This window comes from Pleurodeles waltl, chromosome 6 (genome assembly GCF_031143425.1).
Source record: "Pleurodeles waltl isolate 20211129_DDA chromosome 6, aPleWal1.hap1.20221129, whole genome shotgun sequence".
NCBI lineage: Eukaryota > Metazoa > Chordata > Amphibia > Caudata > Salamandridae > Pleurodeles > Pleurodeles waltl.
The window spans coordinates 328106829-328395186 of record NC_090445.1 but is presented as its reverse complement, the minus strand read 5'-3'; the positions used below and the strand labels follow the sequence as shown (position 1 = coordinate 328395186).

The 288358-nt window shown below is 45.0% G+C and overlaps 1 protein-coding gene across 1 annotated transcript; it reads left to right on the top strand.

Moving 5' to 3' along the window:
* Positions 1 to 65444: 65444 nt before the first annotated feature.
* Positions 65445 to 260129, top strand: ZFHX2 (zinc finger homeobox 2). Its single transcript, XM_069242071.1, has 11 exons — positions 65445 to 68094; positions 68360 to 68889; positions 73439 to 73679; positions 104775 to 104846; positions 107515 to 107573; positions 119184 to 119247; positions 121895 to 122403; positions 132237 to 132437; positions 132847 to 132970; positions 209646 to 214499; positions 253755 to 260129. Exons 1-11 carry the CDS (start codon positions 65487 to 65489, stop codon positions 254660 to 254662), a joined length of 10170 nt encoding a protein of 3389 aa, XP_069098172.1. The 5' UTR covers positions 65445 to 65486; the 3' UTR covers positions 254663 to 260129.
* Positions 260130 to 288358: the final 28229 nt, after the last annotated feature.

The following is a 288358-nucleotide window of genomic DNA, read 5'->3' as shown; positions in this document are numbered from 1 at the left end:
ACATTGACTAAGTTGTCAGTGTACTGGGATATGTTAGCGGTTAAATAAACATTATTTTTACTCCTCTTCCAAAAGAAATGCATGACCGGGCAGTGCTCGGCTCTGTAGGGATGTTATTCCTGATTCTGAGAGCTGCCCTCCAAGAAGCATGAACAGTTTTCAGCTTCTTGAATTTCAGGACTGTTCGCGATCCTCCACAATTCCAGTCCTGTACCTGGGCATCACAGTGGATTACTCTGGCCAAGGGCTCAAAGGCAAGAGCGAAGAGGAGATGGGATCTTCGTCATCCCTGTCTGGTTCCTCTCCTGTTCAGAATGGTGTGCAAAAACACCTGGTTTATGAGAACGTGCACTGAGGTCTCCAGATATAGGAGTTTAAGATATCTGCAATATTTAAGCCAAATCCCATGCGTTGGATCCAAGTGGAACCACTTGACTGTGTCGAAGACCCTTTCAAAGTCTACAAATGAGTGCCAAGGTGCCATGTAGGTCCTGAGCCTGGGCAAGGGCAGTGTTAACACGTCTGATGCATGCCAGGGCCTCAATTTAGGCATAAAGCCACATTGGCCAGGGTGTATGAGAGTAACCAGGACTCTTTGTAGTCTGTTTGCCAGTGCTTTTTGCTTTAGCAAATATCTTTGTCAGTATTGATCAGGGAAATAGGAGGTAGTCGGCACCCTCATCTACTGGTTGTCCTGTTTTAGGAAGTATACTATAGTATACTCTAGTAGGAAAGTCTAATTCAGGCTGGAAGAAACCCCTTTCAGCTGCTTCCAAGTGTAGCTTAAGTAGATGCAGGGTAAAAATGTCCCGAAATTTACAGTAATATTCAAGGGGAAAGTCATCTGAGCCAGAGGTCTTCTGTTTTCATGTCTTGTATTGTAATTATATTTATGTAGCCCTTACTACCCTTGACGAGGCGTTGAAGCGCTTTTCGGCGTGTAGCACACTACTCTGGAACCCAAGAGGAATTAGTGGTGGATTAGTTTAGGGAAATATTAGTACAGTATTAGTATTATTATGAGTTAATTTGAGCTGAGGATATGTGTGTTTGATTGTTGGATTGACTAGAGTAATGGAGGGATATAGGAGGGAAGAATCCAGAAGTGTTAATTGGGAGTTTATAGTAATCGGGTGAGGCTTGGGATGAGTAAAGAAGAGAGGGAAGAGTCTGTGGATATCACATCCCTATTTCATCTAGCGTAAGAGGGGTGTGTAACACCAATCCTTTGCTAATATAGTTTGACTGGAGGATGTGTAGTTTCTGCTGTAGGTAGGTTGGGGAGTTATTCTTCGTTATAAATTACATGCAGAGAAGTTTTCTTGATAGAGTGAGAGAGTAGACCAAGCACCTTGCCACAGGGCGAACACATGCACAGAAGGGTGATTACTTTGTTCTTGGATGGAAGATGCCTTTGAAACAAAGCTCTAGTGAATAGAAGTCAAAAGGCCTTATTCATCTAGACACCCAGGATACAGTGCAAAATCCCCCAATTCACCAGGACTGCTGCCACTCTGCGCAAATTTAGGAAAGAGTTGAAGGCACAACTCTTTAAAGAATGTTACAGCATGGTGCAGTAATAGTCAGATTGCACTCTCAGAGCACAGCTACCCCTCCAATTACCTGCTGACAGTATCATTGCGTTTGACCCTGTTTAGTACTCCGCTGCCTTTGCACTAGGATTTCTGCTGTACAAATTCAGTGGACTGAAAAATAGTCCTGGCATATGGTACTGTTGTTGAAATGTACAAAGAGGGAATCCTTCTCAACACTGAGAGGGCAGTAATGTAGAAGCTCAATGAAACATGCCCACAAGCCAACAAATGATGCTGAACTGCCAGTAGTGGGCATGTGGGAGTATCAGGTGAGTCCGTAGAGCCCATTCTATGCCGCTGGCACCGAGGAATGCACAGGATGCATGTGAGGACACTGTCCAGTGCCTGTTTCCTGCAGACTAGAGGCCACATAATAGCCATGAAGTGACTCCTAGGCACTTGATAGTGGGAAAGTGTTAGGATTAAGATATTTGAATTGGAATGTGTTGAGATTAATTTTACAAGGAACTCGTTGACTGGAGTGATAAACTTTATATATCTTCGATTGTTTATTAATCAATTAAAATTGAACTCCACGCTTTGATTTTTAGCCAAAAACGTTGGTTAAGCCATTATCTGGCACTTAGGCTATTCTTTTTTTATTGGGTGGCGCAAAACACATGCTGGCTCACTATACCAAAGTTATGACACTAGGCGCAGGCAGTTTGGTTACCTGATCAACCTGTATATAGATAAACAATAGACCTCCCCCAGGCACAGGCTGAAAAAACCTACTATGGGTGTAGACTGTACAAAAACTTCCTACATTAAAAACAAATATGCAAACATATATGTATTTATTAAGTGTAAGCACATCAAAGATACCAACACAAAAAAGAACATATATCACAAATCAACGACAACCTGTTGGTTTTAAAATACTTAACATGTAATATAAAAGGACCCTCTATTGCCCATCATTATGTATTGGGTCCATATATATTTGTAAAACGTTCTTGATGCCAGAGTGACGCCTCTCGTGGTCTTCGATATGTTTTAGTGGCCAAAATTATGCAAAAAAACTCCTTCGGGACAATTAAACAGATTGCATATGGGTAAGGGATCTTCCAGTTCAGAACCCGTATGGAGCTCATTGAGCCCACTTCGTGGAATGTTCTCTCTGTCCTGAGGTCTCTCACCCACCAGCGTTCTGCCAGGGGGCTCCACTCTTAGCCCAGGCAGCGCAGTACACCTGCAGAGCCCACCCGGTCACTTTAGACGGCGAACGTGTCCTAAACCAAGATGGCAAAGGAAGAAAAGAGGTGAGGAAAGGGGGGTGGAGCGGGCACGGCGGGAAAACGGCGTTTTAAGAAAAAAAATGGAGGTGAAGGAGGAGTGGGAAGACGGGAAGAGGAAGGGAATGTGTAGAAAGGAGAAAAGGGGTTGGAATATAAGTAATGTTGGGGAAAAAAGGAGGGCGGAGGCGAGTGAGGAGGGAATGGGCTGGGAAAGCATAGTATTGAAACCACAGCCCGCAGCGCCTGGAGTACGTGCAGGTAAATGTCTCCAAGCCCAACCACCAAAGCCCCACACCCCCCACCCCCCAAACCCCCGCCACCCTGCAAACAAAAAAGGAAAAGCCCGGGCCTCAGCGTTTCTGCGTTGGAATAATAAGGTTTGGTTTGGGTAGGCACGGAGGGGGGTGGCGGATGATATTGGTTCGTAATTAGATAAACGCGGCAAAGATAATTAAGAAAAGCGGCGAGATCAGATTATGACAATAAATCTCGTGTTATTAGTGTACAAACTGGAGGTCGGCACTGGGGGAAGGGACTAGGTTTTGGGGGAGGGGTAGAGGGGGGCTCTTTTGTGAGAGCTTATCAAAAAGTATATGGTGTTTATAGTGATATCGGCGATGATGATTGTAAAGAGAAGTCATCCTCAATGGAGAAGACACCACACATCGAATTCTGTATTAAAGATCTAGATATTGGACATCGCTAAATAGCTCATTGACCTGGTACTCATTTTTCGACAGTGAAAGGACGACTCTATATCCGAATTCACATTTTTGCTCGGTATGTATCTGAATACCTTTTGCATCCAGAGACCCACTTCTGGCTGTTGCAGTTTTGGGGTGAATCCTTTCTTTGTTGTTTCAGTCTACTAGTATGAAAAGTGGAGGTACTTGTAGTTTTAGTGTGCAGCCACTCAGGCTCCCAGGAGTGTGTGTTTCTTTTCAGAGGCCGTGGCGGAGGTTAGTGTGCCTGCCGGGGTCGATCCACTCGTGAGGCATCCCACCTCCCTGCTGGGCTCGGCCTCGGTTAGATCTACGGGAGTGCTGTACAGCCTGCCACTGACTGACTCTCGTCTCGCAGACCTTACTAGCCGCTCAGAGAGCGCACCCCGAGTCACAGGCCCTTCACAGAGAGTACCCCACACTCCGGTTTTGTACTTCATGTTAACGCTTTATTAAACGTCGTGTAATGTAGTTTGTTTCTCTGCTCTTGCTTGTTACCATTGCCAATTTCAATGAAAAAAGACACCACTAGGTAATTTAGTCACACTTCCTGACCACTCACCTAGAGACTCGAGCCTTCACCGTTGGATTATAGTGGTTTAGAAATGTACCGCGCCCGCACGATGACTGCCACCCCAGGGAAGACATGCCAGCAGTAGTCACTGTGCCTGCATGCCTACATTCAGCGTAGTGCTGACTGTACCACCATGCCTGATTCTGTCCCTCCTTCCTTTCTGTCTTGCATTCCCCACAACCTCAGGCTTATAGGCCAACCCAAATAACCCCTGGTACACACCATCACACTACCACACCTGAATCCGAACCAACTGCACTTATCCCGACAGCGGCGTCCTCTCAAAGTAAACAAAAATCACCTTGTTAACCACGCTCTCCGGATCAAACGCTAGAAAAGCCTCTGACGTCTTGCAGCTGATCCAAGAAATTGTCAGTCGCACACTGTATAATTATCAACCTGGAGGATGGGTACCACCGGCTGAAGCTCAGCCCCACCTGAGCAGATTTCTTTATATTCTCCAAGAGCAACAAATAGTCCAATTGTATCAGAGACTTTGAGTCTGGGCGTAGTTTCCCCCCCCCCCCAATTGTCATCAAATGACAAGTCACACATTCATCTGGGGCACAAACGTTACCCTTAAAGAACAAAATATAAAGTAAAGATACACTAGGGTAGTAGGGGTGATTGCAGCCGCACTTCTAGGCAGTACAACAATGATTAGAGACAGGTATATGCGATGAAGCAAAGTCTGGTGCAGCTTGGCCCAGTGCCCTACTACCCAGGAGGCACAATCACGGGTATCCAAGTACCCAAGAACAAAATTGAAACAAATTGGCCACAGCACACAGAATATATTGTCCAATCATGTAGTGAGGATAAGGGATCCCCGGTGGTACGTTGAAGGTTTTGAAGAAGTATAGGTAAAGAGACAATCTTGAGTCTTGTTGCTAGATGGTGTCTTTAATTGTGGAAATTAGAAATCATGATGTCATCAGAGAAATACAGCCAACACGTGTTTCGTCACACAAGTGACTTCATCAAGGCTTATTGTAATAAAACTAAGAATAGTCACGCTGCTCGAGCAGCGGCAGGAAAGTTGGATGTTGAGCGCGTGGGTTGAAGTGTATGAAGCCCTGATAAGCCTCAAAGTTAAACCTGAGCTGCGTTGTTTGTAGAAATGAGGTGAGTTGTCTGAGAGCGTCTAGTGGTCTACCACTAGACGCTCGAGCAGCGTGACTATTCTTAGTTTTATTATTACAATAAGCCTTGATGAAGTCACTTGTGTGACGAAACACGTGTTGGCTGTATTTCTCTGAGCTGGCCCTCAGATGTCAAAGGGCTTATAGGTGCAGGCATCCAAATCAGTTATCCACTGGTCCACAAAGAACCGACAAGCTGTGGACTCAACAAGCAGTTGTGTCTCTAAGGTAAAAAGGAACATAGATGCCCAGGTCTCACACGGCAGAGCTATCCCTCAAGCCACACAGAAGGAACACCCTCTAGAGAGGAACTTCAAGGTTTCATATATCGGCCAGATGTTTTCGATAGACAGCAGAGCTGTCCCTCAGGTTGCACAAAGTTCAGGTCCAGGGCTCAGTCATACGAGGTATCTCTCAGTCGCCACTAACCGTTGTGATTCAGGCCTCAGCTGCTAGATCTTCAACTTGTGTGATTCAGGAGTTACAAACGCGGCCACACACAGCAAGGATATGTCTCGTTGCACAAATGTGACAGCCTGATGTTTGACTTATACTCCAGGCAACACTGCTTCTATTACATGACTGACTAAGCATTGCCATATATCAGCGGGTGAGTTGTTCAGGATCAATTAAATTGTCAGTAGGCAGCTAATAGCTGAGACTGTGTAACAATCCTCCAAAACTCCGCTGGAGCCTTGTGGGCTCCACATTGATATGTGGCAGAATTTATGGGTCATTCAAGAGAACACAAGCTTTTCACAAGCTTCTGCGCTGGACAAAGTTGAACTTTCCTGCGTGGGTGCTTTACTAGCACTTTTTAGCTAGGTGCACTACTTCAAAAGTAGTTCTCAGCAGGGTTGCTGTAATTTGTTAGCTACTAAACTTTAGCAGCTTTGCTGGAATAGTTGTGGAACTTTACAGTCACTTTGCTGCAGAGCCACAGCGCTTTAACAACAGTCTCACGTGGGCACTTCTTAGCAGTGCTGCAGAACCTGGTCAGCATTTCTTATCAGTGCTGCAGTACTTCATATTCACTTTACTGCAAGCCTCAGCATTCAATCAGTACTAAACATGTTTTCGTGCTCTCCCAGTACTTCTCAGCATGGCTGCCCCTCACTGTTTGCAGGGGAGTTATACTATTTCACCAGTACTTCTCAGCGGGGCTGCCCCGCACTGTTTGCGAAGGGGTTACACTATTCCTCCAGGGCTTGTACTTCTCAGTGGGCCTTCCCTGCACTGTCTGCAAGAGGTTATTCTATTTCACCAGTACTTCTCAGTGGGGCTCCCCACACTGTTTGCAAGAGAGTCACACTATACCACCAGTACTTCTCTGCCGGGCTTCCCACACTGCTTGCAATGGGATTACACTATTCCATCAGTACTTCTCAGCGTGGGTGCCCTGCTCTGTTTGCAATGGGGTTACACTATTTCACCAGTACTTCTCAACTGGCCTGCCACGCATTGTTTGCAAGGGGGTTACACTATTCCATCAGTACTTCTCAGAGGGGCTGCCCATCACTCTTTGCAATGGGGTTACACTATTCCATCAGTACTTCTCAGTGGGGCTGCCCGCACTGTTTGCAATGGAGTTACACTGTTCCATCAGTACTTCTCAACTGGCCTGTCCCGCACTGTTTGCAAGGGGGTTACACTACTCCATCAGTACTTCTCAGTGGGGCTTACCCGCACTGTTTGCAATGGGGTTACGCTATTTCACCAGTACTTCTCAACTGGCCTGCGCCGCATTGTTAGCAATGGGATTACACTATTCCAATAGTACTTCCTAGCGGGTCTTCCCTACACTGTTTGCAAGGGGGTTACACTATTCTACCAGTACTTCTCAGCGTGGCTGCCCTGCACTGTTTGCAATGAGGTTACACTGTCCCATCAGTACTTCTCAGTGGGGCTGCAGTGGGTTTACACTATTCCACCAGTACTCCTCAGCGGGGTTGCAGTACCCTGCAACACTTCCCAGAAAAGCTTCGGCACTTTGGAAGCTTGCTCTCCAGTAGTACTCCAGGAGTAGGTCTCAGTAGGGTTACAGTACGGTACATGGCTGCAGTGCCCGGCCATCATTTCACAACAGGGTTTCATTATTGTATACATTCTCCACAGCAGACTGCGCTGCTTGATGCTGCACAGCGCCTCTCAGATGGACTGAAGTACTTTCAGGCACTTCACTGTGCTGAAGTAGACTTTTCACCAGGGATCCAGCAGCACTTTTTCAGTACGTGTGAGCGGGGTCTGGTACTATGCAAGCACCCTCGGCCAGGCAGCAGTGTATATCCAGCACCGATCGCAAGGGAAGTGCGCGAAATACTGACAGAACAGTTGAGGGCAGGAGGGCTGAAAAACAAGTGATATTAATTCTTCAGCCCCCCACCCCTTCTAAGCAGCCCAGCGGCTGCCATACTCAAAAACTGACAGTGAATCTGCTGTTAGGAGGCAGGCGACTCCAAGAAAGCTCTGAGCCACAATCTGTCCCTGGCAGGAGGAAGAACACAACAGAATGCGACGCTCAGCAGGGTAGAGTCTGGAACAAAGTGAGTTTCGACCCCCAGATCTGTTCAGATGTCCTGCACCAGGCGCAGTCGCAGCATCTCACACTTTTCATTAGCGCGGCGAAGCCTGGATCTCGTCAGCCTTGCAGCTGGGAGCACTGCATCCTGGCCAGGCCCCTGGGGCTGCTCGTTCCTGGAGGCATCTTCTACGGGGTCCAGGGGCGTCCTTGGTCTCCCCCTCCATGGTGCTTAAGTCCCGCCCACTAAGTCCTGGCTTTCATTTTCTTTTGAATCTTAAACCCCTCACGTTCCCCCATCTCGCTCGTCTTCCTTTCTCTGTTTTCTACCTCGTTCTGCTTTCGAACGCTTCCCTTGGTTCTCCCGCCTCTTCCTCTCATTCTCGTCCGTCAGTTCCGTCATCATGTCTTCTGCTCTTATTTGTCCTTATCTTGTTTTCCTTTTTCTTCCTCTTTCCTCTCGTTCATTACCTTTAAACCACTTGCACTTCACCTTATACCCTACCTTTTCTCTTGTGCACCCCTCTCCTTTCCTCTCCTGCCCTCTATGCATCCCCTGTCCTGACCCTCTTCTTTTTCCACCTTATTTACTAGTTCTGTCCCTAATTTCACCTAGACTTTTTTGCCCTTCCTCCCTCATGTTTCCCTCCTGTCCCAGTCTTTGGGCATTGGCGCTTATCCTCGTGTGCATGGTATCTTCCGTTCCTCCTTCTTCAGGATTCCTTTCTCTCTCCTCCCATTTCCACCTCTTCCTTCATTTATTTGATCCACTTTTCCTGGATCCTTTCCTTTCCACTACCTCATATCAAAACATTTCAGAAAGTGTTCTCTTCGGTCTTCACCGCTATAGTTTGTAGTTTGCTTGGCAGGGAATTCCATAGTTTTCCCGCTACTCTCTACTACATTACAACCTCAATCAACTGTACTCTCACTTTCAGCACATCCCCCTCTGAAGGATTCAGATAATCATGGCCACCAACCCATCATGCGTAACAATCGACCCATTCACACCACATTCCATCAAACCTCTTGCCTTCACCTTAGAAGTCCTTCTCTGCTTGCAAATACCCACATATCCAAATGTGCTGTGATCCTACCTCTTAAAAAAACTACTACAAATTATTTTCTGCTCAACTATCCCCCAATGTCACAGCCACTCTTTTTCTCCAAGATACATACGTAAACTAGTGTTCGGTTGTCTAACACTATGGGACCTATTCACAAACTGCATTTTGTAATACATTTAGTAGCACCACACTAGTACTACACAATGCTACTCACAAACTTGCAAGTGAAAATCGTCACCTCCACCTCTCCTATCTTTTCTATGGGAAAATATATTCACATATGTTTACTACTTAGTAGTATATGTGGGAGGAACCAGGGAAAATTGTCGGAAAAATAGGGCTTACTTACTACAGAATAGATGTGGTTTAGGCCGGAATATGGAGGGGGTGTAAGAAGTGTTAGGGAGGAACAAGGACTCAACCACAAAAAGCATTAGCCCATTTGTATTCCAAAATCACTTCTAAAGTTAATACGGCAAAAAAAGACCCAAAACAGAAGTAAATGTCCTCCAGCTCAGCTGGATTACACCCAGCACCTCTTATGGCCAACAAGTGATATAGCAACACCTGCAATAGAAAATAATGTAGGCAGGGGCTCAAAATAAAACCCCCTATTAAATATTGTTAAATTAAAATATTTAGAATAGTTAAAATATGAGTACATTTAATGTAAACAAATATCTAAAAAAATAACTTGTTTTTGCCTGATTTTAAATTGTTTTTGAATTTAAAAATCAATGTTATATTTATATTACAATATAATTACATTGTTTTTAATTTGCATAACCTAATAATTCACAATTTCTTTAATTTAGAAGGGAATTTGCTTTTAACTTAAACCTAAAAAAAGTAATATATTTAAAATACATTTTAATGTAACGTATTGTTGTAGCATTTATTTTATTTTGTTCTACATTTAAAATATTTAAAAAAATCTGTAATATTTAATATAAAATATTTTTAGTCATTTGTTTTTTTACATTTAACAAACTTTTTTACTTTCACCTATACTTTAGCACAGAGACATCTCTGCCACTAAACTGAGATCTCCATATGGTAGAGAGAAAATTTAAAATGTTTCTTAAACTTTAAAAAATGAACAATGTTTTTATGTTAAATATTATTGAAAATTATTTTTGTTTATTTTGAAAGGAAAACAAAATCAAGTGCTGCAACACTATTTTCTTAGTTTTGAATCAAATAAGTTAAATATATTAAATTTAACAAATCAAATCATTGCCAAACGTTGCACAAAAAAAAAGAATCCACCCCAGCTTCTTTTATGAAAGTTTCAAGGTGATCCATCCAGCGAGTGCCAAGAAAAAAGAGGTGTCCCAAAACACATTTTCACCTTGCAATTTCCCATGAAAATGTTGGAATTACACAAACTTTGGCTGAAAGCTAAATATTTACCGGCAAAGCATGCTTTTTGTACTTGAGTATAAATCCACTCAGCTCTTGCAGAATAATTAAGCTTCAAAATTTGTTGATATTTAGTGATGTGGTATTGCAGAGGGAGTACCAAGGTACCAAAAGGCAAATGAAGCATAATGATTGGCTGGATCCGCTGGACTGAGACCGGTCCCAAGGGACTTAAGGCTTTTATTGGCCTTCTACAACATGAAGAGAAATGTGGGAGCTGGCATTTTAGGTATTGTGGGCTTGGTCCACATATTCTGAAAATAAAAACAAATCGGCATATAAGTTGGCAAAGTAAGCGTGCCCTTGCCTTCTGACCCTTGTGGAGGCGTACCTGTGGGCCATCGCTCACTGCTCCTGGCTGAAGCCTGTGCAGAGCAGGGTAGGCTTACTTGAGTATGCTAATAAAATATGACTTTACGTTAACAAAACATAGAAATTCACTGAAACAAACAACTTTTAAAGTCATATTGTAGTTAGGTGAAAAATTCAGTTAAAAGTTGCATTTTAAATGCTAAAAACCTCTGAAATTCAGCAATTTTACATTATTTCATATGGGGCTCTATTTTAAATCCATGTCTCCATTATTTTCTATGGGAGGGTGTTACAATATCAGTGGTTGGTCATGTGTGGTGCTTGACTTTCTAGTGCTCCTTTTTTGCAGTAGTAACTTTACACTTGTAAATTTGTCTTGACCGCGTTTTGGGGTGAAGACATTTAAGTCTGCACTTTTGAGGCATTTTCCATTCAGAATTTGTGAGTAGGCCAAAGCAGTAAAGTTACTCGAAGAGTACAGGTAAAATTACTAGTAGTAAATCTAAAAGTATTGATTTGCCTTTCATGAATAGGTCCCTATATTTATATTCTAGCAACTGACTAAACCCTCTGCAGTCTGTCTTCTGTGCCATTCATTCGATGAAAACTGGACTTTCATGCATCTGCAACTTAATCACCAGTGGACGTCACGGTGACCTTTACCTCATTCTTCTGGACCTGTCTGATGTCTTTGTCTCAGTAGTTCATCCTGCTCTGCTGTCCTCGCTGGAAACACTAGACATCACTTTATACCCCACAAATGTCTCCACTCTTATCTCCCGAAATGTTCATTCTCTGCTGCTTGGGACGCCAAACTGCTTATGCCTGTTTCACTTTGTCTGTGTCCTTCGGGGTTCTGTGCTTGGCTCCCCCTTTGCCTACTCAACTCCTTGGTGATATCCTATTTTTGGGGGGGGAATTAAGTGTAATTGACAATGACAATACCCTTTTCTCATTTCCTACTTCGGAGATTGATAACAAATTGCCTGCCATCCAACGATGGATGGCCTTGTGTTTCATCATGTTAAATTTCTCTATAACCCAGGTCCTGTACTTTCCCTCCTCTGTTTCTAAATGGCTTAATTTATCCCCCTCCCTCGCTGAACCCAGAGTTACGAGGGCGGCGGAGAGCTGTGACAGATGCACATCTGGAAACCGTAGCAAGCTGTGGTTTGGAAAAGTGGGAATGGGGGTGTGATGGAGTGCAGAGATGAGCGGTGGGACCGAGACCCGTGAACGCAGCAGGGAGCTGTGACAGATACACATCTGGAAAGCGTAGAGAGCTGTGCAGTGTAAAGTGGGAGTGGAGGTGTGGCGCAGTGCAGAGCTGTGTGGGGGACAGCGTTATCTATGGCGGGGTTTGGGGGTGCAGATGGCTGTGAAGGGGGGCTCAGCTGTGACAGCAGTGTAGGGCCGCCGCTGAGGGCGATCATTCCCTCGGATTAATGTTGCTCGGCTGGAGACAATTAACAATGTGCTGCTGTTGGAGGGGGCGGTGCCCCTTGCCCTTGACCCCGTGTGTATCACACACTCGCCTGAGCCGGGGAGAGGCAGGGCGTCGCAGAAGAGCTGCGGCAGGGGGCGGAGCGTCCCTGTCTCTGATCTCCTGCTCTTTGGTTTCTTGAGGGTTTGTCTGAAGTGATTTCATGTCAGCCCCGGGAGAGGGGAGATCATACGGAAGGACATAGATACTGACATCTGATCCTGCTGCTCAGACATCCACGTTCTGCAGCTCGCAGCATCCGCCTGCTCGGAGCACTCTACGGCGTCGGCGCACACAGCTCCCGGATTCCCACAGCGGACAGAACATGCAGTCCACAGCACGCTACAGCTCGCAGAATTCAGATCCCCACAGCGCCTCGCACGTCACAGCAGTCCATGTCCTGTAGTGCGCAGCTCCGAGCATTAGATACCGACACCCTGTAGCTGGAGTGTAAACACCATTGCAGTCTGCGCCCACCGGTTGCAAGTATAGGGACGTCCTATATGTCACACAGCATCCAGTTCCTAGCAACCCACAGCGCTCGCATCCTGCAGCTCACAAAAAAAAACATGGCTCACTCAACCTGCATCCCACGGGATCCTACAGACGAGACCATCCACAGCTCCAAGCACAGGCTTCTAGCAGCTCACTGCGTCCCAAAGCTCCTCACACCGCTGTCTGCACTAATTATCTTCATGCTACAGCTCACCGCATTGTACAACGTAATCCACATCATACAACTCGCAGAATCCCACGGCTCACAGCACCATTTAATTCACGGCACAAGGCAAACAGCACCCCAGCGCTTTCTATAGCGTGCTTGGCGAACAGGAATCCTACAGCTCGTGGAACCATCCAGCCTTAACTCATAGCATCGTCAGCACAGCTCAAGCAGTAGCTCGCAGCATCCTAAAGCTCCGAGCACCAGATCACAGCATCCTACATCTCTGGGCATCGGCGTCCCGTACAGTGGCGTAACGAAACTTGAAAGGGGGGTGGGGGGGCTTCCGAACTCCCCCAGGAGCTCTCGGGTCAGGGTACTATGCTGAGGGCCCACTGGAGCTCGGGGCCCTTTGTTACGCCACTGATCCCGTAGCTCACACAATCCTCGATCATCGGTATGTTATAGATTACAGCATTCCGAAAATGATATTATCATCCAGCCCCTGCAATCTCAGCATCCTACATCTCTTGGAATCCCACTGTTTAGAGCCCAATACAGCTTCAGCATCCCGCAGATGGCCACAACCTGCAATTCTGAACACCGCACCATCTCCCCACAGATCCTAGTATTCACCAGCACTGAGAGCCTAGAGGAGCTCAGTCTCCTGTGGTTCCATGCAGCCTATAGCTTGTAGTAGTAGCATCCTCCAGCACAAGCGTCCCAAACCTCGGGGCACCTTAGAGCGCGCGCATACTGCAACGTACAATAGCGGCGGCGCTGCCATTGGCGCAACAGGTGCAACGGCACCGGGGCCCAGCGAACCCCGATACGTGCGGTCTTTTACTACCCCGACAGCAGTAAAGGGCACAGTTTCCTTTCTTGCACCAAGGCCCATGGCATCCTTGGTACGCCGCTGACATCACTTTACAGCTCAAGTCACCTGCATCGTACAAGTGCGCGTATCCTCCAGCTCACGGCAGCCAATAGCTAGAAGTGCCTGCAGGATCACCCCGATCTCACCAAGACCCCACCCCACCAACACTCTTCTCCTTTCCCTCCCGCGCCCTCTTCTCGCCCCCCCCCCCCCGTCGCGCACCTTCATTCTCTCACCCTTCCTCCCCACTTTCTGTTTATTCTCCCCCTCTCGGTGCACCACTTCCTCTCCCCTCGACCTTCTCTTCGCCCCCTCCTCCTTCGTACCCATACCATGTCTCTTCCTCTCTCCCCGTCTCCCCCTCCTTGCCCCGCTCCCCCTTCTCCTTCCCCAACCCCCTCTCCTGCCTGCTCGCGCTTGGCAATGCGCAGGGTAATTTAAAGCTCTTTGTGGCCTGTAATGCGCTCCTTTTTTTTATTGACTGCTTTTGCCTCCGTGTCACCGTTTAACATTAATCTCTGCACTAATCTCCCTTCTCCCTTCATCTCGCCGCCCTGCTCTCTCTCCGCTCTCCCCTTCTAGAAATACCTGCACCCTGTCTCTGCTTCTCCACCTATCCCTCACCCACCTCCACTTCTTCTTGTCCCTCCGCGTTTCTCACTCCCCATCCTTCTACTTCTCGCTAGCGCCCCGCTTCCAGTTGTCTCCGTCTGCCCCTCCTTCCCCAGTACACCTGTCTGTACCGTTTCCCCTACTATTTTTCAGCTTATTTTCTCTTCCCCTGTATCCGTTCGTCCACTTTGTCACTACACCTCGCTCCCTGTTAATATCCCTCCTCCCCCTCCGTGTGTCCGCCCAGTTGCACCCTCCCTTCCTCAGCCTTCTGATTTCCGCCACACTCCATCCCTTAAATCTGTTGCCCCTTTCTTTGCTTAGCCGCCTCCCAGCCCCCCCCCTCCTTTCCCCACCGCCCCCTGTGGGGGAAATATACATATTTGATCTAATTACTTTGCCTCTTCAGCACTAATGAGTTATGCTCCATCCAATCAACCTCTAGTGGAAGGGGGAGGGGAGAGATAGAAGATGATTGAAACGACCCCTAGTAAACGAGTGCTCTGCTATTGTAAACACACACAAAGGCACGTACACATCAGGCAAACACGACCTCACACACAGCACGCACTAAGACTAAGTCATATACAAGTAACCTCAAAAACAGACACTTATGGGCAAAACCACCCCACCTGACACACAAACGAGCAAAATAACACAATCTTTGCGGATGGAATGACCTTTGCATGGCTGTCCTTAACCTGTGTTATTTTGCTGTACTGCTTTGTAGACGGAGCCCTACCAGACAGCACCGCTTTCTGGCTACGAAGGACATTTTGAGGGCTTACCAAGAAAATACAGGAGCTTGGAGCTCACGCGATGCTTGCCATTGTTGGCTTTCCTGTCACTCATTTGCACGGTTGTTATTCATACCCCAGCTTTTCAGTCTTGTTTGTCCCTTCCATGGAGCATAACCTATTTACCATCTCTGTTGAATGACTGACTTCTATGTTTCTTCTGCTTGTTTGCTTTTCAAACACTACTTTTCTCTTTCTGATTAAGGACTCTGGGAGAGTGTGTTTTCCAGCTGTCCCCTTTGTGTACTTCTCTTACCGCTACACTACGTTTTGCTCATTGTCGCCTGTGTGCTTCTCCACCTCCACGTTACTCTCTTGCCCATTGCATCCTATGGGGACTTGTAGCCGCAGATTCTTTACCTTAGAATTATCCCCAGGCGTCTGACTGGATCCGGAAAATCTTGAGCAATAATACCCTTTCACCATGGTAGGTGGCATCAAACAGCTCAGTGTCTTTAACACAGGCGTCCTCTGAGCCAGAAGTGATGCGCATGGTGCCTATGTAGGTGCCACCCCAGGGCGCTGACTTCTATTCCTTTCTTTAAGCATGGATCTGGGCGACCTACCCCAGCCAATTTTTGACCAACTTTTTAACATTTTGACACCAGCTCTTCTCCCAGTGTGCTAGGGATGTCCCCTTAAAAGATAGTGGGTTTTAAAGCCTAAGGAGCATATAACAGGCAGATATCTGTGATGGGCCCTCACCTGGTAGGTCTGTAATACCTGGAGTGGGATCACAACTCCAGGAGCTGTCGCAGCCTCTGCCTCATGAATCCAAAAATGATTGAGGAGCTGGGCATGAAGTTCCTGGCGACACAACATCGGAAGCCTTTGCGTGGAAGGTCCCGGGCCTGCTATCTGAGTTATTCCTGTTGATTGTTGTCGCGTTCAAAATCATCAATTGGTAAGTCCCACAAGCATACGAAGTCCAAGAAGTCAAAGTGCTCTTTGACTTCAACGTGCCGTCAAATTCATTGGATGAGGTGTGGGGATATCACCACAAGTCTAGACCCTGCTCCCGCATTTCACCTGTGGAATCTGTGCCTTGGTCCGCTCCACACCTCTGTGAGTTTCCTCAAGCCAGAGTGACCCCTGCCAAACTGAAAGAGTTTTAAGAGGCCATGTATCTAATTTTTTAGGCATATGGAAACCTCTGGAGCGCCTTTGGACTGAATCTCCACCAACTGGTTCGCCCCTTCCGGTGCCATTCAGGTCCTCCGGATCCTGTTGTAAATCAGGACTGACCCCAGTCTTGAATCTACAGCGTTTGCCGTGGTTTGGTCCTGTGGTGCTGTTTCCAGCTCCATTAGCGCCAAGCCCATAGTTATTCCAGACTCTGACACCGGGCTGGACCAGCATTGTGCGATGCTTGGACAATCAGGTCTGTCCTGACAGGCATTTTTTCTGTTCAGTTCTGCGGGACATAGTGGTCTGAGCCAGTTCGCAGACCCACATCTGAGAAGGTATTGCTTTGGTATTTATTCTAAGCTAAGATATCTACAGCTAGAAGTCTCTATCACATTAACAAGTTACTAGCCCTCCCATCTTCCCCACTCAGAAAACCAAACTTATTTTTACCCAAAAAGGTCTTTATAGTTCCCTAGAATCTGCACACTGGTCATCAAACCTCTCAGAGGCTGCTCCTCCAAAATGACTGAGGAGCTTCGCCCCACTGGGTAACAGCTACCAGCAGAAAAATAAAATATTTAATTATCATTTTACTTTTTTTGCTGTTGGCTCAGCCAGCATGTGAAGGGAGGAGCGGGCTGGGCCATGGGTGGGGGGAGGTGGAGTGGAGTGCACTACGTGCACATGTGTGTTTGGCTAGCCATCTTAGGTTGGCCAAACACACATGCTCACTTAGGTTTCTCCCACCGGATTTTATGTTGGACAGCTGCGCTGGAGACACTGCACAGACCCCAGTGCACTGTTTGAATGACAGACTAAGTTGCTCAAACCAATCTTGATGCTGCGTTCATGCCAGGTGTAGCATGAGAGCAGCGTCAGGATTGCTGGGGAGCCTGTGCTGGTGTCCCAGTGAATACTGGGACACCAGAAGAGCAGAGGAGCGAGGCAGCAGTGGGAACGGTATTTTTTTTTTTTTTTTTTTTTTTTTTATTATTTGTTTTCCACGTTCCCGTTTCCCCCTCTTCGCCCCCCTTTCATTTTAGCGGTGGCCAGCACTGAAACTTCTGCCGTGTTTCCATGCTTCTCCCACAGAAAAAGTCACAAATTGAAGGTCATGCACTGGGGTGGCACCCGTGTGGGCACTACGCAAGTCACATCCAGCTCGATGACTCCGACGGGGAGACGTTACACCACCTAGCGGTGCGTAGTACTGCTCAAAATTTCCAGATCCAATCTGATGCCTGATGAATATTCTAAAGTAAAGAAATCTGTTGGTAGATAAATTGCCTACCAGATAAGGCGTTAACCTCTGCAATCCTCCAAGAGGCTTCCACTCTCCCACCATCCACGTTGCTTACCTCAGCCTGCGCTCTCGTTCCTTATTGCCCACTGCTTCTCCTCCCTACCCCTCTGTGTTGCTTAGTTCCCTCTCCACCCCCCACCCATGCCCTCTATTGCTCCCCCCACCCTCTGTGTTACTCCCCCACCTGTGTTTCAAAAAACACATTCAGACATTTGTTTTTTTATTTATTTGCCATTCCACTCCAGTCAACAAATAACACGAAAAAAAGACTCATTTTCTGGGCGCGCACATTCTTGGTGCACAGGCCTCACAAAGCAAGTGACCACTTTTCTCTCCTCGAGGTTTGTGGTGATGGCAGCATAGTTTTAAAGTGGAATGGACAAGACTTTTCACCTCTCTCTGTCATGACACACACACTTCTTTGTCATATCTCTCTCTTTCTCTCCATCCTTCCCTCCCTCGTACACACGCTTGTATAAAGGCACATAACCCTGCCAGAACCAGAAACAGACCAAAGAAACTAGGATATGTACCCCCAGGTGCACAACACACTCAAACACGGTTTACAAGCGCGCGCGTACACACACGGTACGGTGATGGAGAACTGAGGGGTTAATTGCTATAACCCTGCGGAATGAGTGCTCTGATGATGTAAACAAACACATCACAGAGTCATTAAAACGCGCGCATGTACCAGACAGAGCAAATCTACAAATGCAGATACAGAGGGCAGGCCAGTTAGGGGTAGAGAGAAGTCCCCGGTGCCCCCGACGGAGCAGGTGAAGATGCTGTAGCAATTCTCGGTTAGCAGGTGTGAAGAGGTTTGTCCCCCATCCAATATATTGTCGTTCCGTGGCCTGTCCCAGGGCCTGCGGCCCTCCCCGTCATTGTGTCTCGGTCCATGAAGAGTAACGCGAGCCTGGCACGGTGGCGGGCGCTGGCCATCGCAGCCGCCATTGATTGCACTTGGCCTTGCCCCAGCGCTGGCCATCTTGCTCATGTGAAGCCGAGGACGTGGCAGCTGAGCTGTGGCTTGTCGAGCCCGGGTTAAGTGTTTGCGGAAGTTATTGATTTCAACTTAACCAGCATTAGACAGGAGGGAGGCCGAGGAGGGACTTCATGAGGTGGAAGGAGGCTGGCGGGAGGAGGAGGCAAACGTCCACGACTTTCATGGGTTTGAAGCCCACCTGCTGTCCAAGTCACCCCGCTCTCGCCGGACTCTTCGACATGCAGAGGTCGTCACTCTCTATACAGCAACCCAGGGAGCCTGTAGCACATGATGGATTTCATTTATTTAAAATTCACTCAGGTAAATCAGATCTTCCTTCAAATTTCCTTCTATTCTCTGGGCCCGATTCACAAAGCCATTGGCACACCTACATTGTTCATACTTGCTTAAATGGACGGATTTACGAGTGTAAGTTCACATTTGCAGTTCTCAGTTCCACCATTAACTGGAGTAAATCTTTCAAGATTGATTTCGATATGGTTGGTTTCTGTTTTTAGATGAGCAAAAAATGGATGGAACTGCGGTCCAGAGAGATTTCCAGTGACTGGGGTAAATTCAAGCATTTCAACTACCAATTTTTTTACTGACTATTGGAAATATTTTGACATTCTCGTCAAAGAAAGCCTACCAGGGAATGGTGCCTAAGGAGCATATAACAGGCAGATATCTGTCTGTCTACCAGGGAATGGTAGGCTTTCTTTGACGGGAATGTCAAAATATTTCCAATAGACAGTAAAAAAATTGGTAGTTGAAATGCAATAGACAGTACAAAAATTGGTAGTTGAAATGCTTGAATTTACCCCAGTCACTGGAAATCTCTCTGGGCCGCAGTTCCATCCATTTTTTGCTCATCTAAAAACAGAAACCAACCATATCGAAATCAATCTTGAAAGATTTACTCCAGTTAGTGGTGGAACTGAATTCTTATGTATGATAAGGGGCGGAAAGCCCTCTAAAACTGGTAAGTGCTTAGTGAAAGGCATTTTTACAAATTGCAGAATTTCTTAAATCTACACTTACATTTAGGAATAAGTGTACGGTTGTAGATTACTAAAGGGTTGTTTGTCTATCCGTCCCTCAGTTCATAGGGGAGAGGCCCTCCTCCAGTCTTCAAGACCTGCATGACATGCAGCATCACGCTGTCCGTGAATTCACGTCTGTGCCTTTTCACTGACTGTAAAACGTCCTTCGTCTTTTGTATCCCTTCCTGAGAAAATGCATTTAAATCTTGCCATCATCGTCACTGCATGCAATGGGAGAGTACTCTTCTTTCTCCGTCATCCCTTCTTCCCTTTCCAGTGTTTATGGAAACCTGTTAAGAAGGGACGGGAAGAAGAAATGTGACAAAGGCAAAGAGAGGCTACGTATATGGCGATATCTTGTCTCCCTTGGTTATGTTGGATTCTTACAGGTTGGTTTTGTGTTTCCTTGTGCTTGGTGATGGCTTCTTCGGTGGTTGATTTTGTGGTATCCTTGGATTGGTGTTAGATTTTGTGTTACGAAAGGAAGCTTACACTTTGTGCATAGAAGGTATGAGAGTTGACAGGCGCACAATAGATGATCTTGAAGAGATATCAGTTATCAAAAACGTGTTTTATATAGTTTGGTCATGGGGTGATGGAAGTGTTTAGTTTCATTAAAGCGAGTCTGTGGGTCCATATATCTGCCATTTGCAAACCTGTTGTGCCACTGTTGACTAGCACCTCGTTCTGTCAAATGTCACGAGAGACTGGAATTCAAGGCACATCCATGATGCAAAGGACTAGATGGACAAACAGTGAAACCCTCCATCAGTGGGATGAACCTAGATTCAGATTGATGCTTATCTTAGAACCAATGTTAAGGGCTGTGGACCCCAAGACACGTGATACACCACTATAGATAACATGCTACATAGATGTTCACAATTGCAGACAACAACCTTGGACAATGTGGCAAACGTTAAAGTGTCTTATAGAAGATTGAATGAGGCTTCGAGTGCAAAAGAAATAACGTGCGCCAAAAATCATAATATTATTTTGCACCAAATGGGCATGGGGGCACCGGTGGGTAGTAGTTTCTAGTTGATTATTGTTTTCAGCATAGCAAGGAAGGCTTTTTTGAAATTTCAAACGGCTACTTATATTTCCGTTTTCTCTGTTTGACAGCTTTGAGAGTTTGTTTTAGGAAAAATTACAAGCTTGACAGGTGTCCTTCATGTTTGCTGGAGACGTCCATCAAATATTAATAACATCGACAGGAATTGCCATGATGGCAGGTCCTGCCAATGTTGTTTGCAGGGCAGGTGGGCAGCTCTAAATTTGGCAGGTGGAGTATCCTCTGCATAGCTAGAATAAAGCACTCTACCATACCAGCGGACCTGGCTCTGCCTGTCACAGTCCAAATCAGCCCCTTAGTGTTCCCTTGTACAGAAACGAAATGTTTGTTATCGGATGATTTGCAGTCCTTTATGTTCTTGTTGAGCTCTTATGATATACCAGTGGTCATGGCTAATAGTACTATAGACAACCCAAACTAAATCCTCTTAGATGTATGTCGATTTTTTTCACGATTGTGATATGCTTGTCAGATGTTTGACTTGAAATTCGTTCAAGGCTCTCGGGATTGCTTGTGGTCAAGTTGGCTTTGGGTAATAACAATAGCCTTCCTTGATTAGGTTTCTTTTGTTGATGAATGTAGCTACTAATATAATTTCACTGTGAGTTTTGCTAGTGCTGTGTTGGAATCTTCTGTTTGCAGCTTTGGAGTTCTGTAAGGAATTGTTATCTTTTCTATGCCTGTAGGTTGTAGTCTCTTATTTACATGTGTATGCCTTTGAGTTTTAAAGGTCCTTCATTGATAATCTTGATTGTTATCTTGCTTCTTTTGTTCATTTGTATAGACATTTTAAAAGTTATGCCATAGTGCCACCAGCTTTGTAAGTGGCATTGCTTGTTGCAGTTGTTGAATTATCTCTAATGGATCCAGAGCCCTGTTATTTGTGTTTGGTGTTTTATTGGTAGGTGATGACTGCTGTTCTGATCTAGGTATGATGCCTTGCTTTGTTATATCTTGTTTATGTGTTGGTGGTTGTACATTTTTCCAATTTATGTCAGAATAGTGTGTGCCTCTTCCTTGTGAGTTTGAAAAATGTAGGATAGTTCTGAAATACGTTGTCCTAATTGTTTGTTTCCTTAGTAATGTTTGCTATATTGTTGTGTTTCAGCTCTATGGAATTGTGTTTTAGTCTCTCCTTATACTTGGCTTCTTTTGGTTGATATGCTTAGAGTTGAATTAATTGAGATTGGTTATTTCTCTATATGTGTAAACTGCTGAACTGCTGTGTTGTTTGTCACACTTTTTGTAAAAGTGTGTGGCTTGTTGTGACTGTGGCTTTGTCCTGTCAGGATTCTGTTCGGAGCCTCTGGATATTTTCTAGTACCTTACAAATGGCTTAGATTTAATGCCAGGACCCACTAAATATCATTGCACAGTAATTGATTAATAGCACCCCTGTAGCAGCACACATTAAATTATAACCTTTATTAAATGAACACATTCTGAATAAGTCTTTCTGTCCATAACAATCATGACAACAACTGTCCACATAGCATCACACAACACATTTGCAAAAAATACATTAAAGGATTATCTTGCAGATAGTAATACTTAAAAATACTGAAACTAAAAGAAAGTAAAACTCAAACCAGCAGTTAAATATCAACCAGCAGTTCATTGTCAGGCACAGTCGGAAATGTCTCATTTGGTAGCCATTGTTCAGCAGTCCTTTTGATTGCAATAGCCACAAATTTAACCAAGCTGCCTAACAGCCGCAAGTTCTCACCGCTTAAAGTAAAGGCTGAACCTGAATGCAAAGATTTTAACTTGAATACTAAGTCCAATGGTTTTAATAATTTCTTAATTTTGACCAGCAAATAAGGGACAGATACAAATTAATTATTAGCCTTTTCTACGCCTTTTATAGATGATATCAAATGGCAGTGCTGTGGTGACCTGCCCAAGATATTCCATTTCAACTATTTTGGCAAAGGTGATGAAATGTAATTTGCAGGTGATAGCTGATAAACCAGATATGCTCAGGGCTGTCTTAAAGTGTAAATTTCTGATGCATACTTGGCCCTTTTCTTCTTTTTAATTCACTCTTGAGTTTTTTTTTCTGTACAAAAACTCTGACATCTTGCACTTCAATATGATTTTAAAGGTTGATAACAAGTTTGTGAAGGAGCACACAAGTTAGACGTATATTTCTAAAAATGTCTTAAGAAAACGTACCTAAGGATTACATGTTACTAATTTTCCAAAAAACTTCAACAAGATAACACCCTTAAAGGTTTCTTGTTTGGCTGATTAAAGTCTAAAACAAACAAAAATAACCGAAGCGTTGGTTTGATAAACTCTAACCTAATCTGTGCTTATATACCGGACTGTGAAATCTGCCAAACAGTCTGAGCCATGTCGAGTGTCCTTTGTGAGGGTAGTCTATTTGACTAAAGAGCAAGCCCTGGCATCAGCTTGGCTGAATTTACGAAATTGGCTTGACTTTAGGTGCGGTTAAGGAATTATGGAGTTGGCCCAAGTTGTCAAATGACAGTTCAGGATTGTTTTCAATTCAAAGTTGAGTAATGCAGTTTAAGCTTAACATGTTGATAAACCCATATACCGAGGTATGGGTATGCTGCTTCTGTTTTGCTGACTAATTCTCCAATTTACCAGTTCATACGGCTCCAAGTTTAGGAACCCAAAATCCAAACTGGCATTTACCATTAGTGGACTCTTTAAGTTGTTCTGCAAAGCATTCAAAGTATGCTGTAAACTAGATATCATATGTTCAGACTTGATAGTATCATCAGCTTTATTAATAATAAGAGCTACCTGGATTTGACAGAAAGACACAACGCTTAGAGATGGCTAAACCATGGCTGCTGTATAGAGGCTTATTAAAAGGGGTGCGAGAACGCACCCTTCCCTCAAACCCTTAGTTCAGTTAATTTATTGGACAGACACATGAATTAACCCCAGTTTGAATTAATCCCGTACTACCCTAAATGATTGGATTGCTCTCAATAATTTAGTTGGAGGTTGTAAATAAAGACGCAGCCCAAGCATACTTTGACTTATTTAATCCATAACAAAGACATCCCACGCAATCATGCTAATGCACATACCATAAGTTACTTCTCCAGGCAAGTGATCTAGATTCTAGTACACCTTTAAAACATTACAGGTTCTGGAACTTAGAACAGCAGTCTCATGTTGGCATGTTTAAAGGTACACAACTTAACAAGAACATTACACATCTTTTCAGGTTAACAAAACGAAAACAATGACAACTAAATTTCAAACTCAAATAAAAATAAAACACATCCAATAGTTATTATAATCTTATACAACATTGAGGGGATATTAACAGTTATGAGAGCATAGGTGTATACATGTTTATAACAATAATAACTGATATTCACCCACCAATTAAAATAACGAACTCTTTCATACAGGGAGTGCAGAATTATTAGGCAAATGAGTATTTTGACCACATCATCCTCTTTATGCATGTTGTCTTACTCCAAGCTGTATAGGCTCGAAAGCCTACTACCAATTAAGCATATTAGGTGATGTGCATCTCTGTAATGAGAAGGGGTGTGGTCTAATGACATCAACACCCTATATCAGGTGTGCATAATTATTAGGCAACTTCCTTTCCTTTGGCAAAATGGGTCAAAAGAAGGACTTGACAGGCTCAGAAAAGTCAAAAATAGTGAGATATCTTGCAGAGGGATGCAGCACTCTTAAAATTGCAAAGCTTCTGAAGCGTGATCATCGAACAATCAAGCGTTTCATTCAAAATAGTCAACAGGGTCGCAAGAAGCGTGTGGAAAAACCAAGGCGCAAAATAACTGCCCATGAACTGAGAAAAGTCAAGCGTGCAGCTGCCACAATGCCACTTGCCACCAGTTTGGCCATATTTCAGAGCTGCAACATCACTGGAGTGCCCAAAAGCACAAGGTGTGCAATACTCAGAGACATGGCCAAGGTAAGAAAGGCTGAAAGACGACCACCACTGAACAAGACACACAAGCTGAAACGTCAAGACTGGGCCAAGAAATATCTCAAGACTGATTTTTCTAAGGTTTTATGGACTGATGAAATGAGAGTGAGTCTTGATGGGCCAGATGGATGGGCCCGTGGCTGGATTGGTAAAGGGCAGAGAGCTCCAGTCCGACTCAGACGCCAGCAAGGTGGAGGTGGAGTACTGGTTTGGGCTGGTATCATCAAAGATGAGCTTGTGGGGCCTTTTCGGGTTGAGGATGGAGTCAAGCTCAACTCCCAGTCCTACTGCCAGTTCCTGGAAGACACCTTCTTCAAGCAGTGGTACAGGAAGAAGTCTGCATCCTTCAAGAAAAACATGATTTTCATGCAGGACAATGCTCCATCACACGCGTCCAAGTACTCCACAGCGTGGCTGGCAAAAAAGGGTATAAAAGAAGGAAATCTAATGACATGGCCTCCTTGTTCACCTGATCTGAACCCCATTGAGAACCTGTGGTCCATCATCAAATGTGAGATTTACAAGGAGGGAAAACAGTACACCTCTCTGAACAGTGTCTGGGAGGCTGTGGTTGCTGCTGCACGCAATGTTGATGGTGAACAGATCAAAACACTGACAGAATCCATGGATGGCAGGCTTTTGAGTGTCCTTGCAAAGAAAGGTGGCTATATTGGTCACTGATTTGTTTTTGTTTTGTTTTTGAATGTCAGAAATGTATAATTGTGAATGTTGAGATGTTATATTGGTTTCACTGTTAATAATAAATAATTGAAATGGGTATATATATTTTTTTGTTAAGTTGTCTAATAATTATGCACAGTAATAGTCACCTGCACACACAGATATCCCCCTAACATAGCTAAAACTAAAAACAAACTAAAAACTACTTCCAAAAATATTCAGCTTTGATATTAATGAGTTTTTTGGGTTCATTGAGAACATGGTTGTTGTTCAATAATAAAATTAATCCTCAAAAATACAACTTGCCTAATAATTCTGCACTCCCTGTATGTCATCAGCCATTTCCCATTTCCTCTCACTCACAATGTGACAACCACCACGTAGATGCTACATTTCTAGATAAACCTTCATCCGGTTGAGCATTATCCATTAATCCACCAAAAAAGATGGTACATTTGCAGGGATACTCACTTTGTTGAACATCACCCATCAGTTTCCAATGAGAATACTCACTACTCTCCACACCGCCTTCCTGTGCACACCCCTTTAAATATCTCACAGATTGTTCATCAATAATTTCATCCCTAGCTTTAGATTATATTACCTAATAGACTCCTTATGACACTGTATGCCCTTCCTTAGCTTCAACTTGTGAGTCTAAGTCTACATTTCAGTTATCCTTACTGCAGTCAGTCACATGGACTCCTATCATGCTAAGCATCAATTCCTTTCAAGATTTCAACCCCTTTTCACTCAGTTGTACCGCATTCCTAAAAACTTAAACAATCTTCAGTGGTTCAGAGAACTGACTCACCTCTACACACCATCCAAGGTTTTTTATTTTTTATTTTAACCCGCTGTTCATCTTCAACAGTCACACTTTTCCAACCTCTCTTGTTCTCATTGTATTTCATATGGGTGTCCAAAATTTTCTTCCTTACCTCCTTGACAAGAATGGTCCTAACAAATGATTACAACATGCACTCTGGATTGCTGTTTTTCTAAGATATACTTCTCATAATTTCAAAAGGGGATACTCCTGTGGCAACATTAACTGTACTTTTATAAATCCAAATCGTACATTTTCTTTAATCTTCAAGGCTTGCTGGATGGTACCTTTGATTACTGTACAGGGAGTGCAGAATTATTAGGCAAGTTGTATTTTTGAAGATTAATTATATTATTGAACAACAACCATGTTCTCAATGAACCCAAAAAACTCATAAATATCAAAGCTGAATATTTTTGGAAGTAGTTTTTAGTTTGTTTTTAATTTTAGCTATGTTAGGGGGATATCTGTGTGTGCAGGTGACTATTACTGTGCATAATTATTAGGCAACTTAACAAAAAACAAATATATACCCATTTCAATTATTTATTATTACCAGTGAAACCAATATAACATCTCAACATTCACAAATATACATTTCTGACATTCAAAAACAAAACAAAAACAAATCAGTGACCAATATAGCCACCTTTCTTTGCAAGGACACTCAAAAGCCTGCCATCCATGGATTCTGTCAGTGTTTTGATCTGTTCACCATCAACATTGCGTGCAGCAGCAACCACAGCCTCCCAGACACTGTTCAGAGAGGTGTACTGTTTTCCCTCCTTGTAAATCTCACATTTGATGATGGACCACAGGTTCTCAATGGGGTTCAGATCAGGTGAACAAGGAGGCCATGTCATTAGATTTCCTTCTTTTATACCCTTTCTTGCCAGCCACGCTGTGGAGTACTTGGACGCGTGTGATGGAGCATTGTCCTGCATGAAAATCATGTTTTTCTTGAAGGATGCAGACTTCTTCCTGTACCACTGCTTGAAGAAGGTGTCTTCCAGGAACTGGCAGTAGGACTGGGAGTTGAGCTTGACTCCATCCTCAACCCGAAAAGGCCCCACAAGCTCATCTTTGATGATACCAGCCCAAACCAGTACTCCACCTCCACCTTGCTGGCGTCTGAGTCGGACTGGAGCTCTCTGCCCTTTACCAATCCAGCCACGGGCCCATCCATCTGGCCCATCAAGACTCACTCTCATTTCAACAGTCCATAAAACCTTAGAAAAATCAGTCTTGAGATATTTCTTGGCCCAGTCTTGACGTTTCAGCTTGTGTGTCTTGTTCAGTGGTGGTCGTCTTTCAGCCTTTCTTACCTTGGCCATGTCTCTGAGTATTGCACACCTTGTGCTTTTGGGCACTCCAGTGATGTTGCATCTCTGAAATATGGCCAAACTGGTGGCAAGTGGCATCGTGGCAGCTGCACGCTTGACTTTTCTCAGTTCATGGGCAGTTATTTTGCGCCTTGGTTTTTCCACACGCTTCTTGCGACCCTGTTGACTATTTTGAATGAAACGCTTGATTGTTCGATGATCACGCTTCAGAAGCTTTGCAATTTTAAGAGTGCTGCATCCCTCTGCAAGATATCTCTCTATTTTTGACTTTTCTGAGCCTGTCAAGTCCTTCTTTTGACCCATTTTGCCAAAGGAAAGGAAGTTGCCTAATAATTATGCACACCTGATATAGGGTGTTGATGCCATTAGACCACATCCCTTCTCATTACAGAGATGCACATCACCTAATATGCTTAATTGGTAGTAGGCTTTCGAGCCTATACAGCTTGGAGTAAGACAACATGCATAAAGAGGATGATGTGGTCAAAATACTCATTTGCCTAATAATTCTGCACTCCCTGTATTAAATTGTTCAGTTATACCATTCCTAATAGGATTCTAAAGGGAGGTGGTACGGCGTGTTATATAAATTCTTCAATATAGATCTTGGGATTAATTTGAGGAAAATTGCACACCATTGTCACTGATCATTTGAACCGTCAACCTTTCATTTACAAAAAATGTATACATACTTTCTAAGACTGACTCGCTATCTACCTTGTCTACAAAAGTCAGAATGAGCGGTAATTCAATTAATTCAATACTTGGCCTGATCTCCAGTTGGGCCCATGATGTCCATTGCTACTATTTCCCAAGGGTTATTGGGGATGATATGGTCACACATTCAAGGTTGCTGCGTTTTCATAGACTTGTCTGCCTTCACACATACTACACAATTTCTCACAGCGTTTCCAAAGCTAACATCAATATCTGGCCAACAAAAAAACATTGTTTACAGCCTGTTTTAGTTTTTACTAAATATCAGATGTTACAATGCAGGCAATTACACGCATGCTTCTACCCGGCGGGCATTACAACTTGTTGACCTTAATAACATGTTGTAATTCCACGCAGGGCTGTACAACAAACAACAAATGTCTCCACCCTGTTGTAAGGTCTGAGGTCTTTTATATATATATATATATATATATATATATATATATAGATTTAGATATAGATTTATATATATATGTATGTGTGTGTATATATATATATATATATGTGTGTGTGTGTGTGTGTGTGTATATATATATATATCCATCTAAGCCAATATCCTGTACCTTCCCCGCAATGGGAAAGATCAGCACCACAATCACACTTGTGTTTAAAAAAATATTCTTTATTTCATTCCGTTGTGCAAATAGTGTCTGTTTTCGGGGTGACCTCTTTTCTTTTGGGGAAAACTCCCCAAAACACCTTTTTTAACCCACTAACTTCCTTTACCTCTACATTCTACTGAACCATAACAACCCCTTACGCCCTTAACCTCTGCCCACCCCTGAACCCTAAAAACGAATTACCTCTATTTAATTATACCTACCCCTGGACCCCCAAAAAACCTTCACTCCACTTTACCTCTTCCCTTTCCTGAACCCCACAAACCCCCACCAGTTTGCCCCAACCTACCTCTAAGTGTTACAAAACCCTTATCCCCCTTTAACTCTAATGGCACCTGAACCTCCAAAATGACTTGCCTCCCTTTATCCCCTAAGCAACCCTTACCTCCCTCTACACCCTAAACCCTAATAACATATCTTATGTTACCTCTGCCCTCCATTACCCTTCCCTTAACCGTTACCCATTTCTTAACCTTTATTTTTTTTACATGACATATTATGTATGTCATTAAAAAAAACCTGAGTGATAAAGTACCACGGGGTAAAGTATCAATAAGGGGCCTGTGTGGTATTTACCAACTTGATAACGTCCTGTGGGGTAAGGAGCATCTTGGTGTTTTGGTTTCATGACATTATTTTACAAGTATGAGTCTCAATTCCTAGGTGGAACAATGTTGTCTCTCCTTGTAAACCCTCCCATTCGTAGTAGATACGTCATTTTAAACTTCCAGAAAGATTTCAAGATTAATCTAAGTACATTCTTGCTTTCCACCATTCTCCACATACTTCTTAAAATCTTGTAATTATCAATCTTTTTTACTATTTAACTCTCCAACCCTGTTGTGCCAGTAGATCACTACCACTGCTCAAAGCAGTTTGACGTTCTCCTTACTGTTCTTCGACACATTCTTTAAAGTCACTAGTCACCCTAGGCAGGAAATCTGCAGTCACATTTTTTTCTTCCAAAAACATACACTACCTTGTATACAAAGTCTTGTAACTTCATTGACAACAGTGCAATATTCGGGGAGGCATTTACCATACCTTTAGTGAAGTAAGTTTACCAGGGCTTGTGATCCCCACATGAAAGACCTAAAATATCATAGCGTCCTTACTCATTCCAGCGTCTCTTTCTCGTTCATTGAATACTTTTCTTCAAGAGGTGATAATTGGTGAGACGTGTATGTAGTTACCACCTTTTTCCCCACTTACATCCCTTTGCGATAAACCTCCCATTCCTTTACAGTTAGCATCTTTAGTCACAATACTTAGTTCATTGAGATCGTCTCCCTTCAATGATGGAGCAATCACATTAGCACTTTTGGTGGCATCAAATTCCTCTCAACAACTACCATACTACACAAAGCTTCTTTTATTTTTCAATAATTGGGAAATACAGAAGGTATTTTGTCCAAAATCCTTCAGATAGTTTTTGTAGTACTGTGCGAGACAAAAAAAGGATGTACCTTCCTCCTTATTTGATGGAGCAGCCACCTTCTGAATGGTTTCTACCCCATCCTCACTCAAAACAAAACGTAAATATGCATCGAACAATTCAGCAAATACACATTTAGAGTATTCTACTGCCAATTACTTTTGTTATAATATAACTAGTACTTTCTTCAGCTTATACTCATTTTTTTAATTCTTACCATACACCATAAGGTAATCTTGTAATTGAGTCACACCACATAACTTATCAAAGAACTGATGCATCAGTCTTTGAAATGCTACAGCTGCTAAGCCAAGACCATAAGGCTTTTGTGTTTGTGCCACCCAGTAGGTGTAATAAAATTTGCATAACTCATGCCTTTCTTTATCTAATGAAATTTGATGATATACCACAGGTAAATCTGTTGTGGAAAATTACTTGGCCCTGTTCAAAAGTGTCAACGCTTCTGCCATTTTTGGAAGGTGAAATAATTTGTTATTATTCAAATGGTGTAAATCTGTGCACTGTCTATTTTACCCATTACTAGGTTGCACCACGACTAAGGTAAAATCCAATCAGAAGACTCAGTAGGCTCAATAATGCCAATATCCACCAACTTGTCAAGTTCCCTTACTACTTCTTCCTTAAGAAGAAGTGGGGATTTCCTAATTTTATTTATTTTTGCACATGCATCCTCCTTTAAGATTATTTTATGTTCTACATCTGATAGATTACCTATTTTCCCCACCAAAACACTAGGAAATGTAACATATGTTTCTCAGTATTTTTAACTTCATCTATTATTAGAATCGGTCCAGAAATATTAGGATCTAAAACCATGTGTGGTTGCTTTGTTCAAACCATACCAAAATGGAGGGTCCTTGTTTTGATTTTATACAATTTTACTAGCATTTTTAGATTTTTGAACCTGAAAGCTAATGATGTAAACCTCCAACATTCTCTCCCCTGTGTTTCCTTCTGGCAATATATACGACTTGTACAATTTGTATCCAGTTTTGCTCATAAACTATTTTCTCCAAAAGTCTTCATTAACTGTGGTATACAAAGACTGAATCAGCATACATCAAGATCCCCTTTACTCCACCTGTACACAACATGCAAGTGGGTTTCCCATTCTTGGTGCCATTTGCGTTAACTTTGAGAACAAATGTGTGCCTTTTATCTTTCATACTAGTCATTTGTGTGATTTTTTTTTTTTTCCTTACTGGAATTCTTATCATCCAAACATTTAACTCCGATTTTTTCCTTCTGTTCACTTTAGAAACCCATATGAAGTAAATTTTTTGTTTCAAAGCTAAACATGCTTTGCTATAAGCAAAAGTATACTGCTTTCACAACAATAGCACGTGAGCCCTTCTCTGTTCATGTCGTTTGACACGGAGTTCTTTTTCTAAGTTAAAATATATAAACCTTTTGACTTCTGTGGATCCCCACTTTATCAGTACTGGAACCCGGGGACCCCCACTGAATCATTACTGGAATCTGGGTACCCCCACTGAGTCATTTCTGAAAGCTGAGCACCTAATCTGTTAATATTGTTTAATTTTCTCAGCAGTCACGGACCCCCCCTAGGAGGCTTTGCGGACCCCCATGGGTCCCAGAACCACAGGTTGGGAACCACTCCTTTAATCCATCAAACATACAATCCAGGGACAGTTTCAGAAACACAGGCACATATTTATCCATAGGTCTGTTGCCCTTCTGTTCCTTTAAAAACAAATTAATATTACTACGCCAATACAAATATTTGGAGACATGTAATTTTGAAAATCAGCAATAGTCCTATCAGATACATTAACGTCACCACCCTACTTTCTTAGTCATTTGGTCATAAACTTTCAATCCTTCACAATCTTCTGGACCCACTGAATGTAGATTTTTTGTTTGTTTGTTATGCAGACATAGTATACACTTCGATGGTTGCTAAATAATTTAAAAAATATGCCTTACATTTCGGCTACTTCACATACCGAGTTTCTCCTGCTGGCCAAAATACTTGTGGAGAGCTAATAGAAAATTTGGTGAACTCATCTTGCAAATACGTGTAATTACACAAGGTGAATGCTTGAGTGTCCGTTCTGTAACATCACAGTTAACTATCCGTGCTTCACCTCTTGTGTTTTGTGTTTTTATTCCAATGCTGCAAGACTATTTTATATCTCAAAATTCCAGTGAATCACCTCACATTATATTCGTAGTCTCATAGATGCACTATATTGTTGTAATCCAGATAAATCACACACTGTAGAAACACCCTTGAAACTTCAGGATCTCTGTCAGCTTTTTATAAGACAAAGAAGTAACACTTTTAGCAGCAGTTGGATAAGGAGAAGACAATATACATCTCCACCAGGAACAGGGAGACGCCCTGCTCATCCCCGATCTTCACCAGCCCTTATAGCTGCCCTAGGCACTCACAAGCATGAATGCAAGAGATTGATCCAAGCATCCACAGTTGGAATAACACAAATACCATACATCTCCCTTTAACTTGGCAATAATACTATATCCATGCATTCTCCTGCTTCTTTCAACACATCTCAACAATCTTCCATTCTCCACCATACCTACTGCCCAGTAAGCCGCCCTTCACCGTCTTCCCACACAAGTCCATAAGGATCCACAACCAGTTGCTTCAGCATTTGTCCTTGGGAATGTCTTCCTGACGCTCACACCACTAATGTGCCTCTGATTTTGCCCAAGGTTGTTGCCTCTGCATGTGCATGCAAACGCGCTAACAATTTGTTTTCTTTTTTATGAGGTTCCCTCCCCAGTATGCACACCCCTATTGTGCCTCTGATTTTTCTTTTTTTTCTTTTTTTAAGAAGTTCGCTTCTTGACACGCACTCCTCTTATGTGCCTCCTATTTTTCACTAGGCCCTTTCCAGACATGCACACCTCTACTATGCATCCTGTGTTTTTTCGTGAGGTTCAATCACCAACTCATAAATGCAATCACAGTTGGAACAGTTTCATCCTGCAGTTGCTTAAACTGCATTACTACGTTACGATGAAGCACTATAGCTCAAAGTGGCAAAACACACAGGAAACATTCCAGAATAACTATATATATATATATATATATATTCAACCTTGTTGAAGCACTATGCACCAATAAGCAGTAGAACAGCTTTTACAACGTATGCATGAAAAGCATTTTTCACCGTATAGCTGTAAAAAGGTCTGTGCAAGGTAACTAAAACTCTGTATGCATATTTGTCACCATATATTGCAACTTTACCTGGCAAATATTAAATGACAAGTGTTAGTTACAAAACTCTAAATGGCATGCAGGATGCTCTATGGGTGACAGTAGTGCTTTAGAAATCTACATGCATTCATTCATTCTTTCATTCAGATACTCTAAATGGAAAATATATATTATTAAGCATGAAGTCTGCACACTTGGAAACACTAAATGGAAGGGATTTATATGAACTGCTAGCCCTGTCTTCTCCAAAACTAGATAAGAGAGCCTAACAGTTTTAATTAAACTCTTCTTGTTGCACCGTGGTGACCGTCTTTTTTATGACAAACTTGCAACACCTAAGCCTTTTTCTAGCTCAAATGAGATAATCTAGTCTCTTCTGTCCAATCTGTGTGGATCAGTTCACTTCTCCTTAGGCACACCAAACCAGCGCCAGCCTGTGAAAAATACCAGCGTTTTCACATTTGAGCTTGTTCCCCTTATTCTCAATATTGCCTCCTACGCCCGAGACTAAGTAATGACACCGCACCAAGAAGAGCGCAGACAGCGCTCTTTTGAACGGGCTTGTAGCGCCTTACTCGGGTACTACACAACTCCTTTTTAGAAAAAACCCATGCTGGCTAGATGTTGGTATGCATTCAAACTTGCTGTAGGGAAACTGCTCAGAAAATATATACCTAAGTAAGAGTATCTTTCAAATGAATACATTTCTCTTAAAAGAATTCACGGTGACACACATAGCATCTTTTGGTACTCTGACTGGTACCCACAATACTAGGAAGCAACACCTTTTTTTCTGCTTTAAAGCCGCATGGAAATTCGTGCTAACCACCACTCCAGCATCCTGCCTGAAAAATGATGAAATGCAGAGCAGTAGCTCCATACTTCTCTCGTCCTTGCTGTGCGGCATGCAATACCAGCTTCTCTTAAGAACAGCGTTATCATTTCTTACTGCCACTGTTACAGTTCTTGAATGCAAACCAGGACAGGCTATCTGGTCTGCCGCCCTTTCTATCTTCACAAAGCGCAGACCCTGGCCTCCTCCTTCGGCTGCCAGATCTTGTGATGGCCCTGGTGATGGTGCCTTTCTCCTCCTTGTCTTTCTGCTTTTTTACTTCAGTTTCACTTATGAGTCAGAGAGGTCCACAGGTCTCCTTCCTTGATTTTCACTCATCGCTAAAGTTGTAATCCAGATTAGAACCTGCTCACTAAAAATGCGCTGGAGACTACAGGTTCTATGTAGGCTCTTTATTAAATAAGGAGGTAACAACTTCAGTAGTGGATGGATACGTATACGGTAATATAAAGCCCCACCAGGGACACACACCCTGCTCAGCCCAGGTCTTCGCCAGCTCTCTTAGCTGTCCTAGACAGTAGTACTATTGCACCGGAACAATCCTGATCACTCCATTCTAAAACAAGCGTGGACACAGAGGTCTGATCTAAGTAACCACAACTACAGTGGTAGTAATACGTGTATACAGAAATAATGGGTTTTTTTTCCACTGCAGCAGCCTTTTCTTTGAACATTTTAGTTGAGATTCAAAATTCAAGCCAGCCCTGTTGGCTTTGTGACTGCTTGTTTAGTACTGGCTTGACAGCACAGCTGTTTGTTTGCCTATCGTTACTGGTTATCAATTCTAAATATACATAGAGTTGCTTTGGCGCCACCCACGGAGTAGTACTTTCCAACCTCATGCTGTTGGCTACAGTCCAGGAAGTGCTACAATTTCAATGCACAAGGCGTAGTTCTAGCCCCAAAAACGTACGCTCAATATTTTCTTACCCGAAATGTCCTGTAAGCTTTAAAATGTTCTAAAAACATAGGCCCTCATTATGAATGTGGCGGTCTCATGACCACTACACTCACGATGTCGGTCGGACCGCTGCAGACAGGGCGGTCTGACTGCCCTATTATGACCGTGGCAGATGGGCCACGGTCCGACCCCTGGCACCACCAGGTTGCCGCCTGTCGGCAATCTCGGCGGTCGCAATCCGCCAGAGCAGTGCTGCCCTGGGCATTAGAGTCCCCTTTCCACTAGCCTCACCGGCATGTAAAGGCCGGCGGAAAGGGGGCATCAGGGGCCTCCATGGACAGCCCCATTGCGCATTTCACTGACCGAATTACAATGCACCACTACATTGTTGCCGGATCGATTACAAGCCGGCATCAGTGTTGTGGTGAGTATTCCGCTGGGCCAGTGGGTGGAAATGCCGTTTTCACCCACTGGCCCAGCGGAAAAGTCCTAATAGGGTGGCCAGCATACCGCCAGCACTAGTGGTATGCTGGCTGCAGTGGCTTTGGTGGTCTTGTAAAAAGACCGTCGAAGCTGTAATGAGGGCCTTAATTTTAAAATCTGTGTGGGATGGCTGCCATATTTCTGCCAGGGTTTATCTGGCACCCCTTCATATGTACAAATCCCAGGCACTTGTGAAAACTAAATGCCTTTAGGTTTACAGATTCGGAGTTAAACCCGTTAATCTGTCCCTCTCAGGCAGGGCGAAAGACCGATGGCCCCTTGGAGTGGGAGGTCGGGCCAGTGGTATGGACTCTAGCACGAACAATATTGATCAAAGTTATACAATTGTCTAATGGTGTTTTCCATCCCTTGGGAGGTTTAGGGGTAATTCCTTCAGTCTACCGCCAGATGGGCAGAATGATTGATGGTTGCAAGGAGGGTGCAGGATGTGGCTCAACAGCAGTAGTGTTTGTACCCTTTGCATTGATCATATTTGTAAAACTCCCTGTTGCCTAGTGGTATTTCTGCCCCATTATGTCTAAACTCCCAACCACATCTATCTTGAGAGTTTTGGAGGTGGTGTAGTGGTCAGAAAGACTGTAAGTGACAGGAGATGGCAGCCTGAGGCCAACAAAGGGACACCCACTATACCTATTTGACCAGATGGTAGGCCTATCCCCATTCCTTTATCACATTTTCAAAATCACCTTGTGTCTAGTGGTGGCAAGGAAGGGCAGATTGGGAGTAAAGTGTGCCACCCCTCATTCTGACCCTCATAGCAGAAAGACTGAAAGTGACATGGGTGTGGGCTGATGCCAAGAGGGCTGGTCCCACATACCATTGAGCAATTGGATATTCTTTCCCTGGTGTGTTGTGCTATTTATCTGACCCCCTTGGGGGAGGAGCAAGGCAGAAAGTCTCAAGGTGCCATTGGTATTGGGGATGAGAGGGAGAAGCAGAATAGCGATGTTATGCACCGGGCATGTTCCAATCCCAAGTAAATTACTCCACTAGGTAGATCCATGCTTAGGGAATGCCCTCTGCAGTATAGCACCACATCCCAAGTATAGCTCCATTAGGGAGAGGCATCATTGGAAAGGAGCAAATCTCCCCTTTCCAGCATTACTCCTCCTTTGTACATTGTTGCTCGGGTGGCTGAGCTATGCCCCTAGCATCAAACCTACTGAAATTAGCTGGAGCTAAATTATCTTAGTCGCTTTCAGATTAACATTGTGCTGACATTCGGTGTGCATGTCACATAAGTGTATGTATGGTGGATTTATGGCACACACAAGGTAGCTGGAATCTGCGTGGTATGTGAGTCAGATTGCTAGGACCAGAAAGATCCATTTTGGATTGCCCCTGGTTTAACATGACGCAAGGTGGTGGGGTGGATACATCTCCACCAGACACTTGAAGTGTATTGTGGTTGGAGAGTGGAGACACAGACACTGAAGTGAGGAGGATAGAGACAGGGCTAGCCTTCGAAATTATGTAAGGACATTTTTGCAAGTAATTGCTGATTTTATTTCCCTGATCGCTGCCTTTGGATGGAGGCTAGAGGAAAGGGGAAGTGTGTCAGCAGATTGTTCGTGGCAAGGACGTTTCCAGACAGGGCTTCCCTTTTGTCTGCACTTGATTGGTACTTTAGGAAGGCCGATGGCAGCCGAGTGCAGAGATTTCACATTTAATTGTGCTTATTATTTTGGATACTTCTGCTTGGAACTAGCTTCACCTTCAGCAGAAAGGCTGTGTCAGCAAAACCGTTGAATGTGACAATAAAAAGGATACCATCCCAAACTAGTTCCAGGACCTTAGACAGCACGCCCACATCCCCTCTCTGGAAAATGAATATAAAAGTTAAAAGTGTGACCTATAGAACCCCACTTTCTTCCAGTTCCCAGTTTGCCTTGTCAAAGGGAGTGCTTCAGAAAGTACTTGAAGAACTGCTGTGGATCTGTATGACAGTCACTTCCCAGAGAAGAGGAATATCACCTGCAGTCTAAACCACTTGCTGCAGAAGCTGTGGGTCTGCCAGCTCCTAAAAGGTGCCTGCCTGCTTGGAGTGGGAAGGAGACTGCAGGAGGAGCGTTCCTCCTCGGAGAGGAAAGAGAGATAACTGCCCTGGAGGCATGTCCTGGAAGAGAGGCCCAGCTGTGTTACTGGCATGTGGAGCACCAGAATACGTGGACTGCCACTGAAAGCAGTGCTGACCAGAGTCATGGTGATTCATCCGGTCTTCCAGAACATAGTTTTGCAACCTTGCAGTGTGCCAGAAGGACTGGCGCTGATGCTGGCTGAAATAGAGTAACCTGCAAAGGGCTGTTGTCACTGCTGCCAAAGTAGAAGAACTTCTATGCGGTCTGTAGACCACAACTGAAGGCAGTCACTCGCTGATCAGGCTTGCCATACTCTTACCTCTGAGCCCCAAGTGAGGAAAGAGCCTACTGACGAAGTCCAAGAGCTGTTGTCACCACAGAAGTGGAAGACCTGCCCAAAGCCTGAAGGCTGCAACTCCTGAAACGAACACTCTCCATCAGGCCTCGTACGCTGCTCGCCTGAGTGGCCCGAGTGAGTCCAATGCCTTTGGTCATGTGATGCCAGAGACGTCCCAGAGAGCACGATCCTGATGAGCACACCATCTAGCACTATGACAGCTGCATCTTCACTGAGCACATGAGGCCTGAGCTCAAAAGACTGACTTAAACGTACAAAGATAATCCTGCCATTAGGAAGTTAACCTTTTGCCAGTTTGAACTTTGGCTATTTTTATTGAACTACGAATTTCCAGTGTGGTTATTGCTTAGTGAACTTGCACGTGTGTCTAATCTTTGCTTATGTCAGTTTCTGCAGTACTTTTCTGTAGACATTGAGGTGGGCATTCTAGAGTAAGAAAGGTCACGGCGAATGTTTTAGTGCTGATTAAAAGCCCATATGGAATATTGCATACCCTGTATCTGTCTCTCTCCCTCCCCCCCCCCTAATAAATTGTGTAGTATTTTGTTCTGTTGTGATTTTTCTTTTACTAAAGACAGGTACTGGACTGGACAACGATTTATCTGTCAGAGTTCTGGTTCTTTACCCTTCAGATAACCTCAGTACACCTTCGCTGATTGCTAAATGTGGATGGGGATACATGAGGATACATGACCAAGTTTATAGGGCCATAGTAAGAGGATAGCAGTGATAAAGTACACCAACCACCTACGTTATGGCCCAATAGCTACAGTCTGCCCTGGGGCACCTGAACAGGGCCTGATAGCGCCTGAAAATGGAAGTCTTCTGGCGTGCATACCAGAGGGCTTCCCATCCCTAGACGTGAGGATGAGCTGAATTTGTCCCTAGCAAAACCTACGCATTGCTAAGAATGAGTCCATCTCAAACCTTGGCATTCTCATTGTTTAGACCTATGCCAAATTCCGGCATCCATCTGTACAGGGAGGTGACATCACTCAATATTAAAACCTCTATCTCAACACAAAGTGACACCGTTAATTTCCCACCAACACGTTCTCTAAAAAGAAGACAGCAAAAAAGCAGATAGTTCACATTTCTCAACATTCATTTCTATAGAAAGTGATATCGCTGAATATTCTGGACGCCCCCAGCTAAGGGCAGATAGTGTCAAGGATGACTCATGCTTTGATCAAGAAGGGCCATAATCCCTGCAAGCACCTAAAGGTGAGACGTTCTCGTGTGCCTAGCTGTGCACGTCTAAACTCAAATCATGAACCACTGCTATTTCCCTTCATTAAAAATTAGCAAGTCAGTGTTTGTTAATACAAGAGGAGTAACAGAATCAACATGAGACATCTTTATTGTGCTGCTGGCTCTCTTGCAACCTGTGGGTAGATTCCACATCAAAAAGACAAGCATTGGCAATGCCAATAGGTCTGGCTTTAAAGTACTGTTGTGTGGAAGCAAAGAACTGCAAATAATATTGGCGTAGGTTAAAAGGTCAAAAGACTGTTGCACTGTCAAACCATTCCAAGAAATCCATGTAGGTTAATGTCTTTCTCTGGCAGCAGCCCAGATTGGAATAGGGCAAACACCATAAATTATCTAGTTGTCCTAAGACACTTTAATAGCATTACAATACCAAGTGTGTGCCCCTGAATACTTAACCTCAAACTGCTGGATAAATAAAATAATCACAGCTCCAAGGAGGGCAAGCACTTTTGTTTTGCTGAAGAACACAGTCTGCCCAACCAAACTATGTACTGTGGCTCCCAACATGTGGACCGACCCAAAGCCCATCTATAGTAAAGCTCAAATAACTGTCTGACAACAGCTGTGCTGTCAAGCCAGACCATAAAAACGACACCACACTAGGCAGCGTATACTTGGATATTTAGATTTGGCAGCCGGTCTGTGACCATATTGCCCATACCTTTGGAATGATGCCCTGCAGAATGTGTGTGGAGTAGTCCAAGCCACACTGCATATTTGTGTGACAAGTGTATGCCTGGAGAAAGCCACTAATGCTGCTTCATCTCTAGGGGAATAACACTGGATGAAGGGTCTGTTGCATACATGGTGCAAAAGTTGTTTTGTGCCGGATTTAGCTGGTCTAGCAAAAGTGGTCAGTTGTATTGTTCCAAAAGTGAATAAGACAGCCTGCAGATTACAGAGACCATGTTATGGAATGGTGAAAAGTGTAGTGTTTCCTCAGCCGAAGAGGCTGGAAGGATAGCACATTCATTTCAGCGGAATTCAGTCATGACTTTTGAAATAAAAATGGGTTGTGTCTTCAGCACCACCTTATCCTGGTAGGGAAACTGTGCATGGTTCAGGTGCACTTAGGGCATGAAGATTACTAAAGTATCTAGCAGAGGTTTCAGTCCATAGAAAGGTCTACCAAAACAGGAGGAGTTTCATGACACAGGAGGCTATAGACCAGACTCAGATTCCAACCTATCAGAGCACACCTGACTGAGAGTGAGGCAGTTGTATTAAGTCCATTTGTTGACACTTGATTGCCTCTTTTTTTTTTTTTACATTGGAATTGGAAATCCCAGGCCTGTTAGTGCAGAGGCCAGTGGTTACTAACTCTGTATTACAGGCGGCCACTTGGATACATGACTCAGCATGCTATCTAGAGACCTACATGAAATTGTCCAAGCAGGTTGATGTTATATTGTAAGGCCCAATAGCATACGCATCACCACTTTCTCCTTTAGTGTTCTGTTGTGGAGATTTTTGTTGCAGCCTTAAGGGCGTCCAACAACTTCGGTACCAGAATCTCCAACCGAGTCACGTTAAAGGTCGCATAATGTTCCCTTTGGAGATGAAGTCTGTCATCTGAGTGAGCCGAATGTGTTCTTTCCAAAGAAGATGCAAGATATCCGAGAAAGAGACCTAGTGGGAGCCACCATATTGACAGAGCATTCTTTTTCTTCCGCAGGACACGCAGCATGAGATGGAGCGGATAAAGGGCACATAGGAACGTCTCTCTCACGAATCAGGCTCTACATTGGGACCTGCCACCCACATCACCTCAAAAACTAATTCAGGCGGTAAATTTCTTAGACCCGAAATTCTGTTTGATTACATAGGTGCCAGTGGCCTGCAGAGGAAGTTAATGAACATGAGAGAGACCTACCAGAATATATTCTGGGTCATGGCTTACACAGTTTTACTGACCGCCAGAGGTGTAGGGAATTACTGCCACCTTGGTTCCCAGTGTAGAAGAAAGCCATGTTATTGTCTCTGTGGCCAGTCACAACCCTGGATATGACCACTGGAAAGAAGGCGTTTAGCAACAAAAAGGCCATCTTGAATTCTAGCCTCATTTATGTGGAGGGTTATTTCTAATTTGTCCCTCAAGGCACAGAGAGATTCGTATTTTGAGCAGCACACCACCTGATCTTGCAAGAGTTTGGTATGGCAGCTATTTATGACAGTGGATGGGGTGCTACATTAAAAGTTTTAGAGCAGGGCTAGGTGGGCTGGGACAGAATTGGACCAGCTATCCTAAAGCTGATATGTCAGACCACCCCAGTGCAAGAAGCATGTAGTCTACACATCCTCTGGAACCACTGTGTCGAGATGATGTCATTCTCTAAAAACAATGGTCTTTCTGAGAACTAGATGGGTTAGCAAGTGGGTATGTTGCCTCTGTTTATTTGGAGCACTTATTTGAGAGCTTTTACCCTTTGTTGGTCCTGGACATAGGGAGCAGTGGGGCCTAACTTCTAACTTCTAACTTCGAACTTGTTGTGTTCCAAGGAGAGGCCGCAGCTTTCCAAGACAGGGTTGGCATTAACATGCATGGGCAAATGAGCTCTGTACCGGTGGAGCTTTTTGCTGTAGGACTCAAGACATTTTGCCTCATTGTCCATATGGGAAGATGAAAACTTTTTCTTTGAAGCCGCATGCTCCACAACAAACTGAGATTGGGGGGGGGTCATGGAGACAAAGATTCTCCTGTGCTTGGATGCTCGATATGTTATCGAGAAATTCTGAGATAGCTGCTTAGAGTGAAACCTCCTAGACATGTTGAGGGTGCAGGGCCTAATAACAGGCAATGTTTGCAGAGGGGGCTCCGTGGCTGCCCCCAGTGCAGAGATGCCCTCATTATTCAGGAAGGGAGCCTGTGTCTCAGCAGAGCCTCAAAAGCCTTCACTAGCACTGAGCACTTCGATTTGAATGCATGTCATTCTCCTTGCTCACTGTTAATGTCACCTAGCTAGATGTCTTATCCAAAGGGGCTAGGAAATGATCTAAACTGAGGATTAACATTAGCAGTTTGCAGGCCTCGAGTTTAGCTCTGCTCAAAGAGGACCAGGCGGATTCATCTGGAGGTTCAGCTGCTCCTGACCCATTGGGCTAGGAGTCTCAGATGGATTCAATGAATCCACCGCCTTAGAGAGGAGGCAGCACAAAGGGAACCCTGAAGCAACAGCGTCATGGGAAGTCTGACAACTTATACAGAGTGAGAGCCAGAGAGGATGAGAGACTGGGAGTACACCAGAATTTGGCGGGGAAGCCCTTAATTCTAGGTCTGGAACTGCTTCAGCTTTGTAGCGACCTCTCAATAAGCATTTCCTGACAGTCAGCCAGCGAGAAGGAATCAGAAGCTGAAAGTGTCTCTGGTGCACATCAGCCTTCCGTACCTCAGAGGGAGCAGATGCTTGACTGAGTACTGGAAGAAGCAGGCCTCTTTCCAAATAAGAGCTAGGCTCCAGTGCTTCATTTGTAAAGTGAAAAGCATTGGTGTAGGGGCCCAGAGTTTTTCCATTTGAGTTAATGGCTGAAATAGCAATACTAATGCTTCTTAGTCTTGATTCCACCTATTGTGTCTTTCATTAACCACCCTATGCTTCCTTTCTCTTTATCTCACTCTTGAAGTTTTCTTTTCTTCCCTACTTTCCCCTTTTATCAATTTTCCTTTCTTTCTTTTCCTCCTTTAGTCCTCTCTGCCTTTCTTTTGTTCTAGCTCAAAATCAGATGATGAAAAATAAGTCCTGGTTCCCAAGAATAAGTGCCAGTGCCCACCAGTTGAAACCAGTGCCACCGAGGAGGAGTTAGGAATTGGACTTGTCTTCTCACGCTAGGGCTGCCTTAGAAAGACCATGCTCCCTGATCAAACCTTCAAGTCTGGTTCTTTGGATCACTTGACTCCCACCCACGGAAGAAAACATACTCAAACTTTCATCAACACTTGTCCAAGCAGGAGACTCTAATCCCGTGGTGCACTAGTTCCTTATTATCTCCATACCTCTGTCTCGAATGGGACTCGACCCTACTGTCAGTGCTTAATTTGTAAATAAAAAGGTGCTGGTGCCCAAAGACCTTCTCTTAAACACGCGGCTGCTGCAATTAAATGTGTGAACACGGAATACTGAGGCGGCGTAATCCTGAAGCCATCTCGGGCCTCTTCAATCTTTATAAAGCCACTCCCTGCCCCTTCAGCTCACTCTTGCAGCTTTCTGCTTTCCCCCTTTGTGACGCTTTTTCGTTTTTCCCTTCATCCGTCTTTCCCATATGTGTCTTTTGCTTGCAGCAAATGCTTGAGGCAGAAGAATAAGCCCCGGCCCTCAAAAATAAGTGCTGGTGCTCAGCACCGGAAACAACAAGCACAAATTAAGCACTGCCTACTGTGCAAATAAGTCTCAATAGCAGTTCACGATTGGTCTCACAAAGTCCCCCTCTCATTAGGATTTGGAATTCCCTCACTGATTTGACTGAAAACGGTTTTCATGTACAGGGTATACTGGTAGTGTCTAGGTATATTTACCATTCCATGGGTTTCTCACGGCACCTGCAAAGCATCAGTGAGGGTGACCACGACACAGAAGGAAGATCAGGAATATTATTGGACAGGTTGGCGTGCAGCCTCATTAACTGGTAAATTGCTCCTTCATGCACCGTTTTTTTTTTTTTTTTAGCATCAGTGGCCTTGTTCCTGATGATGAAGTCAGACACTCGGGACATTTCAGAAGGCACCTCAGACTGATAGTAGGAGATACTACCCATGCTGAAGGGAGAAGAGAATGGAAAGTAGCGATATTCTGGAGAATAACACTGCAGGGCTCTGCATAGGAAGTTGCGGAGCAAAGGAGAGACAGTTCCCATTTCCATTAAAGTGCTTAAAATTTTAGCAGGCCAGCGTGCCTGTGGGAGAAGTGAAGATGCCTGCTTCTGAGATGTATGCATGCAAAGTTGCTGATGTATATAGCCCTTTTAGGCCACTATAAATATAGTTTCTGATCCAACCTCTGGGAACATTATCACCCACATATTAAGAATAGAAGAGCGCATGGAAGTTTGATTACATATTTATATTTACCATCTGATTATCCTGAATCAGAGAATTGAAAAATACAGTCCCCTAAGATTGAATACTGTGGATAGTAACCAGGCAGCATTATTAGATGACTCAGTTATAGATGTGCCAACCAAGATCACATGTCAGTTGCTACTTTAAGGTAAATTCTGAGAACTATAATTTCCCAGAGATTTTCGAAATCTGGGTTCTAAAATATAGCTGCAGCCATCCCTTCAACGAGGCACCGAAAGTCTTTAAAGAAAATACAGATTGTACAAGAGATAAGTGTACGGCCAGTTGCTGTAATGCAACTTTGCAATGTTATTTCCTCATAGGCTCCACTTCTTGAGCATCAAATAGTCACCAGTCACAGATGAAATGTTAATAGATGATACCGTGGCTCTGGGCCATAGATCTGAAAAAGGAAAAGACCATAAGCAGGATGGTTCTTTCAGTGCCCGAAGACAAGAAATGAGTTCAGATGATGTAAAGGTTAGTATAGTGAAAAGTAAAAAGGAACCATAGTAGGGTATGAGAATTCAGTAATGCACAAGAGTCCTTTAGCAAAATGCCAAGCAATTGCAACTGAAGAGATGGATTATAAGAGAAGGATTCTGAAGAAGTTTTGAATATGGAAGATTACAGTCCGAGTATTGTGCAATGAGCAGACCAGCTGAAAGAGTGTGGGTTGGTTTTTCTTTGTCAGCTATAAATTAGTGTTTTATACTCGCTTTACTTTGCCAAAAAAGTTTTTGTGGTCCGACCAAGCAGCCTTGCAATTTATTAATTTTCCTTAGAGTTACTGGATCCACCCTCCTCATGCTAAGCACTAGTGCAGTGAACAAGCAACCAGTCCATCATATTGTGTCAGAGTAATGGACCTCTACCTCATTCTTTCATTTCTAGAGATACTAGGAAACGGTGCAGATGTCCCTCCCTCCCCAATGACCAAACTGGGGAACATTCCCAAAAACCTGCTAATTACTGCATCTATGCCAGCTGGTGCCTGGGAGTACCAACTTCCTGGTGTCTGGAAGTACCAACTTCATGCACTATGGTGTGTGTGTGTCCCAGTAGTAAGACACTACAGGATTGTCTTTGTAGAGCCCAAAGACAATTGTGCATCAAATTAAAGATATAACAAACCTGACTATGGGTCCATCAACGTAGCTGTGCAGAACCCAGAGACAATCTACAGCTGACATGGAACCAGCAGCCTATTTCTAAACCAGAGAAAATAGTTAGAACAGCCCTGACAGAATCAATAGACAACCCTGCATCGATTTACACTGTTCTCAACAAGAAGATATTGCTGGTACCTTTTGATAGCTGTACATTGATGTTCATTTTTTGTTTGCCTGCAAATTGAGTTTCTCATCAAAGGATTTGGCATTACAATGAAACTATAGCTTGATGGATGCCTCTGTTTGAATTATCATTAACTTTTAATTGGTGTGGCTGTAATGTGATGCATGACTGTATGGTTCTAAAAGGGCTGTATTTGAAGTTGCTGTCATTGATATCTTTCAAGTTAAGTTGTTGGGGTCTCTTCGTGGTTGTTGAGTGAGGTGAGGTTTTCTCTAAATTCTTTGGAGTTGTTTTATGTTGATTGTTTTTGTGGTAGGTTGTTGGTGTCCTTTTCTTGGGTACAATTTATGAGTTATCTTGGTGACCTAGCATGGCAGGATGGTGGACATGTCGTGTTACCCATGTGGTGGCCCTTTGGCTTGCTACACCCCTTCTCACTTTCGATTACAACTGGATCCACAAGGGTTAACAAGAACATCAATAGGTTAACATACATAGTCTTTGCGTTTCTGGGTGGGCACAAGTTTGGGCCTCAAGTCATACTTTTGAATCTGGTGAAAAGGCTCTTCCGTAATTCTAGGAGCACTTGAGGCTCAGATTTTTATGGGTGTGATGGCGGACTTGATGAAGGGGTGGAGGTCCTCTCCCATTCTACACCTGTGGTGCTCTGACATTGCGGTGGTGGCCTTGGGCATGGCTCTGCCTCTGTGCTTGTACTCTGTCTCATTCTTTTGAATGAGGTGTTCTTGCTTATTATCTCCGTTTTCTTCTGGGCTGCCACCACTGTTCCTCACACTATGATGACTGTCCATTGTCCTTTCTTGTATCGTGTGAAATGTTCACTCTGGGTGTCAAGCCCTCACTAGGGCTTTGTCCCCTTTGGGAAAATTGCCCGTCTTCACCAGCTCACTTAATTATTGGTGTTTTCTCTTTGCTGCCTGTGTACATTACTGTGTAGGGTGGCTATCTCTCGGGGGTCTCCCAAACATCAAGGTTGCAGGTACATAGCATGGTATAATTGGGTGGGGGGGGGTATTGTGATATAGTTTTAGCAAGTTCTGAAAAGGCCATTCAAAGTCTTCATCTTGCTCTACTAAATTCCGTAGTGCCTTGTTCAGGATGCGCATGAATCATTCCAACTCCCCGCGGGTCTGTGGCCACGATGGTGGGATTTTGCAATGGTGTATTCTGTTAAAGGTCATTTTTAAACTCATTTCCCTGAAATGGCAGCCTCTTGCCTTTTTTCACTTCTTGTAGTATCCTGCTTGTGGCAATGATCTTTTCCAGCTTGGGGCTAACTTTTTGATGCATGATTTCAACTACTATGAGTTTAGTGCAGGAGAAAATGATGACAAGTACTTGCCTCCAGTCTCGGAAGGCACAGAAATCTGTTCTGACCTTTGTCCTTGGTGATATGCACTGATCTGTGATGCTCGGTGGGGCAGAGAGGAGTTGAGTTTGAGGGGGTCACTTAGCTCTTCTGGTGCATGCAGAGCATTCTAGCTCTGCTTCTTCAATTAGATTATCCATCTCCAGCAACCACAGTTTTTCTCACAGCCTTGTCTTAGTTTTAGTTTGCTTAGAGATTCCTTGATGTCTTTGACAGGCTAGTCTGACTAGCCTGCTTGGAGAGGTTTTGTGGTCGTGCTCGGTTCAGACCATGTTCGCCACAGCCTGGAGAGTGTGGTGCAGCTGTGGTCATTGTATGTTTTTATGGTTGGACATAAACGTCTTCCATCTTCCTTGCTGTAATGTTTGTTCTGTTATAGGGAGGCATTTGTCCTTTTGGGTTTCTCAAACAATTTCTTACATTGTCATTGCCCGAGAGCATGCTTCTTGCATGATGTTCTTGAGGTACTATTCTGTCTCATCAGAGGGCTTGATAGCCTTTTTGTCCATGCTCTTCAAGTTCTGCAGGATTGTCTCTGCCCAACCTGTAGGTCACTGAGAAGCAGTATTTTTCCCCATTAATGAGGGCCAGTGTTGGTAGCTGCCTGGAACTATGTTGACCAGGCGTGTATGGTTCGCAATCAGTTACATTCAGTTAAAGTGAGTGCACCCCCATTTGATCACCAACACTTCCTCTATTTTGGCATTTTGAGCTTCTGTGTCCATGAGTTTTCTGGCCCTAAAGGTGATGGGTGTCCACATTCTCCATGCCTGCCCCTGTACCAAGACCCACCTTGAGATCTGTGTTTCTCTGGGGATTAAAGTACTTCATTGTGCCATTGTGAAGCAGAGCATTCTTTGTTCTGGAATTCTTCTTCGTACATTGCCCCCTACTCCGATTTGGCTTGGACATTCGCATGAGCTTGGATTAGCTCTATTAGTATAGCTACATTTAGTATGAAACACCAAAATATTTTGCCATGCCTAAGAATCCCCCTTCCTAAGTTGCAGATATTGGAGCAGGGACAGTTGGTATATATTTGGATTTCTTGATATCAACACTAACTCCTTCCTTTGAAAATACTTATCCAAAGAATTGGTTCTGATTTATGAAGAAATGACATTTATCCTTGTGGAGGTCGATTTGAGAGCATTTTCACTGTAGCTTGAAGTCTGCAGTGGTGTTCTCTCACTGTCTTGGAGAAGACCGGGAAATCATCACTGATATTGATGACACCGTCTAATCCTGACAAGGATTTTCTTATAGCATTTTAGAGTACTTCAGCAGTGAAGGAGATGCTGAACTTTAGTGCTTAAACCTCTGTGCCCTCTTCCTCCTTCCTCATCAAAATCACTGCTAGTGCTTGAGGTTATGATGTTCCATAGTGCTGATTGTGTGAAGTTCAACCTCTTGACCACCTTCCTCTTTCACTACTTTGGCAGACTTGTGCAGATTAATTCATTTTTCCACAATTTGAACAGGTTCCCTTTTGGTGTGTGTCTGGCTTTGGTGAGTCTGGGATAAAGTGGTGCTCTCCTTCATACTGTTTCAGTGGTTTCTTTCTTTATTTGCGGTGTGATTTCTGGGTGTGATTTAATTGAAACATTTGACAGGTTTTTTTCCCCATTTACTCAATTTGGCTGTTTGAGAGCTTGCAGCACATATTAGTATGAGCAAGATGTCTAGTTTCATTGTTGGTTCTCAGTGAATTAACCTTCCTAGTCATTGATGCGCTTCACCCTTCTATTATGTGCTCGGACCTCCTTCTCTGGGTCATCATCACTGGAGATGCTAGCTAACGTGTGCAGCTTCACTTAAAAGCAGTCAATTAATTTACTGTCACATTTTTGTGCTTGCTAGAGCTTGAACCTTTCTTTAGTTTGGGATTAGTTTGGTGTTGAAATGGGTATTGAGGGTGTCTACAGGAGCTTTGTTATCATGCTCACCTTTGGTGTAGGGAGGTTTTACAGCGATGCGGGCAGAGAAACAGAGAAAACTATTGCTTTCCCAGAGATGGAACTGCCTCTCTAGCAGCTACCTGTCTGTGACAGCAATGCCAACTCCCGCGGAAGGTGGGGAGCTGGCTGGGACTGCTGATGCCTTCATGCTCCCCGTGGCCCTGTTACTTTCTGACTCTCTCTCTCTTCCATCCTATAATGAAATAATGGGATGGATGAGAAAGAGAGAGAGATTGTTATTGCAGTGGTTGCTCCATAAAATGATTTGAACGTGGCAGACTAACATGATGCTTAATTAAATTGTAAAGTTGCAGTGTGTCTGTTTATTTTTTTTTATGTTTTGAATGTTAAACATTGCTTGTCTTTGTCCAGTCAACATATTTGGTTTGAATGTCACAGATATGTCTGAAGAATGCAGAGTAAGGAGTCACCTGTGGCCTAGTGGTTAAGATCTCAGACCCTCACACAGAAGGTTGAGGGTTTCAGTCTAGGTGTGTCATTTCTCAGCTTTCATTTCTTTTCAACTTCAAACATTTACCCACTAAAATGAAACAGAAAGGTGATTTCACCCTTTTTACTTGTTAAATACATTTTATTTTCAATTTGTCATTTTAAGTGGCGCGTGGTTGGGTGGTTATAGGGGTTGGCCCGCAGGCCCTGCAGCCTTCGGCCATGCACTGTGGTGGTTGGATTAATGTATAGTAATGAAAATAACTTTGTTTAAAAAAGCATGACAATTCACTCCGAAAACCAAAGACGTACGTTATAGTTACCTTAGGCTGCGAGTTTATAGTTAGTTGAAATAACTTTAAGTGTAACTACTGAATTTGTCTGGTTTTGTGTGAGTAAGTTCAGAATCTAACAATTACGTCCCTTTAACCTGTGGTTTTTTAAAGTAATATATATATATATATATATATATATATATATATATATATATATATATATATATAAACGTTTACCCATAAAAAAACATAGAAATTCAGCAGTTATAGTTATACTTATAGAATACTTATGTTAAGAAACTATAACTCGTGGCCTAAAGGTACTTTCTGGCATGAGTTAATTTCTTCATATAAGTATAAGTATAAACGATAACTGCTGAATTTCTATGGTTTTCAACTTAACTCCATGTGTCCAATGGGGTCAGGATACCTGTATCCTGATCCCTTCCATGTTTTTACACTCACCCCTCCCCCCCAGCAATGTGAGTAACAAAATGGCAGTACCAAATTTTCTGTCGGGTTGCGGCCAGCCTATCCGGGCCTTGCTTTTTCACCGAATCCGCAGAGCATCTGCGCTCCTACATATACAAATGTAGTTTTCATTTAAAACCTAGAAAACTACTGTTCGGATTTACACCAAATAACAAAAAGGCCTCTTTCTGGACCTAGAGGTACCTTTCTGCCAAATTTGGTGTATTTCTGTCCAGTGGATTCGGCACTATCCCTGTTCAAAGTGCCTATGGAAAAACGTGTTTTGGGACCTCCCCCTTTTTCTCGGCCCCGCTTGACGGATCACCCCAAAACTTCCCAAACAGTGGTTGAGTGACCACCATTTGTTTTTTGGAACAGTTCCTGAAGATTCAGCAAACGGCACCAAAGTTATTAGCAAAACAAAAAACAATTTTTCTACCGAAACTAGGTCCTAACTGTACCTACTGGCTCCCACCACTAGGTAATACATTTATTAATGTAAAAGCTTTTTAGCATTTTACTTACCTACAATATACTTACATTTACCATGAGTTACATTATAAAAGGCATCCGTTGTAAAGGCTTGCTCAAAAGAAACAATTTTGTTGTTAAAGCCTTTCGATGTAAAAGCATTTTCGTTCTAAGGCCTTCGTTGTTAAGGCCTCCCGTTGCTCGGCTTTCATTACAAATGCTGTTTCCCACTGCAGGGATCTCTGTTTTACCCTGTGGTCACAGGTTCAAACCCTGGCAGGTCCACCAAGCCTTCCATCCTTCTGAGGTTGATAAAATAAGTACCATTGAGTTGGGTAACAATAAACATCTAGTATTTAGCACCAAGATACTGTTCTAGGTCAAACGCACACTTTCCAAATGCACACTATGTTAAACACCTAAACCGACCTGGTTCTCCTTAAACAAACACAAGTGTAATTTATTGGGCAGATGGTGATGCATACTTTTAGCAAACTCTGGGTTCATAAAAGGTTGGTAAGAGTAGCCATGTTAGATAGAAAGATAACTTTGTTTGCAGTTAGTTGATTGTGGGTTGATTTCAGTGGGTGCTATGCTGAAAATGGTGGGAGGCACTGTAAATGAGACTGCATTAGTTTAGCATGACGTCCCTCTCTCTGGGCTGTGTTGGGGCAGAAAAGCCATCTTCATGGTAATTGAAGTGTACCCCTGCACGGAATGACCAGCTGTATTGATATCTGCATCCCTAATGCAGATGGGCTAACACAGGTCATGTGTGTGTGCTGTTACATAGGCCTGTCACAAGGATTGCAGTCCTGTTAGACAGGAAGGGTTCCCACAGGGCTACCCTCTTTGTGATGAGAGGCTACTCCCTTCTCCAGGAGTTAATCAGCACAACTGCGGTAGTGAGCAGGTCTGTTCTAACCTGTGCAACTGGAGTGAGGCCTACATGTTCACTCATTTTTAAGGTTCCACTGATGTGTGCTTTACTCACCCTCTGCCTACATTGGTTTGTGTGTAGTGTTGCATAGTGCATGAATAGTGTGTCTGCACTAGGTGTATGTGTGCCTGGATATGGTACAGTACAGGGAAAATGCAGTACTAAGCTGTGCATGCATGGTGAATTCATATGCTGAGTGAAAGTGTGCCTAGGAAGGGTGAAGTACATGGAGGATGTAATGCTGTGCAGTGCATGCATGGTAGATGCATATGTGTGTATGAGTGATACAGTATATAAAGGGTTAAGTGCTGTGCAGTGCGCGCATGTTAAATGTATCTGCTGGATGTATGTGTGCCTATGTGTGGTACAGTACATGAAGAATACAGTGCTGTGTAGTGTGAGTAGGTTTTCTACATGCCCTGAATGTATGTGTGCATGTGGATGGTAAATTTATGGAGGGCCCTGTGTTATATTTTGGAAGTCCTTGGCCTCCACACTCAAACATGAAGAGGAGGTAGAAAAATCCCCTCAGACAGATTTGTGTATTGGTGCATTATTGTAAACCTGGTGGGACACAGTGGAGGGGTAGAGACAGGATTCACCTACAGACTTCAGTGGGAGTTCACAAGGAAGGGGCCTGGGCATATCACAGGAGGGAGGTGGGGTTGATGAGAGAATGATATAGTAGGGCTGGGGCCCTAGGCTAACCTCTTGATACTGAAATCACTGTGGCTGACATCCAGGTGCGCACTCCACTCTCATGGCCTGTGTTGTGGAGCTATCTGATTTGGAGCCACTCCTGCTGTTTACAAACTACATTTAAGAGTAGGAAGAGAGCAGAGGAGTGGGGACTTAAAAGTAAGAAGCAGACCCCTAACATAAACTTCAGAAACTCAGATTCTAAATCAGATTAGTAATGGGAAAGGACTACAACAAGGAGATTTTAAGACCCCAAAAAATGTCATGTCCCAGCAGCCAGATGGGTTCTGTGAGGAGGGAAAGCTCTGCAAGACTTGTGCCTGTGACCAGAACTCTGGACAGTGCCTGCTAGTTTCCTAGCTGACATCACCCAAGGAATCCAAGATAACCTGCCTCGGAGTCTGGGGCACCAGCGTGTGTCTGCCAAGACCAGTGTTCCCTGTGAAGAAGAGGAGAGTGTTAGAGGTAGCAAGGTTCAGTGGGGAGCCCTGTCTGGTGGACTCCCTCTACAAGGTGTGAGGAGATGGCTACTGCACCGACCAGGTTGCTGCCTGTTTGCATATCGAAATCGGTGACCCTTTTATGCCAGAGGAAAGCTGCCATGAATTGAGCTGCGTGCATTGCTACACACATCAGGTCAGAGCCTGTGCATAGTAGGAAAACTGCCCCTCCTTGTATCAGGAGGGACTGTTGTGAGATGACTGCCCCGAGGGAAGGGCTGCAACCCCCGTGCAGTAGTGGGCTGTGACCCTGTATGCCATGTGGGGCCACCGCCAAGGATTTCTGAGTGGGATGGAGCCCGTGAGATGTGAAGAGACTGTGATCCCATATGCCAGAGTATGGTGACCCCTTGTGCCAGAGGGTGTCATTGGGGCAGGCAAGCCATGACCTGGTCAGTCGTCATTGAGAGGAGTGAGGCTGCTGTGGACTCTGTGCAGCTGCCCGGGACAAAGAATCTGCATCTGGGACTACGAGCCAACACCACCACCCACACCCACCCCCAAGGTGAGGAGCCAGAGACTAACCCAGTGAAGAGGAGCTGTCAAGAACGTCCGGTTGCTGCAAAGGTGGAACTGCAAGTGGACACTCCCTTACCACTGAGTGCATCCCCTTTGGGGCTGAGTGCAGTTAGCTCCTCTGAAGTGAGTTCTGCTTTTTCAGTGCCTGTGGAAGCGGCACACTCAGGCACTCTGGTCGTTCCAATCCTGTGAAGTGCAAGTAAGACTGATTTCGGGCTTATTGGTCCCCAGGGTTCTGGCGCTGGAACACTATTGACTTCAAAAATAAAGTCATAGTGGACTCCTGAGACCTGGACTACCATTGGGCATACCCTGGATGTTGGCAGTAGTGGATCGGGAGTAACCACTAACACAGGGAGGAGGAGGGGCAGGGAACCGCCAAGGAAACTCTAGACCTCGAGGCGATTGTGTAGTTGTTAATGTCATTTTAGTTGTACCGCTACCCACAAAAAAGGAAAAATAATATGTCTCTTTTTTCATAAAAGTAAGTATTTGGCTGGATAATGATTTATTGCTGCTCCTGCGTGCATTTTGAGTAGTGAGCCAATGTTCCCTTCCCTGTATCTATAGCTCCCTCCCGAAGGGAGCCTTGTGCTGCTCGGACCATGCTTACCCAGAGAGTTAAGTTCAGAAGGGATACTTGGCACAGTTGCTCAGAATCCAGAGTAATTCAGAGACTGAGGCATCAGAGGGAACAGGCCTCAACCCCATGGTTGGGCCCAGTAACCCCTGCTCGTCCCTTGGCCCTCTGAAAGGGGTTCTGTCTGGCTGCACGTTAGCAAACTAGGCCTGATACCGCTGGGGACATTGGCATCAATAAACATAACGGAGTATGACTTTTTAATGCCCAAATGAATAATGAATGTGGATGCTGACACATAATGGACCAGGAGAGGCACCCTTACTTAGCAGACTTCACCAGGGCCTTCAGGCTAATAGATGTATAGTGGACCGAGCATGAGAGTGGGAGGCAAATTTCGTTTTTCTCTAGGTTGCAATAAACTTTCTTGTGGTTGACTATCTTGGATGACTCCCCTCTGATGGTGACTTTTGTGGACAACAAGAGAGGAAATGGGGAAGGTTAAAGGCTGAATGCATGGAATCTTGGGGACCAAACGCAGAGTGGCTTCAACTCTGTACTTCAGCAGAACACTGGTTCAGTCCAGTCATGGGGGTTTCTTGGAGATGGTTATAACAAATTCCTTAGAAGACAAGCTTAAAAGCGTCAACAAGGAAAGCACCTCGTGGGAGTTGGGAATCCCCTGGACCCCGACAAGGTGATACCCCTCTCGTAAATAGGTGCAGTATAGTACTGACATTACCAGTGCAGCTAGAAATCGTAATCTAGCCACCCAGGGGAAATTATATGAGGCTGGAAACAAAGTGAGTGGTTTCTAATCTGGTTGAGAAGGAGTTATAAAAAAGCAGATGAATGCATAGGGAGACTGATCCCATTGTGTCATAGCATACTTTTTTTCAGACTCCTACTGCATGGCAGCAGAAAAACAGAGATAGAAAGAGTTGACAATAGCTACATTATCACAGGAGGTTAATTTCAAATTACATTATGATGCAAAATTGGAGTAAGCACAGGCCATACCGCCAGTATGACAGCAGTGTACCTGGTCCCTAAGACCCCCCGCTGAACTGTTGAAATACCTGGCGTTGGTGTTGGGGGCCCCAAAGTTGAATATCTTTAATGACTTTAGGAGACTTGGCCAGTTAGCTTGACAACCTTAAATGTGCTGGTGTCATAGCTTACAAAATTGGGTAAGCTGACTGAAGAGATCTCTTCTGATGGCGCCACTTCTCACATAATGCAGAAACTAAAGTCCTAGCCAATGTTTTGACCAACACACTTATTCCAGCTGCCTCTGATTTATTTAAACAGATCATTCATAATTTCCGCCACACTGCTGTATTGACAGATCGTTCCTTGGCTTCTCACCTGGATAACCATGGTGAAAACGACGGAAGAGACCCAGGAGATCCTCTCTCAGCAATGGGAAACTATTTGATTTCATTGAGTAGGGCTTGGTATTCCTGATGCTGAAGATGCTCTGTGTGAACAACATCCTCCTGTATGCGGTGCTGCCATTACACTCTCTAAGCACATTGATAGTGAACTTCTGCCGCTTTCGGGAATTTCGGGGCACAGAATTAATGGCAGTTTATCTACTCCCCTGCAGGAACATGAGGCTACCTTGGCCATTCTAGCTTTGAGTGAAAACAAAAGGATTTGTGTATCTTGGGTTTAGTGGTGTCTAAAGATAGGCTTACTTTCGAGTGACCCTTACCAACTTTCAGGAGGAAACAAATTATTGGCGTAAGTTCGCACTGTCTCGGACGGGCATAGCAGCTCTTTTTAAAATGATCGCACTACTAAGTGAATGTCTGCCACTGTTCTCCACATTTAGTCTGTCCCTGCCCCTTTCCTTATTCCTTATATTTCTTTCTGTCTTTTTTCCTTGCATTGGAATTGACTCTGTCCTTGCTCTCTGTCTCTGTCATTATACTCTGCATTTCTGCCTCTAATCTTGCTCCTTGTTTCCAGTCTATCTGTCTCTTTGCTGTGTATCTAGACTGTCCTTACCCTTCCTCCCTATGTCTATACTGTCTCCACTCTCGCTCCTCATATCGGTCTCTACTGTAGATCCCAATATCTACTGTGACTCATGTCTTTCTGTCTCAATTCTTGGTCGCTGCATCGCCATCTCTCTGGTCGCTCTTTGGGCAGTCTGTTGTTGCTGCCAATATCTGGTTTGTCTCTGCCTTTGCATTTTTTCTCTTTCCTTGAACCCTGTATATGGTTTTTCGAGGTCTTTGCTCCCTATATTTGCGTTCTTGTTTCCCTTCTGTCCTTTCTCAGCACCTGGTCCATCACTGCTCTTGCTGCCTGTCTGAAGTCTTTCCCTAGTTTTTCAATCGGTCCTCTTCCTGTAATTTAATTTGTTTATGCTCTTAGTCCTAGTCCTTATTCAAAACATCTGCCTCTGCATTCTCCAGATGGACTGTTTGTCCTTGCTTGCTGTAGCTAGTCTCTCTGCTTTCTGCCTGCATTTCCTTCTCTGTCCTTGATTCCTGTATCCTATTTCGTTTTGCTCCCTGTTTTTCTGCCCCGTTCGTCCTTCCTGCATCTGGTATGTCCTTGTGCCTTGTATACATCACTGTACCATACTCATGTTTCTGTCCATGCCCCCTGCATTTACTGTGTTGCAATTATTTTCCCTTGTCTTTCTACATCCATGTTCCCTTTCTTTATGATTGCTCTTGGTGTTCCTGTCACTGTAAGTACTCATTAATGTGTTCCACTTTTGCTCCCTATCACTCTCTGTCTTTGTCCCTGCTATCGCTGTGTGCATTGTCTCTTCCTTTGGATATTTTACAAGGTTTGTCGCCTGCTTTTTTCACTTTAACTCAGTTGCTGCTGCTATTTCATTCTGTTCTTGCGCCCGCTGTTTCTTCTTCCTCTATCAGGCTTGTCTTTGGTCTGTGATTCCCTCATCTCTCATTTCCCAAAGCACCGCGAGTGTGTCGAAGAGGTAAAAACTGAAGTGAGATAGAAAGCATCATTCTTGTCCACCTGTGACATTGTCTCTCCTGATGTCAGTCTCTACTCATGATTTCAGCGTGCGTGAAATATCATTCCTCTGCCCCGCCACAACTGATCAATAATGCCTGCAGCCTCTTTCACTGATCACTAACCCCCGTGGACTGGCATTGATCAACAACTCCAGCGGTCCTACGTTGATCAATAACCCCTGTGGTTCTGGGAATTGGTGAGGGAATACTTCCAGAAATTGATTTCTTTTTTTGTGTTAATCGGTCCCGCCAGCCGATCGAAGCTTGTTATGGGCTTCACTGTCACCACTGAATGTTTAACTCTTTCTCAGGGACTGGATTTCTAGGTTAGGATGTGTTTTGCACTATTGTATTAATTCCTAATGAGATTATGATTGACGTGGGCCTTGGATTGTTGAAAGGTAAATGGATCTTGCATTGAATTATGGGTAGGCCGTGCCTTCTTCATTGTTAGGGAGAGTCTTTGAGCAAGGTTATGATAGGTTGTGCAACATTTGATCTGCGCTGCGATGGGTTTTCCAGTATTGGGTCAGGTTTACAATAAGGTGTATTTTAATGAGAACAAAGTTGGAATGTTTCCTGCACCTTTGGGTTAGTTATAGGATGGGTCTTGCTCGGAGTGAAAAATTAGAATCCACATTGAACCATTATTTAGTCAAGGTTAAGATGGGTCTTCATTTGCTGGATAAAAAAATAGGTTTGAATTTGCACTTTAGGATCCGCGGTATGCCAGGCTTACGTATTGCTGGCTTAAGGTTGGAATTAATCTTGGTCTGTTGAGTCGAGGTTAGACGAAACTTTGCACAATTAGGTCAAGGTTGGGGAGGGCCTGCAAGTTTGGTCCATAATGGTAAGAAAGATTTTACACTGCTGGTTCAAGGGTAGTGTGAGTTTTGCTCTATCCATGCAGCACTGCGCCAAGCTTAGAAAGGGGCTTTAGCCAGTAAGTTGAAAAACAGTTAACATTCTCAGAGCCAGTGTTCCCGCTGATACCCATGTCATTGCTGTCATTGTGGGAGAATACTTGTAACTCCACCACTTTTGAAAACTGGCTGTTGATCCCAACAGAGCAGGAGTAGGGGATGCCGTTGTGAACTGTAACTTAGATCACTTGTCAAAGGTATATTTGTTGAAACCACAAACTTTACTTTTGCAAAACATGTTTTGAAGGCTAGCTGTGACTGAGGTTGTTTTCCGGTGGAAGCATACATATGTTTTAATAAAAAATGATATATTCACAAGTAACTCTCCATTAAAGTGTCTGACAATTTGTGTCTATGCTTGGATGGGTCTTCTTTCTCAAACCATGGTTTTTAATGGTAGCAGTGTTGTGCTGCATGTTAGGATGGATGGGTCTACCACACTGGGAGAAGGTTTGGATGGTTTGTCTACCATAATAATGAATGCTTGTATAGGAAATGAAGGCTGGTAGTGAAGAAAGGTTTTGATTGTTGTTTAAGCTGTCTTGAGAAAGGTTGGGATAGGTCTTGTACAAGTGGGTCAAGAAAAATGGCTTTTGCTCTTTTTTTCAAGGATTGTTGGCTATTGCGCCATTGGGTTGAGGTTAAGTGGTCCAGGCATTGTAGGGGGAAGGTAACTAAGGGGCTTGCGTTTTATAGTTGAGGTTAGAATGGGTCTTTGGCAGTTGGGTTAAGATTCGTATGGAATTTCTATATTGGATTTGCTCTTCCATCAATTTAAGATTAGGATGGATCCTAAAAAGTTAAATTGTGGTTATAGCGTCTTGGACTAATGTTAGGATGATTCTAAGCCAAATTGGTGTAGCACCTGTTGCTGATGCTGCCATGTATCCTGTGAGCCTGCCTGGCTCTGTGTGTTCAAGGCCCTCTTCCACCCACAGGCACCCGTTCATGCCTCATCCCTGGTATCCAGTTGTGGCCTTATGTCTTTTTCTCCTCTGCCTTACTGCCTTTCTGTACCCTTTTTCTGCCTTTTTGCTTTTTTTCACTTTTCTCCTCTTTTTGGCTCCTTCTCTATCGTTTTCCATCCTCTTGCTGATTCCTGCATCCCCTGCTGCTGCCCCTGTGGCCTGCCCCCATCTTAGCGCCACATTTCCCACCCTCCCTCCTCCCAGCTTACTGTCCCCTCCCCTTCTTAATGGCAGCTGCGCTGCTGATGCGCCAAAGGCACAGCGCACAGACCCTGCTTCCTGCACCATCCATTGATACGACACCAGTACCCTGCAGGCCCTCAATACCGGAGGCTCTACCGCATGCCACCATGGTTCACCAAAGGACACTCAAGGGACCGTTCTCCTGCCTCAACTGCACCTCCATCTGCCTCTGCACACCAAACCACCCAACCTCAAGCCCACCCAGACACCTCAGATACATACTACTCAACACCTGCTCCCTCATCAAACATGCGGTTGAAGTATGGGATCTATTCGACTCCATCGCCTTCGACGTTGCCTTCCTCACGGAGACCTGGATTACCCCCAACTGAGTCCCGGACATCCCCCCGGCATTCCCAACGACTACAAGATTATCCATAAAGACAGCATCAACTGACAAGGAGGCGGCATCGCCATCGTCTACAAGAACACCCTCCACACTGGCAACCAGCGTCTTTGCCCTGGCATCTGCTGCCGAACACCTTCACTTCCAAATCCAGACCGATCAGAACACCACCCGCATCTACAGATCTCCTGGACACCGCCCCTGTTCAGCAAAGCCTTTAGAGACCTGAACTATTACTTCGACAACCGCAATGACTCAAACACCTCATCCCTCTTGGAGACCCTCATCACTCCTGGGCTCAAACAACTGGTTAACCTCCCACACACTCAGAAGGACACACCCTCGACCCTATCTTCTCAGCAGGAAACATTTCCCTCTCACACATCTCTGGACACCACTGACCGACCAACACTGCGTAGACTTCTCATTCACCAAGACCACCGTACGCCACCACGCCCTCTACCCCCGCCCTTCAGGAACTGGAGCAAGGCTACCGAAACCCATCTCACTGACGCACTCAGCCATTCCCCACCTCCAGACAACATGGATGCTAACGACTCTGCCCGCAATCTCCACCACTGGATCGCAAATTGCGCCAACACCCTAGCCCCCCCTAAGGAAACTGGCCAGCAATCAGCACCACAGGAAACCCAGTTGGTTCTCATCCAAACTCCAAGAATCAAAGTGCACCTGCAGATGACTTGAACAAAAGTGGAAAAACAGCAAGAGCATGACAGACCGCAAAGCCTACAAAGACGCAATCACCTCACACCACCAGCGCATTAGATCTTCTAGAAAGTCAGCCATTCAGGAGCGCATCAACAGCATTGCACACAGCAGCAAGGAGCTCTTTAACATAGTTAAGGAATTTGCGAATCCCAGAATGGACACCACAGACATGACCTCCTCTCAGGACCTCTGCGACAACCTCACCACCTTTTTTCACTGAAAAATCCAGAACATCTATGAAGGATTCAAGAGCTAAGCCTACTATCAACCCCATGAACCCCGTCCCCCAACCCCCTCTGAGTCACTGGACCCTTATCACCATGGAAGACACCCGAAAACTCATGAGCTCCATCCACTCAGGGGGATCCTCGGACCCACGCCAACACCACATTTTTATCCGAGCCGGCTCCACCATTGCCCTCGAACTGTGCCGGACAGTCAGCTCAACGTTCCCAGATGACTGGAAACATGCGGAGATCAACCCTCTACTGAAGAAACCCTCAGCTGACCCAAGGGATATGAAAAACAGCAAACCAATCTCATTGCTCCCTTTCCCTGCCAAGGTAATCGAAAAAGCTATCAACATGCAGCTCACACAGTTCCTTGAGACTAACCACATCCTAGACCCCTCCCAGTCCAGATTCAGGAGCACCAAAACTGCTCACCTTGCTGCCACGGATGATATCCACACCCTACTGGACCATGGAGAAACAGCTGCCCTCATTCTCCTCGACCTCTCCGCCACTGTTGACGCCATCTCCCACACCACATTATGCACCAGACTACATGATGCAGGCACCCGTGGCTGGGCCTTGGGGTGGATTTGCTCCTTCCTCATCAGAAGAATCCAGAGAGTCAGACTCCCACCATTCATCTTGGAACAAACAGAAACCAGCTGTGTAGTCTCCCAGGGCTCCTCCCTGAGCACCACCCTCTTTAATATCTACATGGCCCCGCTCGCCAAGATCGTCAGACACCACAGCCTCAGCATCGTCTCTTATGCTGACGACACACAGCTAATTCTATCCCTTACCGACGAACCATCAACAGCCAAGAGCAGCTTCCACAATGGAATGAGAGCAGTCGCTGACTGGATGAAAGACAGCTGCGTCAAGCTCAATTTGGACAAGACAGAGATCCTCATCCTGGGCCCCACTCCCACCATCTGGGAGAACTCTAGGTGGCTAACAGCCCTTGGAACCGTCCTTGGCATCATCCTTGACCCCTCGCTGTCCATGGCCTCCCAAGTCAATGCCATCTCATCGTCGTGCTTCGACACCCTTTGCCTGCTCCAGAAGATTTTAAAGTGGATCCTCATCAAAACAAGAAGGATGGTCACCCGTGAATTCGTTTGCAGCAAACTCGACTACAGCAATGCACTCTAGGCTGGCATCACAAAGAAACTTCAAACGAGACTCCATAGAATACAGAACGCAGTGGCCATACATATCTGGGATATCCACACCCACATCTCCGCCCACCTGAGAAACCTGCATGGGCTCCCCATCAACAAACTTGTCACCTTCAAACTCCTGACACATGCTTACAAGTCCCTGCACAACATCGGCCCAGCCTACCTCAACCACTACCTATCGTTCTATGCCCCCTCCATTCAACTCCTCTGTTCAACTGGCTGTCGCCACTACCCCTAGAATCAGGAAGAACATAGCAGGAGGTAGAGCCTTCTCCCATCCTCACCGCGCAGACCTGGAACATGCTGCCACTCCACCTCAGGCAGTTCCCCTCGCTGAATAAGTTCAAGAAGAACATCAAGACCTGCCTCTTTGACTGATCAGCACCCCCTCACCAGCGCCTTGAGACCCCAAGGGTTAGAAGCTGTGCTATACAAATAACTGATTAATTGATTGATTGACTGCACTCCAAGAATATAAGTAATATGATGGGTGAGGATATTAAAACCATTGCTTTACTAGCTGCTTTGTATAGTGGTTGGAAAGCTCCAGCCCAGTCTGTGAGATTTAGCTGGGTTGTGGGGATGAGGGATGTTGGGGGATTGAGAGACTGAACCAATGCCTTCCTTTAGCTCTGCTTAAGGAGATAGGCAACAATTTGGTTTGGCCCCGTTTTTGTTTACTGTTTACATAAACGAACTAGAAGCGTGTTCATTGCAGGAGAATGCTGATCCACCAAAGGTAGGGCAGAGGCGGTTCCCATAGCTTCTCCATGCGGATGACAGCGTTCTGATGGACCAAACTGTGAGAGGAATGCAAGAGTTGGTCAGTAAATACATGTCCTTTATATGGAATCATTCGGGCTAGGTATTTTCTTTCTCACAGACGCTAAACAAGCTTTGTTCTGCCTTGGGAAACCTGCAGTTGTTGAGGGAGAAAACAAGTAGCTAACCAAAGCAACAATTTAATCTCTTGCTCTATATAAGGCGTGATTGTGGATGGGGGTTTATCTAGTGTGGGTGATACGTTGGCAATATATGGTTTATTCATTCGATTAAGGATAGGATTGGTGGCAAAATGGCTTAGCTTCCCTAGAAACCATGACCCTTTAAATAGCACTACATAATTTTGCAAAGGTTTCGATTTGGGTTTTAAAAACGTGAGATGCTGCCTGGAGGTCTCGCTTGGTGTTTTTAATGCTATGAATTGATTGGGAGTGATTCCGTATTTGATTGTGTTTGGATTTCATTTTATGTCGAACATCACGTTATTTTACATTATGACCTGAACTGCACTTCTGTTGTTTAGGAGTTGTATTGTTTTATTGACCATGGCGTTTATAATATGGGGTCGAAATAAACTATGGTGATGAACAAAGTCTTGCTCAGGTCTGCTCTATACATTTCAGAGTTAGTACTGATTTTTGTTAGGACTTCTGTGCAGGTACAGGGAAGGCCAACGCTAAAGTATAAGCCTGTAGACCACACGTGATACAAAACACACAAGTGTAAATTATGGGGGAAAAGGGTAACATTGAATCATTTTATATGTACAATAATATTTAGCACTAGCATAACTCGTATGTGACAGTTGTGGTTAATGGTGTTGTGGGTGGGAGACAGACAAAATTAAAAGGGGCAAACCTTTTATTAGTTAAGACTTATGTAGGAATGACCAATTCATTGGCAATAAAGGTGAATTTTCCCCAAGAGTGACATCTTACTCTCTCCCCCGTCTAGTGGTATATTGTCTGGGTTTCAGTAGCTGTTGGGCCCAGCAGATCCCAACAGAGGTAGCATATCAGAGTAATATTTAAACGTATTCTTGGTACTAGCACAGCTCTTTCCTTTAATCAAGTAAAGTATGGTACCTAAATACCTGTGGTTATCAGGAATCTGACGATGATGTAATTCAGTGTCAAAATGCAGTGGGCCAAGAAGATGCAGAGTCATTTTGACCACGACGGTCTCCAAGTCACTGGTTGAATCGGGCATAAGATGTCCACACTTCCAATGCCACATTTGTCTCTCAGCACTACAGGGTACAAGGTCGTATGATCCTCAGGGTGGGACTTCTCCCACCCAGTAGTCAACTCTGCAGATAAGTGGCGCGTAGGCTTCAGGTACCACCACAGTGAAGTCAGTATTTTCAATGGTAGTGTATATCACTGGGACTTGGTGTCTCCAAAAAGAGGCTGCTGAGCTACCAGGATAAAGCGCAAAAGGTGTCGAAGACCCTTAGAAGGTGAGAAGTGGGAAAATCTGGTGGAACTTAATTTAGCGACTTGTCACTGGTATTCTTCCCCGAGGAGCAAGTCGCAGCCATAAAGTGGTGATGTCTACTAAACACAATGTCCTTTATATCCGAATCAAGAGAACTTCTTAAGTGAAAAGGACTCGGAAAGAGCCAAAGTAACTCTGATGTACTTTGTTTTCAGCACACACAACATGGCCAGGAAGCAATATAGACTTTTACTACACAGTCATTTTAAAATGTATATTTTTAGACACACTCCATTAGAGAGAATGGTTTATGTGCATGATTTACTAGCACAGGAGTAAGCTGTGTGTGTGTGTGTGTATATATATAGATATATATAGATATAGATATATAGATATCTATAGATAGTCAAATCGAAATCTAGCACTAGGTGGATACATTTCTTTTGATATGTAGAAATCCTCTGAGTGTTGAGTAGGGGTGCTGGCAGAACCTGATATGGTCTTAAGCTTGATTTGACTAAAAATGTTATATATATAAAAATCCAGCACTAGGTGGATACATTTCTGTTGATAAGTAGAAATCCTCTGAGTGTTGAGTACGGGGACTGGCAGAACCCGATATGGTCTTAAGCTACACACCTCGCATTAACACTTTTGGCAGAGAGCTCAGAAAAGATGACCCTTTGTCATCACTTCTGGCTTTCACAAACGTCGGGCAAGCATTACTTTTTCCTATATCCGGGAAGGTGGAACAGATCTTACATAGAAATTATGCAAAGTACAAGAAACGTAACTTGCTGGGATTCAAACTGGTTAACCATAATGACTACAGCAACTTCAGTGCTTGACCAAGTGTTGCTGCCTGGGATCCAGTATTAACAGATAGTTGCTGCTGTCACCAGCCCACTGCTGCTTAGTGGCCAATAAATAAGGAATGCTCTTTGGCCAGAGCAAGCGGAAAGCAACAAAACATTTTTTTTTGGGTGGGTGAAGGGCAACAATGTCACGCTGTTTCAAGGCACATTTCAAATTCACACAACCCTAAAATCAGCACTAACCATAGTGCTGGTCATCAATCCATTTTACAGTAGACACAAAACCAAAAAGTTAGAACAAAAATGACACAGTTAATGGACGAATACACACACTCTTAGTTTACGTTAGGGTCTGTTTTGGAATGTTGGGTTAAAGTGTAGATGGGCCATGAGAGTGATGAAATCAGTAGGGGACTTGCACTGTGCCAGTGAAGGTAGGTTGGGTTGTGCTGCTCATGCAGTGTGAGGAAGAAGATTAGACTAGATTTTGCAGTATTGCGGCCAGAGGTCTTGATACCACCTCCATCACGGAGGGAAGATTTCAGTGATTCATGAGGTGTAGGATTGAGGTCAGGGTGACTCTTGCTCCGTGAAAAGGTTAGGAAACGTGGTAAGGAATGTTGAGAAGGATCTTGTATTTTGAGTTAGCCTTTGGATGTTCATTGCATTGATGGGCGAAAGTTAGCAGGGTTTGTACGCAGTGGATAAATACTGCAGTGTGTAGGTGAAATTTTGGAAGTCTCCACTGCCACAAGGCACTTGCCAGGTGGAGGTTCAGGCTTGTATGGATCTTGCACCATCTTAGAGATTTTCTGACTATTTTTTTCTTGTCTCCTCCTTTTTTCTCCAGTGTCTGGCAATCAAGTTGAAATGAGTTCCCCATGCCGGACTTCCCACCATGAACTCTCTTGAATCCCTGACTGCTGCTGGGCAGGATGAAAGGCTACTTCATTCTTGGTCCAAAGATCCAGCCTCGCACCTCTGTGAAACTGTCACCAAAGATACCCCAGAACAGCTTCTCTCACTCTTTTCTGCCTCCTCCTCCTCCTCCTCCCTGTCTGTTGCTGACTTCTCGGCAGTGGGCAAAAGCGACATTATGAGGCCCTCGATGGAGCTCTGCCCAGCTCACCCAGGCCCAGAGGCCACAAGCTTGCTGGACCGAAAGTGCAACATAGGCTTGGCCCCCAGCCCCAAAGAGGGCCTTGGGGGGGTGCAAAAAGGAGATGAAGAAGGCAACGATGAAGATGAGAATGAAAGAGACCTCGAGGGACAAGTGTTTTTTACCCCTGATGGCTCTGCTTACCTCCTCTGTGGCTCTGACGTCCAAGATGGGCCCCTATCGCTGGGCCTTTCCAGCCAACTGTTTTTACCAAAGGGCAGCCCTTGTGTATCTGCAGCAGGGGACCCGCTTAGTACCTCTGACCTCGCAACTCCCCAGACTCCCTTGACCAGTTTTCACATTACAAGTACCTACCAAGGATTAATCTCGAACCAAATATTCCAGAATACCTCATCTGGGGCGGGGGCCCGACCCCCCTTCCATAGCTACCATGTGATGAATGCCCAGTGCCGCAGTGCAGCAAACTACCTAAGGAAACATACCACAGCCAAAAAACAAGAAAAATCCAAAGAAAACCTAGAAGGATTGGAGGAGGAGGGCAACAGGGACAGAGACATGGTGGGAAGCGGCGAAACTACATCTGCTGGAACAAAGAACAGACAAAAACAGCCACTTTTGTGGATCTGCCTGCTGTGCAAGCATTCATTTCACCATGGTAGCCGACTGGCTGTGCATGCTGCTGCCATACATGGGGCAGACGTGGCCGGGGACGAGTATGAGATCCTGGCAACAGGGGAAACATCTGCTATCCTGCACAGTATCGAACACGGGAAGGGAACTTTCATAAGCTTTCTTGAACCAAAAACGGACTGCGTTAGCGGCAATGGCACTCTGTTCTCTAGCCATGCCCAAAAGATGCCAGACCATACCGAAAACCTCAAAGATGTAGCGACAGGAATGTTCAGCAATCTGGTGAATGTAACTCCAGAGGGAGCCAAAGTGGGTATGACTGAAATTGATAGTAGTGTAGCAAGAGGCCTGGCCCCCAGCTCCATCTCTGACTTGGTGCCAAACATGCAAGCTGATGGGCTTCAGACAAGTCTTCCAACCATGGATGACCTAGACAAGGGAGGGTTAAAGCCCCTAAGGAATGCCAAGACTCCAAGCTGCCACCACCTCAGTCCGGGGGTTTTTGCCAGCCCAGTAATGGAGTCATCTCTTGACCTGACTCCCTGGAGCCCCAAAGTGTTGTGTGACCCAACTCAAGCCAAAGATTTAGCGGTTGGCCCAGAGGGTGGCGATGACGAGGAGCTGGGCTGGTGCCTGGCAGGGGATGCTGGGGGCCAGGAGACAAAGGCAGAACAGGAGACCAAGGAATGTGCCAGCCCGGCCACCTTTGGGCACTCCCATGACATACAGCGTCTACTTCCAAACCAAAGCCTTTGCGGATGTGCAGCTCTACCAGTGCTGACCAACTCTTGTCCAAAGGAAGACTCTCCTATCCACTCAACCTCCCTTGATGCCCACAGTGGCGAAGCAGAGGACCAAAGCAACGAAAACACTTTTGTCGAGGAACATGATGACCATGCCCTGGCCTACAGTCCACCTATGGCCGAAAAAACCTCAGCCCCCCTGTCAAGCTTTAGCATCTTAACCAATGATGACTATGGCCCAAACACAGGGGCCAGTCCTTTCCAAAGTATGTCGCTCTCCAACCACATGTCTTTGTTACACTCCCGCAATTCCTGCAAAACGCTAAAGTGTCCCAAGTGCAACTGGCACTACAAGTACCAACAGACTCTTGACGTTCATATGAAGGAGAAGCATCCAGAGAGCAACAGTCACTGTGTCTACTGCAATCTGGGTCAACAGCATCCACGCCTGGCCCGGGGTGAGAGCTACAATTGTGGCTATAAGCCCTACCGGTGTGAGGCCTGCAACTACTCTACCACCACCAAGGGTAATCTCAGCATCCACATGCAGTCTGACAAGCATTTGGCCAACTTACAGGCTTTTCAGAGCCCTGGTGCTAGTGCTGTTGCCCTGTCCACTACCAGCAGTGGTGGCAGCACTGCTGCAAGTGCCCCTGTTGGTGGGACTTACAGTGGGAGGAGTTCCAGCCCACCTGAGCTCAGCCTACCCTCCCCTCAAGACAAGCAATCTAAGCAGAAGGCATCTTGGCACTGCAAGGTGTGCAATTACGAGACCAACATCTCGCGCAACTTGCGCATCCACATGACCAGCGAGAAGCACATGCAGAACATGCTGCTAGTACACCAAGGCATGCCTATGGGACTTACAGGCATGATGCAGCCCGGAGCAGACCTCTGCCAATTTTACAGCCCACAGCCGCTCCGCCAAGAGCCGCCAGTAGACCACCAGCTCCTGCTCAATGGGTTCCAACTCACTGCTGCCACTGGCCGGAAACTTGCTACTGGATTTCCATGTGAGTCTGCTTATTTTCCCATCCTGCTACGGTGCACAGTTTGTGAGTCACTGCACTTTTTCGTGTTGATATGCATCATTCCAAAGCCATTACTAAGTTCATGTATGTCACTTTATCTGAAACATACCATTGTTCCTGCTGCCTTATGAGTCTCTACATCTTTGTTGTTAATAAGCATCATTCTAACTCCATCGCTGCTGTGTGTGAGACTTTAACTGAAATCTGTCTACATTTGTTTTTATCTTGTCTTCCTCCTCTGTCTCAGCTTCCTGTGGCTTATCCCTGGATAACAGGGTGAACCTTGGCCAGGTGCATGGCAGCTCTGCCATCAACACCCTGTCACAGGAGGCCCCTTCATCCTCTCCAGATGATCCTACCCTTAAAGTCTTCCGCTGCATGGTGTGCTATACCTTCACAACAGACAACCTGGAACTGCTACTGTACCATGCCAGTCTGACCCGCAGCCTGCCAGAGTCTGACTGGAAGGAGGTGGCAGGCGATGTCCACCGCTGCAAGCTCTGCTCGTACGGCACCCAGCTGAAGGCTAACTTCCAGCTGCATCTGAAAACAGACAAGCATTCGCAGAAGTACCAACTGGTGGCTCACTTACGTGAGGGTGGTGTGCCAGCAGCTTCAGCCAGTGCTGCAGCCACTGAGCTGCAGCTTGGCAGCTTCAATCAGGCACCTCCCTTACACCTTCGCTGTAATCTGTGTGACTTTGAGTCCAACGGCAAGGAGAAGATGAGGCTGCATGCACGTGGCGGTGGTCACGGGGAGAACTTCCAGGTCTACAAGGTAAGGGCCGTCAGCTGGGGCCTCACCCTGCTCCCTGCCACCCCATCCATTCCATGCGATCACCACATCTCGGCATCTCGCAGCCTGCTCCCATCGCCAAGGAGGAAGAAAGACGTATAAGAGGACTACTGGGAAAGCCAGTGTTCCAAGGTATGGCTCTTTACCTACAACCTTCTGCACTCCTTCCATTCTGTCCTATAGTGAACAGATGTTCCTTCCATTCCATCCATCCATCCATCCTTCCATTCTAAAATATGTAAAGTGAGCCTGAGGAGAGTCTCTACGTTGTCAAGGTAAGGAGAGCTACCCATGGCAGGGGTCAAAACACTGAAAGCTTTTTGCATGACCTCAATCTTAACACCTTTCCGTTCTTCCTCACCCGTCCAGAAGAAGGCAAAATTACAGATGGGGCACTCCTGTGCTTTCAAGGTAAGAGCAGTCACTCATATCATAACTCAACTTTCCCATATTCTTCATTGTTAGTCTGTTAGAAAAGTAATGGTTCGTCACTTTCTTGAACACACCAAACCAAAGAAGGAATGGAGGAACGTTGGGAAAAATTCCAACCTTATAAGGTAAGGGGGACCATACTTGACATTGTTCTGCTCCTTCACCGTTTTTCGATTCTATTCAAGTTCCATCTTTACACATTCCCGAAAATTGAGAAATGGGAGACGTAGCTATTGAGGCAACACCTAGGTTGTGGACTAAAGGTTGCCAACCATGACCCAGAGTAATTTAGTTTGTGTTCTTCAATTACATTTGGTTGCTATCTTAATGTGTCCTTTTCTATCTAAGGCAATAGAATGCTGTAGTTAATCGTACCAGCACCTACTTTCCGAATACAGTCACAGGTCCGTGGTCATACCCAGTTCTTGCCTTCCATTCATACCTATTCCACAACACCAATATAGGAAGAGGACATAGATGAGCATGCAATGGTTACAAAGGAACCTTCCTGCCTTGCCAGGAAAAATACATTCTTAATGACTTCACTTAACCGTTCCTCTTCCTCCCATTTGGGATCACATCAGCATCTCTTTACTGCTTTACAACAATTTACAAAATAGAGAAGCTTAAGAAATGTTGATCGATCTAGGACTTTTTTCCGAGTTTGTGCCTTTACATTCCTAGCCGCTCTGTACTTTGTCCGACTACAAAAGACATTTTGAAAAGTATCCAGACTCAAAAGGTAAGAGCTTCCATCCATGGTCTCACGCACCTCTTGGTAACCCCCTCCCGATTCACTCGATCTCGCCTTAGCATCTCTTCACCAACTGACCCATACACAAGAGATGACACTGGAGAGAGCTTTGGTGAAACATGCGGTCTTCCGAGGTAAGACAGTTCAGTTGTGCATGTGTCACCATCTTACAGATAATTTCTCCCATGCAGTCCAAACGCTGCCATAGTTCTTGCCTCGCCAGTCATGAAAAGCGAGCAAACAATGAAGCTGAAGGAGAACTTGCAGGTCATCAGAGTAATTGTGATTGTACCTTCATCCAGACAGACAAGTGCTAGCCCCTGTACTTTCTATTCTCGTTGTTTTATACTGATAAGCTATGACATTTTTTAGGAAGAACATCCAGGTTTTCAAAGCAAGAGCTTTACTTCAGAGTCTCTGTGTCTTTCAGCTTTTCCCTACTGCCCGCCACTTATCCCACTAGGGAATATATTGAGGAATAAAAAGTTGTGGTGCACCTTATATTTTGATTGAAGCCCTTTTATTTGAACCAATAATGCACACACAACTGAAGCCTGGAGAAGCAAAACCCAAAGCTCAGGCTTTTATCCATTTGTCTCTCCACGGAGATGCCAATGTATGTTTCATATTGTTTTTCTCTCAGATGAATGGCATTGAGGCTGATCACATTGAGGGTTCCCCAGGTCAATCATCTTTTATTCCCCAGGTGGATCTAATTGAATCCGTTTCACTTGTGGGTACCCATTGTGTTACTCATTAAGGCTCCCTCGATGTATCTTGTTTAAGCTAGATTTCATGTTGTTCCCTAATTGTATATCTTTGATTTTCCAATTCAAAAAAGGTGAGTTAGAGGAATTAGTTGCCTACTCTCTAACATAGTTTAGAAGAATTCACTAAATAATTAAACATTCGCTAAATAAAAAGAAGAACATTCTTATTCTTAGTCTATTATAATGTAAGGTGGGTTTGTAGAGTGCTGCTTTTCACCTGTGAGGGTGTCCAGGCTCTGATATTATTCAGTGCTCAGACAGGTTAATGAAGGGATACCTTTTTTTAAGGACACAAAACCGTCATCCACTTTTGGGGAAAGCTTCATTATTGTGCTTGATCCTCGTTGGGCAGGCTCCTTATCCGCTAATCCAAAAGGGATCACTTGCTGGAGATCTGTTTTCAAAGCAATGTTTGTTTGCAATCTAAATGCAGCTACTGGTGTGGGATCCTAATTTCTGATTAGAATTGCCTACAGGTGAACTGTAACCTTTTATTAGTGTTCCTTAGAGAAAAGAGAGAGAGAATTGACATTTGAGTATTCAAATTACCTTGAAGGTGTAAAGAAATCTGATCACATATCACAGCATTGTCCGTGAAACATAGGGCCTGAATGCATCAGGCTTAATGGGATGGGGATGATCTGACTATGCGGGTAAATCACCCACGTCAAGATTGCAGAGGCAACTGCCCTCCTTATCCTCACACTCCGTTTCTAGATGACTATCCTAAATAAAGTCAATCTTAAACAAACGTGCTTGTGCACATGTCTGTAACAGTGATAAACTGGTACGGACCCTTTGACTCAAATTTTCCCACAATCTGGTCCGTTTGTTTATTGAAGATTGTAGAATTGCTTTATGTAACTCTTCCAATATTTGATCAACACATAGACACCAGTAGACTGACACACCAACCAGCGTCAAATGCATGTATCTGAGGGCAAAGCCTCAATAAACTGTTAGACTTGGGATATACTATTTACAATGGGTTGATTTATTACAGCATAGTTTACCCTAATAGATTCAGCCCCAGTTTCACTTTTTACCCTCACTGACATCCAGGACAAACGAGAATTTTACCATGGAGAAACAAATTAAATTATTTAATCCATTTTAAAATAAATTCATGCTGAAAGGCTGCTTATCTTCAGGACGCTCTACACAGTCTGAGGTTGACATGTACCCCCTCAGCCATCAGATACATTCAGACCAAAAAATATATTCTTCACTGTTTCAAAAGTGCTTCAGTAGTGCTCCTTTCACAGGTGCCAAGCATCCTTGTCAGCGATTTTGAGAGGATCTCTTCGCTGTATTTTCAGCATAGCATTGGTGGTTGTCTCCCATGTGATGGATAAAATCGGACAGTTTCTTTCTGTAAACCTCCCTCGTAACTGTTGATTGATGCAATTTGAGCTGCAGGATGAACACATTCTAAACAATCAAATACAATTAAAAATATTGACTTTATTAGATAAATAAAATCGAAACAAATACTCTTGTTTAGAATAACCTGATTCAGTGGGTAACAGAAAATGCTCTTAAACGGAATGCCAACCCGACCGCTTGACAGAACAGAAAAGTAATTATTTAGAAATTATTCCACAATCGTTATTCTAAAAACGTTGTTTTTCCTCCAAAGATGGATTTTAAATTGAAAAGATAACTTTAAATACCTATCACGTTGTTGAAATTATCACCACATTGTGCAGTGCAGATATTCCTTTGCTTCAGATTGGTCTGCACCATGCAGTTCAACAGAAGAGGTCAAAGAACTCTGGTAAATGTCTTATTTGTGGAACTGAGCAGAGCCAAAAGCTAAACTAACACAACCTTCCCCTCTAGAGTTTCACATGGACCCGGGTGAGTAATGATCCCTGTTCATGAAGCTGGGCACTTCTAAAAATGCGAGGTAAACTGTACCCACCACCCAGGATAGGCTCGAAGGGTCACATTTCACTTGCTTTCAGCACTACAACTTCTACGTTTGGTCCTATGGTCTGATGCTCTGTAAAAGGTGGTGATGTCATCGTCCCAGGTTTTTTTTGGAAAGGTCAGTCCCGGACTGAGAACGTTTAAAGTAGTAAGTTCACTTGACAGCCTGCTTTAATTTGTGCCTTATTTGGCAGTGGCATCATAGAATGTCCTCTAGATGGTTCGAATCACACATACGTTTCTAACTTAATGCACTTTTTAAACGACTAGCACACTTTTCTTAAGTGCCCCGTCTCTCGGTAGGAGAGACCGTTTTGCTGTGCCTAAACCTCCTCTAGTCACTATACAGGCATTTATTTTCTTGAAGAGGGTGACAAGGTGCACCAGGTGGATAAGTGTGAAATCTGTGTATTCTCACCCATTTTATTAGCTTCCAATTTCAACATGTTAGGTACTCCTAACTGTTTCAGGCTCCTGAACTTCAACTGGTACTTTCCACAATTTCTCAACAGTCTCTGGTCTTGTTTTACTCCCTATTAATGCAATTATACAGCACATTACAATGATTTGGGTGGTAATTTTGCAAGGATGGTTGGTCCTAAAGCTCCCTCCTTGTTTTATTTTTTTACTTCTTCTTTGGTAGTTTCTTATGGACTTGGAAGACTCATGTGGAGGTGGCGATGCAAGCGTTTACTCCTGCTGCCTATGTGGCCACGAGAGTGCCTCTAAGGTGGGCCTACTCCAGCACCTTCACAGCACGCCACATCGTGAGAGCCAGGCACAGTGGGAACGGGCCCAGCTACAAGCAGGCAGGATGGCCGAGGAAGGGCTGGCAACCCTGGAGAAGTTCATCCGCGTCAGTGATGCATCCGCCAAAGAAACTGGTAAGAGACCTACCTAAACACTGACCTTTAACTCTGGCCTCGGATGGAGAATAGAAAGTGAGTGTGTGGAGTGGCTTGGGAGAAGTAGGTTAAAGACAGGAGTTTGGAACAGGAAGGGGGATTAGAGGAAAGATGGTGAGCTTCAGTTAATGTAGCCATTGACAGACTATATCAAGCATAAATTGAGGTGGATGATGGCTGATAGAACATCATTGGGTTAACTAATTTAGTTAGAGAAGATAGAGATAAGGCAATTGAGGTGCTTAGCATAGTTGCTGGACCAAGTTATAAACAGTTTGGACATGTTGCGCAGATAAGTCCCTATTGCTGGGTTTGGCCACCGTAAAATATGAGGCCAGACCTCTTCGTCTCCTAAAGCTCACAGATAGGCATTGTGTTGGGCTGAAGGGGGCACACTGAAGGGCCAAAGGGCCCCTGAACGGTTGGGGCCCCTTGTACCGGTGGGGCTGCAGGGGCCTTTGTTATACCCCTAGTTATGGTAGTACAGTACTGGGCCTGCGCTTGGGCCCTGCTGCGTTTGGCTCTCCTCCGTACGGAGATATGGCTGTACAGCACTGATCCTTCTGTGATGGCGGCACCGTGCTTGCGCCTCCATATGGTGGCTAGACTCCCCTCCCCCGTGTGTGTAGAAATCCGACGAGTGGCTCTACAACGCCTCCATTGCCGACAGCAGAGAACTTTGTATTTCAGAAAAGCGCCTCCTTTGTCTATCTTTTTTCAAGAAGGGTTAACTCCTGCTGAACTGGAGGTTATAATTGCTCTGCACATAAGGGGATTCAGATAGATGGAGCTGTCATGGCTCAAGGGTCCTCTATGCATGTTAATGACTGTGACATGTGAGAGGACTAGGTCACATGCAAGCGCGTGGTTGCTTGCATCCGCCTCCCTCTGCCTGCATCTCCGCTAGAGCGCTATATGATATGATATGATATGTGTGTGTGTGTGTGTGTGTGTGTGTGTGTGTGTGTGTGTGTGTGTGTGTGTGTGTGTGTATACACACACACACACACACGCGCGCGTACATGTCAGGAGGAGAAGACTACCGTTTATTTAAGCTTCCTAGAGTAGAAGATTTTGCTCTTGGGCTCTGGAGTGCAGGGATCCCTAGTGGTTGGTCCTATTGCTGCATTATGTGGCCGGAAGTAAGTTAAGATTGTTTTGATCGTTAATGCTTTATCAACAATATTGCTGATGAACATTGGTTATACTTAAATTGTTGCTTTTGAGTATGGTGATGGACCCCATCCCCTTTTTAACGGGGACATAATAATAGCACACTGGTGAACCATAACATGTGATTACTATTATTGACAAAGCCAGTAGGCTAGCCATATATATTAAAGGAGCACCCTGAAAAAGCCACAAGGAGTATATATATAACATTTGTGTCCTTGAGGGTTCTTGTGTACTCCACGCGTGTCACTGTGTGCATCTCAATGAGGGTGTCTGTATGTGAATGTGCCTGTCATTCTGTGTCAGTGATGGCACTTCTGTGCTCCGCGTGTGTCCTTTTCTGTATCTCTAATAGGAAGTTGTGTCTCCGTGAGAGTACTTGTGCACTGCACGTGTCTGTCCTTGTATGTATCTCTACTACGGACAGAGTGTGTCCGTCATGCGCCCCAAATGTGTGTCTTTGAGTGCATCTCTGTGGGGGTTATTTGTTTGTGAGTTTGTGTGTGTCTGTGACGTTACTTGTGCACTTCTGTGTATCCCCGCAACTGTATGTCTGTGTGTGTGTTAGTGGGTACCTGTGAGAGCCCACTGTGTGTCCTTCTGTGTATCTCGAACAGGGAGCTATGTATCTATAGGTGTGTGGTAAGGGTGCCTATGCGCCCCACGTGTGCATCTCTATAAGGGTGCTCGTTGATGGATTTGTGTGTGTCTGAGGGGATAGCTGTGGGCTTCTGCGCGTCCTTGCTGCTCTACGAGGGTGCTTGTGAGCTTCTGTGTCCGGCAGGGTGCTTGTGTCCGCAGCTTTTTGGCTGTTCACGTGTGTGCTTACATGTCCTCTCTACGAGGGTGTTATTCGTACCTTAATTTGTCTGTTTCTGTGCATTTTATCCAGTATTTATGGTGTTAAATGAAATAAGTGCAGGGCACATAGGGTTTTTAGGAGCCGGGCACCCACGGTTGTAGAACATTCAGGCTGACTAGACTTGATTCCACCTCGTGTCTTTCTCCCCCCACTGAACACGACTTGTCTCTGTCACACTCGTGAAGGCGTTGTGCACGGAGCCTTCTCCCTGTATCACCGTTTTCCGTTCTCTTACTCCTTACATCGCCTTTCCTGCTTCTTTCTCTCGCTTGCTCCGGATCAAAGACTGATCATGAAAAAAAGTACCCCGCCCCCTCTCCAGCAACCACCGCCGGCACAAATTAAGCATTATTTTTTCTCTGTATGTAGGTGCTTGCATCTCAACAGAGGGCGCTATGCTTGTGCGCGTGTGTACGAGGGTGTTTGTATCTTCCTGTGGATATCGCTGTCTGCGTATCGTCAGGCCACGTTTGCTAGCTGCCAGGTACCTCATGTGTAAAGGGTACAGGTGTAATGCCTGTCGTCACGGCAGAAACCCCCACCCACCCATGCTCCGCACGCACGCTTGTCTTTATCTTCTCGACTTCCTGGGCTCTGCGCCCCCTAATGCTGTACCCCCTCCCCTGTTTTTAATTTTCGGGCACGAGGGGGGTGAATGGCCGCAGCGGGGACCGTCTAATGCATCAGGACAGACATCCCAGCCAGTATCCTAGCAACGGAAGGAAGGGGGTGGGAGAAGGAGGGAACCAGCCGAGAAGAAGGCGGGGGGGGAGGGGGATGGATATGTGGAAAGGATGAAGGAGAAACGCGGAGAGACAAGAGGGGGTGTAGGAAGGATGGAAAATGCAGAGAGGTGTTGTAGACTTGATCCCTTGATAAGGGAGGGGAAGATGAGACGAGAGAGATGGTGGAAACCAGAGGTTTGGAAACGGACACAGAGCTGGGGTGTGCTTAGGGAGAAAGACACTGCTGGTTAAAGAATGGAATAAGTGAACTGGGGAAGCAAGAAGTAAAGATGGAGGTGGAATGGAACTCGGGAGAGACTGAGTGTGCAGGGAGGCGTGATGTAGAAGGAAGCAGTAGAACTGGAGCTAAATTTGAGAGAGGGCTGAAGAGCTGGGCAGTGAATAGGGAAGCCTTTTGTCTGCGGATCAGAATAGTTCAAACTAAGCAGGCCCGGATCTACGCCCCTTTCTTCCCAGGATGTAAACAGATGGTACTGAGGGGTCCACATAAAAAGGACTTAATGGGCTTGCAATGGTCCATGTTGTCAGCGCTCATTAAAGCATGACCTCGAGCATACAGAGACCACATGCCATGATCACAAGAGTAGAGGTCAGCTACCAGGATCTCGAGCCTACAAAGTCCAGACATTTTCACAAGTGGAAGGAGGCTAAATACCATGATCTTGAGTGTTCAGAAACTAAACACCATGAACTCTAGCATAAAGAGGCCAAATACCATGACATGATCTAAAGTGCTCGGAAATGAAACACCATAATCCCCAGCGTACAGAGGCCAATACCACGATCTCAAGTGCTCGGAGACCAAACACCATGAACTCTAGCGTACACAGGCCAAATACCATGACTTCGACTGTTCAGAGACCAAACACCATGAACTCTAGTTCACAGAAGCCTAAAACCATGATTGCGAGTGTTCAGAGACCAAACACCAGGAACTGTAGGAGACACAGGTCAAAAATCATCTCAAGTGTTCAGAAACCAAACACCATGAACTTCAGCATACAGAAGCCAAATGTTGTGCATTGTCTCGTCCAAACAGAGGCCATATACAAATATGTTGAGCAGGTGAAAGCCAACTGTACTCATCTTGAGCATGTAGAGAACAAAGACAGTAATTTTAAGCAGAAAAAGGCCAACTATCCTGATAGCAACTACTTGGAGGCTGAAAACCATATTCTTAAATAGAGGCCAAATCCTGTGATTTTAAGCATACAGTGGGCCAAATGCAGTGACAACTGTCCATGATTTTGAAGCTACAGGTGCCAATACAGTGGTGTATGGCAAATCATGGACTTGGGTGGACAGAAGACCGTACCTTGACCTTGAGGGAACGGAGGTCCATTTATCATGATTTTGGGTGGATTGAGACCAGATACAATGATTTGGGGCATGAATAGGCCAAATGTCATTTTTCAGTTTGTGTTGGAGAGTATCTAACATTTGTAAGGTCTTTTTGTAGTCTTCAAAGTGGTTCTGTGTTTTTGTTGACCACAGTCCTTGTTGAAAGGCATAAGTGCGGGAACTTTTTTGAGATGATGGATCTGTTCAATGATTCCTTTTGAATTGAATATAGGTTTTATGTGTTCTAATCTGGAGACTTGCTGACTGAGTTCATGTCATGGTTGGTGTGCTGCAGGATTTTTGTCTCATTTGATTAGGGTAAAAAGTTCTCTGTTGGGTGGCTTAGAAAGAACATGCAGTCCCCCCCCAATGGCATAGACTCGGTTATGCTGCAGTATTTGTGTGTCTGTCAGGGTCCAGCAAGGGTGCTGTCTTGGCACTGTGAGGGATGATGGTGTTGGAAGTGGAATGTGATGTTGGGGTGGCATCAATTTGCCGGCTGTGAAAACGGCGTACCTAGACGGTCTGAAATGTTTAATTATTACAGTACTTGTTGGAATTATGATGGTGTTCTTTATTGTCGAGTTTCACTTAGCCAATTACTTTTTTGAGTGTATGGAATGTTCTGTGTCTAATGCCAGGGATGATTTTATGAAGAGTTGGATGGGGTGTTTAGGAGGCATCACGTTGACAAATAGATTTAGTATTGTGTTATGCATGCAAGCGTTTGGAAAGGTTCATCTAAAATGTTTTGTTGGACTAGTGTGTACTATATATTAAGTGGTCACAAGCAGACATTTTAAAATATCTTATGGAGTCAAGGCACCTGCTGCACAGATCCTTATGTATCAAACAAACTACCAGGGTGCAGTAGCGCAAAGCTAACTGTGGTGGTTAATGCACTTGCTGGAGAGCACTGTATGTAGATTAGTTACAGGCTTGATTCCTCATACAACAGTATAAAGGGTTAATTTGCCATTTGCAAACCACTGTGTACAACCCGCCGAGGCATTGGCATCAGGTGCAGGCCTCCATCTCTGATGAGACTCGCGCACCAGGAGTGCTAATGGCCCCGTAAGTGAGGCATTTGTGTTTGGCCTAGCTGAGACTGGAAATAAGCGGCCTCCTCCCCATCCCTGAATGCAAGGGTAAGTGCGGGGGCTGCTGAATGTGTCCCGCCGCTTGGTCAAAGTCAGCACATTTGACTGAAGCAGACATTTATCTTTTATCCAGTTCAGTAATAGTTGCCGTATCCCGCTGGATCACCTCCTCTTTTCCAGCACTATTTACAATACAAACTACCACACCGCAGTCAATTATATTTAGTTGCTGAATTGTATTGTAACAGTAGGTTCTGATATGTTCATATCTTAAGTTAGAAGATACACAAGTGCCACCTCGGGTTGGATTACAGGGCATAGGTGCATTAGCCTTTAAGTTAGTTGGGATAGCACTAGCTAGGCGAGGACAGACAGACAAGGCGTGGAACGCTAGCATCTAACCAAGTTCTACAGTTGTGGTGGAATGAGGTCTTAACCTTTTGTGTGGAATTCATCTTGTGATGGTGCAAGCCATCAGAACACTACCATCGGAAGGTCTGAGACAGGTGGGGGAACCCAGGTTGCTCTCTGACCAGATGTGAGGAAATAAAACTTGGTGAAGTGGAGAGACACCAAATGCCACAATGTCTAGTTGACAGACCCAGTACCATGATTCAGTTCTCTTCTGTTCTAGGTGTATGTAGCACACTGTAAATCTTGACAAGGAGGATCTCTTGGCATTGTCTGTAACAGTCCTAATGCTGAAGACATTAGCTTTTTATCGTCACTCTTAAAGATGTAAAAAAAGCTGCATCCAGACCAAGGACGTTGAGATGTTAGAGACAGTTTTTCGATGCAAGAGAGCTCTGCAACATCATGTGGACCTAGGAGTTGATTAAGACACTGAAGTTTCTGACTACTTCCTGAGCTGCAGAACATGGCATAACAGAGGCAGACCGTGGGCTGAGATCCCACTTTGTGGCAAAAGGTAACATAAAGGCGAGCGTGTAGCTCAATTACTTTAATTTTGGGAGTTGGTGGCCAATACTATGACTTTGTACAAATGGTGTCCAATGGCTCTTAATTGGATCGAGCATTTAGGCAATTTGTCTGCTACACGGGTACCATTTATGTACTTATCATTTGACTGTATAACTCTTGGTTTGCCTGAAAATACCCTAAATATTTACAGGTGAGGAGATGTGGCCTAGTGGGTAGAGGTGTCAGCTTTGGAATTGGGGAACCAGGTACTATTCTATGCAAACCATATAAACTCCCTGTACCTGAAAAAATGTGGAATCGTGTAACATGCGCTTATCTTTCAAAGTGCTTTATTATTTTCGGCTCTGGCCTGTGCTATAATAAAATTGAAATATTTAGGTTTAGCACATTTATTGATCCTCAGACGTCGAACGGTTGAAACAAAACAAATAGTGTATGGAAATGTCATAAAAAAAGAAATAACAGTGAAGGAAATCATTGGCAAGAAATACGAGTCGTGTCATTACTAAAACCCGTTATGTGGGCTTTTAGCCTCTCTATGAACCTAAGATAGCTGAGAATTCCACAATGAGATAGCCTCTGCAGTGCTTGCCTCCTTGAAGCCTCAGAGTGGAAGAGTGTTTGGCCAAGTGATGTTGGGTATTGCCAGTTTGATATGAAAGTTTAGCAGCCAGTTCAAACAAATAGTTTCGGAGATTAAACATGAATAGCAGCCTAACATCCAATTGACTGTTTAAAGAGCAATTTGTACTAAAATATATTGTGATCGATACTTTTAGCTGCAGATTCGACAACTTTGACTATCCACCTCCAGGCGCCAGACTGGATTCAAGGATTTTTTTTTTTTTGTAGGAGTGACGAAGCAGAGCCACATATAAGTGTTAACCTCTGTGCACGGATGTCAGTTCCTTTCTTTTTGTGCTTTCTGACTCAGATCCGTAGCTCCACTCCTGACTTTGTGTTTTCCAACTCCAAACTTTTCCATAGACAGATTTCAAACCTGCCGTGATTGCAAGAATCAGATGCCGTTCACACACCCACACGAGGGGCGCGTTTAGTGCATAGGCTCATGGCAGGACTCAGTGATGTGATAAGTGCAACCTCCTGCCCCTAAAGGTGATTCAGGACCAGGAAGCCAAGTTGTATGTCGCTGAACACAAGACGTTGGGGGCTTTGACTATATTTCGATCCAAGTTGTGGAACCATGATCTGTCCTGGTTAAGGGGATGTCCCTCCGACTGCTCCACTTCCCGCTTTAAGTTCTCTGATAAGTTGAACTGCAAGTTCAAACGCAACAACAAAAAAAGCAGAGCAGGACTTTACTGTATCCCATTGCTCTCATTCCGAAGAGGAGGTGCAAGGACATCAAGAAGTCAGTCATACTCCAATGAGGTCACCGGACAGGGAGCCGATCCCAAAGTTGTTTCAGACGTGCCCTGAGCTTGTTGGTCTGTTGTCGACCCTACAGAGGCCTTCAGAGAGTCCATTCTGCACATTTTTCAGTGAACATCTGGGTCTTTCTGGTGCGCCTTGGGGCTCCACTGAACCACAGGTGCCTCCAGTCGGGTTATTCCAGGCAGGACCCCCATCCCCGTCCACCAGGACCCTTTCTAACTCCGGTACAGACTGAGACCATAGTTCCCAGTACCGCGATGAGGTCTTGCTGGCAGTGCCAGAGGATTTTAGGGTCTCTCTGCCTGAGATGACACATGATGGGAAGGACGTAACCAAGCATGTTGTTCGCTCAAGTCTAGATGGTATGGATTGTATTGGCAGGGCTTTCTGTACCACTGTTGTCCTTCATAAACATGCCTGATTGATGTTCACTGGCTCCTCCAGCAATGTACAGGCTTCACCAATTAGACATGCCCTTTGATGGGTCTCACCTTTTTAGGGAGATGGCGGACTCTGATTTGGAATGCTTTAATGACACGAAAGCTACAGCTCACTCCTTGTGGCTGTTAACCCTTGCTAAACATTTTCTACACAAATTCAGGAAATTTAGGGGTTATTTCAGAGGACTCGTTTATAGACGCACAGAGTTTTCCCAGCTAGCAATACAGCAGACAGCCCAGTCCTTTCATACTGCATCTGTGAAGCCACCAGACAGTGTGCCGAAAAGCAGGGGCATCAGTCCTCCAACTCGTATTTTCCCATTACTACAACCGCAATATGCTGATCCTGCTACAGGAGGTGGGCCTGCTTCTTGCTACGTTAAATATACACAATTTGGACCCTGCATCCCTTAGAGTCTGGGTGTATTACATATAAAATGCCAGAATTATTTTGTCACGAAGACTTAACACCAAAAAGGATTTAGACTTTTTGATAAGGGGTCAAATAAGCCCTCTCAAGCAGGTTACGTAGTGACTTACAACACACACCACTTAGCTGAAAACAAAACCATGTTTAAGAATTTTAGGATGATCATTGTACATAAGGGTGTTCTACAAGGTGAGATCAGAGAAGTGCTTGTGAAAGTGAGGTCACAACAAAAGACAAATATACAACATATATTACATACATAAGTGGCCGTGAACAGTTCTGTACAGAGTTTGCCAAATGGGGCAAGTTGTGAACTCTTTGTTTAGCCTGGTAACAATCAGTCTGTAGAAAGGTCATAACTTAGGGCCAGATGTAGCAAACTTCCAAATTGCGACTTGCAATTTGCGAGTCCCAGCGACTCGCAAATTGCAACTCGCAATTTGGAATGCAGAAAGGTGTCTCAGACACCTTCTGCGAGTCGCTATTGGGTCGCAAAGACCCACCTCATTAATATTAATGAGGTGGGTCGCAATTTGCGACCCCATATCGAGTCAGGGCACTCACGGGGATGGTGGCCTGCTGGGAACAGCAGACCACTATGTCCGTGACTGCTTTTAAATAAAGCATTTTCTTTTTTTTTTTCAAAGTGCAACCCGTTTTCCTTAAAGGAAAACGAGCTGCACTTTGAAAAATAAACCGAAACTTTTTGTTTCGGTATTTTTCAGGGCAGGTAGTGGTCCAATGGATCACTGCCTGCTCTGAAAAATTATTTTTTGTGCCAGACACAAAGGGGAAGGGGTCCCATGGGGACCCCTTCCCGTTTGCGATTGGGTTATCATCCACTTCAAGTGGATGGTAACTGCGCTTTCATTGCGGTCGCAAATGAAAATGCATACCATTGCGACTCGCAAATAGGAAGGGAGCACCCCTTCCTATTTGCGACTCGCAAATGCATTTTGCGAGTCGGTTCCGACTCGCAAAATGCATTTCAACATAGCAAAGTGGCTTTAGCGACTCGCAAATAGGCGTTTTTAGCCGTTTGCGAGTCGCTAAACCTTTGCTACATCTGGCCCTTAATTTGTTTCCGATGTTTTTGTCCTGTGTATGTTTTGGAACTAGGTCTTCCTCAGGAAAACAAGGAAGCAATGCACCCATGTAAGTTTCTACATTAGAGGGATTCTTTGATCTCTTAATAAAAAAGTTGGTTTTTTACATCTTTTTTGGGTGTTGGTGTTTTTCCGACAGAATCATTCTAGATTTTTGTTTTTTTCACTAAGGGCGTCATAACAGAGTTTTGGGCTCTAAAATAGGCTGGGGTTGTTGCTCTTGCTATTTCCTTGTTCCAGTAAAGAACAGTGGGGCCCGAGTCCTGTCTTGGACATCTTATCCCTGAACGCTTTCTTGCCGAAGATCAAATTCAAAATGTTTGCATTGGTTCAGATCCTATTTGATCTGGATCCAGGAGATTGGATGTTGTTCTGGAACATGAAGGATGTATATTTTTTATAAACCCACCCTGAAGTCCCACAGGCATTATCTGTGGTTCAGTGCATGCTAGGGAATTTTCAGTTTGTCATTCTCCCCTTTGGCCTTTGGCCTCAGCTGCATCCCTCATGTGTTCACAAAAGTGAAAGCAGTGGTCACTGCCCATCTTAACAACTGGCTGCTGAAAGCAGAATTGCCACAGTCAATAGTGGACTACCCCTGGAGGACAACTGAACTTTTAACTTAGTTGGACTTCACTATATATGAGTGATGTCCAACCTGATAACTTTACAAAGGCGTCCATTCAGTGGGGCAATTCTTGATACAAAGGAGCTTTGGTCTTTTCCCCGCAGCAACAAGTTCAGGACACTCGGGCTGTCATCTCGATGTTTCATGCTCGATCCTGGATCGAGGTGAGGGTGGCTCTGAGGCTCCTCACCCACTTAGCTTTGTGCATCTTCCTTATCAATAATGCCAGGTGACACATATGAGCCCTGTAGTGGAAACTGAAATTCGAGTGCACCAGCATCAAGGTCATTTTTCTTAGACCTTCCAGGTTTTGAAGTAGACTGCTCAAGATCTGTGGTGGTAGCTGACCGATGGCATTTTGTCCTGCTGCAGGCCACGCTCCCTTCCCCAACCTAAGTTGACAATAGTGACAAACATGTTGCTCCTGGGTTGGGGGAGGGTCATGTTTGGAAGGGGGGGGAGATAAGAGGGCTCTGACCTCCACTGGAGGACCCACTTGACATCAACCTACTAGAGGTACGTACATGCAGCTTGCCCTAAAGGCCTGTTTTGCAACCCCCTGGGGGAGGCTTGTATAGGTTCTCAAGGTCCAACACCACAGCCTTGTGGTACTGCAACAAACAAGAAGTATTGGGGTCTGGGCCACTAGGCCTTGTACCAATGGAGGTGGCTAGAGCACCAGGGCATCTTTGTGGTCGACAGTCACCTGGCAGGGTCCCTGAATGCCAGAGCAAATGTGTAGGAGGCTGGCCTGGCTTGCAGTGGGTACCTTGAGTGCTTACGCATTATACCAGGTCCAGTTATCCCTTATTAGTGAAGTAGTAGTGTTCTAGTAGCTTAGACTGATAGAGGTAGCTATAGCAGAGCAGTTTAGGCTGAACTAGGAGACCTGCAAAGCTCATGCAATACCACTTATAGTTACACAGTACTTATACACAAGTAAAGACAATACTGAATGTTACTAAAAATAAAGGTATTTATTTGGGTGACACAGTACAAAAAATATCTTAGAGACAATACTCCTTCTGGAGGTAAGTATTATACACAATATATACACTAGACACCAAAATTAGACAAGTAAATAGTCATAGAACAATGCAAACAGTAGGAAATCCTATAGGATATAATGGGAGAAAATAGGTCTAGGGGCAACACAAACCATATACTAAAAAAGTGGCATGCGAATCACGAATTCCCCCCTAGACAAGTGTAGTGTGTGCAGAATAGCTGGGAGAGTAAGAATACAGTAAAGGTAAGTAAATTACCCCACCCCAGAGCCCAGAAAAGCAGGAGTAAAGTACTGCAAGTTCCCTTAGGACACAATGCACCTCGTTTTGGGGATTTTGCAGCAGCCAACCAAGTCTGCAAAGAACAACTGCTGGATTATTGGACCTGAAGACCTGCAAAGGAAGGGGACCAAGTCCAGAAGTCGAAAGAAGTTCCAGGAAGGACAGGAGCCTCTGCCAGCCCAGAAGAGGGTGAAAAAGAAGAGTCCCTGGTTAGTCGAAGACTGCAGGAATGCACCCTAGGAAGATGCCAGCGGGTTCCTGCATGATGCAAAGGATGTCCCACGGTGTGAAGATCGTTGCAGATGAGATTTCGTGTTGGAAGGCGCCAACAAGCCTTTGCTACGACAAAAGTGCATTTTGCGTCAAAATGGCACTGGATGGATCCAGGAGGGACCGGGGGTCTCAACTCTGTGTGAGGAGGAAGACGGGGCTCTCAGCACTTTAGAGAGCCTTCAGGATGCAAGCCAGCACCCCCAGAAGCCGCAGGATCCGGGTTCAAAGGAGGTGCAAAATGCAGTCAATGCAGCACAACAAAAGAAGGTCCCACGCCGCCGGGGAACAACTCAGCGAATTGAGCGTCACGGGATGGAGTGCTGGGGACCTGGGCCAGGCTGTGCACAAAGGAATTTTGCAAAGAGTGCACAGAGGCCTCAGGAGGCAAAGAAGACGCAGTACACAGGGGTACTGTCACTCTCGGGGAAGGCAAGGTCTTACCTCCTCCAAATTGCATCAGCAGGACCTCAGGACGGTCTATGTCGATGATGTCCACCTTCTGTGTCCTTAGGAGCACGCTCGTCGCTGTGAGAGGAGTCCCAGGGTACCAGTCGCCGTCTTGGAAGGTGCCTGCTTGGAGCAGGGGAGTGACTCCATTACTCCACAGGAGATTTCTTCGGTCCTCCTGGTGCAGGATGAAGACAGGGAGTCCCCAGAGCATGCACACCATGGAAACTGTTGCAGTTGCTGACTTGGAGCTGAGGTTTCTGAAGAAAAGTGTCTCTTGTAGATACTTTGTTGCAGTTACAGCGTTTCTTGGAGCAGGCTACGGTTGATCCGAGGTCAGAAGAATCTGAAGTTGTTGCAGAGGATTCCTGAAGGAAACTTGCAAACATTATCTGAAGAGAACCCACAGGAGAGACCCTAAATAGCCCTGAAAGGGGGATTGACTACCTTATCAGCTAAGGACCTATCAGGAGGGGTCTCTGACGTCACCTGTTGGCACTGGCCTCTCGGAGCCCTCCAGAGTGCCCCCACACCTTGCAAAGCAAGATGGCTGAAGTCTGGGACACACTGGAGGAGCACTGGGCACCACCCCTGGGGTGGTGATGGACAGGGGAGTGGTCACTCCCCTTTCCTTTGTCCAGTTTCCTGCCAGAGCATGGGGACAAGGGGTCCCTGAACCGGTGTAGACCGGTTTATGCAAGGAGGGCACCATCTGTGTCCTTCAAAGCATTCCCAGAGGCTGGGGGAGGCTACCTCTCCCCAGCCTGTAACACCTATTTCCAAAGGGAGAGGGTGTAACACCCTGCTCTCAGAGGAAATGCTTTGAGAGCTGGTTTGGCAGTACTGGAGGTCCATGGTGGAGCCCCCAGGATGCATGGAATTGGCTCCCCAATACCAGATTTGGAATGGGGGGACAATTCCATGATCTTAGACATGATACATGGCTATATTCGGAGTTACCATTGTGAAGCTACATATAGGTATTGACCTATATGTAGTGCGCACGTGTAATGGTGTCCCCGCACTCACAAAGTCTGAGGAAATTGCCCTGAACTATGTGGGGGCATCTTTGCTAGTGCAAGGGTGCCCCCACACTTACTAACTTTGCACCAGTAAGTGAAGGTTAGACATATAGGTGACTTATAAGTTACTTAAGTGCAGTGGAAATGACTGTGAAATATTGTGTGCACTATTTCACGCATGCTGCAAAGACAGTCCTGTGTAAGGGTTTGTCTGAGCTCCCTATGGGTGACAAAAGAAATGCTGCAGCCCATATGGATCTCCTGGAACCCCATTGCCCTGGGTACCTAGGTCCATATATTAGGGACTTATAAGGAGGGGGTCCAGTATGCCAATATAAATTGGTAAATGAAGTCACTGGCCTACAGTGACAAATTTAAAAGCAGAGAGAGCATACGCACTGAGGTTCTGGTTAGCAGAGCCTCAGTGAGACAGTTAGGCACTACACGGGCACAATATACATTAGGCCATGAACTGTGAGCACTGGGGTCTTGGCTAGAAGGATCCCAGTGACACGGTAAAAACACACTGACACACACTCACAAACAGGCCAAAAGTAGGGGTAACTATGCTAGAAAGAGGCTACTTTCTCACAAAATGAACTGAGCTGACGTCATCTGGGAGAACACAAGTGGCACCTGTCTTACATCTTCCACCAGTGGGGGAACCCTGGCTGGATCTAATCACCACCTTTTGAAAACATGCATTGTCAACTATTTTCTTGCACTGGCGTTTCGGCAAGAACACTCGTTAGAAGACACATTCAAGCTAGTATTGAACAATGGACTTTTGTACGCCTTTCCTCTGCTACCCTGGGTTCTGAAGAAGATAAAAAAACGACATGGCCCAATTCTCTCTGGTTGTTCAGGATTGGGCCTGGAGATTGTGGTATGCAGAGCTCCTGAGCATGAGCATCTGTCATCCATCATGCTACCACTTTGGATGCTCCTTCTGTCCCAGCAGCAGGGCAGAGTCTTCCCGCAGAATTTGTGCAACTTGTATAACATGCCTGGAGATTGAGCAGCAGTAATTAACTTCTTTTGATCTGCCACTAGAGGTGCTAGGAAGAGTTTATATCATATTGTGGAACCTTGAAACACTGACTCATTAGTGGCGAAATTTTTGGACATGCTTTTGTTTTTTTGTCTTTAGGCCAGTAAAGCCTTCCAGTGGGAGTTAAAGATAATTTGTCAGCTATTTCAGCTTTTCTACAGTTGCTGGACCAACTTTCCTTGTTTAAATCACCATTGTAACAAGGTTTATCATAGGTTTGATGTACCTGTTCCCTTCCAAACAGTTGTGATGCCACAGTGGAACTTAATGTGGTCTTAACGTTCCTTGTGAACACCTTTTTATGCATGTGCATAGCTGTTCGATGCGTTTCATGACCTTGAAGATTGTATTCCTCACTGCGGTTATGTCAGCTTATAGTATGAGTGAACTGCAGGTGCTGTCAGTTCAACAGACCTACAACATTTTTGGACTAGCCAGCCTTCTTACCAGAAATTGTGACTCCCTTCCACTTTGGGCAATTCATCGCTCTACCTGTGTTTTTTTCTTCCTTTCACCCCTTGAAAGAAGAGGAGAGGCTCCATTGGTTCGACTCCGAAATTGCTTTAAGCTTTTACATCGATCATACCAAGGACCATGGAGTAGACAATCAACTTTATGTGGGGTTCTCTGGAGCAAAGAAAGGGGAGGATGTGCAAAACAGGAACATATTGAGTTGGATAATCCTCTGCAATAAGACCTGCTACTCACTGGCCAAGAAGCAGCCTCTGGAAGGTCTGAGAGCTCATTCCACCAGGGCCTAGGTCACCTCCACTGTGTTGGCACAATGGGTGCCTGACATGGTCATCTGCCAGGCTGCGACATTGACGCTGGTGCATATGTTCCCCACAGCCTTAACAGCTGTGTCGACTGGGATAGACATTTCACCCACTCAGTTTAGCAAGATTTTTTTGCCTGAGCCCACTCCACAGATCCTCCACCTTACGGAGGTCTTGCTTTGGTATCCCTTCTAAGGTGAGGAATCTGTGCTTATAAGTATTAGAAGGACAAGTGACTTGGTTTTGGTAATGCTGTTTCTGGTGGGTACTGTCATGGCAGATTCCTCAGTGCCCTCCTGCCTCCTCATTTTGTGGAATGGCCTCTTTTTAACACTTAAGAAGGCCCCAAATTAGTATTTAACACACTACAGTTGTCCATATTCTGTATATGAGGGCATGAAAAGGGAAAAGATAAGAAACTGACTTCGGCGTGCTGGGGTGGCGCTCGTATGCGGCTCTGCTCCATCATTTAGAGGGCGGTATGCAGCCAGAGAGGAGAGGCACAGAGACCTGGCGTGACCTATCGGCATGCTGGAGCACTGCTAACAAAAAGATCGAGACTAGAACTTAGGAGGCTATTATAAGGCAACTAACGCGTGCTGAGAGAATCCACAAGAAAGCCCATTAATGAAGGTAAGTAACTTGTTCACCTTAGGTCCATAATACAGTGGCTGCTTTTGGGCAGAAGATGTTTGTTGGGGTGAGAAGGTTTCAGGAAAAATAAAATATGAAGTTTATGGGCTGACTGACTGAATGACTTACAGCACATGTATACACTACCATATGACTAGATCTTTTGTACTTGTCTTACAAGTTCCAGCATTGCCAAATAAGCTACTCTTCAGCATTTTCCTAAAAATAGTGAGTGAGATAGAGCCTGGTCTCCATTTTCCAAACTAAATGGGCCTGTACTGAAAAGGAACATGTAGCATAAAAAGAGTGTCGGTCGGAACTTGTGTATAGAGATATAAATATATATATATATATATATATATATATATATATATATATATATATATATATATATATATATATATATAATAATTATCGCATATTGCAAGTTGTAAGGGAATATCATGCGAATTTAGGTGATTACTGCATCTAAATCCACGTATTCTCGTAAATAATGGGCTTTTTTCCTGTGTCAACTGGATCCCAACGCAAACAGGTGGTTTCACAGGGATACAATTTAATGGGCCAATTGTATTAAACCCTAATCTTGTTTTTCTGAGAACATTAATGGCTCTCACAGCAGCATTCTGTGGTCTTGAGCTGGCAGAAAGTAAACTCTGGCAGACTCGAATATAGGGTGTTCCAGTAGTGCATGCAGGAACTAGTGCTGGCACCCACTGTTTTTAACTATGGAAGGATGGCTTTCAGTTTTCTGAGCTGAAAATGGCAACTGCTTATTACTGAGGCACTATGCAATTCCAGATTAGCATCTAAATAAAAATGACAAGTATTTAATTTCTTCCACAGGCTGCAGATCGGGACTGGAAATTTTGAGTTCAGCAAGTTGCAAATGTAGATCATAAGTTCCATTGAGAAGCGTTGAGCGTAACTGGCTAGCATCCAGGTCTGAATTTTAGTAAGGAGGAGTTCAAAGCCTGGACCTGAATTGGGCTCAGCAGAGAATTTAATATTTACCTGAGATCATCTACGTAAGACATTAGACACCAAACATTCCTTAAACCGGTTCAGGAGAGGTTGCAAGGGTATATTAAATAAAAATTGCTGGCGGACAGGAAAATCCAGTGATACTGCACGATGCAGCTTGATGGAATTTACATTCAGTGCATATAAACAGTGTTTTTTTTTTTTTTTTTTGTACAATAAATTCTAATGGTGATTTTTTTTTCCTTTGTTTTGCCACAAGTAATAAAGGTCTGAAGAACTAAAATTGCGAGTGTGCAAGTGTTCAGTAACGAGTCTGAGGTTAAAGCTATTTAAGTAGGGAGAGTTAGTTAAGGAAAAGGAGAGCAGAAAAAAGAATGAGTAGAATTGTGGAAGGAGTCTGAAGAGTTCAAAGAAGGGGAGGACTATTGAAGGAGTGGCGAGCTCTTTAAAGGAATGGTGAGCTGGGGAATGAATAATCCGAGCCAGTGAATGAATAGCGAGAGCGCATTGATTGGGTGGAAGGTGCGAGTAGGATGAGTAAGGAGAGAGCTGGAGAAAGAATGGGGAAACTGGAGAGCAAGTGGAGAGGGGAAAGCTGGAGACGAAATGGGTATTGATCATGGATGAAGACCAATTCTGTTGAAGGAGTAGAAAAGCAGAAAAAAATTGAGCTTGTGGAAAGAATAGACAGAGTTGGATAAATCATGGGGAGAGCTGGAGGCAAAATCGGTATTGAATATTAATGAAGGCAAGAGCTAGGTGGAATGGTTGAGCTCTTGGGCATGGTGGAATAGTTTATCAAAGTGGGAGAGAACTGAATAAATTATTAGGAGAGCTGGGGAGTGGACAAAGTTGGGTAGAGAAAGGGGAGAGCTGCAAAGAGATGATGATAGCCCGTGAAAGAATGGCAAGAGCTCACTCAGGAGGGAGGAGCGGGGAAGCGCTGTGGGTTGGATTAGGAAGTAGAGAACTGGGGACAAACTAGGTACTGATCACTAATGATGGCCAGAGCTGTTGAAGGAATGGGGGAGCTGTGGGTGATGGGGAATAGTTATTTAAGGTAGGAAAGAACAGAAGAAAGAACTTGGATAGCTGGGATGGAATGGGCGAAATTGGTAAAGGAACGGGAGAGCTGGAGAAGGAAATTGGTATTCTTTATTGGGAACATAAGGAAACATTGAGAAGGAGAAGAAAAGAGGAATTCCGGGGAAGAAAGATTTGAGAGAAATGAGGAAAGAATGTGGATAGTTGCGAAAGAACGTGAGGGGCGATTACAAGATTGTGAAGATAGTTGGTTAACGAATTGAGGGTTGGAGTAGGCATCAGCGGGGAGATCGCAAGTGATTAGGACAGAAGTTTGTTTATATATTGTTGACCTGTGTTGTAGCAAGACATTCTTTGGAGGAGAACGATAATATATTAATAATGAAAATAGGACTTTCCCTTCTAGATGGAGTAGACTGACTTGCACTTGCGAACACTCCTTATAATGGCGTGAATCTTTGAGGTATTTTTTTGTCAAAAATATGTTTTCCTTTTGAAAACGCCTCCTGGCCTAATGCAACCTGCCTTACTCTTAAATCTTCCTCTTAGTTGCTCCCACCGGATGGCACCAGTGGCGTAGCAAGAGGCCTAATGCAATTGTGGAAAACGGCCCGTGCCATTAATTCCCCTAACTGTGGTTTATTGGCCCCCCCACCTGCTGTAGTAGAAATAGCAAGAGTCCTAGCTGAAAGCGCATAAGAAGAAAGGGGAGACCCAGTGAAAGAGGTGGAGAGACGGGTTCCCAGAGAAGGAGGACGGGCGGCTAGTGAAGGAGGTGGCGAGACAGAGTTCTGATGAAAGGAAGGGGAGAGACGGGTTCTCATGGAAAGAAGATAAGGCCTCTGGAAGGAGGTGGAGAGACGGGTTCTCAGGGAAGGAAGGGGAGAAGTAGGGAAGGAGGTGGAGAGACGGGTTCTCAGGGGAGATCTAGGCAAGAAGGTGAAAAGACGGGTTCTCAGGGGAGGAAGTTAAGGCCTAAGAAAGAAGGTGAAGAGACGGGTTCTCAGGGGAGGCAGGGGAGATCTAGGGAAAGAGGTGGAGAGACGGGTTCTCAGGGGAGGCAGGGGAGATCTAGGGAAGGAGGTGGCGAGACGGTTCTCAGGGAAGGAAGGTAAGGCCTAAGAAAGAAGGTGAAGAGACGGGTTCTCAGGGGAGGCAGGGGAGATCTAGGGAAAGAGGTGGAGAGACGGCTTCTCAGAGGAGGAAGGGGAGATCTAGGGAAGGAGGTGGAGAGACGGTTCTCAGGGAAGGAAGGTAAGGCCTAAGAAAGAAGGGGAAGAGACGGGTTCTCAGGGGAGGAAGGAGAGAGACGGGTTCTCAGGGGAGGAAGAGGGCGCGGGGTACCCTGGTAAACAGTGCCAGGTTTGTGTCTCTTCTCCGCGGCTTCTCTTCATATTCAACTTTCCTAAGCCTTGCTCAGCGTCACCCTTCTCTCTCTCCTTCCATTAAGTTCAGTGGCTCCCCTGCCGATCCCCCTCAACTCCTGTTCTCCCCCCTTTCCAGGCCCTGTCCCCCGGCCCGCATTAGGCAGGAAGCTCCGGCATTGACTCACTAATAGGAATGCCGATACCATGAGTGAAGTTAAGTGCCGGAGGGACCTGATCAATAAGTATTGATCCGACGCCGGCTGAACGCTGTTAAAGAACTTTAACACTTTAATTAGGATCATTGTGCAGACCGCTCAATATGAGGGTGAGTTTTGTTCCTCCTCTTAAACCGAGCCCATCGCCTCCTGCAGTAGAGCCCTCCTGCAATCCCTTTCGCGCCTTCCGGATTCCGCCACCCGTGCTCGTTTTTATGGAGCGCCCACACCTAGTACATGGCCCGTAGCGCTTTTAACATCTCTGCTGGCGATTTTAACGATAGTTTTTTGTATATGTATGTATGTATGTGTGTGGGTGTGTATGTGTATGTGTGTATATATATATATATATATATATATATATATATATATATATATATATATATATATAAAATAATATAAATTTTAAGCAGACTGCACTTAAAAATGACCATGGTCTGTGGAAGGGGCAAGGTCTTCGAAGTATCACAATCACCCCTGTTCTCTCCACACCACTCTGTTCTGCAAACTCGTTGCTAGACACATATGCTCTTTTTCCTCCCATCTTTTCGAAGCACTCAATCAGACCTAATATCTTTCATCTTCAGCATCCTCTTTTCATTCTGTCTTGGACGTCCTTGCATCTCATTCGCTCTACCAGATGCCCGCCCTACACACATACTCCGTCAACTGTACACACTGCACTTTCTTTAACCTTGGCCCTGTAAATATTTTGATGGGTTTGTACACTTTGGCATTTAATCACAATTACAGTTGGCACGCCCGATGATTGGTCTGTGTGCTCCACAGAGAGGACAAGGATTGGATGATCATGTATTCCCTTTATGGCCCACTGACGGGCACTGCGGGAAATTCGTACTGTATGTGGCCTGAGCTCCGCAGCTCTCAATCGCTGCCCCTCTACGACCTGAACTTACGCAGCTACAAAGGGTGGCTTTTCCACACCCTGCTCTACACATGAATAATATGTTGTCAAATAAACTACAGAAACACACCATTCTGGTAAAAGCAAATATTTATAGGGAATCTAGAAGTAAGTAAAACGTGAAACCTGAAACAAGAACAACATAGCTGGTCCTAGGCTGAGAATGCAGGTCATTTTTTGATGGCTGCGACTGTTGGTGGTGATGGTGGTGGGTGGCACCAGTGGGTCGGAGCGGGGAAGAGGCTGTTGTATGATGTTAAAATTCATGCCTTTACCACAAATCCTTTACCATGCAATACCCTCACAACCCAAAGCCTTTACCAGGCAGGCATTTACAACCCAAACTAAGTTAACTTAAGGTAATTGAACCCATATGTGTGTGTGTTTGTAATTTTAACTTTTTTTGGGGGGGGAGGGGTCAATCACCCCCATCTTTTAAAAAATAATAATAATTATATTCTTAGATTTTTTCTGAATTTGGGGTCTATCCCCCATTTTTTTAATTACTCTTAGCACCCTTTATTCCTACCCATGCCTAAACCCTAAAAACATCCTTACCACCCTCTACCCTTACCTACGCCTTATCCCTTAACACCCCTTTATACCCTATACCCTTACCCACCCATAAACCCCCAAAACACCCTTACCACTGTATACTTTTACCCATCATTAAACCCTAAAAAAAAACCTTACCACACTATACTTATATCCACTGCTAAATTCTAAAAATACCCTTACTACCCTTGCCTGCCTCTAAACCCTAAATACACCCTTACCACCCTATGCCCTTGCCCGCCCCAAACCCTAAAAACACCCTTACCACTCTATACCCTTAGCTACCCCTAACCGCTAAATCCTAGGAGCACCATTACCACTCTACTTTTATACACCCCTAAACCCTAAAACTCCCTAACCATCTAATACTTTAACCCACCCCTAAACCATAATTATATATGCTAACCTTAAATATACTTAAATTCCTGGTAAAGGCATGTGTGCTAAAGGCTTTGCTTTGTAAAGGCAATGCGTTTTAAAGGTATTGTGTAAATGCATTGAGTGGTAAAGACAGCGTTGTAAAGGCTGTCTTACATGGTGGGGCACGGGGATGACATTTAGAGGTTTGGCACCAGCCCCACCAGTGCCCCTTTAGCACTGCCACCCCTGCCACTGGTATGTTCATCCTGCATCCCTCGTTGCCAACAGTTAATTTGTGCTTGTGCATCCCGCTGGCATTAATATTAGGCTCCTCGGACTCTCTTCGTAACTCTCACGGGTAGGCCTTCTCGGGCTGCCTGTCCTTTCACAAGAAGGGTTACCACCTGGCCATTTTAATCTGTATTTTTCAGCCCAGGCTGGTGACAATGTTAAGAAAAGCAGTGAAATGTAAATTTTATTCTTCTAAAACATAAGCCTAAAACAGCTACATAAATAAATCAATAAAAAAGTATTTGAGAGTAGTCCAAATGGTCCCAGAACGATTATTAGAGCAAGCAGAGGGATAACTGCCATGCTACAAAAATCCTGACAATTTTCCATGAATTCTTCTTCATTTACCAGATCTTGGCTGCTCCAGAATAGCAAATTGTATGTAAAAGCCAGACACCCAAACTCAAGAAGACTAATTTAAAAATAAAGTTAGCGAAGGCGCTGCTGTGTACTGGCATTTACCAGAATTCATACTTACTGTGATTGACAGCTCATGCACGGCTTGCAACACAGGGAAAGTTTTCAGTTTGCTCATGTGATTTATTTTTATTTTTCATTGTGTTGTGTGACATTCCAGTGCCTTGTGTGACACTGAGTGGCACTTTATTGCAAGAACAACCAAGCACTTGTGTTCCTGTAATGAGATAGACTACAGAAATGACCCCCTTCTATGCAATGTAATGGTCTAGAAATTCCCTTAAAACAGATTAACATCCTTCAGTGCTTATTTAAGGGCACTCCCCTACATCCCTTTGTTGGAACTGGGGTCCCTAGTTGGAAGTGGTTTGCACCCTGTCCACGTAGGGTAAGACCGCCACACAGATAAAATAACCTCTGCTCACCTCCCTTGTATGTAGCTTGGCTCAAGCAGCCAAGCTTATGTCAGAGGCAATGCCCCTCACCCCCAATTAGCGTTGTAAATTCCTAACTGGAGTTTTCTTGCCACATAATATTGAAAATGAAAAGTAAAACAGTTGACATAAGCGAGCCAATTCAAAGCCCCACTGCCCCCATGAGCACGAGCGCGAAGAAGAGACATAAAAGGAAAAAAATGTTCACTTGCAGTCAAACCTATCAGCAAAAGTGCAATTATCCATGTAGCAGGGTCGATGGCTAAGACGGTAACAAAACTGCCCCAAGGAGGGACAAAGGTAAAGCATTTACCAATGATAACTAAGGATTTTTGAAAGGCAATCCCATGGACGAGTGATGTTGATGGGCATGCGGTGGGCGTGGTTAAAAGCCCACAGATAGACAACACGTCAGAGCACTTGTGTGCTCGACCTAAAAAGCACAGCACACCACTGAGCTTTAATTTAAGCAAAAAGATCTGGCCCAAAATATAATGATAAATCAAAAGGAAATGCTTTTCATTACTTGAAGGCCCTAAGCAAACTTAGTACTTAAACAATATAAAAGAAACATATTGAATGTATAATTATCTCACAGTATATTCAGCCAACGTTTGGAATGCACAATTACATGACTGCTAACACCCCAGTCAAAACGTGTCTGCATTGGCTATTTTAGACAGGAATATTTTGTTTAAATGTTTTCTTAACTGGTGTCTATAATAATTTCAGCGCCCTGTCCTAACCCCAAAATCGTAATGAATGGTTTGTAATCATTCAACTCCGAACTGTCCGAGCGGGACAGAAACAGCCAGAAAGTAGAGAGCTTTACATTAAGGGTTACAGGCCTCTGAGCCACTGGATGTATGCTGTGAACTCACTCAGATTCTGAAATGTCGCACTGCATAAAGCACATCTTGTCCTCTGTTTCTAGGACACTCTTCAGGCAAAGTAGTCGGAGTAAGGGGGTGCTGCAGACTGTGGGACTCTCTTATGGTGACTCATTGGCTTTGTCATATTGTTGTGTGACAGTTGCTGTGCACAAGATGCAAAGACTAGTAAACACCAGTGAAAGTGAGTATCGCAGTCTGATAACGGCTGTGGTTCAGCTCCCCCTGTGGTGAATGTACACAGCTTTAGCCTTGCTGATCAACACAGCACAAAAGTGCTAACGAGACCACGACCAGCAGGTCAGGAAAACCCTGTGGTGTACCTGTCGCGACCCCACCTGTACTTAACCACTGGCTAAGGCTCTTGACTGTAGGATTACCGTTCTAGCAGGCTCCAATAGTAGCACGCTGAGAGGCGAGGGTAACAAGACACAGACTGAGAAGCTCAAATTGCCTTTCAGTGCGATAATGCGGAATGCTGACACTGAAATGCGTTAGACAAACCCCTAGTCCATGGCACTTAACAGCGTGAGCCACTATCGCCCCACATCATGGGGCCGTGTAATGGAATATCTTGGAAGGCCATGAACAATCTCTGTAGCAGCTACTCTTAGCCCCTCACTCAAGACTGTAGTACCCCTGCCCTGGTTTGAGATAAAGACTCCACAAACCAATTCCAACCAGAACTCCCCTGTTCTTATATTCTTGATGTCAAGGCTGTCTACCTGTTTTGTGGCCAAAATGACTCCTTCCCTGCTGGCAGAACAAATTTCACCCCACCATGCTCCGCTCCCAGATCCTAGGGAAAGGGATGGCTGGTAAAAAGCTGGAGATCCTCGGCCAAGAAAGACCAGTCCTTTGGAGCGTCTGTGGACTTCAGGGGCAGCCAGGTAACCATGTTGAGATAGGTAACTTCACCTTGATTTTTAACCCGTCCTAGCTGCCCCTGTCGGCCACCCCAAAGACCCCATGGACCTCAGGAGCCAATGGCTGCTCTCATGGCGGGAGCCGAGAAATCTCAAATTGGGTTGGGTACAGATGTCTGCCACCCCGAGCCAGTCCGATCCAGCCGGTGCCTGTCTCCTGGGCTCTCTATGTAGTGTCCTTCATCCTTGCTGCAAAGGTCACACCTCTCTCAAATAAACACCAGAATGAGCCACGAGACAGCAATTCCAGGGGCCTGGTATTCAGGTTTAGATGATGAACATGTATTTAAATTCTGCCTGCAGCTCTGTCCCCCACTGAAAGTCTGTAACTCTAAACCAAACTCCGTGGCATCTCCACGGCCTTTGTGTTGCTAATCTGCTTAATTGCAGCCATGGAGGCGATGGGCCTTGGCTAAATTTCTAAGCCAGGGGAAACAAGTTATATTACCATAAACATACAGTGCTGTCACTGGCTGTGCTACCTTCTTTTGCACTTAATTTTAGTTTGCTAGATTGCTTTACTGTTTTCCAAATATTCAATTTTGTTTCTCATGTGGCACTTTCAAATTTTAAAACTTTTTTTTTTTAAATAAATATATTTGCAATAAACTTACAGGGACTATCAGACGACCCTCTACATCTATTAGTCTGTTGTCATTCATGGTTTTCTTCTGACCACTACAGCACACAACATGGGGCAATAGGTCAGCCCACTTTAGCCGTTAACTAACTTCTCTGCGAGTGTCAGCACTCTGCCATTTCAGAAGGAGCATATTTGCATACAAAGTAGTTTCTTCTGTGTTTGGTACTAGTATGGCAGTGTCTGCTCAGCGAAAATATATTTTGTTGTTAGCTGTATTTTAAATATTGGTAACTACCCTGCAGCTCCCCCAACAATAAAGTTTTTATAAAAATAAAATGACAAAACAAAGTTTTGAACAACCCACACATTCTCCTGGAATACATTTATTGGGTTACATATATCAAATTATCCTGCATTGTTAAGGTCCTGCAGGTTAATTTCATCAGACTTATTTATTTTCATTTGGGAATCTTTACTAATAGTGAATCACTTTTTGGGATGGTATTAAGAGGCTGTAAAAGTGCACATGACTTCATTTGGGAGGGTGGCTGACTTTCTGTGTATGCTCCCTTTCTTCCTCCCTCTCTTTATGCATGCTTTGATACTAGGATAGGTTGTATGGGTATAAAATGGAGCTATGCAAATATAACTCCACTTTTCCTTTTGTGGCACCCGTGCTCGAAAGTGCCTAAAAGCACTAAGGGGACCAGTCCTTATAGTCCACTGGTCTTCACAAAGACACTGTTTGTCTGTGTTGGACTTGGCCTTCGCCACAGTATCATCTGTAAATCTTTTGCCTTCACCCCTCCTATTTTCTGAACCCATTTTTGTTGGCTTTAGAACTGTGCGCACTTTACCACCGGTAACCACTGCAAAAGCGCTTGTGCTCTCTCCTTTGAACATGGTCAAATAGTCTTACACCCAATTGCCACATTTAATTTACATTTAAGTCCCTAGTAAAGTGGTACCACTTGAACCCAGGGCCTGTAAACAGAATGCTTCCAATGGGCCTGCAGCACCACCTACTTAAGTAGCCTTTTTAAACATGTCCCAGGCCTTTGCAGCCTGTGTGCAGTTTTTTTTACTTCAATTTTGACCATGTAAAATAGACCTTTTGCCAGTCCTTCAAAAGTGGGGGGGAGGGGTGAAAGCTTGACATTCTCTTGGATGAGCCTAAAGGCCCCACTTCCATTTTCCTACATTGCATCTTAAGAGACCACAATGTTGCAAAATATATAAGTGCATGTAAACATCAGTATAATGTTGGAAAATTTAAATTGGTCTGGTATTGGTATTAACCCCTCTTTAATGCCTAATTCTTTGTTGTATCCTGTAAAGGTATGTGTTTTAGTAAAGCACATTATCACCCGCAAGCATATCCTTGCGCTGAGCAGTGTCTATTCCTAGTCCTGCCTATGGATGATAAGTTAATTGAAAAGCCAGGTGTTAAGCTTCTTACAGAAATCAAAGAGAGGAAGAGGCTCTGATGGAAGTGGGAGGTCATTACATGCTTTAATCCAATCCAGTGCAAGAGAACGCCATCCCCCTAATCTGGTTCTAGGTATGCATGGGATGTATCGAAAAGGAGTCCTGCAGAGGTGTCTGTGTGATTTCCTCTCACCCCTCCCCAAAGTAGCACAGTCAAAGCCTTTTTAGTTTGCCCTCAATTCAGCATGGACACCCATTTGGCAACAGAATCCGGCACTGTCTGCACCAGTGGAGGGACATAACATCAGACAAATCGGTGCTTCACATTCTCCAACATGGTTATATCCTCCCATTCCAACAAACCCCACCGCCACTGCCTCCATCCCCAGATCAGCTGACAAAGGACCACCTTACGTTCTCGTGCAACAAGAAGTACTAGCCCTTCTGACCAAAGGAGCCATTGCGAGGGTGTCAGCATCACAACAAGGACATGGTTGTTTTTCCCACCACAATCGGTGCAAAAAAAGGATGGAGGCCTCTGTTCTATCCTAGATCCGTGCCCCCTCAAATGCTTCTTGAAAAGGGAAAAATCCAAGATGCTCCCCCGGCTCAGGTCTTATCTACCTGAAGACTGGATGGTAGCGTTGGGCTTCCAGGACGCTTATTTTTACATCCCCGTCCTGCCTCATAACAGACGTTACTTGCGATTCACAGTGGGACAGGAACATAATCCGTTCACTGTGCTCCCCTTTGACTTTACCAGTGCCCCTCGGGTGTACACCAAGGTGATGGCAGTGGTTGCAGCACATCTGCGGAGGTTAGGGGTTCCAGTCTTCTCCTACCTTGACGACTAGCTGTTGAAGACAGACTTGCCCTAGACAGTCGCTTCCCACCTCCAGACTAAAGTGAACTTCCTGTATTCCCTCCTCTTTCACACCACCCACTACCTAACGTTCAAACATGCATGCATGCACCAAACATTGATTTAAAGATAAAATCACACTTACCTGCAGCTCTGCCTCGGAGGTTGGGGACTGATGCCTTCCCTCATTGGTTGACCTTAGGCAGCAGTCCCAAGCCTCGGAGGTCCCAGAAGGATTAGGACTGCTGCCTTCCTGGTCAGCCAATGAGGGAAGGCAGCAGTCTCAATCTTGTCACAGAGTGGGATGGAGTCAGTGAGACTTCTGACCCCACCTCACCACACACGATGTGTTACTGATTGACACTTGACGCTGGGTGATTCAGGGCTTAAGTCTGAAGTACCCAGGTCTGAGGCAATGACTGATGCTACCCCTCGTCACCGAGGGGGAGGGCCTTGAGGACCTTTGCTGAGCTGAGGAAGTCAACGCCCACAGGAGCTGTGACATCCTCAGCTCAGCTCAGGCAGCCAGGAGCCTCTGCATTTAGCGTATGTCTAGCTCCTGGCTGCCTGACCTGAAAATGAGGAGTGACCTTTGGTCAGCCTGACAGACACTCTTTTTGAGGAGGCAAAACGTGAGGGGGCGTGGGCCCTCATCCCTATGGACAGGCAGTGGCTGCCAAAGTCACACCTGACTATCTCTCAGATTCTCCCTTGCATTCAAAACAGTACTGTTTTAGGCTTATCCTCCAGAACAGCAAGTCCAAGATATTCGGGCTATGATGCAGTGGTTCAGCCTCTAGCCTGGATTTTGGTAAGACTTACTCTGAGGCTGCTAGGCCTCATCACCACCCGCATCCTGTTGGTGAAACAAGCCTGTTGGCTTATGCGGGCTCTGCAGTGGGACTTAGAGACAGTGGGAACAGCATTGGAGGAATCTCTCCAACCTGGTCGAGATTTCGGAGGGAATTGCAACATCCCTTCTGGGGTGGATCATGCACCGCAGTTGGGTCAATGGTAGACCTTTGTTTCCCCCCTCCTAGAGCTCGAAGTAGTGACAGATGCATCACTTCTAAGTTGGGGCAGGTACCTAAGAGAGGTGGAGATCAGAGGCCTCTGGTCTCCAGCGGAGTCTCAGCTCCACATCGTTCTGTTGAAACTGAGATAGATCGATCTGGCATTTAAAGCCTTTTGTCCTTCCGTCAAGGGAAGGCTAGATCAGGTGTTCAAGGACAACATCACGCCAGTGGTATTGCAACTAACAGACACGGTAAGGTGGGGCCATAGAGCCTACGTCAAGAGGCTGTACATCTCTAGACACGGCTGAAAGGTCAGGACACATTCCTAGTAATTCAACAACTGCCAGGCTCTGAACGCCAGAGCAGACTAACTCAGCCGTCTATGCGTAGCTGATCATGAATGGCATCGTCATCCTGAGGTAGTGCAAGGCTTCTTCCAGGATTGGGGAAAACCTTGATTACAGGTGCCCGCCATTACAGAGAATTTGCAATGTCTGACGCTTGGGAATATTCTAAGGTGAGGAGTCTTTGGCTAGATAGCCTCTCTATCAAATAAAACATTTCAGAAGGTAAATAACTTGTTCTTCCAGGTGCAGAGGAATGTGGCTGAGTCCATGAAGGTATTGAGGGTGGGTTTTGGTGCTACTCTGATGGGTGGAAGCCCTTTAGTGAAGGGGTGGTGGCTGCAATGCTCAAATGGGGCTCCTGAGTGGAAAATCTATATGGTAACTGTGGTTTCGACAGTAGTGACGGCAGGCTGTGAGGTCAGTGTTCGTTTTTGGCTGTAATGGAATGCTGAGTTGAAACAGTGAGAGGGTCCGGTTGAGGGTAGAAGTTGCTATACATGGAGTTTATTTTGTTACAGAAGAATTCTAAGAGCTTGTTACGAAGGTCTTGCGAGTGGGTGATGCTGGAGCTAGCAGCAGGCCAGCATCTTCTGGTGAAGATGTCCTTGCTGCTGTTAATGACGGCATCAATGTGAACTGCAAGAGCTGTGCTCTTGGTGTTCTGTATCTGCTGGTTGTAGCGACTTAGGACGTATTTGAAGATTTATACTTTCCATCTTTACTTGTTTTTTCATTTGCATTGGTGTTTTGGGAGCCTGATTTCCTCTGTGTACCAGCTGGCCTGTGTTCGAGCTGTTGGGTTGCACTTGAGGGGAGCCAGGGTGTCGGTGCATCCGGTGAGCTAACTGTTGGGGTTCTTGATGGCTTTTGGCAAGTTGCTGATGTGCTCAGGCTGGTGCGCAGAGTGGACAGAAGCTGAGTCCTCTTCTGTGATGCTTTTCTAGCTGCAGTGGGTGATAGGTCTGTGGTGGTGCCAGATGTGTATGCTGAAACTGATGAGGGCTTAGTCTGTCCAGGTCATAGTTGCTGGATTGTTGACTGTGATAGTGCTGATTGGGGAGAATATTGTATTCAACAGGTGCCTGGCAGTGTCAGAGGGTTTGGTAACTTGCTGAGGTTTCCAAGGTCTGGAAGGCCGCAAAGTTTTGGTTGGTGCGGTTTTCTAGGTGAATGTTAGTCTCCAAGGAGGAAGAAGGTGCTAGTGATGATGGGTGTGACAAAGACAGTGATGTTGCTGGTGAAAATGGTGTGGGGTCCTGGTGGTCCCCCTGGAGAGGTTGGCTGTAATGTGTATCTTGAACACAAGGTGTTCATTGTAGCTTTTGGAGGTGTCCGTGTAGGTGGTGCAGCTGATGGTATCTTCAAATATGATGGCAACTTCAACTCCAGACTTCTGCCTATGGTCTTGTCTGGTGAACTTGTAGCTGGCACGGATTGCTATCCAGTGGAGAGGCTGAGTTTAGCCACGTTTCTGTGAGGAAGAGCAGGTCCAAAGCCTGGTTGTGCAGTATGTCCCATATTTCTGTGGCATGTTTGGTAAGCTAGTAGGTGTTGAGGAGCATGCATTGCTGTCAAATTATTGATGAGAAACTGTGCATGATTGGGCAACAGTACATACAGCAGTTATTAATATATTGTACTTGCTATTGTGCTACACTGTTGTAAGTGCCAAGCTCTTCACCTGAATAGAACACTATGCACAAGATCTTGGGTTTTGACCTAAACACAAGACTCAGTGCAGTCGCACTTTTACTAATGCTCAGGATAAACACATGGACATCCCTTTGATTTACAGTTGCTTTATCGTCTGTCCCCAATTTCCATCCATAGCAGCATTAACAGCAGCACTACAGACAGACCAGTCTTTTGTGTCTGCCCACCTGCACAGAAAATGTTAGTGTTAGTACATGAAAGCAAACACTGCAACAGCAGTGAGCTCACTAGTACTGTCTTGTACAATGGTAAAACTCTAATCACTTCTGAACTGATACTCTTCTGCAGATTTTGGGCCAGCGAGGTTTTTCATATAGGCATTGACAACTTATGAAATGGAAGTGGCGTTTCATCCCTTTGGGCATTATGATGAATAAAAAGCATTAGTGTGACATGGACCCTGTTGCTTCAAACATTCTTAGAATTTTTGACACTCAAAAGATCTCGAAAGATGTACTCCAATGAAGACCTATTTGTTTGAAACGGTAAAGGTGGTTTACTTACATTTTCTTCATTTAATATGTAGGGAAAGCATTAAAATTATATTGGAATACGCCAGAGCTTGTTGCATCCGTTGCCCCCTCCCCCCCTTAAAAAAAAAAAAAAAAAGCTAGACCATGCAAGCGCTAGAAAGGGGGATGCCGGTAGGGAAGTGGGCGGCAGTCTCCTAAATATTTTTCCAATTTAAGCTCTGCTCCTTGCCTCTCGTCCTTCTGCATCCCACTTCCTTTCACCCCCTCAGCCATCACCTCATGTATATTGATTATCCATCTATTTACCCATGCCTTTTCTGTCACCAAGTTGGCAGACTCCATATTCTTCTGCATTTTATATACATATCAGCCTTTCTGCAACATTTCAAAACATGTAAATTTTGTAAATGTGTTGCCGTAGTCAAAATATGATTGACTTTCTGTTTTCGATATGCATTGTGCAGTGCTCTTAGATGGGTGGCAGTTGTTTTTTATAAGACAATAAATGTATAAAAGAATGAATAAATTATTGAATGACATATAAACTGTTATACTGTGACATACTCACATATCACCCACTTGCATTACAGGGAAAGTGGTGACATCCCCCCCAGAGGCCACCACTGCAGAAAAAGAGGAGCACAGCCAAGGGACCACCCCCAGTGAGTATTCAGTACATGTGCAAGCAACCAGGTCGGTGAAAGTACCCATAACTACTTCAAAATCAAATCATGCAGCATCTCCTTTTGCCCAAAGGATTGAGCTATACATGTTGGAGCTACAAAGCAGGATATGAACCATAATGATCCAGGAGGTCTTGGAACATTGTGGAATGGTAGAACTAGGCCACAGGCACCCTGGCTGGTCCTAAAACGAGAGCCGGAGGTGAGCCACAAGCATTCATCTGGATCCATGTCTCGGAATAGAGAGCGGATCATGAGGGTTCAGATAGATTCAGGTTTTATAAGAGTGCGAATCGGAAGGATTTTTGCATCATACCACCAGAGTACTGGTGTGGCATTGGTATCCAAGGGATCCTAACATGCAAGGAGGAGGTGATGGGTGGGGTGTAAGCATTAATGGAGGGATGGTCTACTAGCAGCAATAGGGCATGAGGATCCGAGAGCAAGAAGAGTGTCATTGCTTGTGGGTGGCCCTGGAGTATTGGAACACCAGTGGGGTGAAGGGGATCTTGGTTTGAAAGTAAATAGTGGGGCATGAGGATCCAAGGTGTCCAGACCTCTTAGGAGGGGTAAGGTCTGGGAGTCCTTTCTTAGAGTTAGGGGTAGGCCATGAGTCTTGGCACCAGAGTAGTGGGTGTTGTGAAGACCTGAGGTGGCTGACCTTAAAGCAGTAGTGGGGCATTAGGATCTAGGGGGATCTGACACAGAGCAAGAGGAAGAGTAGAAATATTTAGGTGGCCCATACCTTAAAGCTTTTTCTGTTGGAGGTTTCTGGGGGTCCTGACAACAGAGTAAGGGGTAGGACAGGAAGCTAGGGTGTATATGGATCATTGAGTCTGGGGTTGCCTAGTTAGAGACCAAGGGTGCGCCATGCAATTCCAGAGTGCCAACTATGTCTTGGAAACCGTATGCCTCTCTAACCAGAATGAGTAGATAGTAATTCCATTGAAGAAAGGTAAACTAAGCGCCCCCCCCAACCGACAGTACCACCTGGTATTTACTTTATTCATATCCCCTCCGCCCACAATATCAAAAACAGGCAGGTCAGCTTCTCAGACCCTACATGTCCTGCTTCAGCACATTATTATTGTACTTTCTTCAATGACCAAGAGAATTACTCATAGCAGAGCATCATGAGAGATCCTCATTGCCGTTTGCCAGCTGCAGTCCTCTGGGATATAGAGCTGGGGCTTAAATTGCCATTTGCTCAAGCCTTCACCTCGGGGCCTACCACTATAAAGCTTTAATTCTCTATATTTTTCTTACCACTCACTCGTGACACATCACACAACCCATCATCAATCCACAGCATAATCGTTAGGGGCCCATTTACAAATAGTACTTGCACTAGAGGAGGTTGTGGGGCATTAGATTTTAGAAGGTTCTAGCATACTAGAGCGGGGGGAGGAGTTTAAAAAAGCAGGGTACTGTGGTTCTAAAGCAGGGGGATGATATTAGTGTCCAAAGGGTGCTGGCACTAGAGCGGGACTTGGGCATAATAATCCAGGAAGAAGGTTTTGAATATCCCCAGAGGATCCTGGCACTAGACCAGAGGAGAATCTTCAGTGTCCAAAGGGTTCTTGCATTAGAGCAGGTGCGTGCTGGGGCATAATGATCTTTGAGGGGGAGGGGTGCAGGTAATACTAGTGCAGGTAGTGCCAGAGTTAGCACAGGACTGGAAAACCAAACCAGAAGCACAATCTGTGTCATCAGTCTCAGTCTATTACCAAGTTGATGTATGGTTTGGAATGTATCGAAAAACTTGACCTTTAAACTAAGAAAACCATCTAACCTAATGCATACGCTCCCAGTTAACTACTGTTTCCAGCATAGCATATGCCATGAGTATCACAAAACACCATGAAAATGCAATACAACCCCAAGTAAGCAAACAATTGCAAATTAGAAGCAACTTTGCTAAGATGCCATAATCAATAATAAAAATATGTACGAAACAAGTGGGAAAGCTTAATCAGGTATCCACAATAAACAGGTACAGACGAGGCAAACTAGAGGTTTTGTTCGTCCTGCTAGTATGTCAGGATAAGGTACCCATGATGAAGCATGCCACAAAAGAGTGAGTGAGGCTTCTTTATCGAGAACTGCTGGATTCTCTGGAACTTTGTTAGTCCTCATTTGATGTGGGTCACCACACCCGTTGTGAGCTGAAAAAAGGCACCCAGTTCATTCTACTTTATCAATAAACAACCACCATACTTTGATCCACCAACAAAATTGATACTAAACTTTTTTGCAAGTCTTACCTTCCGAATCCTACATTAGAGTGAAAAGTGAAATCCCACATTAAAAAGGAGCACGATGCTCGGTATCTAAATTCATATCCCTTAAACTGGGGTGTCAAACTAATTCCTGAAAGCACAGGTTTGATGTGTGGTGTCATTCTGTTAAGTGACTTCACGCCCCTTCAGTATGAGCTGTTAAGATGGAATTGCCAAACCCTCACTAGACTATTATACCTTACATTTGCACAGCTGCAGCACTTCCTCAGACTCCCAACATAGGAAACAACGATTAAGAGAAAGCGTTGCCTCCAATGACTTACAACATGTTCTATTAATGCATTATATATTGTGTAGTCAGAACTGGTTCAGTTTGGTCACTAATGCCTTTTTTGGGCTTGTTTCAGGTTCTGAGGATGACAAAAATAGAAGTGGTATTGTGGAACCCACCTCTGGTCATACCACGGTAAGATTTTACTATCATGTGATGAGAACCTTACTGTTTCATGTCAAGGAGAGGAGAACATATGGACAAAAGATGGGCATTGTTGGTATTAGTATAGGTGATTAATCAATGAGAAGTTGTTTATCAGTACGCAAGTACACAGAGAAATGCCATACAACAAAGGGAATATAGTGTCAATGCAGTGACTGTACAAGACAAATGTGATGTCTTTGCACATAGAATATTGAGATGAATTCACTTACCATATGGACTTGAATGTATCCGAAGAAAAAGCATGGGGCTCAAAACATGGGGATTAAAATGATAGAATCTGCATGTAATAAAGCAAGGAAATACTCATTACAGAGTAGGGTCTTAAAACATTGGGTATATTTTGATTACCATATACTGTTATCGGCCACGGAAACACTATATTCCAGATTGGATTGCAGATTTACACTGTGGGTTGTGCTGTGCACCACAGTACTTCCGCAAATCGGCTCAAAAAAGGTTGGCCAATATTTTGCCCATCAGGGGGTCCTTCAGAGACCCCTCATGTGTCCCCCTCATGTGTCCTGTGGGTCAGGATACCTCTCACCTGGCCCCTTATGTGTTTTTATTTGCTGTCTCCATGGGGCCCAGCCGAGAAACAAAATGGCGGCCCCAACTTTCCTTTAACCCCTTCGCTGCCAGGCCTTTTCCCCCTCAGGTGCCAGGCCTTGTTTTTTTAGCTATTTGGGGCAGTTCGCGCTAAGGCCCCAATAACATTTTGTCCACATAAGCTACCTACGCCAAATTTCAGTCCTTTTTTTCCAACATCCTAGGGATTCTAGAGATACCCAGAGTTTGTGGATTCCCCTGGAGGATTTTTTAAATGGGGAAAAAGGGCTTGCAATGGGTTTTCATTGTATACAGCAATTCATTTAGTGAAATTAAGAGAGTTAAAAATAGGTGTCAAGGAAACCTTTGTATTTCCAAAATGGGCACAAGATAAGGTGTTGAGAAGCAGTGGCTATTTGCACATCTCTGAATTCTGGAGTTCCCATACTAGCATGTGAATTACAGGGCATTTCTTGAATAGATGTCTTTTTTACACACAGTCTTACATTTGGAAGGAAAAAATGTAGAGAAAGACAAGGGGCAATAACACTTGTTCTGCTATTCTGTGTTCTTCCCCCAAGTCTCCCGAATAAAAATGGTACCTCACTTGCGTGGGTAGGCCTATTGCCTGCGACAGGAAACGCAATATGGACAAATCAAATTTTTACATTGAAAACTGACGTGTTTTTGGGAAAGTGGCTAGCTGTGGATTTTGATCTCTAGCTCAGCCGGCACCTCGGGAAAGCTACCAAATCTGTGCATTTTTTAAAACTAGACACCTAGGAGAATCTAAGATTGGGTTACATTTGGGGCTCTCACAAGGTTCTGTTACCCAGAATCCTTTGCAGACCACAAAATTTGGCAAAAAAACAAAAACACTTTTTCCTCACGTTTCGTTGATCTAAAGTTCTGGAATCTGAAAGGAGACACAAAGTTCCTTCCAACCCAGCATTTCCCCAAGTCTCCCAATAAAAATGGTACCTCACTTGTGTGGGTAAGCCTAGTGCTTGCGACAGGAAATGCCCCAAAACACAATGTGGACACATCAAAATTATCAAATACAAAACTACCTGTTTGGGGGTGGGGGGGGGAAGAAACACCTGCGTTTTTGGTCCTAGGCTCAGCAGCCATATAGGGAAACCTGCCAAACCAAAACATTTCTGAAAACTAGACACCTGAGGGAGTCCAGGGAGGTAGGACTTGTGTGGATCACCCAGTGTTTTCTTACCCAGAATCCTAAGCAAACCTCAAATTTAGCTAAAAAGCAAACATGTTCCCCACATTTGAGTGTGGGATCACTGCACCGGCACAAATTTCTACCATGCAACGTCCCCCTGGTAAAAATGATACCTCATGTGTGGGTGGGCCAAGTGCCTGTGACAGGGAAGAGCCAAAAACATGTTGAAAATGAGGGGGAACCAAAGCGGGTCCAAAAGGGCAGTTGTGTGATTTCCAGCAAAGTTGGAGTTTTGCAGGACATTGCTGGTAAGAAAATGGTGCATGTGAAGCACACCACCCTGGACTCACCCAGATGTTTAGTTTTCAGATGTGTCTAGGTCTCGTAGATTTTTCTACATGGAAGCGTCCAAAAAGTGCAGCCGTCACCATTCCAAGCAGAAAAGGCCTAATAATGATTTGCCTCCCTGGGAGCAGCCCTTGCCCAAGGGGCCGCTCCCCTTATGTCTAAACACATGAACAAAAAAATAACAAAAATCCCTGGTGCCTAGTGGGCATTTCTGCAGTCCGATCACATTGCGATCGGGCTGCAGAAATGCTTACAGAAACATGAAAGGAAAGGAAAGGCCTTTCCTTTCATGCCTCTGCCTGTCCCCACCTCCCGGTCAGAAGAGAAATGCTTAGCATTTCTCTTCTGCATCTTGCTGGAAGCATGCTTCCAGCGCGATGGGAGGTGACCTCTGATGAATCGCACGCTGACACATCAGACGTCACTGGGTGGGGTGGGGCGGTCAGGGGTGGAAGGGGAAGTGATTCCCCTTCCATCCCTGCCCTGGGGGGGGTGGGTGGGAGGCTCATAGGGGAGCGCTAGTGCTCCCCTCATGAGCTGGGTGCAGGACGAGCTGGTCTCGTCCTCGGCGACCGTGGCCGAGGGCGAGACCAGCTCATCCAAGGCACCCAAGGGGTTAAGGTTGCGGCCAGCCAATTGGGGTCTTGCTTTTCACCCAGATCCACGGATCCCCCGCGGGGAGCCGCAAATCACCCACGTGTAAAGCTGCAAAGGATCCGCGTCCCTAGATATCTATATTTATTTCCTTTAAGAACCCTGAAACTACTGAACAGATTTACACCACATTACAAAAAGAGCTCTTTCTAGACAAAGATCTAGCTTTCTGCGAATTTGGTGTAATTCCACTCAGTGATTCAGGTTGTAGTCTTATCTAAAAACTGCAAAATACCCGTCCATATTGCATGGGTTAAATGCATTTTGGGACAACTCCCCCTTCTTGGCCCCGCTTACCGAATCAACCCAAAACTATCCAGGCAGCAGCTGAACTAACTGACGCCAAAGGTATTAGCAAAACAAAAAACGCTTTGTCTGTGGGAAAAGTTGGTCCTAACTATAACTACCTCCTGGCTGTCACCAGTAGGTTAAAATATAATTAAATATTTTATATATATATATATATATGCACACTCAGAATTAACTTAAAACACATTTAAAATTCACTTATAGTTACAAACTAAAACAGAAATTCAAAGGTTTTGATTACCACGTCTAACCATAACACTCATCAGCCATGCAAACCATAACTTGCACCCCAAAGAAAATGCTCACAGTTGACCTTTATTTTTTGTTTTTGGATTCATGGACTCAGAGACTTGTTGGCCCCGTACCACGCACGTCAACTCTGCGTTAGGTCCAGTAAGGGTCTGCTCGATGTCTGCCGTTGGTTTGTCCGGTCCAGACAAGATTCAGTCATGCAACAAGTGCTCCCTAATGCATTCAAAGGTCACCAGGGACTGGGAAGGAAATCTATAAGCTGCAGAACACAAGAAACATAGTCTGTCATGCTCCAAGCCTCAGACCCACTCGGCTCCAAGTCCCTGTCCCAAACCAGATCTCTTATCCATGTTTTCAGCAAGATTAATCAAAAGACAAGTCTCTGTGCTGGCACATGAAGCCTAGGCGATAGTCTTCTCATTGCTCCCAATATTGATCCCGTGTTTTGGAGCATTCAACCAGAGAGGGCAAGGGTGGAGCTGAGAGAGAACTTTTTTCTTTTTAGACATTGCTAAAGAAGTTAACAACCGAATGTCGGGCCCATCAAAATCTAGGTTCTGGGAACACATCCGGAAGAGGACTGACTTAAGGTTCTATTTTTTTCTGAATGCTAAGATTTCTGTAGTAGCAAGTCAGTACTATGAAGTTGACAAGAGTTACCACAGAGGTACATTTTGGTGTGCAGTTCATCAGAGTCAATGCTTCTGTGAACTAGGCAGTGAGCTTTAAATGTGGATCTCTCTTCAATACAAAACCAGCCTAAGGAAGACATGGTTGAAGGGATGTGTTCATAATTGGCAGGCCCTGAGACAAGATGGCTTTGTGAGGCGTTAGTTGAGTTTTTGGAATTCCAGCTAAGCTGGCATTATCATAATTCAGTCTGGATACAACTATGGCTTGTATCACTGTTATTCTGTTCTTGGGTGGGTAGGAAGGTTTTGATCACCCAGATGAGCTTCAGTTGTTAGTTTGCGATTCTTGTTGCTGAATTGATATTGCTAAGGAAATGTCATATTTTGTCTAGTGTAAAGCCTAAAGAATTTGGAGTATTCAGCGATAGTACAGCAGCATAAAATGTTTGCGAAACATGACCCCTCTTTTTTAGTGGCGTGGATAATGCATTTAGTGAGAAGAGAAGAAACTATTTTCGGAGGATGAGCTTTAGGTGGTGAGCTGTGATTCAGGATTGTATAATGTCAAGAGCCAAGGCCAATCAGGAGATGTCATCAGCGGAAGAAACATTCAAGTAAAGCTGGCTGGCACCAAATTGATGATAGAATATGTCTGAGTTATTTAAGAGATTAACCAATTGTTCCAGGTAGAGCTTGAACATGGGAGAAGCTAGGACGGAGCCTTAAAGGACTCCTTGCAAGATTTCAACAGTACCAGTCCCATTTTTATTCCCTAGGAGCGGTTCGCGAGTTTTGATTTAAGCCACTGAAGGACTTTCCTTTCAAATCACAAGCAGTATTATATAGTGCAAAAAAGGTTATTATGTTTAACAGTATTAAAAAGCTGGCTTGAGGTCAAGTAGAATGAGCAAGCAAGAGTCTCTGCTGTCCATGATTCTAAGAACATCATTTGATATTTGCAGTATGGCGGTTTCTGTGCTTTATACTTCTGTAAACCCCAATTGCAACTCATCCAGCACTTTGTTGTCCCTGACAAATTGCTTTAGTTTCAGGTTGGCTCAATTATCTAGGATTTTGGCCATAAATGGGAGCCCAGGGACTGGACAGTAGTTAAGGTCTACTATATCATCAGTTGTTTTTTTCTTTTTTAATTGAGGAAATGCTTGCCATATTTTTAAGCAATCAGGTAGAACGCCTTATTATGGGGAAAGGTTTATAATGTTTCACTGGCGTGGCATTAGGATGTTGCACATCTTTTTCACCATATTGGCAGGTAGCAATTCTCGGACGTAACTAAAATGGGTTGTTTTGCAGAAAATGTTAGATACTTTTTTGGGCTAGATATTTCCAAAACCGAATCAGAGGCTGGCGGTTACCCTGGCAATAATGGTACAATCATTGGCAGTTTGCCACGGAAGGGCTTCTTTATTTTGATCTTTATATCCAAGTAAACAAGCAAATCATTGACATTTCTTTTCTAGCTCTAATGTTCCTTCACTGGTCCTGGATTTAAATGCTACTTTGCCGATTTCAAAAAGTTTTCTGGGTCTGTTTTTGGCTGATTAGGTCTGAGCTGTGCCAGACTGGGCTTCAACCTCAGACATGCTTTTTGTAAAATCATACAATACCACGGAGGAGTTTGAGATTGTTCCTGAAGGGTTTTTGTTGCTATGGGTACAGGAGCCTTTTCTTGTTGAGTGACATACACGTAGATCACGCAGGAAATCTTCTTGAATTAATTTATTTACAAGATAACTGCAGGCATTACAGATATACTGTCTTCGTTTCTAGCTCCTTCCTTTAACTGAAAAACGAATCATAACATTCTCACTCCAACAGCACAATCTGTGTCACTACATTCTAGCACCAACTCCCACGTTCTAGCACTTTCACTACATTCCCCCTTCAGTTTTTTTTTTTTATACAAAAAAACAACTATAATAAACAAAATAACCAATTTACAATATTCTGTCATCGTGGCTTCTTAAAAACCCTGGTTAATTTTCGGAGTGAGACATCTTGTAACCTTACCTCTACCACCAGACGCTGTTTCATTCTGTATGTATCCTGACTCAGTCATTATCTTGTCTTCCGGTTGAAAAACTTTACAATGTTAAAAAACGTCTTTCTTCTTTTTTTTTTTATAAACAGATTTTATTGTTTTCAAAGAATTATGGCAACAACCTCTTAGCATAGGTACAACCAGACTTTTCAGTGTTATGCATTTGTTATGTATATGGACTTCCCCTTCCCTCTCGGGGGAGGGCGTGTGTATTATTCTGCTCTCGCTCGGTGGGGAGGGAGACATTCCGGTCTAGTCTATGACAGTGTTCCGAGCCAAGGGCCCCATATCTTTTCATATTTCCGGGGGCATCCTCTCGATTCATATATTTGTTTTTCTTGGGCTGCGCACCAGTCTACTCCCTTTCTCTGTTTCTGCATGGATGGGCCGGCAGACGAGGTCCATGCCGCGGCTATGTCGCTTTCGGCCACCAACAGGGCCGTCCCTATGAAGGCTCGGTTGGTCCGTGATCTCAGCCCCCCCTCCATGATCCCCAGTAGCACCATGGTGGCGGAGAGTTGGAGTTCTGTCCCTATTGTCTCATTTAGTACCTTTCCCCAGTAGATCTGTAGAATCTGACAAGACCAGACCATATGGAAGAAGTGAGCGTTCTATGTCGCAACGGGGGCAGCGACTGTTCGGCCATAGTCCGGCTTGTGAAAGCCTATTAGGCGCCAAATATGCTTTATGTAGGTAGTAAAATTGTACGGTGCGTAGTTTTGCCGATATGGCTAGTGTTTTGGGGGCTTCTAGTGCTACTACCCATTCCGAGTCTTCCAAAGCCCCGGTCCAAGTCTCCCACCCAGTCCTCATCGAGTTCGCATCCCCGGGCGTATTGTTAATCAGCATTCTATAAAGTTGTGAAACCCCTTTCCCTCCCATGTTTCCCATTAGTGTTTTGGCCTCAAGCGGGCTAAATTCCAGTAGCGGATTCTTGGGGAGTTTTGTTCCTATGGCATGTCTGAGTTGAAGATATCTAAAAAATTGTGTTTAGGGATAGATGGAACTCTGTTTGTAGTTCCTGAAAGGATTTTAGCGTTTCCCCCTTCTATAAGTCTCCCACTAATGAGATCCCCAATATGTCCCACTCTACAAATCCCTCTAGCGCAGCGGTGGCCCTCATCCATTTCCCTCTCCACAGCGGGGTCTGCAGGGTGATTATTGCGTTCCATTGGGTGTGTCTCAGCGCAGCTCGCCACGCTAGGAGAGCAGCTCTAGTTGTCTCTCCCATACAATGGGGAAGAGGTGCCCTGTATAGCGCATCTAGAATGCGTGGGAAGCCTAGAGTGTTCAGTTCCATTTGGTATGCTGGGTCTGACCATCCTCCGTTAAACCAGTCATGCACTGTTAGAATCTGTGTCGCCAGGTAGTATAAGTATGGTTAAGACATCCCCAGGCCTCCCTCGTATGTTCCCCTCTTACAGTACTTTGCGGCTACACAATGTCTGGTTCCGCCCCAAATAAATTGTATTGTCGCTGTTTCTAGGGTTCGAAACCATGAACGCAGGATGGGGAGGGGGAAGTTCTGAAAGGCATATAATAGTCTTGGTAGGATCATCATTTTATACAGGGCCGCCCGCCCCATTATGTTCAGTGGTAGTGTCTGCCATTTTTGTAGGTCTGTCTTGACTCGTGTTAACATCGAGTCTAGGTTCTTTGCCCAGGTCAGTTCTGGCAGGAGGGTCACCCAGACACCCAGATATTTAAAGCTCAGTCTGCAGAGGGGTATTGTGTCTTGCCAGTCGAAGCAGTCTCGGGTATTTACTAAAGGGACCAGGACCGATTTGGCAGGATTCATCTTCAGGCCTGAAGCCGTTGCAAAGCTCTCAAGGAGTTGGAGGCTGTGTGGGCCAGATGTGCTTGGGGGCCCATATAAATTAACACGTTGTCTGCATATAGGGCTATTCTATCTTCTGTAGCATGTTTCCATTTCCAGCCACAGTACTGCGGATCTGTCCAAAACATCTGGGCTGGGGTTCTATAGTTAGGGCAAAAAGGAGGGGGGACAGCGGACAACCCTGTCTTGTTCCCCTTCTGACTTCAAAGAGTGATGATAGGGTTCCGTTAATTTGTACCCGGGCCGAGGGGTCTGCATACAACGCTCGGGTAAGTTGGCAGAACCTCGGTCCCAGTCCTGCCCTCTGCAGCACCATGAATAGGAAGTTCCAGTCTACGGAGTCAAATGCCTAGAAAACGTCTTTCTAGTTATCGTTCTGTTTCTATCTTGTGCTGTAGTAGCCGATGCTCGTACGTTTTGTTACTTTCAAAGGAGATGGATGGAATCTACATTTTGACTTTATTTGCTGTTGTTTCACTAATACCAAATCCACAACTTGATATCGTTGCCCATGCAACTTTTTATTTGTTTCTGCATAATATTTTATACTCTTCGGTCCTCTTGAGCCCTTTTTACAATTTTTTTTCTGTTCATCTGGGGATTTTGCTACAGTGTGTGGCAACCTAGTGTGACAAGATCGCCCAAACAATAACTCCAAAGTACACTTTCCTGTGGATTATTAGCTCTTATAACTTGACACAAAGGGTGATAGACAGGTCTTTGAGGTAACTTTGCTGTTTGTACATCTTATTAACAGTTGCAGTCAACCTTTCCACAGTACCTTTTGGCTGTGGCCACCTGGTGTTTTCTTTTAATGTATTACTCCCAAGTAGCTCAGAAACTTCCTGAATGTATTTCTATTGAAAGGTGGTCTATTCACTGTCTTCATCATATTTAGCATCCCCATCTTGAAAGAATATAATCCAAAACAGTGAGTAGTACTGATGCTGACTACAATTGGGGATCAAAAATATTCACATAGAAAGTTCTTTGTTGCCGACATTCTCCTGTGACTTTCATGTGCTGTGTCAAACAAAGGTTTCTGCAGAATATATGGAACTAATCTAGTGCATTTCAACAGAATTCTAGATGAAGCAGCAGTTAACTCAGTTTGCACATTTCTAAATGCAAGGACCTCATTTTCTAACAGAACTACTTTGCACTGTGCATGTACCTCCATCTGTTGGAAGATATTATCTTCTTTACGCCTTGCATTGTTAAATATTTAATTAAGGTGTCGATTAGTTCTTGTTCTGAAATTGCCTCTGCCATTTCTCACCTTACTGTGAAACAAACCCCACCATAAAATGTATATATTCCTCAGCAATTGATTCTTGAGTCATTTTATTTACAGTTGGATTTCTCGACAAACCATCCACAGGGTTATTTTTTTCCCAGCCTATGAACAATTTTCAAGTTGTAGTCACTCAACCTCATTCCCTTTCAGTACGAGGGGGCATCTTTGGGAGTCCAAAAAATAGTTGTCAGTGTTTGGTGATGCAGTATTACCATAAATTGTTTTCCATATGAAAAATTATGATAATGTTTGGAAGCTCACACCACAGCTAGACTCTCCTCAGGCTTATAGTACCACTGTTCTTTATAGGTCAGGGTCCTTTGAGATATCCCGTGCCGAGAAGTCGCATTGCCTGGTTTATGCTGCAGTGAAATAGCTTAAAAGCTTACTCTTTTCTGATTAAATCCCTTGGTGGAACACCAATGGTAAAATAATCTCTAATACACCTATAGCAATAGCTAGCCATTCAAAAAAGAAAAAAAACATCTCTGCTACAGTTGTTGGACTACTGGCAGATTCAGAGGCAACACTTTTACTGGGTCAAGTTTAATTTCTCCTTTTGAAAACGTGTCCTTAGAAAACCAGCTCAGACTTGTTACTTTCACACTTTTCAGCATTTGGTGTGCGACCAGCTGCTGTTAAACATTGACATACATCTTCTAAAGCTTAATCATGCTCTTCTTGAGATTTACCGTAAATCAAGATATCACCATAATTCATTAACTCACTCACTGGCCTAATTATATATATATATATTTTTATAATTTCTTGAAATAGCTCAGTCGCTGAGCATACACCAAAATTCATTATTTTATAATGACACAGAACAAGATGTGTAGAAAAGAGATTTATGTACCTTGACTGCTCATCATTGTCCAACTGATGAAAACATTGTGGCTCCATTAAGTCTACTGATCCGGTTATTTAGATGGGGCCCAGGATGCCCCGCTCTCAGTTGCTGTTTTCGGGAGTGACGTATCACTATCGAGAACAAAAGAAACCATTGGCTCCCAGTCAGCAAAAGGATCACCTTCCGTCTTCTCACCCACGCACACAAAGCCCTCCACAACAAGGGACCGGAATACCTCAACAGACGCCTCAGCTTCTACGTCCCCACCCGCCCCCTCCGCTCCGCTGGCCTCGCACTTGCTGCCGTCCCTCGCACCCGCCGCTCCACGGCGGGTGGGAGATCTTTCTCCTTCCTGGCGGCCAAGACCTGGAACTCCCTCCCCACCAGCCTCAGGACCACCCAGGACCACTCCGCTTTCCGGAGACTCCTAAAGACTTGGCTGTTCGAGCAGCGATAACCCCCCCCTTTCCCCCCTAGCGCCTTGAGACCCGCACGGGTGAGTAGCGCGCTTTATAAATGTTAATGATTTGATTTGATTTGATCTAACTATGAAATGAACAGATACTGGTTTTTTTAATGAGCTGCCTTTGTACCAAGTAAACCTATGTAGTGCTAATTTCCTCTTGCATCTCATTGTGTATTGGCGCTCTGATGCCTCAGTGTCCTGCACTAGACCTTCCATTTGTTTCACATCGTCAGTGTTTCCCTTTACTGGTTTCCTCCAACGTTTTTTATCTTCCTTTTTCCCCAGTGTCACATTTTGTCCTGCATACACTCCAAAAGTGATTCAACTTCTGATACTCTGTTCAGTGTTGTCTTATTGCTGAGCAAGTGTTTAAATGCAGAACTTGCATTTCCACACCTATAACCTAGCCTATTTCCTTTTTGCTGAAACTCTTATTTTTGATTCGATTATCTTTTTTTAATACATTTGTTGCACTTGCTCCATTGTTCTCATCCTTCCTTGTTCAATACTTGCAGAATTCACTTTTTTGCTTGTGCATCTGTTCAGGCCACTTTAAAAATTGTTTGCAAACCATATGTTTTCTCAATTCAACTGAGTTGCATCCTTGGATTATTGTTGAATTTATTATCCCTCCATTGTTGAATTGTGCACACTCTCAGAACGTTACTAGCTTTGTTAGTCTTGTTACGTATTCATCGATCAGTTTATATACCTCTTGACAAGCAATTTTATAGTTGAACCTCTCAAAATCAAACTTTCTCTGCGGATCAGATCTTTTATTTGAACATTTCTATTTTCCTATTTTGTTGAGATAATGTTGCAATTAAATTCTCATCAAATACCAAGTTAAACGACAAATATTTTGCTTACTCGTCTGTACATCCTTTAAGTGTTGCTTTCAAGAAATCTTAAAGCCTTCTTTTCCTTTTTCCCATCTTGGTGCAGTTGTTTGTTGATCTGTTAGATCAATGGTAATGGCTTTCCATCATTTATATAGTAGTCAAATATTCTCCTCTAGCAAATGTATTTATTTGTCCATGTTTAGTCTGCAAGTTGCTACTTCACTTCCTCCTTCTTCCAACTTGTTTTAAAACTTAAAAACAAATGGTTAATGAATTAAATATTTGCTCTGGTGTCCTCTTACCAGTTGAGCAAGAAGCAGATGGTAAGTGTTTACAAAAGCCTCTGGTCGACACTGCTTGGCGACTCTCGTAAATGTATGCGTTTGGGCCACTTTTCGCTTTTATCCCATTTGCAGTAGACTTCTCTTGTTGAATAACATACAAGCAGTCACACTGGAAATTTTCTTGAATTAACAAATTTACACAGCAACTGCAAGCATTACAGGATTTACATGTATGCTGCTTTCCTGTCCATTTCCTGCCTTTAACTGCAAAACTAACTTTTTAATCATAACATTTTAACTCCACTCCCTCCAGTGGTCATTACGTTCTAGCACTAATTATGTTACCTGCATTCTAGCACTGTCACTACTTTGCATTCAAGCAAACTTATGAGTTTTCTTCTATTAAAGTTTGTTCAAATGGTTAGCAGCAGTATTAAAGTCCTGCTGTTTCACAGAGTTAGTGAGTCTGTATGCATGTATGTTGTATTTCTAAAGCACAAACCTAGCCAAAAGACAGCGGAGTGCTGTTTGTGGTCAAAGACCAGCATAAAGTCAACGAGTAATTGGAGAGGAAGCTTAGTTGTGGAGAGTTAATGCATTACGATGTAGTGTTCTTTAAAGAGGCAGCCCTTCAACTTTTTTATAAATTTCAACAGAATTGGGACCGCCTTGATGGATACGAAGATGTTGCTACAGGTCTTGGGTGCATAAATGGAAAAGGCGTGCTGCCTTTTTTTTTTACACTTCCTAGTTTGCAATCTGATGGTGACCTGGCTGCTGGGGTGCCAAGAACCACCAGAGATGGTGAGCTTGTCTGCAAAATAAGTGGAGGTGCTGGCCGTGATAGCTTTGTAAATGATAACAACTTTGTTTTAAAGATGATGTAAAGCAGCAAGTGGAGCTAGAGTTGTTTTCTATCAGGATGGTAATTATGTGATTATATTTATTTGGGATCTAGATGAGAAGTCCTGCGATGTGCAGGAGGCTGATAAGGGATGTCAATACGGGGTCTTGGGAGTGTATAGACCAGCAGGGTGTTTCCACCATCCAGATTCAAGAGTATGAGGCCTTGAGCAACAGTTCTTAAGTCACTTTCTGAAAGAAACCATTTCACTTTCTTTAGAAGAGAGAGCTTTTGCTAGACCTTTTTTTGGGCAGTGTGTTCCTTGCGAGTGAGTTTGATGCTCAGTGTGAATCCAAGTGACTTGACACTCAATAGTTGGGGGTTTGTTATATACATTTCCAAGTTATATTGATTGATCTCCTTAGTGTTTCTAGTCCAGATTCTGGGTTGTTTGCATCTCCCCACCTCCCCTGTTTCATGAAGTTTCATGTTCATGTTTGTTGTTTCACAACAGTAGTTGAAAGCCTAAGCTCAACTGAGATATGCAAATAAATGCATTGTGACAGTGTGGCAACTGGGTCAGTGGTGATGGTGGTGGTGTCGGATCCAATTGTCATTTGCAACCTCTTATTACTAGGCCCAACATTAAGCATCAGTTATGTCCTTTTAGCATTTAACGCTCACAGAAACGATAATTCAATGTCCACCCAGTGCTTTTACATTTAAAAAGAAAAAGTACATAGATAATCAAGGTAATTATACTAATTCTTTCTATCCTGTTATCCTGGTGCAGAAGCAAAGGGTTTCCTTTGCATAGGGCCACCCCACTTGCAATTGATGGAACTGTTCCCTTACGATTGTGCTAGAACTGCCCTCTTACGATTGTGCTAGAGCAATCTGCATTGCAAGCTTCTGCAGCCCATCTAGTAATACCAAATAGGTCAGGGGTGCAGAAAGAGGAGGCACATGCCTATTGTGCCCCTGGGCACTTATAACATGGCCTTGTTGGAAATTCTGCATGCTTAATTTTTACACTTGAGTGCACCTGTAAAACTAGGACTCCTAATTTTCCTACAGTACTCCGGACTCTGGCCAAAAGAAGCATTATGCAGATAACTGTGCTCTGTTTTAAGCAGAAAAACATTTATTGCATTTTTAAAAAGGTAACAAAAAACTTATTTGCAATGTTAAATATGTTTAGACAGTTGCGGCTCGTGCTGACTGAAAGGGGTGGGGCAGCGTGCGAGCGGGGGGGGGGGTTAGAATTAAATACAGTTTTTTTTACGCACTTATCCTTCACTCCCGAGCCGCTCCTCTGCCTCCTCCAGTCCCCCTGGTGCTGCAGGCACAGGATCGCACCCTGCCCTGCGCCAATGCTGACGCTGTTCAGAGCAGCGTCCTGATTGGCTGGGAGCACCCTGGCTGGGCGCTCCCAGGCAGACTGGGAGCCTGTGCATGCTCTCTCGGCTGGATAGAACTCTGTGCGCATGTGTGTTTGGCCAGACTGAGACAGCTGGCCAACTACACATGCACTCTGAGTGGGAGTGCTGAGCACTCTCCGCCGCTCCCTCTCCCCCTCGTGCACTTCACCTCCGTAGCCCTGCCCCCTTTCCCCTAAAAAAATAAAATAAACAATCATAAACACAATTTATGATCATTCCTTGGGAAAAGGTTTGCAGCAGCAGGTTGGGGGGGGGGGGGGGGGGGGGAAACTCTTCTCTGCCCCTACGGAGGAGCCGTCCCTGTGCCGAGACATATTTAAACATTGCAAACTTAATGGGATAATTATGAAAAATTCTGAGGGTGGGCCATAATGATTTTTTTCCCTATGGGGGAGGCAGCATTAGAAAGTTTAAAAAACACTTAACTACGGTATTGTCGATAAAAGAGGATCTTTTTTCCTCGCACAAACTCGTCTCGCTTTTCTTTCTATTCTTCCCTTTTCTATACCCCCTCCTCCTTTCACTAATCATCTCCCATGCGCTCCCTTTCATCTTCCGCTCTCATCTCTCCTCCTCTCCCCTGTCCCCTCCTCCTACCCTCCCTCCTCTCTTTCCCCACCTCTCTTTTCGAGTGTTTGGTGTAAGACCGGGCAAGCTTAGGCCGCTGGGGGAGCTCTGGGTTTTGTTTACAAACTTCAACGAGGCCGCTTCTGCAGTGGGAGAGGAGCGGAAAGACGCAAAACAGCCGAAAAGAGCAGCAGCGACCGCACACCCGGCGCCGGCTCCCCGTCGCGTTCACGGCCGAGCGCTGAGCCCGGCCCAGGGAAGTGGCGTGGAAGGGCCAGGCCGAAGCCCAGCTCCGCCGCCTGGCTCCCACCCCTCCTTCCCCGCCCCGGCTGTCAGTGGAAATGTCGCGGTCGCAGCTGTAGCCATGATCCTCCCGCGGGTCCGAAGGGTAAGGGGCCGCGCCGCGAACTTTATTTTAAGTTTGCCGTTAATTGCTTTCTTCTGCGGTCTGGCCCCACCTCCCATGACGCGCAGGCTCGCGGCGAGGCGTGGCGGCGGTGCGCTGACGCTGCGGCCAGGGTCGCCGGATCGGTCGTAGGCCGTAGACACCCGACCTTGTCAGAGCAGCCCGGCCCGTGGAACAAAGAGCGCTCCGCGGGAGAGAGCCTGCGCCGGTCAGCAGGAGGACCCGAGCAACCCCAAAACTGACCGCCTTTCGGCTAGGTTCGCGCCGTAAAAACACCATATAATGAGCGTCAAGAGCCACCATGGCCAAATCAATCCTTATAGGGTAGCTTTAGGAGCTAACTAGAAGATCCAGCCAGTAATAAGGCCACATCTAGAAACGTAAGCAGTTCTCAAAACATTTCTCTTCCACCCAGCGTTGGATCACCCTCCTCAGTACGCACTGTATTGCTAGGACTGGTGATGTTTGTTGATAATGGCAGAGGTGGTATTACTGTAAGTTGAACAATTGCACAGTTGCTGGCAGTGAACGTATTGCAGCTGCTGGTATTGGTATTACTGTTTGTGTTGAACATTGCACTGCCGGGGCTGGTCATAAAGCAAGGGGGTGCACCACTAGCTCAAGTGTTGATTTTTTTTCTTTTTTTTTTTTGGTAGGGGAGGGAAGGAGGGTAGAGCAATTTTACCTAGGTGGAAAACATCCTTGCAGCCTCGCCTGGTAGTTGTGGAGATACAGCACCTATCAGTGTCAGCAGTACTGGTAATCTTATTGATGAAATGCTGGTGGTGATACTTCTGGTATTTGTAGTGTTGAATTTGTGGTGATATTGCTGGTAGTGGTGATAACAGTATTGGCATTTAGTGTTTTTGGTGGTAGAGGTAACACTGCTGGCGGTGGTTGTAGCAGTGATGATATAGTACTAATTCTTGAATTGCTAGTGATTGTACTCATGATGTTAGCGATGGTGCTAGTACTCTTTTGAGGTATCCTGCCCGGTGGTAGAATTGCCGGTAGTCTGCCTGTGGTAAAAGATGATGTTATGAGTGCTATCATTCTAGACCATAGAAAAGAAGCATGACAGCTAACAGGAGTACAGCTACCACAAGCATGACTAACAGATGTACTATCAAAGTGTAGGCAGACAATTATGCTCGCATGTTGGGAGCCAAGAGTATATGTTTTGATTGGGCAGATTTTGTGTGTTTCCACAAAAAAGTGCATGCCCTCCACCAGCTGTGATTATTTTATTTATCTAGCTATTTATTTATCAAGCTTGAACTTTCAGGGGCACCCACATGACACTGGAATGCTATTAAATAGATACGTTAGATAAATAGATAATATATGTTGTTTCTGTCAGCAGCACAGATGGGTGAGGAGAGCAGTCATTAACCTACATGGATTTTAGGTGTGGCTTGACAGTGCTGCTGTCATCTTACCTTTTAACCTGCACCAATATTAGACTACAGTTCTTTGATTCAATAGAAATCCATATCTATTCTGATGCTATTGACTTGTAATGTTTCATATTACCATACAACATGTATTTAAAGCCAGACATTGGCATTGCCAATGCTTGTTTGATACTGGAAATTTAAAGGAACCACAGCCTTTGGTATCCATCTTCCTGGCCCCCAGGTTTTGGACCTTTTTCAAAGCTATTTCAACCAATGAAGAGTAGATAAAAATCAATTCCTTTCTCCAAATTGATAGCCAAGATGATTCTGTTCTTTGATTGTATTGTACCTTCTTTATAATTAAAATATACCCAATCCTCCCATTTCTTTCTAAAGATGGTCAGTATGCTGTGGTCATGACATTCATCTGATCGAAAGTGGATTATTGCAGTGGTGCCTGTGTGAGTGTAAAATCTGATTGCACCCACCAGATGCATCACGAACATCCTGTGAAATAAACACATCTCATCACACCTCAACAATCTCCACTGGCTCTCTGTCCAGAAAAGATGTAAGTTCAAGCTGCTCACCCATGCCTACAAAGCTCTCCACAAAATTGGTCCAGCGTACCTCAACCACTGCCTCAACTTCTGCCAACCCTCTAGACACCTTCGATCTGCATCCCAGGCAAGAGCACACCTCCCTCGTATCAAGAAGACCAGAATCGGGGGATGCTCCTTCTAATACCTCTCAGCCAAGACCTGGAATGTCCTTCCGCAACACCTCAGAATCTCCCCCACCCTCATGGACTTCCGAAGGAACCTCAAGACACAGCTCTTACAGTCGAAACAGGCATGATCTCCTCCTCCCCCCTCAAACTTGCCCTACTCAGCGCCTGCAGATGATAACCTGTGCTCTACAAATCCACATAACGTAGGTGGGTCCTTTAGTCCTACTCCCTTCTCTTTAGTGGTAGTGGTTATTCTTCATTCACTGTTGCCAGCATTCACGTTTGGTGACTTTCAGGTTAAGCCCCACTTGTAGTCTGAAGCTGCAGTAGCTGGCTCTGATAAGTCTTTCACATGCAGCCCGGGAGGGCTGTGGTCAGGTGTCCTAGAGTTCCTCCCACACGGTCCTGCCATAGCAGTGGCTGGGGGGTTCTTAATGGTCTTCTGATGCTGTTACGTTAATTGGGATCTTCACCATAGGTGTAGTGAAGTGGGGCAGGGGGTGACGCTCCTGGTGCTGGTCCTCAGTCGCAGCTTAGGCCCACTTGGGTCACCACTGCAGCCCCTTTCCTCCTCTGTTGGTATCGCCCAGACAACACTCTTTGCCTTGACCCTGTTCTCCCTCCCCATTCCAGCATACAGGGTTACCATTCCTCCTCTGTACATAGACTATGGCCCAATCGCCATAGCAGCAATCTTCACAGCAGCCCCAACAGCAGTGGAGAAGTGTGGCTTAATGGTTAGAGCGGCAGACCCTGAAGCAGAGATCTGGCTCAAGACCAGGGTTCAAGTCCCGCTTCGGCAGGTCTTGGGCTCAATTCCCCTTGACCAGATAATTCTCGCCTCGGTGCCTAATCTAATTCATGGGTCCCACTCTGCAACTCTGGGCAATAGCTTGCTTAATCTCCACAACGGCCCCAACAGCGCTTGGATGCCTGGCTTCACCCTGGGGGTGCTCAGGAGTGGGCGCCTCACAGGGAAAAGCCAGGAGGGGTTCCATAGCGGTATGAGTACAGCGCCTTGAGACCCTAACGGGTGAGTAGTGCGCTATACAAATGCTAATTTACATTTACATTTACACCCGGCATATGGGGTCACCGACTTGGCTCCGCACATGGGTTGTGTCCCAATCGGCACCAAAGCAACATTCACGGCGGCCCTACCTGGCATACGGGGTCGCCGACTTGGCTCCGCATAGGGCTATGGCCCATTTTTGTACGGCAGCACCCTTCACGGCTGGCCCACCTGGTATATGGAGTCACCAACTTACAACCTGCACTCCAGCGATGACCCGATCGGTGGAGCAACATTCAGTCCAACCTTTCTCTGGCATACGGGGTTCGCAAACTTTTACCTGCACATGGGCAAGGACCCGATCGGTGCAGCAGCCATCTTCTCACCCCTCGCTACAGGGATCTCATCACCTGTATCTCCCACTGGACCTCACTTCCTCCAGCACTCTCCTCTTCCTCACAAGGCGCACTGGACTGGGCAAGCAGGCAGGCGCTGGTGCTCTAGGTGCAGCTTGTCATGAAGTCCTTGATTGATGTCCCCTCAGCCAGGTGGTAGCCTGGCAGGCTTTAGCCACAGGCCTGGTCACAAGGAGGAGTCTTGGCAGAGCTTCTCCTCACACAGCGTGACAGGCTGCTTGACTGTTGACCATTTTGGGGGCCTCAAGCTCCCCTTTGTGTAGTCCATTTCCAGGCACCAAATGTGATTTAGAGTCTGAGTCTTTCAAGTTTATGTTGGAGGATCCACTTCTTTTTGAAAGGCCCTCTCCTCTGCTTTGCCTTTCTTCCACCAAGCAGTCTGCCACCGCAGGAGTTTCTCCAAATCTATTAGCCCTACAACACAGGCCATGGGAGTGACTAGAGGTTCACACCTAAATGTCAGTCACATTGATGTATATCAAAAGGTTACCCAGGGACTCAGCCCTGCTCTTTATGATTCTGTTATCAGACCCATCTCCTTCTTAAGTTGTGCCCATACCCCTTCAGATGGCCTCTCTCTGAATCAAAGAGCACCCTTTGAAAAGTAATGAAGAACCTGGCTCTCCCTCCCCCCTGTGTGCTTACAGGAATGCAGCAATCCACAAATCTGTCTGTGGTAATTCCTTAGCCTCTTCCCCTCATCAGTAGCAACTGCTGGCAATTCAAAGTGGTAGGGCAGGGCAGCGCTGGGGGGGGGAATAATAAAAAATAAAGTACGTACCTGCTGCTACCACTCTCCATCTTGCTGCTCCTCTGCTTCCGGCAGTTTGTGGGATACATTGCACTGGCTCCCCACCCAATCTAGGTGCTGCTCTTATGCTGGTAATGCTATTACCCAGCATGAGAGAAGTGCTGGGATTGGTCTGAGCAGGCAGCTTTTGCCACTCAGTTAGGGGCAGGGAGCCTGTGCTTCTTCTCCACCTGGCTGTACAACACAGATGGGGTTGAAGAAATCCAAGTGTGCATGTCGTTTTAACTGTGCTCAAAGAGCCGGCCAACCCAACATGCTCACTTACAGTGCCCACCACTCCTCCTCCATAGAGGATGGCCCGCCGTAGACATGGCCCAGCCTCTTGTCAGTAAAAAATAAAATGCTAATAAAATTGTTTTATCGTTTTATTTTTCAATTGCTGACTCTCAGCAGTGGGGCAAAGCTCCTCTGCCATAACAGAGGAACTGCTGCTGCTCCTAATGTTCCTCTAGTCAGCACTTTGTCTCCCAAAAAGAAATCCAGAGTCTTCCATGTGTTGTACAATTTGCAGTCACACATACACCTAGTACATGCATACACCCACTAATGGCACTGTAGCCTTAATGTATTGTACCATTCACAGGCACACATACATCCAGAACATTAATGTAATATACATGCACCTCACAACACTGTATTGTACCACTTGCAGGCACACATACACTCAGAACATGTGTACAACGCATGGACTGAACATCACTTTAGCACCCAGCATCTGCCACCCCCCCATGATCCAAAAAAAAAAACAATCTGTGAGAAAGGCCTGATCCGTGTTCACCCATGACAACAAAAATCAGCATTGGGGAGCCTAATATTATTGCAGCAGGGGCCTTCAGGGCATGAGTGCATGTCCATCTTCATGGTAGGGACTTTTCTGTCTCACTATCCCCCACTGCTTTTGACTTTAATCTGCGACTGCTCACTCACTCCTCAGCCTGTCTGTCTCTCTCATCTCCTTTTTCTATGCTTCTCTTTTTTTTTGTCCCTCCTTTGACTCTTCAGTCTAGCGTTTGCCTCCTTTTCACCTTGGCACTCTCACACACTCTCCCTCCTCCTGACACATGACCATGACAAATCTTGCTTGACCTCTCACAAGACCTGCTGTTCCTGACCGAAACCTGGTTGAACCTGTTGTCAGCCCCAACAGCACTACAGTGATTTCCCCACACCCCCAACCCTACCCCATTGGGTGGCACCTTCATCTATTGACCTCCTAGACTGTGCACTAATTAAGACACCTTTGCAGACCTTGTGGCCCTTCTGCTATTTGACTCCAACTCCTTTGCCCTCCTCACCTGGAGGACTTCACCAACCCCAGCATAAACAATCTCCCTGCGGACCTGTCCAGCCTCAGACTCACCCAGTGAGTGAACAACCTCACTCATGCTGCTGGTCATCTCCTGGACCCTATCTTCACTAACTTCATCAACATCACAGTGGACATCCCACACCTGTTAGCTGGACCAACCACTCTCTCGTCTATTTCATCATGACCAGTGGATACCGTCACAGAACTGCAACCACCAAATCCTACAGACAAACGTGGAATAGAATCCCAGAAGAGCACGCAGCTCAGAACAACTTGCCTACCAACCAATCAATCAATCAATCATTTCATTTATATAGCGCACTATGTACCCGTCAGGGTTTCGAGGCGCTGGGGGGGGGGTGGGTGAGCTGTTAGCGGTCGAAAAGCCAGGTCTTGAGGAGTCTCCTGAAGGTGAGGAGGTCCTGGGTCTGGCGTAGTGAGGTGGGGAGAGAGTTCCAGGTTTTGGCGGCGAGGAAGGAGAAGGATCTGCCGCCGGAGGTCTTGCGCTGGATCCTGGGGACGATGGCGAGGGCGAGATTGGCAGAGCGGAGTTGACGAGTGGGGGTGTAAAAGTTGAGTCTGGAGTTGAGGTAGGTAGGTCCGGTGTTGTGTAGAGCCTTGTGAGCGTGGGTGAGGAGTTTAAAGGTGATCCTCTTGTCCACGGGGAGCCAGTGGAGGTCCTTCAGGTGAGGGGAGATGTGACATCGGCGGGGTATGTCGAGGATCAGGCGGGCGGATGCATTTTGGATACGCTGGAGTCGTTTGATGTCTTTTGTTGGGATGCCTGTGTACAGTGCGTTGCCGTAGTCAAGTCTGCTACTGACGAGGGCTTGGGTCACCGTCTTTCTGGTTCCTGTTGGGAACCAGAACACCACCATGACCTCCCACAGTCCATCACCAACTTCAACACCTGGATCACCTCCTGCGCTAACACCTCGGCCCCACTCAAGACAACCAAACCAGTAGTACAAGACAGCAAGCAAGCTGGTGGATGGAAAACTCTGACTCACGAAGCACCACTGTAAGCAACTCAACGGCAGATGGAGACAGACCCATAACAACACTGATAAAAGCACCTACAGGTCAGCCCTCAGATCGTACCATCAGCAAATCGGGTCCACCAAGCTTCTAGTTCTCACCAAATACATTAAGAAGAGCACCAGCAGCGCCAAATAACTCTTTGCCATTTTGAAGGTTTTCACCACACCTGCCGCAGGCTCCACAACCATCAACTCCTCACAGGACAGGACCTCAGCTCTGACCTTTTCAAGCGCAAGATCAGTAACATGTACAACAGTTTCAAGGCCCAGTCGGACCCTTCCACAGTCACTGCCATCCCACCCATCTAGACGTGCCCTCAGAAAACCCACCATGACCATCTGGCACACAATCACTTCTTCAGGAAACGCGATGGCCATGTGGTCTATCCATTCTGCAACGTCATTGAACCTCTGCCTCAACCGAATCTTCATCAAAGGATTGAACGCCATCAGCTCAGCCCCAATCCCAATACCGAACAACTACATCTACACAGCCACTTTTTTGAATGTCTTGAAGTATGGCACAATACTACTACTCCTGAAGAAACCCTCAGCAGACCCAAAGATGTTGACCAGTTACTGCCTGATCTCCTTGCTGCTGTACCTTGCAAAAGTCCCGGAGAAGATCACCAACAAGCGACTAGCCAATCACCTTAACAACACCCCTTGACCCAACTGAATCGGGATTCAGACCAAACCACAGCACAAGACCACCGTCATTGCTACCACAGGTAACATCCAACTGATGATGAAAGGAGGAGGTATTGCAGCCCTCATCTCACTCAACCTATCCACCACCTTTGATACTGTTGCTCATCCCACCTGACATCTCCACAAAGCCAGCATAGAAGCACCTGCAATCTCTAGATCGCTCCTTCCTCACAGACTGCACCTAGTCAGTCAGCCTGGCTCCATACATCCTATCTGACACTAAACTCATCTGCGGGTTACCCCAAGGATCATCTCTCAGCCCCACAATTTTCAATGCCTTCTCAGCCCTGCTTGCAGACAACATCCAGAGCCACGGTTGCAACATCATCTCCTACGCTGAAGACACCCAACCCATCCTCTCCTTCACCAATGAAACTCCTAGCACCTAGGCCAACTTTATCACCTGCATTTCCGAAGTAGCCAGTAGGATAAAGGCCCACTGTCTAAAACTCAACATGGACAAAACCGAAGTGTCATGTCACTATGGAAATCCACCTGGTGGTCTCTGGACCTTGACCCTACACCCTCCTGGGGCCCCTAAGCCAAGAACCTTGGAATTGTGGTTGGCAACCAGTTCACAGTGACCAGCCAAGGTAACTCAGTAGCCTCCTCCTGGTTTAGCACCCTCAAACTCCTCAAGAAAATCTGCAAGTGTCTCCAGATCAACACACTCAGAACCATCGCCGAAGCCTTCATCACCAACAGGCTAGACTCCTCAGTGCACTATACATTGGTATCACCATTCAACTCTCCAGAAAAAGCTCAGCTTCATCCAAACCGCAGTTGCTACACCTCCCGTCATGCTTCTTTCCTGCACACATAATTATCACCTCCACACCTCAAAGATATTCACTGGCTCCCAGTTCACAAACGCACACTCTTAAAGCTTCTGACACACACATACAAAGGCCTACTCAAAAAGCTGCATTTATTTCATACACCTGGGAAACAGCTCCGTTCCCCCAGACTCCTGCTCACACAGACCCCCCACATATGAAGAGCCGGCAGTTGCACTTTCTCTTACCTCGCCTCCAAAGCTTGGGACAACCTGCCCCTTCACATAAGAGCTGCTAGTTCAGTACTTGATTTCTGCAAGAAATTGAAGATGTGGCTTTTTATCTAGGCCCCAGAACCAGCCAGTCGTTTCAGATTTTGCTTATAAGTTTCAGGAGTATTGCACTTCACAGCTACCCATGAGATAGTATTAATGCACATCTTCGTGACTTGAAAGAGTTTAAAAAAAACTTTTATTTACTTGCTTACTGATCCTTTTGTTTGGTCCACTGATAAAAAACTGTCTTTAGCACAGAGAAGCCATTTGGGTCGGTAAAACTCTGTAAATCGGTAACATGACTGCTTATGCCTTGAGGTGGTGCAGTCAAGGTTGTGTTGGTTGTCGTGTATTAGAGTGTATTAGAGGTATTTGGGTACAGTGCTGTCGGCAGTGAGCCCAGTGCTGGTACTATAGTCATGTCTGTTTACTGTACGGCCACAGTCCATAGTCCCCCAGATCCAGTGAATCAGTTTCCACACTCTACCTTCAAGTCTTCCGTCCCACTCATTTTAAACTGACAGGTTCTCCTATGGCCTTGGCACAGAAATCTTCACACTAGTGATGGCCTGCATCATATCTGCGTTATGTATCACATCTGGAGTGTAAGGCAGTTAGAGGCTTCTTTTAGTGTTGTGAAATTAAAGGGGCATGTCAGTATTCTGTCCAAGGCACGTTGTAGGATCGATCATGTGCCAGAGTCTGCCCTAATGTCATGCGAGTTAAAAACAAAAAAACATGCAATAGGAGTTTTATTATCTAGTGACATGAAAGTCATGCTAGTGTTGTGATGTCGCAGGTATGCAGCATTGTGATAACCAGTTATGTGCCTTAGCCATGTGCCTAATGATGTAGTTCTATGCAGTGAAAGAACTACAGTAATATCAAACTACTTCAGAGGTGTGTGTTGCTGTTGTGTAACATTAAGGATGTGCCTTAATGTTGTGTAACATAAGAGGAGTGAATGAGTGTCTTGTAAACTTGGGTGTTCAATAGTATGTGAAGCCAGTGGCCTCGGTAAGGGGTGGCACAAACCATGTGTGTGTTGATGTTATGTGACGAGATATTCATTAGTATAATGTGAAGTGGAAGGTATGCATTATCGTGCACCAGCATTTGTTACTGTTGTGACATCAAGGTGTGTTAGTATCATGCAACATCATATATGTGCATTAGTGTTTTGTGACATTATTGGTGTGCTTTAGTGTAATGTAACAGAAGAATACGCTCAGTTCATCGGACATGGGCACCATTTGGTGTCAGTGACTCCAAAGTTGTGGGCGTTGCTTGACTAGCGATCAGTGTACGCACCTCGGTGAACACGTCTTCTTTTTACAGGTCTTCTGCTGCCCTTACTGCAGTTTTGTCAGTCCAACTGCGGAGCAAGTGCGCAGTCACACCATCTCTCAGCATGCAGTGCAGCCCAAGTTCCGCTGTCCCCTCTGTCAGGAACAGCTCATGGGGCGTCCCAACCTGCGCTTTCACCTGACGCACATTCACAACGTGGTCTCTGAGTGCGTAGAGCGACTCCTGCTTGTGGTAAGACAACAGCCTGTACCTAATGAGGCACAAGCTCTTAATGAGAAAAAAGGTTGAGAGGGGAAAGGATATGCAGGGTTAATTGCAAGGTTATGCAGTATCTCTAAAATCATGTGGGGTGCAGAAAATGTGGCATGTCCAGGATATAAAAATCACTCAAGCTATATAGCAAACACCATGCTGGCCGCGCAATGTTTCATGTCCAAAGTATGAAGGGCAGTGTCTCTAGCAGCACAGAGCCTACTGGTACCGGAGAATGCAGAAAAACTGAGCCTCTCCAAACCTTGAAAGAAAGCTTCCCAAAGCAGCACAGAATTTGATATCAGAACATGTCCAGGATATTAGGGAAAGAAAGCTCCCTAAGATGTTGATGCATGATATTTCTGACCTTCGAATTCATTCATTTCAGGCTTCCACTGTGGAACAGACATTTCCCACCAAAGTTCTTCCCAGTTTAAATTTACCAAGGGCTCGAGATTCAGCGGACACATCAAGCTCCAGTCAAGCGCCTGAAGGAACCAAAGATCAAGGAGGTGAGTTTAGCACTCTTGCTGGTGGCGGACTACTGTGGGTGAGCTCTGTAGATTGTACTATATTGTATTGTGTAGATGGGTTTTCTAACATTTTGCTTGCCACCGTAGCAGATTCAGAGCAGGTGCTAAGTTGGGGAAAGGTGACAGTGACCTATGCAACAGACGGATCAAGAATCAAGAGTACTAGGGTGATTGTGAAGTAAAGTAATTTAGAGGAGGATCCTTGCCTATTTTTTTTTCTAAACGTTGGATGATAGTTAATGTGCTTGAGTTCATCTGGGACGGTGTTCCAGTACTTCACTGCAAAAATGGAAAATTCTGGCCTCTGAAGTTGTTTTTTGGATTATGAGAATTAGTTGGTAGTTTAATCTTATTAAGTACATTCTGAATGTGTGTATTTGTGTTTTTGTCATGAAAGTATTTTGGGACCTGTTGAAGACAGATGGGAATCAAAGGGCCTTAAATTGAATACTCTGGAGAGTTGGTGGATAGTGAAGGTTGATCAGTACTGGTGTAATAGGTCCCTGGACTTAAGATTGTAAATGGCGTGTGCTCTTTTCTGTTGAATTGGTTGAAGTTTCTTCTAATAGCACAGGAGGCAAGTCGTGTGGGGTATTTCAATATTTGATTCTGGGAGAGAGACAAGAACTAAAGAGAATTTGTAGGTGGTAGAGATGAAAAGGAGTAATATGTTTGGCCAGTATTAGTTGGTAGAACAACATTTTATGTTTTGTGTGACCAAGGATAAAAGGACAGGGGTAATTAATAAAACGTTTCAGATTTTGAATCTTGGGGCATATCTTAGGATGTGGGTTGAAAGGCAGAATATTCCAAAAACGCATTTCATGCCATTGGGGAAAACAAAACCACACTGGGGTCTAATAGCCATTGCAGCAGAAATAGAGCTCGCTGACAAACAGTATGTTTTCTCAGCTAGAGGCAAAATCTCAGGTGCCTAAAACATGTTTTATGATTTCTAAATTGGGGACAGTGAGTACTCATGCCTCTAGGGAAAAAACATCATCAATAAAAAAAGGCTATGTTTTGCAACCCAATTAATATCCAAGACTTTGGTTTCAAAGCCAGTTTTACAGTACTCTTGCCAGCTTACACAGGGTAGTAGGAGAAAATTGACAGATTGACTGCATCCCTTTCAAAACACAAACAGTGAAAAAGTGGGCAGCTGTTGTAGAGTTCAAATACATACTCAGATTGCAGGGTGAATATTATTGATGATCTCTTTCCTGTTGACAGCACAAGACTGATAACCGCAGAAATTGCATCCTGGAGCACTTCAAGTTTAGGATTTCCAGTGTAACCTCTTTGCCGCCAGGCTTTTTCCCCCTCCTGTGCCAGGCCTTTTTTTTTGGCTATTTGGGCAGTCCGTGCTTAGGCCTTCATAGCATTTTGCCCATATAAGCTACCCATGCTAAATTTGCATCCTTTTTTTCCAACACCCTAAGGATTCTAGAGATACCCATAGTTTGTGGGTTCCACCGGAGGAAACCAAGAAACTAGCCAAAATACAGCACAAATCTAGTTTTTTTTTTTTTTTAAATGGGCAAAAGGCTGCAGATGAAAGCTTGTTGTTTTGTTTTCCCCTGAAAATGGCATCCAACAAAAGGTTTGCGGTGTTAAAATCACAATCTTCCCAGCTTTCAGGAACAGGCAGACTTGAATCAGAAAACCCAATTTTTCAACACAATTTTGGCATTTTACTGTGACATACTCCATTTTTACTGTGTTTGTGTGCTTTCAACCTCGTTACAGTTAGTGACAGAAATGTGTGTGAAACCAATGCTGGATCCCAGACAGCTAAACATTTCTGGAAAGTAGGCAACATTCTGAATCCAGCAAGGGGTCATTTGTGTAGATCCTTCAAGGTTTTCCTACAGAATGTAACAGCTAAAATAAAATAAAAAAATTGGAATTGAGGTGAAAAAAGAGGCATTTCTTTTATCAGCTTTTTCAGCTTTGGCAGATTTTTTTAAAGCAATATACGGTTACATCTGCTGGACTCTTCTGGTTGCGGGGATATATAAGGCTTGGAGGTTCATTCGGAACCCTAGGTACCTAGAGCTGATAAAGGAGCTGCACCTTGCAATGGGTTTTCATTGTATACCTGTAATACAGCAGTTCATTTGGTGAAATATAAAAAGTGAAAAATAAATATTAAGGAAATCTTTGTATTTCCAAAATGGGTACGAGATAAGGTGTTGAGAAGCAGTGGTTATTTGCACATCTCTGAATTCCGGGGTCCCCATACAAGCATGTGAATTACAGGGCATTTCTCAAATAGACGTCTTTTTTTTACACACTGTCTTACATATGGAAGGACAGAATGTAGAGAAAGATAAGGGGCAGTAACACTTGTTTTTCTATTTGTTCCCCCAAGTCTCCCAATAAAAATGGTACCTCACTTGCGTGGGTAGGCCTAACGCTGCGACAGGAAACACAACATGGACACATTATGGGGGTTATTCTGACCCGGGCGGGTGGCGGAAGCCGTCCGCCTGGCGGGAACCGCCAAATGGCCGCTGGAGGCCATTCTGACTTTCCCGCTGGGCCGGCGGGCGCCCACCAAGGGAGCACCCGCCGGCCCAGCGGGAAAGGCCCTGCAACACGGAAGCCGGCTCCGAATGGAGCCGGCGGTGTTGCAGGGGTGCGACGGGTGCAGTTGCACTCGTCGCGATTTTCACTCTCTGCTATGCAGACAGTGAAAATCATGCTGGGGCCCTGTTAAGGGGCCCCACTACACCCGTTCCCGCCATCCTGTTCCTGGCGGTCAAAACCGCCAGAAACAGGCTGGCGGGAAGGGGGACGGAATCCCCATGGCGGCGCTGCTTGCAGCGCCGCCATGGAGGTTCAGCTCAGCCAGGGGAAATCCGGTGGGAAACCGCCGGATCCCCTATTCTGACCGCGGCTTTACCGCCGCGGTCAGAATGGGCAATGAAGCACCGCCAGCCTGTTGGCGGTGCTTCCGTTGCCCGCGGCCCTGGCGGTCTAGGACCACCAGGGTCGGAATGAGGCCCTACATTTTTACTTTGAAATCTGACTTGTTTTTTGGAAAGTGCCTAGTTGTGAATTTTGGTCTCTAGCTCAGCTGGCAGCTAGGAAAACTTAACAAACCTGTGCATTTTTTAAAACTAAACACCTAGGGGAATCTAGGATGGGGTAACTTGTGGTGCTCTCACCACGTTCTCTTACCTAGAATCCTTTGCAAACCTCCAAATTTGGCAAAAAAACACTTCTTCCTCACATGTTGGTGATAGAAAGTTCTGGCATCTAAGAGGAGCCACAAATTTCTTTCCACTCAGCATTCCCCCAAGTCTCCCGATAAAAATGGTACCTCACTTGTGTGGGTAGGCCTAGTGCCCGTGACCGGAAATGCCCCAAAACACTACTTGGACACATCCGGGGGTCACCTGCGTTTTGGTCTTGGGCTCAGCAGCCATCTAGGGAAACCTACCAAAGCCAGACATTTCTGAAAACTAGGCACCAGAGGGAGTCCAGGGAGGTGTGACTTGCGTGGATTCCCCCAGTGTTTTCTTACCCAGAATCCTCAGCAAACCTCAAATGTAGCTCACAAAAACAATTTTTTCCCACATTTCTGTGTGGTATCACAGCACCGGCACAAATTTCCTACCACCCAACGTTCACCGCAGTCTTTCGATTAAAATTAATACCTCACTTGTGTAGGTGGGCTAAGTGCCTGACAGGGAAGAGCCAAAAACATGTTGAAATTGAGGGTGAAACAAAGCAGGTCCAAAAGGTAGTTTGGGAAAAAAAGTTTTCAGGCTGACAAGTGGGGCTGAATTTTAATCGGTATAGATGCAACAATGGTGGGTGGTAGGAAGTCTGTGGATTCCTGCAGATTCCAGAAGGTTCTGTGACATAAATGTGGGGAAAATGTGTGATTTCAAGCAAGGTTGGAGGTTTGCAGGGCATTGTGGGTAGGACAGTGGTATGGGCTACATGTGAAGCACACAACACTGGACTCACCCAGATGTTTACTTTTCAGATGTGTCTAAGTCTTGTAGATTTTTCTACATGGCGGCATCCCTAAGTCCAAAAAGTGCAGCCCTCACCATTCCAAGTGGGACGATTTAGAGAGTTAGACAAGCTCTCATGGCCCAGATGTAAAACCAAAACCCAAAATAATCAAATGTCCTCTCCCCCCCCCCCTCCTGGGGAGTGGCTCTAGGGTAATTGCCTCATCTTCCCACTGGTGGGCAGAACAACTTTGTCACAGTTTATTTGGGGTGGAGGTATGGCCATACCCCACCCTCTTATTTTTTTTTACATTTTTTTTTTAAAGAAAAAATCTTCCCTGGTCTCTGCTGGCCTACAAAAATAGGCTGATCTGCCCCCAAGAGGGGCAGAAATGGCCAACAGTAATGTGCCCCCAGGGGAGCGACCCTTGCCTAAGGAGTCACTCCCCATCTGAAAAAAAACAAAATAAACTGGTCCTAGTGATTTCTGCCCCCCTTGGGGGCAGATCAGCCTAATTAAAATAGGGTGATCTGCCCCCAATGAGGGCAGAAATGGCCTAAAATAAATTCCCCCCCCCAGGGGAGCAACCGTTGTCTAATGGGTCGCTCCCTTGTGTGAAACTGGCGCGAAAAAAATCCCTGGTGTCTAGTGGTCTAGTGGTTTCTGCCCCCCTTGGGGGCAGATTGACCTAAGAAAAATAGGCTGATGGTCAGAATTGACCTAAAATAAAATTGCCCCCCAAGGTAGCGACCCTTGCCTAAGGCGTCACACCCCATCTGTTAAATAAAAAAATTAAAAAAAACCTGGTGCCTAGTGGTTTCTTCCCCCCTTGGGGGCAGATCAGCCTAATTAAAATAGGCCAATCTGCCCCAAGAGAGGCAGAGATGGTCTAAAATAAATTTGGCCCCCTGGGAGCAACCCTTGCCTTGTGGGCATTGGTGCGCACGTTCACAAAACACTACTGCCTTGACAGACAGTTCTGCCAGGAAGGGCATTTTGCCTGTTTAGTTCTGCAAGGCTTTTTTGGTCTGAGTCCACTCCACATACCTTCCATCTTGGAAGGTACTGATCTGGTACCTTTTCTAAAGGTGAGGAATCTGCAGTTAGAAGTATCTATAGAACAAATTACTTACCTTTAGTTACACTCTTTCTGGTGGATACTCTAACCACAAATACTTCACTGCCCTCCTATCTCCCTTTTCTGTGGAGTGGTCTGTTTTTATCAACTAAAAAGTTCCCAAATTAGAGATCTGCACACTGGTATTACACATTGTTTTGTGCATTGTGTCTGAGAGCGTGGAGCGAAGCAAGAAATTGGTGTTGAGGTGAGGGGTGGAGCTTGTATGTGGCTTGCTCCATGACTTGCAGGGCAGAAGAAAGCCAGCGTGGAGCCACACAGCACCACCTATCCGTGCACTGAATCTATAGGTAACAACACCTACCCACTTCTGAGATAACTTCTGGCATCTGGAGAATATTCTAAGGAAGAAGCATCTGCAGTTAGAGAAAAAGCATTTGACTGCTAATTTTCAGACCAGCTGCAGACCTAAATTTGAAAAATAAATACATTGTATTGTGAAGGTGCATTTTCTTCTATCATCCATTGCCCAGCCCGCACATTTTGATTAACATTGCAGGAAAAGTCTGTTGCAGTTGTCATTGAGTAGTGCAGAGCACAGACACTTTCACAAAGAAATTTGTGGAGCTGGGGGTTTTAAAGCGGTAGATTTCCATGCACAATGTGTGTGTGGTGTGGTGTAGTCCCAAAGAAACATACTGTGCCTCCAAAATGACCAAAAAATATGATTTTGCTAGGGTCGACGGTGATGCCGATTGGGACAAGAGTTGAGAGCACTGAATGGAAATGTACTCAACACTGTACACTAGAAACTGTCTAGTGTAACAAAAGTAACTGGAAAAATTGTTAAAGCTAAGTCAGTTACCTAAAACTTTAATTAAACTGAAACTATGGCCACAATTGTTACCAAAAAACTCTGAAACCTATTAGTTCAGTGTCACTATACACCCACAGCTTGCCTCCGGTACACTGATCATGACATGACACATGTAGTCACTGACAACATCAGTAGCATTACTGGTAGTATGACATAATAGTGCACCATTTGCCTCAGTTACACAACTATGGAAGGCCCAGGCATTGTTGTTCTCTATCAACAAAATAATCTTTTGATACAAAACAGCGTCCCCAGAAGACATACTTTAAAATTGACTGGGATCTAAAGTGAAATGTTTAACAAACTAAAGTGAAATGGTAGGAAACTAGAAATAATCACAGCTGCAACCAATAGACTAACAATGCAAAGTCTGCCTTTCATCCTGCTAACTACTAATGGGAAATGGTGCAAAGGGTAAGAACATAATTTGGTCATTTGGAATGAGGCCTGGATCCACAAAGGGACTAAGCATGGAGCCTAGAATTAAAGCAGACCCTGGAGGTAACTCCCATAACTTACATCCCCAGACCATGTGCAGTGAGGCATGTCTATTCAGAAGCACACCAGAGCCTGGCTAGAGACCAGATCCTGCACTGAATCCCATATACCAGAGCGAAGGCAGCACGCAGTAGGATATGTGCCCACCACTGTAATGTTCTGCTAAAGCCGTGCTCAACTGCATCATGTGGAATGGGACCGGTTCTTGGCTGAAGGAGAATGAGGTGATAATTGGTAACTATAAATGATAATAGCGATCAACCTAGCATCTATAGGTAACAACACCTACCCAAATATCACTTTGACGTCATCAGTAATTTGAATGGCTAGATGATAACAGGATGTCACTGATGTGGCTTGTTACTTAGTTGGTGGCGTGAGGTCATAATGTGCCCTTAGCTACCTACAACTGGCACATTTCAGTGTATTTGTGACAGCCATAACTATAGGTTCGATGGCATCTGTCGCTGTAGATACGCATGTTTTGCAATAGCTCGCCATCTGGTGTTGGGCCGGAGTGTTACAAGTTATTTTTCTTCGAAGAAGTCTTTCGAGTCACGGGACCGAGTGACTCCTCCTTTTGTGTCCATTGCGCATGGGCGTCGACTCTATCCTCGATTGTTTTTTTTCCGCCATCGGGTTCGGACGTGTTCCTGTCGCTCTGAGTTTCGGAACGGAAAGATAGCTAAATTCGAAAGATTTTCGTCGGTATTGTTGCGTTCGGGATCGGCGTAGTTAGATTCAACACCGCATCGAAGATCGAAGAGCTCCGGTGCCCTTCGGGGTAGTTTTCGATCCCCCGTCGGGTCCTGGTCGGCCCGACCGCGTGCAGAAGAACGCCGATGGAACGGACCCCGTTCCGTTTCTGTCCCAAATGCCACAACAAATACCCCTATACAGACCAACACTTGGTCTGTAACCTGTGCCTGTCACCTGAGCACAGTGAAGACACCTGCGAGGCCTGTCGTGCGTTCCGGTCCCGAAAAACTCTCCAAGACCGTCGAGCCAGAAGACTTCAAATGGCATCTGCGCCGACAGCCCACCGAGAGTTCGAGGAACAAGAAGAGGAAGGTACCTTCTCGATCCACGAATCGGACTCCGAGGAATTCGATGACCCACGAACCGTGAGTAAGACGTCGAAAATAACACATAAGAAGATTGACAAGGCCCAGGGGACGCCACTGCCACCAGGCCATGGCTCGACCCATAAATTCGGTGACCGACCGTCGGCACCGAAAAAGGCCCAAACAGTGCCGAGACAGTCCGACTCCGGTCGAGACACCGGTACGCAGCCTTCTCGGGACCGAGAAAGTGCTGGAGACAAGCATCGACACCGAGATAGCGGTGTAGACACGGCTCGACGCCGAGATAGCGGCACCGACGAAGATCGACGCCGAGAGGTTTCGGAACCGAAAAAGAGAAAAGTCAGCTCGGAGCCGAAAAAAGATGCAGACAGGGTTTCGGTGCCAAAACAACCTGCAACCGACCCAGTTTCAGGCTCTTATACAGAGGAGCATTCACTAACCTCCCAAATGCGAAAGCATAGGTTCGAGGAAGAGCTGCAATCTACTGATGTAGACCATACGCAAAAGCGTATCTTCATACAGGAGGGAACAGGGAAAATAAGCACCCTTCCCCCTATTAGAAGAAAAAGAAGACTGGAGTTCCAAACTGAACAAACACCACAAATAAAGGTGGTGAAAAAGGTTACTCCACCACCCTCTCCTCCGCCTGTAATTCACGTCTCACCAGCACAAACTCCATCACATTCCCCAGCTCACACCACCATGAGCCAGGGTGACCAGGATCAGGACGCATGGGACTTATACGACGCCCCAGTGTCAGATAACAGCCCGGAGGCATACCCTACGAAGCCATCTCCACCAGAGGACAGCACTGCGTATTCTCAAGTGGTGGCTAGAGCAGCACAATTTCACAATGTAAGCCTCCACTCAGAACAGGTCGAGGATGACTTTTTATTCAACACCCTCTCCTCCACCCACAGCTCCTACCAAAGCCTGCCTATGCTCCCTGGTATGCTCCGGCACGCAAAATAAATTTTTAAGGAGCCGGTCAAAAGTAGGGCAATCACACCAAGAGTGGAAAAAAAGTATAAGGCGCCCCCTACAGACCCTGTTTTCATCACTGCACAGCTGCCACCAGATTCCGTCGTTGTAGGAGCAGCTAGGAAAAGGGCCAACTCCCACACATCTGGGGATGCACCACCCCCAGATAAGGAAAGCCGCAAGTTCGATGCAGCTGGAAAGAGAGTCGCAGCACAGGCTGCAAACCAGTGGCGCTTCGCCAAATCTCAAGCACTACTTGCGCGCTACGACAGAGCCCATTGGGATGAGATGCAACACCTCATTGAACATCTACCCAAAGACCTACAAAAAAGGGCAAAGCAAGTGGTTGAGGAAGGTCAAAACATTTCAAACAACCAGATACGCTCCTCCATGGACGCAGCAGACACAGCTGCAAGGACAATTAATACATCTGTGACCATCAGAAGGCATGCATGGCTACGAACGTCTGGGTTTAAACCAGAGATACAGCAGGCAGTTCTCAATATGCCTTTCAATGAAAAAGAACTGTTCGGTCCAGAAGTGGACACAGCGATAGAAAAACTTAAAAAGGACACAGACACTGCTAAAGCAATGGGCGCACTCTACTCCCCGCAGAGCAGAGGAAACTACGGCACCTTCCGCAAGACAGCCTTTAGAGGGGGGTTTCGGGGTCAGGCCACACAAGCCAGCACCTCACAGGCAACACCGTCCAGTTACCAGGGACAGTACAGAGGAGGCTTTCGGGGCCAATACAGAGGAGGGCAATTCCCTAGGAATAGGGGAAAATTTCAAAGCCCCAAAACCCCTGCAACTAAGCAGTGACTCACATGTCACTCATCCCCTCCACACAACACCAGTGGGGGGAAGAATAGGTCATTATTACAAAGCATGGCAGGAAATCACTACAGACACTTGGGTTCTAGCAATTATCCAACATGGTTATTGCATAGAATTTCTACAATTCCCTCCAAACATACCACCAAGAGCACAAAATTTATCACAACATCATTCCGAGCTCCTGGAGACAGAAGTTCAAGCACTATTGCAAAAGAATGCAATCGAATTAGTACCAAACACACAAATAAACACAGGAGTTTATTCACTGTACTTCTTAATACCAAAGAAGGACAAGACGCTAAGACCAATCCTAGACCTCAGGATAGTAAACACATACATCAAATCAGACCACTTTCACATGGTCACACTACAAGAAGTGCTACCATTGCTTAAACTACACGACTACATGACAACCTTAGACCTCAAAGACGCGTATTTCCACATACCAATACATCCATCGCACAGGAAATACCTAAGGTTTGTATTCAAAGGAATACATTACCAATTCAAAGTATTGCCTTTCGGTTTAACAACAGCACCAAGAGTCTTTACAAAATGTCTAGCAGTAGTCGCTGCACACATCAGAAGGCAGCAAATACATGTATTCCCGTATCTAGACGACTGGCTAATCAAGACCCATTCGTTAGCAAAGTGCTCACACCACACAAATCAAATCATACAAACCCTCTACAAACTGGGGTTCACCGTCAACTTCGCAAAATCAAACATCCTGCCGTGCAAAGTACAACAGTACCTAGGAGCCATAATAAACACAACAAAAGGAGTAGCCACTCCAAGTCCACAAAGAATTCAAAACTTCAACAACATCATACAACGCATGTATCCAACACAAAAGATACAAGCAAAGATGATATTACAACTCCTAGGCATGATGTCTTCATGCATAGCCATTGTCCCGAATGCAAGACTGCACATGAGGCCCTTACAACAGTGCCTAGCATCACAATGGTCACAAGCACAGGGTCACCTTCTAGATCTGGTGTTAATAGACCGCCAAACTTACCTCTCGCTTCTATGGTGGGACAATATAAATTTAAACAAAGGGCGGCCTTTCCAAGACCCAGTGCCACAATACGTAATAACAACAGATGCTTCCATGACAGGGTGGGGAGCACACCTCGATCAACACAGCATACAAGGACAATGGAACGTACATCAAACAAAACTGCATATAAATCACCTAGAACTGCTAGCAGTGTTTCAAGCACTAAAGGCTTTCCAACCAATAATAGTTCACAAATACATTCTCGTCAAAACCGACAACATGACAACAATGTATTATCTAAACAAGCAAGGGGGGACACACTCAACGCAGTTGAGCCGGTTGGCACAAAGAATATGGCATTGGGCAATTCACAACCAAATACGCCTAATAGCACAGTTTATCCCAGGGATTCAGAATCAACTCGCAGACAATCTCTCTCGAGATCACCAACAGGTCCACGAATGGGAAATTCACCCCCAAACTCTGAACGCTTACTTCAAGCTCTGGGGAACACCTCAGATAGACTTGTTTGCGACAAAAGAGAACGCAAAATGCCAAAACTTCGCATCCAGATACCCACACAGGCAGTCCCAGGGCAATGCCCTATGGATGAACTGGTCAGGGATATTTGCCTACGCTTTTCCTCCTCTCCCTCTCCTTCCTTATCTGGTAAACAAACTCAGTCAAAACAAACTCAAACTCATATTAATAGCACCAACTTGGGCAAGGCATCCCTGGTACACAACGCTGCTAGACCTATCAGTAGTACCACACATCAAACTGCCCAACAGACCGGATCTGTTAACACAACACAACCAACAGATCAGGCACCCCGATCCAGCATCGCTGAATCTAGCAATCTGGCTCCTGAAATCCTAGAATTCGGACACTTACAACTTACACAAGAGTGTATGGAAGTCATAAAGCAAGCCAGAAGGCCATCCACCAGGCACTGCTATGCAAGTAAATGGAAGAGGTTTGTTTGCTACTGCCATATTAATCAAATCCAACCATTACACGCAAAGATGTAGTGGGTTACTTGCTTCACTTACAAAAATCTAACCTAGCTTTCTCTTCCATTAAAATACACCTTGCAGCAATATCTGCATACCTGCAGACTACCTATTCAACTTCCCTATATAGGATACCAGTCATTAAAGCATTCATGGAGGGCCTTAAAAGAATTATTCCACCAAGAACACCACCTGTTCCTTCATGGAACCTAAATGTTGTCCTAACTAGACTTATGGGTCCACCTTTTGAACCCATGCACTCCTGCGAAATACAGTTCCTAACCTGGAAGGTTGCATTCCTCATCGCCATTACTTCCCTAAGAAGAGTAAGCGAGATTCAGGCGTTTACAATACAAGAACCTTTTATACAACTACACAAGAATAAGGTCGTCCTAAGGACTAATCCTAAATTTTTACCAAAGGTTATTTCACCGTTCCATCTAAATCAAACAGTGGAACTTCCAGTGTTCTTCCCACAGCCAGATTCCGTAGCTCAGAGGGCACTACATACATTAGATGTCAAAAGAGCATTAATGTATTACATTGACAGAACTAAAAACATCAGAAAGACTAAACAACTATTTATTGCATTCCAAAGACCTCATGCAGGAAACCCAATATCAAAACAAGGTATAGCCAGATGGATAGTTAAATGCATCCAAATCTGCTACCTTAAAGCTAAACAACAGCTGCTCATTACACCAAGGGCACACTCAACCAGAAAGAAAGGTGCTACCATGGCCTTTCTAGGAAACATCCCAATGCAAGAAATATGTAAGGCAGCCACATGGTCTACGCCTCACACATTCACCAAGCACTACTGTGTAGACGTGTTATCCGCACAACAAGCCACAGTAGGGCAAGCCGTATTAAGAACATTGTTTCAGACTACTTCCACTCCTACAGGCTGAGCCACCGCTTTTGGGGAGATAACTGCTTACTAGTCTATGCAAAACATGCGTATCTACAGCGACAGATGCCATCGAACTGAAAATGTCACTTACCCAGTGTACATCTGTTCGTGGCATCAGTCGCTGTAGATTCGCATGTGCCCACCCGCCTCCCCGGGAGCCTGTAGCAGTTCGGAAGTTACCTTCAACTATTTGTATATATATCATTTCAACCTTATATAGGTACATACTTAGTCACTCCATTGCATGGGCACTATTACTACAATACAACTCCTACCTCACCCTCTGCGGGGAAAAACAATCGAGGATAGAGTCGACGCCCATGCGCAATGGACACAAAAGGAGGAGTCACTCGGTCCTGTGACTCGAAAGACTTCTTCGAAGAAAAACAACTTGTAACACTCCGGCCCAACACCAGATGGCGAGCTATTGCAAAACATGCGAATCTACAGCGACTGATGCCACGAACAGATGTACACTGGGTAAGTGACATTTTCATTTTTAAGTGAATTTATTTCATTTTCTTAATGCTCTAATCTTCTGAGTAAATTAACCCATAAAAATAACATTTTGCACCTCACTTTGAATTGTTAAATTGCACTGTTGGATGATTATTACACCACACCATAAGGGAGTGCATGGATGGCCACATGCTCTTTGTTTTAGACAACCTATCTGAATAGCGATTTAGTTTCTTGTGATAGGCTAGAGAGGTTTTCTTATCTTGGATAGACTGCAGCCCTAGCAGTGTGACAGTGGGAAGAAGCGTGCAAGAGAGGTAGACAAAAAATATAATTGGCTGGCAGTTACGGTTTACTTTGCAGGGCCTGAGTTATGTTTATTATTACATTGCATGTTCTATTACTTCATATGGGTTTGGGATAATAAATCTGAAGGGCCTAAGGAAAAAACAGGCTCCTGTACAGAGGGGTTGAGGGAAAAAAAGAGAGAAGATACAGGATGAACAGAGTCATAGTCATCCTGATACATTTTCTGGATCAATAGTGCAGAACACAGCTTAGGATAGGCTTTCTAGACCCCCTGACACATAGTGTGTTGCATGTGTGCTAACATGTGATAGAAAGCCAGTTGGACTGCAGCCAGCAGAGTCTGAGTGAGATGCATTTCAGGTAATGATAAATTCTGTGAGATATCACAGAATTGATCCATGGAATCCAAACCCTCTTCCATAATAGAAAGACACACTCAGTAACACTAGGAAACAATTAATATATTTTGGAGATTTATTTTTACAATCAAAATCCTATCCTAGTGCATACAATATGAATAGTACTATGATGAAAATGAACAAAATAGTTGCAAAATCGTTCCGAGTAGTGTGAACAGCAGAAAATGTTGCAACATATTTGGTTTTTGCATAAAGTTTTATCTACCCCTCCTCACCTCTTTGGCTCACTAAACTATCCTTAGCATAAAATAATAAGCCTAATTTGAGTTTCAGAGATGGCTCACACCTGCATACCTGTTTTGAACAATGAGGCTAATGTTCAATGTAATATCATTGTCTGCTAACATAGACAAGAATAGCAAGCGAAGGCCAATTGTTCCTCCTGTTAGCCTTCAGTAGCTGATAGGAGTCAGCATGGCCTGTCTCAGTTTTCTGGCGCAAAGTCCTTTCTAACCCATCACATTCTGTTCTTAATTTAGATAACATTATCTGATCATTGTTGAACTTTTTTGAATAAACAATTAGCAGAACAGGTTCCTGCTAACCCTTTACTTTCTTTCACTTTGTAAACCCATGTCCTTTAAATAATAATCAAGTAATGACATTATCAACTTTTTATAGAACCTTATTCATTACTCAAAAACATTTATAGCAGATAATTCAATGTAAATTAAATACTATGAATATATTCAAGCAGACTAGATTATCATGTTACAGTGAATATTGACATTAATATACATATTCTGTATCTGTCACTTGCCTCCAAATAATCAACGTAGGAGCACCTAGAAAAACATAATTATTACAATTCTTTACGTGCCTATGGTGTATTTAGGATGTATAAAAGACAGAAAGGATGGCTTTAGAGACATCTGTTGTGTCACTATAAGGTTTCTAGCGTTGTTGGAGGACAGTGGTGTGATTAGGACCTGCAAGGATGAAATATATTTGCACTCTCCAGGTTGCTGGCTATATGCAGAAGAATCTCTTCTGTCATAAAATGGGTAGCTGGTTAAACTGAGTACGCCCAGTAACCGTTATGGACTATGATTGGGGTGTTTTCATTAGGACTGTCAGGTTTTAATGTAGTTTTAGCCTGCACTGAATATAATCTGCTATTTATAGTCTGGTAGGTATGATTCCTTTGTAGTTTTTGTGTTTCGGTTTTCCAATCTTTTGTGAGTTATGGGCTGCCAACGGCATTACACTACATTATAGCTATCAGTCATTTTGTTTGTGAGCATTGCTCAGCATGCATTTATAGCTTTAGGCTACTACACTGTCACCAGTTCGCTTACAAGGACTTTGGCCACTCTTGGGCAGAGTGTTTTATGGCGACTGATGTTACCAGGTGTTGGTCACTGAAAGTTCATTTTTATGAGTATTTATTGCTTGAATAGCCACGTTTTCACTTCCTTTGTAAACTTTAGGTGACCTTATATGTTCCATAATTTGTTTTGTAAGGGATTACACAACTTCACTGCTTGCCCTGAGAATGAGGATCATCCAATGGGCTTTTTCATATAGGCTGGTACATCAGCATAGGGTACTAATCTCGAGCATTGTTATGTTTTGGAATAATTGTTGGAATTTCAATTTTAGTTATTCTCTGCCATTTCCATTGAGTGTTTGGTGAAGTAACCGAAGTTCAACAGCCAAGTGATCGGAAACATGTTTTACAAACTTTTTAATTAAAGGAAAAAGGAAAAAAAAAGAGCAACATATAGCCAGATACACAGTAGCCTCTAAAAATGAAAATCGACACTAAGCATTTAGGAAAGTCTTCAGCACTAATATTGATTATTCCCTGAACAGGCTGTTCTTAGTTGACTTTTACAGGGTCTCTGGATAGGTGAATCCTCTCTGATACTGCCAATGTGGTGATCTGAGGGAAGGTTAAATGGTTGAGTGAGGGGAAGTTTACTTATGATTCAACATCAGTGAAGATTTCCGTGAAGGAAAACGAAAGGTATAAGGAACGTTTCCTTTTTCTTCTTCATGTTAACTTCATTGTTAATCATAAGCATTCAAAGGATAGCAAGCAGGTGCATTACAAGGCTGTGCAAAATGCCAGAAGATAGGCCAGTACTTCGTTAAGGAGGTTTTGTAAGGAGGCTTACTTGGGTTTCAGTCATGAAGTCTAAGTCAATACAATATTATTTTATGAATGTATCTCCAGACGGCTGCTTTAGAATTATCTAAAATAGGTGTCTTCCTCAGAAGACACGTGATAGACCAAACACTCTCCACAAGGGAAAAAGAGGCTAACCAGTATGGATTTGTTAGTTTTTATTGTGTAGCAAAGAATCTTTCATGGCGCGTTGAGCTAGACATGTAGGGCCATGTTTATAATTTTTTCCAGCAACACAACTTAGCAAGATGTCTACTACCCTGAGCTGGCCAACTTGTGTAGGAGATCTGTGAACCACCTTTGGTATTGCCACTCTGGAACAATGAGGATAATTTTGACTTTGAGTGCGACACCTTTGTGAGAACAGCTAAGATTGGTGGAAAGATAGAAAAACCTCTGTGACCAGTGGATCAAAAGTGCATTCTCTTTTGTCCCTTGCTGATAGGAACTAAGCACAAATCTGTGTGTTTACGGTCTTCTGCGGTAGAGAACAGGCGGTTTGTGAGAAGCCCCAGCAGCAGATGTTTTGCAACAATTTGTCGTTGAGCACACCTTTGTTGTTGCCTGACAGCATCCACATTGTTCACACTTGGCAAGTGAATTGTGGTGATGTACAGATTTCTATTTATTATCCATGTCCAGATAGTTTAAGACTTCATGGATAGGGGAGACTGTTCCTTCCTACTTGGTCTCATAGTACATGGTTGTATTGTCTAAGTATTGAATTTAAATACATTTCTAGGAGGTGTGACGTCATGCACTTATCTGAGCTCAAGAAAGCTGATGTGGTAAGAGATTTTGTTCTGAGAACATTAAGGTGACCCATCTAGGCACCCCAAACCATCAGAGATGTCTGTAACAGTGGTCTGAATCTGAACGTCTTGAACCCCTTGCAAGAGGTCTTTTGATGGACCTCTGCGTGGGAATTATGAAGAACTGCAGGTGTGGGGTTCGTCTTGTGCTCTATAGAGCCCAGATACTGGTTCCATTGAATGATCAAGCCCGTTTGTTGAGGTATTGTGTTGAGATGTCCATTTGACCCTAAGATTATGCTGAGGTTATGCAGCTCAAAGAAGTTCAAAACTGGTGAGAAGGTAGGTGAGCAGTCATTTGAAGATTGCAAGACCGCACTTCCCTCCGTAGAAGGACACTTACGTTTTGAGTGTCCAATATCACTTCTATAATAAATGGACTGCATGGAGTTGATGTAGACAGGAAGACTTGAAGAGCTTTTTCTCAAAATTGCAAGAATCATTTCCTTGCGAGGCTGACTTTGGGTCGAAGGGAAGACTCTTGTATTGGAAATTATCTTCTTTCTTTAGGAACTGAGAAACATTGGGTGTTTCTTTGTAATCTTACTTAAGAAGTATGATCCCTAGATCAATGTTCACACCACTTGGTGGAGTTTAGGATAAACCTGCTAAAAGGTCAGCATCCTTTTCATCTCCATTTTTGTACTATTTGCAATTACAGTACGAGTCCAAAATCTTACTTTGTTACCATCTTTTGAACCCCAAAGTAATTGGAGGACAATCCATTGTATTTGATGAGATGCCACCAGGTCTGTGGCTTATTTTGTGAATTAGAGTGTTAGGTTTTGTTTTAGTTGCTCCTATATACTTTGTTATTGATTTTCTAATGTATGAACATATTGGTCACATTTTACAGCTTGACCTAAAGATGTGCAGTATACCTAACACTCAACGGAGCAGTTTGCGATTATTTCTCATCTGCATATTTATACGATACAACCAAATGGAAAAACAAGAGGAACAACAGTGAATAAACCATTTGATAACTGTTTACACACCAAGCCCATTTTCATCAATATTCCCCAATGAAGTATTCCCTCCTGAGCCTCCCACAGCACAGTCTTCTAACTCAAATCTGTGTTATCCATCCCACATGAACATCAATCATGTATGTTGGTCTCTGGCTTCAGCTGTCACTCAGTCCCAGGCCCAATCATGACATGCAGACCTCTACATTATAAACCCCTCATAGTGCCCTTAGTTGCTCCTAGTTGTACTAAGCTGACTGTTGATAGTGGAATCATCTCCTGAAGAGGTGAAGATCCATTGAGTAAGCCACTGCACTCATAACTGGGTTTACACCATAAAGCCATCTTTGAAATCATCTGTTTACATGGAAAGCTTTTGGCAACCCAATGAAGAGATTCCCAAAGAGAACCATTGCATCTCTGAAAAATACCTAGGAGCCTTCTTTAACATAGCTAAGGTATTAAATACTTTTTTTCTCTTGACTGAATCAAGCTTCTTCTGATTAATACTACTTCCCAGAGATTTCTCATCTCATGAATATTCCTCAGGAAACAGACGTCATCTGGTAATGTCTTCTGTGCAATAGCTCTACCATGCCTCCAGCTCGTGCCTCATCTTTATCTGCCCAGATGTGAGGTTATCATAGTCTATAAGGCGCTGACTAGATTGCTTGGGTCAGTTTTTGTTTTTGTGCACCTCATTGTGCGGGGCTGGAGCTCTCACTAGTGAAATTCTGCAGTATTTAAACTGAGATTTGGTCATCTGTCGCTCCACATATTCTATGGATTCAAACCTGATGATGTTTACACAAGTGGACATCTTTATTAAATCCATACAACACCTGTCTCTGGTATCTTGGATCCTGCCCTGACCCCTCAGCCTGCCATTCTTGCTACTCAATGCACCTAGAAGCAATGAGGGAATGGGAGGGATGCCAATTGTTTTTGGATAGGGCACGCAAGAACACCTCAAAGTATTACCTGTCCCCTGATATGTCACATGACCGGGACACGTTGCTGAAGGGATTTTTATGAAAATTTACAACCCTGTGATGTAGAAAGATGTTTCTGTGGGGCTGCTCGGAGTCTCAGCTGCACTGTTTCCTGACTGGACATTTTCTCATTTTGGAAGCCTATCTCGTTTCTCGAAAGGCAAAGCAGGAGTTATTGCTCTCCTTGCACTGGCCAAAACTTTGAGTGTAGCCAAGTTGGAAACATGGGGATGACCCTCAGACCTCTTGGGGTAGGAGAAGGGAAGGACACAATCACACAGATTCGGCAACTCTAGCCTTGACTCCACACCTCCACAGACCCCAACCTTGTCTTGCCACTGCTTCCAAAAAGCTTCTGATTCATTAAACGCTAGTACGTGACTTCAGCAAAGCCTTTGAAGCAGGTGCGGCCCTACAACCTGATTTTTGCAGCTGCTTTCATAATCTGTGTCAGCCAACATAAACTGAGAGGCAAATGAGGTGGTTCAGGCCTGTTTTTCAATGAACTCTTGGTTTAACCGCTCCCTCAGGCCTTTAGATTTACCTGTGTGGAGGATTACATTGGAGCAGACTCTGATGCTTTGGAGATGCTCAGTTAGGATAATTGATGCAAGGATGTAGTTTATTTGGAACATTTAGGTGTTCTTCTTCTCTATAATACAGATGTTGGTCTCTAGCAAGACTTTGAAAATGCTAGTACACTCAACACTTATCCAGAAAGTGACATCCCATAGCCTTCTGGAATTTCTTTACAAGAGGTCTTCTTTTTAACTCTGTTGTATGAAAAGCATTGGAAGCACTGGAATCATCCAGGGCCACTTCAGAAGTGCATTATGCCATCCTAGTCCATTTAAAAATCCTTGTTCCCCTTTCATTTAGGAACTCTAGAGTGCGTTTTGACTGCCTGGGACCGGCAGTCCACAGATATATTACATGGTGGCATAGACCATCGCCCTCCAATTTGAATTCTTGTTCGTGCACCACTCGCCAGAGAATCTGATGGTGCAAGTATTATCTGCCAAATTGATCCCAGACACCTTCCTACAGTTCATCCAAACTGGAGCTTGACACCTATGGGTAGTAATTGCATTTTGCAGCCTAGACACTCGCCGTTGCAGTGGCTTACTCTGTTGCCATAGCTGTTACTCCACAAAGACCTACTTGGATGCCTTCCACAGACTTTTTGGGAGATGTCCAGGCAACCCTTTTGGACGTAATTTTCAATGTTGAGCTTGTCAAAACAGAGAAGACCTACTCCTCCATTAGGAGTGGTTGCACCAGTGTGTGCTCACTTCCTCTGGCCTCCTCGGCAAAACAGTACCACTGCTTCCAAAGCTATACCAGAGACAAAAGTCCACCCTTGCAGCTAGCCAGGGCTCCCAGCAAATACATTGTTCTTTTTGAGGCACAGGTGGACGTAATGGATGCCCCCATCAGTAGTACCTCACAAACCCACTACTTTCAGTTTCAGTGTGCCTCCAAACCTCTTCGGTTTCTCCTCCCTCTATTAGTAGCCTTCCTGTAGGAGGCAGGGTCTCCCATTTTGTCACCATTTGGAAGAGAATTAGGACGCATCATATGTAAAGGCTCCACCATTCCCTTTCCTTTCCTCCATCCTGGATCTGAGTCTCCTAAACCTCATCATTCAGTAAGACAAGTTTAAAATGTTGTTCTGAGCCAGTTTATGGTGGCACTGAATGCTGAGGATTGGCTGGTGTCCCTAGAAACCTAGAATCCCTACTGGTCATCTACCAATCTTTCTGACCGGTAGGAGTTACATTTGATTTACTGTGGTGGCATAGCACTTTGTCTGGTTAGGGTTCTGATTTTTAAATATGTTCTCATGGATCAGCAATGAAAGATGTGTCCTGACAGCCCCACTGTGGATTGCCCATTAAGGTCCCCTTAGCCACAGGCAACTGTGGTTACGAATGCTGTTGTTGTTGAGCTATGGCCCCTATCCAGACGACATGATGGCGCAGAGACTTTGAACCTTGTTGGAAAAACAGCTGCACATAAAAATGTTTGAGTTTTGGACAGCTCATGTGGCCCTGAAGGCACTCTTCAACTCCACCCCCCCCCCCCCCAATCCCCCCCAAAGTCGGGGAGTTCCATTCAAATACTGCAAACCCTGTTGGACAACACAACCGCTATCCACTTTATCTAATGGTAGATCATTCTATGATCCTGTACCATGTTTTGGGAGACCTTAAGCATAAGGTGATGAGCCCTGCAGAGCAAATTTTCCCATTGCCAGCTCATGACATCCTGAATGTGAATTGGGATGCCCACGACCCAGTACAGGAGGTGAATCCAGTTCTCTACATTTAACTTTGAATAGTTCTCTTGGTGATGCCTCCCATGTTTTTTCAGTTGCAGGATTTGCTTTACGCCTTACTGATGATTCTACCTCTATCAAAAGAAGGAACATGGAATTGATCTTTTATTTACCCCAGGTTGGGTCAGGAGAATTTGGTATCTGTTGTGACTTAGCATCTGACTCCCCTCTTTCTCTCCCGTGCAGTAGACCTGCTCACACAGCAGGATGGTTGAGTCTACCACACAAATCCTATAATGCTGCATACATTCAGACTGAGTTCTAACTTGAAACCTTTGCTCTACCAGTAGTAGTTGATGAAGTCATTTTTGCTGCCAAAAAGCCTGCTAAAAAATCTGTTTGTGGGCCACTAGTCTGTTTGTTTCTTGGTGAAAGTGGAAATGCTTGTGCGCCTTTCGAACTCACCTCTTTTATGTGCTACATTTTCCAGTACCCATGACTCAGCCGGGTTTGGAGGTTGTCACATTTAAATATTATTCGGTGGCTTGGTCCACCTTAATGTGCCTTTTAAGTCACTGTTGATGGTGCATTTTTTAAACAAAATGCTCTGTTTCCTTCACTGCTGTTTACAGTACATCATTTGGATTTGAACCTAGTCTTAATTTTCCTGATGGTCTTTCTCTTTGAGTCTGGTCGCCCTTGTCTTATGCTGGTACTGATATTTGGGGCTGCCTTCCGAGTGGCAATACCTTTAGGCTGTAGCGTCAGTGAATGTAAGGCCTTCTCAGTCCACCCACCTTTAACTGTTTCATACCCAGACTAGCTGGTTCTTCACACGTTATTTTGTCTTACTGAAGTTTGTGTTTGCCTTGAACTTGGCCAGTCCATCACTCCCCCATGCTTCTTTCATCGTCCTGATCCCACTAAGGAGGAGCAGAGCCTGCATAGACTGGACCTCAGGCTTGTGGTATCTTACTACATCATGCACTTTACAAGACAGAGTAGATGATCATCTCTTTGTGGCTTTGTGTGAACGAAGAAGGCCAAACCAGTAATCACGCGCATGATTAGACTTTGGGTTAATTTGTGCAGAAAGAGATGTAAATCCTTGGCCTAAAAAGACCCTCCGGCCAGCTTGCCGAGAAGTATTGCATTGGCAGTTATTTAGAGGTTGAGGAATCTGTGGTAAGAATCAGTCATCAGAAAAAAAGTTTCTTACTTTAGGTGATATTTCTGGTGAGTACTGTGTCTTCTCGCAGATTCCTCACCATCCTTCCTGCTCTGTTGAGTTAGAGCTGTCAGTAATTAATAAGATCCCAAGGTGCGTAAACCTATCTAATGCTGTGAATATTGTTGCCAGTGTTCTCTCTGTTCCTCTCCACACACTTAAATGGTGCATGGAAAAAATCCAGAAACTGGTGCCCCTGTGCCAGTCAGCTTCATATATACCATGATGATAGCATCTCTGGATCGGATGAAGCTGTGGCTGAAGCTAAGCTGAAACACCTGGCAGCACTGGAGAGCTATCGCTGCTGGGAACAGCTTCTGGAGCAGGTCTGGCACCTGATGAATGCTCACAAGGTGAGAGAAATCTAAGGAAACATACAGTATCCACCAAACATACAATTACCAGTGATCTGTAACATTTTCTTTGTCTCCTTGTATGGAGACTATAGAAAAGGGAGCAGTGGTATGACTTACTTTCATTTATAGCCTCTGAGCTGCCAATCCTCTGCCCCCCCCATCCAGAAAAGTGGACGTTGATTTTGAGGCCTATACTTCGACGTGAGGTCTGACTTAGTTGAAGCAGGAACTAGGAAAAGTTCCACCACCATGGAACAAATATAAGCATCAGCTCTGTGGCATATCTGTGACGTAATGTCTGAAGGTGACCAAAAACTTTGATCGACACACCACCTCCGACATGTTTAATTTAGCTGCTTCTCTTGATAGTGTCATCACATACCTTAAGACTAATCTGTTGTTGTGGTAGTAGTTTTATGAGTATATTCTAGTGAAGGAGTACAAGACCTCCTATGAGAGTGACATCGTTATGCAGTATGCTTCATTATCAAACTCTCAGGAATGACAGTGATTTCTTTTCTTTTTCAAAGGCTCCCATTTTAAATTATAAGATTATCTGATGAGATCGTTTTCACTCTACTCCATGGCATGATTTTTCTCGAAATGATCACAAATGGTAATGCAACTGGAGCGCATTCTGATGTCATCTTACAAGGCTCTGAATGTGGAGAAGTCAGAATCTCAATAGGAAGATCATCACTCCTGGATGGAGTCAGTCATGTCAATATCATGAGCCTGAGAGTGAAGGAAGAATCTTGGAAAGATTCTCTTTGTGGACATTCAGAGTATTTTAACAATGATGATTCCCTTGATTTCAATATCTTCTTTCTGAGCAGCACCTCAACACTTGATTGGGTGAGTGCCGACGGCAAGCAAGTGAATAGAGTACCTCTCATTAAGGTAGAGCAGGAATAGCAATATTGTAATTGTATTTATATAGTGCTTACTACCCCTGATGAGGCGACAAAGCACTTTCCGGTGAGTAGCACGCTACTCCGGAACCCAAGAGGAATTAGTGGTGGATAGGCATAGGGAAATATGAGTACAGTATTATTATTATTATGAGTTAATTGGAGCAGAGGATGTGTGAGTTTGTTAGTTGGATTAACTTGAGGAATAAATCCTGAAGTGTTAATTGGGAGTTTTATAGTAATAGGATGAGGCCTGAGAAGAGTAAAGGAGAGATGGAAGAGTCTGTGGAACGGGGTTAGGGAGATCATAGTAGCAGGAGGGGGTTTGAATGAGTCAAAGGTGAGATAAATGAGGGAGAATTTAGTGGGGTTGTTTAAGAGATCATGGTAGTAAACTGAGGTTTTGGGTGAGCTAGATGTGGTAGAGGAGGGAAGAGCTTAGGCAGGGTTATTTTGGAGATGAAAGTAGTAGGATGGGTTTGGGAAGAGTCAGTGTGGAGAGGGAGGATAGATTGATAGAGACATAGGGTGATGGGGAGACAGTAAAGCTTACGAGAGTAAAATGTATATTATTTTGAATTTATTATTTTATTTATATATATATTAATTTTTCTTTATTTAATTTATATTTTTAATTTTATTTATAGATGTATTTTTTTTTCTCTAGTACAGTAGGACTAGAGTAATAAATAGATATGTGAATATATGTGGAAGGAATATAATAATGGGTATAATAATATGAGAAAAAAGCAGTATTATATAAACAGACTTTCAAGATTTGTAATATTTGAAGTTAATGTGTACTTTTCTAACATTCATTTATCTTTCCTCAATTTTTGAATAGCGAAATGCTTGCTGTTAAATAGTTATGATAACATTTGCTCATTGTGATATTAAAAGAAAGCAGGGATTGGGGGCGTGGCCAGGTAAAATGGCCAGCGGGACGTGCTCCTAGTGAGCTCCCGCCATCCCGGCAAGTCCTTCACTAATCCCGGGGTGCCCTTGACATTTACAACTGCAACTGGTGGGCCTCTCCAGAGTGTTTGTGGTGGAGAGGGCTCATAGGGTGCTTTTGGCACCCCTGTGACCTGGTGCGCCCCAAGGGCTATCATCTCCCGTCTCCTAAATTACAGAGATGGGGCCTGTGTTCTACGGGCGGCTCATGACTCGGACAAGGCTGTGTTTGAGAACGGGAAAATTTCCATTTATCCTGCTTACACCAACAAGGTACAGAACTCACAGAAGAGTTTCCTTGAAGTGAAGGCAAAGCTCCGGGCCATGGGTGTCAGATACATGCTTTTATACCCAGGACGCTTGAAGGTGCTCTCTGGAGGCAGGTCCCATTTCTGCGAGCAACCAGAGGAGGTTTGGAGATGGCTGGAAATGTGGGATAAGGTTGCACCGGGCAGGCCGGCGGGGACTGGCGGAGTGGCTCATCTGGCTTCTAGGGCTGATGGCCCTGACTGGCGGATCCGTGAAGGCAGCCTATCGGAGGACACTGGGGCTCGAAGGTCGGTGGAGGACCCTGCCCCCAGGATCGAGATACAACAGGATGGGACGATGGCTGTGGTACCTGCCGGGTCGGTGGATGGCTCTGGTGGGAGACCGGAACCGGACTCCTTGTTGGCCTCCGCGCATGACTGGCTTTTTCTGCCTGTCGTGCCCTCTTCCAGGGGCCCTGGGTCTGTTTGGGAGCGGTCTGCTTCGGGATGGTGATGCTGTGTGATGGTGAATCGGGCCCTGTCGTCATATGGGCGAGGCCGGACATTAAGGGGGGGGAGCAACGCTAATAATATGTAGCAATGATGGTTCGTGTATGGGCAATACTACATGGATGCCGGGGTGGGGGGTGATTACTCCACACTTGTGGTAGGTCTTTAATGGGGAGTGGGGATTAGACTGTTGTCTTGGCAGCATTTACGGACTGGATATGCAGTATGGTAGTTTGTTTCAGTTGTAATACTGTATGTCCGGGGTGGGGGGCTGACTGTTTGAGGGGTTTGATTGGCAGTTTGTCAATGTTTGCTGTTGGTTTTGCAGTGCAGGTATTATGGCATGACATGCATGAGGTACCTTCCTCACCTCTTCTTGGGTGGATGGACTCCAGGGGGAGGTATGAGAGCGGGAGAGTTGGCAATTCAGTACCAATACGGGTTGTCAGATTAATATGTTGACGTGGAATGTCAGGGGGTTGAAGAGCTTCACCAAACGATATAGGGTACACTTCTTTTTAAAGAGGCAGAAGGTGCACATCGCCTGTCTCCAAGAGACACACATGACGGAGGAGGAGGCGCAAAAGCTCGCTAAGAAATGGCGGGGTCAAATGTTTTCTTCCTCCTTCTCTTATGTGAGGGGTGTGACAGTGTGGGTGGCTCCAGGGGTTCCTTTTACCCAGACATGTAGTGAGGCTGATGTTGAGGGGAGGTATGTTCTAATTGAGGGCATGCTGGATGGCTTACCCGTCATTATTCTTAACACTTACGCGCCCAGTATTGATGATCCCTCCTTTTACACCAAAGTTCCGGAGATCCTGGGGGAGAGTGTGGATAAACCTATTATTTGGGCAGGGGATTACAATTGTATACTGAATGGGGAGTTGGATCGCCTCCCGCCGAAGCTAGGGACCAAGCCCCTGATGGTGAGATCACTTACGGATGTGATGAGTCAGGTGGGGTTATAGGATAGTTGGAGGGAGTTACATCAGGAGGGTAAGGAGTTCACCTGTCACTCTAGAACCCATAATACTCACAGCCGTTTGGATAGGTTTCTTCTAGCTGATCTTCATAGCTCTCAGGTATTGGAGGTCTCACATTTGGGTCAGTTTCCGTCTGATCACGCACCTTTCTTGATGCAGTTACAAAGGGGGGCCGTTGGCGCTAGTGCTGCGTGTAGTTGGCGCTTACCGACAAACTTTCTTGTGGATGTAGGGTGCAGGGATGGGGTGGGGGAGGCCATTACTGGTTACATGAACTTGAATTGGAATAAAATGGCTTCTAGGGGATTGGAGTGGGAGGCCATGAAGGCTGTGGTGCGGGGGGGTCTGCATTGGTATGGCATGTGGGGTGCGGTGCGCAGGTGAATGGAGTGTGAACTCATGGGGTTGGAGGAGAGGCTAGGGGCTCTGCAGCGGAAGCTTCCAGCAACAAGAGTAGCTGAAAGGGAGGAACTTAGATTATACAAGGAAGTTACCGATTGCTGGGATACCTTGAGTCGGGTCACCCTCAAGGCCTATAGGCATCACCTACATCGGGAGGGGGATAAGGTTGGCAAACTTCTGCCGTGGATTCTGAGGAGGGAGGTTGAGTCCCCTCCTATACTACACATTTGGAATGTGGAGGGTGAGACATTTACAAAGCATGCAGATATTTTGAGGGTCTTGGCAGAACACCTGTGGAAGGTCTCGAGGGCTGGTCCTGTACCTCCGGGTGAGGAAGTAGGTTTTTTTTTTTAAGCGAATGTGTCTCCCACAGTTGGGTGTGGAGAGTAGGGAGGCCCTGGACACGGCGATTACTGCTGAGGAGGTGAGCGAAGCAATGGATGCGATGTCTAAGTCTCCGGGTGGTGACGGGTTTCCTATTGAGTTGTATCAGATGTTCTCTTTGGCTCTGCGGGAGAAGCTTCTGGAAGTGTTTGAGGAATCCTGCGAGTGTGTCAGGTTGCCAGAATCGATGCGACAGGGCACAGTGTGTTTGTTGCTTAAGCTGAGGGGTGGTGAGGGGGGGACTCCAGCGATCCTTCATCATATTGCCCACTCACTATGTTAAATAGTGATGTTAAGATCCTCTGCAAGATCCTGGCCTCTCCACTACGTGGGGTGATTCAGGGACTGGTGAACGAGGATCAGTGTGGGTTTATTACTGGTCGCAGCACATCTTACAATCTGTGTCGTCTGGCAATGTTCTACATGAGACGGAGGGCGAGAAAACTGAAATGGCGATGGCTTCTTCGGACCTTGAGAAGGCTTTGGATATAGTTGAGTGGGGGTATCTACTGAAGGTGTTGCGTGGTATGGGGTTTGGTCCTGTTTTCTGTGCCTGGGTGCGGCTATTATACACGGATTCTACTCTGCAGGTTCGGGTGGGGGGGAAACTCTCCGACTCCTGGGAGATTGGTATCGGCACAAGGCATGGTTGTCCGCTCTCGCCTCTCCTCTTTGCACTTGTTGTAGAGCCGCTTGCGATATGTCTTAAGGAGGGCTTGGCTCTGTGGCGGATAAGGGTGGGGCAAGTCACTCATATGGTTTCTCTATATGCAGATGATGTCCTAGTTTATCTCCGGGACCCTAGTGTCTCGGTTCCGATGTTGTTACAGAGGATGGAGACGTTTGGGGTTGTTTCTGGCCTCGGGGTCAGTCGGAAAAAATCACTCCTGTTCCCCCTTGGGTCCCTCTGCGGTGTCCCCAAGGCTGACTTGCAGGAGGCTGGTCTCCGGTGGGAAATTGAGAGTTTCTATTACTTGAGCATTTGGGTCACACACACACTGTGGCTGCACACAATACACATAACGATGAGCGGGTGGTTGCTGGTTTGGAGCGCTCTGTCTCTTGGAATAAATTACCTCTATCTGTTATGGGTAGGGCTGCGGTAGTCAAGATGGTCTTCCTGTCACAGTGCCTTTACTTGATTCAGAATTCCATGTATCCATTTACTGCTCGGTTCTTCTGTAGGCTGGACAGACTCTTAATATCTTTAGTATGGGCTGGACGACGTAGTAGAGTGGCTCTTTCGGTTCTGCAGGGTGATCTTGAGGGAGGAGGACTAGCGATTCCCAATCTAAGGCATTATTATTATGCAGCACACCTGCAATTCGCTGCTAAATGGACGACAGATACCGATAATTGGGAGAAGAGACTGTTTACTGGAGTATTGGATAGGCAGGCACTGGTGTATCTTTTGATGGCGGGGGTAGGTCTACCACTGTTATTCCCTATCTGGCGAGGTCTACTGCAGGGATTTGGGAGCAGGCAGTTAAACGCGTGCTTCGACGAGCTCCTTTCGACCGGGAACTGAGAATATGGGATCTTGCGCCCTTTCGGGAAATGGAACAGTTAATGTCTGTGGAAGCCTGGAGACTGCGCGGTTGCGAAGTAGTGGGTGATCTTTACCCTAATGGGGAGTTCATTTCCTTCACTGAGACCAGGGACTTAGTTGGTGTGGGACCTGGCCAATTCCTACAATCCTCTAAGCTTGAAAGTCTGGCACGTGTAATCTGGACTGGTTTCCCGGTGGCCCCTGGGGCTTCCTCAGTACTACATGGCCTGCTTAACTGGGGAGAGAGGGGCTGCACTTGATCACCCGGTTTTATAAAGCACTCTGGGAGGAGTCGCAGGGCTTGGGAGAGGGACCTGGGGGCACCTGTGTCGGATACTGATTGGGATCTAGCACTGTCCATGGTTCGTAAGGGGTCGTGTAATAACAGATTTAAGATACTGCACTTTAACTTTGTACACAGGACGTACCTCACGCCCAGTCGTTTAAATAAGATTGATCCGGGACGCAGAGTGGGGTGTCCAAGATGTGGTGTGCTGGGTGCTTCCTTCCTGCATCTGGCTTGGACTTGCAGACCGGTGAACAATTTTTGGCACAAAGTAGTGGTGAAAGTAGAGGAAGTGACCAGTTTGGGGATAGAGGTGACACCAATGGCTTGCCTATTGGGAGTGGTGCAGAAGCCACGGGGTCGAAGTATTCCATATAAATTAGCTCAGCTGGCGTTGGTGCTGGCCCGGCGCAGGGTTGCGATTGGATGGATGAGTACCCGGAGTCCATTGCTCCCTGATTGGATACAGGACCTAATGGAATGACATGTGGCTGAGGAGCAACATATGCGCTTCACACGTAGGGATGACAAGGCGCTCACTGACTTGGAGGCATGGGGTACATTGCTGGACCGGTTCTCGGGTGTGGAGGGTGTGAGCTCTGCAGATAATACGGAGGATGAGAGGGAGGACATTACACAATGAGCCTTTCTGAACAGGTGACGGTCAACTATGGCATTGCCATTTATCCATTTCTCACAGATTACATTTTTTATAGGTGGGGGGGTGGTTGGGCCTCAATTATATATTGGATGCGATTGGCTCCTGGTTGGTACTTGCTCGATACTACTTTTGGTATTGTAATACAGTACGAATATTTTGTCTTGCATGGCCTGCTCTGTACTGTTTGTTTACAGTTTCCAAAACTCAATAAAAACAGTTATTAAAAAAAAAAAAAAAAAAAAAAGCAGGTATTCATAAGTATCTAATATAACAACTTATCTTGGAGTTAGTCAGTGATCTATGAAAATGTTAAGCACAGAATAATATACAGGTATATATGTATACACGCACACATATGTGTGTGTGTGTGTGTGTGTGTGTGTAAAATACATTTAACCGTGAGTAAATATACATTTGTTAAATGGGCATATGTGTATAATTTATTATTATGAAATAGTAGCAATACATATTTCTTAAAGAAATATACATATCTAGAATATACACATAATACGATTATAAATATTTATCAACACTGGCATATGCAGTCCATTGCTGTTTGAATATGGTGGTTATGAAGGAAAGAGCCAACTCTTGAGCTGTCTTCTGAAGGCAATATAGTTATTCGTGGATCTTATATTTGGGAGTAGTGAATTCCATAGTTTGGCTGCTTGAACAGAGAAGGATCGACCACCTATTTTCTTTTTCTTGTAAGGTGGTGTTTTAAGGCGAGGTGCCAATCTTTAGGTGAGGTTTCTTTGTTGAATGTATTCGGTTATTTTGTTTCTGATGAAAAGCGGTCCTGTTTCATGTACAGTTTTGTGGGTGATACAAAGCAGCTTGAAGGTGGATCTTCTGGCAATGGGTAACCAGTGTAGTGCTCTCAAGGCAGAGGAGATGTGGGCTTGTGACTTTACGTGTAATAGTAGCCTGGCAGCTGAGTTCTAAATAAGTTGTGGTTTTTTCATAATAGGTAGAGATGATCCATGGTAGAGGCCATTGGCATAATCCAATTTGGATAGTACAAGAGAGATAGTAGCCTGTACCTTGTGTGGGAATCCCAGGAAGGGCAAGATGCGTTGGAGAGTCTTCAAGGTGATGAAGCTTGATCGTGCTAATTTGTCCACTTGGGCATTCATTGTTAACTTAGAGTCCATGGTATTTCCAAGGTTTTTAACTTCCCTTGATACTTGAGGAGGCGGTCCGAGATCATCAGGCTTAGGCGCACATTAGGTCATTATTTTTCCAGTCACCACATAGTAATATTCCTCGTTGAGCTTTCCACAATATATTGAGCATGGTTTCTCTTATTCAGAATTCCACACTTTTTTGTGTTTTCCATGCAGGCACATTTTTAATCTGCCTTTAAGTGTTCTGTGACAATGTTGGGGAAAAATGGATTCTCTTTCAAATTGGAAGAGGTTGGAATACAGAAAATACACCAAGCATGAGGATATGTGTTTCTTTCTTTTCTTGCCACACATAGAAGACCAACTAACTATTTAGGTCAACAATAAGGAATTCCAGTCAGTAATTAGAAGAAAACAGGTAACTAAGATTTTAGAATGTAGACAGACGAAATAATAATGACAGGTTATGAAAATGTTTGCTTTTAAAATCATTGAAAGAGACATCCAGTATGCAGGGGTCCTGTTTGCATCAAGTGTGAAAGAGACCATTGGAGACTCCCGCTGCACATCATAATAGGACACTGGTGCAGTCATCTTTTAAAATTTCTTTAAAAAAAAGGTTTTATGAATGCTGTTTCTGGTCACTTGTTTCACCATTGTGCCTTTTACTAGATTTTCCAGCTCCCGTTGTATTAAAATCAAAATGAATGAAATTCGGTTGATTTGCCCCTCATACAAATGGCAAAAATGTTTATTTCTAAACATGAGCATGACATCATTGCTTATGATTATCGATGAATATCAAGGTAGTTGGAATGCAAGGGCTATTCAGTCCGACTTCAATTTTGATGGTGGGATGTAACAGGCAGCTAGAGAAAACTAAACGTATCCTGCACATTACCTGTCCAGTAAACGTAACTTACCTGTAGCAATCAGTTTGCATCCTGTAGTGCTGTAGATTCATATTTCCACACCGGCCATTTAGTGTTGGGTGGATATGTTACAACTTGTTTTTCTTCGAAGGAGAGGTATCAGTTTTGAAGTGACTTTTGATGCCTACACTCAAAGCCACATTGCCCCAGCACCTTAGATTGTGTTTTTCCCTACTGGTAAGTGTTAGTTTATACAGAGACGTGTACCGATAGAAGAACGTATATTAAGTAAGTTAGTGATTGGTAAACATCGGACCATGATTTCACGTCCAGGGAAGTGGGTGGATGTATGTGAATCTACAGTACTTCAAGCTGCAAACCGATTGTTACAGATAAGTACCGTTTTCCATTTGATTCATTTGCTGCTGTATGCTCTGCATACACTACAAAGCAGTACCTTCTCACTATAGCAGTTGCTTGCGAGCAGCAGTGGAATACATTAAAGTGCTGTTTGTCCAACTTTGTTCAAACAAAAATCAAGTGCTTCTTGTCGGGCATGAATGCCAAGACAGTAATGCTTAGTGAACACCTGGATAGTTAACAATGTTGCAGCTTTACAGATGTCTGCAATGGGATGTTGCCTACGAAAGTCATATTGGGTCCTTTTTTATGTGTGGAATGTGCCCTATGCCCACTCTGTGTAGTGTGTGTTTAGATCTGACATAAATCGAAGTGCAATTGATTTTCCATATAGCAAGGCCTGTCTTGGAAATTGTTTTTTCTAGGTAAGCTATCCAGAAGCAACATATGGCTTCTTGGTCTTCGTTTTTTAAAAGACGAGGGCTCTTTTACCATATAAACTGTGTAGAGTTTGTTCCTCAACTGATTGCAGTTAAGGTGGAAAAGCGATTAACTCAGTAGTTTGATTGACATGAAAAGAGGAAAACGACCTGTAGAAAATGAGGGTTTGTTCTGAGGGCAACCAGTTCCTTGTGTACTTGGACAAGAGACTATTCAACTGTTGAGGCAGCAGTTTACGCACCCTGCAGAGGGAAGTGATTGTGACGAGGAACAATAGTGAACAGGAATGTAGCGGCTCCAATGGAAGCCCCATTAGTTGTGTTAGGGTAATATTAAGGTCCCTTGAAGGGACTAGTGGCAAGCGAGGCAGAATACCCTGGAACCCATCCATAAAGGGTTTAATAACACAGATTTTGAAGTAGGCTTATGTTCCCTATTTTGCAGGTAACTGCTGTTAGGTGCACCCTTACTTATGGACAAGGAGGCTAGTTCCACTGTGTTAGTGCAACAATCAACAGGTGATGTCGTAAACTGTGGCTTCTAACTAATAATAGTTACTATAATGTACAAATCGTTTCCATTTACTGTAATGTCTTGCAGTGAGCTTTTTAGCTTCTAGAAGGATTTGCATGTGCTTCTTTGAAAGCTGTAGGTGGTCGAATTCTAAAACTGTGTAGAAAACTGCAAGAGTTGCTTCCCTGATGTTGGGGTGAAGTGATTGACCTTGAGGTTGTGTGAATAGGTCAGAGTGCTATCGTAGTTTTTCATGAAAATAGATGAGTATTTCTATAAGTAGCAAGTATCATGAGTGTCAAACACTGGTGGCAGCTATGAGGATTAACCTCATTGGTGCTTGTCATGTATTCCTCACTATGGCCCCTATTATGACTTCAGCGGTCTTTTCTCAAGCCCGCAGAAGCCACAGGCGCCAGAAGACCACCAGTGCTGGTGGTCTTCTGACCACCCTATTACGAGTACTGAAGGATTTCTGCCACAATTTGGGCGGAAATCCTTCAGTAGTCGTGCTGGTGGTCGGAGGCGCAGGGGCGGTTGCACCTCTGGCCCCACCCCACCAAAAGGACTCCGCCAGCCGTATTACGACCTATAATACAGCCTGACGGGGCGCAGCCAGCAGTGGAAGCGCCTGTTCCTGTTCCCTGCTGGACAACCTCCTCGCCAGACAAGGTAAGTCTATCGTCTGACAGGGGAGTGTGGTGGGAGGGTTGGGGTGTGTGTGAGTGGGTGTTGTCTGCTGTGTGAATGCATGTGTGTATGCATGTTTGAATGTGTTTGTGAATGCATGTTTGGATGCGTGCCAGTGAATGCGTGTATGGATGTGTGTGAGTGAATGCGTGTATGTAAGTGTTGGTGAATGAGTGTATGTGGGGGGGGTGCTGTTCTGGAAGGAGGGGTGGGGTGTGCTGTTCTGGAAGCGGGGAGGGGAGTGCTGTTCTGGAAGCGGGGAGGGGAGTGCTGTTCTGGAAGGGGGGTTGAAGGGGTATTGGAATTGCAGGGGAGGGGTAGGGGGAGTGGTCTGCCAGTGACCGGTAAGAAATTTCCTGTGACCGGTAGCCTTTTCGCCAGAGTTTTTGTGGCTGTGCCACCACCGCGGAAACCCTGGTGGAAAGCCGACTCTTAATACCGCCAGCAGTCTTCATTGGACTGCCGGGTCGCAGATGCTAATCTCCGGCCCGGCTGTCCAACCGCCCTGGCCGTACAGGCGGGGATGTGACGGTCTGCAGCCACTGTGGCCTTGGCGGTCTTCGGACAGCCAGTGTCATAAGGAGGGCCTATATATAGTATGAGTGGAATTGAAGAAAAGCAAATGCCCATGACCATGTCAGCTGATCCATAGAGTATTGCTGATGGATCGTTAGTGCAGGTTCATGGAGGCCCAGCTTTGGAGTTAGTTTTGCGTTCCTGCTTTTGTCAAACAGATCTACTACTGGGGTGCCCTAGGGGTGGAAGTATTGCTGGATCTCCTGGTGTTAGTTCACATTGTATTTGCTGGTGAATCCGGCTCAGCAGGTACACAAAGCTGTTGTCTACGCCTGGGAGGTGGTGCATTAGCAGGAGGACCTGGTGACATTTGGCCTAGTGCCAAATTGTCTGCACTTGTGGGCAGTTTTGGTGAGTAGTACACGGTGATCATGTTGTTCATCCAAATGGGCACTGTCTTGTTGCGAATGAGGTTATGAAAAGCTTGCAGCACTAACTGCGGTGCCGTCAGTTCTGTTACACTGATGTGCAGGTGATGTTGCTGTGTAGACTGTGATCCCTGAATTGTGAGCTGGTACATTTGGGCTCACCACCCTGTGAGTGTGTCATGTATGTTAAGTCCCTTGTGGCTGGGGGCCGAGGAATGACCTGCTCGGTAACAATAATTGTTTCGCCATTTTAGTTTGTGTTGAACATCGGGCTCGCTTGTGACTACTGTCTCACAGGGCACTGTTGCAGGGGTTGCAGTATGCAGTGTAGCATTTGGGACTAGTGCAGTGCAAGACACCATCATTCTCAACAGTTGCATTGTCAGAATGCAACATGTGGTAAAGGTTCAGCAGCCTTTGAAATGCCACCGCACTCTTGTGTTAATGTCTTTATTTGGTTGCTAATCAGCTTCATTTTGTTTGAGCCAGCGAGTTGCCGCTTTATTGTGACTCTGATGGGGATTAACATGCAGGACAGAACCACAGTGACGTCTTAGTTGCTCTGACTTCATTCCTGGCTCCAGAATTGCATTGCTGAGCAACGGTGGAATCCGAGAAGTGCTTTAAATGGTAGTAAAGGCCTGCTACAAATGTACAGATATTTTCGTCGTCCTAAAGAATGTAGTAGCACATTGTGGTGCATCAGCAAAAATTATTTTTGAATGTCATTTTCAGAAGAGATCTATATGACCCGAAAAGCGAAGTTATTGCATCACTTTTACATTTAAAATTCTTCTAGTCCAATAAAACGTTTTAAAACGAAGGTTTGATGCTTCCAAACCTCCTCCGGGTTGAGGGGTTATCTTATGAAAAAGTAATCATATTTCAATCAGCAACATGAACCCAATATACTGCCATACAATTTGGTTTCTCAGTGCTTCATGTGCCATATTGCCACGAAAATAACACTAGAAAGATAGTGATTACCATAGTATATGATGAAAGATGATGTATATTCCATCCTCTAAAATGGGTAGAGTGAAGACAATGGTCTGCCGCTCTGGCTGCCACTTCCTCCTCTTTCCAAAGCATCATGAGTGTCAGGCTGAGCAAGGGTCAGCCTGATAGGTACTAATAATCATGTCACAGAGCTGGGGTAAGCAAGTCTCTCTGACCCCAGCTCACACACTGTGACCTGTTAATGAAGCACCTCCTTTCACTGGGTGACCCATAACATGGATCGTCAGCGAGAAGAGGTCTGTGAGTTACAAGATTTACCATACGATGAACGGTTCACATTTTGCTGGAAAAAAGCAGTGGTAATACTACACCGAACTTTCATGCCAAAGGTTATTTCAAACATATATAAATTAAATGACTGAACATTAGGTGTTAATTTCCAGATGCAAATCAAATAGCAAACAATCTGCCATTAGTATGGCACTGCAGCTCATTCAGCAGTCGAGGAATGGCATTCCAAAAAAAGTACTGAGATTTTCATTGCTGACGGAGCCCGCATACATTGGTGGATATATGGTAGGCACGGAGTGTTCTTTTAAAGGAATATATCAGACTTCGTAATTTTTTAGGATGGGTTTGTGGGTGGTACCAGGTAATTATTTAGACTTTTTGTAGACTACTCAAACAGCAGATTGGAGTGCTCTAAGGAGTGATGTGGGTAGCACAGCAATGGGATAACATAATGTCTCTAGGGATGGGAAACCTTTGATGATGACTGAACAGTCAGCATCCTGTCGTAGGCTGGTGAATGGCTGTGGAAGTAGAAGTTATGTATTGGATCAGGAAGAGGGCTTACTTGCGTCCACTGGGTCCAGGCCGTAGGAGAAGTGAAACAGGGAAGTCTTTAGCCATTTTCTAAACTTTGTAAGTCTTTTGTTTTACCTTCTAGTGGTTAAGGAACGCAGTTCCAGGAAGAGGTGACGTGCATCTGGAGAGATGTAATCAAAAAATCTCTTTAGGGTGCTGACTGTCCAGGCGAAGTGTGGGGGGGGGGGTAGTAGCAGAGCTGAAAAAGATTTTTCATGGTCATGTACCCGATCATATGAACGGATTTATGAACAATGAGCACCACTGTAAAAAGGAATATCAGTTTCATAGGTGGCAACTGTAGAAATCATAGGGCTGGAGTTATGGGATCTTGAGCTTGAGACCACCTGCTGCATGGTTTAGAATTATTTGCAAGTCGTCAATCAAGTTTGTAAGCAGGACCGTAAATATGCTGTTGCCATAGTCCATGTAGGGTAATACCACTGCAAGGATCAGCACAGTTGTTTGGGTAAATTAGACAAAACGGAAGGAAGAATTGAAGTAGACAAAGTAGTGTCAAATGTGTTTAGTGGCAGAGTTCACAGGTGGCGGTGAAGGAAAATTACTGTTGAAGATATGTCCAGATTCCGGTCTTTCTAGACTGTATTAGGAGCTGAATTCAGAATATTGAGGCAGGCAAAAGGTAAGAGCGAAGGTTTGGCTAGGCCCAAAAGCAACATTTCCTTTCCTTTTTAGACTGTTCAGGCTGAGACAGTTTTACTTCTTTTAGGTAGTGCTCTGATGGTGAACGCCAGAACCTTCCAAATTCAAGGGAATCTTATAGTGTTGTTATACATATGATAACGGATATAATTGGCATCTAGAATGGGCACTAAAGTGGTCACATTAAGTTCAGAATCAGAACGACGGGGCAAAGGGGAGACTTGGGGATTTTGCATGTCGTGGGATGAATATTGGGGAGATCTTGGCCCATATTGACTTGGTGTGTGGGACTTTGAGGGTAGTAGAGAGCCCAGATAAGGATTAGCCTCCCACTTCTGCAAAGATATCCGAGAAGACCCTCTAGGACCAAATTAGATTTTTTGTTGTTGTTGTGGCTGGGCTATAAATGTGTGTTGGCATTGAGCTATTCTACCAGAGAGTAAGGCATTGATAAGCTCCAGAACTAAGAAGAACCTAGCAAACGGTAATGAGGGAGGTTTTGAATTTGAAGACTGTTGGAGGTAGATCATAGAAACGTGTTTTTATTTTTAAGTTTGGAGATCCTTCTGAGTAATAACTAAATTATCACAGAGTTTAGTGGGAACAATAGTTAGGCTTTGGTGCTGCAACGTCTTTAAAAACTTTAAATCATCATTCAAAGAGCTCTAGGCTTCAATGATTTGGCTTGAATAGAGCCCTCATCACCAGCAGACTAAATGATGCAAACACCCTTTATACAATGATTACCAAGGAGCTCACAAAGACTGCAGACTGTCCAAAACTCAGTAGCCAAACTAGCTCTCAGCCTCCCACACTAAGCCCACATCACACCACACTTTAGGGAACTCCACTGACTTCTAGTACACAAGCGCACATACTTTACCTTCCTCACCCATGCCTATAAAGATTGCCACAACACTGCCCCTGTCTACCTGAACAGCTGCATTCACTTCCACCAACCTTCCAGACTCCTCTGCTCTGCCAGTCTCTTACTAGCACACATCCCGTCCATACACCAAAGCAGAGCAGGGGGCCGCAACGTCACCTACTTGGTCCACATTTGTTCTAATGCTCTGACTGTTTCAGGGTGAGGAGGACCTTGTTGAACCATTTATTGACGTTTCTGCTGTTTTGTGTGAGGCTGTCATCCTTGAAGAGGGGCAGGTTTTGGAGCATCAAGGTAACTTTGCATTCAAGTTGTGTTAGAATAATCAAAAGTGAACATGAACAGGAAAAGATCTGCCTTTGTGTGGCATACGTGAGTGTGTCAGGGTTCTGAGAATACAAGCATCTAATTTGGGTAGGCTTTTTACAAAAGGAATGCTTATAAGGTGGAAAAATGGATAGTGCAGCGATCAGTCTAAAATGTCGTTTGTATTTCATAATTGAAAGGTGTGGGATGAAAGAAAATATTGGGTTTGCAACTGATGATGAATATTTATTTTATTAGTTGATTAAAACCATAAAATATTCCTTCAGCATAAAATTAAGCAAAACATTATTAGTGCAATAAAACAAGTTAATTAATATAGTGTGCAGGTTAGCCTCACTTAACTCCGATTACTAGTATAGGACTCAGTTGCCGGGTTAGTTAGAAACGTGCCTACATTAACTGCCCTTCCTCTTTCCAACCTGTTTGTTCATAGTAGGCAGATTTTGTATTACATGGTGGAGTGGTTTTAGCACCACGGGCGTGGTTCCTGTCCACTAATTGTTTTGGCAGGGCAAATGATGGAATAAAAAACTTCCAGAAATTGGACAAGCCTGATATTCAGTATGGTGTTTCTTGGGTTAAGTGCTTCAATGAAAGCTTGTCTACATGATCTGACCCCTAATTCATTTAGTTCTTTCTTCAGTATTTGTCTTCTTTCAATGGTCAAAGCTGGACAAATGCAGACAACGTGCACTAAGTTTTCTACCACCTGATGACATAGGCGGCATGTCTATTTGCGACCCCTTCTTCCATTTTGGCATGAGGTCTAGCGTTGGCACATCATGTAGCCTTTGCTTTAGAAAGAGTTGTTTAATTTTCAGTGAATAGAGGGCAGCCAATAGTGGTGATTCTTTAGGAACTTTATATGAATTAAGAACCAACCAGCCATGAGACATATTGGCCAGCTCTTTCCTGTCTTCTAGCCAGCTGTGTAATTTACTTGATTTGTTTACTACTTTAATAAAAGCCAGGCTAGGAAGCGACTGATCCCATTGATCACCTAGGTTTAGATGTATTAGGCTTTTTTCTAGATGCTTTTTATAATTACTATTACCTCTTTCTAAATTAATTTCCTGCCACACTAAGTTAGCCAACGTCCCTTTTGGGGCATGACACAATTTGTAGCAACATTTGATATATGCCACGGGTCAAGGCAGTTACTGTTTGACCAGCATAAATTCCAGTCTGACCTGGGCCGGGGAAGCATATCCCGGTAACCGGAAGACACGCTTGTAGGCCTTTACCAAAAGATTGTCCAGGAAAGCTTCCTCCATCCACCTCATTATTTCAGTCCCATAGGCGAGAGTTGGAAGTAATTTTGGTCTCATTATGGCTGTCAGTGGGTTCAGAGTATGGCCACGAATGGCATTTGCAAGCGTTCCAAAAGCGTGAATGACTGGATGCTCCTTGATTTTTATTGCTTGTTTTTGAGGCACATAATTGCCTTTAGCATCTATCATGACTCCTAGGTATATGTACACGGTTACTTCCTCTATGGTCTTTCCGTTCAGGGACCACATGCATTGGCTAGAGGGTCTACGGTTAAGGGCAATCATTTTAGTTTTGCTATGATTTATTTCTAATTCATTTATTCTTGCATACACTTCTAGGTTATATAGCAGTTTTTGAATGCCAATTCTGGTGCTGCTAAGCAATATCAGGTCATCTGCATATAGCATGTTAGATAATTGTGCTCCACCAAGAGAGGGGGAATGGGCTTACTGATTGTTTAACTTGGTAGAGAGGTCTGCTATGTACAGATTGAAAAGAATTGGCCCCAGCACACAGCCTTGTTTTAAACCAACTGTTGTTTTGACTGCCATAGATAGGTATGAGCCTCCCCCAAGTTTAACCTTCACCCACGAATCAGAATAAATCAACTTAATGGCATTTAAAATGGTTGCTGGCAGCCCCCATTGCTGTAGTTTAGCCCATAGTTTGCAGCGGGGGACACAATCAAAGGCAGCTTTAAAATCAATAAAACACAGGTATGTGGCAATCCCAGTTGCTTTTGCTCTGTTGATAATCAGTCCCAGTGCCATAAGGTTTAACGCCCCCTGGTTCTTGGTGAAACCACTTTGATTTAGGGGAAGTATGTTCTTTTCTGCAATCCATGCCTCTTAAGTGTTGTAGCAAGCATACTGAAAAATACTTGAGATAGAGGTCTATAATTGATTGGCGAGGCAGCATTCCCTCTGTTATGGATGGGGTGGATTATTGCAACTGAGTGATTACTGCAGCATCATCAGCACCATTCGTCCTAAAGAGAATCTGTCCATCAAAGAGAATGCAGGGAATCTTAGCTTATACCGCATCACAGAATAAAGAGGATTTTAACCAGCCCTCTCTTCTTAGTACTACTTCTTCTAATTGGCAAAATTCAGCACTGGTAAGGCTCATGCTGAGCATCGGACATTACAACCCAGGGCTTTACCCCACATGCCTTTACCCCACAGGCATTACAATGGGCTTTGCAATACATGCCGTTACCACACGATGCAATTGTATCTCAACCAAACACTCACAAGTTTAGAACATAAATTATGAAAAAGAAAGCTACGGACTCTGTGTAGTTCTTAAGTTAAGGTTGCAAGTTGCTCTTGTTGAAGCACATCTATAATACCAGCAACATTTTAAATTGGCACACCTGTGTCTGTTTTTCTATCAGAGTTTTTAAGCATAGGATTAACACAGTGCTATCCATGCCGAACTGAAAAATAACAAAAGTCTTTTACAACTCCAGGCACAGTATTTCAGCTTTGGATTACTAAAATATATTCCAAGCCAACTTGGAATGAATAAAAGTAACTCCTGGCACGTGTTTCACTCTCATTAAAGCTTGTCAGAGAAGTATAGCTTTGTCTCAAAATAAGGAAGCACCCAGTACAAGTCAAAACCAACCACTCACTACCTTAGAATGATACATAAATTATGCAAAAAAAAAGCTAGAAACTCTGGGTAGTTCCCAAGTTTAGGTAGAGAACTGCTGTTGCTGGAACACATCTGCAACACCACCATCATTCTAAATTTGCCCAAATGTAGTGTCTGTATAACTCTCTTTAGAGTTCGTCAGAGCTCCGTGTTAGACCTAAGAGGTGGGCAGACTTAGCATATCTTGATCTGCACCTAAAGTAGCCCCTTAACACATATACTTTGGAACTTTTACCCTAAATGATTTTAGGACTTGGGATTGAACATGTTTTAGTTTGGGTGGCAAGGTTTTGCTTTTGTTTCACAAATTTCCAAACATATTGACTGCTTTTCAAGGAGGAAATGCATCCAGAGGTTCAAATTTATTTATCATTTATAGCACTGACTGGACACTTAAGCTTACTGTGTCATTTACTGTAATTCTGAGTTTCTAACTACCTCCTGAAGGAAAGTGCCCCCTTTGGCATGCCCCTGAAAGACACACACACTCCCAAATGTTTTGCCTGATATCTGATGCTGACTTGACTGTGTGTGTGTGCTAGGATCTTGCTAACCAGGCCTGAGCACCTGTGTTCTTTCCCTAAACTGTACCATTGCTTCCACAATTGGCACACCCCTGACACACAGCCAAGTCCCTTTTAAAAGTTACAAGTGGTATCAAGGGCACTGTGGCCAGGGAGAGTCTCTAAAGGCTGCAGCATGTATTATGCCACCCTAACGGACCCCTCACCAAACACATACACACTGCCATTGCAGCTTGTGTGTGCTGGTGGGAAGAAAAAATGAAAGTTGACATGACACCCATCCCTGGGTGCCATGCCTACAAAACACTGCCTGTGGCTTAGGTGATTCATCTCTCTAGGAGGCTTTCCAGCACTAAGGTAGGGTGCAGTATACCACAGGTGAGGGCATACTTGCATTAGAAATATGCCCCTACAGTGTCTAAGTCAATTCTTAGACCTCGTAATGCAGCGTGGCCATATTGAGTACATGGGCTGGGAGTTTTTCATTATGAACTCCACGGCTCCATGTTGGCTTCACTGAAGATTGGCAAGTTTGGTATCAAACATCTCAGCTCAATAAACCCACTGATGCTAGTGTTGGATTTATTGAAAGATGCACACAGAAGGGATCTTAGAGATGCTCCCTGTACTTCACCCGACCCTAGTGTGAGGCTGACAGGTCTGTGCCAGCCTGCCACTAACAGACAAGCTTCTGACCCCATGGGATGAGAGCCTTTCTGCTCCCGGGGGTCAGGGGCAAAGCCTCCTCTAGGTGGAGGTGCTTCACACCTTCCCCCTGCAGGAACAGCAACACTTGTTGGTGAGCCTCAAAGGCTTCTGCCTTTTGTTTTGGTGCCTTTCCTACAGACCAAGATCTTGTGAGGACAGTGGCCCTGGCCACAAAAAAAACATCCAAGAAGAACTCCAGAACCACCCTGGATCTGCAAATCCTGCCCACTCTGCTCCCGACACCCACGGCCTGTGTCCAGGTGGCCCACTGGTCCAGAGAAGGTCCCCAGGCGATTCGGACCTTGAGTCCACCCTGGGTTGACCCCTCGTGACCAACACGACAATGCCTGCAGCCTAAAACCAGAAGGAAACGACTCTCCCCCCTCCTCCCAAAACGCAACTGGCTTGGGTGAAGATTTCCCCACACCTAAAGATAACCCTGCACCTGCAGCCCCCTAGCCTTGGGGAACCCAACCGACGGTTCAGCAACATCCAGTGGGCTCTCTAATTACCTGTCCAGCCATTGGTCGTCTTCAGCAGACTCCCTGAACCAAGCCTGCAGCATCTTTGTGACCCTCGGGGTTCCTCCATTGAAAAGCATAGGGTGCCTGACTCTGTGTTTGCACCCTGCACCTGACTGCTCCCATGCCGTTGAGAGTGTGTTTGGTGCGAACCTGTAGCCTCCCAGGTGCTGAGCTAAACCCCCACCCCCCCAGGTCTGCGTCCTGAAGTTGAGGGTACTAACCTGCAAGCTGTTTCTTTCTAAGTGCCCCAAGTCTCCATAGGATTCGATTGGGCACCCAACACCAACTTTGACCTCTGCACCTGGCCGGCCCTGGGTTGCTGATGGTGCACATAGTGTCTTCCGAAACTTTGCTGTGGAAACCTTAATCCCTGAAGACTGGGATCGCAAGTCGAGTACTTACCTGCAAATTGTGTTGTTACTTTTCCTCCCCGAAAACGGCATTGCTTTCTATGAGAAATTGCATTGTGTCTATTTTTGACATTGTAAAGTAATACTTACCCGGAAACTGTTTTATCTGTGAATTCCAAATAAAGTGCATTGGCTACTTGAACGTGATACATTCTTGAAACTGTACTTACCTGTAACAAAGATCCTTTTGGTTCTAGAAATAAACTAACAAAGTATACTTTTCTATCCATAAACATTGGCCTGGAGTTAGTTATTGAGTGTGTGCCTCATTTCTTGACTGTGTGTGTACAACAAATGCTTAGCACTACCCTTTGATAAGCCTAGCTGCTCGACCACACTGCCACAAAAGAGAGCATTAGTATTATCTACTTTGGCATCTGTAAAGCCTCTGGGGATCCACTGGACTCTGCGCACACTTTACCTTACTTTGGTATAGTTTGTACAGAGGCAGCTTTCTACACCTCCCATTTCATGCAATATGCCTTGGCTACCCCTGTGAAAAAGTGAAACAGAAACCTGTAGCTGTGGGATGTCAGTAGTAAAAACGAGTTAGCTACTTGTAACTCTAGTTCTTTGGTGTTGGTAACTTTCATAGATTCATTTGCTTAAATCATTCCATCACCAGGCTATGAATCCCCCCTGCACTTTTAAAATAGCAGTAAACAGTTTTAAAATTGCCCCGGGTCCAACATCAGTGTTTGTTCAGTAGCTTATCCACCTCATTTGAAACAACCCAAACATCTGCCAGTGAGATAGAAGTGCTGAGGTCCCTACAAGGGAGTCCCTTGAAAGACCCCCTTCACCTTTAATTCAGGATTTTGACATTTCTTCATCTTCCCTGGCCTGTACTACAACCATCCATAGATTCAGCTCTACACGATTGTTTGTGGTGTCCTTTTCACTTTTTGTGGACCAAGGGAGACATTTCAACTCTTATCACAATAGACAAGGAGATGAGATCACTAGTTGAAACGTTCTTCTTGTGATAGATAAATCCATGCAGGTTATCCACACCTATTGTGCCTATACTGCTTTTATCCCAACCTTAAGGCTTGTCGCTGTGGCATCTGCAAGTTGTTTCCTACAAAGATCTTAAAGGACCCAGAAACAAAGCTAGGTTTAAACCTTCTAGGTAGAATGAGTCAAACATGTGCATCTTTGAAAGATGAACAGTACTCCCCACAGGTAATGCCCAGTGACTACTGACTACACCAACCCCACGTTGGTTGGCAAACATTGTAGATTGAGATTATAGGAGATGTAACATACTATTCAATATTATTAGGTATATTTTCAGGAGGATTTCAGTTAAAATACGTCCGGTAGGTTTAGGAGGAGTCTCTCCTGACATATTTCAATGTAGAGAAGCTGAAGAAGGTATACAAGGCTTACCTCAACAGTAGCATCTTAGACTACCAAGTTCTTGTCACTATTCTGGTCTCCCAGAAAGATAGCAGTGGTATCACAGAGGAGGGAATTAGTGATAGTCCAGGCACATAAGAAGCACTAACCATGCAGAGTTCATCCACCCCAGTGCAGGACCTCACAGCAGTGACTATCACAATGGTGCATCCCGGTAGAGACCCTTTTTCTTTAGGTACTTTTGATCCTAGCTGTCCTACCTGTTTTGTTTTTTACATTGACAAAAAGACTCCGGAGACTAAGAATAAGTTAGAGCGTTTGCGCAGGAAAAATTCTTCTTGAAGCGACTGAGTGACAGCAGGAAAAGGTAGCGAATAACCATAAAAAAGCAAGGCTATTCAGTGTTTTGATACTGCAGTAGATGGCTCAAAAGAAAGTAAAGATGTCCTCAACTTCTCCAAATCCAAGAAATAGTGGTCTTTCACACTGCAGTGTTCCTTAGACATAGGCGGGAAGTACACCATTGCAGTAAACAGGCTGAAATGGTTGTATTGTTTTTGCGTTTACATGTGACATTCTCTTTTCTGTACTGTGAAGGCAACCACAACCCAACTAGTTTGTGGTTTCAGTTTAAATGGGAAGGAGCATGAGCAGGTTTGACCATGGTTAGCCACCAGTTTGTGGGTCTTGGGTGGCTACGTGCTGATGCGTGGACACCTTCTTGTTGGCGTTTATCTCTGGAGGTGGATGAGTTCTGTCAGATCCACAGTGTCCTAATCGATCAGGGACTTCAAAATGTTTAAACAATAGATGTACCTTTTATTTTCTGAGTTAGTGCATAAGATCAGCACAACTAAATATTTCTGCATATGGTATTTTGGCTATTTTTTATAGCGCCTGTTGGAAAAGCTGTCTGTTCCATGGAGCCAAGCAGAAGACCGCATTCTCTACATCCAGTGGTTTCTACAAATGCAGCATTATTCTGCTTGGCTTGAAGAGTTATCCAGCCACATTTCAAAGGCTGGTCAGCTACATGGTAGCTGTCTGGAGCCATCCTGTGTCACCCATTTGGAAGACCTAGTTATTTTCGTTGCCAGCTGGCAGAAACTCCTAGGACAACTTAAATATTGCTGGCAACACAGCATATGACTAAAGTATGGACAAGTACAGCCACCAAGGACCAGACTGGGCCATCTATTGTAGTGTACTTAGGGCATCATGTGGGAAGTTGGAAGATCCGACCTCAGGAAACGAAATGCAGGCTTTTCTGGATTCACCGGGTGTTACAGGAACTGGGTGGCTAGTTACTGGACCATAGTTGCCCACTACTGCCATGATCTGCTAAAAGTTGTGTCATATGGTTACGTGGATGGCTCAGTGTGAGGAGAACTTAATGGCGAGCAACTATTTTCCTGTTGTGGTCCTACCAAATGCAGTTGAACATTATTGCTGGAACTCTGAAGAGTCCAGCCCCCGGACAACAAAAAGTGCTTCCTTATTCACTATATTTGTAGCTAGTGTTAGATGTACTGGGCTTCACAATGAACTCTACAGGGAAGGATGAATGAGAAGAGCAAGAGGGACATGCTGGGAGAAGGAAGACAACAGGCACTGCCTAGCACCCTACAATCTTGAGGGCTGCATATGTATATATACACACAGAGGGTGAATATCAACGTGGGTGCCATACATCTCTTAAACAGGTGCCACCAACTATCAGTCATGGCACCAAGCAAATCAAATCAGTAAACGGTGCCCCATTTAATAATTGCCTGTCCATAGCAGTGGTAGCCACCCACATTACAAGGAATACCTGTTTTGCTGGACCCCCAAATACTCAACACAGTCTTGCAATCTGTTGGTGAGCAACATGCCAGAATCATGTACAGTGTTTGTTAGGAAACTCTGGACGCTAGTCTCCTTCACAAGTAAAATATTATATTGCCCATCTGAACAATAAAATGAGAACCTAATACCTGAATGTCACTTAAAACCAGGACCTTTTAACCTTATCTGGTCCTTCTCAATATTAAATGAACTTCCAAATATTCCCATATTAGAAAGGTCTGAAGTCAAACCTATTTTCACAGTGGTGACAAACTTAATTCCAGGAACTACCAAACATTTGAGGCTCCCTGACCTAATAGCTGTAATTGAGTTTAAATGGGGAGTTTGGGTTATTAGCGGGTAAAGATTATTTCAGAACTGGTTTTATGAGTAAAGCATTTAAGAAAGATCGCACAAGGCTGTGTGATAATAAAAATTAGTTAAATCCTGGAAAGCACCCAGCTACAGCAAATTAAGCTTGACAGTGCACCTAAAACTTACAGCTGACTTCTCCACAGAACATAAACCAAATGTAAACAAGGAAGGTGTAGGAGTCTCAAAGTAGGAAGAGACCAGAAAAAGAAAGCATGTACAGAGATTTCAATAAAATAAAAGAACAACTTTAAGATTGCTACATGTCTGCGTCCTAAGAAAAGTAAAGGAAGCAAAATGGTTATACTGTGTACAACACCAGAGAGTTTACTCAGAATTAGTTTGATATGTGTTTTTCTCTCACAGGTTGTACATATTTAGTATAGCATTTGTATTTCTTTCACAGTTTCAGCACTAGAAGTTTGTACTTCACTCACAGGACATACAGGTTCAGTATCCATATTTTCTCCAGTTTTGGATCTTTCATAGATTCACATGCTTGACTCTTTCCCCGTTGTCGAATTGGGAGTCCCATGGTACCATAGAAAGCAGTAAAGGAAAAACTACATTGAAGCTAATGCAAAAGACATTCACTTTAACGGCTTATTAGAAATGACCCAAAGTCCAGTCGATCAAGCAATAACTCCCTTTAGAACCTGCGCCTCTGAGACTCCAGTCTATCTTATTTACTACAGCACGTCGTGTGATAGGAGTCACCCTGAGCTCTGCTCAGTTTTTCTGATTTCCACTCCATTTGAAAGGATTTGTTCTTCTGACTAAACCGTCATGTTAGCTCCAGCCGAGAAAGGATTATTTCAAGCCACATAAGAAACGCAAATGCCGCCTTCACTCTGACCACTAGGTGAGGGATTGTAAGATCTGCTGCAGTTTTACACAAATGACTTTACGAGACCGAGAGGCTGGACTTTTGTTCTGTATTCAGAAGCGTAAAACCAAGTAATACCCTATATCTGATGAGGATAGTGATACTTCCTCGAAGACACTAGTTTCAAGTGAGAGAAAGAGATCCACTGAGAAACTGTCCCCAAAGTCTTAAAAGACTGTTTAAAAAAAGCCCATCATTCACATTCCAAGGCAGAGGAACTTCCAACTACCTCTTTAAAAAATAAAAAAAATAAAAAAAGGACAAGTTCCTCAGAAACAGCTCATTCGGAACCACCTACTCCTCCCATCAAAGCTTCCCAGAGTAAAAAAACTTACAAGATCCTTGCATCATCGACACAGGCACATTTTTCACCTCAGGCTGAAAAATGAACTTCCTCGTTTACGGTTGCCTCGTCAATGGCAGTCTCCACTTTCACTGCTACTACAGCAACGTCACCTATGATAATCTCGTTATCACCGTTATCATCAACGTCAATTACCTCTATCAAGATCCATGCAAGGCTACCATCAACAGCACCCTCGCCGTCTATGACAACAACGTCAAAGAAACCGTTGACGAAGGCGTCTGTGAAGGGTCCCGTCGACGTCAGTCATTCCGTCGATGCTGAAGCTTCCCACCGTCTACGACAGTAACCCCATCAATGGCAGTACCGTCAAAAACAGCAACCCCATCAGCAATGGGAGGACCATCAACAAGAGACCAAACGACGATGGATACTATCGACAAGACTGTCGTCAAAGAGGGAGCTGTTACCAGCGACAAAACCTTCCTCTTTTATTCCCTTATCTTTTATTACAGCAAAGCGCAGATCTTCCCAGGAGACGATATTGCCATTATCCACCTCACCCGGTAAGGTGTCAACTATGCCACCTGATTCTCTTTTGGAGGATGATGAGGAGGAGGAAGGGTGCTCAGAGGAGGAAGGCCCATTCCGAGTAGCTCATAGCCCCTCAGAGCTACATGTCCAATATCAGGAGGAGGAAGAGTACCAAAGATATTATGGGGAGCATTATGTACGAGAACAATATGAGCATCAGGTGCACACTCCCTATAATGAACAGCAGCAAGAAACAGAAATACAAATGCCAGCATCATAAGAAACCAACTTGCAACATATGCTGAAGGACTATTACTGCAAATTGCCACAATCTGTATCTGCCACCACATTACCGCAAACACCTCAGCAAAGACAACCTCTTCCAGCATGCTCTTCTAGAGAGTGTAATGCACCGCTATTTACAGCACCTCCTACTTCATTGCCAACATTGGCTGCTACATTATCTGAACCTCCAGTGGACAATGCACCTTCTACTGACCGACGTGATGACAGAGAAGATGGATGAGTTCAAGGACACAGCTTCCTTCCCCAATGAGTGGGACGATTACCAGATACAGAAACCTTCCCCTTCCACACCACCACCAGTGGATTTCCCACCTGAGGACATAGGTGGGTTTAGCAGCCTTATGCAACGTGGAGCTAAGACATTTCAGCTCCCAATAGTCATGAGACAGTCGGACTGTTTTCTCTACGAATTAGGCTATCCCGATTGTTGATTTGATATGGGAAGAAGGGTTCAAGGTTATGAGAAAACCAGCAAGTCTTCCAAACTTGACAAAAAAAATACAAAGCACCTTCTTCCTGTTTAATCAGTCAACCGAAATCAGATTCAGTTGTTTCTAAAGCGGCCCAATGTAGCTCCAGAAATCAATCTACACCCCTTTCCACTCCACCTGACAAAGACGGCAGGCGACTGGACAGTATAGGTAAGAGGCTCTGTACCATGGCGGCCGCTACAGTTTGAGCAGCAAACCTGCTGGCTATTCTAGGCCGTTATGAGCACCAGATGTGGTCAGATATTTCTCATACATTGACCTCTTACCAGATGAACCCAAGATGGAAGCCCGAAAAATCCTGCAAGAAGGAGAGAAAATGTCGGCAGAAATAACTGACTGCGCCGTAGATGTGTCATCCACAGGCTGTTGACAACTAGCTGGGGCAACAGTCTTCAGACGTCAGGGTTGGCTCAAGGCTACCTCCTTCTGCCTGGAGAGTCAAACCTAGATTTTAGACATGCTGTATGAGGAGGAGTCATTATTTGGCAAGCACATGGACAGCACATTTCAGCCTATCAAGACGGATACCGACACAGCCCGAACTCTTGGCAATCTGGAGTTTAGAAAACAGCGCTTTCGGGAAACCAGAGGGTGAGGTGTCTCCACATTTGGAGGAGGATATCAATAATAAAAGCAATACCATCTACTTCCATGTTCCAATCCTCCCCAAATACAGGAAATTCTTGCGGTGCAGGGTAGCCGGCACTCCGTACCAATTCAGTGTTGCCATTCGGGCTACGGACAGCACCTCGACTCTTCATCAAGGTGTTGGCTCCAGTGGTGGCCTGTCTCAGGCAAACGTGAATCCAAGTATTCATGTGTTTGGACGACTGGCTGATACAGGCACACACATCCAGATGAGCAGCAAGAGACACAACATGTCTATCGCTGTTCCATACCTTAGGTTTTACAGTCAGCGACCAAAATTCCCATCTAACACCTAGAATTAACATCACCTTCATAGGAGCAGTGCTGGAAACACCACAAACAAAAGCGTTTGCTTCCCAGGAAAGACAAGAACAGATTCTACAAATCTTTCCTGGGGATTCTCTCCTCATGCATTCCCCTGATACCAGACTGCCGTCTCCACATGGGACCACTGCAGGAAGAGCTAGACAAGCAGTTGTTGCAGACTAGCGGATCATTCGTCGACATCCTTCAGATTAGTCTAATAATGAGGCATGCCATGCTATGGTAGTCACACGGAACCAACCTCTCCGAAGGTCTCTCTTCTTTGGCACAGATTCCAGAGTATGTCATTATGACAGACGCGTCCCTAGAGGGCTGGGGCACTCACCTACAAGACTTGACAGTCAGGGGGAAAATGGAATGCTCAACAAGCTACGCTCCATATAAACCTCCTGGAACTAAAGACCTAGTGCTCAAGTCCTTTCTACCAAAGATGACCGGATCATCGGTGCTCATCTGACTGACAACACCACAAGTATGCACTACTTAAGCAAGGGGGTACACACTTCCCAGCGCTATCTCATCAAGTGGAGGAGATATTGAACTGGTCTCTTTAACATCGGAAAACCACTCAAAGTGGAGCATGTGCCGGGCATATCCAATATCTTTGCAGACTCGTTGAGCAGGACCAGCTTCAACTGCCACAAATGGGAGCTTGACCAGCAAACTCTAGACCAGCTGTTGCAAAGCTGGGGCAAACCAAACTTAGACCTGTTTGCGACAAGCAAGAACTGGAAATGCCACTTCTTTACCAGGTGGCAGTTGCAGAGAGGATTGTGGGGGAATGCATTTTTGATACAATGGTCAGGGATCTGTGCTTACGCTTTTCCTCCGATCCCATTGATCCCAAGGTGTCTGAGGAAAAATTGAGAGGGCCTTGCCAAGTTCTTTTCATTGCTCCCTGATGGCCCAGGCGGTTTTGGTTTACAGAGCTCATCCTCCTCTCAAAACAACCTCACGTCCACTGTCTCCAATACCAACGCTGCTGATAATGAACCAAGGTCCATCATCCCAACCTGACATCACTTCATTTGTCTGCTGCCTGGCTCCTGAATTCAATGAGCTTGCCAGATTAGATATTCCTTCTGAATACTGACATACTTGCCAGTGCACAGTCCACAAACAGGGCGTACAAACTTAAGTGGTATCTGGTGTATAACAACCAATACCCACCCTTTTACATCGTCACCAGAACAGATAATTCCATATTGCCTTCAGCTCACAAAATTTGGCCTTTCTCACGCTTCGATAAAAGTACATCTAGCAGCGATTTCAGCAATCCAGTAATTTTCCATATCTGTGGTCTTCAAGAATTATCAAACAGTTCATTAAAGGACTCTTCAGAACGTTTCTCCCTGTAAAACATCCTCCTTCTTGGCACCTACATATAGTACTGTCACAACTAATTAGACACCCGTTTGAGGCCATTCACAAGGTGGAGGGTAAAGTACATTTCTTGAGAGACTGCACTCCTATTAGCACTAACTTCTGCCAAGTGTGTAAGTAACATCCAAGCCTTCACAATCAATCAACCCTTTCTCCAATTCAAATCAGATGGTTTGATCCTCAGGACCAGTCCTAAACTCATACCTAAGGTCCCTTCAGACTCTCACTTAAATGAACAACATTATTTCCTAACCTTCAAACAGTGGCAGAAAGATCATTACATAGGTTAGATGTCAAACAGTGTTTATAATTTTTTTTACCTACACAGAACAATCCAATGTCCATAAAGCAAGTCAACTGTAGCCTATAGAGACATCAGAAAAGGGCTTCCAATCTCCAAACAGACTCTAGCAAGATGGACTGCTTCAGCCATACAGTTTTGCCATCAGCAGGCAGGTAAACCGCTGGCTACCAAGGTCAAAGCACACTCCAACAAAGCCTTCTCAACCTCCACAGCTCTATTTGTGGGTGTGCCGATTCAACAAATATGCTGGGCAGCAGCCTGGTCCAGTACGCACACCTTCACTCCACGTTACTGCCTTGACTTCACAGAGAAGACTGTGCAGCAGTGGGACAGGCATTTCTACGACATGTTCCAGTGAGGTGAGGCACTTTCACCATCCTTCCTCTACGTTATTGACATTATACGATGTTGACTGCAATGTTTACTGCTAACTATTCTGATTCAAGCATGTGAATCTATGAAAGATCTAATACGGTAGAAGAAAATAAGTTACTTACCTGTAACAGTAGGTTCGATGGCATCTGTCGCTGTAGATACGCATGTTTTGCAATAGCTCGCCATCTGGTGTTGGGCCGGAGTGTTACAAGTTGTTTTTCTTCGAAGAAGTCTTTCGAGTCACAGGACCGAGTGACTCCTCCTTTTGTCTCCATTGTGCATGGGCGTCGACTCCATCTTCGATTGTTTTTTTTCCGCCATCGGGTTCGGACGTGTTCCTGTCGCTCCGAGTTTCGGAACGGAAAGATAGCTAATTTCTGAAGATTTTTGTCGGTATTGTTGCGTTCGGGATCGGCGTAGTTAGATTCAACACCGCATCGAAGATCGAAGAGCTCCGGTGCCCTTCGGGGTAGTTTTTCGATCCCCCGTCGGGGCCTGGTCGGCCCGACCGCGTGCTGAAGAACGCAGATGGAACGGACCCCGTTCCGTTTCTGCCCCAAATGCCACAATAAATACCCCTATACAGACCAACACTTGGTCTGTAACCTGTGCCTGTCACCTGAGCACAGTGAAGACACCTGCGAGGCCTGTCGTGCGTTCCGGTCCCGAAAAACACTCCGAGACCGTCGAGCCAGAAGACTTCAGATGGCGTCCGCGCCGACAGCCCACCGAGAGTTCGAGGAACAAGAAGAGGAAGGTACCTTCTCGATCCAAGACTCAGACTCCGAAGGATTCGACGATACACAAACCGTGAGTAAGACGTCGAAAACCACACAGAGGAAGTTTTACAATGCCCAGGGCACGCCACTGCCATCAGGCCATGGCTCCACCCATAAATTCGGTGACCGTCCGTCGGCACCGAAAAAGGCCCAAACAGTGCCGAGATCGTCCGACTCCGGTCGAGACACCGGCACGCAGCCTTCTCGGGACCGAGAAAGTGCTGGAGACAAGCCTCGACACCGAGATGCCGGTGTGGACACGGCTCGACGCCGAGACAGCGGCACCGAAGAAGATAGACGCCGAGAGGTTTCGGCCCCGAAAAAGAAAAAAGTCACCTCGGAGCCGAAAAAACACGCAGACACGGTTTTGGTCCCGAAACAAACTGCAAGCGACCCAGCTTCAGGCTCTTATACAGAAGAGCACTCGCTAACCTCCCAAATGCAAAAGCATAGGTTTGAGGAAGAGCTACAATCAACTGATGTGGACCATACGCAAAAGCGTATTTTCATACAGCAGGGGACAGGAAAAATAAGCACCCTTCCCCCCATTAGAAGAAAGAGAAGGTTGGAGTTCCAAACTGAACAGACACCACAACCAAAAGTGGTGAAAAGAGTTACCCCACCACCCTCTCCTCCGCCCGTGATTAACGTCTCACCAGCACAAACTCCATCACACTCCCCAGCTCACACCAACATAAGCCAGGGTGACCAAGATCAAGACGCATGGGACCTATACGACGCCCCAGTGTCAGATAACAGTCCTGAAGCATACCCTACGAAGCCATCTCCACCAGAGGACAGCACCGCGTATTCTCAAGTGGTGGCTAGAGCAGCACAATTTCACAACGTAAGCCTCCACTCAGAACAGGTCGAGGATGATTTTTTATTCAACACACTCTCCTCCACCCACAGCTCATACCAAAGCCTGCCTATGCTCCCTGGTATGCTCCGGCACGCAAAAGAAATCTTTAAGGAGCCGGTCAAAAGTAGGGCAATCACACCAAGGGTGGAAAAAAAATATAAGGCGCCTCCTACAGACCCGGTTTTCATCACTACACAGCTGCCACCAGACTCTGTCGTTGTAGGAGCAGCTAGGAAAAGGGCCAACTCCCACACATCTGGAGATGCACCACCCCCAGATAAAGAAAGCCGCAAGTTCGATGCAGCTGGTAAGAGAGTCGCAGCACAAGCTGCAAACCAGTGGCGCATCGCGAACTCCCAGGCACTACTTGCGCGCTATGACAGAGCCCACTGGGACGAGATGCAACATCTCATTGAACATCTGCCCAAGGACTTACAAAATAGGGCAAAACAAGTGGTTGAGGAGGGACAGACCATTTCCAACAACCAGATCCGCTCCTCCATGGACGCTGCAGATACAGCTCCACGGACAATTAATACATCTGTAACTATCAGAAGGCATGCATGGCTCCGAACGTCTGGATTTAAACCAGAGATTCAACAAGCAGTTCTCAATATGCCTTTTAACGAAAAAGAACTGTTCGGTCCAGAAGTGGACACAGCGATTGAGAAACTCAAAAAAGATACGGACACTGCCAAAGCCATGGGCGCACTCTACTCCCCGCAGAGCAGAGGGAATTACAGCACATTCCGTAAAACACCCTTTCGAGGGGGGTTTCGGGGTCAGAGCACACAAGCCAGCACCTCACAAGCAACACCGTCCAGTTACCAGGGACAGTATAGAGGAGGTTTTCGGGGACAATATAGAGGAGGGCAATTCCCTAGAAATAGAGGAAGATTTCAGAGCCCCAAAACCCCTACTACTAAACAGTGACTCACATGTCACTCACCCCCTCCACACAACACCAGTGGGGGGAAGAATAAGTCATTATTACAAAGCATGGGAGGAAATCACTACAGACACTTGGGTTCTAGCAATTATCCAACATGGTTATTGCATAGAATTTCTACAATTCCCTCCAAACATACCACCAAAAGCACAAAATTTGATAACGCACAAATAAACACAGGAGTTTACTCACTGTACTTTCTGATACCAAAGAAGGACAAAACGCTGAGACCAATCCTAGACCTCAGAGTAGTGAACACTTTCATCAAATCAGACCACTTTCACATGGTCACACTACAAGAAGTATTGCCATTGCTAAAACTACACGACTACATGGCAACTTTAGACCTCAAGGATGCTTATTTCCATATACCAATACACCCATCGCACAGGAAATACCTAAGGTTTGTATTCAAAGGAATACATTACCAATTCAAGGTACTGCCTTTCGGATTAACAACCGCACCAAGAGTCTTTACCAAATGTCTAGCGGTAGTCGCTGCACACATAAGAAGGCAGCAAATACATGTGTTCCCATATCTAGACGACTGGCTAATCAAGGCCCATTCGTTAATAGAGTGCTCAAATCACACAAATCATATCATACAAACCCTCTTCAAACTAGGGTTCACCGTCAATTTCACAAAATCCAAAATTCTGCCGCGCAAGGTACAACAATACCTGGGAGCCATAATAGACACATCAAAAGGAGTAGCCACTCCAAGTCCACAAAGAATTCAAAATTTCAACACCATCATACAACGCACGTATCCAACACAAAGGATACAAGCAAAGATGGTACTACAACTCCTAGGCATGATGTCTTCATGCATAGCCATTGTCCCAAACGCAAGACTGCACATGAGGCCCTTACAACAGTGCCTAGCATCACAATGGTCACAAGCACAGGGTCACCTTCTAGATCTGGTGTTAATAGACCGCCAAACTTACCTCTCGCTTCTGTGGTGGAACAACATAAATTTAAACAAAGGGCGGCCTTTCCAAGACCCAGTGCCACAATACGTAAGAACAACAGATGCTTCCATGACAGGGTGGGGAGCACACCTCGATCAACACAGCATACAAGGACAATGGAACGTACATCAGACAAAACTGCATATAAATCACCTAGAACTTCTAGCAGTTTTTCAAGCACTAAAAGCTTTCCAACCAATAATAGTTCACAAATACATTCTCGTCAAAACAGACAACATGACAACAATGTATTATCTAAACAAGCAAGGGGGGACGCACTCCACGCAGTTAAGCCTGCTAGCACAAAAGATTTGGCGTTGGGCAATTCACAACCAAATTCGCCTAATAGCACAATTTATACCAGGGATCCAAAATCAACTCGCAGACAATCTCTCTCGAGATCACCAACAGGTCCACGAATGGGAAATTCACCCCCAAATTCTGAACACTTATTTCAAACTCTGGGGAACACCTCAGATAGACTTGTTTGCGACAAAGGAGAACGCAAAATGCCAAAACTTCGCATCCAGATACCCACACAAACAGTCCCAAGGCAATGCCCTATGGATGAACTGGTCAGGGATATTTGCTTACGCTTTTCCTCCTCTCCCTTTCCTTCCTTACCCGGTAAACAAACTCAGTCAAAACAAACTCAAACTCATATTAATAGCACCAACTTGGGCAAGGCAACCCTGGTACACAACGCTGCTAGACCTATCAGTAGTACCCTGCATCAAATTGCCCAACAGGCCAGATCTGTTGACACAACACAACCAAAAGATCAGACACCCAGATCCAGCATCGCTGAATCTAGCAATCTGGCTCCTGAAATCCTAGAATTCGGGCACTTACAACTTACCCAAGAATGTATGGAAGTCATAAAACAAGCCAGAAGGCCATCCACCAGGCACTGCTATGCAAGTAAATGGAAGAGGTTTGTTTGCTACTGCCATATTAATCAAATACAACCATTACACACAACTCCAGAACATGTAGTGGGTTACTTGCTTCACTTACAAAAATCTAACCTGGCTTTCTCTTCCATTAAAATACACCTTGCAGCAATATCTGCATACCTGCAGACTACCTATTCAACTTCCCTATATAAGATACCAGTCATTAAAGCATTCATGGAGGGCCTTAGGAGAATTATACCACCAAGAACACCACCTGTTCCTTCATGGAACCTAAATGTGGTCCTAACTAGACTTATGGGTCCACCTTTTGAACCCATGCACTCCTGCGAAATACAGTTCCTAACCTGGAAGGTGGCATTTCTCATCGCCATTACTTCCCTAAGAAGAGTAAGCGAGATTCAGGCGTTTACAATACAGGAACCTTTTATACAACTACACAAGAATAAGGTCGTCCTAAGGACCAATCCTAAATTTTTGCCAAAGGTTAGTTCACCGTTCCATCTAAATCAAACAGTGGAACTTCCAGTGTTCTTTCCACAGCCAGATACCGTAGCTGAAAGGGCACTACATACATTAGATGTCAAAAGAGCATTGATGTATTACATTGACAGAACAAAAAACATCAGAAAGACTAAACAACTATTTATTGCATTTCAAAATCCTCATGCAGGAAACCCAATATCAAAACAAGGTATAGCCAGATGGATAGTTAAATGCATCCAAATCTGCTACCTTAAAGCTAAACGACAGCTGCCCATTACACCAAGGGCACACTCAACCAGAAAGAAAGGTGCTACCATGGCCTTTCTAGGAAACATCCCAATGCAAGAAATATGTAAGGCAGCCACATGGTCTACGCCTCACACATTCACCAAGCACTACTGTGTAGACGTGTTATCCGCACAACAAGCCACAGTAGGTCAAGCCGTATTAAGAACATTATTTCAGACTACTTCCACTCCTACAGGCTGATCCACCGCTTTTGGGGAGATAACTGCTTACTAGTCTATGCAAAACATGCGTATCTACAGCGACAGATGCCATCGAACTGAAAATGTCACTTACCCAGTGTACATCTGTTCGTGGCATCAGTCGCAGTAGATTCGCATGTGCCCACCCGCCTCCCCGGGAGCCTGTAGCAGTTTTGAAGTTACCTTCAACTATTTATATATGTATCATCTCAACCTTAAAAAGGTGCTTACTTAGTCACTCCATTGCATGGGCACTATTACTACAATTCAACTCCTACCTCACCCTCTGCGGGGAAAAACAATCGAAGATGGAGTCGACGCCCATGCGCAATGGAGACAAAAGGAGGAGTCACTCGGTCCCGTGACTCGAAAGACTTCTTCGAAGAAAAACAACTTGTAACACTCCAGCCCAACACCAGATGGCGAGCTATTGCAAAACATGCGAATCTACTGCGACTGATGCCACGAACAGATGTACACTGGGTAAGTGACATTTTCATTCTCCCCCCCCCCCCCCCCCCTAGAGGCACGTCCTTATTATATCTTATTTTATATCATACTTGTGCTGGAAAATCTAAGGGACTGAAGCCCCTGCGTTGAGGGTTCTAAAGGGAGCTGTCACCTGATTAGCTGGACTTTGAGTCATTTCTAAGAACACTAATAAACTGTTAAAGTGAATGTCTTTTGCATTAACTTCAATGTAGTTTTTTTCTTTACTGCTTTCTATGATACTGTGGGACTCCCACTTCGATGACAGGGAATGATTCAAGCATGTGAATCTATGAAAGATACCAATAGTGGAGAACGACAGTTACGGGTAAGTAACTTATTTTCTTCTTCATCATTGACAACTGAAAATGAATCTCTGTGTACTTCTTTCATTTGAGTATAACATTATCAGAATACACAGGAAGATCACCTGCATTTTCAACAGTAGCATTCATATTAGAGGACATCTTGATATTATAATTGTTAGCTTTGGGTTGAGCTGTAGAAGAAGAAGAATGTGAGCTAAAATCAACTCCACCTTACTGCTATCCAACCTAGAACTTTACTTTTGCGAATTGACTTTTACGAGCCGGTTCAGACTCCTCCATGAATCATTGATAAGAATGGCGAAAGTTTTACCACTTCAGACAACCTTGAAAGTTTTAGACAATTTGGACTCCACTTTCTTGAAATTAAAATACAATTTAATCTAAACTAACTCACAATAAACAGTTTCCTGGACTTAGCCTTTTTTTATATGACCTTGTTATTTTCATATTTAAACTTGTTTTTTTCATTTATATTCTGCAAATCAAAAAGTAGTTATTCCGTTTTAATCCACAACAGAATCCTACCTTTTAATATGTGAAAAGGAAAAAAAAAATGTGGTTTTGTGATGATAAATCCATTAAACTGTCTGTAATCTATCCTTAAAAATGTCTGTCATTTGTGGGATTTAAATTACACTCCAGTGTCAGTGGAGATTCTCAGAGTAAAGTCTTCTTTCATAAAACCCTCATTAAGAAACTTGATAACCATTTCATTGGTAGGTTGATAAATCCATTTAAGTTATAACCTCTTCAGAAAAAATCAACAAGAACCAATGCATACCTCTCACTGGAAAACCAGCATTTATAAGCTCTCAAGAGATCTAAAGCCATCTTTTCTCAAGATCTGGTCTGAAATTCTGAGTGTATATGCTTCACGTTGACTCTGCTAAACAACTTATTGGAATTAAAACATCTTAGAATGTTTAACAAAATTTGTGCTCTGCATACCCATATAAAGCCACTAGAATGTATTTTTTTTGTCATGGTCTTCTCTAAATCCCCAAAATGAGCTAACTTGAGAATCCTGCTACGAACCCCTTTCGGTGGTCCAATATATCAGTCTTTTAATACTAAAGTTTCACTAAGTGATATATTGTTCCTAACTTTCTAAAGAATTGACATTTCAGAAGACAGTCATTTTTCCCAAGGCCACCAGATGATGCCATATACATTAGATTTGCATATAATTTCTTCTTCAAGTATAGCTTTTTTCCAAAGTTCTTTAGTAAGCTTGTCCCTACATGCACAACACGTTCTTCAATCCGTTCTGCTTTTACAACTTGCAAAGAATCAGGAAGTCTTGGTAAACAATCCATTTCTGAAATATACAAAACGTGATGGATGGAACAACTGACTTAATCTCAGCCATTAGTCATTACTCGAGCCTCATCCCTGTACATTGTTATTTTGCAAACTATGCCACCTCAGTTTGGACCCAGCCATATGCAAATCAGTCTTGACACTGCTCCAATGGCAACAGTGCAACCTGAACTGCCAGGCCAGGTCCGCCCTGAATCGGAACGCAAGCGACCTAAGACTGGTTTCGCCCTGATCAAGATCTGCTTCTCATTAGCCAAAAAGCAGCTGGACTGCAGTCTCATTCCACAAGGGTCAAAGTTCCTACCGCTGTGTTGGCATGTCACTGTTCTGGACATCTGCCAGGCGGCTAAATGGGTGTCCCTACATACGTTCATGATGCATTACTGTCTAGACAGCCTAGTTCGCTGAGATGGTTATTTTACCTGCAGTCACACAGGACTTTTCGGTTTGAGCCAATTCACGACCCACCTCTTAAGAGGAACTCCTTTGGTATCTATTAAAAACGTGAGCAATCTGCAGTTATAAGTCTCTGTTAGAAGAACATGATGTTACATGCTGTAACATTCTTTCTGGTAGATAAAATCTGACCACAGATTTTTCACTGACCCTCCCATCCTCCCCGTTCTGTGATTTTGGTGGTCATTATGAACATGGCGGTCTGGACCGCCACGCTGGCAGTGGCAGTCATATTCTGAACACATTAGTGAATTAGCTACAAAGCAGCCAGTTCACTACCACCTACAGCCAGGCCAGATACAACCGCCGGGCTAACTGTAGGCACATTCGACCCGGCGGTGGAGGCTGGACCAGCGGTGGGATTTTGATCCCATTTCCACCAGTGATTTCCTGGCGGGATACCCAGCCAGATAATCCCTGGTGGAAAGCATACGGGTGACAGGAATAACCATTCCTGTCATCTGTATGTGACACGCCAGGCCCCCCGCCACTACACTCACCCACCCCCCAAGCCCCTAGATCTGCACCCACCCGAACCCTGAAAGCCGACCCCCCCAACCCTCCACCCCCAAAACCCCATGTAGCCCCCCCCCCAGCTCGACCCCCACCTTCCCCCACCCCTACTTACAGGCCCACCCCAAAGTCCCCCCCCCCCCCCCAATCCTCATTCACCTACATGCACACACGCATACATAAACTCGGACACACCTCCCCCGTACACTCATGCATACCCCCATGCACTTGCGCACACACCTCCCTACCCCCCTTCCCTCTAGGACAGCACTTACCTCTTCCAGCGTGCTGCTCCGGGAGGGAACGAGCTCCCTGGATGCTGCTCTGCCGCCATCGCCGCCTCTCCGTGCACCGCCACGCCTATGAACGCATCATTATAGGCGTAGTGGTATCTGGACTGACGTGGTGGTGAGGGTGGAGCAGCATCCACCGACCGCCAGCATGGCGCCTGGCGGCCCTCACCGGCATCAATGGCGGTGAGGCTCCAGGCGGCATTATTTGGCGAGATGCCGACCGCCCCCCCCCCCACTGGCGGTCTTCCATTGATTGGCGGCGGGGCATCCCGCCAAGTTCATAATGTAAGCCTTTGTCTCTCTTCATTACTAAGATCCCAAGATTTGGAAGTTGCACACTGGTCAAAGCCAATTGGCTGTTGGGGCTCTGCATCTGGGGGCGCGTACAGCCCCGAAAGCCTATATGGGCCTCGCACATCATTTTCTAGCCATCTTATGGCATGCAGAGGTACTGCTCAAAAACATCTGGATTCAGTCGGACTCCTGGGGAATATTCAAAAAGTGAGGAATCTGTAGTTAGAAAGAGCAGTGCCAAAGGTAAGTAACTTGTTTGTCTATTCTACTGCGTTTAGGGAATTTCTAAATATCTAAAGTTAATATAATATAGATTAACTTGTGTTTACTACAAAAACATTACTGTTTACAGTGAAAAACATACTCTTGTATGTGTGTGTATATATACATGTGTGTGCGCATGTATATGTTTGTAGCATGTGTGGCTGTAGATACACATGCCCTGCAAACTTCTGCCATCTAGTGTTGGGCATGGACGATAGCAAGTTGTTTTTCTACAAAGAAGTTTGAGTCACAAGAAGTGTTGTGACTCCTCCGTTGTCCCATAATACACCAGCACGACAGCTCCATATAAGATTGTTTTCTTCCGCCGTTGGACTTGAGAGGCTTTGGCCAGGGCTCCTCATTGGGTCCAGCAACTCTAGAGAAGAATAACTGTCACTTGCATCGAATAGATTAGATCTTATGTCTTCATCTCTGCTTTCATCAACTACACTTGGCAGGTGCCATCAAATTGATGTTTTTCCCCAGAAATCTTAAGGTGAATGTCAAGAATGCACCAAGGACCTAGGCACTGAGTGACACTTTTTCACTTCTGCCCTCATTGTAACGTTAAATATGCCTGGGCTAACCACTACAACGTATTTAACTTGTGTCTTTCCCAGACCTCAACGAGTCAAACTGCAAGGCATGTGTACATTTTGCTGTAGGAAAACCCTTAAACGATGATGGGAGAGATGCTTGGCGTATTACAGCATGTGGTGCAAAAGTCTAACAGACACTCCCAACATCTTTTGAATCGAGTAAATCCAAGACATCAAAGGTGTCAAGGGGCTATAAGAAGAGGAGGATTCAGGACCCTTGACACACAGCCGATGTGAGCAACACAAAGTAAAAGCCTACTTCTCCAGATCTCCTGACATTGAGGGGGAGGTTGAAGAACTTAAGGCGTAAGCTCAGGGATTGAAGACACCTTGTGCCCCAGTGGTGCCTGCCTGTTAGTCTTGAACCCTCGAAGACCGGGCTGTCAAGGCAGTGCACCACTCCCACAAGAGTCTTGCCATCGAGCTTTGAGCCAAGGCATAAGAAGCCAAAGTCTTCAAGGTATGTTCCTCCAGAGCAGGATCAGCATCAAGCAAGGCAAAAGGCAGTGATCCTCATGCTCCATTACCACCGATGACTGCAGATAAACCACACTTGGTATCAAAGCCAAAAGCCTCGTCTGCATGGAAGGTTCAGTCACGCACTCTGCATCGAAACAGTCAACACCTTGTCACTCCACTGACAGTCCTACTTCCGGAGCTGACACTGACGAGCCACAGACTCCTACCCCAAGAGCAAAGTTGAAGCCCCAGAAACATACAGGTTAGGGACCGCCGAGGGATCACTACTTAAGACTCGCAGATATCCTCAGTTAAAATCAAGCAAAAACTTAATTTGCCCAAACACAGGAGGATTGTTGCTAAGCCTTCAGCTCTCCTTAGCACACCAAGGAAGGGACACACTGAACTCCTATACCACCACCAAGTCCTAAGAGGTTAAGGCGCATAGGGCCAGATGTCTGAAATTTCTATTTTCCATTTACTAAATATCAAATCCTTAGAAATCGCTGTTTAGGAAATGCAAAATGGACTGCACAAAAGTAGAGATTTCCTAAAGCAATTCCTACAAAGTACAGAGTAGGAATCGCTTTAGGAAATCACTATTTAATAAATGCTACATCATTTGTTCCTATGGGCCTAAAGGCACGAATGGTTATGCATTTCCAAGTTTGATTTCCTAATAGGAAATTGCACATTAGGAAATGCGAACCCAAGGGTGCCTAGGGGCCCACCGGCCCCCTTAATGCACCCCCAAAAAAAGTGGTGCATGTGTAAAGTGCACAAATGCCCTTGGGGCATTTGCGCTTTACGGGGCATTTTAAAAATGAATTTTGAAAGCATTTTTTAAACTTGCACGTGGTTACCATTGATTTGTAGTCGATGGTAATAGTATTTCCTAAATGCCCATTCCGCATTTAGGAACTGCTTTGTACGTGTATTTTGGAAAATTGTTAGGAAATCCCTGTTTGGGGTTTCCTGTTTAGGAAATCCCTATTTGCGATTCCCTAACTGCCTTTGTACATATGGAAAGGCAGTATTGCATTTCCTAATGGACCAGAATTGCAATTGGGTCCTTTAAAAAAAAAATGTAATTTCCTTTGTACATCTGGCCCAGAGCTACTCGCCCCCCTCCCTTGCTTGCTTTCCACCACTGTCTCCCCACCTCCTCCACTACCTCTCCTTTACCACCACATGATCCTGAGGAGACCGACTCTGACCCAGGGAAACAGTTCCACCCCTCAAGACACATGGGAAGCGCCATTTAGGCCACAAGGGTGGGGGATGGAGATCCTTGGGAAGACTACATAGTTGACCAACAAGATTACCTGGATCATGAGCCGTACCCTGTAAAACCATCCCCACCAGATAAGACTACAACTTATCATGCTGCCATACAGCAGGCAGTCACTCATCACAAGTTACAAATGCATATGATTGAGAACAAGCAGCAATTCTTAGTAAAACCCTGTCCAAAACAGAAAGGTTTGTTATCTACCTTCCTATGCATAAAGGCATGCTGAAGACCACCACATACATATTTAAAGATCCAAAGAAGGTGAGGGTGGTAATCCTTCACATTTAGAAAAAGTATAAACTAGCCCCTATATATCCAACCTGCTTCGGAGGAGCAATTGCCCCTGACTTAGTAGTGCATACAGCATAAAAAAGGGCTTCAGCTGAAACCACTGGATCTGCTCCCCCTCCAGATAGAATCATAGAGGATAGTCCCAACTGGAAAGAGACTCTGCTGGATCACTAGTTCAGTGGAGTGGGTCACTTGTCTAGTTATGACAGTCTTTGGAGGCCATGGAGAAGCTTATTAAGCACCTCCTAAAGAGTGCAAAAAAGAATGAGAAGGTGATTGCTAAAGCAAAAACAATCAGCAATGCTAACATTAGGTATGTCTTAAATGCAGCGGATACAGTAGCCAGTGCTATTAATACCAGCCTACTGCTATAGCGGCATGCCTGGCTTGGGGTCTCAGCCTTTCGACCACAGGTTGCAATAATACTAGCTAACTGTACTACCTCATGGGAAGCATTATAACATATGTAGTCAAGAAAAAGCAGTAGACTACTAGGACATTAATCTCAGTCGCACCAACATGGGCGAGACTGCCATGATTCTCCATGCTTTTACAAATGTCAGTCAGTCCTCACAAGAAGCTCCCCATGTGACCGGACCTTTACACTCATCGGGGCACTTCAGACACCCAGCTCCCAAACCCTACCTTGCAATTTGTTGCCAAGTACTCAAAGTTCAGGTATCTTAATCTGCAGCAAGAATGCATGGGGGTATATGTGAAGCAAGAAACCCCACCATGACTGCTATGTCGCTATTTGGAAAAGGTTTATGCTGTATTGTTTCTCTAACATACAGATCCTTTCTCAGTCTTGGTACAAGACATTAATTCCTATTTGCAGCACCTTTACAACGCTTGATTAGCTTACACTTCAATATGGCTAGATCTCATGGCAATTGCTGCATACCTTCAAAATAGACAGTATTCCTAAAAAGGAGGGGAGCTCTTTTAGACCCTCTGGTCGATCAGCTGTTTGAGAAAATCAGAAAAGACACAAGCATTGTCAAGCCGATGGAAGCCTTACATTCCCCCTATCCAAAACCTTTTTCCCAAACCATGCACAAGAGGAGGAAACGGACTAGAGGAGATCCATTTAAATACTACCCTTCAAGCAATAACAGGCACCATTTCAAGAGCACTAGTAGGGAAAAACCTTTGTGAGGTGCCTTCAAAGGCAGTGGGAGAGCCAAGGGCAGAGTTAGCCTCTCAAGGCCTCCTCTACTAACAAGCAGTGACTCCTCTTGATGCTTCCATCACTCACCTGTTGGGGAAATAATTGCCCAGTTCCTGCCACACTGGGAAACTATCACATCAGATCAGTGGGTCCTCTCCATTGTTCAGGAAGGGTACTGCCTTGAATTCCACAAACCCCTTCCCAGTATCCTTACTCGTCATCATGTGCTAATTTCACACCATTTACAGTGTATGGAGGAAGAGACAGAAGCTCTCATACTAAGGGGTGCCATAGAAGCTGTGCCCAAACACCAAAAAAGTCGAGGGATCCATTCTGTCTACTTTCTTTTTCCCCAAGAAGGACGGCACATTCCAGCTGATCCCCAATCTGTGACTGCTCAACAGGTTCATTTAATCAGAACATGTTCATATGGTCACACTCCAAAATGTTATTTTGTTGCTACAGAAAGGCGACTTTATGGATACATTAGATCTGAAGGGGGTCTACTTTCACGTTCTCATATAGCCAGTGTGCACCATTTCTACCTTATTTTAATGCCAAACAGAAAACAGGACCAGTTTAGGCTTCTCCTATTTGGGGTCACCACAGCCTCAAGGGTATTCACCAAGTGTTTGGCAACTTTTGCAACTCATTTAAGCAGACCTGCAATCCACATGTTTCTATACCTCAACGGTTGGCTGATAAAGAGCAGCCGCAAAAGACAATGCCTAACACACGCTCAACAAGCAATGGTTTGTTTCCACTCACTGGGATTCACTTTCAATGCAAAAAAAAGTCCCATCTCCAGCGGCAGCTAATACAACCCTTTCTGGGCTCAGTGCGCAAACAGGCAAGGCATACCCAAAGAGGGCAGTGGCATTCCACCAGCTGCTGCCTCTTTTTCAGACACATTGTCTCGTTCTTGCATGAACTGAAATAAAACTATTAGGTATGTTGGTTTTTTGCTTAGCAGTTGTCCCATGTGCCAGGCTGCACATGTGGCCGCTGCAGGAATTCTTAGTGTGGTAATTGACACAGGCAGAAGGACACGGGGAGGATCTAGTGTTGGTAAAGCCAAGGGCCCAGCTTTCTTTCCACTGGTGGAACAGCAACCACTATTGGTGGAAAACCCCTTTCTAAACCCCCCTCTGCAGGTGACCATCTCCACAGTTGCCTCTCCCATTGGGTGAGGTGCCCACCTCCAACATATGACAAAGGGGCTTGGTATGCCTATCACCAGGGTCACCACATCAGCTACTTCAAGCTGTCAGCCATCAAATTAGCCCTAAATCCCAATTCTTCAGGGCAAAACTGTACTAACAAAAAACAGACAACATGACAGCCATGTTCTAAATACGAAAGCAGGGAGGGAAACGCTCTCCCCAGCAGTCACAGTTGGCATAGGAAATTTGGCATTGGGCAGTCTGCCACAAAATTCAACTATTAGCAGAACACCTTCTAGGAGTGGACAGTAACTTTGCAGACCTGCTCAGCTGGACATATCAAGAAGTACACAAGTTGGAACTCTACCCCCAAGTCCTACACAAATATTTCCATTGTTCAGGGACTTCACTAACAGTCCCATTCACTTCTCTCGAAAACACAAAATGCTAAAGCTTAACACCAGATGCCCAAACCTTCAGTCCAAGGGCAATGCACTATGGATCAGTTGGTCATGGGTATTTGCCCATGCTTTTCCGCCTCTTTCCCTCATGCCATAAGTAGTCAGGAAGATGCTTGCACCAACACTGGCAAGGCAGACATGGTTGTCCATGCTTTTACGAATGTCAGTCAGTCCCCACAAGAAGCTCCCCATACATCCGGACCTTCTCACACAACATCATTGCCCCTCAGACACCCAGATCCATACAACTCTAGCAATCTGGCACCTAGGTAATTAGAATGCAGGTATCAAAAATGCATGGTAATTGTAGCTGAGGCAAAAAAGCCCACTGCTTGTGTTTGCTCTGAGGCTAAATTGAAAATGTTTGTGCACTACATTTTCTCTAAAAACTTAGGCCATTTCACAGTGTTGGAACAAGACACTACTTTACAACTTGCTGCACCTTTTTACAATGCAGGATTGGCGTACACTGCAATATGGCTACATCTCCCAGCAGTTGTTGCATACCTTCAAAATATACTGTACTCTTAAAAGAATGAGATCTGTTCAACCCTCTGGTTGATCAGATGCTTGAGAAAAATCAAACAAGACACCAACATCGCTAAGTCGATAGGAGCCTTAATATCCCCCTCATCAAAATGACACAATATGCAGCACTCCTCAGTATTTCAAGTGCCTGTTATTAAAGCACTTGTGGAAGGGATTAAATGTATTTTCCCTCCAATAGTAACTCCCGCTCCAAAATGGAATTTAAATATTATACTGTCACAACTGATAGGTCCTTCTTTTGAGCCCCTTAATTTGTGTGCACTTAAGTACTTGTCTTTGAAAGTGACTTTTCTGATATGCAAAAGAAAACCAAACTCCATTAGAGTCCTGCATTCCAATGACGTGTCTTCCTGAACGTTTAAAACAAAAGGAGCAAATATTAGCGAATCATGCAGATAAGGGAATAGTTGTATCCTCTGGAATTGTACACACGCCACTAGTGCCAGTACATTGGTCATGATTCCAAAAGTGAATGATAGACTGAAAGGCAGGAAGCAAAAAGAAATCTAATGGACTTTTCAATTGCACTGAAAGTGTAGCTATCGTTCAAAGAACGCACTGGAATGTGAAACCAGGTGTACTTTAGGTGCAGAGTGGTAAGAAAGCTGATTTGGGATACGAGCGGAATGGCACTCTGAAAATATAGATCCCTGTTCCCCTCTCGTGTGGAGGGACTGCAGTCACTGCATCCTTCAGGCAAGCGACCACCCCATCTAGAAGCGCCTCACTTTCATCTACCCCTGAGGCATGTGATGGAAGCATAACGATGGAGAAGGTAACCTGAATGTCAATGAATTAACTTCTGAAACTATAATCCTGAATACAAGATCACCACCGATCACAAAACCCACTTCCCCCTTCTCCCACCAAGATCAGAAAAGCACTCTGCATAGTCAGGACTTGGGAGATCACTGAGGGGTGAAAGACAAGGTGTGTAGAGATTTTTCAACAAAGGCGCCCCTCTGACACAGCCTACTCACATGAGGGATCTCTGCCACATTTTCTGTGATTTAGAAAGTGCTGCTCTTGTTCAGAGTGAGGAACTGGTTCCTGATATGACTTAACTGCTTATCCTCAGTGTATTGCTCCAGTAATTCATTCAGTTGTAGCCCATACAGCTTTGAGCCCAAAAATGGCAAATAAGAAATTATGTAACATGGGCAGCCTCCAATTTCCATGGTCAGGGCAATATTGGTCAGTGTCCAGATAAGACCGTCCCAAAGGAAGTTGCAGAGGTACACAAAAAAATCCAATATTGTGTCAGATAAAAATTGTACCATGAGGTACCATAGTATCTAAGCATTCAACACAATCCATTGTCTTCTGGAATCCATGATAAATTACCTATAAATCATTCAAAATGGCTTGTGAGTCATATGCATGCGAAGAATAAAAAGCTGAAGTCTCCATACTCCGACTTACCCTCTCACCTTCTTGCCAACCGAATCCAAAGAAAAACTGTCATCAGCTGCCAAAAATGATGACGTGTTAGCCACCAATGAATTGACCTCCGCAGATTAGGGACATTCAGACTCCAATTTCTTCTATGAGTATTGGTGCCTCAACAAGCCAGGCTTCTCAGTGTTCTCTCGTTGCTAATTGTCTTTGATGGCTTTATGAACTAGCAGCGCATTACTTGAGCTGGCCAATACGATCCGGAGAACTCCTTACGCTCCACAAATGTTTGAGAAGCAAGGGCACTCGAGTGTTCTGTAATGTGGACCACTAGCTGACAACTGAGAAGCATCTACTAATTTCCTCTGTGAAATTGAGGCTCTTGGTCTTCAGCCTATTCCACCTCACACAGCTGTAAACCTTTGGTGCTTAGCAATGGTTTAAAGGAAAGCAGTCACTCTGGAGCATCTGAGATGGTCTCTGTATGTCACCGCTTCTGGGTGCTCTTGCAACCTTCCTTCCTGTTAGACCACAACCTTCAAAAGTCATCTCTTCCTCTTCCTGAAGGAGCATATTGTTAATGGACTTCAGTTCGGAGAGTGAGAGCAGCAGCAGCTTAGGCCAGGCTTGGCCTGCACTACCCTGTAATAACCATCCCACCCAAAGCTAATGGCATCCAGAGTGGAGGCACTGAAGGAAAGCAGCATGGAACATAGCAGGTCATTTTGTGACACAATTGGGTATTTCTTGGCTAGAGAAGGTGAAGAGGAATCTTCAAACCATAAGCACGGAGAAAGAGCTGTTTATGACTGAACGAAGAGAAATTCTATTGAATTAATTGGCGAGTATAAGGCAAAGTGTTTGCTTAACACGACGGTGAGTATAACTCTCACGTGGTAAGGATTCGAATGAGGGAGATGGGAAGTGAAGGTAATACCATATTTTAGATTAACACCAGCTCCCTGATCATAAGGGCAACGTAGAGGCAGATCCTCAAATAAGATATACCATGTCAATTAAATCCTGACTATGCCACCAACCCAAAGAGGAGGCAGTAGCTACATTCTGCAAAAATTGTACATTTACACTAACATTCGACACAGTAAACCCCTTCCTTCTTTGTACTACACATCTAGCCCTTACCTTCTGGAGTACCCCCCTCGGTTTTGGAGATATCACTTTTGGCACCTAGTACTGCACTCTTCAGCTATTCTAGGCATGGGAGATTTATGGATCATGCACGCGATAATAATCCTTCCCCTGACTCACAATCTGATACTAGCAGCACAGCGTGCTGCCCGCTCACTCCTCACTAGTACTTGCAAACAAGCACTGGTAAGGAGTAGAAAAAAACTGACCCAAAAAATAGTAGGCCATACAAAACCATAGGGCTCTGCTTGTCCCTCTGCTGCTACTCTAGAGTTCTAGGGGTCAGAATGTATATAGCTATTGTTCAACACTGTACCCCTAAACATTCTTCTCTAATAAACTGCTGATGGTTTGGTGCTGATGATACAACAGATTAAGTGGGCTTAACACACAACCACCCCTTTCGATTTACATGGGTTGTGGGGAAGGAGAAAAACCTATATGGCAACTGTTTGTGTTCCCAAAATAATACCGTCACACACAAAAGCAAACGTGCCCTCGCTGTCCAGAGACCCTTCTAAACTCGGGGGCTCCACCGCCTGTACATAGAAAAATGTGTCTGTTGTGGGCAGGATTCTAAGTCATAGCCGACCAACGTTAAAGAGTGCAGGGAGTTTGCCAAAAATGTTCGGGATTGGCTCACACACCCGCTGATGTCATGCTTCATCATTGGCCATTCTACGCTCGCCACAGCATACTCTAGTGGAGGGTGGGCCCTCGTCATCTGACTGAGGGAAATTATCTAGGGAAAGGGTAGATGAGGGGGGGGTAGTCCGGCTAAAAATCCCTACCCCCTACTCGGAGTGCAATCTAACTTTATTAAGGGTGGAGGAGGGATAATTGAAAACAGAGAGCATGGCAAAGGAGATGCAATTATGACGTCCTTGTCCCTGTTAGGTTAACATGTTTCAGCCCTTCAGTTGCCCCATGCGGGATCCAGGCCTTTCATCAGGACTAAACAGACCGAAAGTGACCCTATATTGTTTCCCCTATTCACAACACTCACACACATCTATTGTGCACATCCAATCTATACCAGATCTCTAATCGCTGGCCGTTTCTTACAGGCGAATATTCCTTCTTGGAAAGCAGTCCTATGAGAAAAACATAAACATACATTTATGTGTCAAAAATGTTGCAGACGACAGACAAAAGTCAAATTATAAGATGCAAAATATAAAACAAAACAGACATGATCATGACGTTTGGTTGCCAGGATCAATGTAATTGGTGGCAAAGTGAAGGGGCCGCATTGGACATCCCCCTGTGTAGAAGTTGTGTTGCATAAATGTGAACACTGCACACATCAAATAGGCTCATGCTTGTGCGAACCCCAGACACCGGTATCATGCCAAAAAGCATGAGCTGTGAAGCGCATGCCCCCTTTGCACTCTCACTCCTAACTCTAACCCTAATTCAGGGATATCCAGGCTTCATGGAGGGGAGGGGTGAGGGACCTCGTAGTTATCCGCCGTAAGGAAGAAACTCACCGGAGATGAACGCATTGGGCTAAAATACCTCCTGATGGTCCCCACACATCATTCATCAGAAGCACTTACTTCTCAAAGGTCACCCCAGCCCAAACACCTATCCGTTTTCCTTACTCCTCCCGATGCTACCGGGTCTTGTGGAAGCTCGAGATTTATGAATAAGGGTGACGAGCCGGCGTGTAACGAAAGAGGTGACGCGACACGACACGCTGTGACCCAAGGGAATTGTAGTCTCAGCATATCTTGTCCTGGTTAAAACTTGCGCTGTTAATGTCTACTTGTGCAGTTTACTGTCTGGCTAGTTTTAGAGAGGACTGCATCGCGGTAAGTCTGCCGCAAGAGGAAGAAAAGAAGGTGGTCCTCCAGAGCGTGAATCCCGGTCGCACAATGTGCCTTAGAGAGTGGTGCGCCAAATAAAAAACTTGCCTCATTGGGTATGGAGTCCGGACTTTTCCACGATACCAGTCCGACACTGACTTGAGCCGTGTAAACACATAATTAGTATTTAGAACCGAGGATGTAAATATCTACTTCTGCAGATTACTGTCTGGCTTATTTTAGAGTTGCCTGCCCCCTGAGTTCCTGGACCGCGGCAAGCCAGCCGCCAACCACGATCTCAGGGTGTGCCGTAGAAATGATGCGGGAACTGTAACCCTGCTGCCTCATAGGAAATGGAGTCCGGACCTGTCCATGCTACCTTTAAAAAACTCCCATGTAGTAAAACTCAAGCCACATAATCACACCGTTGGAGTTTAGAGGTGTTAAAAGTATCCACTCGGTTCTGGAGGGAATTGAGCCATGAAAGCCCCCCAGCCCAATTCGGGGAGCCGCTGTACCATGCAACCCTACTTTACTGCTAAATAGACTCAAGTAGTGTGTACCCATAATACGGATACTGTTCTATCACAACCACTCACGCCAATCTTAAAGTGGGTAACTATTGAGAAACCTCCGATAATAAGCTGCAATCATGAGCAGCACCATGTTTTTTTTTTTTTTTTTTATATGTGACAAAATGTATAAAGAGACGGTAGTCGCAGCCAGAGGCCACGCTACTGTTTGCCTACCAAATACAAACCAAAGGGGGGCATTGTCAATTTTTGAGTAATAGGTAGGAAATCAAGCTAAAAAGAAAATTTTGAGTGTGCATAACCATCAGTATGCCCCCAATGGCAAATATTAGGAACGGGGGATATATTGAGGAGCTATAGCCAGTACTTCCCTCAGGGTGATCTATAATCCTAAAACATCCAATATAGAAATCAGCATAATTAGGTTATGAACATAAAGATGTCAAGCTTAGGCATCCAAGGCAAATGTATCACTGCCATATGCTTTAGAGCATGGGTACTCGCAAACATTTTCCCAGGGGCCAAAAGGTTTGGTCTGTGATGTACCCGGGGGCCGCATTGATGCCAGGGTAGTGGCGGTCAAGTGGGGTGGCTGGGGGGGATTGGTGGCAAGGCAGGTGTAGGAGAAGCAAATGATATACATCTAGTGGCTGAAATAAACAAAGGGAAACCAGAAAACCTGGAATGAATCCCGGCTTACGCAGTTTTCCAAATTGTGTGATCCTAGGCAATTGTTTAGTCTCACTTTCCCTTCTTTTTCTGCATTATCACATTTAAGATGACCTCAAAATACATGATTCATGGTGCGCGCTGCACAAAACCTGCTTCTATGTTTGATTTAATAAACTATAATGTTAATGTATGATAGGAACCCAGGCCACCCATAAAGTGCTCATACCAAGTGACTTGCCTCTTTAATTTACTATTGGTGGTGTTCTCAGGGTAAGGGAAATTATTAATGTTTCAAAATGTATGTCTCCAAATGTATGTTTGAAAACTATCACTTTTAAAGGAATACATCTCAATGCACTGACAAAATAAATTGTACTAAGGCAAAAAGGTTCTGCATGTTAACTAAATACACTTTTTAATTTTGAAGAGACTGTTAGTTTTACACTTGTGCTGCAAGATGTCTTTAAAAATGAAGGCGTTTCTAAAGTTAAGTGCAGGAGGCCCTAGTTACTTCCTTTCTTTAACGCCAATTAAGTTTGAAATAAATGATTGAGTGTGTATTTAATATTTTTATTGTTAGCGCGGAGTCAAGCAAACAGCTGTCCAGTGCTCCTGTTGCCCAAGGGGCCGCATGTAAAGGTCAGAGGGGGGCCGCATGAGGCCTGCGGGCCGTACTTTGAGTATCCCTGCTTTAGAGGCACCAGTATATGGAAGCACATTATTATGTAGTGCAAGGATGCAATATCTGAAAGAGTTAGATTAAGGCCGCATTTGTAACCAGGGTATCCCACAATTCAAACCGAATATGTGGGTCTTCAAACGATAAACCCAAAGCTGTTATCTGTCTAGCTATATTTGATTTGTCTTGTATTAACTCTGAGGAGGGGTGTAATGACCTCAAAAATGACCCACTGGAGATCCCGGTCGGAATGATGTTTCTCCAGATAGTGTTTGGTCATGCATGAGGCACTTTTTTTGTTGTTGTTTTTACACGAATTGTGCTGCAGTGTTCACTGATCCTCAATCGGATCTTTTGAGTTGTCATTCCTATTTAGTTCTTATTACGGGAGCATGTGATCATATATACCACATTCTCAGTATTGCCGTCAGTGTGATGTTTAAGGACCCAGGAGTAGTCAGTGCAAATATCCACCTCTTTCCGGTGTTTAGTAAAGGGGCATGCCACACAGTTACTACAAGGAAAAGGGTCTACTACTACTCGTGGTTCTTTTTTTGGTGTCATTGTCATTATAGGGATGAGTATGTACCAAACTGTCCCTCAGATTCACACTCCGTGTGAATGAGAATAATGGGAGTGCCCACTAATTACCTGTTTTTTTCATTATTTTCCAATGTTTGCAAATTATCTTTTTTACCCTGTTTGACATTGGTGTAAAGGCTGTTACACTTGTTAGTACATCAGTATTGTTGTTACGGGCCCTTTACTTTGCTCGTGAAATCACTCTGGAAGTGTATCTACATGCTTTTAATTTCTCTGTCGGCCTATTCGTTGTATGTAGTTATATCAGAGCAATTCAGCCTAATGTGCAGAAATTGGCCAAAGGGTAAGTTCTCCCTCAGGGACCTAGGATGATAGCTGTCAACCTGCAGTAAACTATTCTTATCAGTAGGTTTATCATGTACCCTCGTGGGTATTGTGTATTCCACAGTCCTAAAGTTAAGGTCCAGAAAAGTGATGGTATCGCCAGCTACTGTCTAGGCAAACTGGATTAAGGGGTCTTGAGTAATGATCCATGTAGAGAATTCCATAGCTGATGTCATCTCTTCTCCATATTATAAGAACATTGTCAATATACCAATGCCAAAATCTGATATTAGCAAGCTATGAATAGGAACTGTTATATATGTGATCACCTTCAAATCGATGAACCTAGAGACAGGCCAGACTTGGCGCGAATGTACTTCCCATTGATGTGCCCGTACTTTGGTGGTACATTGTGTTTTTGTATTAAAAAATAATTTCAGTTAGTGCCAGCCTCCCACAATCAAGTATGAATGCAATAGGTGTGATGGTGTCTACATCTGTTTCCCTAAGGCTATCCACAATGACCTAGAAGGTTTGTTCTTGTGGTATTGAGGTGTATAAGGCCTCTATGTCCATAGTCACAAGTAGGTCAAGATTGGAATAAAAGTTAAAGTTGCTGACGAGACAAAGCACATCTCTGGTGTCTTTTAAGCAAGAGATCATGTTGGTTACCAGTGGTCTTAGGAACCAATCACAAAATTGCGATAATGGTTCCAGAGTGGAATTGATACCAGACACAATGGGACGCCCTGATGGAGGAAATTAGTTTTTATGCAATTTGTGTAAGATCTAGAATAATGTCATTCTCGGTTCCTTAGGTGTCAAAAAAACGTGTCTCCTGAATGGTGATGCAACCAGAGTTCAAGGCCTCTTCCACCATAAGTTTATGGTATTGGAGAGGCGAGGTGTAGGATCTCATAGCTGCTTGCATCCGCCAACAGCCATCTGCATTCATGGTCCTACATTTGAACAGTGAGAATGACTGTGACTCCCTTTTTATCAGCTGGTTTTATGAATATATTCTTGTTAAATTAATTATTTTAAAGCTGTCCTCTCCTTCTTTGATAGATTATCAGAGCTATTCCCAATTTCAATGGCTTCCACCTCGTGGATAACTGTTTGCTCAAAAGCTACAACTGCCACAGGAGTTGTCTAAGTACGTGGTAGAAAGCTGGATTTAGTCCTCAAGCCTGTATTCTTTATCTTACTGTCGTTCTTAGGGGAATTGGCAAAAATGGCCTTGAGGTGTATTTTTGTGAAGAACTCTACCAGTTTACATATAGGTCTGAATCTATCCACCGTAGGCATGGGGACAAAACCTAAGCCCTTATCCAGGACTTCCAGTTGAGACTCAGTAAGAGTGACTTCACTGAAATTGACCACCAGGGAGTTCTGTAGTTTGTACTGAAACTGTAAAGGGTCATAATCATTTGTTGAGGCCGTTGCCACCTCGAACCTGCCTGGTTGTTGCCCTTGGACGTGCTTCTTCTGACCATCTGATTGTGTTCTGCGCACTGCACCGCCAGGCCTCCTCTTTTCTTGTGTCTTGCTCTGCCACGCGCGTGGCCTCTCCATAAAAAAGGTCTGTTGAACTGAAAATGGAAACCTTGGGGGAACTGTGTCTAAGGTTCGGGCCAGAAACATGCTGGGAACCCGGGATTGGGAGGACATCTGGGGAGGAGGGTAGTGACTCTCCTCATCACAGCTGTAGCTCCTTAGAACCTTCCTTAGATAGTCAAAACACACACAGAATTAAGAAAGGCTCTGTATGGTTTATGGTCTTCTTGCAACAAATATTATGAGCCCTACCTTTCAAGGCTTATGACCCTCACACTGCAGGGTTACAGCTCACTTGGTGGAAGATTTAAGGCACTCGCTGTGGGAAAGGGCTCTGATGCTGTAGGATTTAGCTCTCATTCGATATATCAGATTAAAACATTCTTAATAGTACAGAAATGAAGGCCCTTCTACTGCAGTATTGGAAGTTCTAATACTAGAGAGTGTAATGCTGATTGGTCCAGAGCTATGTCATTGCAATGTTTACATCTCTGATAGTGCCAGTGTTTTAATACTGTCCTGTTGCATTTCCGATACTGTAAAGCTAATGACTGCAATAGCATGGTTAAGGATTTCTGGGTATATTCACTGTACTTTTCGATAACAGTGTTTTGTGTATTGTTCTTCTCTTCAGATTGCGCCCATGAAGCCACTTCTGAGACCAACTGTGAGAAGACGGCTGATAGGATTTTAGCTGATGGTAATGAATCAGGAGGAGATTCAGCACAGTCAGCAGAGCAAGAGGAGGCTGAAAGGGACGATGCTGAAAAAGAGGCTGCTGGTATCCTGCCATGTCCACTCTGCCGTCAAAGGGCAGAGAGCTTCCCTGAGCTGAGAGAGCACCTGGAGAATGAGCACCCTGAACTGACCCACAATGAAATCCAACAGCTTTGTGGCCCTAGTGGACACAGTGAGGAGGATGACGAAGAAGAGATGGGCGAGGCAGAAGAAGGTCTGGGCAGCGGAAACAGCATGTCAGATGTGCCACTTATAGAGGGGAAGGCCACGCCTGTAGACTTGGAGACTTCCCCAACCGCCACAACAAGTGTTCCTTTGGACATTCGTCAGCCTGTTTCTTATCGCAAGAGCACAAATTTTGCCCTGGACAAATTCCTAGATCCCTCACGACCGTATAAATGCACAGTGTGCAAAGAATCCTTCACCCAGAAGAACATCCTGCTAGTTCACTACAACTCTGTGTCCCACCTACATAAGATGAAAAAAGCCTCTATTGACCCCTTGCTGCCATCCCGAGCTGAGGCAACCACTGCCCAAGACAAGCCCTTCAAGTGCACAGTCTGCCGCGTGTCGTACAACCAGAGTTCTACACTGGAGATCCACATGCGCTCTGTGCTGCACCAGACACGCTCAAGGGTGGCCAAGCTCGAAGCAGCTGGGAGAAACACCCCAGACACCAACAGCAGTAACAGCGCAGAGAGATCTGATAATTCTGGCACCAGCTACAATATAGAACTTGGAAGCAAAAACACTACAGCTCGTTCGTCATCACCAACTATTGACAATACTTCAGCAGAGGTGAAGGTGGAGGCACCAAGCGCAGAGCCTTTGCAAAGAGGTCTGAGTGTCCCAAGTCTGCCCTTTGTCTCACAGCAAATGCATCTGTCCCTGGACCTGCACCGCCCGGCTTCGCTTCTGCAGTCACCACTGTTCACACCATCTATATTGCCTCCCTTTCCACTAGGGCCTGAGACCTTGCTGAAACTACAGCAACATCAGCAACAGCTCCTGCTACCCTTTTACCTGCACGACTTAAAGGTGAACCCTGAGCTTGGCATGCAAGGGCCCCCTTCCATTCTGTCACTACCAGGTGCTAGCCCCATGCTCATTAGTGGTGGTGGCCTGATGAAACCACCACCAGTCATGGTAAAGGACGAAGCTCAGCCATCAATGGAACCACTAACCTCTGCTTTCTCCTCCTCACCCTCTCTTGCTCAACCAACCCCTGTGAGCAGCAACGTTGGAGAACCTTCTGCATCAGAGTTACCACCCAACAGCGACACAAAGGACACTGAGGTCCCAGAACCCACTCCAGATGATGAGGAAAAAGGTGAGAATGTACAAGAAGAAGAACCACTACCAAAGTCACCACTAGGCAATGCCAAAACAAATGAGTCTGATCAGGAACAGGCAGCCAATGCCATGCCTCCGCCTCGGATCCCCACTGACATCTCACGGACAGCATCCAAAGCCCTGCTAGAGAACTTTGGATTTGAACTTGTGATTCAGTACAATGAGGGAAAACAACATCTGCTCCCAACCCATCCTCCACTATTCCAGCCACAGCCGATGCCACCCCGGCCTCCACAAAACACCAGTGAGGAGCACAGCCATGAGAAGTTGAAGTGTGAGACTTGTGGGAAGCTCTTCTCAAACATGTTGATCCTGAAGACCCACGAAGAACACGTTCATCGTCGCTTCCTTCCCTTTGAGGCACTAAGCCGATATGCAGCTCAATTCCGCAAGAGCTATGACATCATGAATGCTCCCAAGCAGCTGTCTACTGTGGCATCAGCTGAGGCCCCGCCTACTCAGAAGGATCCACAGCCACCACCACCAGAAGCATCTGTCCAGATCCCTCCACTGCCACTTCCACTGGACTTCTCTCTTTGCCCCTCGTTCCTAATACCACCCCTTTCCTTGCAGGCCATGCCCCCTACTCTGCCCAGCATGGAGGAGTTAATGTCTGCTGCACTGGCCCAAGCAAAGACAGGTGAAGTAACAGTGGAGCCAGATGCTGGTGAGAGTCGCAGCCCACGTACCCGCATTACGCCTGAGCAGCTGAAGGTGCTATGGAACTACTTTGACATTAACAACTTGCCTTCGGAGGAGAAGATCCTGCAGATGTCTGAGCACACCGGCCTTGCTGCCAAAGTAGTGAAGCATTGGTTCCGCAACCGCCTCTTCAAGGAACGCCAGCAGGACAAGGATAGTCCCTATAACTTCAGCACTCCGCCATCATCATCTACTGCCCTACCAGAGAGTGAGGAGGCGGGCGTTGGTTGTGGCCCACACAGTCAGAATACTGAGGTCAGTCGGCCTGATCGTTGGGGCAGCCGTCGATTTTCACGCACTAAGTTTTCTGACTTCCAGTTCCAAGCCCTGCAGTCCTTCTTTGAGACCAGTGCCTATCCCAAGGACAGCGAGGTGGATAGACTCTCCCAGCTTCTTGGGCTCCCCAACCGTGTTGTGGTGGTCTGGTTCCAGAATGCCAGACAGAAGGCCAGGAAAAATGCAGCTGAGTCTCCATTCCATGCTGGTGAGAAGGGAAAAGAACCCGGTGTTGAGGAGCGATGTGTCATGAGTGGAAGTAAGCAGATTGCTTGCAAGAAGTGCCACATTGCTTTTCCGTGCATCTTCAAGCTTATCCAACACCTAAAGAAGTGCTACAATGACCAGCTGGCTGAGGAGGATACAGAGGACAGCTCTGAACTTCGGGAAGTATCAAAGGAGACAGACAGTGCCATGCAGGCCGAGGTATCTGCCTCTGTGCAACCTCTACCTGAAACCCCAGAGACACAACCCCCCAATGAAAATTTTGCAACCCCAGTCCCAGCTTTCAGTGAGAAGGAGGAACTGCAGAAGGCAAGAGAGGAAGATGAGGCTCCAGAGAGAGTGAAGGCAGGGCAGGAATGTGAGGCAGAGAAGACTGAAGAGCCATCACCCTCAGTCACAGAGGTTTTATTTGACCAACCTTCAGAAGATCAGGAGGAAGAAGAACAGGAGAAAGAAGTGCAGGTGCCAATCTCGGAAGAGCCAGTGAAGTCTCTGGATCAGGCTTCCCCACAGAATCTGCCCCTGCAGACTCAGTCACCACCAGAGCGCTCTCAAGAGGGAGACAGTGCCAACATCCACTCCTGTGATCAGTGCCAGGTATCCTTTGCCAGCCGAGAGCTGCTGGCCAAGCACCATAGTCTACACATCCTGACCTCCACCCCAGTCCCCGGGCACCTGCTGGACTTGCCTCTCCTGATGTTTGACAATAGCTCACTGCTTACTGGACCACTGCTGTCAGGCAGTTTCAGTGCTCTGTCTTCTACTGTTGGTGACAGCATGACTGGAGCAGTCCGCAAGAGAAAGCTTGATGAAGACAGCTTGTCACCCACTGAGAGTGAAGCCGGCTATCTGGGTGATGAGCCCCCAAAGGATAAACGACTAAGGACCACTATCTTGCCTGAGCAGCTTGAGATCCTACACCGTTGGTACATGCAGGACTCCAACCCCACCCGCAAGATGCTTGACCGAATTTCTGAAGAGGTGTCACTGAAGAAGCGTGTGGTGCAGGTTTGGTTCCAGAATACCCGGGCCCGGGAGCGCAAGGGTCAGTTTCGTTGTACAGCGTCCACTACATCTACAAAACCCTACACCAAATTTATCCCTATGGGGAAGCCAGAGGCCCTGTCCCGCCACTTGACCGACTCCCCTTCAGGACCAATACTGGCCCATCGCAGTCCTAATCTCCAGGTGCTTAGAGATACTGCTGCCTTCTACTACAATGCTACAAACATGCATCATGCATCTTCTCCTGCACCAGCACCCAGAGGAAACCCATCATCCTGCCAACCAGTGGCAACTTCTCAAGCTTTCATGATTAAGGCAGACACATGCTGCACTGCACGGGAACCGGCTACATCTGACCCCACCCCAGCCGAGCCAGCGGACTCTGCCACAATCAGCACTCAAAACACAGACCAAGAGAGTAGTGCTGGTGAGCCATCACCCCCATTCGACAATGCTGATGAGAGCAAACAACGAGCATCTCCACCTCCTCCTACCATGGAAACAGAGGCTCGCAGCCCTGGTGACATGAGTGACTCATCCAGCTTGGCTGACCCAGACTCTCCAAATCCTGGCCTGCAAAAGTATGCAGACAACAGCCTTGATGCCCTGGGCCAACGGCGCTTCCGCACTCAGATGAGCAGTTTGCAACTCAAGATTATGAAGGCTTGCTATGCCAACTATCGCACACCCACTATGAGTGAGTGTGAGCTGCTCGGCAGCGAGATCGGCTTACAGAAGCGGGTCATCCAGGTGTGGTTCCAGAATGCCCGTGCAAAGGAGAAAAAGGCTAAACTTCAGGGGTTACCACCACCAATGGGCCTCGATTCATCAGGGGATGCACCCCGTTCTGAGTGTACCTATTGCCGGGTCAAGTATGACTTCTATGTGTCCTGTCGCAGTCATGTCTTCTCCCGCCAGCACATCGCCAGGCTGAAGGAGGCAATCCAGAAGCAGCTGAAGAACGAGATAAAGTACTACGATCTGGCACCCGCTGCAGGGGGTGCTGTCCCACAGCTCAAGGCAGAGCTGAAAACAGGCACCACCGCTGCTGGGCCACCTGCAGCTGCCACTTATCCAGGGCTAGGATTTCAAAATATGCCCTCTGCTCTGCCCAGGCTTGCCCCGGTTCTGCTGTCTGGCCAGCAAGTGCCACCCACCCCCATCGGAGGGCTGGCTCCATTTAACACAGGTGAGGATGGGCAGCCGAGGAAGGAGAGGAGGTATCTGGGGTGCTCGAGTTATGGGCACATACAATGGGGGGAGGTGGAGGTGAGTGTTTGCGTTTGTGTGTGCGCAGAGAGAGCTAGGATGGATGAAAATGAGGAAGAATTGAGATCAAGAGACAGAAGACAAACAGAAAAGGAATGAAGAAGTGGTAATTCAATGATAGGAGAGTCAGTTGATAAAGGAGAGTTTAAAAGAGGAGCTGAGAAGAGTAAAGGAGACTTGAACAGGAGATACAGAGATTGAAGATGGAGTGAAACGGAAAGAGTTGATGGGGAAAAATAAAAAAAATGGGGAAAACTGTCAGGTCTTCTTATGGGGGTATGAGCAAGGATACAGAGCAGGAAAATAATATTTAGAGAACAGAAAGGGGACAGAGAACAGTAAACAAAACGGCTGAAGAGATTTAAGTTGACTGAATGGGAATGAAGAGAGGAAAATTGGCTGGTGGATGTAAAAGGAGGTGACTGGGGCAGAGAAAGTGAGATGTGTGCGAGGAAAATGAGATGCTGTTTAGGGAAGTGGATATTAATGTAATACTGGATGGCCCAAGGAGTGGTCTTTACCTAAAATGGTCTATATATGGATGGGGCTGTTTTGATGCCTCACACACCCGGTATCAACCTGCACAGCCCAGGCCACACAAAGGATGCCTTCTGGTCACACCTCTGGTCATGCAAAGGCTCTATTGGGTCTAATGCCAGTTCGCACAGGAAAATGAGGCTAATAATTATTATTAAAACCGCCCAGTTTGAGACTGGTTAGCACAGCTTTGGCCTGGCTCCCCTGGCCAGTACTGATGATCCACAGTCTAAAGGCCCGTTAAGGCCTGAGGTCGCCTTGGCCCACTGGCCTTTTACAAGGAGGAATATTAGGATATGATGTGATCCAGCTGCTGCAATGCCAATGCAGTCCTCTGGTTTCTGGTTCCAGTCTACACAGATAGGGTTTCCCTGACAAAGCCGAGCATCAGGGCCATACAACCTCCCCAGCCAGGACATAATCCTGCAGGTAATGCCGTCTTCTTCATCAGTAACATACAGAATTATGGACAGGTAACTGTGAATAACGGAGATGATTTTAATTTGAGTGGGTCTGAGTGATATAAAATAGACCACAAAAGTAAAGCTTGAGTTATCTCTAATGACACTTAGATCCCTGAGGTGAAAAACGTCTTTGTTATTCACATTTTAGCGATCTACATATTTACTTTATATGTGGCCTCCAAAAGCCTCTGCCTTGCTTCCGGCGAATGCACAGTAGCAGAGGACTAATGTGGGAGCAACACATAACATGGCCTGTCCTTCACCCATTCTCCAGAACCTTCTGAAAGTAATCCTCAGCCTTTAGTTATTCATCACCACCCTCTGTGCGGTCCTGTCCCCCCTGCCTAAACTTGCACTCCTCTGGTGAGCAGAAAGGTGGCGCCTCATGTTTTTTTGTCGTCATCGCAGGTTTGCAGCGACTTCTTACAATAGGGGAGAACGCGGTTGGTGCAGTCATGGTGCTGCATGTTCTCCTACCTCTCTGGAGTCTGTGGAGCCCTAGAAGAAGGAGGAGGAGAATGTTGAGACTGCCAAACGTATTCCGCCATGCTCACGTCTCTGGAAACATGGGCAAGACAGCAAAATGAAAGGGGAGCAAGTGCTTTTCCCCGATTACGTCATCAGTATGTAGCAATTTTGGTTGCCTACTGTTATTATCTCTTTGCAGTGAATAAACAAATTTTGATCTGGTTGTTAACGCTACAGACTTTCTGTACAAGCCATACATCACAGTTCCATTAGTAATCCTGGAGGGAACCACTTAAAGAACTAGCAGCGAACTTGGCTTGCAAAATGCAGCCCGCATATTTTATTAGTCACACAGTATAAAAGCCAACTTCTCCCTTTTTCGAATATACTCTTTGCCCTCTCAGGATGCACAAATAAGTCTTCCATATTTCTCAGCAAGAGGGAGATTTTTGAGGACCTTTGTTGGACGAACTGTCTGGACGGGAGCACCCTTTGTTCTGGGAGGTTAGTATCTGTTGTATGCATAATGGACAAAGTCAACTGTGAACCCTCTAAACAGAAGAAAATGCCCACATTCCTAAAAGAAAAACAAAAGAAAAAACTGCGAACATCAACATCTGTTGCAAGTTGGTTTAAACGACCATTGGTCTCTGATTCCCATTCAAAGATCAGTTGTTACAGTTATAGTTACAGCTAATATTTGTTAAACAAAGATCAGCAAGCCAACCACTTTACTATCAGTACAGTTAACAATCTTGACATTTGAATCCTTTTGAATGCCAGGCCGGAAGCTTGGCTGCACAGTTGCTACCTGCCAGATCCTGGATTCATCAACTGGGTCTTATTCTTCATTGATGATGAGTAAGTGCAGAGAATGGCTGAGTTTTCTTTATACTGGAAGTTGGCTGGCCAACGTCTGACAGTTTGGGCACATTCCTAGATGACCCAGACGCATGTGTTGAAGCTTGAAGGACGTATCATCCTAAAAAACACCAACAAACAGTGACTTCAGCTTTACTGCATGTCCAGATCCGACACGGCATTGGGCAGTCCTGACCGGACCTCTTGCCAGGCCAGGTGTGTGTTCATATTTCTACCACATGTGCAAGTTTCTGGTATCCCTTTAGAATTAGCTAACACTCTCTGTGAGCTTTGGACCCTGTGAGAGGGGGACTGTGACCAGTAGAGGAGCGTCTGCACTGGAGGATAATCGGAGCATTTGCAGAATTGCAGCACATGTGGAAAGAGAAACTAATGAGGAGAAATAAAGATATTGATCCTTGTTGCACCTCACTTGGGAAGGTGTAGCAATTTGACACATTCCTAGGTTTACAAGTCTTTGTTAATCTGCAAATGCACTAAAATCCATGGGTGGATGCATGAGAATGCCCACGTTGAAATGTAACCTAATGCGCCACAAGCAACTGCCTTGCATTACATTTCTTCACAAAGCCACACAAATCAGGCCTTGTGTGGCTGTTTTATATATAACTGAAGCCTTTGCGTTGTCCTTCAGTCACCTTGCATGAAGCAAAGACAACGCATTGCTTCATAAATATAGGCATAAGTCCAGATTCTGGGCTGTTCCACCCTCAGTTGGCTAAATAGTTAGTGGAGACAGTATTTCTGGACCTGTGCACTTCCTTTTTATTGCATTGTGATCTCGGCTTCTTCTTTGATCAATATTTTGCACTAACTACTCAGATAAGAAAGTTTCATCTATTTGCTTCTTGAAAAATATCATCCCTAATTCTTACCTCATTGAAGTTATCCAGGCAGTGGTACTCCCAGGCCTAGATTTCTGTAAATCACCTTAATTGGGACTTCCAGTTTACAACATCTGTCACCTACACGTTAATCAAAAGCTGCACTCCGCTCCTTTTTGCACTCCTTATTAATCTCCATGTCTCTCAGAGTTGTTCAGAGCGCTATTCCCCCCAGCCCCCCGAAAGTCTTTGTTTTTATGACACAAGGAAGTGAATGGCATTGGACTCGTTCTTATTTAAGGCAAACTTCTCTAACAATACTCTAGTAGCACTGTTTGGTTACTTGCTGCTCGTTCCGATCATCAGTTAAGGTTACCTTGGTAAAGACGCTCTAACCTTTAACCTTTCTGACTTTCAGACATGGGAATTAGGCCCCTCTCTCAATATTACTGATAAGACAAACCAACTCAATATTCATAGAAAGCCTGGTAACATGGCTGTTTTGTAAAACATTTGGTTTATTTGATATACTCTAATCCCACACTTAATAAATACGTTAAAATATTTTGCAAATCTGATAACTTTGGGGATGTACATGTAGGCAATGAGAAAAATAGATATAGGTGGAGTCAATGAACGGTATACACAGGTGGAGGAATAGACAGGTGGGGTAGAGGGACTTAAAAGGCAGTAATTAAGGAAAAGATGATGCTTCTCATACAAAGTATAGGATGATTATATACTGTGGTAAATGAGCGCAACAAAGAAATGGAGGAATAGGTATATTATATGATGAAGAGGCTTGGCTTGCATTAGGATATAATGCATGGAGAGCCCTCCACAAATAATCACTTCCGAAAACAACATGTTGAGACCTCAAAAACATCTACATAAAGCTGTGACAACAAGGTGCTCTGATGTCCATGAGTAACTAAGGCCCATATTTATACTTTATTTGTGCCGCATTTGCGTAATTATTTTTTTAACGCAAAAGTGACGCATTTGCTTAAACAAATGATGCAAATGCGGAGCTAAAAAAGTATAAATATGGGCCTAAGTCAGTCAGAAATATGAAAAAAAGCTACACCTATGTCATTTAGGAACTCCTAAGTATAACTAAATGGCACATAGTCAACAAGGTCTAAAGACCTGCTAAATAAAACATAAAAAACAGAATAAGGTGCTAAGGTCCACAAAAATACTTTAGGCAGGAGCAAGATGTTATCACCTTGAAGCTAGCATATTCAGCCATGTTACAAATTGAATGCATAGAATTATCATTAAAATAAACATAGAAACATCACAAAACAACCACATCAAGGAGAAGCATGAAGGCCGAAAATATTCTAAAAAACAAAATTCTGAAAATAGCAAAACCCGATGTCAGATTTTTCAGAATAACTTCTTTATGCTTTTATTTGGTGGAAGTTACCTAGAAACGAAATGCAGTGCTCTGAAACTGCAAGACATAGGGCAACTTTGGTTTACGTTTCAGTGCTGTTGTGACCATTCCAATGTAATTATTGCTTTTCTTTGGAAAATACTACTTCATCAGCACATCAGTTTGGTGTAGGATGAGATCAAAAGTAAGTCATAAATGAATTACCTGTAAATGTAGTTGTCCACCATTGGTATATCTTGAAGATACACATTCTTTAGTCATCGAGCAGCAAATCCCACTATACCTTCAGAATAGTAGCGTACACCATTATAGTAGCACAGTCACGTTATTCGAAAAAATCTTCAGTCAAACCAATGAGGGGTGAGAGGCATTTAGGGTGTCTACTGCAACAAACAACAAAGCAGTGGAAGAAATGCTTAAATTAATCTTTGCCACTGGTAGTCACTCAGTACACATTCCATGCCGTTGTTTTCACACACCATGCCTCTCTAAAAACAAGCCAAATGTATACAAATCAACCTTGGTATGACAGGGTCCTGCACAAAAAATCTGAGATACTGAGAAAATAAATAGGAGTCTAAAGAAGATAGCTAATGGGACAGGAGACCAGCGAAGAGGAAATGTACGAACGTTCTGTTTGGGGACCTCAATAGCAACATTAGCTCCAGCTTATGAGACAATACCTGCAGAAGACATAAGGCAGCAGAACGTCTCAGTGAAAAAGTTATATAGAATTCCTGTCCCAACCGCACAGTGCGAAAATCAGTGCACAAATAAAGATGTTTCCAGGTGTATGCATTCCATTGGCATAGTTGTGTCAGATGGTTGCGCAAGACCAGTGATAAATTAAGTAATCCGAACAGGGCCTCAGAGAAAGTAAAATGGCGCTTGTAATACTGGGATACATAGCTTCTGAAGCCTAAGCATAAAAAAACTCCTGCTTAATAGAGATCCTGCCAATCCATTCCTAAAATGGTGGTACTTAGAAAATAGTTACTATCTAGAAAGTTGGGACATGCTAGCTCACAATTGATGGTTTAAGATTCATTCTGGTAATGTGAATTCCCAGGGACTCTGCTGAGAGCACGGTCTAATAACATGAGTTGTTACAGTGTTCATATGTATAGAAGATTATAGTGTATTCTAGTAGAATTCTGAATCGCATGGCTACCCAATGGGCCTCCCAACGCTAAGGACACATCAACCACAAAGTACCGTGCACAACAAAACGAACTAAAAAGAAAAGTCTTTAAGCATGTTCTAAATCTAGGTTCTGACTCACTCTTTCTCAGCTCTGCCAGCAGAGCATTCCAGAGCTTGGGAGCTAAGAAAGCAAATGAGCGTCCCTCGCATTTTGCCTTCTTGATCCTGGGGACTGCAAACAGCCTTTGAGCAGCAGAGCGCAATGGTCTCCTAGGGCTATAGGGGCTTAACAATTGCTGTATCAGCTATGGTACCTTCTCATGCATTGCCTGATGGGCTAGACAGATCTTAAACTAAATTCTCTTATGCACTGGAAACCAATGCAGAGACGCTAAGGCTGATGTGACCAACTGATGCTTAGGAATTGTTAGCAAAATTAGAGCTGCCGCATTTAGAATCACTCGAAGCCTTTTCACCACAGATTTGTGACTCCTCAGATAGAGAGTTTCCAGACTGGATCCAGAAACTTTTCATAGTTTTCTTATGCTGCTCCACATGAGCCCCAGAACTTGCACAAATGTGATGTCAGTGGACTAAATAGCGCCCACCCCAGCATTGTGACAATTTCCTTTTTTCCTTTCCAGGTGTGAAACTGGAGTTGATCTCTGTAGTTTCCATGCAATGCCTGGGAATGTCATGTCCAGAAGAATCAGGCTTCAAAATCTGTTGCAATTTCAATGAACAGATGTCCGTTTCAGACCATCACGAGGTCTGTCCATGGTGCATGGGGTCAAAGCATGATTCTAGGTTGTGCAACACATGCTGCCTCATGCACCCCAAGGCCATCAAGGAGTGCGAGGCCAACATGTTTATGGCCCATAGTCTGACTCAGTGCTGGTTAAGGTCTCCCTCTAATTTGTGTTCCTCTTCATCAAAATATTCTAAAAGTGGGTCAAAACTGCTGCTGGGAGCCACCACGAGCTGTCTGGGACGGGAGTCCCATAATCCCTGGCAGGGGAGGAGTCTGCCACAGCACTATAAAGCACTGGCAAAGCCCCACTGCTTTGGAGGTCAAAACTACTGCCAGGAGGCGCCATGAGCTGTTGGGGAGTCCCATAAAACCTGGCAGAGGAGGAGTCTGCTGCACCACCACAGCACTATAAAGAACCAGTGAAGCCCCGCTGTGCAGGTCACACCCAGGCTAAGGGCAGGCCCATCCTGCACCCACCAGAGACAGGAAGAGGCAGGGCCAGCCCCCTTGGTTCCATCTCCAGTTGAAGCAGTCCTTGTTGGTCATACTGAATACCCGACTAGAGGCATTGTATCATGGGAAAAAGGAAAGCTGCTGACCCTGCAATGGACACTGGAAAAGAGCTGAAACAGGCACATTGACATGCAGCAGAAAACTTTAAAGGATATTGACACTGATTGAGGAAGTGGAAGTCCTATTTAATAAAGGATTAAAACAGCCAGGCCCACATGTCATAGAGCCCAAAATAACCCACTTTTTGAAGGGAAGAGGAATAATACTAGATCCGATACGCAAACCCCCAAAGTTACTGCTGCTTCAGAGCGTACTGCCATGGCTGGGCAAATTGCTCCTTGCCTCTTAAATCCTCCCAATGGCTAAAAATTGTTGGTTTATAGCCAATCTGCTGCACCGATCTGCTCTACAAGTTTACTATGCTTTAATCAATTTGCATCAATCGCCGGTCCCATCTGTGGACCACTTTGCCATCTAACCCTGCAACAGCCCCTGAAACCGTGAGCTTGGAGGACAGTATAGCCCTGATTAATGACATGAGGAGCAAACTTTTCCCAAAACTAAAGGCAAGCCAAAGGGAAGTAACAGATGCCTTAGTCAATAAAATGAAACACTGGATTCAAGTCCAACTGCATGCCTTTCCTTAATTCATTATGACATGATGCATGCCCAGTGTCTACTGAATCACACAGATGGGTATGATATCATTAAATTACATGTGAGAAACCCCAAGATAGCTAATAGGTTACTAGCTCTAGATCCAAGAAAAGTTTCCCCTTCCAGGCTCCAACATACAGTTTAAAAGCACCCCATGTTCCCAACCCTCTAAACTATCACGCCTTGCGGCCTCTCACCCGACAAGCAACTTCACCATTTTTGCTGCCCAGAACTCCCATAGTAACCCAGGCCAAGTCAGTGCTGTAGTCCCTTCTTCCTCCCTTGAAGCAGCGTGCTATGCTTGTTCCACTCATTCTCCATAAATAGAAATCGACTGACTAAATCATGCTAGAACATACAGCAAGGAGGAGAAAACTTTTTTGGTCCCCAAACTAGGCTCACTTAGTTTGAAACCGCAAGCTCTGTTTACTCTCACTTCAATGTGAGTAACTTAGCCACATAGTGCAGTACCTTAGCTGGTAATTCCATCATCCACCATGTCAGAACTTCACAATATCTGACCAGTATAAATCAGATCTGATCACTGGAACATTGCTGGTCTGCTAGTGAAAATTAACTCCAAATGAGGACTTTTTATTAGGCGATACAATATAGTACTTCTGCAGGAGACCTGGGCACTTGAAAAACACTTTAAATCAGGGTACTCCAATTACAGCATAGAAGCAGTACCATCTAGAGCTGCCTGCCCCCTCTGTAGGCCACCTAATATGGGTCAGGAACATGCTTAATGTATCTATCAAAAAACTAGAGATAGACAGTAAAGGCATCTTGGGTTTATCTATAAGGATAGACAGGTAAGACTGACATATACAGTATGTACAACCGCACAGTACAGAAGAACAAAGAATCCCCTACGCTTATTTTGCTTGCCCATCATCCTTATAATAGGACAGCCAACGCACCTCTCTAAGTTGCCAGGGACTTTAACACCACTTTTGAGCCGCTTGACAGCATAGCTTTGGCTATCAAGTTAGGAGATAAAGCAAGAATTATAATGACACTAGAGAGCTAACCTTTATCATCATGCAGACCTTTATATGGCATGCAGGCCTTTAATGGGGGGTTTCCTTCCGACAGACACTGTGCTCCCACATTTGTACAGGGAGATAAACAGAGCAGAATTGATTATGAAATTTTTAATCTCAATCTCTGGCATGTAGCGGCAGACTTTAAAGTCTGTCCAGACTGGATAGCAACCATAATGCCCTCAAGTTAACATTGAATGGCAACTTTTTTAGGGACACCATTGACTTGAGCGCCCGTTCACAGACATTTCACACCGATGGGAATAATAGAAAATCCATTAAATGGTAGAAACTATGGGCCATATTTACATTCCCTGTGCACTGCAGGTGCATCACTTTTTGTGACGCACCAGCAGCACATAGTGCAGACCCATATCTACAAGCCCTCGCAAAGCCATTTTGTTTGGCTTTTCATGGCCTTGATCATATGGTGTAAGGCAACACAGCACAAGACAACGCTTTGTCTTTCAGTGCATCAGGCAAGCATACCATGGGCTTTGCAGTGGGTGTTCCCACGCAACATCTATGGGGTTTAACACATTTCCAGATTTACAAGAATCTGTAAACCTGGAAATACATCAAAACTGTACACCTCCCCAGGGCAGGCGCAATGATGGGAAATATCTATTTCTCCTCAGTGTTTCCTCTTTCTATGTGTGCTGCTTTCTGCAGCACACATAAAAAGAGGAAAATGCCTCTCTAGATTGTTTTTATGCAGGAAGGGGTTCTTCCTGCACAAAAACAATCCTGCTGACAATACAGAGTGCTAGGCAGCAATTTGTGCACCAGCGCAGGAGAAAATGACATAAATATGCTGTATCTTGTAAATACTGTGCATTTCTGTCCTTCATCACGGGGTTTGTAAATATGCCCCTATGTTTTCTACTGATACATTATTGCAAAATTAATAATAGTTTAAATACTTTTTTTGCTCCATTTACAAAGTACCTCTATGAAACAGTCCCTCTGTTAGATCTTTATGAAGACCTGTTTAAGGCACTCTAACACATTTGTTCAAGGAACTTGTGTAAAAAATAAAAAGAAAGGGGTCAGCTGATCAGCCACCAGCCTGGTATTTAAATGTGTCGCACAGCCAAGGGGCTACTAATCAAGACTGCGAAGCATTGAGCTTGTGAGGCAATTAGTGTAGCTCGTACAGAGATGGATTGTTACAAACTGGGCAGCCCTGTTTGAGACATCAAAAAATAGGGACTCTCAGACCTTCTGGCATGTTTTTGCACACAGCAGCCTCAAAACCCACAGTCCTGTAGAATTATCTTTGCAACTGCAACAATGAGTGCAGCATTTCTCAGAAATGTACGCAGCAACTTGCACAGGGTCAGGTGTAAGAATGTCCAACACTCAGGCCTTGGGGTCAACCGATATTGACCCCATCCAATTTACACATTTACACTGGATGAAACTCTGATAGCCATCCAGCTCCTGCAACCTGGGAAGGTCCTGGACCCAGACAAAGTTCCAGGTGATCTATTTCACTCCAAGACTGCTGTGTGGGACCCCTATATACATGCACTGACAAACAGGATTGCGGCTGGTGGCAAAAGTCCTGGCTCTTGGCAGAGCGCCAATATTATTCCACTGTTTAGAAAAGGAGATACAACAGTCACAGTAAACTACCAGCCCATCAGTCTAATCAATAATTTGTAAAATGCTGCCAAGTTCTGGATAAAATTTTGGATTGATAAGGCCAGCATTATCTCTCCATTTCAGGCAGAATTTCGCTCCAGGGTGAGCCCAACCAACCAGAACTTTACATTTAATCTAATTGTTTGGAAATATCTTAGGCTCTCTAAAAGATCACTTATGCATGGCTTTTGTGGATCTTAGCTATATTCTAAAAAATATCTTGGTCCACAATGGAGAAGTGTAGCCCTTGACTCCCTCTGCAGTATCTGATCAATCTCTCAATCCAAACAGATTGTTAGTCAAACAATTTATTGCATATATATTTCAATATTGGTTCATAATCAAAACGTATTATATTCATTCCACCAAGGTGCTCCTAAAATGGTGGTGCCACCTTAAGGGTTACCTTGCTGAAGCGAAGAGGAAGAGACCAAGGTGCCTTGAGTCAAATTATCAGAGTAGGATGGAGAAGGTGGATAGAATGGCTAGGGCTATGCGTTCCTCCATACTTTTGAAGAAACATGGTTGGCTCTGATGGGCTTGGGGTGGGCACCTTTGTGCCCATTCCATGGTGTTTCACCATGGAAATGGGCCTACCTGCACTCTAACGCCTGGTCTGACCCTGGTGTTAAATTATTTAGGTCTGCCTCCAACTCGCGTGTCCTTTCTACGCCTGGAGGTAAATATGGCACGGGGTCCTAGCGTAATGTTTAGGACGGGAACGCCTACCTTGCATCTCATTGACGCAAGGTGGGTTCGCGCATCCTAAACATGGTGCTGACTCCAATATTGTGACGCTAGACGGGTCTAGCGTCAAAATATAAATATGGAGTTAGGTTAGCGCTGCTTTATCACCAAAATAAATGGCGCTAAGGTTCAATAAATATGGGCCAAAGTTCTTTAGTTTTTCCCCTTCTTCAGGTGATCTGGGGAATTGATACGATTCCAGTGTTTCAGAAGTGGATCATGTTCCAATCCTGGTGGTTCTTCATCCGCTAGGTCGCTGCCTTCCCGCATTCTAATGATCACAGTGCAGGTTGGTGCATGAGAGCCCTCCGGTGGTGTCTTTGTCGAAAGTGGTTCCAGCCTGGGGGAGATCTGCAGTGAATTCTAGGATAGTAGAGGAACACTTCTCACAATGGTTATACTTTTATCCTCTGCCAGCAGTCTCCACAGTTGTGATGGACACACCCTCCCTTGAGTGGAGTGCACATCTGGAGGAGTTGGAGATCACAGGACTTAGGTCTCCAGAAGAACAAGTGTTTTAAATCAACCTGCTCAAAGTGCATAGAGTTTGGTTAATCCTGAAAACCTTCTACCTCGGGGCTGGTCTGTCTAGACCTTGAAGGACAGTAGGGCTGCAATGTGGTATGTCGACAAGCAGAGAGAAGTGGCAGCTATCTTCTCTGCTGGGAAGCGTTGAGACTGGACTTGGGCACACAAGCATGGAATTAGGATATTTGCCAGCCATTTGGTTTGCTCAATTGACGTCATCTTGCCAACCACGAATGGCCTCTCAATCCGGAGGTTGTCCAGATCATCCTTGCCCTGTGGGGCACACTCCGTTGATCTTTTCACTCTTCATCAGAATGCTAAATATCCAGAGTTTTGTGCCATCAAGGTTCCATTGCAGAGAGCCCTTGAAGATGCATTTAGATTGAGGTGGAGTTTTTCATTACATTGTATTTCTTTCCATGTCTTTGATTCCCTTGGTTTTGAACATGATTCACTAGGACAGGACAAACACAGTTTTGATCGCTTCAGACATGCAGAGAAGGATATGGTATGCAGACTTCCTTAGACACTCCTTGTGTCTTCCACTCGATTTACCTTGCAGTCTGGACTTCCTAGCCCATTCAGTTTTCAGAGCCTGAACTGTCATGGCTGGAGGCTCTGAAAATGGAAGGGTAGATACTCAAGTTCCTTCCAGCTGCTGTCAGAGATAGTCCGCATCACATTGTCAGATTGTCGCCCCAATACAAAATCAATCTACTCTGAGTGGTGGAGCAGGCTTGTTGCATTGTGCAAGTAACAAAATGTAGACTCTTTAAAAGCACACCTGTCCAAAATTCTCTGTTTCTAGTCCGGTAGGGATGTGCAGTAGTCTTTTACATTCCTGCCCTGTCGGCATTTATCTGCCTTCCAAAACAGCAGCCGTCTTCAAATCCCATTCTCTGTGCAAGACTCTGCAGTGACCTGCTGCCACCGTTTGTTCACCCTCCTTTCACAAGTTTTTTTTTTTTTTTTTTTTTTTTTACTAAAGCAGCTTTCTTTCCTATGGTGTTGACCCCTTCTTATCTGGGGCAGTTCATTAACAGTCCTACCTCTTACTCTCCACCACATCCCAATAAGGAGTAGGTGAGATTACACCAGCTAGACCCCAGAGGACACCATACTGACTGCACAAATAAAATCTGGTCTGATCGCCAGCTGTTCATGTGGTATGTAGGCAGCAAAAAGGACAAAGGAGTTTATGTAGTTGGATCATTCTCTTTATGAAGACGTGCCGTGCCATAGTCAATAAGAAACTGCCTGGGGGAATCGACGTGCATTCCATCAGAGTAAAGTCTCCAACGTCCGAGCTGTCCAGAGAGGTCACAGTTGCTGAGATTTGTAGCATTGTCATAGGCACCTTCCACTAAGCATTCTTGCTTAGATTCAGAAGTGAGAAGGGATAGACATTTAGCAGATTCTGTGCTCAGGGATTCCTTTGTCACACCATTGCTTTAGGCCCCCACCTCGAAGGAGATACTACTTTGGAATCTATTCAAGAGCGGAGGAATCTGCAGGTGGAAGTATCCATGAGAAGAAAAAGTCACTTTCAGTAAGTCTTTTTGGTGGTTACTCTTATGTACCTGCAGATTCCTCACCGATCCCGGTCACCTGAAGGATGACGGATGGTCATAGGCCACCATTGGACAAAGGTGACAAAACAGTTGTTGCAGTACACGGTTACATTTATTATGTTGTTTCCTCATCTCTGCCTCTTAGGGCACAGGGAAAGGTTTCCAGATCCATCCTGGTATCTAGGGATAGTCAACAGATGAGGAATATAGATAGATAGATCAATAGATCATCCTCCAGAACGGTCATTATCAAAGGTGAATAACTTTTTTTTTATAAGTGATACTGGCATCCTAAAGTGAAGGGAGGTGTGAGAGGACAGAAGAGATGGAAAAGGTGGCAAGGGAGGAAATTGAACATGGTAGAAGTAATATGTGTGGACCTTTGTAGATGAAGTGGTGTTCTTCATCACCCTAATAATCATACTTGGAAAAGGTAGGGAAGGGGGACTGAAACTGAAAAGGAGGATGTAGGTTGAAATTTTGGGAAAGGTTGGGGATCATAAGCAGAGACACTGAGCAGAATCAGGAGCTGGATAGAAATCATTGTAAACTGAGCCAGGAGGCTGCCTTCCCTACAATTGTTTATGCAGCCTCTGCCTAATATATAATTTATCTATACACAAGCCTGAAAAAAGAGCAAGAAGGAGAATCGTGGCTCTTCATTTTGTTAGGGGTCTCTGAGAACAGAGGGCGCATGACTCAAGGAGGAGACGTGTCGCCCAGTGTGATCTCTACTGACCTTTTAGTGCACAGATTTCATGATAGGTGGGTAATTGGTTGCTTCAGTGGGGGCCTCAGAGCTCGTGTTGGAGATGCAGTTGGGGTCATGCACTGGGTATCAAACACTACAGTGTTTCTGGGGCAAAGTTAGGTAGACCGATTTGAGGGACCTTGCCATCTAGCTAGTCCGCTTTTAGATCAGTGGAGAGAGAGAGTCTAGCCTTGCAATTAAACACAATACAAAGCAAAATATTTAATTATCATGAACAGTCAGACATGTCTCGCCAAAATTGGTATGTAAATAGGGTTCTCCTATATTGCCTTTTAATACTGTGTTCTGTTAAGTGTTATATCTTCTAAATATGATAGTTCTTCTGCTGACATGTCAAAGCCGTACCTATACCACATTTGTCTCATAGATCTGTGTTTTACTTATGAGAGACATAACCCTTCCACCCCAAACACTTAATTTTATTTTATTAACACACACCTCACTGTTGAACCAGAGCCCAAACTCACCTTCTCTATCCCCCAGAGCTGTAAATAATCTCAATACTGCTACACCATCCTTGTTGACTGCCACAGCACTCTCCAGGTCCTGCATTCTGAGCCTTCTATCTTGATCTGAATTTCCCTGGAGAATAAGAGAGCGCAGAGTGACTCAATATGAGTAGTGATGAGAAGATTGCCATCAACTATAGGAAGGTTGGCACTCATGCCAATACTTTGCCTTCACTCATTAAGCCTCACAGTGACCAACTTGCCAGCATTTCCGTAGACTACCGTGCTTACGTCACTGACATCCAACTTCAAAATCACCCACTTGTTTCAAAATCACCCCCCAGGGGCCCCACGACACCCGTTCCCGCCAGCAAGGTTCTGGCGGTCAAAACCGCCAGAACCAGGCTGGCGGGAAGGGGGTCGGAATCCCCATGGCGGCGCTGCCTGCAGCGCCGCCATGGAGGATTCCTCAGGCCAGGGGAAAACCGGCAGGAAACCGCCGGTTTCCCTTTTCTGACCGCGGCTTTACCGCCGCGGTCAGAATTGGCCTGGATGCACCGCCAGCCTGTTGGCGGTGCATCCGCGGTTGACCCCCCAAATGCACTCAGCCACTTAAATGGGAGATCTAGAGCAATTGCTATCAAAGCTAAGACTGACACTAGGACTGCATTTGTATTTGCTAGTAGGTATCATTTTAAATCCACTCAAACAATCCAAGTTCTTGATATCAAGACTGCTGTAGGCCCCTAGGTCACTGCACAGTACTAAAAACGGGATTGATCTCCAAAGGCAAGTACAAGGGAGGGATGCAGATTTGCATGTTGTCATTAGCGCTGCATTTGTGTGTGTGTGTGTCTTTATTTAGCTAAAACATTAACAAGGTATTAATTGCTAAGTGTAATATAGAAAGCCAAAGGCATCCATCACAATGGCATGGGTTCAGCAATTAACATTAAAAAAAAAGGGAAGAAAAAAATGAGAACACACCCTTGATGCGGCAAGGGGGTTTAGTGAAAAAGAGTAATGTATCGTGGTTTAGCTGAGGCAAGCTGCTTACTGCTGATCGATCTTGTAACATCAGGGCTTTGTCACCCAGACACTGCCTTCCTAGGATAACAAAGGAGTCCAAACTGCCTGAATGGAATCTGTGTGAACAAATGTTGATGTTCGATCACTAACCGCTCCAGTACCTTAGCTACGCTTTGAAATTAAGAGATTGTGAAGTATTAAGCAGACTTGAGTATTCAGACATTTTTTGTTCTCTTTTTAATCGGGAGAGGCCATTCTATTGCTTGTTTGTGCTGTAGGCAACTTTCCACATGTCAGTGACAAGAACTTGTCAAACTTGTAAAATGATTGTGGATGAAGATTAGGTGACCTACAGGACATGCTAATTTTGATTAACCCAATCAGCTGTGGTACCGAAAATGGGTACAAGAGTGTTACTTGGAGCATCACTTGTCATATCCCTTTTGAAGGGGCCATAGAATAAACCAGGGCTACTTATCCTTAATTTTCGTGGTTGAGATAATTTGCCACTGGTGTCTGTTCTGATTGTAAGGACAATCCATTCTGTTTGATAATACCAACCGCAGATTTGTTACCTTGCAAAGAACCCTAAAGTGCGAGACTGGATCCGAAGATTTTTCTCAGCAGTTCCCTCACTCGTCTGTAGGTGGCGTTGTGCGGCTCTGTCTCGGGTCCGTCCCAGGATGGAAGTGACAACAGCACCACATATAATCACCACCTCTGTGTGTCAATTTCAGTTCCTTTCTTTTGGCACCTTTTAACGCAAATCTGGAGCTCGCTCCCAATTCTGTTGCTGTACAAAGCCTGTGTCTCCCTTGAAACAACAGGTTTTAAACCCTGCAAGGAGTTCCACAAACACGTCAGTGACAGACCTTCACAAAGTCGGTCTCTGGTGTCTAGGCTCCTTGAATGACTCGAAAAAACGTGTGATGACTGTACTTGAATGAATCCGAATGCCATTCAAAACCGCAAGGCCAAACTCACAAAACAACATAAAAAAGCGCTTAAGACTCGCTCCATGTCATGGACGCATTCTCTCTCTACTTGCTGTTCTTGAAAAAGGTCTTTGTCTAACTCCAAGACATCAGGTAAGTTAAGGAAGAAACATAAGTTGTCAAAGTACCATCCTTCTTCTTCAAGAGAAGTCATGCGAACATAAGGGAACCTTACAGTCTCAGTTCTGCTCTCCTGCCACAGAACTGATCCCTCAGCTTGTCCAAATTCCTGGGGCCATCGGCAATGTCTCAACAGATTAGTGCTTGAAAGAAGCCATGTTGCATATGTTTGGTTTCCTTCTGGCCCCTCTGGTGTACCTCTGTGTCCCAAGGACCCAGAAAGGTGTCCAGTCTGACTACTGCCAACAGATCCATTCCTGATGCCAGCTGTGCCTCTCGTCCCCGTACCATGGGTCTGCCGGACTCCAGGGCCCATGCCAGCATTGACTCCTAACCTGACTCCAAGACCCTTACCGACTCCCCGTGCACCGAGGCTGGAGTAGGACCCTATTGTTTTCGCCTAATCTGAAGCAAACCCACCTCAACTGAAATTGTTCTCACCTTGACATCAACCCAGATTCACTCATGCTCCAAAGGTATGCTTAACTTCCCACAAATCTTCTCAGAACAGTTATATGATGATTTATTTTCACGTCTCCAATTTGCCTGTGGTCTAGATACATCTCTTGACACTGGTCTCAATCCGGACGTTCCAGAAATTAATCGTCATCTTTTGCCATTGTTAGGAAGGCTGAGGAAGTCCTCTACCTCCATATGCCTTAGTGGCGGTCAAAACCAACATATTTACTGAAGTTCTACAGCCAGGGCAGATGTCTCAAGGGCCTCTCCTCCCTTTTAATGAAGACTTCACAGATACCTTGAAGACACTTGGTCAAAACCAGTGTCTTGCCCCCCCAGTAACAACCTGTGAGGCAACATTGATCTGCTCTGGGGGATCCATCTTTCCTCCTCCATCATCCCACACCAGAGAGCTTTGTCCTACAAGCATTTACCAGCTTGAACCCTAAATCGTTCCTGTATACACCTCCAGAGAGTGTAAACACTTGGAAGCCTTCGGGAAAAGGATGTTCTCCTCTGCCAGCCTCGCCTTCAGATCCGTTCACTTCAGTTCCCTTATGGTACATTACTTGTGCATATTGTGGGATATAATGGGCGAGATTTTTCCTGTGACCCGGGTGACCTATGGGCCAATTTGGTACAGATAATTCAAGAGGGCCAAGACTCTGCAAAGTATGCCTTCAGGTCAGTCCTGGACACTGCCAGATGTTTAGTAGGGCAGTTGGTTTCAGTGTGTGCTTCAGTGCCACACATGGATATGATTTACAGGCTTCTTAAGGGATATCCAAGCATCTCATGCAGAGACCCACCTCCACATCAATCTGTTGGGGTTGGGGCGATTCATTTGACACTAAAAGATTTTCTCCTGGCCATCAGGGAGGAACAGGTGCAGGTCCTCATGGACAACACCACTGTCATGTGGTAGTGGAACAAGTGGTGTGAATGGGGTCATGGGTCCTGTGCCAAGATGCTCTACGCATCTGGAATTGATTGAGTAGTCAGGACATCTATCTGTTGTAGCAGGATCTTTAAATTGCAGGGCGGAAGAAGTTAGCCAGAGTTGCCTAGCAGATCACAAATTGCGACTACTCTCAGAGGTAGTGTTGGCTGATTGAGTTGCCACTCCAGGAGGGCCTCCTGATGCAGCAGCAGGGCAGTGTCCTATACATAGGCCTGCAAAAACAAAACCTCCAGGGAGCCCATCCGCTAAAACTATCTATGCTGGTTCTCTGTTTAAATCACCTGTTATGATGCATTTGCTAAAAGGACTGATCAACATGCTTCTGCCAAAACCTTTTGTGATGCCTCCATAAGACCCAAATAAATTTGGAACTCAGTCTTGATGTGTACCCCATTTCAACAAATCCACAGTTTCCCTCTAAGGTTCTTATTAACCATGAAGACCATGTTCCTCATAGTGATCCTGTGAGTTTTAAGCATTATCTGTCCAGTAACTGTATATCACCTTTGTACCAGACATACTAGTGCTGAGCACTAATACAGCTCTTCTCCCAAAAGTTGCGACGCCTTTTCATATCAGGGAATCGATAACCCTGAAGGCGTTAGTTGCCATCTATCGAAGGAGGAAAAGGGGCATCATTGTTTGGACCCAAAGATAGTCCTGAGCTTTATATCGATTTCAGCATGGAATAATCAGGTGAACGATAAGCTCTTTGTGGGGTTCTGTGGGGGCTAAGAAGGGCGTTGCAGCGCAGAAACCAATCAGCTCAAGATGGATTGTGCTTTGCATGAATATCTTTTTTGGATTGGCTAGGAAACAGCCTCCAGAAGGTCTACTGGCTCATTCCACCAGAGCCAAGCCACCGCACTGGCTTTCGGAGTACCTGTTTTGGACATCTGCCAGGCTGCTGTACGGGTATCAGTTCGCACATTCACAAAGTAATAATCTCTGGCTATCCAAGACTGATAGAAGTAATATTTTGCCTGCAAAACCTCCAAAACCTTTTGATGTGAGCCCTTCCACCTGGGAAGGTACTGCTTTGGTATCTAATCACAATGTGATTAATCTGGTTAGAAGTATCCATCAGAAGAACAAGTTGCTTACCTTCAGTAACACTTTTTCTGTTGGATTCTCTACCTAACCGTACTTTACTCTCAAGGTAACAATGGCAACCAGTCAGAGGCTTCTCAGGGAGATAATGTGAGGGTTAACAACTCAGAAATAAACAGTTATCCAACTGATATAGTGTCCAGCCCAGTGGTTAACTTTTAAGAAAAACAAAAATACTCTAAAATCACACAGTACTATCTACTAGACAGTTTGATGCATTCTAACAGTGAGGTGTTATATTGTGCCTCACCCAACTGATAATTGCCCTCCTTGCTGTTATGGTGAAGGTCTTTTTAATACCATTCCCAACTGTCTGCAGCCTCAGGTATGATTAGGCTCAGGTACAGATGTCTCAAACATTTTCACTGGTGTGATGAGCAACTCAATTCAATTTTCCCTTTTCAAATAATCTCTAGTGCGCATGTTGAGCTCACCCATGCACCTCACAAGTCTTGTTTCCTTGTGCAGGCTGAGACCTACTTTTTATCTACTGTCTCCTTGTGGTAGTCTGGGCTGTGCAACAGACACAGGTTGCACTCCTGCCCTTAGGCTCGACTCTTCTTTCTTAGGGGAACCAGAGCAGTCTCACTCAGGACAAGGTTCATGGGATAGTCCTGAGAAGGTATGCCTATGGCACCACCCAGCAGCAATGACCCTCCTAATTGGCTGTGGTCAAGCACTCAGCAGTGGCTGTTGTGGCCTGCAGACTAAGTTCTTGTCTTTGATATCATTAGGGGCATTTGCAGCCTCCCGGTTGATGAAGGTGCTCGCTTTGGCAGCAGAACAAACTTTTTCAGCCCACAGTGCTTTGTCAGACTTCACAAGATTACGTGTTGTAGTGCAATCTGCCACCTGTGCCGAGAGACTGGGGAACCCCTACACAGCATGAGTCCTTCTGGGTCGCTCTCTTCTACCGTCACCTTTATCTGGGGCTCCTCATCACAAGAATATCCTGCAATGAGGAGACCCAGATAATTCTCCTCCTGGGCAGGCTCTTCTACAGGGCATGCTCCATCCATCTCAGAGCAGGCTGGTTTCTAGACCCTTTAGGCGGGCTTTCAGCTCCTACAACGTAAGTGTTGGCTTCAGGTGATATTCCCTTACCTCTGGGAAGACTGATCAGCCCTGGTTGCATAGCAGTTCTTAGAGTACTCTATGGAGCGTCCCTTCCGTGGGACTGGAACAAATTGAGGTGGTTTTGGATTCTACGTTTATACACATTTTTCAGACAGGATCCATTGTCTGAGTCTTCAGAAATAGTTTGTGTTAGTTCTCTTTCAAATGTCATTTTCATGTTCTCCATATACAGCCTTTTTGCAAAGTGATGAGTCTTGGAGCAGTTGGCAATGAGGCTGGCTCCATTCAGGAGTATCTGCAGCATGGACACAGTGAACTGTGAGTTACCTATACATGGCTGTCTTCAGCCATCCTAAAGTAGCAATAAAAGGTAGACAAAAGTGCAGAACCTGCCTTGAAACATCCCCACACTGAACAACAGAAACTATAGTGCTACCTTAAACCCTTGTAATCTACCAAATGGCAGTGATCAGGAAGAATTAATTAGCAGTCCTTTGCTAGTAATTTCTCATGGAATTTCTAAAGGGGTTCCTGTCTCCATCCTCCTCAGTTCATTTTCTGGCCTCCAACATTCCACCACAGGTACGCAGACAATACTTTCCCACTGTCTGTGGAAAGCAGCCCTCTTCATCCTCCATCATGTGCCCTGCTCAACTAGTGATTTCCAGAATGGATACCACTTGCCCCAGCATTGAGACTCACAACACACAAGTGTCCTACAAAACATTAATGTGCTACACATGCACTGCATAAACACACTTTTGTCATGCACATGCGACATCCATGCAAAGGTCTGGGTTTCATTTCATAGCTGAACTAAGTGAAGATCAATAGACTACATTCAAGCCAACACTTGAAAAATGTCTGGTCACACTACGTACTAAAATACAGTTCACTGGCAGTACGGCAAATGTGATATACCCAGCTCATGGACATTAATCCACCACCTACTAAGAAGGTATGCTTTGCCCTCCCAGGTCATAGGAAAGGTCCTAGACCTAACATAGTAGAGGACAGGCAAGACCTCTGCCCAAATCCTAGATTAGCATGAAGAAAGTCAGACTACCAGTTGACTTGCAATCAAAGATAGGGGTACATGCGTGTTAACCATACAAGGGCATTCGCGTTCTAACAGCACCTGTCAAGTCACTCATGGTGATGGTTGATAATTGCAGTGATGAGGTGTTGGTGAATGGGATGGCTGTAAAAGCAGTGGCTTGTGAAATAAGCCAAATCTTTTCCACCTTTGAGTGACAGTTATTAGGTAGATTGACTGGCTTCCTGTAAAGTTTTACAAGCAACTGTTAGCATTCCTTGGTTGAGTATCCCAGATGAGATACATGGTTAACTTTTCCATAGTGCAAGGCATTGTTCCTGCAAACTGAAATGTCTGTTAGTGAATTAACTCTCAGAATATTTCCTAGGCCTTAAAGAGCCCGCAGTTAATGCCCAACATCCTGTCTGCTCTGTCTGACATTTGCTGAAATGAGTCATGGTCTAATCATTGTCGAACAATGTCGCTTGTGTCAGATCACTTTTAACACCCTCTTCAAGATGATTTTGATCCAGTTGAGACAAAGACTGTCCTCACTTCGGCCTTGGATAGTTGCTACATGTTCGTGGATTAGGACGATAGAGCTGTCAAAACCAGGTCGGAAATACTATCAGCTACATTGGACATCAGTCACAAGATTTATCTGTAAGATTTGTCGAAATCTTGGTCTTACAGAGTGCTCTGAATTTGATTGCGTCCTTTTTAAGTCTTGCCTACAGACATCTGCTGTCGAAATTTATTGTGTACTGTACCAGTACTTAGAGAGGGCCTTTGGTCAACCTGATGGTCATCATTTCTGTTCATCCACTGCTTACAATCAGGGAACAACTTTTTTTTTCTTTCAGCCCTCCATCAATTAAATATTTTCCTCTCTCTCTTGTGTCCTTGTTTTGTTTTACATTTTTGCCCCCTCTTTCCACTGTAAGTGTTGCTTCACCCGCACTTCTTCAATTTCTTCACCACTATCCACGCTACTTGCAGTTGCTCCCCTTAATGTCCCCTTAATGCTTCCTAATATCGCTTTCACTCTGCCCCACTGATTCCATTGTTCTCTCACCACCCCAATGTACCATTGATTTTTATCTACCCACTTGTTTCTCCATTGCTCTGGCTCCTCCATGCTTGCTCTTCCTTTGATTTGGTTCTCCCCTGCCACTTCCTTTCTGACTCTCCACTCTGCCACTCCTCCCAGTCTGTTGATGTCTAATACCACCAGCTTCTTTTCTTTACTACCACTGTTTTTTGAGAGGTTCTCTCTTTTCTTTACAAAACAGTTAGCCTGTGAGCGATGAAATAATTTGATTTACTGTTCGGAAACGGCTGTTGGCTATCATGGAAAGGTAAATTAAAGTTAAAAAAAAAACAACAAAAAACCACCAAACCGGCCACCTATGTATTATGAGTTGTGTTCCTTTAAAAAAAAAAAAAAAAAAATCCAGAATGGACGGCCACCTTGAATAGGTTCAAAGCACAAAGGGAACATTACACTGCTCTGCTCATTCAAAACTTACAAGGACCCCTGTCTTCCTTCGTGGTCGACAGGTTGACTGTACCTTTCTATAAAGATAGCTCAGCTATGGATTTCCATCCCTCGCTCCTTCGTGTAACTGAGGGCCATCTCCAGTTCCGGAAGGGTTCAAAGTAATGCCCTTTCATTTTGGTTGTACCAGTAGAGTGATAAGAATACTCAAGTGGAGTTTCAGCACCACGAGGCGAGCACTTAAAGAAGCAACAAAACATGCAGTGAATTTGAATAGTATCCATTTAGGTAATAATATGCGGTTACCTGAAAAATCGTCATGGCTCTGACATTCACAGTCCTATACTCTAACTGAAATAATCCTTGATTACTTTGGGCTGTACTTTGCATAAAGCATTTATATCTAGAAACTGTTAGCTCTCTTTATCCTTTGATTGCTGGGTTTGTCTGTTAAGCTACCACCCACTTATGTCGATTTGATTTTTTTGTTTTATTTATAACTTTGTTAAAAATTTAAATATCGCCATGCTATCGCTGTCTTACACCTGAAGGATCTCCTGGTGCTGATAGCTCAGTTGAAATAGTAGTGAGCATATGAGAATTACTTGAAATGCGGACAGAACAGAGTTCTTCAGTTCCTTCCTGAAGTGCAATTAGGAGATGTTTCGAAGTTCAGAGGGCACAGTTTTCCACATTGAGGGGAACAAAAACCCAGAAGACACTGCCTCCGCCTAGCATTATGGAGGAACGAAGAGATATTGACAGGAAGTGTCTAGATAAACAAATACCAACAAATCTATGGAATTGTGAGCAGGGCACAGTGCCTCAAGGGTGACACGTGCCTTAATGGAAAGCCACTACCGAGCTTTTAGGATCGAAGTTGTCCTTCGGGTTCGTGGTACATCTAACACCAAGTGAGGTGCTTGATTTTGGATGAACTAGAGGCAGTCAAGCAAAGACAATGTAATTCCTAAATAAATGCCCATAAAAAAACTGGATTGGAGCCAATGAATGTCATCTGGCATCAGAAGGCTGGTAGAGAGAGTAGGATTCATTTTCGTCAGATAGACGGTGCAGGAAGAAGTAAATGCATTCAAACTGATTCTCAATCTGAAAGGAAGCTTCAAATTTAACACAAGGAGGTAACTATATTTAATGGCTAAGGCCAAAGAGAGGGGTTTCTACAGAGTGGTATTGCCTCCAGTGATAAGAATCACTGTTTTGTCTGTGGGTCCCCACCCACCCCCGACTGATATCATACGGTTCTAATAACGAAACATCATCAGAGATGTAATTACTCTCTCTGAACAAAAAGTTGCATATTACCAGCCTGTGAGTGCAAATGAAGACGATATGAACATACAAGTATTCCAGGAATTTTGGAACTAACCACCATTGAGGAGAAATCCTACAAGAGCTGCCCTCCAAGTGGTAGAACTTACTGTAGCCCATAGACTGTGAGCTTTGGGCTGCTTCTTGTCCTCTGATGTCATTCTTGCCCCTACATTTAGGAGAGGGTTGTATGCAAGCTTTATTGACTATATCATCCTAGATGTTAGGTTGTGGAGGCCATGGAAGGTATGAAAGTACTGGAGTGGGATGAGATCGATTATATTATCTATGAAACTGTTAGTGTTCTTTGTTCCTCGTTCCACCTCTAAGATGTAGAGTTCACAACCTACCTTAGGAATATGAAGTGGGAGGTGGAAAATTCTTCCCTTAACACTCTTTTAGGCATGTACTCAGCCCTAGCTGTACACATGAAGGCTATGCTTGACAGCTGGGGGAATACAGGAGTGATTGTAGCCGAACATATTCAATTCTTTGATAGGCTCAAAGTTTTTTTTCTTATCACAGAGTTTGAGGGCATCAGCAGAGGACACTACGAATGGGTTGTTTACTCAGTCCTGTAGAGAGGCTAAGAAATCTCTCCTTGGAACAATAAAAAAGAAGCCAGGCAGGGGATAAGGGCATGCAGACCACAACATTGGCTTGAAATAAAGCAAGCAAAAGTTGAATAGGAGTGCAAAAATGTGTATGATCTTTTAGAATCTTCCTCTAATAATGTTCTCAAGAAATTTTGGCTACTGGCTAGGTGGGAATTCTGGGAAGCCAGCTGAGTCGTCTGTTTTGCCATGTGAGTGGGTTGCCCATTTTAGGAACCTTTATTCTTGTGCGCATGAAACAGACCTGGTCTCTACCTGCTCTAAGGGTGTCCCTACATACAAATTACCCTCTACTCCTGTAGCCTTTTCCCTAGTGTAGACTCCTTTTACAATAGCTTCATTGAAGCAAGGGAAGACCCAGAATTAGACGAGATCTCAACGGACCTTTTTAAATATGATTCCAACACTTGCGTTCCTTATATTAACACGGTTACAAACGCATTTGTGGCAGGGGCAGGAATGGTGTTGGCATGGAAAGGGTCAGTGGTTTTATCTGTTTACAAGAAGGGGAGCCTTAGTACCCCCTCATATTACTGTCCCAATTAGCCTTTTGAATAATCTCCAAAGGTTTTTTGTAAACAAATTCTGGAGTGGCTTTTAGACTCGATTAACAAAACCCATATCCTGTCCAATTTGCAGGCAGGTTTTAGATCAAAGATTAGTTCAATTGACCATGTCTTCTGCTTCCTTTTGGTTAAGTGAAAAAGGGGGCAAACCCTTTGTGGCATTTATTGACCTCTGTGCAGCCTTTGACCTGGTACCAAGGAAGAAACTATGGGAGGTCGTACATGGGACGGGGATCCCCAGTAACTTGTAAAACATCATAATGCACCTTCATGAGGGAAACTTTTTCAGTGTTCGATGTGGTACAAAAAGAGAACTAACTGGAGCAATTCCCACTGACAAGGGTGTGCGCCGGGGCTGTGTCCTGGCACCTACTCTTTTCTTTCTCCAGATTAACACCTGCGACAAGTATTGGACCTGTTGTGTTATTGACTCCCCTATCCTTACAGGGCAGAAAGTTGTGTCTCCCTTATTTGCTAATGAATACCTTTTACTGGCTAAAATGAGTCTAAAAAATCTTGTGGATAATTTTGGTCTGTTCTGTTCTGAATATGGTGTCGAACTTATTGCCTCTAAAACTAAACAGATGACCTACTCTGGTAAGAAAAGGATGAAGGACACTGTAAATGTAGGTAGCTAAGTAACTGAAAGAGTCCGATAATTTGATTAGTTAAGGATCCTCCTAGCTGACTCTGTTTCCTGGGCCCCACGGATTCTTAAAAACTCACATTTGATGATAAACCATAGATTAAGAAAAATTATCAGGTTTGCAAAGAAGGCTTCTTGTTTCCCAATCCTTCCTGCAATGGAAAGCTACAAGTAATGGGTGCAGCACTATATGGTGCTGAATTATGGGGCCATTGTAATTCAGGCACCTTAGTTACTAATAAAAACAACTTTATTAGAGCCCTCACTGGTTTGGGGGGAGGGGAACACCCTTGGTGTCACTAACACTGGACCTTGCTACTACCCTTGTCACTGAGCTGGTCGCTTTCAGCCACTAGTTTATTGGGCTACCAGTGAATCATATGACTGTAGAGAGATACTTGTTGCTATTATTAAACTGCAGTCCTCCAAAAAACGTAAGTAGTTGGCATATATAAAAAAAAAAACATGGATTGGGCTAGGCCTTGCCAATTTTTGGAAAGACCCTTTTACCACCCTGGCCAATGCGGGCTCAATGGTTAAAACGAGGTATTTGGAGACAGTGGCTGCCCAAAATGGACTGTCTAGCCACACCGGTAGCCTCACAAGCCTTCTACTGCATACATCTGTGCCTACAGCAGAGCAGTTCTTGAATTATATTCATCTGAGACACATGCCCTTTAACTGTTCTTGCAGTTTAGATACGGGGCCCTCATTGCTGCTTACATGGCAACGTGGGATTCTGCCAAGACCGGCCATTAGCAATGTTTTTCTTGTATTATTCTTGATGAAACAGAGGAACATCTCATGGATTTTGTGCTCAAAATACACCAAACCCAGGAGCAGGTGGATTGGGCCTGACAAATCGAATACAAGCTCTCAGGCCTTGTAAGAGTGATCTGTTGGCTGTGATTGTGGTCATTAACTCTAAATTTATGTATGCCGCATGGTCTACTAGACAAAAATTGTTAGCTCAATCTTAGAGAATTGGTGTGAGCGGAGACCGTCCACATAGGTGTTTTTATGTTTTTAGAAAATGTTATCCTTTTAATGTATTATATGTGTATCTATTGCAATACTGGCGTTTTATTAAGATCAACTGTTGCACTTTTTATGGTGTATTTTTGGTACTTGTTATATTTAGATTATTAAATTATATTTTCGATCAAACTTCGAACAAACAACTGCACCAAATGGCCTAACATTCGGCTAGCTGGAGAAGTAAATAAAAGCCTGCTGTTTTGCTCAACTCTATACCTGAGCTATCTATATCATGTAGAACATTGATTTCAAGCTTAATGTCAACACTCTTAAATACTGCTGAGAGATCAAATAAAATGGCAGCTTGACACAACTGACATCAGCAGACAAACGTAGACATAAGTAGAAATAATAGGAAATATAGATGACATTGACGACATATTAATAAAGCCAATCAACACAAAAATAAGTGCCTGTTTACGACCAATCTAATTCTCTGAAATTTTGTTTGTTTACCTACATTTCATAGCACTAGGAATTTTAATTCCACTGATGCCCTAGGTCCAGGTAATGGGCTGGAGGCATGATGATGTAGGAGCTATAAGCAACCATATCACTGATAACTTTGCTCCTCGTGTTCACCTAAGGCCCCCTGAACTATGAGCTCAGCCTGGCTAAGATTATTTAAGTTTGGCTGTGCACATATGTAGCAGTGGCAGACGGTAATTTTAGGAGGTAGGGAGGCAGACAGAACACACGGGCACACATACACACACACACCCATTCATTCACACACATACATATACACACCACCCCATTCACAACACTCATTACCAAATATTCAAACATACAGGCATGCACCAAACATTAATTTTAAAAAAGAAACCACGCTTACCTGCAGCTCTGCCTTGAAGATTCCACGAGTGTTGGGACTGCTGCCTGAGGTCAACCAATGAGGGACACTGGACTCTGTGAGAATGTGTGACTGATTGACACTCAACCATGGGTGTTTCAGGGCTTAAAGCTGAAGCACAAAGGTCCAAGGCAATGAGTGATGCTACCTCTCGTCATCGAGGGAGAGGGCTAAAGTACCTTTGCTGAGCTGAGGAGGTCACGCCCACAGGAGCTGTGATATCCTCAGCCCACCAAAGTTCAGCTCTGGCAGCCTGGACCTTGCAAATTTAGTGCATTTCTGATGGATACAACTACCTGTGGATTCCTCACCTAATGAATACTCCCATGGCGCCAGCATTCGACGGAAATCTTCTTACTAGTCTCTGCACGTCGACGAGGACGTCACTCTAGCCCACGCGACGCCGTCTGATGTCATACAGGCAATAAGAGGTCCTCGACGACGTGCGGACGTCAGTTCCCTTTTTTCCGTGCATTCGAAACGGTTATCTTCGAGGGAGCAACTGTTACTTTTGTGGTTACAGTGTATTTTTGCTGCGTAGTCTTTCGCTGTGGTAATAATGTCGCAGAGAAAGTCTGGATTCAAGCCTTGTCGTGAGTGTGGAGGCAAGATGTCGGTGACGGATCCTCATTCCGATTGCCTTTGGTGTTTGAGCTCCGACCACGACGTCTCGACTTGTGATTCATGCCAGCACATGAATCCAAAGGCCCTCAAGGAACGTGAGGCGAAGCTGTTTATGGCGAAATCGAAGGAGAAGCATCACAAGAAGTCTTCTTCTCCAAGACATCGGCGTCATCGAGACTCCCGGCGCCGTAGAGAATCTCTGCGTCATTCGAAGGAGACTCGTTCCAGGTCTTCGGATCGGCGCCGAAGGACATGGGAGATCAGTCCCACGGTTACGCCGCATCCTTCGACGCCGTTGCCCTCTCCGGCGTCTCCAACTTCACCTGGACAGGCGTCGGTGATTGAGGTATTGGAGCCTCAGGTGTTTTCTCCGGCGTTGCAGACGTCGAGGCCGGCGTCGGGGTCGCCTCCGAGACAGGCACCCCAGTATCCGGCTTTTCCCACCCCTGGAGCTGATAGTTCCGCATTCTTGAATGCGATGTATGCCATCTTCCAACAGATGGCTCCAGGGGGTGCTCCGGCTGGGCCTTTGGCCTTTTCATTGGGTGATCCTGCGCCTCTTCGGCCGGCACCCTTTATGCCCTTTCTCCCTTTTGGGAACGTGGGCTCGGCGCCAGTGTCGGCGCCGGTGGCCGCTCCGGTGGCTTCAGAGGGATTAGCCCCGGGGATTTCCATCCCGTCGACGTCGGGATTTCGGCCTGTGACTCCGGTGGGTCCATCTGCTTCGACTGCTCTTTCGTCGGCGCCGAAGTTACCTGTGGCGCCGGACGCGGCGTCGTTGGCTTCTGAAGATCGACGTCGATCTTCGACTTCGGCGGAGGCATTGTCGACTCCGCGTATTGAACAACGGCTTCATTCGAGGAGACGTGCTCTCCGTGTATTAGAGGAGCAGGAGTACCAACGAGCCCTGGAGGAAGGAGAGCTAGAGGACTCGGGTGATGGGCTGCGTGGTCTGGAGTCGGCCAGTGGGCTGGACACTTCCCCTGAGTGGGATCTTTCGTCCCCGGGAGAATACACTGAGGAGGCTGCTTCCTTTCATGCAGTGGTACGGAAGGCAGCTAGTTTTTTGGACCTGCCTTTGCCGGTGGTGGAGGCTAAACAAAACCTTCTAACAGAGGTGCTACGTCCGGCCTCAGCTGCGGCGGAGCCTCTTTTGCCATTTAATGACGCTCTGCTGGATCCGGTGTTAGAGGTGTGGAAGAGGCCGGCATCTTCCCCAGCAGTTCACAGAGCCGTGGCCAGGAGGTATCGGGCGGCTCCGACTGACCCTGGTTTTCTGTCTAGGCACCCTACGCTGGAGAGCTTGGTGGTGCAGGCCTCCTGTTCATCCAAGTCGGCGCCTGGTTCTTTCCCGACGGTGCCTGGGGACAGAGATTCAAAGAAACTAGAGGCGCAGTCCAAGAAGATTTTTTCGTCCTGCAGTCTGGCGTTGAAAGCCACCAACGCAACCTGTATCCTGGGGAGGTATATTCATGCTCTGATGGATGACATTTCCTCATCATTTACAGAGCTTCCCCAGGGTCTTTTGGATGTTGTTTCAAATGCCCAGGCTGCTGCGACCCAGATTATCCAGACGGGACTGGATATGACCGACTCGGTAGCCAGAGCAATGGGCACAACTGTGGTGGCAAGGAGACAGGCCTGGCTCCGTAACTCGGGCTTTTCTGCGGATGTACAGTCCACATTGTTGGATCTCCCGTTTGATGGGGACAAACTATTTGGAGCCAAGGCTGATTCGGCCTTGGAACGTTTTAAGGAGAGCAGGGCCACGGCTAAGTCGTTAGGGCTCCAAGCTCCTTCTTCCACAGCCTCTTCCAGATTTTTCAGGAGGTTTCGTGGATTTGGGCGTGGCTCTTCCTCCTCTTCCTTTCGGGGAAGATATCAGCAACCTGCCTCTTCCCATCCCTATAGATCTTTTAGGGGGAGAGGTAGGGTCCGCACCAGAGGAGCCTCTCAGCAGCACTCTGCCTCTTCCTCATCCTCTGGCGGGGTGCAGCAGGGGAAGCAGCCTTAGGCTTCCACCATTTCCCACTCACTCCTCTCCTGTAGGGGGAAGATTACAGCATTTTCTCACCAAATGGAAGACTGTTACAACGGACACTTGGGTTCTCAGTATTGTGGGAAAAGGCTACACCCTTCCCTTTCGGGAGTTCCCGCCCCTCATCCCGCCCCGCCCTTCTTATTGTTCAGAAGAACACCTCCTGTTGCTAGAACAGGAGGTACAAGCCCTCCTTTCAAAGGGCGCGGTGGAGTTGGTCCCAGAGCAGGAAAGGGGTCGAGGATGTTACTCAAGGTATTTCCTGATTCCCAAGAAGGATGGTCGTTTGAGACCAATCCTGGACCTGAGGATCTTGAATTGGTTCCTCAAGCAGGAAAAGTTCAAGATGCTGACCCTAGCACAGGTGCTTTTGGCGTTGAACAAGGAAGACTGGATGGTGTCTGTCGACTTGCAGGATGCTTACTTTCATATCCCGATACTCAAGTCACACAGGAAGTATCTCCGGTTTGTGGTGGGATCGCAGCACTATCAGTTTGCGGTCCTTCCGTTTGGTCTTACTTCAGCACCTCGAGTCTTCAGGAAGGTGATGTCGGTGGTTGCGGCAGAACTCAGAAGGAAGGGGATAGCAGTATTCCCTTACTTGGACGACTGGTTGATCAAAGCCAAGTCCCCGGAGCTTGTGTCGCATCATCTGCAGTCAACAACCCAGTTGTTGTTCGACCTGGGTTTTTCGGTGAACGAGCCCAAATCTCACCTAGAGCCCTCTCAGCGCCTCCTGTTCATAGGGGCAGTACTGGATACAACATTGGGTCGGGCCTTTCCTCCGCCTCAGCAGATTCAAGATATTCAGGATTTGGTTCCAATGTTTCGAAATGGAGCGGTAGTTCCAGTCCTCAAGGTCCTTCGTCTGCTCGGTCTGTTTGCCTCCTGCATTCTGTTGGTCACGCATGCTCGCTGGCACATGAGGGCTCTTCAGTGGTGCCTCCGAAGGCAGTGGTCTCAACACAAAGGGGATCTAGAGGGTACTGTCAAGATCTCCAGAGATGCTGCTGTGGATTTGAAGTGGTGGATTGCAAGCAACAATCTTTCACAAGGAAAGCCGTTCCAGCAGTCGCCACCAGTGGCCACAGTCATAACGGATGCTTCCACTCTAGGGTGGGGAGCTCATCTGGGGGATCTGGAGATCAAAGGTCTTTGGTCTCCAGAGGAACAGATGTTTCACATCAATCTGTTAGAGTTACGGGCTGTACGTCTGGCTCTCAAGGCCTTCCTCCCTTCCCTTCGTGGTCAGTCGGTACAGGTCCTAACGGACAATACTACCACGATGTGGTACATAAACAAGCAGGGAGGAGTGGGGTCGTACCTTCTCTGCAGAGAAGCTCTTCGACTATGGTCCTGGGCAAAGGACCATCAGATTTGCTTGATAGCAAACCATCTGGCCGGAGTCTTGAACGTGCGTGCGGACAGTCTCAGTCGCCAATTCTCGGCAGACCACGAGTGGCGTCTCCATCCAGATCAAGTCAGTTTAATCTTCCAGAGGTGGGGGTTTCCTCGGGTAGATCTGTTTGCCACTCGAGAGATCGCGCATTGTCCGTTATTCTGCCGCCTCCAGTATCCGATGCAGGGAGCGTTGGGGGACGCGTTTCAAATAACCTGGTGCGGCCAGTTGCTTTACGCGTTTCCTCACATACCCTTGATTCCTCGAGTATTGAGGAAGATTCGCCAGGACCGGGCTCTAGTCATCCTAATAGGTCCGGATTGGCCAAGGAGGGTATGGTACTCCGACCTTCTCCAACTCTCAATGTGCCCTCCGCTCCGTCTCCCTTTCAGGGCAGACCTCCTCTCGCAGTCGCAGGGGCAGGTTCTACACCCCAACCTCCAGAGTCTGCACCTACATGCCTGGAGATTGAACGGGGCAACCTGAGTTCCTTCTCTCTCCCGCCTGAGGTAGTGGATGTTATATTAGCGGCCAGGCGACACTCCACTAAATCTATCTACGCTAATAGATGGTCTAAATTTGTTGCGTGGTGTGGAGAGAGGCAGATTGATCCTTTGCATGCTCATCTATCGGACTTTTTGTCTTTTGCTCTGTCTCTAGCGCAGAAAGGTTGTGCAGTGGCTACCATTAAGGGTTATTTATCGGCCTTGTCAGCCTTCATATGTCTTCCAGACCAACCATCTTTATTTAAATCCCCTATTGTTATCAGATTCTTGAAAGGTCTTCTAAATAAATATCCTCCAAAGCCATTCGTTATGCCGCAATGGGATTTGTCCTTGGTCCTGACTTTCCTTATGGGGTCCCCTTTTGAACCTATGCATTCTTGCCCCTTAAGGTATTTGGTTTTAAAAACAGTCTTCCTGATAGCTATAACATCAGCAAGGAGAGTGAGTGAGTTGCAGGCCTTATCAGTAAAGCCCCCTTATACAACTTTTTATGGGGATAAGGTGGTGTTGAGGACCAAGGCTGCTTTCCTCCCGAAGGTTGTTTCACCTTTCCATTTGGCTCAGGCAATTACTTTGTCCACGTTCTATCCTCCGCCTCATCCTTCCAAAGAGGAAGAAAGACTGCACCGTCTGGACCCAAAGAGGGCGTTGAGCTTCTTTAATGATAGAACAAAGGATTTCAGGCTGGAGGATCAGCTGTTTATTGGATACGTGGGCAAGAGGAGAGAACACTATCCAGGTGGGTTGTTCTTTGCATTAAAATCTGTTACTCTTTGGCAAAGAAGGATCCTCCTGAGGGCATTAGAGCTCATTCCACCAGAGCTAAGTCGGCCACTTCGGCCTTGGCCAGAGGTGTTCCTGTGGTCGACATCTGCAAGGCCGCAACTTGGTCGTCCCTTCACACTTTTGCAAAACATTACTGTTTGGATTCTGAGGTTAGAAGGGACGGCCATTTTGCACGGTCAGTGCTGCAGGATTTCTTGGTTCGACCATTTAGGCACCCACCGCCGGGCGTGGTACTGGTTTGGGACTCTATTCATTAGGTGAGGAATCCACAGGTAGTTGTATCCATCAGAAGAACGAGTTACTTACCTTCGGTAACGACTTTTCTGGTGGATACATTAGCTACCTGTGGATTCCTCACGGTCCCACCCGCCTCCCCGTTGCCTTTCTGGTCTTACCAAGTAATCCTTGAGTACGCTCCTCTTGGTCTTTGAGGGTGCAATAGATGTTGTATATATTGTATTTATATATATGTATATATCTTTGTGTATATACTTGATGTGTATATATATTTTAAAAAGAGAGAGTTATATATATATATAAAAGATTTACAGTTATTCATGCAATGTTGTGTATTTTTACAATGTAATGGGATGTTGCCTTGCTCTTTCATTGCATTGCCTGGTTGTTCTCATGCACGTAAAAAATGATTGGTACTGACGTCCGCACGTCGTCGAGGACCTCTTATTGCCTGTTTGACGTCAGACGGCGTCGCGTGGGCTAGAGTGACGTCCTCGTCGACGTGCAGAGACTAGTAAGAAGATTTCTGTCGAATGCTGGCGCCATGGGAGTATTCATTAAGTGAGGAATCCACAGGTAGCTAATGTATCCACCAGAAAAGTCGTTACCGAAGGTAAGTAACTCGTTCGTCTAGCTGCTAGCTGTCTGACCTGAAATTGAGGAGTGTCTGTCAGGCTGACCTTGGCTCAGTCTGACAGACACTCTTCTTGAGGGGCAAAAGGTGAAGACGAGCCACAGCTGTTATGTGGTAGGAGATACAGATACAGAAACTATGCCTCCTGGTAGCCTAGGTCCCTCTATGCAGCTTGGATCCACAAGCTGCTAAATCCAGCCTGTTCATGAGGACTGATGTTCATGTGTCAGCAATATGTCCTTCTGTATAGTCTCACTCTGACAATGGAGTTCTGACTATTCTCATTTCATGAGCTGTATGTAATCCCACTGTATCCCTAGTAATTGTGGTTTACATGCTTGCCGTATGGTTACCAGAATTGAGAGATGTAAGCTTATCTCTGATAAATCTGAATGTTCACCACAGGAATCTTGAATCATTTAGCTCTAAGCTCAGACCATTCTTGATGGCCTAACTTTGTCTTAGTTGGAATATTTACTTCTGTGTAATCTATGTAAAATATACACACACAGCCAATTTATAAAACTGAGACTTTCACTGTTTAAATACGTGTTGCAAAAACTCTTACAAATCTTCTTTTAAAATGTTAAAAGAAAATGTGAGAAAAGGATAATACAGCCACATAGCTTTCAGTCTGAAAGGCTGAAAAACTGGTGCTGCTGCTTTAATGAAAGTTAATTCCACCAGTACCCTATCATGGCCTTGCAGTGACAGGTCTCTTTTTAAGAGCTTGATGGAGTCTGCAAGATAGATAACATGTCTTTGCCTAATGTCCAGGGACAAAGGGGGCTGTTTACTAGTATAAAGAAGACATATCCTGAATGACAACTAGGATTACAGGTAAGTAACTGTTCCTTCTTCTCCAGGGGATCCTCAATAAAGAGTAGCGAGCTAATCCCTATCAAAAAGGACAATTCGACAAAGAAAAGAAAAACTTTACTTTGCAGAGAGTTTTCCAGAAGAAACTTGGTGGGTGCCTGTTTTGGAAACTGATTAGGACAATATTGTCTTTTAAAGATATGAACCAACCTCCAACTAGCCATTTTACAAGTACTGGAAAAAGAAATAGTCCTTAGTAATGCAGCAGTAGCTGCTTTGACTCTTGTAGAATTGGCTCTGGTCCCATTAATAAGTACAAAACCTTCCCACGTCCAAAGGCTATAAGGATCTCTGCTTGCAAGAGGAGATTTGGAAAGAAAGTTAGTCTTCATGGATGACTCTTGCAATCCTTTATAGGAAAGGGAACTGTAAGCATATCCTCTCTCCTAAGATTCAGGTCTACTTATTCACATGCAGGCCTTTTATACCAGATGGTTTAGGTGTACGCATTTTTCTTTGTGACCTTAGGTCAAGAGCTGTATGCCCAAACTATTCCTATTGATCAAAAACCATATTTTCACCTCCATCCCATTTAAACCTTTCAGTGCATGCCCGGTCAGTCTCTTGTATTGTATATTGCTCATGACCCATGTTTATTGTTTACCCTGCTGGACACCAACATTATTAAGTTCACCTGATCACTGATGATCTAAGTCTCCCTAACCTACTTGTCCTCACGTCACAGGGCTGTAAACCTAGCCTATCTCAGTTCAAGTTTTTATCTACATATCGACAGGTCATTAGTGATAGACTGGGCTTATGTATCCTGAAACACTTTGTCCATGGCATTGGACTATTCCTAGTGAATACAGTAAACACTCTTCAACACCCTCTTGCTCCTTTCTCTGCAAGCCCAGCTGGTCACTGTCATCGTTTTGGAATTGTATTTATTTAGTGCCCCTGACCCATGTTTGTCTTTTCACCTACAGGACTCCGTAACTGTAAGTCAACCTCACCTTTCATGACCTAAAATTCCTGATTCTCTTTGGGAGCCTTAGATCAAGTAGCTGTAGACCTAACCTATCTTGGTTGATGTGTTTATCACATACCCTTAGGGCCTGAGGGATAGATGGGGCTTGCAGCTTCTGGATCTAAGGGCCTGATTCAAGGAAAGTGGTGCTGCACCCAGTGCAGAGCCATTTTCCTTGCACCCTTTAGCCCCTGCCCCCCACCTCCCCCCCAATGCCACCATGTGTGCGCTGTATCTAATGATACAGCGCACTATAGCAGTAGTTAGGGAGCTAGCGTCAACATTTTTGACGCTAGTTCGGAGCTTTGGAGTATTAACTTCAAAAATGTTTACGCTAATTCTGAAAGACCCATTGGAGTCAATGGTGTGCCTCCTTTTTAACTCCTGCTCTGAGCAGGCGTTAAAAGTGTCAAAAAAAATGACGCACAGAAATCTCTTCGTTTTTTTGTGCCATTTTTTCACACACACCGCCCACAGAGGAAGGCCCCCTTTGCATACACTATGCCTGGTGCAGGCATAATGTAGCGCAAAGGGTTACAAAGTGGCGCAGTGCATGCTTTGTGCCACTTTGTAACTTTGATGCACGGAATTTGGCCTTGTTGGGCCACAATAGCATAAAAAAGCAACAATAATGTGGCGCAAGGAGGTGCTAGATGCTCCTAAATCAGCCCCTAAGTCTCTTAATTGAATTTGCAGACCTTTATTTTAATTTATTTACAATTAATAAATTTGCCCATATTACTTTTTGGCTGCTTCAAAGAGCTACTAAAGTGTGAGGCACTTGGAATTTGTTTTTCTGTGTTAGGATCTAGTTTCTTTGGTTTTTGTTTTGCTAATAACTTTGGCACCACTTGACGAATCTTAACCAGATTTTCAAAATGTATACTTTGGTAAGTTCAGCCTCTATCTTTCGGGTGATCTGTCAAACGGGGGCCAAAAAAAAGGGGTGGCACCTAAATGCGTTTTCCACTTTAATATTTTTCATAGGACCTTTAGACATGCCCACAGCCCGAACCACTGAACGAAATTGCACCGAATTTGGCACAACGGTAGATTCTGATGCACAGATCGCTCTTTTTGTGATTTGGTGCGCATCCATTCAGTAGTTTCTGAGAAATTTAAGGCCAAAAAATATAGATATATAGAGACGTGGATCTTCCGTGGATGCACCGCGGATCCACATGCCACAGGAAGAATCCAATTGGGTGCCCGCAACCTGAGAGAAATGGGGGTCATATAGTGGTGGTGTTGGGACAAATTATGGCTTTGAAATACAAAAAATGTCGCCCTTCGTTGTGAATCCGCGGGTGGCTCCACAGAGCTCGTTAAACGTAAAACATTTTAAAAACAAGATTACATTCTAACAGAGACATTCTCACGTTCAGTATTACACACAGAGAGAAATCAACACCCAGTATGACATGCAGGCACTGTCACACCCACTCTCACACTTAAGGAGATGCTATTATATCCACTGTCACATCTACACAGACACTCTCAAACTGACACTCCGAGAGATGCTCTCACACCCACCCTCTTATCCAGGCAGATACTGCCACACTCCCTCTCACAACCAGACAGAGACTCTTACGCTCAGTCTCACATTAACATAGACACTCACATGTAGTGTCAAACCCAGACCCACACTGACACTCACCCTCACACCCAGACAGCTACTCTCACACCCAGTCTGACATGCAGGCAGTCACAGTTGCAGCCATTTTCACTCCTAGAGAGATGCTGTTACATCCACTGTCACATCTACACAGACACTGTCACACCCACCTTCACATTCAGGCAGCCACTGTCACGTTACCTCTGACACCCAAACAGACTCTCACGAATACTCTCACACTAACATTGACACTCTCACATGTAGTGTCAAACCCAGGGACACACTCTGACACTCACTTTCACACCCAGACAGCTATTCTCGCACTAAAGCTTTTAATTAATAATGAGTTGAGCATGGTCTCAAACTTAATGCTTGCCTTTGTGCATTTGAGAATGCAACAGATATTAAAGATGGACTATGATGTGCTCTTTGGAGTAAAGCATGTGAGTGTTTTTGGCGATTTACTATAACTTACCCCTGTGAAAGGACAACCTATATTTAAGACTCCATCATATTCCCATACTTATACTTTTTTTGGACCACATTTATGTTGTTTTTTTACTCAAAAGTGGCGCAAACTTACAAAATATAATTGTATTTTGTAAGTCTGCACCACTTTTGCGTCAAAGAATGACGCAAATGCAGCGCAAAAAAATATAAATATGGGCCATAGTTTTTTAAGAAGCATTGGAAATGTAAACATTTGGTTAAATTTCCAGTACAAGGAACTGATTAGAAACATGCATCAAGCATCTGATAAGCAATATGGAAGTATTTTTAAGGATATTAGAGTTGGAATACTGTCAAAAGAAAGAAAACGTAGTGTCTGGAAAAAAGACTTATAAAGAACATATTTCCTTCGAAAAAATGACACAAGCAGTTATACATGCAGGGGACACACTTATACACCGAAACACACTTATGCATACACTAACGCACACAATCACACACTAATGCATTCAGTGGCACACCCTAGTGCATACACTGAGGTACACACTCATCCATATCTTAACACACCCATGCAGATGCTCATGCACACTCAGACAGCCATGTTCAAGTAAATGCACACACATATGGAGAGACTGATGCATTCACTAACATACACAGGCATAGATGCAGACAAACACAGATGCATTACAGCTGCAACTGTTCTTTCAGAGACTAGAGTGGTTCTAACAAGAACCTTTTTTTTCCAAATTTTATTATGTGTTTTTTTGTTGAGGTGTTTATTTTATTTATTTTTTAAAGAAAACTAGCTCTAAAACAAGAGTCATTTGAGATGTCATCAGTGATGTCACTAGGCATGTAATATGTGAGGTCATAAGCAGTGCATTACCGTGGTGTGGTGTAAGTTATAGTTAGCTGAGATAACTATAACTGCTGAATCTCACTGGTTTTGTATGTGTGAAATGTGAGCCTAACTATAATATATGTCCCTGTAACCTTTGTTTTTTTCAGTGATGTATATATATATATATATATATATATAGATACACACACACACACACACACATATATATATATATATACACATATATATATATAGCAGGTGTGTATTTATCTATATATACATATATAGATAGATAGATACACACCTGCTGAGGGCTGCTTTTAGGCAGGGTATTAGGTGTTAATGTTGGCGATAGAGGGAGGGCAGTGGAAATGGGTTGGAAGGCATGGTTGGGTTAATTTAGCAAAACTAAGGCTGAAAGACTCTTCTGTTCTCTAATGCCGGTTTCTTTTTGTTCGCAGGCTCGGCTTCCAGTCTTCTCGGCATTGCTACTCCTGTTTCTCCAGCTGTGCTGCCTGCCCTCAACCATCCAGGCCCTCCAAAAAAAGCATCCGATCAAGCTGCAACCAGCGAGGTCAGTCCAGTGCTCCATAATGAAAAGGATGCCCAGGTCAGCAGCACACCCCAACCCAGCTTGGCACAGAAGAACCCTCCGGACAGCCCAATTCTCTCCAACTTGGCCATGCCAAAATCCCTCAAGACACTCCAGGCAGCCATCACTAGTGGAGGAGGTGCTCCCCCACTTGTTGGGGGGCAGTTTCTGCCATTCCCGTTGTCAGCCACACCACCCATGTTTAGCCCCCAGGTCCAAGGGGCCTACTTCCAACAGCTGTATGGTATGAAGAAGGGCCTCTTCCCCATGAATCCAGTGATACCTCAAACCCTTATTGGCCTGCTGCCCAACTCCTTGGCTCCATCAGAGGAACCAAAGCCTCAAAAGCCCACTGCAGCGGCTCTCAGAGATCCACCACCTGAGGTGGAGGAGGCAACACAGACAAATAGTGAAGATATGCTGCTCCTGCAAGGCACTGGGGTCTCCACTGTGGACGTAGCACACAGATACCTATGTCGGCGGTGCAAGGAAGCTTTTGATGACGAGGGACAGGCAGCCGCACACCAGGATGAGGCCTGCTTCCCGCAGGGTGCTGCCCCACCACCCTTGCGGGTGCCAGTCTGTACCTACCACTGCTTGGCCTGCCAGGTGCTGGTGAGTGGCACCGAGGCCCTAGGCCAGCACCTACGCTCCAGCACCCACAAACGGCATGCCCTCTGCCAAAATAACCCCACATTTGCCAAAGAGGAAGCAAACATACCTCATGCGGACCCCGGCCCGAACCCAGTGTCTACCTCTGTGCTCCTGGCTCTGTAGAACCACATATCTATCTCTGTAGCATTTCTTTCTCCGTTTCCATCTCCATCTCTCCTCCTGTTTGTATCCATACCCTGGTTTCTCTCTGTCTACATTTCCTTCTGTTCTCTACCCTTTACTTTTTCTTATTTCTCTTCCCTGTCTCTCTTTTCGTTTCTCACTCACACTTTGGTTTGTTTCTTGTCTTTTATTTGTCTCCTTTGTCTCTCCTTTTGTTCAACTCTTCCGTTGTCTTTATGTTACCTTGTGACTCCCTTTCTAGACCATTGGATTTTTTGTTCCACTTTTTTTTATCTCTTGATTTTTATTGTCTCCTTTTATTCATATGTCTCCTTGTCTCCTCATAGCATTGTTTTATACCTTCATTTTGTCTCATTGTCAGTTGTCTCTCTCTTGCATTGCTTTCCTCTGTCACCCTCTATTTTCCTGTGCAATCCACTGTTATTTATTTCTCATCCGTGTCTCTCACTCCTTTTGTGTCATTATCTATTTATTTGTAACCCTCTTTAGTTGTCTTTTATTGTGCCACTGCCCTCTTTTCCTTTGTCTTGGCCTCCCTTCCCTTTCTACTCCTGTCTTTTACACACACAAAGAAACCTGTTGTTCACTCTTTTAAAGAAACAATAGAAAGGCCAAAAAAACAAACTTCCCAAAGTATGTTGAGTCGATTAGACTTGTATCTCGGTGCCATACCCGAATAAAATAACCCCTCCTCATAACTGCTTTAAGAAAGAAAGAAAGAAAGAAAGAAAGAATGGAAACAAAGAACTCCAAAATAGATAAAACCTATAAAGGTATAATAACCAAACAAGAAAATCTTCCGGATTTCTGGACTACTGTGATGCTGATGGAAAAGAGAAAAAAGTAACTGTGGGGGTGAGCCACACTAGAGGACATATTTTTTGGCTCTGTGTACTGGTGCTCTCCTCATTCTGTTGAAACTCCCAGCAGCGAGCACTTCTTCCAAAAAAAAATACAATAAGAAACTTTAAGCAAAAGATGAGAACATTAGATTTCTGGGATTTTTTTTCCATTTGATTTCTGAATTTGGTAATAAGTGGCGTCTGGCAAGTAGACCCTCTCATCCTGAGAAAGGGGGAGAGGGGATTTGTACCTCTAGAATGTGGGGGAGGGTGCATGCCCATCCCTTTATTCAGCTCATGCTTTAAAAAGTTACTCTCTGACGCCAAGGTGGGACCACGAGGACACGGTTGTGTCATCTTCAAGAGGAAGGGGAAAGCTGGAAGATTTTTTAAAAACATGTTTTCTGTCGAATCCAAAGTTTAGAGAGTTACACAAAAACATTTTAGAAGAAAAAAAGTAAAAGGCAAAAAATATTTTTCCCATCACACAACCAAAAGACGAAAAATCAAAGGAAATCCAAAAGGACGACGAGGAAACAGAAAAAAGAAAGAAGGAACGGATCCCGTTTGGTGTCAGGATAAAAAAAACTGAGAAGAAAAGTGGAGCCTGAAAACCTAAAAAAGAAAACAGACCTGAAAAAACCTCAAAGTACCCTCCGGGATCTGTTTCCCTAACCAGTTTCGCGCTCGTATATAAATATATATATTGTTTATTGTTTTTTTTTTGTTTTTTTTTTTGCCCCCCTCAGTTTTTTACAGTCAAAAGGAAATTCTGATGGGGTGGGTTTTTGGGACAGGATGTGATTTAGCATGGGGGGAGTCATGGACATAACCTCCCCTCACAAACTCTTGGACCCACCTTGGATGACTTGTATTTAAGAGAAAAAGGATAAAATGACAAAAAAACTAACAAAAACTGGCGAAAAAACCAAAATGAAAATGTCAAAAAAGATATGGGTTACCAGGGGAGGTACTCCACTTCTGCAACCCTTCCTACTTAAGCTTTTGTTTTCTCTGCAGGGATGGTGGTGGGTGGAGGCAGGACAACAGAGGATGAGCACAACTTGATCCTGGCTGACTTTTCCAAACCTGCAGCTTTTCATGTTAGGGCGGGAGGGAAGCATTCATTTTGCAAATCATGTTGCTGTGTTTTTTCATAGAATTCCGGTTGCTTTTTATAGCCCCTATTTTCCCACACAACCTGGAACCCCCTCCATTTGTTTCGTAATTGTGGCCCTATCTCTCCAGTCAATCATAGTCTGCTATTCATGTCTTCCAGCCTTGCACCCTTTCTGTTGCATTTTGTCCCTTTGACTTTCAGGTTTCATCAATCTGTCGAGCCTGCTTTATCTCTTCTTTTTTGTTTTTAGTATTCGCCCACTGACTTGTTCCTTTCCCGTTTCTTTCATTCTTGATTTGACCTTTTTCTCAGCATTCTTTGTTTCTCTATTTCTTTCAGAAGTTGTTCCTTACTCCTTTTCTCCACCCTCCTTTTCCCTTCATTTACTTCTACTAGTTCCCTCAAGTTCTTAAATTATGCCGTAACTCCCGGGCCTCCATTCGGTCTGTTCGTCTTTTCTCTATCCTCATCACTACTCTCATTCGCCCTCTGACCTTTCTTCGCACCCATCCCTAACTTTTTTCCTCTTTGCCTTCCCACTTGTCAATAACTATGTGCGGCAGACGAAATGTTTCGCCTTGGGCATCGTCTACTCCTCTCCCCCAATTCCCCGTCTCGTCTCCCTCCTCCGCGCGCACACTACAAGAAAGCAAGGCCAAAGGGAGCGGGTGCTGCGGGACGAGGAGGGTTGCTTGTCAATTAGACAGGCATGTGCTGTGTCTCTGCCAAATTACCCACACCCTTTAAGTATGTTGTCAAATCTATACACTGAACCGCCTCCCCTCTTGACCACTTGGGTGCAAATCCCTTCCGTTTACGCCCGTTACATCTCTTCTTGATTCCCAGTTAATTTTAACATCCACCTGCTCCCAGGACGTTCCCGTCCTCACTTGTTCAATATTTATTTTGATTAGTATAAACAAGAAAAATAGGGACAGATGTGCATCGTAAGCTCTTCTGCGACCTACAGAGTCAGTTTTCTGCAGCTCTCACTGGCTGTTGTAAGATGCATACAATCACTTTCGGTAGGCGTGTATCAGTGAGTCCCTATAATCGGGGTGCCACGGACACGTCTCTACACCTCTCTGTTTTGCAGAGAACGTGAAGCCCCTGTTTCTAGTAGATGAAGCCCCGGAGCTATTCCTAATTATCACAAACATACAACAACTTTGCCAATCAAAGTTGGGTTCTTATATTCCAAATCATACATAGAAACTATATTTGTTGTCCCCACCAGATGATGGCATAAGCCTTTTCCAGCTACTCCTAATTTATATACATTGTGCCCCATTAAATGAGTTTTTAAGCCGATCTTAGCCCGGCCTGTACACACAACACAGGCCCCCTTTATCCACTAAATAGACTGTGGGTCAGCAACAGCTATTTGCCATACAAAGATCTTGCTTCCCCATTGGACAAAAGCTAAACTTACCCATCCGTTCCCCTCGCACATAACACATTTTGGATGAAGGATTTAGTATATCAAAGCCCCGTCCCATAAAAACATTGTATGTTCCCTTGTGACCGTTGCACAAAGACTTAAAACAGAGGTTGTGTGACCCCCTACGTTGACCAAAAGATATGTTTGTCTAAGCCCTTTCTGATGGGGTGCTGGCATATCAGCAGCACCTCTTCCCATAAACAGAATATGAAGCGTTATCCCCACTGATGGAAGGCATGGGCCTATCAGAGCAGTTTTTGCCCACACAAAGAACGCACTGCTTTGTAGCTGTTGCGTAGTGGCCTGCTATACCCGATTCCCATCTAACACACAGATCCCAACAACACCACCCCCTCCAAAATGTTGGAACACCTGATCCTTGTCCCGGTTGGCCAAAGGTTTGTGGCATCCTTGACATTTTAAGTTCACTCCCTTTGAACAAGGTGGCTGAGCCAATTTAATTCGGTCTCAATATACATACAAGATTTACACTGCTTTATCTATTCTCCAGCTACAAATTAGTCACTGCTTCATTAGGTGAAGGCCTGGCACAGTCTCTCCTAATATACAGACTTCTGTGCCTGCCTCAACTGCCTGGTGGAAAATCACACCATGGTCCCTCTCGTTATGGAGAGGGGAGTGTGCCTACCCCAAGAGATGAAAGGTAATCCTTTCCTTCTCCCTATCAAAACATAAGACAGTCAGTGCTCTGCCCGTCTGGCTAAAAAGACAGCGTCTAACTATTGCCATGTTCCTTTCCCCATTAGGCAAAAGCCTAATTTATTGCAGCCACTCCAATTATACTGGGTAACCTGGCTCGGCTACCTTTTGGTGATGGGAGGTTTTCTTCACTGGCCAGTCTATGTTCCAAAACAGAACATTGCCCATTCTGCCTTTTGATCAACGACCAAGTCTATTCCATGCCCAAGGTTTGAATATGGGCATATACTGTCTGCTCATACTAGACAAAGGTTCAGCCTTGCACAGTCTTTAACGTTATGAAGAAAACCGTGTTCCTGACGACAAAGGTTAGGCCATTCAGAGCCTTATACAGATTACTCTAATCCTGCCTCCATGAGACAGAGGTGTGCCTTGTCGCATTTTCTCATAAAGGCAATTCTAGTCACCTTTTAGACGGTGGCACTGCACAAAAATTTAACAGCCCACATAATATTGGTTCAGGATTGTTACTGAGTCTCCAACACTTGTGCCAAGTTTAGTGCTTTGTGATAGAAAATGGGGCATAATGGGTGAAACCTCTTATTGTGATTGTTATTTGCATATATCTACGTTTACTCCATTTAATAACACATTTCTAGCTGGTATTAAAATGGAACATTGACTCGAACGAGTGAGCTCAGTTGATAATCAACTCTTAATTGTTCCTAGTCATAAAATAAGCACAAAAATTATTTCCCCTTGTTTGCTACCCAGAAATTATGCTTGTAGTGCCCACCCACGTTTAGTAAGGGCCTAGTTTATAACAGACCTTTCAGAATATACAGCACTTTGTCCCAGCTCCCCCAGAGAAATATGGAGCCTTTCAATCTCCATCCAGAGGACACATAGTGTCCCTGTGCCCATGAGCCAAAGGCTTAGCCTGTATTAACATTTCACAGTATTTAGAATATGGGGCCCAGCTCTTATTGGGGGGGAAGCAAGTCTTACTCCCTGCTATTTTAAGCAATTTGATGTTGTTTCCATTGTACCTAGGTCGTTACTGGGTAAAGGCAGAACCTAGCTCCTGTAAGGATGTGGACCCATTTGTCCAAGTAGGGCCTACCCACACCCAAGTCTTCCTTCCTAGAGCACGACTCCCCTCACATCAAAAGTTGTACTTCATTATATCATTTCTAATCGCCAAGTCTCTTTGTAAGACCTTCTCATGAACCTTTGTTTTCTCCTTGCTTTTCTGTTCCTATGTAAAGAGAAATAAGCCCTGTTTTACTTTGTTGCATGTATAAGAGGAAGAAGCTGTATGTGTCGCTCAGAATGACTTGTGTATAAAGGTTTAAAATGGAAAAAACTACAAACCAAAACAAATTTGCAAATCAGTGTCTATTTGGAATCGTGGTGCCATAATTTGAATAACACTGGAAAGTATGAATCCAGTTCATGGTAATTGCTAGAGAAAAATAGTCAGAAAATATATTGTGGGATTAGGTGGGCCACTGGGATGATGAAGCTATAAAACGAACGTTCATGGGGAGAATGTTGCTTTTTGAATCACACCAGAATATACATATTTTTAGGGTAAAGAATTGTGTCATAATGGAATATCAAAAGGGAGTTGAGCACTTTGACATAAATATCACAATGTTGAATGATGCTGAAATATATATTTCTGATGGATACTTCTAACCGCAGGTACCACACCATACTGAACGTTCGCCAGGTGTCAGACTGGATTCAGAAACTTAAAAGCAGTTTGCATGCACCCTGGTAGGTGGCTTTGTGCAGCTGCATGCTGGCACTGTTCTGCTCCTGAAATGACGAGCGGAGACATACCCATGACATCAGTCCCTCAGAGTTTCTCCCTGGTCTTTTGAGCATCCCTTTTAAAAAAATTATCCAGAAGCAAAGGGAAAATGTCAACTCCTCTTACATCAGCGTTTAAACAGTGTAGGGACTGTTGCAAACCGATGTCTGTGCCGGATCCTCACAAAGTCTGTGTATGGTGACTGGGGTCACACCATGACTCCAAGGCCTGCGACTGTGCTTACCCAAACCCAAAGGCAATACGGGAAAATGAGGCAAACCTTAACGTCATCAAACCCAAGACGACTCTACACCGCATCTGGTTGAAGTCAATAACAAGTTTTTGTTTACACCTAAAAAGTCGCTCTCGAAGCAGTGAAGGTTGAAATCTTCATGTTAATTACAAAAAATATCACAAGAAGTCAAAGCAGGTATTGGCCCCCTTACCTCCACTCTTGGATTGCAGAGCAGCATAAAGCCATGAACATGCCTATCCGTCTCTCTCACCTGATCCCCTCTGAGGCTAATCCTGAGTTTGGTACCAACACTCTTTACATTTCCAGGTCTGTCAGCGGCATCACAGCAAATAGAGGCCATGCTGTGTAGAGTTGGTAAAGTGCTAAATATATCTGGAACGTCTTCGGCCCCCAAGGATACACAGGGGACAGCAGTCAAGACTCCTGCTGGCGAGTTCGTCCTGGGTGATGTCTGTGCCCTATTGGCCCACGTCAAGTCTAGCCTTTGCTCTGATGCCAACGTCAGTTCTATTGCTATCCCCTGTGCCAGTTTCTTTCACATCCATGCCAATACCGTTGCGGTTCGAGGAGGATACACAGCCTATAGTGCTATCCGACTCCAAGCAGATTTCACCTCACTCTCAACTGAAATGGTGCCTGGCCCCAGCTGGCATGCAGCCTTGTGCAACCCCAAATTCCTACACTTTTCCTTTACCACATGATTGGGCCCAGATTTTACATTATCTTTTTAGCATGGCCTCAGAAAGTCATAACTATGATGAACGGGGCAACTATGTTCCGCAGTATGATGAAGTAAAGACTAATGTTTTGACAGAAGTACGCCCAGACTCCACAAAGCCGCTATTACCATTTGGGCACTTGGTCACCCTCACAAATATGCTTTTGGGCACTTGACCAAAACCTTGTTCAGGTCCGCCAGTTAGCAGGCAGGTTGCGCATCCTTATCTCCCTGCACCTGGTGAGCCAGACTTTCTCATTGAATATCCGAAACCAGAGAGTCTGGTGGTACAGGCGTTCACCTGCAAAATTAATCCCAAAGGCACCTTAGAGAGGGTTCTGGCCTCAGAAGTAGGAATATGGTGTTACTCCTGCTACTTCTTTGTGCTGAAGGATGGAGGCCTCTGTCCTGTTTTAGACCTTTCCCTTTCTGCCTTCCTATGAAGGACAGATTCAAGATGCTTACACTTGACCAGGTACTGTCTGCCCTAGACCCTGGAGACTGGTGGCATTAGACATGCAGGACACTTATTTTCATATTCCTGTCCTGCAGGTTCACAGGTGCTATCTGCTGTTTATGGTGGCCCAGGAGCATTTTCAGTTTGTAGTACCCCCCATTGGGCTCATCAGTGCCCCTCGGTGCTCATGAAAGTGATGGCGTGCTCTTGAAACACAACTTCAAAGGTCAGAGGTACCATTCTTCCTCTGCCTCAGCGACTCACTGCTGAAGGCAAGCTAGCCCGAGGCTGTCGCCAACCATCCAAGAGAACACAAGTGGTGAGGTCTTGGGCCCTGTGACAGGAGGATCTGAACCTATGGAAGGGGCTAGACTGCTATGTAATTTCTCTGGTGGTAAACTACCTGGGTGTTAAACTATCTGGCGGGATCTTTAAATACATTGGTGGATAAGCTAATGTGCAAAAATCTAGCAGATCACAATTGACAGTTGCACCCGAAGGTGGCATGGGGCACCTTCGAGCAATATGGAAAAGTCTGACTCAATTTTTCACCTTCACCAAGAAGGTGCCATGTCAGCACTTCTATGCGTTGAAGTTTCCTAGGCAGATCTCTCTTGGAGACTCCTTTCGTCTAGTGTAAATCTCACGTACACCTTTCTGCCACTGGCTTTCGTGGCCGAGTTCTTAAGAAGATCCGGAACAACCAGTGCTCAAATCGGGCCTAGCTACACCAGATTGGGCCAGCAGAGCGTGGTACTTGGAACCGCCGGGCATGAGCATCTGTCCTCCAATCAAGCTGCTGCTTCAGGAGAATCTTCTGTCACAGAAGCAGAGCAGGTTGCTGTCCCGGGGCCCAAACTATTTTCATCTCCACTGTTGGAGAATGAATGGCCACAGTTGGCCTTGTTCAACTTTCCCCCTGAAGTCGTTGATGTCATCTTGGCATCTTTCCACAAAATCTGTGTAAGCCAGCTGTTGGGACAAATTTGTGGATTAATGTAGCACCCGCAAATTGATTATCCTCAGGCTGTTATCTGAAGTCTTGTTATTCTCTCCCTAGCCCAGCAAGGACTTGCTTTGGGCACTGTTAAAGGATACTTATCAGCTCAATCACCCTTTTTGTTGCTGCCGAATCAGCCCTCTTTATTTTTACCTCCTTTTGTGAAGAGCGTTTTGAAACGTTTGCAGTGTTTATTTCTGCCAAAGTCCTTTCAAATGCCACAGAGGAACTGGAACATAGTTATCACCTTTTTGAGGTGCGGTCAGAAGTCCTTAGAGACTTTTGGCATTTAAAACTGTCTTTTTCATTACCATAATAGTCTAGACAGGTTGCTAGCTGTTTCTGTCAATCCACCTCAAACCACATTCTTTTCTGATAAGTTGGTCTTGAGAACCCAAGCGTCCAAAAGTGGTCTTTACAGTTCATATCAGTCAGGTTATCACCCTGGGATCATTCTAAGAAGGAAGAGAGACTCCATTGTTTGGACCTTTAGAGGCCCCTAACATTTTTAATCAATCCTACCAAGAAACATCAAGTGGACAATAAGCTCTTTGTAGGGTTCTCTTTAGCAGTTAAGGGCAAGGCAGTAAGAAAACAGGCATGTCTCAATCGATTCTTCTCTCTGTAAAGATCTGGCACGCACTGGTAAAGAAGCAGCCTCCAAAAGGCTTCTGGCCTCATTCCACCAGGACCAAAGATGCCACCACTGAGTAAGCACTCGGAGTGCTTGTCCTCAACATTATCATGCGCTACATGAGCATTGGTACACACTTTCACAAAGCACTACTGGTCAAATGAAAGGGAATTTTGTCTGCTCCATCCTGCAGAACGTTTTGATATGAGCCAGTTCCAACTCATTAGGAGGTACTACTGTGGTATCTATTTACAAGCTGAGGAATCAGTGGTTAGAATTAGCCATCAAAGAAAAAGTCACTCACTTTTGGTAACGATCGTTTGTGGATATTTTAACTGGAAAATCATCACTGACTCTCCCACATCCCCACCTGGACTCCTTTCACATTAAAAAAGATTCCAATATTATAGATCTACAATGCTTGTAATGCCAATCTGCTTGGCGTCCTATGACTGATGACGCTAACAGCCAAGAAAGCAGCTGACTTCAGCCTGCATGGGTGATGCTAATCTGCAGCTCTGCTTGTCACTTATAAAGCAGAAAGACCGCACAGCACCATCTACTGGCACACAGGAACATTTGCTTTAAAGTTTCTGGATCCAGTCTGACGCATGGGAAATATTCACAAGGTGAGGAATCCGCCGTTTGAGAATACACCAGAAAGATCATTAAAGAAGATAAGCAACTTGTTCATCAGTGTCAACATGGTGCTGAAACCAAAATGTCCTTTAGTGTGACAGCACTATTTAAATATCATCTGAGAGGATGGTGACAGAATATGAATATCACTGAACACGATGGATGCAGTATTTGGACATCTAGGGTCTGATTTAGAGCCTAACAGAGGGAAAAGTCCATCACAAATGTGACGGATACCACGCCCGCCGTACTACAATCGCCATAGGCTGTAATGGGATCGTAATCCAGCGGACGGGATATCCGTCATGTTTGTGACAGTGTAACCCCCTCCGCCAGCATCTAATTCAGGACCCTAGGTAAAAAATAACTTACTAGGAGTACAGCTTCAGATTGTGAATGCTAGTGTGCAGAATCGTGACAGAATTTTTTATGCATCAGTGTAGTATGAACGTCACAGGGTAGAGTTGTGTTGGAATATCAATATTGCAAGCACAGTGCTGAAATATGAATATCCACATAATCGGTTGTTGGAATATGAGTATCAGTGGGTAAAATTATACAAGAATATGAGTATTATCTGAGAGAATGTTGATAGAACCCGAAAAGCTCAGAGCAGTTTAAGTTATGAGTGTTACCCACTCCCAAGACAGGTTCCTTATTGCCTTAACTTGTTTATATATATATATATATATATATATACATATATATATATATATATATATATAGCTAGATAGAGAGACAGCTAGTCATGTGTACACATGTCATCCATACCATCTAGTGTTGACCTTGGACATGTGCAAGTTGCTTTTCTTCAAAGAAGCATTTGTAGTAAAGAGGTATAGTGAATCCTCCCTCCCGTTGCTGGTAATGTGTGTGGCAACTGCCTACAACAGATTTTTTCAGCAGCTGGTTCTGAACCAAGCTCAGGATCGATGCCTTGAGGTGGTCATCTTTGGGCCTATTCGAGTGTTCCAGACCGGCTGGTAAAGCAGTTGTTGCATCTACTATACTTCTGGAGTTTCGACGACTGGGATCTTTTCAGATTCTACCTGGGGAATACTCCATCATGTTTTACCCGAGAATGACCAATCCACGATGGAAAGGACTTAGTTCCATAACTGTTCACAGTGTTGAGCCAAATATCCCTTAGCATACCTCCAGCAGGTGTGTAACCACTGTCTATCCCTGTACCATAACAAGGCCTCCTGCTGGCGTGCCTTCCATTAAAAAAAAGACACCATGCTATCAACGCAGTAGTCACCTGACTCGATGACCTACGGCACAACAGCATTGAGAAGGCACCACAGCTGGGTCCCTCAGCCGAGCAGCCTCTGCCTTTTCAGCCCTGGGTTAAAAACCCTGATCCCATCAAGGGCCAGATGAGGCATCCACTATGCGTACTACAACCCTAACTCCTCCTCAGTGAACTGAGACTGAGCACTGCCCTCAAGGGGGTCAGGCATCGAGGGCTGATGCCATTGTCAGCTGTCCGGTCCACCACTGCCACAAGGACATGGTCAGCACCGAAAACACACTTCAGATTCGGCTCCAAAGCAGCTTCCGGAGTCAAAGCAGACCCAAAGCCACTGCTCCCGGTGCTGAAAATACATTTGCCATTGACAACTCCTTTGGTGCACATATCAAAGACACGATCCAGACCTTCTTCAATGTGGACAACGACACTGGCGCCCAAACTGATTTCCGTGCCCCCTAAAGCGCCCAGTGCCCAGACCCCCGCCCTTCACCACATCAGGGGATCAAGAACAGCCTATCCTGATTAAGAAGATCTCAACACCAGGCAGCAACTGATCATGTTCGACCTTCAGCTGGCAAGATCCTCGCCCAGCTTCAACCAGATACACAACTCAATCCCTCCCAAACGTAAATGAACCTTTGAGGAACCTTTTGACCTGCAGCCCAGAGCACCGGCCCAGACAAAGGGGCACCACAGTTTGGGCACTAGCGCTCTGCTTCCTCAACCCCATCTGCCTCACCCTCTGCTTCCTTCTCTTCTTTGTCTACTTCTGTCTCAGCTAAACAACTGGAAGCCCCTCTGCCTGAATCATCTGAGGGTTCACTACATTCTGCTCTTCGGAGGTACAGCACTGGATCCCTATGTCGCCCCATTTGACCTGCAACTACATGATGACGCCTGATATAATTATGATAGAAACCCTGACAGGAATACTGACCTGGGCCTTTATCCTGCTAAGCCATCCCTGCCAAATGACACCACCTTTTATGAGTTCCTGCAGCGGTCAGCCAATTATAAAGGAGAGTGCATAAATTCAAGAAGGATGAGGATTTCCTCGTGGAGACACTACTCTCCACCCAGCACGCCATACCATTCCTCCACATGCTAAAGAGATTGCTGGAACCATCTGCTTAGGTGCTCACGCAGCCAGTTAAAGCCGGGCTAGTCACCCCAAGAGTGGACAAAAAATACATACTCTCACCCTCAGAACCTGCATACGTTAGGGTACAACCTGTTTCAGACTCCCTTGTAGTACTTACGGCTTGTAAGTGCGCCAACACCCAAGGTACCAGCGACACACCACTAGAAAAGGAGAGCAGGAAGATAGATGCACCAGATAAGCTGGTCACTGTTCAGTCATTGGCTTGTCATCAACTCAGTTGGCCTGCTCTCCAGGTAAGACCGGGCATGCTGGGACGAGATGGAGGCACTCCTCCAACATCTCCCAGACCAGTACAAGAAGTGAGGTCAAGAGCTTGTTTCGTAAGGTAAACTCATGTCCAACACCAGTATTCGGTGTGCCCTGGACGCTGATGCAACTGCCTTAAACTCAAGTGTCCTCATTCGCCGCCGCACCTGGCTGCATATTTCTGACTTTGAGTCATGAGTACAGCAGCATCCGCTCAACCTGCCCTTCAAGTGAGGAGCACCTTTTTGGACCGTGGGTTGACCACATGCTCGAAAAAATTAAAAAGGACATGGCTACTGCAGGGTCCATGGTGGCGCTCCAGACCCCTTCTCCCTGGGGTGATTTTCACTGGTCTCAATTCATAGAAAGAGCCAAGTCCACCTCCCCCAAAGCCACTACCTCCTGTCAGAGGCCACAGCAGCAGTAAATACCTTCCTGAGGATTTTCAAGGGCAGGCTGCAGGGGGAATCATTCTGGGGGTAGAAGGAAAGGCAGAGAGGCTGAAAGAGCCACCTTAGCCAAACAGTGACTCCCACCCACCTCCCACCACACTACACCTGTCAGGTGTAGACTCCAGGGAGTTCCAGGCTATTCTCCATGAGGGAAAGAAGGCACTGACTGCACTCAGACTTGATAAAGAACGTGTCAAGTATCGGCTTGAGACAGCTGGCCGGAGCTGCAGACTGGCACACATAAGGTGGTTAAGAGCTACGTTTTTCAGGGCAAAATTCCAGAATACATTCATGGACATGTTGTTTGATGAAAAATGGCTATTTGAGAAAAATATGGACAACACCCTGCGGAGTATTAAGGCAGACATGGGCACAGCCAGAAGTCGGGGGGGGGGGGGGGGGATCTACAGCAAAGAAAGTTTCAGTCCTTTTGAAAAAGAGGGAGAATGCAGTTGTACAGAGCTCTATACCAAACAAATAGGTATCAAGCATATCAACCATCTTATCAACCTCATTCGTCGTTGAGAGTATTTGCCCATCAGCAACAGTGATATCCATACAGAAAGGCAATGCCACAGTCTCAAGCAAGACAACCACAAACGCCAAGTACCAGCAGAAGCACCAGGATGCCAGATGTTGCCGCAATTTCCGGGCACCCAATATAAATATTCAGACCCCCAAGATATTAAGCAGTGTGGCAGGCAGAATCTACCTTCTACAGCAACTGGAAAACAATCACTACAGACACATGGGTTTTAGGCATGCTTCAGTATGGACATACCCTTGAGTTAATACAACATCCACAAACATTCCGCTGTCCAAAATAAAATATAGGAGTAAGCACCATATAAATGTTGCAATACAATACAAGCATGTTCACTTGTTGAAGGCAGACATTTGCAACATACTACAACCAGGAGCCATAGAAATGGTTCCAAAATACACTCAAAATGTCACACTTTATCCAAGTATATGTTAAAGAGGAAAACATCAAAAGAGTGGAGGTCCCGTCTAGCTCTCCGCCAACTCAATCACTCTGAAAAACAATAATTTTAAATGATGACATTACAGGAGATACTACTGCTCTTAATGAGGAACGAATACATGACATCATTAGATCTCAGAGATGCATATTTACACATTCCAATGTACAGAAAACATTGCAGTTTTCTGAGATTCGAGGTAGCTGATTGCCACTAACAATTTAAAGTTCATCCCTTTGGTCTTTGATCCGCACCCAGAATCTTCATGAAAAGCATGGCTCCAGTTCCAGCCCATCTTTAACGTCTTGCACGTCAGGTTTACCCTTACGTAGGCAACTGATACAGACTGCTGTTGAGATGACTGCTGAGCTTATGGAGAAGCTCGACAGAAACACAGGCCCATATTTATACTTTTTTAGCGCCGCATTTGTGTACTTTTTTTACGTAAAAGCGGCGCAAACTTACAAAATACAATTGTATTTTGTAAGTTTGCGCCATTTTTGCGTCAAAAAGCGGCGCAAATGCGGCGCTAAAAAAGTATAAATATGGACACTGTCTCCAATATCGTCTAGGAAAAGTCAGTTCTTGTGAGCAATAACAGATGCTGAGAAATCAAAAGCATTACCTTTGATGAAAAGACATTTGGCTCAAGCTACACTAGCAAAACAAATACTGAAACAGGAAGAAGTAAAAGCAGGGCTTCTGAAACAATTTCATTATGTTGTTATGCATATTGCTAATACCATTTTGCAGACTGCAAATGAGACCTGTGCAGAAGGAATTAGACGGGAAGCAGACTTAAATTTCTGACTTCTTCAAAGACAGGGTGGCAATATGTACAAAAATGAAACAGGCGCTCTTCTGTGGATGGCATGAGCTTATGTCAATTTGTGGTCAACTCTTACGCCTCAGTTGAATGTTGGGGAGCTCATGTACAAGAGTTTTTGTCTCCACATGAAACACATTTACATATAAATGTACTCAAACTAGTCAGGAGTGTGATACAATCCTTTCTGTTTCGTATCCAAAGCTTGGAAGTGTTGGTCCAAACAGACAACACCCCCACAGTGTTCTATGTAAACGAACAGAATGGAAAACGCTTTCAAATCCTGTCAGCAGGAGGTCAAAAACTGTGGCATTGGGCAACTTATGATAGAAGAGTCCGTACAGCAGAACATCTTGCAGGTATAAGCAAAAATCAAGCAGACTACCTCAGCAGAACACTAGAAGAGTGTCATGAGTGGGAGTTCAAGGACAGTGTTCTTAAGGAAATATTCAAAATCGGAGGATAAAACAGAAATAGACCACTTTGACAACAGGAACAATATGAAATGCCTCTCTTGTTTAAGTAGAGACACACAACCAAATTTGTGTGGGAATGCTCTTTTGATAGGATGGTCAGGATGTTTGCCTACACTTTTCCACCAATTCCCCTTCTATCAAAAGAGATTTGCGAAATGAAAAGGGAACCCTGCAGGCCGATCTTTATAGCTAATACCTGGTCAAGACAATACTGGTTCACATGTCTGCTGTAACTGGCACAGGTGCCACCCATACTCAAGTTAGTGACTTGGCTCTTAGAAAATTGTAATGATTTACAGGCACAAACCAGAGCTGTTCCTATGAACAGAAAGTATGTTACGAAGTGGAAGAGGTTTTGTGTGCTGTGTCGGACTAAAGAATTACATCCTTTTCATGTACAGCCCCATAAAATACTCACATATCTTCTAGAAATGGCTACATCTGCATTAAAGCATACCTCATGTCACCTGGCAGACATCTTACATTTTAAAAGAGCACCTAATGGACCATCTCTATCGTCGTAAAGAAATTAGAAGAGTTTCCAAATGGGGGATTCTGAGTGTTCCCACCATCTTGAGCACCACCAACAATTTGGGAACTAAATACAGTGCTTTCACAGTTGATGTCAGATCTGTTTCAACCAATTCACAAATCAGATGTAAAAACCTCACCTGGAGAATGTCATTTCTACTTTCCATAACATCAGAGAGATCCAGGCTCTTAACCATACCAGAATCTTTCAGTTCTCAAAAGACAAAGTAATCCTAAAATATAATCTCAAATTCATACCTAAAGTACAAACCAAATTTAATCTGAGTGAACCCATAGTGTTACAGGTATTCTTTCAAGATCCGACAAATCCAGCTGAAACAGCTCCACATTCGCTAAGTGTCTAAAATGTTATCTTGATAGAAACAAGCAAGAAAATCCAATCTTCTTCTTATATCTTACTATAGATCACATAAAGGCTTCATAATCTCACAACATGAAATATTAAGAAAGGTAGCTGCAACAATATCTTTTTGTCACATGAAAGCAGGAAGACCTCTTTAAGTCAAAAGTAATCCCCGTTCTACAACGAGCATGGCGACTCCTTCAGTAGACATTTTCCAAGCTGCAAGGTGGACTAATAAACACACCTTCACAAAACACTATTATTTAAAAGCAGTTGCAGAAAGAAATGCCACAGTAAGACAGACAGTTCTCCATCATCTGTTCAAAGAGGGTGATCATGTCTATTCTATCCTGCCGTCGCCTCCCAACATAAATAATGAGCTGAAAAGTTGATACTGCTTACTATTCTGATTCAAGCATATGAATCTATGAAAGATCAATGCTGTAGAAAAAATGTGTTACTTAGCTATAATTGAGGTACTCCACCATTGATATCGTTTATAGATTCATATGTGGCTTACCCTCCTCCCCAAATAGAGGCTCACCTCAAGCAATGCATTTATGGTTATATGTATTTCCACTCTAGTGCTAGAAATCAGAGGTATGAAGACCTCTGGGAGGGGTGAGGCAGAGAGCACTTTTCACCTCATTGAAGTTTGATTGCTTTACAAGGAGATGGATATGCTAACATTTTAAGCTGCCAGTTCCTTGAACTGCTATATTAAAGTTACAGAGGGACCCCCGCTTCGATGACGGGAAATGATTCAAGCATGTGAATCTGTGAAAGATGTCAACACTGGCGAACCACAGTTACAGGTAACTCGTGTTTTTTCCACATCATTCCCACAGCAATAAGTGGATCTACAGGTGGTGGCTTGAGTCAGACAAAGGAGCTCTACATCAACCTTCTAGAGCTTTGCACCATTCAGTTGGCCTTAAAATCTTTCATCCCAACCATCAAGGAGAAGCTGGTTCAGGTTTTCATGGATATCACAACCAATTTGTGTAACTGGATGTGGTACTGCAACAACCAGGGCAGTGTAGGGGCATGTATCCTGTGCTGAGGTACTGCATATTTGAAAATGGCTGGATCTTCAAGAGATCTCCCTAGCAGCCAATCATTTGGTGGGCTGAGTACCAGGGCACACAAGCTCAGCAGACCTAGGCTGGATGATCATAAATGGCATCTTCACCAAGAAGAGGCCCACGGCATATTTGCACAGTGGGGCCAGCCTTATTTCGATCTTTTGGCCACCACTGAGAACATGCAGTATCAACTACTGCGCACTGGAATTTCAGCCAGGAGGTTCCGGAAAGGTACTCTACTTGCAGTGGGACACATGCCTCCTTTATAGCACTTCCTCAAGTTCTGAAGATGATCAAGACAGACCATCCTCAGATCTTCCTGATATCTCCGGATTAGGCCAGGAGAGTGTGGTAACCCGATCCGGTGCCCCTTGATCTGGCTACCTTTTTGGGAGGACTTTCTGTCTCAGCAACAGTATAGGGTCCTGCATCCAAATCTCCAAAACTTACACCTCCAAGCGTTGAGAGTGAGCTGCTCCAACTGAGCCGATTTGATTTCCATGCAGCTAGGTGCCCATCTGTCAGATTAGGCAACATTTGTGGCTTGATGCAGAGACCACCAAGCAGAACTTTGCAGTGGGCAATGTTAATGGATATTTGTCAGCCCATAAGGCATTTCTATGTTTTCCTGACCAACTTTTGTTATTTAAGTCACCAGTCAATGCTAATGTCTTTTTTTAAGGGTCTCACATACATGTTCCCCTTGCATTCTTCATCCCACAGTGGGTTTTGTGCTCATCGTTCACAGTTGTTAACAGATTTCTAACCATCAAGATGAGATTTCCTGTTGCAGTTACTTCTGCAAGCCACGTCAGCAAACTGCAGGAACCGTTAGTGCAACCTCTGTACTCCACCTTTTCAGCATAGAAACTACTGCTGTACACACATGCTTCATTTTTGTCAAAAATGTATATAGTCCCTTGATGTGTAAATCCTTTTTCGATTTGCCGCAGCTTTCTAAGTAGGAAGAGAGGCTTCATCATCAGGACCCGAAAAGAGCTCTTAGCTTTTATATCCAGTGCACAAAAAAGGCCTGGGTGGGTGATCAGCTTTTATAAGTTTTGCTGGTTCTAAGAAAAAAGAGGTGGCCCAGAAACAAGACTTATCCAGGTGGATCATCCTGTGCATTAAGGTACACTTTGCCCTGGCCAAAATGTGCCTATAGAGGTCCTTCAGGCTCATTCAGCTGGAGCAAAACCACAACGATGGCATTGACCTAAGGTGTTCTGGTGTTGAACATCTGCCAGGCTGCTAAATGGACAATCTTCCATACCTTCACTAGGCATTACTTTCTAGATAATCCCGTCCCCACGGGTGGCCATTTTGCCTGCTCAGTCCTATAGAACTTTCTGGTGTACATCCATCCCTCAGACTACATTTCTTGGGAGGTACTGCTTTAGCATCTGTGCAAAAGATGAAGAATCAGTGGTCAGAAATAATGAGAATAACCAATGGAGAAAGATAACAATATAACTCATGATGACAACTAAAAGCTAAGACTACCCCCACAAAATATTCACCATTTTTAGATTGTATTTTGTGCTATCAGAATTGGAAGCATGGCTTCCTGGACCGAAACACAGAGGAAAGCCTTAAGATACTGCTGAATAAGCAGCTACCCTGACTCAAAAAGAAAGGGTAAAGAAATAAAGACATCAAACTGCACGGTCTCAGATCTAGAAGATGCTAGTGCTATGGTTTTCGACTATTCACAATTGAAAATAGTCTTACGATGTGACCTCCAAATTTGGGCTTCTGTGATTTCTTTCAGTGGGTCCATTGGTGATTATGGACAGAACATTGTTCGCTAGCTACTCAGTGTCACCATTGGTAGACTCACACCTGGTGTAACCTTTGTCTTCCACAGGAGTACAACTATTGTCCATGTCAATCTTGCACTGCATCCCAACAGAAAACTTGTAAAGAGAAATAATGAACATCTTATGCGACTGGATCAAAACGGGTTGAGTGGTGCACAGCTTTCAGAGATACTGTCATAGGACTTGGGTTTTAGCACTAACAATGAAACTCTAGGCACTAAAAAGCATAATTCCACCAGTATTCACAAATTCCGGAAAGCATTCACAAACAGCAATAGGAGTCTCAGCTTATGGGCCTCGCATAATCTGTTATATAAATTAATGTAATTTTGACAGAAAACCCCAAGTTTAAAACATGCCGTGAAAACATGTCACCACTGCCCAAAGAACCAACAAAAAACGGGGGGAACCACTCAGTGACAGATGGATACAGTCTATATAAAGGCATGCCAGTTATTCCTAGACTTCACTGCTGAATGAATCCTAGACACAAGAGTCCAGAGACAGACCTCAAAAATAACCACCTCCCTAGTTGCCTTAAAAAAAGTTATTTGACCTTGATCTTTAAAAAAAAAATCAACGCTGACGATTCAGTGATGTCCAACAAAATACAAGTGACACTTAAAGGCAATGAAAACTTTCAAAGTAATAAACTCCATTGGCAACCAAAACAATGAAATATTATAAGGAGGTTTCCTCTGTTTTACCTTGACAACCAAGGGCCATCACCCCAAGGCAATCTACGATCCACAAGCCTCTGACAGCACTAGGTATGATGTAGCAACTCAACATTATGAACGCATCCATGAAGATGATTGATCCTGGCATGACAAAGTAATCTGAAGGACTAGTCAACATACTTCCAATAGGTAGGTAATAGATGCTATTAGTTATGACCTTACCATGTTGGTGGCATATCCCAAGACAGTAAACACATTTCAAATACACTACATTAGAATGCATCAAAACACTACTGAGCGATAGGGAAGTATGATTTTTGCAGAAAGAGACAAGTATTACAAAGACTTTAAGACAGCTTCATGGCAACAAACACTATCTGCAAATCTTAATCAGGGTATGATCAACCCCTTCAACATCATGGTAACAGCCTACACCATCACAACTGTTCTTTTGTGGCAAATGTTGCGGTAGAGTTCAGAACCCCTGCTGAGAAAATGTCACCATATTCATTACTCCTTAACCCCATTAATACCAACGGCTGTCGGGAGATATGAGGTTATTTTACTACCAATGACTCGATGCAACTTCAGATTAGATGCTTCATATAATCCAATATAGCTAGTCTATCGAGTTCATAAGCAAATCATCCATGGCAAACTAATAAGATCATATTCCAGTCTTGCTAGAAGCTGTAGAGCCTCTTTTATGGATATAGGACATAGATGAACTGCCCTTGGGGGAGAAAGGTCAGATATACTAAGGCCCGTATTTATACTTTTTTAACGCTGCATTTGCGTCATTTTTTGACGCAAAATCGGCGCAAAATTCTGCGTCGTTTTTTGACGCAAAATCTGCGCAATCTTACAAAATACCATTGTATTTTGTAAGTTTGTGCCGATTTTGCGTCAAAAAATGACGCAAATGCGGCGCTAAAAAAGTATAAATATGGGACGGTGGTGGGCACACTGTACCCGCTGGAGAGGCTCGGGCATCTCCTGGTTCTGACGGGAGCAGCATTGGAATGTCTCTTGGAGCAAGTACAGGGCCACTCAGGGGGACCACTTGGAAAAGGCTGGTTCCTGCAGATTTAAAAGTGGTGCCTTGAGGTCCCCTTGGGGTGTCAAGGTCGCAAGGGGTGTGGGACCCTGTGGGCACAGCTGGTTCCTCGTTGCAGGGCACAGGACGGCTGGTTGCACGGCAAGTTGTTGATCCAGGAGCTGTGCACAACAGAGCCCCTTGGAGCTCGAGGTGAGTCTCTTGGAGGGTGGCTTACAGGACAACAGGGGCACTCTGGCGGGAGGTGCGGAGTGTTCCTGTAGTCCCTTGACTGGGGCTTCCTCCTGGTCCTTTTTCAGCTCTGGGGGAGCTGGTTTTCTCGGTGTCCGACATCCACTGACCAGTACCTGGGGTATTGGCACGACTCGGCCATTTGCAGGGTTTTTCCTGGTGGTCATCGGTGTGTCATCGGGTCCGGCTGCGACTTCCGGTTTAGGAGCTATCTGCCAGTCAATGAAGTGACCCTCACTAGCATTTTTGATCTTTGTTGGTTAGCAGAGTGGTACCTCCACTCAGAAGGGAGATCTTGGGCGATTGTTGAAGCTTGGAGGTCCTCTGGGTTTCTTGAGGTCAATCCAGTGTCCAGCTCCTCCGCAGTGGCAATTGTCGGGTCCTGGGTGCAGCAGGCAGGATTTGGTGCTTTTTCTTGACGCAGCAGGTCCACAGTTCTCTTGCTTTGGATCTCCTTTGGTGCTGGTCTTCTTTGTCCTTTCGAATCTAAAATCTTGGTCTAGGGTTGCCAGGGGAACATCTAAGGAGGTCCCTGGGTACTTTTGGGGATAAATCCAATACTGGCACCAGTTTGGATTTATCATTCTGAGTTGTTTGATACCAAAAACCCATGGTTCAGAGTGACCATCATGTAGCTGGAAAACAGTGCCCAGCACATGCATTAAAATGGTTGCTCTGTTCACTCACTGTCCCAGGTTTGGCAAGGACACAGTGGGGCCATAGTACTCATGCAGCTATGCCCTCACATATAATATAGAGCACCCTGCCTTAGGGCTATAAGGCCTGCCAGAGGGGCGTCTTAACCATAGTAAATGCAGTGAATGGTGGACAGCACACAGGCAGTGTGCCATGTCAAGTTTGTATTTTAGGATTGCCCCAGAACACTCAGCCTCCAATGGTAGTGCTGGGTGCATCTGGATGCATAGCCTTAGGGGGTGGCACAATCAGTGCTGCTGCCCTCAGGGCCTACCCATAGTACCCAATGCCCTGGGTACATAGATGCCCACTTACTGGGGACTAATAGTGGTAGCTAAGTGTGTATCCAATTGGGCCAATGCATAACAACAGATTTAGGGAAAGAGCTCTGGCCCAGGGAACTTGGTTAGAAGGGGGCCCAGGGAATCTGGTTAGAAGGGGCCCTGGGTACTACAATTTCTAGGACACATCAACATCCGGCAAAAACGTGGGGGGATAACCATGCCCTCTCTCACATCAGTTATCTCGAAAGATGCATGCTACTAAGTACAAATGTATCCAAATCACCTCATATAGCTTTGCTTTGTAGTGATTGGAAAGCCTTATCAACTCCATACTATCTTTTGTAGTCAGTTCTTCACCAAGCATCTTCGAGAAATGGCTGCAGTTGGCAGCACATCTATAGTGCCAAACATTTTAAATATGTTCATTTCAAGATTGCCCGGTGAAGAGGAATTGATTTCAGCAATGCCAGAATAGTGCAAACAGGATCATTCATCAGCTACAGACTCTAGGCTTTACAGTCTCTCTTCAAATCTCTTGTCCAATTGTTTCCCTCTCGCCCACTCAATAGAAGAAATTCTTGGGAGTGGATCTTAATTCTGGAAAGTGGTGACTACTTCAGCAGTATTGAAACTTCTGGTATTTCAGAACACAGTTCCCCTGTACCCTACATCACAGCCTTTAAAACTGAGAACGTATGAAATTGTTAGCAACTACGCACTGCATTTACCAGGAATACTATACTTGACTAAACAAGAGATGCGTTTCATAGTGGCTCAAGACATGCATATCACAAGTGCTGGATGTCTAGTATTTGAATTACTGGTCTAACATGTACAGCCTGCGGTGGTGGGCACCATAAAATATGTGCCATATAGTTTTCATAGAGTCCCCACAGTGAACATTACAATAGAAGCCTGACTTGCAGGCTGGGGAGACGCGGATGGATATATAGAGGACTTGAGAAAGGTCTGTGGACACTGGCAGCTGCTTGGTAGCACATCAATATTTTCAGACAATTGGTCTGGCACTAAAGGGGTTTCACACTTGGATTTTGAGTAATGTGTGGGGTGGTGGTCATACAAGTGATAATGGACAACACTACTGCAATGTTTTACTTAGTATGCAGGGCGTTTTTTACTCATCCCTGTCCAGGCAGATACAGAACATTTGAACTAGGCTCTCAAGAACAGAACACATTCAATCAATCAATCAATCAGAGTATTTGTAAAGCACACTACTCACCTGTGAGGGTCTCAAGGTGCTGAGGGGAGAGGGGGGCGCTACTGCTTGAACAGCCATGTCTTGAGATGTCTCCTGAAGGTAAATAGGTCCTGTGTCTGACACAGGTGGGTGGGAAGAGTGTTCCGCGTCTCGGCGGCGAGGTCGGAGAACGATCTGCCCCCGGCGGTCATTCTGCAGATGCGTGGAACGGTGGTGAGGGCAAGGTCGGCGGAGCGAAGCTGTCGGGTCAGGGTGTAGAAGGAGAGCCGTCTGTTGAATTATTCTGGTCTGGTGTTGTGCAGTGCCATGTGAGCGTGGGTGAGGAGTTTGAACATGATTCTCTTGTTGACGGGGAGCCAGTGTAGGTCTCTCAGGTGGGGTGTGATGTGGCAGTGGCAGGGGATGTCCAGGATGAGGCGTGCGGAGGCGTTCTGTATGCGTTGCAATCTTTTCTGGAGCTTGGCCTTGGTTCCTGTGTAGAGGACATTGCTGTAGTCCAATTTGCTGCTTACGAGGGCTTGGGTGACCGTCCTTCTGGTTTAGGTAGCCGAGCACATGGCAGAGGAACCGTCTCAGTGGATACACACAAAAGGTATTGAAGCAATACTCCTGAATGGGAACTAGTCTGCAAAGTGCTAGATTGCATTTTTGCAAAATGGGGCCATCATCACATGGATCTATTTGGCATCAATGGAAATGAACTACCCACATCACACCTCCAGTTCACAGACGTGGCACAACGCAGTCCTTGAAACTGCACAATCACAACTAATGATCTCAATACTCATAGCACCCAAATGGGCCAAAGAGCCGTTTTAATCCCACCTGATAAATAAGACCCAATAAGCAGCAGACTCTACTACATCTCACTAGGCTCCAGGGCTAAGTCAGACATTCAGATCACTTACTATGGTGGCTTAACTCCTAGTTTCGTAAGAGCTCGATAACCAAATTCCTCCCCAAGGTTGTATGAGTATACTTGCGGGCAATAGGCTCCAGATGACTTGTGGTTCTTATACAAAGTGAAAATATTTTCTGTCTTGGTGCCTTTGAAGTGATAACATTCCCGTCTTCAGTATCAGACAAGGTTCATTATTTGCTACATTTTGTAAACATTTACAGAACTCTTCCATTAGGAGGGCATTTATCAATGCTGTTGGTCTAGCTTAAAACTAACAAGCATTTGCAATGAAATAGGTCTCGCATTTGTGAGAGTTAGAGCTGTTGGCGTTGTAAATGACAATGTCCTTTACCTATGTGTTTTGGGTTGGAGTGTAGTGGATGTATGCCAGGTGCCACAACAACCCTCCCAGGCCTGTCGCTGCAGGAGAGAGGACACAACAAGGCTGCCATCTTGGGAGTGTTTTGCCTCATTCCTACAGACCTGCTGTGATACCCTAGCAATGCAACCCTTTCTAGTGTGATTACCTTAACGTTTATAGCACCAAACAAGCCACAAAGAGGTACCTTTGTTGCATTCAACCCAGAGAATGAGGGGGTCAAAAGAGTTCGGAGCAAAGAAAAGGGGACAGCCATATAATTTAGTGTTGAGCTTTTAAAATAAATTATTCTTCTACACTGGCAATAGCAGCCTAACTTTTAAAAACATTGACTATATACAAAGAGAATAACAGAAGAGGCGGCTTAACTGAACAGGAGGCTTCAGATGTGTGCAGATTGGTGAAACAGCTTCAGTAGTATATGCACCAACAGGTTACGTTCCAGAGGTACGACATCTGTGACCTTGGTTCAGTGTTTTAAATGGAAATACAGAATGGCTGGTACTCTGTATTTATTTAAAGCACTGCCTTAGGTAATAGTCTTATGACAGCCCTTGGCTCAGGACTGGACTCTGTAGAACAGATACGTATACTCAAATCTCCTGTGCCTTGACGGTGCCTTTGTGGTGCATAGATTTGTGCACTGGCTGATGGTTTTGAAGTGTGAATTATCTCTCCTGGAGTGGCTACTCAAAATCTGAAGTCTTAGCCTTGCCATCTGGACCACTCAGAGTACAGCGAGAAGCCTCAGTTGGACGATAGTGTTTTTTCACCTAAACCAGTGGTGTCCAGTGAGTTTCCTACAGGGCTAGCTCATTGGCATTTTTTCAGGCTATGAAAAGGATTCAAATGTATGTTTTTCTTGGGAATCATAGGTAGGTCCAGACCCATGTCAGAGTTTCTTAATAACCACATAAGCTAAATTACGTAAAATAGTTTATATGGAACTTATTTACACAGGGGTTACCCGCAAGCCTGGTATGGATCCTGCCTTTCCAGTCATTCAATGGACATGTATTTTCTATAATGGAATGCAATAAAGTGTTCTAATAACCTCAACATATACCTATGGTAGGAAACTGGTCTGGTGTGTGGAGGGTACCTTTGGTACTTACACCTTAAACCAGGTCCAGGTATCCCCTCTTAATGAAGTGTACGCAGTGTCTAGAAGCCAGACTCTCTAGAGGTGGGTGTGGATGAGCAGCAAAGGCTTATCTAGGAGACATGCAAAGCTCATGCAAAATCACTGCAATCACACAGCACTTACACACATGAAAGAAATCACTCAGTGTTACAAAAATAAAGGTACTTTATTTTAGTGGCACAATTACCAAAAAGTACTAGAGAGGCAACTCTCCACTAGGAGGTAAGCAACACACTAGATATGTACACTAGTAATCAGTAATAGGCATAAATAGCAGTAGAAAACAGTGCAATAGACAATAGTGACCTGCGTGGGAGCCCAAACCATATACTAAAAAGAATGGAATGCGAAGGCAGCACCCCCACCTTGGTAAGTGGGATGTGTTGAGAGGAGCTGGAGGAACTAGGAAACCCCAAAGGTAAGTGCCACAGTTCCCCCTAGTGACCAGGAACTGCAGGGGACCAGCAAGGTCTAGGAGGACTCAACCCACAGGAGGAGTCCTGGGGGACACTCAGCAAGGCAGAGAGTCCACAGAAGAAAAGGCAGCCCCCACGGGAGACCCACTGGAAGAAGAACTAGCAGTCTCAGTGGAGCCCACGCAGCACAACTGGAGAAGGATCCCACGCCACAGGAGAAGCATGCAGAGGGCTGTGCGTCACAGGAGGAGGGCTGGGTCTACACAGAGCCTGAAGATCACTTAGAGGAGAAGCCAACAAACCTTGGTAGCTGCAAGAGACGCAGTGCACAGGGGTACTGTTTGCATGGGAAGGCAAAGGCTTACCTCTACCAAAGTTGGACAGCAGGGTAGAGAGGACCAAGGGGACCACTCCAGACCACCACCCATGATGCAGGATCCACACAGCTCAGAATGAGAGGAGATCCACGCAGCCTGTCGTCGTTGCAGTTGGTGTCTGTGGATGCAGGGGAGTGACTCCTTCACTCCAAGGGAGATTCCTTCTTCCTTCTTATGCAGGCTGAAGACTTGCCACCCTCAGAGGATGCACTGTTGGGGAAATGTTGCAGAAGCTGGAAGGAGCCGTGGAAACAATGTTGCAAGCAGAGTCTTCGTCATGGATGAAGATTGTCAGTTCCTGGAGGGTCCAGTCCCAGTTCCAGTGGCCCGACATCAAAGTAGAGGTTGCAGAGGAGTCCTGCTGGAATCCTGAAAGCCAAATCTGAGGACCCACCCCAGAGGAAGACCCTAAATAGCCCTGAAAGGAGATAAGTCACCTAGCCAGGCGACCACCTATCAGGAGGGGGCTCGGACCTCACCTGTCTCACCTGGCCACTCATATCCTCCTAGAGGCCCCTGCCCATCTTGGATTCAAGATGGAGGAATCAAGGGACCGTCTGGAGGAGCTCTGGGCACCACCCCTGGGGTGGTGATGGACAGGGGAGTGGTCACATTGTCCAGTTTTGCGCCAGAGCAGGGACTAGGGGTCTCTGAACCAGTGTAGACTGGTTTATGCGGAGAGGGCACCAAATGTGCCCTTTAAAGCATACCAGTATCTTTAGGGAGGCTACCCCTCCCAAGCCATATAACATCTATTTCCAAAGGAGAGGGTGTTACCGCCCCTCTCTCATAGGAAATCCTTTGTTCTGCTTTCCTGGGCTTGAGCTGATCAAGCAGCAGGAGGGCAAAAACCTGTCTGAGGGGTGGCACCAGCTTGGACTGCCCAGAAAACCCCAGAAGGCTAGTAGGAGCAATGTTGGGGGTCCTCTGAGGAGCCCTCAGAATGCTTGAAATCATACTTCCAATACTGGCAATAGTATTGGGGTATGATTCTGACATGGTTGATACCAAACACCCCTAGGTTTGGTGTTTCCGTTATGTAGCTGGACATAGATAGTGACCTAAGTCCAGTACACGCATGAAATGGCATCCCCGCACTCACGAAGCCCAGGAAAATGGAGCTGGAGTTCGTGAGTGTACTTCTGCTAGTGCAGGGGTGCCCTCACACATGGGTAATTGCACCCTGCCCTCTGGGCTAGGAGGGCTTATAGGAAAGTACCCTCTTTTTGGCATGGTTACCCCCATTTTCTGCCTGATGTCAGTGTGTTTGACTGTGTCACTTGGATCCTGCTAACCTGAACCTCAGTGCTTATGCTCTCTCTCCTCTAAATTTTGTCACTGCATACTGGTAAACCAGTATTTCATCCCAACTTGAAATACTGGTCACCCCTTATAAGTCCCTAGTATATGGTACCTAGGGACCCAGGGCATTGAGGTTCGAGGGGATCCCTGTGGGCTGCAGCATTTATTTTGCCACCCACAGGGAGCCCTTGCAAAGGCTTCTACAGGGCTGCCATTGCAGCCTGAGAGAAATGGTGCATGCACCGTTTCATAGCCATTTACATTGCAGCAGGTCACTTATAAGTCACCCATATACCAGGCCTTCCAACCCTGAAGGCTGGGTGCAGAGTACCTGTGTGTGAGGGCACCGCTACACTAGCAGAGGTGCCCCCACATTATCCAGGACCATTTTCCCAGACTTCATGAGTGCGTGGACGCCATTTTACACGTGCACTAGACATAGGCCAACACCTATGTCCAGCTTCACAATGGTAACTCTGAATCCTGCCAGAAAGGTGTCTAACATCTCAGAACTATACCCTAATGCTGATTCTAGCATTGGTTGTATGACTCCATGCTCTCTGGGGGCTCCACAGTCGACCCCCATTACTGCCATACCAGCCTTCTGAGGTTTTGCAGGCAGCCCCAGCTGCTGCCACTTCACAGACAGGTTTCTGCCCTCCTGTTGCTCAAGCAGCTCGAGTCCAGGAAGGCAGAACAAAGAATTTCCTTTGGTAGAGGGGTGTTACACCCTCTCCCTTTGGAAATAGGTGTTACAGGCATGGGAGGGGTCGCCTCCCATAGCCTCTGGAAATGCTTTGAAGTGCACAGATGGTGACCTCCTTGCATAATTCAGTCTACACCAGTTCAGGGACCCCCAGTCCCTGCTCTGGCGTGAAACTGGGAAAAGGAAAGGGGAGTGACCACTCCCCTGTCCATCCCCACCCCAGGCTTGGTGCTCAGAGATCCTCCAAAGAGGCCTTGGGTTGTGTCATCTTGGATTCCATGTTGGCAGGGCACTCTGGGAGCATCTGAGTGGCAAGTGCCAGCAGGTGACGTCAGAGCCCTCCCCTGATAGGTGCTGACCTGTTAGCTTACCAGTCCCCCTTTCAGAGCTATTTGGGGTCTCTTTCCTGGGTGTTTCTTCAGATTTGGATTGCAAGACTCCAGCAGGAATCCTCTGCATCCTTTACTACACCTTCTACCGACGAAACTGCATCTGGACCCTCCAGGAACTCTACAAACTGCAACAAAGAAGCAAAGACGACTTTTGCAACATTGTATCTTCAGCTTTTGCCAGCAACTGCAACTGTTTCCAGGTCATGCATCCTTGGAGGACTGCCTGTCTTTTGACTGCACCAGAAGAACGAAGGAAACTCCCTTGAAATGAATGAGTCACTTCCCTGCTTCAGCAGGCACTCCTCTGCAGCGACAACTGGTGCCTTGGGTCCCCTCTCCTGAAAAAGTGCATGGATCCAGCAACACAGGTGGTGGACTGAAGTGGTCCTGACGGTCCTGAAGTCCAGCTGTCTAAATTTGGTGCCGGTAAGAGGTTGCATCCCTACGCAAGACAGTACCCCCATGCACCGCGTGTTTTGCAGTTGCCATGGCTCGTTGGCATTCTTCCACGAAGTTCTACGTGCACTGTGCAGCTCCGGCCCCCAGCACTCCTTCCTGCAACACACAGCCTCCTGCATGGTTCTCCGGCAGCGTGGAATCCCTTTGTGTAGTGCTGCGTGGGCCTCCTTTTGCACCTTCTTCGTCCCAGTGCTGTGGGACTCCTGTGCGCGATGCCTGGTCTACTGAGGACTCCCTGAGTTGCTGAGAGCCCCCTCTGGCTCCCTCTCCTGGGTAGAGTCCACCAGGTCCCTCCTGGTCCCCGGCAGCGCCATTTTCCGCTACCCGCAAGCTTTGCGTGTGCCAAGGCTTGTTGGCCGAATCCAGCGACGCAAACCAGACTGCAATCATCCATCAGGCGTGGGACATCATCTGCACCAACCAGGAACCGGCATCCGTCTTCTTGGGTGCAGTACTGACTGTTCTTCTTCACCGGTGGTTCTTCTTTTGCACCTTCATCCGGGTTAGCAGGGGCTCCTGTTCTCCCTGGACTCTTCAGTGCTTCTTGTACTTAGTCCCCTTCTTCCACAGGTCTTCATGTCCAGGAATCCATTGTTTGTGCCTTGCAGTCTCTTCTGGTTCTTGCAAAATCTTGTATCATGTGTTCTTGTGTGTGCTAGGGAAGTTACTGTGATTTACTCCTGCTTTCCTGGGCTCTGGAGTGGGTTCTATTACTTACCTTTGGTGATTTCTAACACTCCCAACGCCCCTCTACACAATACACTGGCCTATGTGGGAAACTGACTTTCGCATTCCACTATTTTAGTATATGGTTTGTGTTCCCCCAGGCCCATTTCTAACTATTGTGTTTTTCACTATTTCCACTGTTTTCTAACTGTTTTTACAGCTATTACTGCATTCTAGTGTATATACTGTGTATATCACTTACCTCCTAAGGGAGTATAGTCTCTAAGGTATTTTTGGCGTTTGTGTCACCAAAATAAAGTACCTTTATTTTTGTAACACTGAGTATTTTCTTTCATGTGTGTGAGTACTGTGTGACTACAGTAGTTTTGCATGAGCTCTGCATGTCTCCTAGTTAGGCCTTGGCTGCTCATCCACACTACCCCTAGAAAGCCTAGCTTCTAGACACTAACTGCATTCCACTAATAAGGGATAATTAGACATGGTATGAGGTGTAAGTACCTTAGGTACCCACTTCAAATCAGGACAGCCTCCTACATTGGTGGTGCAGCAGAGGGATAAGTACTTGCAATTACCTTAATACTCTGTCACCACTGCTTTCCACAGGAAAGTGTACTCCATACCAAGAGCTATACATACATATACCTAGTTACATGTTCTAGGCTCTTACCCTCCTTTCTAAGAGACTAGAGGTAAGGTAGAATAGGTTTTTCTTTTTCACGTACACTACTCTAACACTCACTACACTATGTCTACTGCTTGGCCTAGCTCTGAGGTCATGGGTACTCCCTATGAGGGCAGGACCTTCAAAGAACTCAAGGGGCTTTGCTCAGAGAGAAGCTTAGATCTAGGGAAGAACCCTAATAAGAATGTTCTTTAAAGCCTTCTTCTTCAGGATGATCAGGAGCATGCTGATAACCAGGAGGAGGAGGGGAGGGAGATTTTGACCCCTTTGAGTCAGGGATTCAGCCTGAAGATTCAGGGGAGGGCTGTTCAAAAGATCTTCCCCCAGCAAACCATCTAGTGTAGCTGGCAGTGGGAGGGGTAGTCACTCTGAGAGGATTCCCTTCACACCTAGAGGTCAGATTACCAGGGTTGGTAAGGTTAGGGAAAGATCTACCTCTGCCCACTCTCATATTACCTCAGTTTCTGAGGGATCCCATGGTTCAACTCCAGGTGATGACTCTGTAGATAGGGAACTCAGGAAACTGAGAATGAAGGAGCCTAGGCTGAGGCTGCAGCAGCAACAGCTAGACCTAGAAAGAGAGGCCTTGGCTGTGGAGAGAGAGAGGCAGGGATTGGGGTAAGTTCCCCATGGTGGCAGCAGCAGCAGTTTCCGGAATTATAGTGTTAGGGAGAATACATTTGATTCCAGAAATCTGCATAAAATTGTTTCCCCTAACAAGGAGGGGGATGACATCTATTCTGTGTTTGTCATTTTCTGGCAAGGGGGGATAGACTTCTCACTGTCAGAGAAGAAGACTCAGACAACTATAGTATTTTGAAAACTGCACTCTTGGATGGATTTGGCTTAACCACTGAACAATATAGAATAAAGTTCAGAGAGACCAGAAAAGAGTCTTCACAAGATTGGATAGACTTTGTGGATGTTCTGTGAGGACTTTAGAAGGTTGGTTACATGGCAGCAAAGTGTCTGACCATGAGGGTCTTTATAATCTAATTCTGAGAGAGCATATTCTGAATAACTGTGTGTCTGATTTGTTACTCCAATACCTGGTAGACTCAGATCTGACCTCTCCCCAAGAATTGGGAAAGAAGGCAGACAAATGGGTCAGAACAAGGGTGAGCAGGAAAGCACATACAGGGGGTAACAAGGACAAGAAGAAGGATGGTAAGTATAATGACAAAGGTGGGAACAAAGATAAAAAGCATCTGGCCCACAACAATCCTCTGGGTGTAGGTCTAAATCCTCTTCCAACCAACAGAATAAAAAGTCATGGTGTTACATGTGTAAGAATAAAGGCCATTGGGCAAGTGACAGCACTTGTCCCAAGAAAAACACCAAAGTTCCCACCACCCCAACCCCCACTTCTTCCACTAGTGCCCCTAGTAATAGCAGTGGTGGTGGGAAAAACACTACATATAACCAGTCCAAGGGTGTAGCAGGGCTCACTCTGGGTAATGTAGTGGGGGTTGGTTTAGTTAAGGAAACTACTGAGGCTGTTTTAGTTTCAGATGGCGTCATTGACCTTGCCACCTTTGTTGCTTGTCCCCTTAACATGGATAAGTACAAGCAACAAACCCTAATAAATGGTGTTCAGGTTGAGGCTTACAGGGACACAGGTGCCAGTGTCACCATGGTGAAAAACTGATAGCCCCTGAGCAACACCTACTTGGTCATCAGTACCAAGTGATTGACGCCCACAATAACACTGTTAGCCACCCCATGGCTGTTGTGAATCTCAACTGGGGGTGGGGAGGTTTCTGGTCCAAATAAAGTTGTGGTATCCACTGACCTACATGTAGAGTGTCTTCTGGGCAATGATTTTGAGACTTCAGCTTGGGCTGAAGTGGAGCTGAAGCCTCATGCAGCAATCCTGGGCAAATCTTTGCTTTAACCAGGGCTTAGGCCAAGAAGCAAAGAGAACAGGAAAATTTGGATACTGGAACGTAAGACCAAGTGCTCCCAAAAACTAGGGGTAGGATGAGTAAACTGTTATCCACTATCCCTCCCTCCACTGAAGATTCCACTTTTGATGAGGAGGAGTCTAATTCCTGTGCAGAACCTACACCAGAGGAGCTTCACGCTGACACAGCTGAGCTTTTGGGTACAGGGGGGCCTGCCAAGGAGGAGTTGAGTTTGGCACAGCAGACCTGTCCCACACTAGAGGGTTTGAGACAGCAAGCTGTCAAACAGGAAGCAGGGGATGACAGTTACTTTCAGAGTGTACTGGGAAATGAATCTCTGTTATACAGAGGCAAGGGACCCAAAACCTGGTGTTACCAGGAGACTGGTCATTACCCTGAAGTATAGGGAGTTTGTTCTGACACTAGCACATGACATTTCCCTTGCTGGACATTTGGGGCAAGGCAAGACCTAGGACAGATTGGTCCCTCACTTTCACTGGCCTCATATGTCAGAAGACATAAAAGAGTTCTGTCACTCCTGTGTCACTTTCCAAGCCAGTTGTAAGACTGTTGGCACCCCAAATGCCCCCTTGATCCCACTGCCAGTGGTTGGGGTACCCTCTGAAAGGGTAGGGTTGATATAGTTGGCCCCTTTGACCCTCCTAATGCTTCTGCCATTAGGTTTATCTTGGTGGTAGTGGACCATGCCACTAGATATCCAGAGGCAATTCCTCTGAGGACCACTACAGCTCCTGCAGTGGCAAAGGCCCTCCTGGGAATGTTTTCCAGAGTGGGCTTTCCAAAAGAGGCGGTATCAGACAGAGGTAGTAACTTCATGTCTGCATACCTTAACGCAATGTGGAAAGAGTGTGGGGTAACCTAAAAGTTCACCACACCTTACCATCCCCAGACAAATGGGTAGGTTGAGAGATTTAACAAAACTCTCAAAGGTATGATTATGGGACTATCTGAAAAGCTCAGAAGGAGATTCAGTGTCCTATTACCGTGCCTCCTTTTCGCCTACAGGGAGTTACCCCAGAGGGGAATGGGCTACAGCCCATTTGGACTCCTTTTCGGTCACCCTGTTAGGGGTCCATTAGCTCTTGTAAAAGAGGGGTGGGAGCAAACCTTGAAGCCCCCTATATAGTGGATTATGTACTTGGCCTAAGATCTAGAATGGCTGAGTACATGAAAAAGGCCACTAAAAACCATCAGGCAAGCCAAGAGTTGCAAAAACCAATGGCATGACCAGAATGCTGTCCTGGCTGAGTACCACGCAGGATAGAAGGTGTGGGTACTGGAGCCTGTGGCACCCAGGGCACTCCAGGACAAATGGAGTGGTCCACACCTGACAGTGAAAAAGAAGGGTG

Coding starts and splice junctions, on each gene's coding strand:
- ZFHX2 (XM_069242071.1), top strand. CDS start 65,487: ATGAACTCTCTTGAATCCCTGACTGCTGCTGGGCAGGATGAAAGGCTA. Junction 104,847..107,514: donor CAGCCAAGGGACCACCCCCA/GTGAGTATTCAG, acceptor GGCTTGTTTCAG/GTTCTGAGGATGACAAAAAT. Junction 214,500..253,754: donor GCTGGCTCCATTTAACACAG/GTGAGGATGGGC, acceptor TTTTGTTCGCAG/GCTCGGCTTCCAGTCTTCTC.